Source organism: Narcine bancroftii, chromosome 2 (assembly GCF_036971445.1).
Source record: "Narcine bancroftii isolate sNarBan1 chromosome 2, sNarBan1.hap1, whole genome shotgun sequence".
NCBI classification, from domain to species: Eukaryota; Metazoa; Chordata; class Chondrichthyes; order Torpediniformes; family Narcinidae; genus Narcine; species Narcine bancroftii.
The window spans coordinates 142,410,414-142,684,938 of NC_091470.1; the positions used below are offsets into that span (position 1 = coordinate 142,410,414).

The window sequence follows — 274,525 nt, forward strand, 5'->3', positions numbered from 1 at the left end:
CCGTAACGAGAACATCAGCAGCACTGACTTTTTTTTTAAAAGTGTGCAGTCTGTCAGGTGCTTTGACAACTTATGTGGATCTTCTTAACACAGACGCCATGTTGGCTCTGCTGGTCCACTACTGTCTAGTACTGGTGGTGGTTCCTCTGTTGCTGTGCAGGCTGGATCTTCTGCATCTGTCTCTTCTACAGTGTCTCTTGCGTTTTCAGCAGGCTCTTTTGACACCTCCTCAGTAATTGACCATCTTCTGTTCTGACAGTGTAGGATCTTAGATGTACTTCCTCCAGAACAGTGACCTTTTGTCCCAAATGTTGGAATCTGAGTCTCACTGTGCCACGTTGAACCAGTGGCCCTAAGCTTCTCGCTGACTTGTCATAGTTAGCTTTTAGTCACCGGTATTGCATCACCTGCTCAACATTTGGAAGAAGATTCATGTAGAAAGGAATAAAACAAATTACCAACTACCAAAACAAACATTGACACAAAATCAACTAATCCCTTTCACAATAGATAACCTTTCCTTCAGAGAATGGGAGAGAAAAGGGATCAAAAGAATAGAAAAGTGTTTTTCGGGAAATAAATTATTATCCTTTGAACAAATGAAGGATAAATATAATATAACTCACGATACAATGTTTGCATACCACCAACTGAAAACCTACTTGAAGGACAAATTGGGAAATAGTCTGAGGTTACCAGAAGGAAGCAATTTTGAATATGTGATTACAGACACAATGATAATTTAAAAATTTGTAACAAACATGTACAAACTGCAAGAGAAGGAGAATGAGGAAACAAAAGGTAAACCTAAACAAAAATGGGAACAAGATCTAAACATAAAGATAAAGAATGAAACATGGGAAAAGCTATGCTCCGGAACTATGAGAAATACAATAAACACGAGGTTACGCATGATACAATATAACTAGATACACAGGCTATACATCACACCTCAAAAGTTAAATAAATGGGACCCAACAGTATCAGACAGATGTTTTCGCTGTAAAAAGAAACGGGAACAACAATTCATGCAATTTGGACATGTGAGAAAGTGAAAAAATTTTGGGAAAATCTAAACCAAATATTAAACAAAATCACAAAAAGCAATATACCAAAAAACCCAGAGATCTTCCTCCTAAGTAATATAAGAAATAAAGAATTTGGACTCGATTTGGATGGAGCACAAAAAAGATTTGTTAGGATAGCCCTAGCTGTAGCAACAAAATGTATTATGTCAACCTGGAAATTAGAAGATAACTTGAGAATACAACAATGGTACATAGAAATGAACCATTAGCCAAATTAGTAAAAATACTGAGGAGGAGGAATTCCTTGAATGTTTACGGGACGGTTATCTAGACCAATATGTCGAGGAACAAACTCGGGAGCAGGCCATTTTAGATTGGGTATTATGCAATGATAAGGGGCTAATCAACAATCAGACAGAGAGTTGGGATAAATGGCTCATTTTCTGAGTGGCAGGCGGTGACAAGTGGGGTGCCACAGGGATCTGTACTGGGACCCCAGCTGTTTACAATTTACATTAATGATCTGGATGAGGGGATTGGATGTAATATCTCCAAATTTGCAGATGACACTAAGCTAGGAGGGGTTGTGTGCACGGAAGAGGGGGGTCAGGAAGCTCCAGTGTGATTTGGATAAATTGAGGGACTGGGCAGATACATGGCAAATGCACTACAATGTGGATAAATGTGAGGTTATCCACTTTGGTAATACAAACCAGAGGGCAGATTACTATTTGAATGGCAATAGATTAAGAGATGCGGAAGTGCAGAGAGACCTAGGGGTACTTGTACATCAGTCTCTGAAGGCGAGCATGCAGGTACAGCAGGCGGTTAAAAAGGCAAATGGTATGTTGGCCTTCATATCAAGAGGGTTTGAGTATAGGAACAAGGATACCTTACTGCAGCTGTACAGGGCCTTGGTGAGACCCCACCTGGAGTATTGTGTGCAGTTTTGGGAGTGCAAAGGCGATTCACCAGGCTGATACCTGGAATGGCAGGAATGACTTATGAGGAAAGATTGCGCAAATTGGGATTGTACTCGCTGGAGTTTAGAAGATTGAGAGGGGATCTCATAGAGACATATAAAATTCTGGCAGGACTGGACAGAATGGATGCAGATGGGATGTTTCCAATGGTGGGAAAATCCAGAGCCCGGGGCCATGGTTTGAGGATAATAGGCAAACCATTTAGGACCGAGATGAGGAGGAATTTCTTTACCCAGAGGGTGGTGAATCTGTGGAATTCATTGCCACAGAGGGCAGTAGAGGCAGGTTCATTAAATATATTTAAGAGGGAATTAGATATATTTCTTCAGTATAAGGGTATTAAAGGTTGCGGAGAGAAGGCGGGGACGGGGTACTGAACTTTAAGATCAGCCATGATCTCGTTGAATGGAGGAGCAGGCTCGAAGGGTCGAATGACCTACTCCTGCTCCTATCTTCTATGTTTCTATATAATTTAAGAAATAACATCACAATATTCGAACAAATATGGGAGCCATACATGAAACACAATAGAGAAATCCTACCATGGACTTCCACCACCTAAAATGACAGAAGGAGAAGACAACGAAAAGAACTGACTCAGTAAAATTTCTTGTTTATTTTTATTAATGACAACATTGTTTAACGGGTTTAATGTATCTTATAGATTGAACTTCAAATAAATGGGGAAGGGGGAAAAAGGGGGAGAAAATGACACTGTATATATTCAAGAGAAAAAATGTATGTATCTTGGTCAATATGGTTTATAGTGTGAAAAATAAAAAAAATTTTTAAAAAAGCAATCAGCCAACATATATGTTAATACCCCACAGTAAGATCACGGTAGACAGCCTGTGCCTTTTTCCCAGGGTGGGAGCAGCAAACACCAGAGGATATCTGTACAAAGTGAAGGGAGGGAAGTTTAGGGGAGACATCAGGTTTTTTTTTTATATAAACACAGAGAGTTGCGGGTACCTGGAATGCCTTGTTAGGGGTGGAACATTAGGGGCATTAAAGAGACTCTGAGACAGGCAGATGGATGAAAGAAAAATAGAGGGTTGTGAGGTTTGATGGGTTTTAGGTATATTTTTAACCAGCACAGCATCGTTGGCTGAAGGGCCTGTGCTGTAATGTTATTTCTCCCATGTTGGTTCCTCAAGGTAATGATCTAGGCCCCCCCCATTCTCTATTGGGTGCGGGGGCACGGCGCATTTAAATTTTCCCCTCATGTAACAAATATATTTTCTGGATTTTTTTTATGTAGTCGGTAGAAATAAGGAAAAAAACAAAACAACTGCTCCACAGGGAAGGGGTCCATAAATTGGGGAGGGGGCATAGCCGCGAAAAGGTTGAGAAGGGCTAATCGAGAGAAACATCTGAAACACAACCCATGAGTTTATTTCCCATACAAATACAGCAAATGTGATTTGTCCAGAGTACCTGTAGATTAATGACTTTCTGTATCCACCTTGATACCTCGAATTCCTGGAGTTAATCCATCAGCATAACTTCTTTTTGATGACCTTGAACATTGACCAACCATTTCTGCATTCTCCTGGGATGTTCTAATTCTACTTCATGTCCAGCCAAGCCAAGATCTTGCCAGTACACTGAACTCCTTGCGGAATATTCGTGTGACTACACCTCTTTTTAACGCTGGAACGTTCGGCTTTTTATCATTGCTGTAGAAATGTTTCAGTAATCCCCATGATATTGAGCTATTAATTCATTTACCTTGGAGCAGATGCTGTGCAAATTCAGACACGGTGCCTTTAGTTTTGCCATTTTAACAATATTCTGCATTTTGCCCTCCTCCAGTGACTTTGTTTTTAATGTATTGTTTAATTTACTCTCCCACCTTCCCATTGGCTTTGCTTCTCTCCTTCATGAAGTGCCTTAAAGAATCCCATTGCCCTGGTGAGCAAATTTAAACCCTCAAATTTAAACAGCACTCCCCCCTCCCTGACAAGAGTCTGGGATCCCTCATGTGGCACAAGGAGATGCTGCTCTTCTCTCCGCCAAGACGCACTGTCACCTGTCACCCTCATTAACAACCTCTGACAGAGGCGGAAGGATCTCAGGCCACTCCCACCATTTTGTCATTCTGTTCATCAGCAGTTGGAATCCAACACCATGCCCACATCTCTGAAGCCTGAACATCAAGCCCACACAAACCACACGCAGGAACTAAAACCACAAGAGGAAAAAGAGTTTGCTCTTACTTTCTCAGCACCACACCCAGAGCGTCCAAGGCAAGGTTTGAAATTCTGGACTGGCATTGGGAGTTAGACCCTCCCCTGCACAGTCCGAACTAGGAGTGAGCTTTTAAAACCATTAAATCTCTCCTTGCAAAAGACAAAGACCCAGACCATTAAACCAGAAGAAACATCAACGTGTCCTCTTAATAAATGAGGAGGGTTCCAACGTGCCACAGCATTTCACCAGATGGACTCAACTTGTGTGTTGTGGCCTGATGCTGGGAATAATCTGCAAATGTCTTTGATTTTTACAGAATCACCAAAAGAGACACAAGTTGATGGAATTGAGGAAATTATTTATCAGCAGTGAAGGTGAAGACCCTTCTCTAAAGGAAACCATCTGAAACCAGGATTATAAACATGGAGAGTTTATTCCAAATTTACAAATATGCTATTCTTGAACTGCATTGCACTTTGATTAATGGAGATTCAGTTTTAACTGCCTCTGTGTGGAAACTGTTATTGATCATCTGTGTCTGTGTGTGTGTTTGTGTTGTTATTGTCACTGGATAATGTCTCAAAGCACAAGCAGTAAAGTTAGTGAAGCACTGTCGAGAACCTTTAAAACACTACATTAGGCTCTATTTATGGAGGTTGTTCCTGTGTTTGGATTTTATTGTTGCAAAAACTAGCTCAATATTACTGCTGAATGAAAAATCTGTAAATAAGCTTTTGTAAATAATGCAGAATAAAAAATCATAAATATTACAATCAAAAACTATGATCTTGTTTCTCAGTTGTTCATTAATTTTGAGCCATTTGTCCCCAGAACTAGGAACTGTCTCTGGCCAGGAAGACAGTATTCCCCTTTGAAGGATTAGACACTGGCACAACATTTGGGAAACTTATGAGTCCCAATTATCTTTCAGTCCCTTCTGTGTCAGTGAGCTGCCTCCCTTCCTCATAGCTGATAGTGAGATTTTTGCCATCCAGTTGTTTAACTGAATCAACTCTTGATGGAATGCTTCCTCTGAGCGATCTTTGCTGATGTCCAAACATTTCTCTGGAATTATTTCATCTGATGGAGTTCCACTGACAGACATTGTGGTAACAGTGGAAGTACAAGATGGCTGGACTCACACCACAACTCCCCATGGTCATAAAGGCAAAGTGACCAAGTTGATGCTTGGTTAAATGCATATGTATCACTGCAAGTTCATTATAAATCTTTTAATTATCATTGTGTCTGTAATCACATATTCAAACAATTTAAACCATGAAGCACATCCTCCAGCACGTGGGCTATATCCCTCCATCCCCTGCCTCTCATCATTTCTGCTTTGTAATGATCTATTGTTTGGCAAAAAAGCTCCCCATTTCTCAGGGAAACAATTAGTTTAAATAAATGTCACAGTGATTAATGCCATGGTGTTGCATAGTCTTTATGTGAATGCTGTGAAACTTGCTTGCTTACCTTCAAGGAAAGCAAAATAATGTACATGCTGGAATTCTGAAATAAAAACCATCCAAAGTGCCAGCATTTGACCACATTGTTGCATTCCTGATGCAGCCTGAAGTTAGACTGGTGATGTCAAGGATTTTGTTATATTTCTCATGCTTGGAAGAGAGAATGAATTTTGCGAACATATTGACACAGGGCTCCTCGCAAGCAGGTTATCCAACATTACTCGTATCACATGCAGCGCCCTGTAGGGGGAAACCAAGATTTATACTGTTTGAAATTTTATCTTCATATGTGATACTGTATTTTCAGTTTAATTTCCTTCATTGTACTATTATTTAAAAAAATTTAAAAGATTGAAAAGTATTTCAGATTTATTGTCAGAGGACATACGACATCACATACAGACCTGAGATTCTATTTCCTGTAGGCAAGGCAAAATTACCACTAATTGGTAGTGCAAAAACTGTACACAACATACAAATATAAGAACTGTAAACAGATCATGCTGTGCAATAGAGAGAATAAAAAAGTAAATCAATGAAGTGCAAAGTAAGAGTCCTTAAATGAGTCCCTGATTGAGTTTGTCATTGAGGAGTCTGATGGTGGAGGGGGAGCAGCTGTTCCTGAACCTAGTGGAGTCTTATGGCACTGATACCTCACTCCCGATGGCAGCAGCAAGAACAGAGGATCTTTGATGATTGATGCTGCTTTCTGACAGCAGTGTTTCCTATGTTCTCAATCATGGGAAGTATTTTGCCTGTGATGTCCTGGGCTGTGGCCACTATCTTTTGGAGGGCTTTACACTCAAGGGTATTGGTGTCCCCGTACCAGACCAATAGCCGGTCAGCACACTTTCCATCTCTAGAAATTTTCCAGGGTTTCTGGTATCATACCAAACCTCTGCAAAATGCTGAGGAAGTAGAGGCGCTGACATGCTTTCTTCACAGTGCCATTGAGTTCAGGAAAGATCCTCTGAGATAGTGACTCCCAGAATTTACATTCCTCACCTCTGATCTTCCAATTGTACACCTCTGGTTTTCCTTTACTCAAGTCAACAATCAGCTCCTTAGTTTTGGTGTTTTGAGTGCAAGGTTGTTGTTGGTGCACCATTCCACATCCCCAGCACTCTCTGTGTGAAGAAATTCCCCCTAAACTTTCCCCCCACCCTTAACCCACATCCTCTGGTTTGTATCTCACCTACCCTCAGTGGAAAAAGTCTATCTACATTTACTCTTTCTATCACCCTCAATTTTAAATACCTCAATACCTCCCCTTATTCTTTAAAAAAAAACACTCTGGGTAAGGTTTTCACCCGTTTAACCTTTCCCTGTAACTCAGTTCCTGAAGACTGGACAACATTTAGTAAATCTTCTCTGTACTCTTCCTATCTTATTGGTATCTTTCCTGTAGTTCAGTGACCAAAACTGCACATAATTTCTCCATTTTTGGCCTCACCTATGTCTCGTACAACTGTACCACTATAATGACAAATCCTGTACTCAATACTTTGATTTATGAAGGCCAGTAGGCCAAAAGCTCACTTTACAACCCTATCCACCTGTGGTACCACTTTCAGGGAATTATTTATCTGTATTCCCAGATCCCTCTTCTACTGCACTCTTCAGAGCCTGACCATTTACCATGTACGTCCTTTCTTGATTTCTTCCTTATAAAATGCAACATCGCACACTTGTCTGCATTAAATTCAATCTGCCGTTTTTCAGCCCATTTTTCCAGCTGGTCCAGATCCCTCTGCAAACTTTGAAGCTCTTCCTCTCTGCCCTTCCACACCACTTTCAATCTTTGTCATCTGCAAACTTGCTGATCCAATTTACCACATTGTCATCTATATCAATGATCTGGATAAACAATTGTCCCAACACTAATCCCTGAGGCACCACTACTCACAGGACTCCAATCTAGAAGCAACCATCCACCACTACTCTTTGGCTTCTCCTGTCCAGCCATTGTTGAATCCAGTTCACTACTTCACCATGAATACCTTGTACCTGAACCTTCCTGACTAAACTCCCATGTGGGACCATGTCAAAGGCTTACTAAATTTCATGTTGACATTCATAGCTTTTTCTTCAACTTTATTGGTAACCTCCAAGAAAGACTGGTTAAACACAAACTACCGCACACAAGCCAGGTTGACTCTCTAATCTCTGAGAACCACCTTCACATAGCTCACTGCCTATCATTTCCTGGGTTACCTACTGAGTGTGGGAGTCCTTTCAATGAGGTCCACCAGAGATTCTGGATGAACCTTCAGAATGATAACTGTGGTCTGAAGTTATTCTTCACATGGAATGAAATATTAAACTAGTTTGTTAAAAAAAATGTTGCTTCAGATTTTGGTGTCTTTATCTGCGCATGTGCACTAAAGTTAACACACAGATCCACCAAAATTATTAAGGTCAAGGATGTGAATAAGTGTAAAGGGAAATACTGAAACTGAATAGGATCTTAAACAAATTTCACCTGGAAATGTAACCCCAAAAGATTTTAAAAAGTACATTAAAGCAAAAAGTCCTCCACAAGTACTTTTCCTCTTACCGTGAAGGACGCGAGTGGGGAACTTGGGGCAGTCAATGGCAGCGTCCCGAGAACAGTCAGTGTTACAGTTGAGGTGGTGATGAACGTCATAAAGCATATGAAGGTAGACTGATTTCCTGACCTTCAGATATATCTGATAACACTGGGAAGCTAGAGGAAATTGCAGGCACTGGCTGAGATTTATGAGTTGTTAGTACAGTCAAGGGTGGCAAATTTCTCTATTCAAGGACTGCAGGGAAGAGCCTGGGAACTGCAGGTCAGCGAGCCTATTAACAACATGTATTCAGATTTATTATCAGAGTACATACATGACATCACATACAACCCTGAGATTCTTTTTGCAAGAAATGCAAACAGACCAACTCATACTGAGAAAAAACACAATAAAGCACAAGTGTCCCTGATTCAGTTTGCTGTTGAGGAGTCTGATGGTGGAGGGGTGATAGCTGTTCCTGAACCTGGTGTTGAGAGTCTTATAGCAGCAAGAGCAGAGCATGTGCTGGGTAATGTGGATCCTTATGCTGCTATTCTCTGACAGCAGCATCCCGTGGATGTTCACGATAGTGGGGGAGGGTTTTGCCTGTGATGTGGGCTGTGTCCACTCCCTTTTCCAGGATTTCCCACTCCGGGGTAATGGTGTGCCTATACCAGACCATGGTGCAGCCGGTCAGCACTCTTTCCATCACACATCTATAGAAATTTGCCAGGGTTCCCAATGTCACACCAAACCTCTGCAAACTCCTGATGTAGTAGAGGCGCTGATGTGCTTTCTTCACGATCCCATTAGTTTGTTGGGTCCAGGAAAGTTCCTCCAAACAAACAAACTCCCAAGAACTCAAGTTTGCATGATCACTGGATCATACACCTCTGGTTTTCCCCTTCTGAAGTCAGCCATCAGCTCCTTGGTTTTTGATGCATTTAATGTGAGATTGAAAACTTGGCTGAATGGTAACTAACAATCTCACTGAAATCTTTTATACAACCCATTACCACAGTATCATCAGCACATTCGTTGTCATACCGAGCCAATCATAGCTGTACAGCAAATAAAGCAGGGGGCCTGTGGTACTCCAGTACTGATAGAGATTGTGGAGATGTTCGTACAATCCTCACTGAAAACGAGATGGGGGACAACCAACCAAAGTTCATCTCTGAATAAAATCAGCTTAAAGGTCTCATCGATTCACTGACAAATTCATTCTGCAATGTAGGCCAATACCTTGTAATATAGGAGCATTTGTACGACCCCACCAATGAGATACTTTGATCTTGCCTCAAATAAATCCTTTGCCATTATCACTTCCTCCGGTGAGAATATCCTGATCAGTTATCCAACAATTCCTTGCAGGAAAAAAAAAACAAATACAATTCTTCTTGGGGGGAAAAAAGGGATGGTTCCTTACAGGAACAAAAAACTTTCTCAATTCCTCCACTGCATCTGCTTCCAGATCATCCACTGAAGTTCAGAGATGTCCATCATCTTCAAAACACGTGGCTTCCCCTCCACTACCACCAACTCAGCCCTTACAGCATCTCCTCCATTTTCTGCACCTGTCTCCAGATGCCACAAGGACAGGATTCCCCTAGTCTTTACCTTCCACATCAGCCACCAAATCCTCTGCAATTTCTGCCACTTACAACACAATCCCATCACCAGACATATTGTCTTCGTAAGGGCTGCTCCCTCTGTGACTCCCTTGTCCACTCAACCCTTCCACTAAATTTTTCCTTGGCACTTATCCGTGAAAGCAGGAAATGCTACCCTTGCGCCCACACTTCCTCCCTCACCTCCATTCAGATGCCCCAGTCCTTGCAAATGAAGCAACACTTGCAAATCAGTAGAGGTCAACCACTGCATAGTTTTGCAGTTGGGACCTGCTGTGCATCAGAGGTTGAACACAGACTAATAGTTTTGAGTACCTTTTCGCTTGGTCCTCTGCAATAGTGATCTTCCAGTGACCATTTTAATTCCACGCCCCATTCCCACACCGTCTGTGGCCTCGTGCACCTCCAGAGGCAGCTCACAAATTGGAGGAGCATCTAATATGATGCCTGGGCACTCTCCAACAAGATGGCATTTTGCTTAACTTCTCCAATTTTCATTAGTTTCATCCATCTTTTTCCCCATGCCTTTCCCTTTCCATTCAGAGGCATCCCCTCCCTCCATCACTTCAGCTTTTATCTTGACCTTCCACCCATGAGCCTGTACTCCTCTCAACCTTTTTCTTCAGACTTGCTGGCTTTCTGCTCATACCTTGACGCAGGGCTTGGGCCCAAATCAATGGATATGTCTTCGCTTCCTCTGTAGGCTGCTTGAGTTTCTCCAGTTCTTTTGAGTATTAAGCCATCATCACAGCATCTGCAGATTTTCTTGTTTAAATCCAACAATTCCATTGATTTTTGCATATTGCTTCCTTAAGTTTTTTGAGGGGGAGTTCCAACGTATCTACCAATAAATTGCTTAAACAAGACCACCTTGAGAAGAAGCTGGGATTGTACCCGATATTGAGATTTCCACAATCTTTAATTTATAAATGGGGTTAGGTTCTATGAAAACATCCTCCCACCTTTCACATGGAAGGAAATTTGACAAGTGTCCTGTTATTCCTGACTGTTTGAACCAGTCCTCTTAGGTATGCACTACTTTACAAACAAGGCCACACAAGCCACACCAATAAAGTCCATAGAATGGGAAGGCACACATTTTCAAGAGTTACAGGCAAGGCAACATATTTAAGTAATAGAAAAAGTGACCATCTCCTCCATTTGGAGACTTCACAAAGAATATGAACTGGGAACAATGAGAAATTTCTTTCAAGGGAGAAATTTTCTAACCTTGAATGCACTCCAGATCCAGGCACCTACTAGCCTTTGGCATAGGCCAAATTCTCTCATTCATTCCTGGAGACTTTTCTGCAGCCCACAAAACAATCTACTGTGTAATCAACTTCCACTCATTACATCTTGTTCCAAGATTGTGCTGTTTTTAAGCAAGAAAGTGGTCAAATAATTTTCTGAACTTCTGTTTAAAGTTGATAAATTGACCAGCTGTCAGTCACCCTTAACATGTCTAACAATGCTGACAGCTCCTCAGATTAAAACATCTTTCATTAAAACTCAATTTTTTGAATTCTTCTGAATTTATAGAAATAGTCCCTTGATGTACTCTTCCAACCAAACAACAGCTAATTTCCGGAGCAGTCACTCCAGGTGGCAGAAACAGGCTTTATGCCTACAGATGTAATTACCTGCCAAACAAAAGTAGACTTCCCTACTCTGCTCCCTTCTGCAGGCACTTGCTTAAATCATCAGGCAAGATTTGCCTTAACAGCTGGGTGGTAAACTTATCTACATGGACAATTCTATATATTGCAAGCTGAAAACAGGTATGATCAATACCTTATTCCTGCAAAACTTAATTTTATCCACATCTATTCCATGAAATTTAAAGGCCTACTACAGATCACAAAAAAGAGAATAAGTGGTGTTCTTTCGGACTTTTATTAGATGCCCGGTTGTACTTAAAGTTCAGGTGTACAATGCTTACAAATTAAAAACTGGTATTTCAAAAATTCAAATTGACCAGATATCAAATAAGCTTAAAAACCATTTGAAGTAAAAAGGAAAATAGACCATCTACAAAAATCTGTTTTAAGCCAGTTCCAAAAAGCTGTTTCAGGAAAGGTTAAGAAACCATGGTGCATAGGTTTACTGTGTGAATCGTTCTGGTATCTGGTCAACTGTATGCAAGCACTGCAGATCTTCATTACAGTCGAAAGTTCACTTTTGTTATTATTGCTGGAATTTGACTTTGATGGTCTTCCATTTGATGATAAAACTGCAAGACAAAGGCAGATTAATTCAGTCATGATTAACAAAAATGTGAGAAGAAATATTACACACCAGTCTTTCAAGATCAGACTATTCAAAGCAAAGTTGCCTTCATAAGCTCAATGTATTTGAATGTTAAGTGGCTCTGATATTACTCATGTTCCAAATAGGCTAACATATGTGTTTCCTGCAGAATTTACAATCGCAGTAATGGATGATTTATCACAATGAAGCCGATACTAGAGAAGTTTAGTAGAAAAATGCGTGAATATTTGCTTGGGACAGGCCCTTCAACCATTTTATCTGATTAAGTATCCATCTATTATTACTACCATTTACCATTACTTGACCCAGCAGCTTCTATGCATTAGAGATGTTAGTGCCTGTTCACGTAGTCGGCTTCACCACCTCAGGGGTTCTCCAGACTGCAACCACCACTGGAGTTTTAAAAAGTTCTCTGATCCCTTGAACTCATTTAGCCTATGCAATCTGATTTTGTACAATGCTTTTACAGTGAAATTTCCACTATCCATCCTATGCCCAGCCATTTAACTCTCAGATCTACCCTGAGCCTTGGAAAACAAGCTCTGAAAATCAAGTCTCTCCTTACAACTCCCATTCCAGGCAACATGCTGGCAAAACTTTTCTGTACTCTCTCCAGTTCAATTACAGTCTTCAAGTGCAGAAACCAGAACCTCACGTAATTCTCTAGGTGTGGCATAAAGCTGCACATTGAGATTCATGCTCTTGTATTCTATACCTTGGATGAAGGAAAACATCCTGCACAATTTCTTCACTATCCCATCAGGCAGTGCTTTGCATTTGTACACCAATGGCCCCATGTTTCCCCAAAACTTCCTCCAGCATTAACATGGTGCATGCCCTACCATTAGATCTCCCACCGAAGGAATCACCTGTTAATTGCTGGAATTATATTCCACCTAGCCAAATGAACAGCTGACACAGCCCAAGACCTTTTTAATCAGTACCATCAATAGTTTACAAATGAGGGGCATAATTGGATGGAAACTGGTCGACTGTTTTGAGTACCTTCACTCTGTCTGCTGCAATAGTGATCTCCCAGTGGCCATTTCAATTCCACACCCCATTCCCACATGTCTTCCTGTGGTGCACGCACTGCCAGAGGCAACCTGGAAATTGGAGGAACACCCAATATTCTGCCTGGGGACTCCAACAAGATGGTATTTGCTTAATGTCCAGTTTCCAATAGATCCCTCCTATCTTTTTTCCTATCTAATTATTTTACAAGATAGAATCTCCAATAACTGAAAAAGGGGACAGAAAGGCAAAGTGAAGTACATCCCCCTAAAATTGGATACATGGATCTTTCTGCATTAAATGACAAGGACAAACCCCACAGTATTTAATATGTTGAAGTACAACCTAAAATCTGTAAGGTAACTAATTTACAGATAGATTCTCCCAACTGTGACCATAAAGGCAAACTAAAATGGACAGCCACAGCACTGTCAGTTCATGTTTGTCAGTTGGAAAAACTCCCAATTCCATTTTGCTGATATACTGTTCTGTAAAATAGTGTGCAATGAACTGGCCAAAAATAAAATTCTTAATGCATTCTGGAGAAATATTCTTAATTCACAAATACTTACTTAGTTGATGGTAGAAATGCTGGGCTGGTGTTACTCAGCATTGCCCTGCTCGGTCTCTGGAGCAGAGGTGTTCTCAGCTGGTGTTTCGGGTGCTTTGTTCTGAAATAGAAGTGGCCCAAATGAAAAGGTATTTACTAAAACTGACAAACAATAGACCAAACTTGGATCTTTAGAGTGCTCTCTGGTATCAATTTTACACAACAAAGCAATAAGCTATGAATAAAGACTCAAAGTGAACCAGTCATCATACAGCAGAAAATGGTCAAATCCCACAAAACCACAGTCACATTGGTCATTTAGAATTGTATTCTATACTGAAATCATTGCAGAACAAACTTTGGATGAATTACAAAATAGAAGAGGAAGGGGTCAGGAAGGTTGAGGGCATACAAATGGATGTCAGGCATACGGAGAAAAAGGAACAAGAAACAAAACTTAAAGGGCTTTTGATACTAGACCCAATCCCCATAGGCTGGTGAGAGAAGGTGAAATGGATAGATGGACCCTGGTGCAATCCAGGATTTTAGACACTGGAGTTATAAAATCAACTCCCAATTGCAAGAAGCTACCACACAAGTGGCTGGCCCGAGGACTGGAAAAGTCAAAAGGAGAAGTAACAATAGCAGAAGCTGTTTTCATAGTCGAGCCATGAGAGACTAGTTTTCTTCCAATAATTCTTGACATCCCAATTTTAAGATAAGGAACTTTATTTAAAAAAGAGTGCATGATTTAATAGTCTTACCTCCTCGCCATCTTTTGGTTTAGGATTCTGTGGTCGACGACGTCTGTAGTTGTAGTTTCGGCGAAATCGTCTGGCATGAGCCTGCTGATCTTGTTGGCCATCCCCTTGATTTTCTTTATCTTCTTCACTACTTCCCTCCCTCGGTGGACGTTGGCGAGGAGGTCCTCTATAATCAACAAATTAATTGCTAATTTTTTACTGCAGTTGAAAATGTATCAGCAAGTTTATCAGCAGGATTAAGGAATGCCAACTCATCCTGTAATTTCATAACAAAGTGACCTACTGGATGTTTGGCTGTAATCATTTTGATAATCCATCCTGCCTAATCTAGAGGGGAAGGGAGGGAGAGAAGGTGTGTATACAACAGAACTGCTACTAACTCTATGTCATAGCATATAAACATAATTACCAATCAATTCTTTGAATGCCAACAAGAAAGTAGTTCAACAGCAGCACAAAATGCTCAGCAAGGCTAGCATTTGGCCTGCTTTTATTGCAGCATACCTGCGGTAGCGTGGACGGTAGCCCCTAAAACGATTTTGTCCTCGATTAGGTTTACCTTCTTCCCCAGCAACCTGGTTTTCATTTATTTCACCACCCTTAATTAAAAAAGACACTCGGTCAAGTTTCCTTGTTTTTCTTCAGTCACAATTATATTCTCTAACTTCAGACAAATAAAATGCAGCCACAGAATGGTGCAAGAATCAGAGGCGACTGCAGGTACTGGAACCTGAAGCTGTACAATCCGGGTCAAGCGACCCAGTGGGTCGAGAGACTCAATGGGAAAAAAGTTGCATTTCAGACCAAAATTCTACATTTATGACTTGAAATGCCATGTTCTTTTTCTCAGATTCTGCTCAACCACTGTTTTTGCAATTTCAAAAAAATTTAATTCCATTTCTCATATTCAAAGTTAGTGCTTTGTTATAGCTTTCAGATACAAATCCTGCAAAAATTTGTATGCTTATAAATAAAATGGTGGCACCCAGGATGATTTGGGACAATTCTCCCAAAGTGTCTCCCTATTCCTGCCCAGTAAGGGTCTTTATCTTTATTAGCATATTATTAAGGTTTTATCATAAAACTTGGGAGGGGAGGTTACCTTTTATTTTGGCATACAAATCAATTTGTGAAACTTAAAAAATCTCTCAAAAATTTGGGGTCAACTTATACAATGAATCTACTTTTGAGACCTTAAATTCAGCTCAAAAACCAAATCTGCGCTGATCCAGTGAACGTCAATCCATGAAAAACCAAAAATCCCAACTACGACAAATTTTCATTGAGATTTTTATTGAAAACAATGGCACAATTAGAACCCTTCAAAATTGTTATCATGGCCTGAAAACATATTTAGAACCCTTCAAAAATCACTATCGTTGTCTGAAGCATATGGGTATCTGATTAGGCGGTTTCATCTTCGTCATCCATGATCCACAATAAATCTTCAGTGCCATCAATTACACAAGAGAATCCACACTCTTTGAACAATTCTATCAGTCTTTAACTTTGTCCCATGCCTTAAGCATGAAGTTGCACAGCGCATCAAGTGAGGCAACACTCATTGACCTGCCTTTCGTAAACTACTTTTCTGCACTCTACATCCATGTTTTCCATTCCTCATGCACACGGTCTTTAAATGGCTTGTTCAAGCAGATATCGAGAGGTTGCAATAATGACGTCAAACCACCTGGGATAACCGCCATGTAAGTATTATGTAGTGCTAATCTACTTTTAATCTTCTCAGTTAAGTGGCTACAAAACATCAAACTCGTTCTTTGTGCAAACCCCGTTCCACGCATGGTCTATCCATAGTTTTACACCATTTTCATGAAAATGTACAAAAATACCTACAGGGAATTTCATTTTGTTTAATTTTGAGTTTAAAGGTTACCCTAGGTCTCAACTTCATCCTGTCGGCCATGCTCAATAACACCATGGTAAACCTGGTCCTTTCATGGCCTGTACTTCTGGTTTGCACAGTTTTCAGACCTTTCCATTCCACTGTTCAATTGCTTATCATGTCAAAATTCATGGGGGTTTTGTCCACGTTTCCAATATTTGGCAATAGAAACGGGTTTCTGCTGGTTCCATATAATAAACTGGTGAAAACTTACAATTTTATGATCAAGATCTTTTGGTAGTTTCTGTGCAATTTGTTTTTTTCTGGTGTAATACTAGATTTTTCCTGTTCAAGAAATGGTTGCACCAGTCTACTTTTGCCTCAAAATGATCACCAGTGTCTGCATGGAACTTGGCCCACTGAAGTGCAAATGTTCTCATTTTATTTCAGGTGTCCTCGTAGCAATCTTGCCCAATCACGTACCCATTCTAGGCGATTTTCCAACTCTGGCCAACGAGTGATTCCTTTTCTCAACTAACATTTATCTTTTTGGTATTTTTCTTCAAGTCTCCTCTTTCTTCCTCCAATCTCTTACCAATTTCTCATTCACATTAAATTTTCTTGCAGCACTGCAGTTGTTGGTTTTCTTGGCCATTTCTAACACTTTCAACTTAGAACTCGCTTCATACTTTTATCACGAGTTGCATTGTGTCGATGGGCCCTCTGTGATAACAATCACCTCCAGCCATCGCCCAGCAGATCAATCTGCATGATCTATGGGGAGGAGGGGGGGGGGGGGTGTTTGACATATACGCTGGCCAATGGGCCAACTCAAGGCATCCAAAAAATTGGGGTTGACTTGTACGCTGGATATACCATAGAAACCTTAAAATGAGGCTGAAAAATGGAATTGACTTGTAAGCCAGTTGATTTATACACCAAAATATTTGGTAATTATGATGGCAGCGTGATTAGGCTAGCGCAACACTGTTACAGCACTCGCATATTGGATTCGAACATAAAGGAAGGTGCGCCGATGGTCTGACTGGGGCACTGGTGTGGAGGTGAGTCAGGCTGTCAGGGAAGCTGGTTAATTATGACAGTGGTATGGTTAGCATTGCGACTAGCACAACACTCTTACAGTGCCGGCAACAAGGAATAAAATTTAAATTTTGTAAGTTATCAGAAATACCTGATTAAAGTGAAATTAAAGACATCTTTTTTTCAAATTACTTTACATTTTGCACTGTCTTTTATCTTTTAAAACATGTATTCTTAATGCAGGTGTATTAGTTAAGAGTACGTCTCAGTTAAGCGGAAAATTTGCATGTCTGACATCCGCAATCCTTGTAGGTACTGGATAATGGGGATTTTACTGTGAGTGACCAAAAATCGTAAATACTGGCAAACCCCATGTTATAGCAGAGTGGTTCTCAACCTTTTTCTTTCTACTCACATACCACTTTAAGTATTTCCCTATGCCATCGGTGATCTGTGATTAGTAAGAGATTGCTTAAGGTGGGACGTGGGTGGAAAGAAAAAGGTTGGGTTCAGTTAACAGAAATACACTATTACAAAATTGACCAGTCATTAACAAAAACCCAAGATATGGATTTAAACATTTCTGAAAATAGTGATAAGTAAAATGATTAACTATTTTTATGAACTCTAATTTTTTTTTAAAAAATGTGCAGATGATGCAGTTTCACATTCTGGCAAATCCTGATATGGTCAGTTTTTAAAGAATGCAATGTCCGCATCCACCCCACCCCACCATGCCCCCCGTCCCCCATGCAGAATTATCTATACTCCAAAAGCAATCAACCACATTGTCGGTTTTGCTACCTCGGTAATTTCTCCCTGAGGCTGGTTGCTATATTGTGGGCGGCGACCATAGCGACGACGAACAAAGTAAGGTGGGTAACGTTGTCTTCTGTAGGGAGGGCGATGTTGTTGATTTTGATATTCTTGGTTTTCCCCATCTGTTGCTGTCTCTGCACCATCCCCTTTCTCTCCACCTTCAATGTTCTGTTGATACTGATAACATGAAACATTCAGTTTTTAAAACTCAGATACACCTTTACGTCCTAAATTCTTGCAATTTTATATAAACACATGGAATTAAAAATTCAGAACATCAGCCTTGCATCGAAAACTCAGCGACTGCAGCTCTTGACAATTTTCTATCTTCCTTCCTTCAAGTGGTGGATTGAAAGCACATTGCCTTTGGGAAAGGGTTAGCTCCAGGGACATGGATGACCTTTGATAATTAGTACATTATCTCTATAGTCACATGGCTTACCCAATGCTCCAGTTTCCTCCCAAATACATGACTTAACTGATTACTGTATAGGTAATAAGTTCATGGAAAAAAAAAATCAAAGGAAGTTGACGCTAAGGTTATACAACCGACCATCAAGCACCCATTTACACTAATCCTATTTACTCCATCAATTCCACCCCAGCAAACCCAACTACCCCGAGTTTAATATATAGCACTTAGCTGATAATGTGGGAAGGAAACCTACAAAGATACAAGGAGAATGTGGAAAAAAAGTTGCAGAGGTACAGGTAATGGGACTGATGGAATCTTTTGAGAGCAGGCATGGATCCAATGGGGTAAACCATTCTTAAGAAGTAATAACAGGTACAGGCTATATATCACCCCTCAGAAATTAAAAGAGTGGGACCCAACAATATCGAATAGATGCTTTCACTGTAAACAAGAAACTGGAATACAATACACGCAATTTGGGCATGCACAAAAGTGAATACTTTTTGGGAAGAGCTAAATCAGATATTAAGCAAAATCACAAAAAAACCCAAAAAGTCCAGAAATTTTTCTTTGAAATAATAAGAGGTAAAGAACTAGGTCTCAAATTGGATAGAGCCCAAAAAAGATTCATTATGATAGCCCTAGCAGTAGCAAAAAAGTGTATAATGTCAACCTGGAAAATGGAAGAGAGCCTGAAAATACAACAATGGTACATGGAAATGAACAAGTGTATTCCATTGGGAAAAATTACAAATAATTTAAAAGACAAATATACATTGTTTGAACAAATTTGGGAACCATATATGAAATATGACAGAAAATGCCAGCCTCAGACCTCCATCTCCTAAAGTGATAAGACGATAAACATGATCAGATTTAATGTGTAAAAGTAGATGACACAACTTTACTTTTTGTTTTTCTTTTGTGTGAAGATGCTGTTTTCTTGTATTTTATGTTTAATATTTATTGGTTTTGGAGGAGGGTGGGAAGGGGGAAGAGGGAAAATGTCACTATGTATATTTAATGAGAAACATTTGTACATATTTTTGTTGATATGGTTCATAGTGTGATAAATAAAAAGTTATAACAGGTGAGCAAAGCTTTTTGTACTTACATTACGTGGTGGTCCTCGGCGGCGAGGGTTGTAGCGACGGTAACGATTTCTGTCCGCGGCATATCGGCTTCCTTGGACTGGAACTCCACCGGGACCAGTTACATTTGCTGCCTCTGCACCCTACAAAGGGACATCAACACTGAGAATGGAAAAATAAAAAGAAACAGGCACTTGTCCACAAATTTTAAACTTTTAAAATCCAACTATTAAACCAAAAGAAATTACTGCCAAAACAAATTAATACAAAATTAGTTGAAGGTGGCATAAAGTAAGTTTACATTTTTTGGACATCCAACATTTTGTGGCAACCAAACCTTGTGAATGAGAGTTTGTGACAAGGATAAGAGCTGCTGAGCTCTTACAGTATTTTCAATACCTTTTCACCTTCCACAACGTCGAATTCTACAGTTTCACCATCTCCAACACTACGTAGGTATTTCCGTGGGTTATTCTTCTTTATGGCAGTCTGTGAAGAGTCCAGATTTAAAATTCTTTATTTCACTGTTATTCTTTGATAATTAAGGGAGAAAGATACACAACATACATTCCATACAATCATGCTCTAGTCAAATCCCAGTCTTCACTCATCCAAATTTATCATTATAATCTTCTATTCAATTCTCCTTGTCTAACCACTCAAGTGCTATCGATCACAAACACTTCAGGGCAAAGAACATACTTCCAAGATTTTTTTTCATATGGATAAAGTCTAAACAAACAAATGGAGCATCACACACAGCAATAATGTTCCCTGGCATTTTCATAGGAACAATTTCAAACCAAATTTATTAAAACCAATAGCAAAGAATAGATAACATGCTGCAAAAAGTATCGGGGGGGGGGGGGGGTTAAAGAGACTTCTGTGCAGCTGAATGCACAAGTGCCATTGGAGCAAGAGTCTCGCCTTGAAGCAGCTGTTATTTCAGAAGTTCATTGAAACAGATTTAAAATTGAACTCTAGCTTAAATGGAAACCATCAGGCACTGAAAATAATGGATGAACTGATGAAAGAGCAGAATACCAAGGAAAGAATATGGGATAACTAGAGATTCCCCATCATAAAGAGATAATGTTGGAAACACTCAAGCCAATCAACATCTGTGGAAAAACAAACTGAGCTAATATTTCAGATCAAATACCAATTAATTCTATCATTTCTACAAAAGAGAAATTTTATAATGTCTCACTCTTGAAAAATTAAGTTTTTTTTTTCAACAGTAAGATATTCTAAACAAATATCAAAGAGCTATGGACAACAGATACAAACTTACTATAGCTGGACAAGTTCATGGACATCATATTCCAAGTGCAATCTATTACCAAATATTCAGTCAATTAAACTTCACCTTGCTCCAAGATTGCTGAAAATTCCAGCAGTTTATTAAAAAAGGTTTAAATTCCACTTAGATTACTACCACTTGAAGCCTCAACAGGAAACTGAATCCTGATTTAAAGATTTATTCCAAAACAGGGGTCAGTATTGGGTCCACTATTGTGACCATCTACATTAGATAGTTAACGTGATTATTAAATTTGCAGATGACAAAGATGGTGGTGTAGTAGACAGTGAGGAGGGATACAAAGTTTGTAACAGGATCTAGATAAATTGGGAAGATTAACCCAGGAATGTCAAATGCAATTCAACTCTGATTAAGAGTGAAATGCTGCACTTTGGTCAAGTCAAACTAGGGTAGGACTTGCCTAGTGTATGGCAGGGCCCAGAAAATGTGTAGAGTACAGGTGCATATTTCAGTGTAAATGTCAGCTCAGGTGGACACAGTGTTGAAGACGTCATTTGGCGTGCTTGCCTTCATTGGGGCAGGATGCTGAGTGGAAAGGTTAGAACTTCATGATACAGCTGTACAAAGCATTGGTGAGACCACAGTATTGTTGTCCAGCTATAGGAAGGATATCACCAAGTTGGAAGCAGAGGAGGTTCACCAGGTCGTTGCCAGGGTTGTAAGGCTCAAGTTATAGAGAGGTTGAAAAGGTGAAATTTTTATTCCCTGAAGAGGAGACTGAGAGGTGATGCTTGTAGAGGTTATAAAGTCCCAAAAGACATGGATTAATTGAATGCTCACAATCTTTATCCCAGGACAGATGGTTCTAGAGCAAGAGGAACAACCTTTCACTAAGAGGACAGCCTGAGCTGCCAGAGGAAGCTAAAAGATTGTAAGATTTAAAAGATTTTTGGAAGATATGGACAGGAAGGATTTAGAGTTAAATTGGAAGAGCCTATCCCATGCTGTATGACCAAATGACCTTGATCAAATAGCTGCTAGAAACACACAATCATTATCAATGAATTCCTAAAACAATGACAACTTGTACATCTTGCCCTCATGAGCATCCTAGCAATTTATTATACCTTTCATTTTATTGGATCCATACATCCCACTGACCCCTGGATGATGTGGCATCCCTATCCTCAATGTTGGAAAAAAGGTGGCCCTCAAAAAAAATCTTGTGAGATCTCAAAACTTGCACTAAGAAAAATTATTGTTTTTTTTAAAAAAAAAAATAAGAGCACAGTATTATATTCCTCATTTTGCGAAGCTGCAGGCAATTCTGGTTGTGCATTTATTGCTATACAGTACTTCAATTATAATTGCACCATCTCCCAATTCCTGTGCAATTTGAGATTACCACTTTCACAGAAAGTACTTTCACAGAAAGGACAATTTGCCTATACAGCCTGATTTCTTCCATTGAAACTGTAGCTGTGTCTGTTATCACAACTGAAGAGCTTTTAACATTTTGGAATAAAACCAAAAAACCAGGTACAGGACAAGTCAAACACATTTGAAAAATTTTATTTTGGAACACAATTTGCATTTTATTATTTTTTTTAAATTCAAAGATCAATGGAAACCAAGCAGAGGAAACTATTAAAATAGCTTCAAATGTATACATATCAAGAGCCAAATTCATCTGTCCATCTCAACTACTAAAACATACCCTTCCAATTATTTTCATTTTAGTCTTATTGAAGTGCAATGTGCTCTAAGCATGCACCTACCCCACCATTGTTCAAACACAATTCCTGCCAATTAGATAATAAATATTGCTTATGCAGACAAATTTCATTGGCCATCATCATAACTGAACAAAATGGATAATCTGTAACCCTAAATCCTTTAATATGAAATTTCCACCGAAATTTGTATTAAGAATCAATTGGGTCGGTCAAAATAGAGCAAGTAAAAATGCAATGCTGCTGAAAGTCAGCAGGACAAACACTAAATTATGTAGCAAAATAAAAGTACATAACCAACATTTCAGGCTTGAGCCCTTCAGAGTAAGTTTGTTTTTATTACTCTCATCTCCAACCAAACATCTTTCAGGAGTAATATCAGGAAGCATGTTATAGCTGTTATAGGTCATGAATAAATAGGTCTTTAAAAGAGAGATTATGGGCTTTAGTGTAGGTCACTTTACAAACAGACCAACACAAAAGACATCTTTAAAATGCAAGAGCTTTGCTGAAGCTAGACAATGGAACTGCTTTGGAAAAAACTTCAAAAGCAGGTGAAAATGGATTGGGTTTGGAACCTTGGAAGAGTCGTTTGGTTTCTACAAGCAGAGAGGGGAAAAGAACAAACAGGATTCTTCTCTCAGAGAAAGAAGTCAGTCCGACAGTAGCAATTGAGGCTGCAGAATGGCAAGCTTGTTGAAAGACCCTATTTTGAAGTCAGGTTCTGAGTTCAGCCTGTTCAAAACCCTTGTAGTCCTTACAAGAGAAAATGGATGGTTAAAATGTTTCTCCTAAAATAAGGGAAACAAGAGGAACTCTGGTGACCTGGAAGAGGTTATGATGGGGTAAATTTCTTCAGCAAGACACTAAAGTAATTGATTGGAAGAAATCAGTTTGTGTGTCGAACAAGCAACAAATCTCTTTCTGAAACCAACAAGAACTTTCCTGAGCAGTAACAATTTAACTTTAAACACCAGAGCTGGGTGAAGATTCATAAATGCTAAATTCTGTACACAGTACAAGAATTGCCTGATACCAGAGAACTTTGAAAAGTGAGAAGTAAATGATTGGACTGTGAAACAAAGAACTTTCCTGAACATGGTTATACATTGCATACATGTGTGCTTAGAATTAGAAGGGGGTTAAGTTATGTTGTTAAAAGTAATAAGTTAAAGTTTGATCTTGTTTTTATGTTTAATGAAAATTAAAAGCAAATTTTGTTTAAGTAATTGTTGTCTTGGTGAATTCCTTTTGCTGCTGGGGTTTGTAGCCCTCTGGACTCGTAACAAAGCACACCAACAGGCTCTTCAGCCCATGCCCAACCACACTAATCCTACTGACACAAGGACTCAAACTTTCTGTACCTTGGCAAGTATTAAAAATCAAGTACTACTTGTCTTGATTCTTCAAACTTTGTATCCAAGTGGAATCCAAAGACACATTCCACATTCTAACCACTGGGGAAAAACTCTACAAGTACTACCTCTCAACTTGTCAGCATTCCAAAAATATGTAATAAAGATATTTACTACCTGCCCAGTTTATCCCCCTTAAATTCATACATCTTTGTCAGACCATCCTCCTCTACTCCTCTTGGTGCAATTTAAATGCTCCAATCCCTAACCGTAACATCCTGGTGAAAACGCTCCACAGAAAATATATGGAATCATAATGAACACAAATATCTTGAAAGTGGGTATGAAAACCACAAATTTTCCTCCTCTCATTAAGTTGTTTACACAAGGTCAATTAGAAAAGTTAAACAAACATGGGTTTGGTAAAGGTATCAGGGAAAATATGGTGGATAGATAAAAACCATTTTTTGTCAAAAAATATCTAAGTCTATTATTCTGGGGCCACAAGTTGCAAGAATTTATGCAAAGGGGAAAGGAGCCCTTGACTGAACCACAACACTCATCATACTCGATAGCAAGGATACCAACTTACACTGAACTAAAGGCAGTCCTCAACTTCTGACCTATGTAAGTTACAACTACCCGCAGATATGATCAAAAATATTTTTAAATCTTTATTAAAACTACGGCAAAGCCACATATTTTGTATAAGTACAGTGCACCAAGTTCCCGGAGGCAGCCTTAAGTCCCCGTTCCCCGAATTACGACCAAACAAGTTACCGGTTCTCAAGAATGCTTTGCTGGATGAAACTTCAGGAAACACCAACATTCTAATGGAGGAGGAATATCAATAGAAAATTGAAGACAGGAAACCAAACCAGTGTACTCCTTTCTATCACCCCCAACAATCAGAATTCACAATCAGGAATCTGTAACAAACTAAACTTCCAACAGCATGAATTTCTGAAAGAGACCTAATCCATTTATTGAGTGAAAGGATTGGCAAAAATTCCCACAACATGAAATGCACACATTTTAAAAAAATATTTCAATTTTGGTATAGGCCCCTCCACCAGAGAAGGTAATCTGCAGCCAATTCAATTCTACATATAGAGGAGCTGAGTGTGGTAGAGCAAAAGGCAGCAGAACCAGACAAATTAGTTATAGTGCTAAAAACTTGGTCTCCAGAATTTCCCATATAACCACTTACAGCACAGAACAGGCCAGTTCGGCCCTACTAGTCCATGCCGTAGCAAATCCCCACCCTCCTAGTCCCACTGACCAGCACCCGGTCCATACCCCTCTAGTCCCCTCCTATCCATGTAACGATCCAGTCTTTCCTTAAATATAACCAATGATCCCGCCTCGACCACATTTGCCGGAAGCTCATTCCACATCCCCACCACCCTCTGCGTAAAGAAATTTCCCCTCATGTTCCCCTTATAATTTCCCCCTTCAATCTTAAACCATGTCCTCTAGTTTGAATCTCCCCCTTTCTTAATTGAAAAAGCCTATCCACATTTACTCTGTCTGTCCCTTTTAAAATCTTAAACACCTCTATCAAGTCCCCTCTCAATCTTCTACGCTCCAGAGAAAAAAGCCCCAGTCTGCACAACCTTTCCCTGTAACTCAGACCCTGAAATCCTGTCAGCATTCTCGTGAACCTTCTCTGCACTCTCTCTATTTTGTTTATATCTTTCCTATAATTTGGTGACCAAAACTGTACACAGTACTCCAAATTTGGCCTCACCAATGCCTTGTACAATTTGATCATAACCTCCTTACTCTTGAATTCAATACTCCGATTTATGAAGGCCAACATTCCAAATGCCTTCTTCACCACACCATCTACCTGAGTATCAGCCTTGAGGGCACTATTTACCATAACTCCTAAATCCCTTTGTTGCTCTGCACTCCTCAATTGTCTACCATTCAATGTATATGACCTATTTAAATTTGCCTTTCCAAAATGTAGCACCTCACATTTATCTGTATTAAATTCCATCAGCCATTTCTCAGCCCACACCTCCAGCCTTCCTAAATCACCTTTTAATCTACGGTAATCTACCTCACTGTCCACAACACCACCAATCTTTGTGTCATCCGCAAATATATATGCGGATGTGGTTCAGTCAAGGGCTCCTTTCCCCTTTGCATAAATTCTTGCAACTTGTGGCCCCAGAATAATAGACATAGATAGTGGACCCAGGACCGAACCCTGAGGAACTCCACTAGTCACTGGCCTCCAATTGGACAAACAATTTTCTACCACTACTCTCTGACACCTCCCATCCAACCACTGCTGAATCCATTTCACTACCTCCTTATTTATACCTAATGCCTCCACCTTTTTTCCTAACCTCCTGTGGGGAACTTTGTCAAAACCTTTACTAAAGTCCAAATAGACAACAGCCACAGCTTTCCCTTCATCAACCTTTTTTGTAACCCCCTCGAAGAACTCAATCAGGTTTGTCAAGCATGATCTACCCCTGACAAAACCATGCTGATTACTCCCTATCAATCCCTGTACCTCCAAAAATTTGTAAATAGCATCCCTCAGAACACTTTCCATCAACTTGCCCACCACAGACGTCAGACTTACAGGCCTATAATTCCCAGGTTTGCATTTGGACCCTTTCTTAAACAGAGGAACCACATGAGCCACCCTCCAATCCTTTGGTACCACCCCTGTGGCCAGTGACATCCTAAATATCTCTGTTAATGGCCCCACTAACTGTCCACTAGCCTCCCTGAGTGTCCTAGGGAATATTTTGTCCGGTCCGGGAGATCTATCCACCTTTTTTTAACACAGCTATCACTACCTCCTCGGTTATCCTTATATGCTTCATACCTCCCCACTATTTTTCTTTACTTCAACTGGTTCAACATTTTTTCCCTAGTGAATACCAAGGCAAAGAAATCATTCAAAATTTCCCCCATTTCCTCAGACTTCTCACTCAGCCTAAAAAAACCCTTTGAATTTATTTTTACTCTGTCAGCTAAAGCCTCTTCATGCCTTTTTTTGGCCTTTCTAATTTCTTTCTTACGATTCCTTCTACACCGCTTGTCTTCCTCCTTCAACTTCTCAGCTCCCTGCTCTTTATACCTCTTGAACACCTCCCTTTTACTCCTAACCAAATTTCCAATATTCCTCAAAAACCAAGCCTCCCTATGACTTCCAGCCTTTCCTTTTAATCCACACTGGGACATAACTACTCTGTACCCTCAAAATTTCTTTTTTGAATATCCTCCATTTTTCATTAACATCCTTACCTGAAAATATCCTGTCGCACTCAATACTCCCCAAATCCCTTCTTATTCCTTCGAAATTTGCTCTTTTCCAATCCAGAACCTCAACTTTAGGCCTCTCCTTGCTCTTCCCTAAAACTAACAGAATTAGCTGAGCTGTTCAGTTACACCACCAGCATCTAGCCAACACTTTGGTAAAATATGCCCAGTTACATCCTGTCCACAAAACAGAAATTAATTCTAGTGCTCAAAAGAATGAAAGGTGTTAAAAGAATTTTAGTGCAAAAAATATAATTAATGCTCACTTTTGAGTTTTATCAATACCAAAACTAATATTTGATAGTCTGAAAATGGATTAAGAATCCAAAGGTAAATAAACTTACTTCATTTCCTAGAGTCAAATTTTGCATGAGAATGCAGTGGTCATTATCTCAAACCTGGACAGCAATATAATGTTCTTTAAAGCTAGTTCAAACTATTTACAGCTGATTCATCACATAGACTTGTTCACTGATAAGGACATGATATTTGCTATTTTCTTGGAACCAAAGGCCATGACCACTTGTAGCAAAGCCTGGTCAATATTCAGACATGGACAAATAAATACCTCGTAATATCTACACCATGCAAGTGGCATCTCATGACCATCTTCCAAAAATCAAACTACCTTCTGTGAACATTCAAAGGCATAACATTGCCAAGACTGCACTATCATAAGGCAGTACAGTTGACACAATGCCTTTACAGTGCCAGCGATCAGGACGGACCAAGGTTCAGATCTCATGCTATCTGGAAGGAATTTGTACATTTTCATGTCTGCATGGGTTTTCTCTGGCAGCTCTGGTTTCCTCCCACCATTCAAAACCTACTAGTGGTGCAGGCAACTGGTGTGTAAATTGGGAAGCACAGTCTCATGGGCCAGTTACCATGCTGTTTGTCTAAAAAAATTTTTTAAATTGTGATAGCCAGGGTATTTAAAATATTTTATTTTAAATTTTTCAATATATGTATAATTAATAATAATACATTTCAAAAGAACCAAAATAAAGTTACATACATGGTTTTCACCCCTATCCCAAAACTCCCTCCCTCCCAACCTCCCCCTCCAGAAAAATAATAAACATGCTATAATTCTATGTATATAAAAAGAAAAAGTTTTTGGATTGCATAGAAAGGTCACCCAGTACCATATCTCAATTCTTCATAACCATTCAGGAGAGTCTTGAGGTCCAGATGAATTGGAAGGATATCATTATAATTGTAATCCCATTATTTGAGTGTACAGGTCCAAATTTTCAAAAACATACGATACTTATTTTACAAATTAGATGCAATTTTTCCCCAACTTTGAATTTCTGCATGTCACCTTAGCATACCCAAAGGTGTATCAGATTTCCAAGTAACTGCAATGCATTTCCTAACAACTACTAATTTAATAAATTCCAATTGATAAACAGATAATTTTAATTTAGGTCTTGTACCTTCAATATTTCCTAATAAAAATAAATCATGACTTTGCAGAAGGACAATTCCTGTAACTTGTTCCAAAATATTCTGTAAATCTGTCCAAAAATTGCTTATATTGGAGAAGACCAAGTTGAATGTAAGAAAGATCCTACATCTACACCACACCTAAAACACTGAAATGATATCAGATTCAGTCTGTTCAATTTCTGTGCAAGATATAGCTGATGTAAAAATATATTGGACTAATCTATATCTGACATTAATAGTATTAGTAATACGATTCTTGTATAAATCTTCCCATATTTGTTGATCAATTGCAATATTTAAAATCTGTTTCCCATCTCTGTCTAGAGCTAGGAAGACCTTGTTTGGGAGTTCCTCCTTGTAAAAACAAATACATCATAGAAGTAAATTTTTTTAACAATTCCTCTCCTAATAAGAAGTTCTACTCAGTACAACTAGGTAAAAACATAGTTGGTCCAAGGTTATCCCTTAAATAAGCTCTTAATTGAAAGTAACAAAAAAAGTATTATGCAGTACAGCATAATTGTTCCACAAATGCTCAAAATGACATCAACTGACCCCTTTCATAACAATCTTGACGTTGATCAAAAAACTTTACCACCCACCAAATGCAACAGACATGTGAGTGAAGTAAAAGGACAAGAGCCAAGCGGTTGTGCGAGGTATACAATGGGGGGGGGGGGGGTCAAAGGGGTGCAGCGCTCCTTGTAAGGGGTTGGGGGGGGGGCAGCACCCCCTCATTTGGAAATTTTTAAAACGTACATACAAAATTACCAGTTTCAAGCCATTAAAAAAAGGTAGTCATTTTCAAAAATTTAAAAAAAACTGTGAGCACAGTATATCAGAAAGACTACCATCTGTACCAAGATTCCAAGCCCCTTCCAGGCCCAACCTAGTTTGCCAAACAGCACCCCTTCCCAACCTGCTCCCAATCCCCAGGCTGTTCCAGCACCCAGTGGCAGTGGATTCTGCCTTCTCTTCCCAATCTTCTGAAGGCTCCTTCCAAGGGACAGCCATCATCTCCCTCACCAACAGGCCCTTACTACACCATCCATACACAGGCCAGCTCCCCAGCTCAAGATTTCCTCCTCAAACCATTGCAGCTTGAATTTCAGTTAGGACAGCCTTGAAATGCTGTAGTTACCTGAACAGAACAACTACTACTGCTACTTGGGAGGCTGATAACAGGTGACCACCATCTGTGCTCCCATGTTCCAGCCCTGAAGCCGGGATTGCGCAGGTTCACCTGCAGATGCAGAGCCCACATCCCTCACGGCACGCCATTCATGTGTCATCGATCTAAACAATGACGAGGAATGTAGCAGCAGTAAACAAGGAATCGGACGGCCAGTCACAGCTGTAGTGGGTACAGTGCTGGCAAAGTGGTGAAAAACACCAAAATCATTTTAAAAACGTGGAAAATGTACATGCCTGATCCAATGACAACTAAAACCAGGTCAGATGTTGGGAATGCTCTGAAAATTGCTAGTGTTACAAAACCAGACATGTCAGTTGAATCTCTCTAAATCTTTCCTGCAGTTGAAATATTGGGGAGGACAGCCGAGAAAACCTCCAAGAAACCCGATGAAATGAATTGCTTTGAAAAGTTGATATAGTAGTAAAGTTAAATAGCCTGTCCACCATATTATATAACATTACAGCACAGTGTTGCCCCTTCAGCCCTCAATGTTGTGCTGACCTATGTAAACCCATTCAACAATAACATTTTCCTACACCAAAGCCCATAACTTCCATCTAAGAGTCTTAAATGTCCCTGTTGTACCAGCTTCCCCCACATCCCTGGCAATAAATTCCAAGCACCCACTACTCTGTAAAAAAAAACCTTGCCCCTGACATCTCACTTATCAACTTTCCTCTCCTCACCTTGTCCTCTGATGATTGCTACTCTCACCCCAGTGAAAAGGTGCTGGCTGTCCATCCTATACATCTTTCTTAATCTTATAGACATCTATTATTAAGTCCCCTCTCATCCTTCTTTGTCACTCTCCAAATCCAGGCCACATCCTACTAAATCTGCTTTGAGCCTTCTCCACAATTTCCACATCCTTTCTGTAATGTGGCAACCAGAACCAACAAAGTGTGGTCAAACCAGAGTTTTATAGATCTGCAACATTATTACCTCACGACTCTTGAACTCAATCCCCCAATTTCTGAAGAGCAGCAGAGCATAAGCCTTCTACGCTACCTTGAGAGATTTGGACTCCAATTCCTTGGTTCTTACACACTGTTAAGAATCCTTACATTCAGTTCCAACTACACATCAAAAAGCACTTAATGGGATGAACTTTCAGATACCAAGATCTTATGAAGCTAACAGACCACAAGACAACCTTTTGAATCAAAGACAACACCGCCTCCCTTTTGAAGTGACAGAACATCTTTTATGCAAGGTACAACAGGAACAGTCTGATTCCTGAAGAAAATTCCATGTCTCCCAATGAACAGGCCATCTGCATAGCCACAGCAGAGGCGAATGGCATCATATCCAAGGTGAACCCAAACAAGGGAGCAGGACCAGACAACATACCTGGATGGGTACTGAAGGACTGGACAGACCAACTGACAGAGGTCTTTGCACACATATTCAACGTGTCACTGCAGAATACCATGGACTTCAAGACCATCACCATCGAGTATCAAGCTAGTGCCCAGTGGCTTCAACTATTATGAAATGCTCTGAGCGTCTGGTGATGGAACAAATCAAAGCACTCCTCCCAGACACCAGACCCATTACAATTTGCCTACAGACAGAACAACTCCACTGATATCTTGTGTGTCCCCCCCCCCCCCTCTCTGTGATGACCCAACTGGAGAACAACACATCAAATGCAAGGCTACTGTTCAACTTCATTTTGGCATTTAACACAATCATTTCCCAGAGGTTGGTCCTCAACACCACTCTGTAACTGGATTCTCGACTTCCTGACAGAAAGACCATAGTCCGCTCCGATCGGCTGCAGAACATCGAGCCCAGTCATGCTAAGCACGGAGACAACTCAAGTCTATGTGCACAGAAGCCTCTTCACACTATTGACCCATGACGGATCCAGCTCGAATAATCATCAGCTTTGCAGATGACATGACAGTAGTTGGCCTCATCAAAATTTTGTGAAATGGTGTATGAACAACAACTAGAATCAAGACAAAGGAGATGACTGCAGACTTCAGGGAGGCCAGAGTTGACTGTCATCCACTGCACATTAATCGCTCAGTAGTGGAGAAAGAGGAGCATCAGGCTCCTCAGAGACCACCCAAGTTACGACTGATCCTGGACACAAACATCTCCTCACTTGTCAGGAAAGTGCAACATCGACTACACTTCTTTAGAAGATAATCGGGCAAGGATACAGGACATCAACCAGTCAACTTTATGCAGGTGCTCTATTGAGTGTCCTGGCCAGTTGCTTTTGAGCATTGGATCAGAGATTAATCTACAGGAACCCAAGAGCAGCAGAGATATTCACTGGGTATCTCTCCCCTTCTCCCCACCCCTCAAACCAATGTGATCTACCTGGATTGTCATTTGAAGCTCACAAAATTGTGGGTTTTTTTTTTAAAAGATATACAGCACAGTAACAGGCTCTTTCAGTGGCAATGTTGAACTGGGGTGTGGTGGGGAGGAGGAAGAGGAGGAGTGGGGACCTCTGCCTCCCAGGCAGTGGGGAGGTGTCAGGGATTGACAACAGTGGCAAGAGCCTCTGGCTCCCAGGCAGAATCGGCAATGGCGGTGGAAAGTGTCTGGGTTTACAGCAGGAACCTCAGGCTCCTGGGCAGGTTCAGCGACAGCAGTGGGGTGCCGTCAGGGAATGCAGTTAACCGATACACATCCAGTTCTGAGTGTTTCAGATAACTGAAAACATAATCCAAACATTTAAATAAATTTTACAAAAAGTTTAATTTAACCTATTTCTTCCACAAATACCAATTATATTCAATATTTACCATTAATAAGATCTTCTTGGTACAGAAGCACCGGTGCCCAGGATTTGCTATGATTCCAGATGTGGGCACAGGGACTTGCAGCGTGCATGCATTTCTTAGAATATACACTCACCTGATGTACAAATACATCTTCCTTTGTATCATTCCTACAAAGCAAAAAGAGTTATACTTCATATATTTGTAACAAATTAATACTCATCTGAAATAATTTCTATCCCCATTTACACCTCCATAATTGCATAATTCAACATTGCTAAACAAGTTAGATTTTAATGAAGCAGCTCCATCAGTGAAAGTCTAGAATAAAAATACACAAGACTGACCTGTTGATGAATCCATAGCCATTTCGAACATTGAACCACTTTACTGTTCCAAGAACCTTTGTTGCTGAAAAATAAAAATAAGCTTCCAATATTCAAGTTACATTACAAATTTCCAAATAAGCAAATTTCTAATTAATTTTAGAAATGTTTCCCCAAAACTCAATTGGTTAAATAGGCAGCAATCTATGCCCAAGCAAACAAATACAGCAGGGCAGATTCTGAATAGGTGTGTGTGTGTGTATATATAAATATAAAATATATATATTTAAATAATATAAATAAATAGTGTATTAATACACACCCCACTATTCTTACACACAGAAGTAGAAGGAAAATTTCCTTTTGAGTAAATCGTCAAGATTTAGTACAAACTTGAGCTTATTAAATTGGGCTACAGGTACTAACTAACCTGAACTTTAAAATGTCATTGCAAACCTCAAAAAACTGAAGAATTCAAAAAGTCCTATATTTACAATGACTGCAGATATCATCAGGAATAGCAGCAAGGTCCTTTAGAACTCAGGTGCATCAGCCAAACCAAGTTGCCACTTGAAATACTTTTTTCATGAATTAGCTCTTTCACATAATCTAGATCAACCACAGGAAAAACCATGCAACAGTGCTTCCCACCCCAAAGCAGATGAAGAAAATAGCATTAACCAAATTAATGCAATGAGTAAAGGCAATTAATTTCACAAGATGGTAATAAACACCCAGAATGCTCCACCCACGTAACATTTACACCGATTAGAAACAGGCCCAACCAGTCTACATCATTATTAATAACAGCTTATTCCTCCCTCTTTCAACTTCCTCTTAAATCATTTTACAAAAGCTTTATCATTTACACCAATACAAACTATAAATAAAAATCCTACACAAAGATTGGCTTCTTGAGGTCCATCCAAAAAGATGACATCAAGGCATCTAAAAATAAGCCAAAGTAGGAGGGTTTAACTTCAAAGTGCAGAATTGAAGGATAACCTATCACACCAATGGTGACAGTGCTAGTGATCACTCATGTGATTGAGATTAAGGTGGAGATTTAAAAGTATGAATCTGGGTAGCAGAATTAGAACAGGGACCACCATGTTCAATCAGGATCTCATTTTTGCACATTCTCACTGTTAGCACATGGCCTTCCCAGAGATGCTCCAGTTTCTTCTCAAATGCCATGTCCAAGGTGGTACATTAATAAGCCACTGTAATGAGTGGATGACTGCAGTGGAGGAATCAAAGAAATTATAAGACTTAAGAGCAGAAATAGGTTATTCACCCTTTCAAGTCTGTCCCACCAACACGAGCTAATCCATTTTCCCCATGACCTTTGATGCCCTGGCTAACCAGAGGCTATCAATCTCAACCTATCAAATTGACTCAATGACCTGGCCTCCACAACCACCCATGGCAATAAATTCCAGATTCACTACTATCGAGCTGAAGAAATCCTTTCGCATCTCTAAGTGAATGCCCTTCAATCCTGGTTATGCCCTCATCCTACTCTCCCTTTCAATATTCAATAAGTTTCAATGAGATTCTCTACCCCCCCCCCCCACCGTTCTCCAAAATTCCAATACATACAGACCAAGAGCTGTCAAACACTCGTGATAACCCTTTCAATCCCAGAATCATCCTAGTGAATCTCCTCTGAACCCTCTCCAATGTCGCCACATCCTTATTTAAATGAGGACTACAAAACTGTTCACAATACTCTATAAGGTCTCACCAGAAGGAATTAAAAACTGAATTAATATAGGATAAATTAAATGTTTGATATTTGTAGACACAATGGGTTCTGACAGATTTTAAAATCAAGCTGTTGCTCAATCAGTCTGCAAAGTTTATGGAGTGCAGTTGCAGAATTCTGAAATGACTAGAGTAGAACTGTCTTCCATATGGTGATCTGCCAGCAAAGACAAATTTTTGCCGAGTCAAATGCTAGATGGAAATGTGGGCTTAGAGTTAAGAAAGACAAGGATAAAGTGATTTGGGCCAATTTTGCAAATAAGTTTCCAAACAGTCTGATTCAGTTTCAAAGAATAGAATCATTGGTGGAAAATAATTGCCTCCACCAAAGAGAAACATTAACTTGAGAGATGTTGTTTACCTCCCAATGTGGGCAATTAAGTCAAAGGTGAATTTTCTCATCAACTCAAAATGCAGAGAGGGGGGCAAAGTAAAAAACCCCTTGAGAAAATACCTGCATATCTGAAATGAGGAAGTAGGTGTGGCAAAGATGTTCTTGCGGAAGAAAAACATGGTATAATTGTGAGTATTGTCAGCCAAGAGGCTCCCTCATCCTTTGCAACCAGATTACAACACTCCCTCCACCCTCAAAGTAACAACTAAACAAGATGGATTTGAGAACATGTACCAAGATGGTTTTAATAAGGATTAAAGTAGGAAGGAGAATGCAATGGACAACCAAACAGTTGCATATAGCAGTGTCAGCCAAAAGGGTGAATATTTTGAAAATGTTTTCAAATTCTTCACAAATTCATTATGATTTTAATGGAAGACTTTGGATATTATTCTTTGACAAGAAATAAACTCTCATCATCAAAACCTTCCACAATTTTTCAGGCAAATTTCAAAAAAGGGGAAAGAGAGCCAACCAATCTCAACTTGAACACCAATGTTAGAACTAATTACTTCTCCCCTAGTTTCTTTTTGTGTAAACACACTACACTCTACAACCAAGGTGTATCCGAATTCAATGTTAGATTACAAGAATGCAGTACATTATAGTGAATCAATGAGCCTTTCGACATACACCCAAACTATGGAGGCCGAGCTTGCAATAAGTGTGGCGAATGCTGACCCTTAGTGCTACGAAAGGATGAGGGAGAACGCTGGCTGAGCCACAGTGGGCAGTATTCTCCGGCGCCACCGATTTACCACGCGATGCTCAGTATAGACGCAGGGGAGGGACGGTTGGACCCCAGAAAATCTGCACCAAGGTTGAAAATCAACAAGTGACAGCGGCCATAGGCTTTTCCCAGGGAGAACTCAGCCACGAGGGACCCGGCGGCGGGGCGAGGCCCGGGAGGGGCAGGGGCCCGAGGCCCGGGAGGGGCAGGGGCCCGAGGCCCGGGAGGGGCAGGGGCCCGAGGCCCGGGAGGGGCAGGGGCCCGAGGCCCGGGAGGGGCAGGGGCCCGAGGCCCGGGAGGGGCAGGGGCCCGAGGCCCGGGAGGGGCAGGGGCCCGAGGCCCGGGAGGGGCAGGGGCCCGAGGCCCGGGAGGGGCAGGGGCCCGAGGCCCGGGAGGGGCAGGGGCCCGAGGCCCGGGAGGGGCAGGGGCCCGAGGCCCGGGAGGGGCAGGGGCCCGAGGCCCGGGAGGGGCAGGGGCCCGAGGCCCGGGAGGGGCAGGGGCCCGAGGCCCGGGAGGGGCAGGGGCCCGAGGCCCGGGAGGGGCAGGGGCCCGAGGCCCGGGAGGGGCAGGGGCCCGAGGCCCGGGAGGGGCAGGGGCCCGAGGCCCGGGAGGGGCAGGGGCCCGAGGCCCGGGAGGGGCAGGGGCCCGAGGCCCGGGAGGGGCAGGGGCCCGAGGCCCGGGAGGGGCAGGGGCCCGAGGCCCGGGAGGGGCAGGGGCCCGAGGCCCGGGAGGGGCAGGGGCCCGAGGCCCGGGAGGGGCAGGGGCCCGAGGCCCGGGAGGGGCAGGGGCCCGAGGCCCGGGAGGGGCAGGGGCCCGAGGCCCGGGAGGGGCAGGGGCCCGAGGCCCGGGAGGGGCAGGGGCCCGAGGCCCGGGAGGGGCAGGGGCCCGAGGCCCGGGAGGGGCAGGGGCCCGAGGCCCGGGAGGGGCAGGGGCCCGAGGCCCGGGAGGGGCAGGGGCCCGAGGCCCGGGAGGGGCAGGGGCCCGAGGCCCGGGAGGGGCAGGGGCCCGAGGCCCGGGAGGGGCAGGGGCCCGAGGCCCGGGAGGGGCAGGGGCCCGAGGGGCAGGGGCCCGAGGCCCGGGAGGGGCAGGGGCCCGAGGCCCGGGAGGGGCAGGGGGCCGAGGCCCGGGAGGGACAGGGGGCCGAGGCCCGGGAGGGGCAGGGGGCCGAGGCCCGGGAGGGGCAGGGGGCCGAGGCCCGGGAGGGGCAGGGGGCCGACGCCCGGGAGGGGCAGGGGGCCGACGCCCGGGAGGGGAGGGGCGAGACCCGACACCGGGGGCCGGGGAGGGGGTGAGACCCGACACCGGGGGACGGGGAGGGGGTGAGACCCGACACCGGGGGACGGGGAGGGGGTGAGACCCGACACCGGGGGACGGGGAGGGGGTGAGACCCGACACCGGGGGACGGGGAGGGGGTGAGACCCGACACCGGGGGACGGGGAGGGGGTGAGACCCGACACCGGGGGACGGGGAGGGGGTGAGACCCGACACCGGGGGACGGGGAGGGGGTGAGACCCGACACCGGGGGACGGGGAGGGGGTGAGACCCGACACCGGGGGACGGGGAGGGGGTGAGACCCGACACCGGGGGACGGGGAGGGGAGGGGGTGAGACCCGACACCGGGGGACGGGGAGGGGAGGGGTTGAGACCCGACACCGGGGGACGGGGAGGGGAGGGGTTGAGACCCGACACCGGGGGACGGGGAGGGGACGGGGTGAGACCCGACACCGGGGGACGGGGAGGGGAGGGGGTGAGACCCGACACCGGGGGACGGGGAGGGGAGGGGGTGAGACCCGACACCGGGGGACGGGGAGGGGAGGGGGTGAGACCCGACACCGGGGGACGGGGAGGGGAGGGGGTGAGACCCGACACCGGGGGACGGGGAGAGACCCGACACCGGGGGACGGGGAGAGACCCGACACCGGGGGACGGGGAGAGACCCGACACCGGGGGACGGGGAGGGGGCGAGACCCGACACCGGGGGACGGGGAGGGGGCGAGACCGACACCGGGGGACGGGGAGGGGGCGAGACCCGACACCGGGGGACGGGGAGGGGGCGAGACCCGACACCGGGGGACGGGGAGGGGGCGAGACCCGACACCGGGGGACGGGGAGGGGGCGAGACCCGACACCGGGGGACGGGGAGGGGGCGAGACCCGACACCGGGGGACGGGGAGGGGGCGAGACCCGACACCGGGGGACGGGGAGAGACCCGACACCGGGGGACGGGGAGAGACCCGACACCGGGGGACGGGGAGAGACCCGACACCGGGGGACGGGGAGAGACCCGACACCGGGGGACGGGGAGGGGACGAGACCCGACACCGGGGGCCGGGGAGGGGACGGGGAGGGTACGAGACCCGACACCGGGGGCCGGGGAGGGGGCGAGACCCGACACCGGGGGCCGGGGAGGGGGCGAGACCCGACACCGGGGGACGGGGAGGGGGCGAGACCCGACACCGGGGGACGGGGAGGGGGCGAGACCCGACACCGGGGGACGGGGAGGGGGCGAGACCCGACACCGGGGGACGGGGAGGGGGCGAGACCCGACACCGGGGGACGGGGAGGGGGCGAGACCCGACACCGGGGGACGGGGAGGGGGCGAGACCCGACACCGGGGGACGGGGAGGGGGCGAGACCCGACACCGGGGGACGGGGAGGGGGCGAGACCCGACACCGGGGGACGGGGAGGGGGCGAGACCCGACACCGGGGGACGGGGAGGGGGCGAGACCCGACACCGGGGGACGGGGAGGGGGTGAGACCCGACACCGGGGGACGGGGAGGGGGTGAGACCCGACACCGGGGGACGGGGAGGGGGTGAGACCCGACACCGGGGGACGGGGAGGGGGTGAGACCCGACACCGGGGGACGGGGAGGGGGTGAGACCCGACACCGGGGGACGGGGAGGGGGTGAGACCCGACACCGGGGGACGGGGAGGGGGTGAGACCCGACACCGGGGGACGGGGAGGGGAGGGGGTGAGACCCGACACCGGGGGACGGGGAGGGGGTGAGACCCGACACCGGGGGACGGGGAGGGGGTGAGACCCGACACCGGGGGACGGGGAGGGGAGGGGGTGAGACCCGACACCGGGGGACGGGGAGGGGAAGAGACCCGACACCGGGGGACGGGGAGGGGAGGGGAAGAGACCCGACACCGGGGGCCAGGGAGGGGACGGGGGGGCGAGACCCGACACCGGGGGCCGGGGAGGGGACGAGACCCGACACCGGGGGCCGGGGAGGGGACGAGACCCGACACCGGGGGCCGGGGAGGGGACGAGACCCGACACCGGGGGACGGGGAGGGGACGAGACCCGACACCGGGGGACGGGGAGGGGACGAGACCCGACACCGGGGGACGGGACGGGGACGAGACCCGACACCGGGGTACGGGGAGGGGACGAGACCCGACACCGGGGGACGGGGAGGGGACGAGACCCGACACCGGGGGACGGGGAGGGGACGAGACCCGACCGGGGGACGGGGAGGGGACGAGACCCGACCGGGGGACGGGGAGGGGACGAGACCCGACACCGGGGGACGGGACGGGGACGAGACCCGACACCGGGGGACGGGGAGGGGACGAGACCCGACACCGGGGGACGGGGAGGGGACGGGGGGTAAGACCCGACACCGGGGGACGGGGAGGGGGTGAGACCCGACACCGGGGGACGGGGAGGGGGTGAGACCCGACACCGGGGGACGGGGAGGGGGTGAGACCCGACACCGGGGGACGGGGAGGGGGTGAGACCCGACACCGGGGGACGGGGAGGGGGTGAGACCCGACACCGGGGGACGGGGAGGGGGTGAGACCCGACACCGGGGGACGGGGAGGGGGTGAGACCCGACACCGGGGGACGGGGAGGGGGTGAGACCCGACACCGGGGGACGGGGAGGGGGTGAGACCCGACACCGGGGGACGGGGAGGGGGTGAGACCCGACACCGGGGGACGGGGAGGGGGTGAGACCCGACACCGGGGGACGGGGAGGGGGTGAGACCCGACACCGGGGGACGGGGAGGGGGTGAGACCCGACACCGGGGGACGGGGAGGGGGTGAGACCCGACACCGGGGGACGGGGAGGGGGTGAGACCCGACACCGGGGGACGGGGAGGGGGTGAGACCCGACACCGGGGGACGGGGAGGGGAAGAGACCCGACACCGGGGGACGGGGAGGGGAAGAGACCCGACACCGGGGGACGGGGAGGGGAGGGGGTGAGACCCGACACCGGGGGACGGGGAGGGGAGGGGGTGAGACCCGACATCGGGGGACGGGGAGGGGAGGGGGTGAGACCCGACATCGGGGGACGGGGAGGGGAGGGGGTGAGACCCGACACCGGGGGACGGGGAGGGGAGGGGGTGAGACCCGACATCGGGGGACGGGGAGGGGAGGGGGTGAGACCTGACACCGGGGGACGGGGAGGGGGTGAGACCCGACACCGGGGGACGGGGAGGGGGTGAGACCCGACACCGGGGGACGGGGAGGGGGTGAGACCCGACACCGGGGGACGGGGAGGGGGTGAGACCCGACACCGGGGGACGGGGAGGGGGTGAGACCCGACACCGGGGGACGGGGAGGGGGTGAGACCCGACACCGAGGGACGGGGAGGGGGTGAGACCCGACACCGGGGGACGGGGAGGGGGTGAGACCCGACACCGGGGGACGGGGAGGGGAGGGGGTGAGACCCGACCGGGGGACGGGGAGGGGGTGAGACCCGACACCGGGGGACGGGGAGGGGGTGAGACCCGACACCGGGGGACGGGGAGGGGGTGAGACCCGACACCGGGGGACGGGGAGGGGGTGAGACCCGACACCGGGGGCCGGGGAGGGGACGGGGGGGGGGGCGAGACCCGACACCGGGGGCCGGGGAGGGGACGGGGGGGGGGGGGCGAGACCCGACACCGGGGGCCGGGGAGGGGACGAGACCCGACACCGGGGGACGGGGAGGGGAGGGGGTGAGACCCGACACCGGGGGACGGGGAGGGGAGGGGGTGAGACCCGACACCGGGGGACGGGGAGGGGAGGGGGTGAGACCCGACACCGGGGGACGGGGAGGGGAGGGGATGAGACCCGACACCGGGGGACGGGGAGGGGAGGGGGTGAGACCCGACACCGGGGGACGGGGAGGGGAAGAGACCCGACACCGGGGGCCGGGGAGGGGGTGAGACCCGACACCGGGGGACGGGGAGGGGGAGAGACCCGACACCGGGGGCCGGGGAGGGGGAGAGACCCGACACCGGGGGCCGGGGAGGGGGTGAGACCCGACACCGGGGGCCGGGGAGGGGGTGAGACCCGACACCGGGGGCCGGGGAGGGGGTGAGACCCGACACCGGGGGCCGGGGAGGGGGTGAGACCCGACACCGGGGGCCGGGGAGGGGGTGAGACCCGACACCGGGGGACGGGGAGGGGGTGAGACCCGACACCGGGGGACGGGGAGGGGGTGAGACCCGACACCGGGGGACGGGGAGGGGGTGAGACCCGACACCGGGGGACGGGGAGGGGGTGAGACCCGACACCGGGGGACGGGGAGGGGGTGAGACCCGACACCGGGGGACGGGGAGGGGGTGAGACCCGACACCGGGGGACGGGGAGGGGGTGAGACCCGACACCGGGGGACGGGGAGGGGGTGAGACCCGACACCGGGGGACGGGGAGGGGGTGAGACCCGACACCGGGGGACGGGGAGGGGGTGAGACCCGACACCGGGGGACGGGGAGGGGGTGAGACCCGACACCGGGGGACGGGGAGGGGGTGAGACCCGACACCGGGGGACGGGGAGGGGGTGAGACCCGACACCGGGGGACGGGGAGGGGGTGAGACCCGACACCGGGGGACGGGGAGGGGGTGAGACCCGACACCGGGGGACGGGGAGGGGGTGAGACCCGACACCGGGGGACGGGGAGGGGGTGAGACCCGACACCGGGGGACGGGGAGGGGGTGAGACCCGACACCGGGGGACGGGGAGGGGAGGGGGTGAGACCCGACACCGGGGGACGGGGAGGGGGTGAGACCCGACACCGGGGGACGGGGAGGGGGTGAGACCCGACACCGGGGGACGGGGAGGGGGTGAGACCCGACACCGGGGGACGGGGAGGGGGTGAGACCCGACACCGGGGGACGGGGAGGGGGTGAGACCCGACACCGGGGGACGGGGAGGGGGTGAGACCCGACACCGGGGGACGGGGAGGGGAGGGGGTGAGACCCGACACCGGGGGACGGGGAGGGGGTGAGACCCGACACCGGGGGACGGGGAGGGGGTGAGACCCGACACCGGGGGACGGGGAGGGGGTGAGACCCGACACCGGGGGACGGGGAGGGGGTGAGACCCGACACCGGGGGACGGGGAGGGGGTGAGACCCGACACCGGGGGACGGGGAGGGGGTGAGACCCGACACCGGGGGACGGGGAGGGGAGGGGGTGAGACCCGACACCGGGGGACGGGGAGGGGAGGGGGTGAGACCCGACACCGGGGGACGGGGAGGGGGTGAGACCCGACACCGGGGGACGGGGAGGGGGTGAGACCCGACACCGGGGGACGGGGAGGGGGTGAGACCCGACACCGGGGGACGGGGAGGGGGTGAGACCCGACACCGGGGGACGGGGAGGGGAGGAGGTGAGACCCGACACCGGGGGACGGGGAGGGGGTGAGACCCGACACTGGGGGACGGGGAGGGGAGGGGGGACGGGGAGGGGAGGGGGGGCGAGACCCGACACCGGGGAGGAGAGAGACCCAGGTCCCCACTCGGAGAAACCCTGCGGTCCCGAACCCAGCTCACGGGACCAGTGGCGGTCCGGGGAAGCGGCGCCCAGCCCGAGGCCGCAGCACGTGGCGGCGCCGGGCCAGCTCGCCCGCACCCGGGAGGTGGGGGGGTGTTATCCCCTCCTCCTCCCCGCTGTCAACTCCACGGGGCCGCGCGTCCCCCGTCTCCATCCCACCCAATCCCCGCGCCGGCCGCGTGCGTTTGACAGAGGCGCGAGCGCGCCCGTTAACGGCCGTCACCAAGTTTGGTGGGGGGGGGGGGGGTGGGGTGCGTGAACACGCGCGCGCCCGCTTACGGCCGGTTGGGGGCGAGAGAGCGCGCCCGTTAACGGTTGGTTAGGAGGCGCGAGAGCATGCTCGTTAACGGCCAATGCCCGCCCGCGCGCCCCCGTTAACGGCCAGAGGGAGGTCCCGTGCACGCGCCCCTTCCCGCCGGCCCCTCACCGATGACTTTCTTCTCCCCAGGGGACTTGGGCTTGTCGGGCTGCTGCTGCTCGGGTTGCTGCTCAGTCTCGGCCTCGCTCATGGTGTTGTCAGGCTGTGTGTGGTGGTGCGGCTCGGGCCGGTCTGCCGTGGGGGCTCCTGCGCTCTCTCCGCTCTTTCTTCTCCCTTGCCCTCTTGCTGAAAGAACATGGCCGGGCTCTCGCGAGAATTTCTATTAAATATCACGCCAGAGCCCGCCCTTTCAACGCTCTGCCATTGGACAGCTGGGCAGCCTGCGCCACGCAGGTTGGTCGGCCGCGCCGTCCGTCAAATCCCTCTTCGCGCCCAACATTCCTCCCGTAACGGACGTGATTGGGAGTTCCACTCAACATTCCGCTGGCCATTGGAGACGAGGCATGTCAATCATCTCGGGCTCTGCTGCCTCTCTCTGCGGATTGGCTAATTCCAACTGTCACCTAGGTAGAGTGCCGTGGGCGAGCAGGTGAGCTCCCGTCAATCACTCCTGCAGCACACGTCCCCAACTATTAGAAACTATCGCAACCTGCTGACAAGTGCAGAGTGGGGAAACTGCGAGCCTGATTCCAAGAAAATAAATCTTTGGTTGTTCAAATGTTTAAAAAATGTGCATTGTTACAGTGAAAGGCTAAACAGGTTAAGACTTTATTTCCGGGGGAATCTAAAATTATGAGGGGGATAGACAGAGTAAATGTTGGTCAGCTTTTACCACTGAGGGTAGGTGAGATACAAACCAAAGGACATGGGTAAAGGCTGGAAGGAGAAATGTTTTGGGGGAACCTTCATACAGATGTACCATGGAGAGCATTCTGGCTGGTTGTATCACTGCCTGGAATGGAGGTGGCAAATCTCAAGACAAGAATAAACTCCAGAGGGTTGTTAACTCAGCCAGTGTCATCACGGGCATCAGACCACTCCATCGAGGACATCTACATGAGGCAGTGTCATAAAAAAGCAGCCTCATCCTCAAAGACCCCCACCAACCAGGCCATGACCTCTTCCCTCTGTTACCATTGGGGAAAAGGTACAGGAGCCTAAAGAACACTGGGCAGCACAAGGACAGCTTCTTCCGCTTGCCATCAGGTTCCTGAATGATCAATGAACCAAAGACACTACCTCACTTTTCATGCACTTTTTTTGTTTACACAGTAATGTCATAAGATGGTTATAGTACATTTACACTATGATGCTGCCACAAAACACCAAATTTCATGACTTGTTCAAGATAATAAATCTGCCAGCTGAGGGATGCCGACACCAGGGCTCTCAGCTGGAAGAAGAGGAATGCGACAGGAAAGGGAGTGAAAGGATAGAAGAGCAGCAGCAGGAGGCCTGACAGATGAGTAGCCCAGAAGAAGAGGACCAACAGCAAGAAGCCCAGCAAAGTGAGACAAGGAACTCATCAGGAAAGTCAGAAGAGACACAGATACAAGGAAGAGAAGGAGAAGACACAAACACAGTACAGACACAGAAGAAGAAGAAGACCAAGATCTGCACAGAGAAATAGAAGGTAAAACAGATGGACAGAATATAGATAAAGTTTTTTTTCAAGAACAAATGAGAGCATTATAAGAATGGTTGACATTAGAATTTAGTGAAATGAAAAGTACAGAAGAAAAAGTGAATAGAATAGAGCTGGTCATGACAGAAATAGGGTAAAGATTAGAAAATGTGGAAGAATGAGAAACGGCTGTAGAAATGGAAATGAATGACTTAAGAAGAAAATTGGAAGAAAGTGATAAAAAAGTTAGAGTCACAAAAGTTGTTAGCTCAGAAAATTAATATGTTGGAAAATTATAGTAGGCGAAACAACAAAAATAGTAGGCCTAAAGGAAGATGAAGAAGGCACAAATATGAAGGAATTTATTAAAGAATGGATCCCAAAGGTCCTGGGAATGACAGAAATACAGGAAGGAATGGAAATAGAAAGGGCACACGGAACACTAGCTCCGAAACCACAGACACATCAAAAACCAAGATCCGTTTTAGTAAAATTTTTGAGGTATACGACAAGAGAAAATATAATGGAGTGGGCTAGGAATAAAATTAGAGAAGACAATAAACCATTGGAATACAAGGGTCAAAAAATATTTTTTTTACCCAGACATAAGTTTTGAACTCTTAAAAAAGAGGAAAGAGTTTAATAGAGCAAAATCGATCCTATGGAAAAAAGGTTATAAATTTATGTTAAGACATCCAGCTATGCTTAAAATATTTATCCCTGAGGAGCAAAACAGACTGTTCTCGGATCCAGAGGAAGCATGAGAATTTGCAGAATAACCGTCACTGCGAAATCATTTGACACTTGTGAGCAGGTTCGCAATCCAAATGGAAAGGGGAGTTGTGGTTGCAACTCAGAGGGGGGGGGCGGGACATTTGAGGCTAAGGGAATATTGAATGTGGGAGTTGTTGGAGTATTTTATGTTTTAAATGTGTTGTCATACATTGAGTTTAAAAAGGGAAAACTGAGAGATGAAAATAGAGAAAAGAGGGAAGGTGGTGATGAGGTGTAAACAGGATATGAGGTGGCCATGTTGAATTATATGACTACAAATATTATTGGAATACATAACCAAATTAAATGGCAGAGGCTATTAAATTTCCTGAAAAAAGAAAAAATAGACATAGCATTTGTGCAGGAACGCATCTAACTGAAGTGGAACATAATAAATTAAGGAGAGACTGGGTAGGACACGTAGCTGCAGCATCATATAATTCAAAAGCCAGAGGTGTAGCTATATTAATTAATAAAAATGTACCAATCAAAATAGAGGAGGAAATAATAGATCCAGCAGGGAGGTATCAGATATATTCAGAATTTTGGAATTTGCTCAATATATATGCACATAATGAAGACGATCAAAAGTTTATGCAAGATATTTTTTTGAAGATTGTATATACACAAGGAAATATATTGATAGGAGGGGATTTTAACCTTAATAAAACTGAACAAAAGACTAGCAAGAAGAATAAAATGGCCAAATTTATGGTTAAATTAATGCAGAAAATGAAACTTATGGATATATGGAGGAGGCAGCACCCAAGGGAGAAGGCATCCTTATATTATTCGAGTAGGCATAAAACATACTCAAGGATTGATATGTTTTTGTTGTCGGCCCATATTCAAGGGAGAGTTATGAAAACTGAATATAAAGCTAGATTGCTATCTGATCATTCACCCCTGTTATTAGCAATAGAACTGGAGGACATCCCACCAAGAACATATAGATGGTGGTTAAACTCCATGCTACTTAAAAGACAGGAATTTAGAGAGTTTATTGAATGCCAAATTAAAATGTACTTTGAAATAAATACAGAATCAGTGAAAGACAAATTTATATTAATGGGATGCAATGAAAGCCTTCATTAGAGGGCAGATAATAAGTTATGTAACTAAGATGAAAAAGGACTACAATCGGGAAATAAAACAGTTGGAAAGGGAGAAAAGGAACTAGCAACAAGGGATGATAATACAAAAAGATGAGAATTGGCGGACAAAAAAATAAAATACGAAACATTACAAACGTATAAAGTGGAGAAGAACATAATGAAAATAAAGCAAAAGTATTATGAGCTAGGAGAAAAAACACACAAAATATTAGCTTGGTAACTTAAAACAGAACAAGCTAAAATAACTGTATTGGCATCAAGGAAAAAGGACAAACAAATTACATATAATCCAATGGAGATTAATGAGAACTTTAAAGAATTTTATGAACAATTATTCCAAACTGAGAACGAGGGGAAAGATGATAAAATAGAAGAGTTTTTAGCTAAAATTGAACTGCTGAAATTGCAAGAAGAGGAACAAAACAAACTGATAAAACTATTTGAAATAGAAGAAGTACAGGATATATTAAAAAAGCTGCCGAACAATAAAACACCTGGAGAGGATGGATTCCCAATAGAATTCTATAAAACATTAAAAGAGTTATTAATTCCTCTCTCCTGGAAGTAATGAACCAGACAGAAGAAACACAAAACTTGCCAGATTCATGAAAGACAGCAATAATTACAGTAATACCAAAGACAGGGAAGGATCCACTAACACCAGCATCATATAGACCAATATCTCTACTTAATTCAGATTATAATATAATAGCAAAATTATTAGCAAACAGATTGGCCGACTGTGTACCAAAAATAGTAAAATAAGATGAAACTGGATTTATTAAGAAAAGACGAACAGCGGATAATGTCTGCAAATTTATTAATCTAATTCATGTTGTTCAAGGAAATAAGAAGCCAACAGTGGCTGTTGCTTTAGATGCAGAAAAAGCCTTTGACAGGGTGGAATGGAATTATTTATTCAAAGTATTACAGAGGTTCAATCTACCAGAAAAATATATTAATTGGATTAAAGCATTATATAATGGACCATTGGTGAAGGTAACAGTAAATGGATATGTATTGAACCAATTTAAATTAAGTAGGTCAACTAGGCAAGGATGTCCATGATCTCCCTCACTGTTCACTTGAGCAATAGAACCATTGGCAGAACTGATAAGAACAGAAAATAAAATAAAAGGAATAAAAATAAAGGAGGAGTATAAAATCAGTTTATTTGCAATGTATACTTAACAGAACCAGAAATATCAATAAAAGAACTACATAAGAAATTGAAGGAATACGGAGAAATATCAGGGTACAAGATCAATGTAAATAAAAGTGAAGTGATGCCAATGAGTAATGAGGATTATACAGAATTTAAAAAAGAATCCCCATTTAAATGGCAAACACAAGCAATCCAATACCTAGGTATTAGGTTAGATAATAATTTAAGCCACTTGTACAAATTAAATTTTCAGCCACTAATAAAGAAATTGCAGGAAGACTTAGAACATTGGAAAGAATTATCACTAACGTTGATAGGGAAGGTAAATTGCATTAAAATGAATGCCTTCCCAGGATACAATACTTATTTCAATCTTTACCAGTTCCCTTAACAGAGAAATTCTTTAATGAACTAAAGAGAAAAATAAGGAAATTTTTATGGAAAGGGGGAAAACCGAGGATGGCGTTAGATAAATTAACAGAGAGGTACAACCAAGGTGGTTTGCAGTTACCATACTTTAAAAATTATTATAGAGCAGCACAATTAAGGTATTTATCAGATTTTTATCAGACAAGGGAAAAACCAGATTGAACTAAGATAGAGCTAGATAAAATAGGGGAGAAGGTACCGGAACATATACTGTATAAGTGGGATGAAAAGCTGGTGCAATATAAAAGCTCACGTATTGCATCATTTATTCAAAATATGGAAGAAGATTCACTTAGAAAGGAAACAAAAATTACCAAATACCAAAATAATTATTGATGCAAAATCAGCTAATCCCTTTTAACCTTTCCTTTAGAGAATGGAAGAGAAAAGGAATTAAAAGAATAGAAAATTGTTTTTTGGGAAATAATTTATTAACATTTGAACAAATGAAGTACAAATATGGAATAACTCATGGAACAATGTTTGCAATACCATCAACTGAAAGCCCACATAAAGGATAAATTGACTGAAATTACCAGAAGGATGCAGCTTTGAATATGTGATCACAGACACAATAATAATTAAAAGATTTATAACAAACATGTACATTAAGCTGCAAGAGAAGGAAAATGTTGAAATAAGCTATAAACCCAAACAAAAGTGGGAAAAAGATTTAAACATAAAGATTAAAAAAATGAAACATGGGAAAAGTTATGTTCTGGAACTATGAAGAATATAATAAACACAAGGTTACACATGATACAGTATAATTAGTTACACAGATTATATATCACGCCCCAAAAGTTAAAAAAAATGGGATCCAACGTTATCAGATAGATGTTTTCGCTGTAAGAAGGAAACGGGAACAACAGTACATGCAATTTGGGCATGTACGAAAGTGAAAAAGTTTTGGGAAGATCTAAATCAGGCATTAAATAAAATCACAAAAAACAACATACCAAAAATCCAGAGATCTTTCTTCTAAGTAACATAAGAAGTAAGGAATTAGGCCTCAAATTGGATAAAGCACAAAAAAGATTTATTGTGATAGCCTTAGCATTAGCAAAAATATGTAGAATGTCAACTTGGAAAATGGAAGAGAGCCTGAGAGTACAGCAATGGTACATGGAAATGAATAAATGTATTCCATTGGAAAAAGTAACATATAATTTAAAAAATAAAGTCACATTATTTGAACAAATTTGGGAGCCGTACATGGAACATAACAGAGAGGGCTCCCCTCGGACCTCCACTCCCTAAAATGTTAAGAAGACAAAATGATTTGATCCAGTTTGTAAAAGTAGATGACACATTTTTATTTTTTATTTTTCATTGTGTGATGACATTGTTTAATGGTTTTGTTGTATATGTTGAATGTTTATTGGTTTTGGAGGGCCTTTGACACCGTGAGCAGGAAAGGGCTTTGGCAAATACTAGAGCGCATCGGATGTCCCCCAAAGTTCCTCAACATGATTATCCAACTGCACGAAAACCAACAAGGTCGGGTCAGATACAGCAATGAGCTCTCTGAACCCTTCTCCATTAACAATGGCGTGAAGCAAGGCTGTGTTCTGGCACCAACCCTCTTTTCAATCTTCTTCAGCATGATGCTGAACCAAGCCATGAAAGACCCCAACAATGAAGACGCTGTTTACATCCGGTACCGCACGGATGGCAGTCTCTTCAATCTGAGGCGCCTGCAAGCTCACACCAAGACACAAGAGAAACTTGTCCGTGAACTACTCTTTGCAGATGATGCCGCTTTAGTTGCCCATTCAGAGCCAGCTCTTCAGCGCTTGACGTCCTGCTTTGCGGAAACTGCCAAAATGTTTGGCCTGGAAGTCAGCCTGAAGAAAACTGAGGTCCTCCATCAGCCAGCTCCCCACCATGACTACCAGCCCCCCCACATCTCCATCGGGCACACAAAACTCAAAACGGTCAACCAGTTTACCTATCTCGGCTGCACCATTTCATCAGATGCAAGGATCGACAATGAGATAGACAACAGACTCGCCAAGGCAAATAGCGCCTTTGGAAGACTACACAAAAGAGTCTGGAAAAACAACCAACTGAAAAACCTCACAAAGATAAGCGTATACAGAGCCGTTGTCATACCCACACTCCTGTTCGGCTCCGAATCATGGGTCCTCTACCGGCACCACCTACGGCTCCTAGAACGCTTCCACCAGCGTTGTCTCCGCTCCATCCTCAACATCCATTGGAGCGCTCACACCCCTAACGTCGAGGTACTCGAGATGGCAGAGGTCGACAGCATCGAGTCCACGCTGCTGAAGATCCAGCTGCGCTGGATGGGTCACGTCTCCAGAATGGAGGACCATCGCCTTCCCAAGATCGTATTATATGGCGAGCTCTCCACTGGCCACCGTGACAGAGGTGCACCAAAGAAAAGGTACAAGGACTGCCTAAAGAAATCTCTTGGTGCCTGCCACATTGACCACCGCCAGTGGGCTGATAACGCCTCAAACCGTGCATCTTGGCGCCTCACAGTTTGGCGGGCAGCAGCCTCCTTTGAAGAAGACCGCAGAGCCCACCTCACTGACAAAAGGCAAAGGAGGAAAAACCCAACACCCAACCCCAACCAACCAATTTTCCCTTGCAACCGCTGCAATCGTGTCTGCCTGTCCCGCATCGGACTGGTCAGCCACAAACGAGCCTGCAGCTGACGTGGACTTTTTTACCCCCTCCATAAATCTTCGTCCGCGAAGCCAAGCCAAAGAAAGAAAAAATATGTTGAATGTTTATTGGTTTTGGAGGGGGGTCGGAAGGAGGGAGGGAAGGTAGGGGGGACAAAAGGGGAGAAAATGCCACTGTGTATATTTAAGAGGGAAATGTTTGTATGTATTTTGGTTGATATGGTTCACAGTGTGAAAAATAAAAAATAAAATAAAGATAATAAAACTGATTCTGATCAGATTCACATAAATTAATCAATGTTAACTTAGTTTTACAAATAAAAAGTACATTTACTTGCTGAACACAATGAGCGATTACAACTTGTTATCTGGGGTTAAATGGTTTGGGGAGAATGGTTGTCCATTGTTAGATTCCATAGCTCCTCCACATTCCAAAGGTACCACTTCCTTTTTGCTAGATTCCTATGACAGCTTTTCCTGAACCATATCACACAGATTTAAAGGTAAAACCCGAACTTAATTGGAAGGCCCTTAATAAGTTGAAATAAAGGAAGTTGTCACATTAGCTACGAGTTAGAATGATCATTAGAATTTTACCTTTCATTGAATCTTCACAGAATAAATCAGCCTCTGCTCTGAGTTCTGAACTGGTCTCCCAGATCTGCAGTCCCGTGGATATGCCGGCTTGAAAGCTGAAGCAAACTCAGTCTTGGTATACAGTCACCCAAAGTTCCTCTGTGACAGCATAATCACTTGTAGTATGACACAGCTGTAATGTCCCAGAAACAAATTTCAAATTTTAGAAAAGTTTCTATGTCTGCTAATCATTCAAATTGTTTTTTGTTATTTACCCATTAATGAAGACTTCGTCAGCAATTATTGTCTAACTCGAATTGCCCCTGAACTTGGGAGGCGGTTCAGTTACGGTGACGAAAATTGAGTCATATTTTGGTTAGGTCATGTAAGGATAGCATCAATTATAACGATTGTCCATCAAAATAACATTCAATGTTGTTAACTCATTACAACAATGTTGTAAGTTAACAAAGTTGTGACCTCAGCCAGCACCATTATGGGCATCAATCTTCACTCGATAGAGGACATCTACAAGAGGCCGTGTCTCAAGAAAGCAGCCTCTATCCTCAGGGACCCCCACAACCCAGTCTATGCCCTCTTCACTCTGCTACCATCAGAAAAAAGATACAGGAGCCTGAAGATGAGGACCCAATGATAGACACCATCTTCCCCTCCACCATCAGATTTCAGAATGGACAACGAACCACAGACACTACCTCACTTTCTCCTCTTCTGCACTAATCTTTTAAATATGTAATTTATAGCAATTTTGCACCTGTAATGCTGCAACAAAGCAATGATTTTTGAGACATGTTCCTGACAATAATTTCTGATTCTTCATTGCTCTCTGTAAGTACAATGGGGTCACTTTGGGAATCTTATTTTCATTTATAGGATGTTGTTGCCATGCCTATCATTTGTACCACTTGCTCCTGAGAAGGTGATAAGGAGTTGTTTTCTTGAGTCACATGAAACAGTTGGATTTAACTGATTTAACTGATTAGATAAAAGGTCAGCCACATTACTGTGTGGTTCTGAATGGTACACAAGACTGCTCTGCCATACCACAGGGTTCTAGTGAACCAGGGAGGCACCTACAACAGACTGCTAGCTTCAGGGTTATTGCCGATAATGGCTCTTAATTCCTGTAATTAATGGTGGCTTCCGGCCACCATTATGTCAACCTTCTATAGAAACTCTATTGAGAGCATCCTGGCCAGTTGCATTACAGTGTGTTATGGTTGCTGCAGAGAAATGGATCAGAGGTCAATCCACAGGACCATTAAGAGTGGCAGAGAGGATCACTAAAGTCTCCCTCCCCACCCCCCCCCCCCCAATCAACATGATCTATCATGATCGTTGTCTGATGAGGGCACACAAAATCATTGAGGACTTCTTCCACCCCACAAACAGCATCTTTCAGCTGCTCTTATCGGGCAAGAGATACAGGAGTATCAGAGCCTGCACCACCAGGCTGAGGAACAGCTTCTTCCCACGGGGAGTGATACTGCTGACTAAAGGAACTGATTACACTAACCCTCCAAGACTCATTTTCATTAAACTACATTTATTTGTATAGATAAAATACTTGTCTTGCATATGTATTGTTTGTCTGTGTGTTATGTCAGGTTGTGTGTCTGCGGGTTTTGCACTGGGGACAGAATGCTGTTTTGTTAGGTTGTATTTGTACAATCAGATGAGAACAAACTTGATCTTAAATTACACAGCTGAACACATTTCACTAAGATCCTTGCATAGTGACTTACCCAACCTACAAGTTGACATTTTGTACTCCGCCAATTTCCATGCAGTCGCATGCAGCCAGTCCAATCAGAGGGAACTCTGCTCAGGGTGTTACGAGAATGTCTTCCTTAATTTTGTCTGAACTGGTCCTGGAAGTAAGAGTCCAATAAATGGGATCCGACGAATATTTGAAATGTCCTGTAGCCAATGCATGCCATAAGCTAGAAAGAGGGCCTTGATAACAAATTAAATAATGGATGTTACAGTCGTAATTCTCAACTCAGATACCGAGTTTTAACAACTATTTTAGAAACTAGAAATAATGCTCATACTTTGTTTCCAGGGTTGGCAATGCAGGAAAAGTGTGGATCAAGTTCAGGTTTATTATCATTCAATTGTAAAGTACAACTGGATGAAACAGAGTTCTTCAGTCCTCGGTGTAAAAACATGCAAACACATATATAGACAAAGCACACATACTTACAAGCTATTATATATATATATATTCTTTGGCTTGGCTTCGCGGACGAAGATTTATGGAGAGGTAATGTCCACGTCATCTGCAGGCTCATTTGTGGCTGACAAGTCTGAGGCAGGACAGGCATACACGGTTGCAGCGGTTGCAAGGGAAAATTGGTTGGTTGGGGTTGGGTGTTGGGTTTTTCCTCCTTTGCCTTTTGACAGTGAGGTGGGCTCTGCGGTCTTCTTCAAAGGAGGTTGCTACCCGCCAAACTGTGAGGCGTCAAGATGTACGGTTTGAGGTGATATCAGCCCACTGGCGATGGTCAATGTAGCAGGCACCAAGAGCTTTCTTTAGGCAGTCCTTGTATATATATATATGCGTGAACTACTCTTTGCAGATGATGCCGCTTTAGTTGCCCATTCAGAACCAGCTCTTCAGCGCTTGACGTCCGGAAACTGCCAAAATGTTTGGCCTGGAAGTCAGCCTGAAGAAAACTGAGGTTCTCCATCAGTCAGCTCCCCACCATGACTACCAGCCCCCCCACATCTCCATCGGGCACACAAAATTCAAAACGGTCAACCAGTTTACCTATCTCGGCTGCACCATTTCATCGGATGCAAGGATCGACAACGAGATAGACAACAGACTCGCCAAGGCAAATAGCGCCTTTGGAAGACTACACAAAAGAGTCTGGAAAAACAACCAACTGAAAAACCTCACAAAGATTAGCGTATACAGAGCCGTTGTCATACCCACACTCCTGTTCGGCTCCGAATCATGGGTCGTCTACCGGCATCACCTACGGCTCCTAGAACGCTTCCACCAGCGTTGTCTCCGCTCCATCCTCAACATTCATTGGAGCGACTTCATCTCCAACATCGATGGCAGAGGCCGACAGCATCGAATCCACGCTGCTGAAGATCCAACTGCGCTGGGTAGGTCACGTCTCCAGAATGGAGGACCATTGCCTTCCCAAGATCTTGTAATATGGCGAGCTCTCCACTGGCCACCGAGTCAGAGGTGCACCAAAGAAGAGGTACAAGGACTGCCTAAAGAAATCTCGATGCCTGCCACATTGTCCACCGCCAGTGGGCTGATTTCGCCTCCAACCGTGCATCTTGGCGCCTCACAGTTTGGCGGGCAGCAACCTCCTTTGAAGACTGCAGATCCCACCTCATTGACAAAAGAGGAAAAACCCAACACCCAATCCCAATCAACCAATTTTCCCTTGCAACCGCTGCAACCGTGTCTGCCTGTCCCGTATCGGACTTGTCAGCCACAAACGAGCCTGCAGCTCACATGGACATTACTCCTCCATAAATCTTCGTCCGCGAAGCCAAGCCAAAGAAAGAAATATGCGCAGTATATATGTAAAAATAAATACATGCTGTTAAATAATAGTAGATCCTCAGAGGGATTATTTGAGCAGTTCTTCAGCCATTCATCAATTTCACTGACCATGGGAAGAAGCTGTTCCTCAGCCTGATGCTGCTGGTTCTGATACTCTTGTATCTCGTTCCCGACGGGAACATTGACAGAGGGAGACTCCAGTGATCCTCTTGCCACTTTTAGGGTCCTGTGGATTGACCTCCAGCAATACTCTACACATCAACCGTACAATGCAGCTGGCCAGGACACTCTCAATAGAGCTCCTGCAGAAAGTCTGCAGGATGGATGCTGGTACCTGATGGATGTTCACTATTGCTACAGAGATATCAAAATCATACACATGACTGATCTGTTGAATTGCCAGCCTCACTCGCGCTGCTGTGGGACACTTCAGTCTGGGCCCATTGATGAGGAGATGAGGCCCAGCTTGTTGGTGTACATAAAAGAGCATGAGAAATGGGAGGGATTGGCCATATCTCCCAGAATGAGGATATATGGATCAGAGGCACATTTAAGAGAGATGACACTTTTTGAGTCTTAGAGCCCTTAAGCCCATGGATTCTGTGTCGATGATCAACCTCCCAATTACAACAACCCAACATCCAATTTTTATTTTCCCCACATTCGCTTCAACACCCTCGTCAATTCTACGAGCACCTACACATTTGAGACAATTTTCTAATGACTGAGTCACCTGCCAGCCTGCACAACTTAGGGAAATGGGAGAAAATGGAGGACCCAAGGGAAAGTGACAGGGAGTACATGTAAACTCCACACTAAATGTACCCAGGTCAGGATTGATCCAGGCTCTCTGGTGGTGAGGTTCCCCTCCCCCCCCCCCCCCACTTTTCTTGCTCATTGCTTCCTCAGAGCCCAATTACATCAGAATTAAGGCATGGGTAGATCCATGTTTGATAAGAAATAGCATGGGAGGTTATCAGACATGTGGAAAGTGGATTTAAGATTACAATCTTATTGACAGAGTATTTTCATCCATTTTTCATGTTTTCCTGAATGTTCAAATCTTCTCTACCAGCCAATAAAATGGTGCTGGTCTAAACTTGGCCTCAATTCCACTTCTGCTAGATCCCCATAACCCTAATTCCCCCATAGTTCAAAAATTTATCTCAAACTTCAATACACTCAGTAACAGACTCCACAACACTCTGGACATAGATTCCAAGGATTTGCCATTCTCAGGGACGTTCCAATAATCCTCCTCACTTCCAGGGTGGCTGCTTGAAGGGAGAGATGTGGGAAGACTGAGCAGAAATCTGAAGGGTACACAGCTGAAACAAGAGCAGACTTTATAACCAATGAATGAAAGCATTTTGGACCAATTGATGTGTCGGCTTCCCTTGCCTCCATGGATGCTGTCCTGATCTACTGAATTCTTCAAGAAGTTTTTTTTGTTAACTCTTTCCATCACTGACTACATTCAAAAGGAGAATAACCTTGCTTTAACCTTTAGAATTAAAGGATAATTTTAAACTTGATGATCTGCGTCATTAGTAAAGACTGAGGAAATTAAAATGTATTCTCAGTAATCTGCATATCCTAATGTTCATATCATTATTTAACCTTCTTCATATGCCACACCCAAAGTAAATGTGTACCGTCATTAAAGTGAAACTCCACAGCATTCAAAACAAGGAATCATACCTTGAACCAGTGAGGAGTTTAAAATTTATATGGAGAAATGACTTCTCTCATGCCATCATGATTGTTCTGAGTCAGGTTTCATCATGACCAAAGAGCAAGTGAAGCTGAATGGTGTAATAACAGAGGTTTCATTTCTTTCCACAACTAGGCAGCATCGCCAAACAGTGGAGTTCAAATTCTACGCTGTCTGTAAGGAGTTTGTGTTACGTTGTCCCTGTATCTGCGTGGGTTTCCTCCCACCCTACAAAATTGGGTGTAATTGGGCAGCATGGGGCTCGAGGGCTGAATGGCCTGTTACTGTGCTGTATGTCTAAATTTAAATTCCCTCTGTTGTAAATAAAGTTCCTTTTCAAATATCTGCACCTGTTGATCACTACTCCATTTCCTTTGGATTTGTGGTTATAGGTAATACTCCAGGCTGGAACCTGGAGCAAAAAGAGAGTACAGACCTGCAACATAAACATATAAACTTAACCACAGGTGGTAGATCAACTCCCTGACAGACTGGTAAATGTTTTGTGGGAGTACCTTATGGTGAAAGTAAATGTGCCAAACTGTGACAATGAAAGCACGTTTGGACTGTGCATTTGGCATCACAATTTTAAATACAAATCTGCAGAGATGATTGCATTACTAGGACCAATTCAGGGCTCGGGAATCCAGAAGGAAACTACATAATTTGCTGACCAGGGAAGAGATTGATAATCTATTTCAGAATCAGAATTTATTGTCATTGCAAGTACAATGAAATTAAGGGCATATCCCGACAGGGCACACATACAAACAAATAAAATATAAAAACAAGAACAATTAAACAATACAATATTCAATGTTTGGCGGTGTTCAGTTCACGTAGGGCTCTGGGGTAAAAACTGTTTTCAAGTCTGTCTGTGATTTAATAGACCTGAAACGTCTACCAGAGGGTAGCAGGTCAAACATATGATGACCAGGTCTTTCAGGATGTTGGCTGCTTTACTAAGGCAGCAAGATCTGAATAAATCCCCCAGAGAGGGCCGTGAGCAGCCGATAATCTTCTGGGCCAAATTGAAGACCGTCTGAAGGTCTCTCTTGTCTGCTGCCGAGCAGCTGGCAAACCACATTGGAATGCAGTAGGCCAGCGCCCTCTCGATGGAAGGACACCAGCAGTTTCTCCTGCAGTTTGATTTTCCTGAGAATCCCCAGGTCATGGAGTCATCATTGTGTCTTTTTAACTACTGCAATGGTACTGGTAATCCATGAGAGATCTTCAGCAAAATGCGTACCCAGAAACCCGAAAACAGTGACCTTTTTCACAGTCCCCGTTGATGTATAACATGTCTGAAACTGCACTATTCCTCCTGAAGTCTATTGTAAGTGATTTTGTTTTTGAGAAGATGAGATTATTCTCTGAACACCACGCTGTCAGTCTTTGAACTTCATCCCTGTAGGTTGTCTTGTCTCCTCTTGAAACAAGTCATGAAATTTGTTGTTTTGCGGCAGCATCACAGCGCAAATGTTTACATAAAGCAACTTAAAAAATATCTTAAAATAGTGCAAGAAAAAGTGAAAGTAAGGAAGTGACACACAAAATTTAGGGCTTCAGGATTTGCCCACACACACAGGATTTCTCCGAAAGGACTCGACAAAATGAAGGAGCTTGTGAATTTGCACCAGTCTCTGCTATTAAATAATACCAGTCAAATGATACAACTTTTAAGTTTATTTGCATAAAAAACACATACAAGGTTCAAAAGAAATAAGACTGAATGATCTTAAAGGTAAAAAAATAAACTGTAGCTGTAACTTAAAACAGTTAATTGGAAGTGAAGGAAGTCTCTGGCATAGAGACTTGAAATCCTGGATACTTCAGGCAGTGTTCAACCAACATTATTACAAGAAGAGGGGAGGCCAATGTGTGCCTGTGTCTAAATGAAGTAGGCGGTTTGAGATCCAGCTGCTTTACGTGATGGAGTTTAGATAAAGACTGAGCATATTGTTATACCCAATTAAAAACATTGTTGCTCAAATGTCCAATACTCAAAATCCCTTATGATTCAGTCAATATTTCAGGGAAAGTACACTTTCCACATGCAAATAAAAGCCTCTAATTAGCCACGTGCAATTCTTTCAACCAACAGAGGACTAGTTTTGCAAACACTGATTATGATGCAGGTTACACGCAGTGAGCCAGAGCCCTCCTTGTGTCAATTCCCTCTACATCTCTCCACATTGTGCAATTACCACAGGAAGTTTAGGTTTATTGCTGGGGCCAGTGGGAACATTCTGCAGGCAGAAGATACAGACATGAGTAGATAATAAACATGCAATATGTAATAGAAGATCATCCTGTCACCTCACAACACATTTCTCAATCTTTCAGAATGGTGCAGATAGGAAGTGACAAATCAGAGAACAGGGGACTGAATGATGGAACTGGTGAAGGGAGCATTCAGGGTCGGATGCAGGAGTGTCTATGTGAAATCATGCTGTTCCACGTGGGATGGGTGTTTAGGGATGCGAGGGGAAGCCAAGGAATTGGAGAGCATAGTGTGGAGCACTGAAAATAGAAGTGGCTCATTGGAATGTTTTTGTCAGAGACCTCATAGGCACTGTTCCCTCTAATTTTTAGTAGTTTGTGTGCGCAAAAATCTTAGGCTGTGCATTTTTTTTTCCTGTGACAAAAGTATGTGACCACTTGTTGAAATATAAACTTAAAATTGTTTCAAGATCATTTTGGCACAGCCTCTCTCATGGCTAATAAGACTGTAGTGGCATGTTTCAATACAAGTATGATTGCATTCTATGAAGTAACGTATTTAGTTAAGATTTTATTCTCTACTTTAAACTACTTTGTTGTTCAATTAAATAAAACCAATGAATATTTCTTATTTTGATGGGATGCAATGTATTAATTAATTACAATAGCTTCGGTAACTCGTCTTTTGTGCGCACATTCATTTCCTTTGTGTGCTGGTTATAAAACATGTGCACGCTCATGCACGGCTTAGAGAGAACAGTGCTCATAAGGGAACTAGAACACACAACAAACGTGGAACAGTACAAGCATGGGCCCTCTGTGTGGGCCAAACACTATCTCGAGTCAAACTAAAATACTGCTGACTGTACATGATCCATACCACTCCATGCCTTGATAGTCATGTGTCTATCTAGAAGCTTCTTAAACACTACTACTGTATCTGCTTCCAACACTACCCTTGGCACTAGGCACCCAGCCTTCGATGTGCGCGGCCACACTCTAATGAGGGCTTTTCTTAGTTACCCGAGTTCGGGCAAGGAGGCGCGATGCAGTGAAAGAATGAATGGAGGCAGAAGAAATGTGGCTGCAGCAGTGGAAGAGGAATAGTCAGGCTTCAAAGGTGCTTATAAGACCATAAGGCGAAGGTACAGAATCAAGCCATTCAGCCTGTTGGGTCTGCTCCACCATTCCAATAATTGCTGATGTATTTTTCCTCTCGACCCCACTCTCCTCCCTTCTCCCCACAAGGTTTGACTGGCTTTTAATCTAAAACCTATAAACTTCCACTGTAAAATACCCAATGAATTCCACAGATTTACCACCCTCTGGCTGAAGAAACTTCTCATCTCTATTCTAAAGGATATCCTTTTATTCCAAGCCTGTGCCCCTCTGGACCTAGATTCTCCCTCCACTACTGGAAACATCTCCACATCCAGTCTTTTCAAATCTTTCCATGTAACCAGTGACACTTTTCCATGGTAAGAGTTTATCAAAATATCCACATACCTATTAGATGCAATGAGCAATGAGTGCAAGGTTAACGTCATACAGACTCAGTGCAAATAGAATTCCTATTTATACACAAATCATTTAAGCAAAGCTTAAACAATGAAATTGTGAACATAATGAAATGTAAAGCTTCTTTTCCATTTTTAATTGATTTTTAAAAATGTTTTACTCTGAGTGAATTCAGAAACATTCAGTCCTATATGTTCCAACTATTACTGAAAATATGATTTATTTTCAGAATCTATTTTCAAGTAAACTTTTCCTTAAATGTTGCTTACATTTGCGTAAAGATAAAACTGGCCACAAAAAATCTACTTTAATCACTGAAATTTCTTACTTGAAGGATAGAACTTGCATTTTATCAAATAAATTTTAGATTTTAGTTCACGTTTGCCATTGTTTAATCATTAGAACACAGTTCACACATAAAGCAAGACAAATAATTCACTAGTGTGCCAGATACCAGGGGAATAGAGACTAGAGCCTGGAGGGTGGGGGCAGGGGTGGTTGAGACCAGGAGCGTTTAGTGGTTTGGGGGGGGGGGGGGAAAGAGGGGGGCAGGGTAGAACAGGGGAACAGAGTTGGGGGAGATGGAAGCAGAACATCAGGCTGAGCAACTGTATGAAGGGGAGAAAGCAGAGGGGCAAATATATAATGGGGTGGAATGGGTGGTTCTGGTACAGTGAGTCCAGATTATTTTCCAACAGCTGGACTGCACATATTTCCCCAGGTAGAGGGAGGAGAGGATAGAAAGAAAATTACTTATTTTCCATTTCTATCTGGTTTGATAGAAACAAAAGAAACAGGTCATGATAATAACACTTCAATCCTAATGCACCATTCAATCATTCAGTGAGGTCCTGGCTAAAATTATCTTTAGTTTCAATACTGGGACCCTGCCTGATCTCCACTGCTCTTGATCCCCTTGAGTTCCAAAGTCCGCCTATCTCAGCAATGAAACCACCCAATGATCATGGACCCCTTGTTGTGAAACACTGCAAGGAAGACAACAGAACTGAAAACACAGTGGGGAATGGTAGCTGATTATATCTGCTTGCAGCTGGTCATATAAGAGTATTCCCTGGAACATTTGGGCAAAGGGCACAAGCCTGAACAGAGAGGGGGAGGGAAGGTTAATCCCGCGTGGGCAGAGAAAGCAACTTAAAGAAATCCTGTGCAAATCTGTTTTTGAAAATGTGGAATGTGCATCTGCTTAAGAGCTGGTTGAGAAAAGGAGGATAAAATATTCAAGGGAACATTCTCCTTTGTTTGGAGGGGGAGGGGAGAGGAATAATTGAAGTTATAATAATGGTCCAGACTGCAGTGATGGAGGGACAACCATCGGCCTCAACTCAAACTGCCATCAAACATTTAATGTGCTATTGATTCTGGCATTGCATATTAGGGAAGCAGTGGTTCCAAGGAACAAGGCAGGCAGATTCATCAGCCAAAGGATGAATTTAGACAGAGAAGCTGGATGCAAAATGAAAATATACATGTAAATGATTGCACAATTGTAGAATGGGGCATAGAAAAGGGATTAAGAGTACAATGGATTGTCCTGCAAAGAAGAGTAGGAATCACAAGTTTTCAGGAATGCCCATTTAATTGCACAGTGTGGACTTCAGATTTCATTGTCACTTCCATATAGAGGTAGTAGTGAACAATACCACTTCAGTCATTGCAAACACAAAGGCCAGATCATTCTCAAGAAATTATAGCTCAAAGATTTGTTGGGGTAAGGAAGAGGGCACTGAGGTTTGGCAAGGGCATCATCTCAAAATGTTAGGGAATTAGACACGGTGTAAAGATTCTTCCTTTATTGATGTCTGGCTGCGAGTCATGGACCATCACAAATGCAATGGGAATAAAAGAATCAATGCAGCAGAGATGTGTTTTCTCAGAAGAATGCCGTGCATATCATATACAGACAGGTTAAGAGTTTTACAAAGAATGAAAACAAAACATACATGACTTATAAGAATAAGAAACCAGCCATCAAAATTCTTTGGACACATCATACAAAGAGATACATTAGAACATTTAGTTAAAATTGGAAAGCTGGAAGGAAAAAGAAGCAGAGAATGAAAATGAGAGATGGTTTAACATCGTGGTTAGAAACAGGGGAGGCAACAACTACAATTCAGAGGGTCAGAGATTGTGATGGATGGAGAGACATTTGCCCATGCAGCAAAGCACCTGAACAACAACAAAAATACACAAATGTTATTTAATCCTAACTTTGCCTATCTTATACATCCTTTGCCTGGTCTTTTTTCAATGAACCAAAGAAGAATGATGCTTCTGAACCATATTGCACACTCCTCACTGGAACCCCCCCCCCCCACCAAAGAGTCATTTTAGCTGCAGAGCTTGTGAGCTTCAGTTGCAAAGCAAAATTACTTAGTGTCACATAGTACCTGACCACTGTTTGCCCAGCAAACATTTAATCTAGATACTTTTTTTATGTCTTTGCTATAAATATATCAAAATAAATAATTACTTACCTCTATTTTTCTCATTACAAGCAAACCATCAATTATTTTACCTGCATAAAAATAACATTAAAAACAGTTTTTCACTATAAGAATAAATAGATTCTAAATACCTTAGGTATAACCCTACAGGGAGAAAGGATAGCACAGGAGGTTCACATTGTGATGTTTCTATAAAAGACCCAGAGGATTCATCTTTTTTGCACATGGTGAATTGCTGTCCTGATCCTAAAGGATAAACTGAGTTTTATGCTCCATGACACAGAACGAGGTTTGGATTGTCCCATCCTGAAAACAGTGTGGCACTATCTGGGCCAGAACTGTATCCTGAACCATTTCCTCAGTTGGGTGTTAACAAGGTAAACCAGAAAATCTAAGGTTGCTGGAGCCTAGGGCAATACACAAAAATGTTGGAGAAACTCAGCTGGAAATGCATCAGACACAGGAAGTAAAAGGCAGTGACGTTTCGGGTCTGAGCCCTTTGTCAGGAATGTGGAAAAACAGGTAGCTACCCAAATAAAAAAGTGGGGAGAGGGACAGGAGGGAGGAACACAGGATAACAGGTGGGAAGGTAGAAGAAAAATGAGTTGAGAAGTGAGAGGAGGAGATGATTGAGGGCCAAGAAGGGTAGATCCAAGAGAAGATAGGGAAGGGGTGGGGAGGTGGAGGAAAGGAGACAGAGGGGTATGGAAATAGAAAGACTGACGGTAGGAACAAAGAGAGATTTGATAGAGGTATTGAAAATTATGAGGGGTATAGAAGGAGTAAATGTAGGAAGGCTTTTTTCCCTCGAGTTAAGTGAGATACAAACTAGGGGAAAAGTTTAGGGGGAACATTTGGCTTAGCGCAACACCATTATAGCGCTAGCGATCGGGACCGGGATTCAAGTACCACACTGTCTGTAAGGACTTTGTACGTTCTCCCCGTGTCTGTGTGGGTTTTCCCTGAGGGCTCCAGATTCCTCCCACCCTTCAAAACATACCAGAGTGTATGTTAATCGGATGTAAATTGGGCAGCATGACTCATGGGCCAAATTGGCCCGATTCCATGCTGATTGTCTAAATTAAAATAAAAAATTTATTTTAGAAATTGAGGAATTTGATATTGATGCCATGCGATTTTAAGACTGCCAAGATGGAATACAACACGTTGTTCCTCAAATTTCTGGGTGGCCTCAATTTGGCAGTACATTTACACCAGTGGGGTATGGAATTAAAGTGTTTGGCCCCTGGGACGTCGTTGCTGTTGCAGCAGACAGAGCGAAGGTGCCCAATGGAACAATCTCCCAGTTTGTCCGGTCTCCCAGATGTAGAGAAGGCTGCATCAGGAACACTGGATGTAGTAAATGACCTCTACAGATTCACAAGTATTGTTTCACTTGGAAAGGCTGCTTTACAGTATTTGGGTGCTAACACTGCCCTGAGATGAGCAAGCAGATGATCACAATTCCCAATACTCACTTGTGTATGTAATGAACAATTTGCTGTTAGTTTTTCTACTACATTAGTGACAGGGAAATACCACAGCTTCCTTACCAAAGACAACATGTTTCCCATCGAGCCAATCACACTTAGAACATGTAATAAAGAACTGGCAACCATTTGTATTTGGACCACTGTTTGCCTGTAGGAATCAGAAACACTGATTACAGAAATCAAAGAGAACAATTGAATGTCGTGCCAAAGTTTTACTCCCTAAAATAGAGTTTTGAATGTTAGATAATGTGAGACTCTTACCATGGACAAGAGACCTGGGGAATTGTGTTTCATTTTAAAGTTTTCATCAGCAAATGGCCCTCTGTAAATGCTGCAAACACCGGTTCCATCTCCCTGTGGGCAAGATAGTGTCAGATTTATAATAACCTGTAGACCGAAAAATAAAGAATCCACAAAAGCAAAAAGGGAAATGCCCACTTCTGTAAAAACTGAATTAGTTGTAGAAATTGATTATTATGCCCAAAAGTACTGAAACAAACACAAGTACTTTGAGGATAAAACCTGATTTTAAACAAAATTGTGTATTTGCAAGCACATTGGGCTTTCTTGGCATTTTTCCTTGAGATAGATCTCAGAGAGACATTAACAGAAATACACATCATGGCAATTGTGGACATATCAAACAGTCTCATTTCTGGTTAATAGACTATTTACATGACCATGGACATTCCAATCCGGGCACATGGTTACATGTGTTTGTATTTTCTACATCCAATCATCAGCTTTGTAATTACACTGTTGTCTTTATTTCAGAGAAGACAATCTTACCAATTCTACCACACGAAGGTTACATTCATATTTCTGATACAAGTGAGATCCTGTGCTGCCATAACATTTTACAGCCATTTCTGGCCAAATTGTAAGGTGGGCTCAATTCCATCGAAGTAACTCCGAGCAGTTCTGTGACCACCAGTTTGCCCCAGGGATTGGTGCTGGGACTCTTGCAGTCGATTGTATACATTAACAATTCAAATGTTAAAAGACTTACTAGGATGTTGCCAGGACTTCAGGAACTGAGTAACAGGGAAAGGTTAAACAGATTGGGACTTTATTCCCTGAAGCGTAGAAGAATGAGAAGAGATTTGATAGAGGTATTTAAAATGATGAGAAGGATAGACAGAGTAACATAGATAGCCTTTCTCCAGTGAGGAGAGGTGAAAGGGGAAAAGTTTAGGGGGCACATTTGGGCGGCAGGTTAGCGCCACGCCTTTACAGCGCCAACGATCAAGACTGGTGTTTGAATCCCAAGCTGTCTGTAAGAAGTTTGAACATTCTCTTGGGTGCAAATTGGGCAGCATGGACTGATATGGCCTGTTACCATACTATATGTTTAATTTTTTTTTAAATTAATTTAGAATTGTAATTTAATGAGGGGGAACTTCTTCACACAGAGAGTGATGGGAGTGTGAAATGAGCTGCCAGTTGAAGTGGTGAATGTAATTCAAACATAAGAAAAATTTGGACAGGTACATGGATGAGAAGGGTATGGAGGACTCTGGACTGGGTGCATGTCAGTGGGATTAATAATAATTTGGTACAAATTAGAAGGGCTGAAGGGTCTGTTTTCTATGCTCTAATGTTCAATGGCTTTATGTCTATGTTAAGAGGCATGAAGATGATAAAACAATTGGGAATGGTGTTGGTGAGGGAGCAGAGTCTTCGGCTACAGAATTATATTGATGGGCAAGATTATAGCAGATGGAACAGTCCTGGTAGGTGTGAGGAGCTGCATCTTGAGGTCAAATAAAAATAGGACATATATTTCTTCTTTTCTTTCTTCTTTGGCTTGGCTTCGCGGACGAAGATTTATGGAGGGGGTAAAAAGTCCACGTCAGCTGCAGGCTCGTTTGTGGCTGACAAGTCCGATGCGGGACAGGCAGACACGATTGCAGCGGTTGCAAGGGAAAATTGGTTGGTTGGGGTTGGGTGTTGGGTTTTTCCTCCTTTGCCTTTTGTCAGTGAGGTGGGCTCTGCGGTCTTCTTCAAAGGAGGTTGCTGCCCGCCAAACTGTGAGGCGCCAAGATGCACGGTTTGAGGCGTTATCAGCCCACTGGCGGTGGTTAATGTGGCAGGCACCAAGAGATTTCTTTAGGCAGTCCTTGTACCTTTTCTTTGGTGCACCTCTGTCACGGTGGCCAGTGGTGAGCTCGCCATATAATACGATCTTGGGAAGGCGATGGTCCTCCATTCTGGAGACGTGACCCATCCAGCGCAGCTGGATCTTCATAAGCGTGGACTCGATGCTGTCGACCTCTGCCATCTCGAGTATTTCGACGTTAGGGGTGTAAGCGCTCCAATGGATGTTGAGGATGGAGCGGAGACAACGCTGGTGGAAGCGTTCTAGGAGCCGTAGGTGGTGCCGGTAGAGGATCCATGATTCGGAGCCGAACAGGAGTGTGGGTATGACAACGGCTCTGTATACGCTTATCTTTGTGAGGTTTTTCAGTTGGTTGTTTTTCCAGACTCTTTTGTGTAGTCTTCCAAAGGCGCTATTTGCCTTGGCGAGTCTGTTGTCTATCTCATTGTCGATCCTTGCATCTGATGAAATGGTGCAGCCGAGATAGGTAAACTGGTTGACCGTTTTGAGTTTTGTGTGCCCGATGGAGATGTGGGGGGGCTGGTAGTCATGGTGGGGAGCTGGCTGATGGAGGACCTCAGTTTTCTTCAGGCTGACTTCCAGGCCAAACATTTTGGCAGTTTCCGCAAAGCAGGACGTCAAGCGCTGAAGAGCTGGCTCTGAATGGGCAACTAAAGCGGCATCATCTGCAAAGAGTAGTTCACGGACAAGTTTCTCTTGTGTCTTGGTGTGAGCTTGCAGGCGCCTCAGATTGAAGAGACTGCCATCCGTGCGGTACCGGATGTAAACAGCGTCTTCATTGTTGGGGTCTTTCATGGCTTGGTTCAGCATCATGCTGAAGAAGATTGAAAAGAGGGTTGGTGCCAGAACACAGCCTTGCTTCACGCCATTGTTAATGGAGAAGGGTTCAGAGAGCTCATTGCTGTATCTGACCCGACCTTGTTGGTTTTCGTGCAGTTGGATAATCATGTTGAGGAACTTTGGGGGACATCCGATGCGCTCTAGTATTTGCCAAAGCCCTTTCCTGCTCACGGTGTCGAAGGCTTTGGTGAGGTCAACAAAGGTGATGTAGAGTCCTTTGTTTTGTTCTCTGCACTTTTCTTGGAGCTGTCTGAGGGCAAAGACCATGTCAGTGGTTCCTCTGTTTGCGCGAAAGCCGCACTGTGATTCTGGGAGAATATTCTCGGCGACACTAGGTATTATTCTATTTAGTAGAATCCTAGCGAAGATTTTGCCTGCAATGGAGAGCAACGTGATTCCCCTGTAGTTTGAGCAGTCTGATTTCTCGCCTTTGTTTTTGTACAGGGTGATGATGGTGGCATCACGAAGATCCTGAGGCAGTTTACCTTGGTCCCAACAAAGCTTGAAAAACTCATGCAGTTTGGCATGCAGAGTTTTGCCGCCAGCCTTCCAGACTTCTGGGGGGATTCCATCCATACCTGCTGCTTTGCCACTTTTCAGTTGTTCGATTGCCTTATATGTCTCATCCAGGGTGGGAACCTCATCCAGCTCTAGCCTTAGGGGCTGTTGAGGGAGCTGGAGCAGGGCGGAATCTTGGACTGAGCGGTTGGCACTGAAAAGAGATTGGAAGTGTTCTGACCATCGGTTGAGGATGGAGATCTTGTCGCTGAGGAGGACTTTGCCGTCTGAGCTGCACAGCGGGCTTTGGACTTGGGGTGAGGGGCCGTACACAGCCTTTAGAGCCTCGTAGAAACCCCTGAAGTCGCCAATGTCCGCGCTGAGCTGTGTTCGTTTGGCGAGGCTAGTCCACCACTCATTTTGGATCTCCCGGAATTTGCGCTGAAGATGGCTGCATGCGCGACGGAAGGCTTGTTTCTTCTCTGGACAGGACGGCTTTGTAAGGTGAGCCTGGTGGGCAGCTCGCTTCTTTGCCAGCAGCTCCTGGATTATATACTATATACTATATAGTATATATACTATATACATATATACTATATACTATATATATACATATATACTATATACTATATACATATATACTATTACTGATAAAGCCTGAGGGAGTATGAAGAACAAAGGATCCCTTAATTTGGCAGCACAGGCAGATAGGGAAGTGAAAAAAGCATTCAGGATGTTTGCCACCTTTAGCCTAATAGAATAAAGCAGCATGGAGGTAGGTCACTTTGCAACTTTATAAGACTTTTGTTTATAAGACTTTGTTTGTGCAGTTCTGTTTGTCACATGACAAGAAAATTGTGAATGCACTAGAGGGGATGCAAAGGATATTGGCCTGGACATTGCCTGGGATAATTGGAGAAAGTGGGAGGCTGGGCTTGTTTTCCTTGGAGTCAAGAGGGCAGAGGAATTACCTGATAGAGGAACATAAAATTATGAGAGGCATAGACAAGGGAAAGACAGTAGGAAACCTTTCCCAATGGCAGAATAAAGGCTTAAGGGAGCAACAAGAGGGAGAAAAGTTAATGAAGGCATTAAAGAACTTAAGATTGAGACAGAGCCAACACTGGCTGGCATGTGAGACCCATCTTGGAGAAGTGTACATTAGAGATAGGAAGAATAATTTGAGAAGGCTGAGAAATTTGAAATTATGGCGTGGCTTATTGGAAGAGAATGTTGGTTAGTCTGCACATGGATGAGGGGTAGATGGAACATGTAAGAATTAAATATCATGGCAAAATATGTTTTGTAAAGAGCTGCAACTTAATGCAACACTTGTTCAAACCCCAATGGCAAGGCTGGTGGGAGTCATCTTGGGGAATTCCACAAAAAAGACGAGACTTAAAACAAGCCTGAGAAGTACTGCAGATATGTTAATAGAAGGCATATAAGGAGTAAGAGATCTAGGGATCTGATGGCTACAGGGTGGCTACAATGCTGATTTTAACTCATTATTCAATTTATTTTAAGCAAAATTTGCTTTTTTAGCAAATGCTACTGCAGTACGTCAGAGATAAACTGAATAAGAAGGTATTCACGCAAAATAAAGTTTTTCCACAATGAGGAGGATATTAAACAGAAAATACTTTCTCCTTGTTCACTCTCCTTAGTTACTGGTTCAGTTGATTTAGAATTATGTTGCACGGACCAAGTCGAACCTGTCCGTTCACCTGACTTTACTCACCTTATTTCAGTACAGCAGAAAGAATTTTTCAAATGAAATAATGAAGAAAGCAAACAACACAGCCAAATTCTTGATGTGACTTGATAATTCAGTGCAATATCTGAAATGTCGTTGAAGAATATGACTACTGACATATTTATAATGAATTACTCACATTCACAAAGTCTCCTCCTTGTATCATGAAATCTTTGATTACTCTAGAAGACAGGATGACACTAATGAAGGAATAAAATGGTTCTAAAGTACTATTGCTTTACACAAACGCATCGTTATACTTGCAAACAGTCAAAATTTAATTTATTTAAAGCTAAAGAAAATAACTGCAAATGGTAGAAATCAAACAAATACAGGAAATGCTCTGTCAGTCAGTACCTGTTCTCAGAATAAACATTTTAGGTAGGAGAATCCAAGTTCCGATAAGAGTAATGATTGTTTAAGATGGGGGATAAGAATCAATGACAAATTATAACAAACCTCAGTTTAAAATGCACACCATACCTGTGGAATGTACTTCCTTTGTAACCCACAGGAACGCCATCCTTCCTACGAAACCAAAAAACATCGCTTAAATCTACGGAGTCGGTAGTGGAGGTTCTTGCATGTAGCGTGGGTATAATAGTGATCTGTGAATCCAACTTAATTTCAAGCAAATCCAATCCAAAATTATTAGAGGCTGACCACAGGCCACTAAATAAATGCACTTAAAGTCTGCCAAATCATTTTAAGAAACAAAATTATGGGAGGCATAGATAAGGTGATCAGCACATTATTTCCGGGAGCAGCAAACACTAAAGAACATCCGTACAAAGTGAAGGGGAAAAATCAGGGGCAAGTTTTTTTTAAAGTTTTGGGAGCCTGGTGGTGAAGGTTGGAATAAAAGGAGAATTTAAGAGACTAAGGCACATGAAAGAAAAATGGAGGGTTACAAGGTAGGGAGGGTTTCAGATTTTTTGGTAGGTTTATATGGGTCGGCACAACATCGTGGGCCAAAGGGCTGTACAGTTCTGTAATGTTTGATGAAATGTCACAAGTCATTGATGCATAATCCAGAGGTGAATAAGAAATCTATGATTACATCAATGACAGTGGGTTTTCTTAATTATTCTTTGCTAATTTGTATGACCAAGAATTAGGAGAGCAGGGCAATTAGATTTAAATGATGGCTTCCATTGCTAGAGACAGAACAGACTCAGTGAAATTGTTCAACCCTGTTCTATGTATAATCTGCATTCTGTGTAATAGTGGTAATCTGTAAACTAGTTTCAACACTGCAATTTATTTCAGCAAATAAATGGGAAAGTGATGGTGGATGACCAAAATCTGTCAATCCACTGGAGGAACTCACAGGTCAAGTAGCGTAAGCGGAAGACAAAGAACGGTCATTGTTTTGAAGAATGGTTCTACCCAGAAACGCTGACCATTCCTTTTCTCCTACTGATGCTACTTGACCTGCTGAGTTCCTCAAGTGGATTGTTTGTTATTCTACTTTCCAGCATCTGCAGTCTCCTGTGTCACCAAAATTACAGAGCTCAGCTTCAACTATTTACTTCCTGAAAGTAACTTGACATGATCTTTGCAGTAGGGAACAGGACTCAGTAACTAAGTGACCCAAGCGAAAAGGACAATGAGCAATCTCAGTGAAGAAAACGAGTTAACGTATCGCCTGCATCTTCAGTTCACTGAAGGAGATAAAGATCTAGACATTTCTCATCATTGATTTAAATGGAGAAAAAGGCTGCTCATTTGGTGAAAACTTTCTAAATACTTCTATCATGGGGGATGACGGGATCACAGATTTGTAAATTAGTTTCTAAAATTCAGGAACAAACTAAGACTAAATACTGAACGTGCAAACGCTGTTACAGCGCCAGCGACTCGGGTTTGAAATCAGTGCAGCCTGTGAAGAGCTTGTATGTATCCCCATGACTTGCGTGGGTTTTCCCAGGTGCTCCGGTTTCCTCCCACCCTTCAAAATGTAAGGGGTTGTAGGTTAATTGGTTGTAATTGGGAGGCACGGATCTTAATGGCTGGAATCGGCTTCTAGCATGTTGAAAATAAAAAGGTTGGCACTGACCTAAATTCTCCAGTACAGAACTGCCTAAAATGAAAAAAAAAGAATTAGCAATAATACAATAATAAGTTACAGTTATTTTGCAGAAGGATGTGAGAGCAAAGAACATTTTACCTGATGTTCTCTGCTACCCTGGGCACGACATCAGCAAAAAGTTCAATCTTCATCCGGCCTACTTCCTAATCCAGAACAAAAAGGCTAATTTGAACATCAAGCTTAATGCCTGATTAAAGTTGGAGTATTGTGTCGAGCACTTGCCATAATACAGGAAAGTCATGGCTACTTTTGAGAAGGCTGCCAGATCAAAAAACATCTTGAGTAAAGACCTAATAAACTAGGAACAGAGAGAGCTGAGAGAAGATTTACTTGAGATGTCAAAAATTATGAAGTGTCTAGAAAGGGTAAATAGGAAGTCCTAAATTAGTGATTAAAAACCAGGAATAAAACACGAAAGTGTCCAGACACTGTGGTTGCAATAAAAACACAATGGTGGAGAAACTTGGCAGGTCAAACAGAAAGCCTGGTGAGTTTCTCCAGCATTGTGATTTTACTCTTCCTTGAACTGTTCCCAAGGCCGGTTCCCCTTTACATTCATCACGGCTGGTATCAGGGTGCTGTGGAGAAGGACTACAGTCCAGAGCAACTATTCTCTAGGGTAAAACACAAAGTCTGCAGACACTGTGGATGAAATAGCAAAATGCTGAAAAAACACTCAGCAGGTCAAACAGTGAACTATGTAGCAAAGATAAAGAAACATAACTAATGTTTTGGGCTTAAGCCCTTCAACAAGGTACGAGCAAAAATGTCAGCCATTCTCTACCCTTTTTGGCTATGGTCTTCAAAGTTTACAGGCCCCTTCCCTCTGAAGCAGTCAAGTTTAGTTGATTTCTTTGGTACTTATCTCCTACCAACAACATAAAAACACAAACATTTGATGATTTCAGCCTCTGGTCCCCCTTAAATGTGTTGTGGCCCCCAGGAGCCCGATTGATGATGGCTGGTCCAGAGACTTTCCTTCACCAGGCATAGAGGGGCTAAGAGCGAGGGTAAGTCCCTCAGACAAGGAATGACAAGGGGCAGAGTGGTAGTAATGAGGTAAATACAGAATGAATGGAATAATGTCTGGTCATGGGAATGTAAGGAGATGACAAGAGGGTGGGAAGGGACTTCTGTTAGTAATTCTTAAAGCAGAGATCCATTGACTATTATGGGAGGAAATTTTCATAAAAGAGTAAACTCATTATAATTTCTTTGTAAAAGCAAATTTTCGTAATTTGACTATTTGTAACGTGGGGTTTACCTGTAAATATACTGAATAAAATCTGTGGTTTTAAAAAAAGGACCAGAGTTGCACTGTCCACCCCAACCACCTCCACACCCCCATCCTACACTAACCCTCCCTTCCCCATCCTAACATCAGCCACCCACTCTCACCACCCCCTCACCCCCCACGACCCCTTCCCTCACCGCCCTTTGTTCTTGCCCACCTTCCTACCCCTTCATCCCCCACCACCCCTACCCTCAACGCCCTTCGTTCTCGCCCACCATCCCCACCCTTCATCCCCCACCAACCCCTTCCCTCACCACCCTTCGTTCTCGCCCACCTTCCCCACATCCTCATCCCCCACCACCCCTTTTCCTCACCGCCCTTCGTTCTCGCCCATCTTCTCCACCCACTCACCCCCCACCACCCCTTTCCTCACCGCCCTTCGTTCTCGCCCACCTTCTCAACCCTTTCATCCCCCACCACCCCTTCCCTCACCGCCCTTCGTTCTCGCCCATCTTCTCCACCCACTCACCCCCCACCACCCCTTTCCTCACCGCCCTTCGTTCTCGCCCACCTTCTCAACCCTTTCATCCCCCACCACCCCCTTCCCTCACCACCCTTCGTTCTCGCCCACCTTCCCCACCCCCTCATCCCCCCACCACTGACTTTCCTCACCGTCCGTTCTCACCCACCTTCCCCACTCCCTCATCCCCCACCTTCCCTCACCGCCCTTCGTTCTCCCCCACCTTCCACACCCCCTCATCCCCCACTTTCCCTCACCGTCCTTCGTTCTCGCCCACCTTCCCCAACCCCTCATCCCCCACCATCCCCTTTCCTCACCGACCTTCATTCTCGTCCACCTTCCCCACCCCTCATCCCCCACCTTCCCCACTCCCTCATCCTCCACCTTCCCCACTCCCTCATCTCCCACCTTCCCTCACAGCCCTTCCTTCTCCCCCACCCCCTCATCCCCCACTTTCCCTCACCGTCCTTCGTTCTCGCCCACCTTCCCCACCCCCTCATCCCCCACCTTCCCCACCCCCTCATCCCCCACTTTCCCCACCCCCTTATCCCCCACCTTCCCCACCCCCTCATCCCCCACCTTCCCCACCCCCTCATCCCCCACCTTCCCCACCCCCTCATCCCCCACCTTCCCCACCCCCTCATCCCCCACCTTCCCCACCCCCTCATCCCCCACCTTCCCCACCCCCTCATCCCCCACCTTCCCCACCCCCTCATCCCCCACCCCCCACCTTCCCTCACTGCCCTTCGTTCTCGCCCACCTTCCCCACCCCCTCATCCCCCACCTTCCCCACCCCCTCATCCCCCACCTTCCCCACCCCCTCATCCCCCACCTTCCCCACCCCCTCATCCCCCACCTTCCCCACCCCCTCATCCCCCACCTTCCCTCACTGCCCTTCGTTCTCGCCCACCTTCCACAGCCCTTCATCCCCAACCTTTCCTCACCGACCTTCGTTCTCGTCCACCTTCCCCACCCCCTCATCCCCCACCCTCCCCACCCCCTCATCCCCCACCTTCCCCACCCCCTCATCCCCCACCTTCCCCACCCCCTCATCCCCCACCTTCCCCACCCCCTCATCCCCCACCTTCCCTCACTGCCCTTCGTTCTCGCCCACCTTCCACAGCCCTTCATCCCCCACCTTTCCTCACCGACCTTCGTTCTCGTCCACCTTCCCCACCCCCTCATCCCCCACCTTCCCCACCCCCTCATCCCCCCACCTTCCCCACCCCCTCATCCCCCACCTTCCCCACCCCCTCATCCCCCACCTTCCCCACCCCCTCATCCCCCACCTTCCCCACCCCCTCATCCCCCACCTTCCCCACCCCCTCATCCCCCACCTTCCCCACCCCCTCATCCCCCACCTTCCCCACCCCCTCATCCCCCACCTTCCCCACCCCCTCATCCCCCACTTTCCCCACCCCCTCATCCCCCACCTTCCCCACCCCCTCATCCCCCACCTTCCCCACCCCCACCTTCCCCACCTCCTCATCCCCCACCTTCCCCACCCCCTCATCCCCCACCTTCCCCACCCCCTCATCCCCCACCCCCTCATCCCCCACCTTCCCCACCCCCTCATTCCCCACCTTCCCCACCCCCTCATCCCCCACCTTCCCCACCCCCTCATCCCCCACCCTCCCCACCCCCTCATCCCCCACCTTCCCCAACCCCTCATCCCCCACCTTCCCCACCCCCTCATCCCCCACCCCCTCATCCCCCACCTTCCCCACCCCCCTCATCCCCCACCTTCCCCACCCCCTCATCCCCCACCTTCCCCACCCCCTCATCCCCCACCTTCCCCACCCCCTCATCCCCCACCCCCTCATCCCCCACCTTCCCCACCCCCCTCATCCCCCACCTTCCCCACCCCCCTCATCCCCCACCTTCCCCACCCCCTCACCCCCCCATCCCCTCATCCCCCACTTTCCCCACCCCCTCATCCCCCACCTTCCCCAATACCCGCCGCCCTTCGTTCTCGCCCCCCTTCATCCTTAAAGCCCCGCATCCACAACCCCTCATGGTGCCGAGGCCGCCCGTTCCTCCCCCCATTGCCGCCCCCCGACCTGGCCGCCGATAGTGATGTCGAAGAACACCACGGGGTTGTTGGGGTTGAAAGAAGGCACCGCCATTCCGCACTACCGAGGCGGGACCAGGATGTCTACCGCTGTCAATCAATGCCGAATCTGACGTCACATCCGGTCATCAGCTTCTTGTCAGCAACAAGTTTTGTGGCAGCAGCATAAGGCATCCTGGTTCCAATACCTGGTACCCTTACCGCGCCCTCGCGTCCCGGTTCCAATACCTGGTACCCTTACCGCGCCCTCGCGTCCCGGTTCCAATACCTGGTACCCTTTCCGCGCCCTCGCGTCCCGGTTCCAATACCTGGTACCCTTTCCGCGCCCTCGCGTCCCGGTTCCAATACCTGGTACCCTTTCCGCGCCCTCGCGTCCCGGTTCCAATACCTGGTACCCTTACCGCGCCCTCGCGTCCCGGTTCCAATACCTGGTACCCTTACCGCGTCCCGGTTCCAATACCTGGTACCCTTTCCACGCCCTCGCGTCCCGGTTCCAATACCTGGTACCCTTTCCGCGCCCTCGCGTCCCGGTTCCAATACCTGGTACCCTTTCCGCGCCCTCGCGTCCCGGTTCCAATACCTGGTACCCTTTCCGCGCCCTCGCGTCCCGGTTCCAATACCTGGTACCCTTTCCGCGCTCTCGCGTCCCGGTTCTAATACCTGGTATTCTTTCCGTGCCCTCGCGTCCTGGTTTTAATACCTGCAACCCTTTCCATGCCCTCGCGTCCCGGTTCCAATACCTGGTACCCTTTCCGTGCCCTCGCGTCCCGGTTCCAATACCTGGTACCCTTTCCACGCTCTCGCATCCTGGTTCCAATACCTGGTACCCTTTCCACGCCCTCGCGTCCCGGTTCCTATACCTGGTACCCTTTCCACGCCCTCGCGTCGGTTCCAATACCTGGTACCCTTTCTGCACTCTCGCATCCTGGTTCCAATACCTGGTATTCTTTCCGTGCCCTCGCGTCTCGGTTCCGTGCCCTCGCGTCCTGGTTCCTATACCTGGTACCCTTTCCACGCCCTCGCATCGGTTCCAATACATGATACCCTTTCCGCGCTCTCGCATCCTGGTTCCAATACCTGGTATTCTTTCCGTGCCCTCACGTCCTGGTTCCTATACCTGGTACCCTTTCCACGCCCTCGCGTTGGTTCCAATACCTGGTACCCTTTCCGCGTTCTCGCATCCTGGTTCCAATACCTGGTATTCTTTCCATGCCCTCGCGTCCCGGTTCCAATACCTGGTACCCTTTCCGCGCCCTCGCGTCCCGGTTCCTATACCTGGTACCCTTTCCGTGCCCTCGCGTTCCGGTTCCAATACCTGGTACCCTTTCCGCGCCCTCGCGTCCCGGTTCCTATACCTGGTACCCTTTCCGTGCCCTCGCGTCCCGGTTCCAATACCTGGTACCCTTTCCGCACCCTCGCGTCCCGGTTCCAATACCTGGTACCCTTTCCGCGCCCTCGCGTCCCGGTTCCAATACCTGGTACCCTTTCCGCGCCCTCGCGTCCCGGTTCCTATACCTGGTACACTTTCCGCACCCTCGCGTCCCAGTTCCTATACCTGGTACCTTTTCCGCGCCCTCACATCCCAGTTCCAATACCTGGTACCCTTTCTGCACCCTTGTGTCCCGGTTCCAATACCTGGTACCCCTTCAGCCAGTCTCGAGCTAGTCTCCAGCAGTCCTCCTCCTGGTGTGAGCCCCTTGACCGTGGTGGCCAGCAGCTCGCAGCCTGTGTGGGTTCCTCGCTTCAAGTCACCAACAGCCCCACCACCTGTGTGGTTTCCTCAGCCTCAGAGCCCCCTCACTGGTCCAGCGCCGGGGTCACCGTGCTGTGGGTTCTGTCTTCTGCTTCACCTTCTCAAACACTGGTTGGTCTCCCTGTTTTTTTGTACCCCGCTCCAGTCCTCCACTTCTCACTGCCAAACACAGGCACCACCCAAATAGGCCCAGACTCCGTGGTTGCAGGATTTTAAATAAAACCCCCATCAGGTCCTTTAACAGGCCATTCAAAGCGTTTATGGAGCTGATGCCTATTGATCTGGGCGGTTGGACCCCAAGGGGGAGCACCGTGTGTCTGCTCCCTGCTCTTCATAGGTCCGCTCCAGTGGCAGCACTGGTGTTACAGCAGTGCCACCATTTTATAAAAATGTAAACCACCACACAAAATAAATAAAAATAGTGCATGAAAAGTAAAGGTAAAGCAGCATCTGTGGTTCATTTATCATTCAGGAATCTGATTGCAGAGAAGAAGCTGTCTTTGTGTCACTGAGTGCTCATCTTCAGATTCCTGTACTTCCTTCCCGATGGTAGAGTGAAGAGGCTGCTTCTTTAAGACACTTGATGGAGTGAAGTCTGGTGCCTGTGATTTCTCGGGCTGAGTTAATTCTTATCCTGAGAGTTGGAGTCTCCATACCAGACAGTGATGCAACCAGCCAGAATGCTGTCCAGGACAGATCCTCGGAGATGTTGACACCCAGGAATTTGAAGTTCTTGACCCTCTCCACTATTGAGCCCTTAATGATGACTGGGTCATGTTCCCCTGACTCCCTCCTGAAGTCCTCAATCATCCCATTTTTCTTCCCCATGTTTTCCCTGGAGCCAAAGTGGTTGACATTTGATAGCCCAGCAAATCCCTCTGTTCTGTGTAATTAAGAATGGAAATTAAACACTGGGTTTGCCAACATGTACTTGATCTGTAATTGAATTAAAATAAAGTGTACATCAGCACACAAAGGTCTAAAAGGCAGCTAAAAAATGGGTGCAGAATGGCATCAGAAAACAAAGGTTTGAGTTATTTCAGGAAGCAGGAATGTGGCTCAGTGTGTTATGGAAGTGAATGGTCATCTATTTTATGCTGAGAATATTGGACTGGTAGAGTTAATGAGTTCGATGGCCATATTCTCTGAATGAGCAGCAGTGAAATGAACTACAGCTGATGTTGTTCATGGGCAGCATTTGGAGGAGCAAGAGATCAAGTATTAATCATAGGGACCTCATGAAGTGATTGTGGTGAGATCTATGGCAACAGAAGTTGTGGGAGGGAAAGAAACCCATTGCTGAAGAAATGTGCGCATTCAGCCAACAGGTATGTCAGAAATTAAGGGAGTGTGGTCACTCTGGGTGAATGACTGAACATCAGAGGGGAGAGGGTGTGATTATCTTAAAGACTACAGAGAACTTGAAAAGGTAAACAATACCACTCAGATAATGTATAACATCAAAGTCCGATCGGAAATCATACATTACCAGATTTAAGGAGACTGAAACATGCAGAGGAAACCCATGGGCCACAGAGAAAACATGCTAAATTGTGTTTCTATGTGTATCCAAGTTGAACCCTCACTGGCAGTGTACTGGGGAGGGGCTTTATTCTGTGCCCCGGGAGTGATGGATGTCATGGCTATCAATTCCTCCAAGTTGTGACTGATAAAGGTTCCCTAGACTCACAATGAGGACAAACTCCTTGCATTTCCATGACCAATAGATGGGTCAGGAGGTGGAAATGGCTTTGACCTGTTTCTCTCTCCACAGATGTTGCCCAACCTGATGAAAGTTTTCTGAATTTTTCATCCTTATTCCCAGAAGCAGTGTCTCTATGATGGCGTTCACCCTTGCAGGGTTTGATATCTAATTACCTTCAAGATATGGAAGACACTTCACATCTTGTAGTGGGGATCAGTCCATGTGACATCCTCGAGCTGAAAGAATGACAGGCGGAACCATGAACGGGCGCACACGTGGCGGGGGCACCCGGACGCCTTTATGGAAGGGCCGGGGAGCAGTTTGTGAGTGGACCGACCGGATGTGTGCGCCGTGAGGATGGCGGTGCCTCTGTGACTGGGATCAGCCGCCAACCATGAACTCGGAGAACCTGGGGCCGGGGGCCGCCGCCAACGGTGAGCTGCCCACGGGCCCTGTCTCGGGCCGGCGGCAGGTGTCCAGTGGCCTGGACCATGGATCAGAGCCCGGGCTGGCGGCGGCGCCATTGCAATAGGGCGGGTGTGGAGACGGGGCGGTCGGGGTCGGGGGTGCGGAGGGGCTGGCGGGGTGGGGACCGGGGGGCGGGGTGTGGAGGGGCTGGCGGGGTGGGGACCGGGGGGCGGGGTGCGGAGGGGTTGGCGGGGTGGGGACCGGGGGGGTGCGGAGGGGCGGGCGGGACGCGGGCGGGTGCTGGCGGGACGGGGACGGGGGGGGAGCTGGCGGGACGGGGACGGGGGGGGGAGCTGGCGGGACGGGGACGGGGGGGGAGCTGGCGGGACGGGGACGGGGGGGGAGCTGGCGGGACGGGGACGGGGGGGGGGGAGCTGGCGGGACGGGGGGGTGGGTGGTCAGGTTTGTAAATGCTGCCCCCCCCAACTCCGTAACCCCCGGACTGGCGGCGGCGCCGCCATTGCGGTAGTTGTGGAGAGGGCTGGCGTGGCAGCCGGGGGAGGGGAGTGGGTCTGGGGGAGATGATGGTGGTCAGGGAGGTTGTGGCTGGGGAGATGATGGCGGTCGGGGTTGAGGGTGAAGTTGCTGCATCAGGTTCTGATGCAAGGTCTCAACTCCTGACTCCAATATCTGTTTATTGGTCATGATTCTACTCCATAAATTCTGTGCTGCTCATTTCAGGGCTGCAGTTTTCTGTTGTTACATGCTGATCAGTGTAACTTGTGTCTTCAGTTCCAAGTGCTGCTGCATCGGCAGCAGAGACATCTGTTTCAAATGGCGTCTACGTTCCTCAAGGGATTGCCAACGGGGATGTCAAACCTGTTATATCAACAACACCACTGGCAGATTTTCTTATGCAATTAGAAGATTATACACCAACAGTAAGTTTCTACATTTTTCAATAATTCGTGTTATGACTTGCTCTCTAATTTCTCTATGTGCTTGTCAGTTAAATAAAATAGTTCTAGAAAGATTTTACCCTAACATTCCATTAGGCCAAGGTTTCCATTCTTGTTCAACAGAGTCCAAAAATGGGTTCAAACAATTAAATTAAAATACTGGGCTACAGATGCAAGCATGTGAAAAACAAGATTTGGAAAATTATGGAACTTTTTGCTTGATTTGTCAGTGGTTCTCAATCTTTTTTTCCCCACTCACATCTACCACCTTAAGTAATCCCTTACTAACCACAGAGCATGTGAGTGGAAAGAAAAAGGTTGAGAATCACTGATTTAAGTTTGCTCAATGTAAGGTGAAATGTACAATATTTACATTTGTGTTGATATTAAAAACATTGCAACTGCTAGTTTTCAAGTTTTGGCAAAGCTGATTAAGGTCATTTAGATGATGTTTTTCAATTTCTAATGCAAAAAACCCTGGAAACAACTAACCCTGTTCTATTACACAGTGGAGCTCTACATGGGGTTGTGCATAAAATTCATCTTTTAAAATTTGGTGAAGCCTCAAGCCTGAAATATGGCGATGTATCTTTACCTTTGCTACATAAAGGCACTGTTTGACCTGCTGAGTTTCACTTAACTACGGTGTCAACAGAATCCTGTGCTTTTACCCTCCCCTACCCTTTTTTAAATTTGGTTGTTGGACTTGTTGGTGTATTTACAGAAACTTTGGAAATCATACTTTGTGTTCGTATGTGGGATCTATGTAGTGAATGATTGTCATTTTGCAGCAGTTTTTAAAAAAACCTATCAATCATGTGCTTTTGTGTTGGCTTTGTGCACTCACTCTATCATCTGAGTTGTCATTACACATGCCAAACATTTTCTACCTTAATTACATGTATAGTTAGTTTACTTTTCTAATGTTTCTCATTTGAACACCTCAGATACCAGATGCTGTGACAGGATACTATTTGAATCGAGCTGGTTTTGAAGCTTCTGATCCCCGCATGTAAGTTAGCGCTTTGTTCCATTTAAATAACAACATTGACAGCATTTCTACACTGAGCGACTTTCATTTTAAAATGCTTTAAAAGTTGGAGAATGTTCCACAAAGTTTTGTACAATTAGCTGTTTGGATCCGGCTATTTTAAACCTTTCATCATATATACTCCGGACTGTGGGTCAATGCGTAAACCTTTAAAGTATTAAAGTACAGTATGTAATAAAATCAGTTCCCTAAATCCTGGACAGAGGAGCCAAAGAATAAGTCCCACAGTTGTAAATTTTCTGAAGACTACATGTATTCAAGAAACCTTCCCTGCCTCCTGAATGTGTTGGTCTTTGAGGTGGTAATTTATAAATAATAGTTATAATTGGTGGAATTTGTTTATAGAAACATCCTGAAGACTTTTCCTCAGTGAAACCTTTCCAGGATGATTCAGCTTTGATTGGGAAAAAAATTTTTGGTAATTTACAATGTATTGATTGGGAGCTTGTATTGATTTACTATGAAATTAATTGTATCCATGTTTTTGATTATTACTGCTTTCTAAACAGAATTCGTTTAATATCTTTGGCTGCACAAAAGTTCATCTCAGACATTGCAAATGATGCCTTGCAACACTGTAAAATGAAAGGAACTGCGTCGGGAAGCTCCAGAAACAAAAGCAAGGTTTGTTCATACTTGTTAGTGCCAAATAGATCCCCCCACTCCAAACCACACAGCTCTCACCGCTTCCAAGGGTATTTATCAAATGTACCACTTCACAGTCACTGACATTTTATTTGATTAGCAAAATGTTTGAACATTTTGTCACTAGCCATGTGGATTTTTATTTCTGTTCTTAAATTATTTACACCCTTCCTGATCCCATTTTATTTTGGCTTAATTTATTTTAGACATGCAGCACAGTAGCAGGTCCTTCCTGCCCATGAGCCCATGCCACCCCAAATACCCCAATTGACTTGCAACCCGTACATTTTTGAATGGTGGGAGGAAACTGGTGCCTCTGGAGGAAACCCAGAGACATGGGGGAGAACGTACAAGTATGGCTTGAGACAGCGCCAACATCCTTGAATCCGGGACGCTGGCGCTGTAACAGCACTGTGCTAACCGTGCCACCTTAATGGACAGGTGAAGGGAAAAAAAGTGTTCTAAGTTGCTTCTGTTTTTGATTGACTTTTTCAGGATAAAAAATACACACTCACCATGGAGGATTTAATTCCTGCTCTCACTGAATACGGCATAAATGTGAAGAAACCTCATTATTTTACATAAGGATCTGGAAGCTTCTTCAAACTAGTGACTACTTAGTAAACATCTCACAAGTACTGTACGATGTCAGCTCTGAATCCCTTTCAGCAAATGAAATGGAAACAATGCGCAAGTTTGGAATATTCCCAATGTGACAAGTGCTAAAGTGGTTTGAATCTCCATCCTCATTGTTTGAAGGCGCATGATTTTTCACTTGATTCTGGCTTATCCTTTTGAATTGTTAGCTAAGCTGATTAAAAAGACTTAATTTTTTTTTAATCTTGGAGATTGAGTCAGGGTATTATTTTCCTTTCTATGAAGCTAGTTTGGGATCCATTTGAAATAAAATTTAAAATAAAGTTATGCATCTAATGGCCTTTAGAAAATTGGACTATAATAGTTTTTAAATAGCAAGCTTGTTCTGTAATTCAGAAGAGAACCTCATTATTTTCAAATGCATTAGTGGTGCATTTGAAAATTGTCTACTTGTAAATGTGTTTGGTTTTAGAGGAAGAAATGTTTTGTGTAGTCAATTAAGAGGAAAGAAATACAATCATTTTTTAATGTACATTCAGGTGGGAAAAATAAAACAAAGCCATTTCTGCTTGCTCCAGCTATGGTTAGTACAACTCGTGCTCATTTACCCCAAAGTTTAAAATAATGTTTGCAGTAGATGAGAAGGGGATAAAGTCCAAAAAGAGCTGCCATTTTGGATCCAGTTATCAGAATGCAGACACTTATAGTTCTGTATCAAGCATTCAATAAAATAATTGGCCTCCCACAGTACTGGGAAATGTGCCATGCTGATTTAAAGTTCTGCAATTGAGTTTGTTTTCTTAAACTTCATTTCTGTTTTCTTTACATGTGTTCAAGTAACCATTTTGATTTGGCTTGAATTGTCTTGGATTCTATCTCTCACAATAGAATGGACGTCTGTTTTATGAACATTAGAGTTAAACTCTAAAGTCTGCAGACGCTGTGATTGTCGTCAAAGTGCAGGAATGCTGGAGGAACTCAGCCGGTCTCACAGCATCCATAGGAGGTAAAGATTTTTACTGACATTTTGGGCCCAAGCCTTTCCTCAAGGTGTGAGTGAAAATAGACATTAAAGGCTGGGGAAGAATGGGAAGGGGAAGAGGAAGCTTGAAACATCAGTTATATATCTTTACATCCTATGGACACTGTAAAAGCATCCTAATTCTTCCAGGATCTCTGTCATGAACATTAAATGACAAGTGGAATGAGGAATCTTTGTTCCTTTAGCAGCAAGTGGTTATTATAGTTCAAGATGTGTAGTCAATCACAGGAGCTGTTTCATTCGTGCATGAAGAACCGATCCATAATTCTATAAATGTCCTTTTCTTACAATAAATTGGCACTTAATTTTAATTCTTGATGCCACCCCTAGTTTTGATGGGATGACTGATTTGATAAATAAAGAGATTAGACTAGGAATCATAGAAAACCTGCAGTACAGGAGGAGGCCATTTAGCTGTTGTGCCCCTGATGCTCAAAAAAGGCTGCCCAGCCTCAACGCACCTCCCAGCACCTGATCCACAGCTCTGCAGGTGTCAGCTCTTCGGCTACCTGTCCAGTACATAATGCTGTAGGCTTTGCAGCCTCTCCCAGTGCACAAAGGGAAGGACTTCCTGACCCTTTCACCCTCTGGGTGAAATCTTTTTTACTCTCATGTTCCTTAATTCTTCCAATCTCACACCCTCTAGTTTTTCAGCCTTCCACAAAAGGAATTGGGAAATTGCTGTAATTTTGTGCACCAATCATTTCATGCACTTTCATTGTTCTCTCTGCTTCCTCTATATTACACAAAATGAATAACCCCAAACTATCCCATCTATATTTCAGTCCTGACAAGATTCTAGTATAGAACCTTTTTTCAGCTTCAGTCCCAAGAGAACTCTGCTCAAAGTTTATGGACCCCCTTCCCCGTGAAGCAGTCAAGTTTTGGATTCTTCACACTTCTATAGACTACATTTTAAAAAGAATTATGTGGCATGAGTTGAAAATCAGATAAGGCTTTGACTTGAGTGTGCTGTGGCCACTGGGGGGCAGGGGCTGTTCTACTCCATCTCTGTATCCACTCCAGTGCAATCGTATCTTGTAACTAGAATTAGATGCAGGTCTCAAGCTGTGGACTGATTAGTTTTTTATGCAGTTTGAGAAAACTTCAGGGCTCTGATATTCCATACCCCATAAAGGAAAGGATCTCCTCCCACCTCAGCCATTATATGCCCTGTCCTTTAAGCATCTGTGTGAGTACACTCAGGGTAATCAATGAGTTCACTGGATTTATTCACATAATTGGTGAGGAGAACAGAAGTGAGCACAATTCATGACTCCCCGTGAGCACTGACAGATCAGCTGATCCTTTTTGAATGGTGATCAGGTTCAAGGGGCTGTGTGATCTATTCCTGCTCCTCTTGTGTTCTTATTCTATCATGGAAGATCTAATACCTTGAATATATTGGTAACCTGGCAATAATCCTGTCCAAAACAAATCCCAGTCTAAATTTCTTTTGGGCAAGGTGAGGGTAGCTAAATTGTTTAATAATTTTTAAAAAGTCACAATCTGTTATAAAGCTGGTGGAGAAACTCAGCAGGTCACGCAGCATCCATAGGACATAAAAGTCAGTCATTGTTTTGGGCTTGAGCCCTTTGGGAATGTGAACAGGTGGACGCATGAATAAAAAAAGTTGGGAGGGAGGATCACAGGCGAACAGGCAAGAAGGGAGGGTAGAAGCTGAGAAGTGATGGGGAGATGGCCAAGAAAGATCATGCTCTGATTAGAGAATGAAGGGGAGACGGTGGAGAGCAGGAAGGAGGAAAGGAGTTAGAAGGGTGGGGAGGGAGTTAATGGAAATTGGAGTTGACATTAGTACTATCTGGTTGGAGACTGAGACGGATTACAAGGTGTTGATCCTTGAATTTGAAGATGTTCTCGATTTGGCAGTGCATGCGGTGATGGGCATACATGTCAGTGTGGCAATGGGTCGTGGAATTACAATAGTTGGCCACTACGAGGTCCTTGCTGTTGCGGAGGACAGGGGGAAGGTGCTCAACAAAACGATCTCCTAGTCTGCGTCCAGTCTCTCCAATGTAGAGGAGAACACAACGGGAACACTGGATGCGGTAGATGACCCCTGGAGATTCACAAGTGAAGTGATGCTTCACTTGGACTGTTTGGGCCCCTGAATGGTGCTGAGGGAGGAGGTGTGGATGCAAGTGGAGTATTTCCTGTGGTCACAGGTAGGTACAGAGTGAGTGATCAGTGGGGAGGGATAAGTGGACCCCAGAGTCCCAGGGTGGAGAATTTCTAGTGGAGGGGGGAGGGTAGGGGAAGATGTGTCCGGTGATGGAAATTGTGGAGGCTGGTGGGGTGGTAGGGGGATCCTATCTTTCCTAAGTTGAGTGCACCCACAAATTGGAGGAGCACCAAGAAGCTTAACATTTGCTCTTGCTCCTCGTAGAAAAGGAGTTGAGATTAGTCTGGTTCAGCCATGACCATGAATAAGGGCAGGCTTGAGGGCCCTCAAGGGCTGCCATTTCCTTGTATGTCCCTAGAAATGAGAGGTAGCTGCACAGGGCAAATAAGAGTCATTTACTCTCCTGCCCTCTGATAAGGGAAGAAAAGCCTGCTGATGCACCAGAAGAGTCTTGTTACTAGTTGACCCTCAAGGGTGGCACATTTGGCATAGTGGTTAGTGAAATACTGTTACAGCACCAGTGATCAGGACCGCGGTTTGAATCCCACACTGTAAGGAATTTGTATGTTCTCCCTATTTCTGCGTGGGGTTTTCCCAGCAGTTCTAGTTTCCTTTCACCATTTGAAATGTACCAGGAATGTGGTTAATTAGGTGTAATAGGGCAGCACGGGCTCGTGGGTCAAAAGAACCTGTTTCTGTGCGGTCTACATTTTTAAAAAAACTTAATTGGAAAAAGATATTTGTGAAAATTAAGGAGGAACAAAGCTTCTGTTAGAAGATATCTTAACAGAAGACTTACCACTTGATTAGACAACATATGACAGTGTAGATCAAATAATCCAAGTCTATTTGATGCAAATGAAACGTTTTAAAACCTGTTGGTGTTGAATTCTACCTTTTAACTTGTTGGCTTGCAGTTTCACTCTATGGCCACTGAGCGTCTCTGGCGAGCCTCGTATCTTTTCCCCTCAATGGCTTTCTTAAATTGGTTCAAGGTTCCTTTGTTGTAACCACTAAACAAGGGTTTGATAAATCGAGACAAAGGTGGGAATCAGATTTGAGTATAGAAATTAATCCATTTTGCTGGTCCGTCTTGTGACAGGACAGCATGATTAACACGATTAATATAAGGTATCGGCTAGTGCAATATAACTTCTTGCATCAGCTATACCTTATTCCACAAAAGTTACATAAATTCAAATTGGAAATTTCAGACCAATGTTTTTCATGTGGTCAAGAAATAGTTACTTTCTTACATTCAACCTGGTCATGCCCTAAAGTGAGGCCTTTCTGAGAAGATTTTGGTAATCTGGAAAAAGTTACTGGAATTCGATATCCTCAGGCACCTGAATTATTTTTATTGGGGAATTTAGAAGGTGTAAGTCCTAAACTGAGGCTGTTGCAATATCAATTAAAATTCATTAAGCTCACTTTAGCAGTGGCCAGGAAATGCATAGCAGTTACTTGGAAATCTGATTCCCAACTAGGTTTAGCTGCTGGAAGATAGAAATGCGGAATTTTGTTCCCCTAGAGAAGATCACCTCGAATCTCAGAAACAGGTAGGACATATTTTCAAGAATATGGAATTCATACCTAAGGTACATTGGGGTAAATCCCCTGTCTCTTCCCCTCTCCCCATGTTCTTATCACCGAGGGCTCTGGATAAGTCAGGTTATTTGCCCCTTGATGGGAGTGGGGTTTACGGTGAAGCCAATCTTTTCTTATTCTCTCATTTTTTCTTCTTGTTTCTTGGGGAGTGGGAGGGTTCCTCTTGTTTTCTTTCTGATCTTTTTCTACCTTTGGTTCATGGATGTTGAATTTTCATTTTTGTCGTATTATTATATTTTTTCTTTCTTATGATAATTGAATCACATGTTGACTCTTCTCACTTTCTTTAATATCGACATGCAGATCAATGTTTGTAATATTTTGTTAATATTATTGATATTGATGTTTTTCATTTTGATTATTTTGACTGCATGTTGATTGAAAATTCTCAAAATAAAATATTCAAAAAAGGTTCCTGTCATGTAATAGAATAAAAATGTAATATACATGATAAACGTTAACTTTTGTCTGTCCTAAGGCAAAAAAAAATGAGCCCCCAATAATAAGAGAGAGAAGCAAAAGAAAGTCCCTTCAGAGACGCTGACTGTCCATGGATTCACCCCTAGAGCTTCTGCAGCTCTTGTCTGATCCATCGGCAACCTGAGCTCCAGATCCAAACCTCCAATATGACCAGGAAGCCTTCAACACCTGAGTCCCTTCAGGAGCCCTCTTGCCCTCTGCACCCTCTTGAATCCTGGTTTTGATACCTGATTCCCATGAGCCAGTCTTCAGCTGCCTGTGAAGGTCCTTCAACCACAAGCCACCATCAGGCCGCAACTTGTGTGAGTTCTTCAAGTGGAGAGCCCTCTAGACTCCTAAAACTTAATTCCATGCTCTGTCACAGACAGTTTTTACCAGCACAGCTAAAGATCATAAGATATGCTCAAAGCCTCTGAAGAATTGCATTATCTCTTGGAAATCTCTGGTCTATGACTGCTCAGAGAGCAGCAACATTCAGAACAGTTTGCAAACCTCGAGACTATGCAAGAGTAAACAGAGGAAGCAGGTCTCAAACCACCTGCCCCAAATGCAAATTGTACTCCATCTTCAAAGAAATGGATGATTCAACAGCCTGGAAGTGAATTCTCGGCTGGGGTTTTGCCTTTTGACGATATGGCTATGTTCAAAGAACGGGAATCACATGGAATGCAGATTCTGGTGTCTAGGAGCAATTTGTGTTTAGCCTGATGGCTACTGCCTGCCAAATGGATTGATTACATTTCATATGGGGTGGGGTGTGGTCAGTCCCACTACAAACCATACAAGTCTTAGTTTCACCATCAGTGGGGTAACAGAATAGATGGATGCTGACATTTGTAAGGTAATAAAAGATTAGCTGCAATATAGTTTCTGGGACAAAAGGAATAGGTTTGAGCCTGAAACGTTGGTCCGCCGAGTCTCCACAGCATTGTTTTAACTAGGCGTCATTCCATGACTCCTTTTTGATTTGCAGGTGATCTGTGAGCTGAGTTCTTTGCAAACCATAAAGTTGAAAGGCTAATGGAAGACACGTGGGATTTGTTATAGGTGGACACTTTGCTCAGCAGGGACAAGTTGGGTTGAAGGTTCTGCTTCATGACAATAGGACGGTGGTTCTCAGCCTTTTTCTTTCCACCCACATCCCACCTTGAGCAATCCCTTCCTAATCACAGTATATATGGCATAGGGAATACTTAAAGTGGTATGTGAGTGGAAAGGAAAAGGCTGAGAACCACTGCTCTAGGAGGAGAGAGGGCAGAGCCTCACTACTGGTCTCCCCTACCTTAGATGATCAGAGCATTTTCCATCCCGCCCTGACAATGCTTCATTTGCACGTTGTTAAGGGATGCAGATGATCTGCTGAATTTCTCAGACATCTGAGGAAGCTGAGGCACTAATGCACTTTCTTGGACATGAGGCAGGATGGATCAGGACTGCTTAAAAAAACTCCACAGTTGGAAGCGTGTGAAGGAAAATGCACTCTAATTTCATAATTACAGCAAAGTTTCAGAATAAACTGTACCAGTGGATGTACTCCCAGGCTCTCCAACAGCTGTGATGTGGATGGCAGCCAACATCTCAGTGCATCCCACATAAAGTACAAATGACCACACTGACAGCTATGGTTTAGATGAATGGTGCACAAGAGTTTCTTCCAATGTCCTGTCTGACTTTTCTCTACATTAAATTGTACAGAGTGGCAGTGATTAACCCTATCAATGTCTTTTTTGGCTTTTTAAGAGTCACTTGTCACTGAGGTTTAGCAACTTTCCTGAACAGGAAAGTTGGTAGTGAATTTACATGTCATTTTGAGGTGGAGACTTTGATAACGAAGGGAATAAAGTAAATATAGAGGGAAAAAAAAACACTTGCGAAAAAGACATTCTTGAACGATTAGCATTTATATTCAAAATAAATTCTTGCAAGCTAGTAAACAAAATGGAATGGGAAACCGGTTACAACAATTGATTATTCCATTCAGAATCGTGTGTTGCAAATTTTAATTCAACTACAGCTGTATGAGCAAGCATAAAGGAAAGGTAGAAAATGGTTACATTTGTAGTGTAGACATTATAAGAACATTAGAAATAGGAGCAGGAGTCGGCCAACTGGCCCATTGTGCCTGCTCAGCTATTTAATAAGATCATAACTGATCATTGACAAATAAATTTATATGGAAATATCTTTTAAGTGATTGGAAAACAAGGCCAAGAACTGTGGTGTGGCACACCAGGGACAATGCAATGGGGAGCTGTCAATTGTTCAAAGGGACAAGCCCCTCAGGTTGTGTGGTCAATTGCTCTGGTTTAAACCATCTCTTTCAGAATCTCTAAGGCTAGGTTTTATTGTACTGGAGAATGAGGAAGCCACTTGGAAAAGTTTCTGAAATTAATGATTGAGAAACACAAAACCTGCAGACACTGAAATCTTGGGCGAACAACAACCTGCTGGAGGTGTTTAATGGGTTAGCCAGCATCGCTGGGATGAAGTGATCAGCCAGTATTTCAGGTTAGCACCCTTGTTTCGAGGCAGGCTCTCCACCCGAAACGTTTCTCTCCACAGATGCTGCCTGACCTGAGTCCCTCCAGCTCCTGTTTGCTTGATTAAAAATGAGCAATGGCCATCTTCCCTACGAACAATCAACAGCTCACTGAGTTCCCCTAATTGCGACTCATAAATGGAGCACTGTGGGGCTGACTGGGGAGGGGAATATCCCCTGCACAGTTGCAGCACCTCAGTGACAGAAGGAAAGCCAATACCAGCATCCATAGACCAATTATCAAGGCCACATTAAAACTGAGGTGGCTATGTCCCACACTTCTCTCAAGCACTTCCCCATTGACCCCTCCTGACAGGGAGATTGAGCCATTGAATATGTCTTAAAAATTCTCATACAACTGAAGCATTTTTGCTTAATTGTAAAATTTATCAATTTGAAAGCATCTTGAACCATAGTGATTAGTTTGTAATGGAGTTGGAAAGATGACGGATTATGGAGAGGTTGTGTATTGGAACGGGTTGTGTGTTTTTAGTGTACTTCTCTGCATTTTGAAGGAATTTTGAGAAATAGTGGGGTTTGTGGAACCTGGTCAACCCACCGCAGTGATCAGGAATGTGAAGGTTCTGTTGGACAGGGAGTTCCGGCCACTCAGGGATCAGGAGATGAGTGATGACTGAAGTGAAACACGGAGATGCTGGAGGAAGCGGATGGCATTGATAGTGACTTTTCTGTGACACCATTTCCTCCATCTATCCTCATTTCTCCTTTCCTCTCTCTCTCTCTCTCTCTCTCTCTCTCTCTTTCCCCCCCCCCCCCCCCCCTTTTCCCTTACCTCTAGGCATTTTCAAGCAGGGAAAACACCCATCTGTAAAGGCGGAGGTTCTTCACCCTAAGACTTGAATGCACCGTGGCTGGCTTCGAAGCGCCGATTCCAACCCTTTTTGGGGAAGGATAATCCTGACATGAATGTACAGCCGCTGCAAGTGACTGATTAGGGGTGTGCTGATGATGCCATCAGCCTGTGACCCATCTCCCTCTATGACCCACTCAAAGCAGTTGAGGCAGCGGGAGCCATCAGGGGCGGCCAGTGCAGGATGTGGCAGCCTCACCGGGCCGCTTCGGCCTTCGGGGCTGCTCTCTGTGGCTCAAAACACGGCAGAGCAATGGCTGTTCTCCTTACCCATAATCCCCCATGCAGCTGGAACTGTTCTGGGAAACACAGCGGTTCCAGAGGATTATGGGAAGGGAACATGCCCATTACTCTGCCACGTATTTATGACAGGCACCAGTAACCCTGCCTCCATCGGATCTGGAGGGAGCCTCTCCATATGAATGGGACGCTGGAGCAGCCTTTTAGGGCTGCTGTCTGAAAGGTAAGTTTTAAGTTTCCGATCTGCTCTTGTAGCCGGCCTCCAGGTAGGGGCCTGACATGAAATGGCCGACTGGCTCCTTTCCTCCAGCTCTGCATTCACAGAGCCACCCCTCCCTCGATCAGTTCTCGCCTCTCCTCTCCTGTCCAACTCTCAACCTTTCTTTGTTGGCCTGTGCTCCTCCCCCTGTCCTTTCTTCCCTTTACCCCTGCCTTTTTATTCTGGCACCCACCTGCTTTTTACTCATACCTTGAAGAAGGGCTCAGGCCTCAGGTAATGTATCTTTACCCTCTATGAGCACTGTGAGACCTGCTGAGTTTAAGTGTGATGTGTAGAACTGACTTGTGTTTAAAAACACTGGCCATTCCTTTCCAAAGTAGAAAAAAAGCAAATGCTCGATCTTTCATGAAGAAATTCGTTCTGGAATTGACACTGGTGTTAACTCCTCAGCAGGGATTCCCTATCAACCATCAACTCCCCGGATACCATTTCTCTTCAGCACAATGACTAAAATTAGAGGCCAATTGCTAATTACATTCTCAATTAAAAGTGATCTTGAAAATGCATAAATAATGGAGTATTGGCCCTGAAACAAAAGGCAATTTTGGAAACTTATTTTGGTTTTTAGGTCTAAGGTAAGCAAAATAAAATTATTGGATGGCAGCTAAAGGATTGACACAAGTAACCAAGTTTGGGGGGGTGGTGGTTGGTTGTATCAAATTTTGCTGATTTTTTTGTTGATCCACTTTATATACTTTGCTACATTTGTGTAAACACCTGGGTATTTGTAATGTGCACAGCTGATCCCCCAGGAGACAATTCCTTGAACGACTCCGTTGCAGATCAATGGTCCTCCAGAATCACCCTGAAAGGGAAAACGTGGAAGAAAATCAGAATCTGGATGAGAAACTATCAATGATTTTAATTATATTCTCATCTCATTGATGTGTAGTTTTATACAGTAAAACCCCTAATATCTAGAATTCAAGCAACCAGCAAAACTAATTGCGGAAAATAAACGGGAAAAAAAAACAAGCTTAAAATCGGCATGCCTCGCCATCACGCAACTGGAAAACTCGCTAGGTGCCGGATACCAGGTGTTTTACCATATATTATCTTCACTGAGACAAACTCTGAGGCAAATAACTGAAGCATTTCTATTTTTAAGGCATTGACTCTGTCATTTTAATCTGTAAAATTAAAAGTGGTTGCAAATCAAATTTAAAATTTAAAAAGTCACAGAATGTGAGGATAAGATTAGTTGTGATGAAAGGTCATTGATCTGAAATTCTCTTTTCACAGATATCATCTGATCTGTTGAGTATTTCCTGTATTTCTGTGTGTTTAGGAATTAATCCACTAATGGTAAGCATCCTCTGCCCCCTCCCCACTGGTCCTCCTGTACACATCCCTGCAGCAAAGTCTGAGCACTATTAATTTTGTATTTGGTGGTATTTGAGAAGATTGTGCATCTTCCTTTTTCTTCCAAAAGTGCTACCAATATTGTCTCACACCCCAACACACTCTTCTCCCTCCTCCCCTCAGTGAGAAGGCTTGAGAGTATGAAACCGTGCACCAACAGGCTCAAAGAGAGTTTCTTCCTGGCAGCCATCAGGCTCCTGAATGAACCCCACCAAAGTGCTGCCCTTGCTTGGTAGTAATGGATATTTCCTGTCACTGTCATTCTTTCCTCTGTAAACGAAGCTCCTGACTTGACTTGTATGAATGAATGTTAGAGATAACCCATCAGTATGTTCACAGAAGAACTCTTCTCACTGGATTTTGTGACAAATAAACTTGAACAAACCTGATTTTTATGGTCAGAGAGGAAATCCTGGGTCACATCCTCTCTAGACTAGGACGTGTAGTTTAATTCCAATATCTCATGGCCGAGCAGCCTAATGACTGTTCAGTTGTGAAGCTTTGAGTAGCAAGCATTCCTTACTAGGGACTTGCAATTAGCATTCAATTCTAGCTTACTTTTGAGTCTGCTTCCCATGGATGCTGCTTGACCTGCTGAGTTTATCCAGCACTTTAGTGTATTGCTTTGGTCTGCATCTGAAATAGCCAAGGGAATGCTGTCCCTCTCTGCCCATTGCAACATCATATTACAACAGTTCTTTCTGTCAATACACATCTCAATGCGAAACATTCTCAGAACAATACAGACTAAATACACTGGACAACAGATTTTTCTTCCTGAACACTTTTGGGTGTGTTTTATGGATTTTGGGCTGCTGACCACAAAAATCACCTTAACATTTTTCTATCACGTACCATTTTTTGAATATAATCTATTTTTGTGATTTTTCTGTCATATTTTAAGTCCACTTGTATATTGCCCAGAAAGCAAGCTATTTCAGTCAGTCCAAGTATTCCTGGACATGCACTCAGTGCAGGTGCTATGCAAATGTTGTCATAGGCCTGGTCGTGCATGAAAGACATTTATAACCATAGAACATGACAACACAGAAATAGGCCATTCAGCCATTCTAGCATATGCCGAAATATCATTCCACGAGTCCCACTGACCTGCACCCATTCCATAACCACCAGGCCTGTCCCATCCATGTATCTATCCAATTAATTCTTAAAATTTAAAAGTGAGCCTTCATTTACCATGTCAGATGACAGCTCATTCCACACTCCCACACTCTCTGAGTGAAGAAGTTCCCCCTAAACCTTTCACCCTAAAGCCATGTCCTCTCGTATTTATCTCTCCTAATCTGTGGAAAGAGTCTACTCTGTCTATAAGCTTCATAATTTTGTAAACCTCTATCAAATTTCCCCTCATCTACGCTCCAAGGAATAAAATCCTAAACTGTTTAATCTTCCTTGTAACTCGGTTCCTGAAGACCCAGCAACATCCTAGAAAATTTTCTCTGCACTCTTTCAATCTTACTGATATACTTCCTGTAATTGGGTGACCAGAATTGCACACAAAATTCCAAATTTGGCCTCACCAATGTCTTATACAATCTCATCCATAACATCCCAACTCCTATAGTCAATACTTTGATTTATGAAGGCCAAGATGCCAAAAGCTTTCTTGACAACCCTGTCTACATGTGACGCCACTTTTAGGGAACTATGTACTTGTATCCCAGATCCTTTTATTCCTCCACACTCCTCAGTGCCCTACCATTTACCGTGTATATCCTATCTTGGTTTGTCCTTCCAAACTGCCACACTTCATTTGTCTGTATTATATTCCACCTTCCATTTCCTTTCTCATTTTTTCAGTTGGTCCAGATCCTCCTGCAATCTTTGAGAGCCTTCCTCGCTGTCCACAACGCCTCCAATCTTAGTGTCATCAGCAAACCTGCTTATCCAATTTCCCACATTATCATCCAGATCATTGATATGGACATCAAACAACAATGGTCCCAGCACCAATCCCTGAGGCCACACCACTAATTACAGGCCTCCAGTCTGAGAAGCAATCAACCACTACCACCTCCGTCTTCTCTCATTCATCCAATTATGAATCCAGTTTACAACCTCTCCATGGATACCTAGTGTCTAAACTTCTGAACTAATCTCCCATTTGGGACATTGTAAAAGGCCTTACTAAAGTCCACATAGACAATATTCACAGCCTTTCCTTCATCTATCTTCCTGGTAGCCTTTTTAAAAAAAACTATAAGATTCATTAAACACAACTACCACGAACAAAGCCATGCTGACTATCCTTAATTAGTCCTTGACTGTCCAAATACTTCTAAATCCAATATCTCAACACCCTCCAATAATTTACCTACTACTGACGTTAGACTCTCTGGCCTGTAATTTCCTGGTTTTCTTTTGGAGCCTTTTTTAAACCACGGAACAACATGAGCTACCCTTCAATCCTCCAGGACCCCACCCTTGGCTAAGGACATTTTAAATATTTCTGTCAGGGCCCCTGCAATTTTGACACATCTCCCTCAAGGTCTGAGGGAATATCATGTCAAGCCTGGGGGATTTATCTACCTTTATTCACTGTAAGGCAGCAAGCACCACCTCCTCTTTAATCTCTATGTTCCATGCTACTACTGCTTGGTTCCCTTCCTTCCTTAAACACTATGCCAGTTTCCTGTCGAAATACTGATGCAAAAAAAAACTGTTTAAGATCTTTCCCCCATCTCATGATGGTCCACACATAGACTACCACTCTGATCTTTTAGGGGACCAATTTTGTCCCTTATCCTTTTACTCTTAACATACTTGTAGAAGCCCTTGGGGTTTACCTTCACAGCCTCGTCTTGTTGCCTTTCTGATTTCCTTTAAGTATTTTCTTATATTTAGTACCTCATTTGCTACTTGTTGCCTATACCTGCTATACACCTTCTTAATCAGATCACTAATATCCCTTGAAAATCAAGGTTCCCTATGCCCTGTTATCTTTGCTTTCAATCCTTACAGGAGCATGTAAACTCTGCACTCTCAAAATTTTGTCTTTGAAGTCCTTCCATTTAATGAATATATCCTTGCCAAAAAACAACATCCCAATTCACTTTTCACAAAATTGGCCTTTCTCCAATATAGAACCTCAAACTGAGGTTCAGACCTATCCCTTATCCATAAATAACTTGAAACTAATGACATTATGGTCACTGGACCCAAAATATTCACCTACACATACTTCTATCACCTGACCTGTCTGGTTCCCTAAAAGGAGATCCATCCTCTCTCATTGGTACCTCTACATACTAATTTAGAAAACTTTCTTGAACACATTTGACAAACTTCAAGCCACAAGCCCTTTACAGTATGGGAGTCCCAGTCAATATGTGGAAAGTTAAAATCTCCTACTATCACAACTTCCTGTTTATTACATCAGTCTGCTATTTCTCTACAGACTTGCTCCTCCAATTCTCTCTAACTATTGGGTGGTCTATAAATACAACCTTATCAGTCTGGTCACACCTTTCCTGTTCCTCAGCTCCACCCACATGCTCTCTGTAAACGAGCCCTCTGGGCTGTCTTGTTTAAGCACAGCTGTGATATTTTCCCTGACTAGCAATGCCACTCCTCCCCTCTATCACATCTGAAACAACAGAACCCCAGAACATTGAGCTGCCAGTCCTGCCCCTCCTGCAACCAAGTCTCACTAACAGTAATAATATGCCAATCCATACCCTAAGCTCATCTGCCTTACCGATAATATTCCTTGCATTGAAATAAATACTCCTGAGAACATTACATTCAATTTACACATCTTTTTCCTTCTCCACTCCCCTATCTGCTCTGACACTCTGGTGCCCTGCCAATCTAGTTTAAACCCCCCCCCACCACAGCAGGACCTGCAAACCTACCGCTTGGATTTAATAGTTAATCCCCCTCCAGTTCAGGTGCATATTGTCCCATCAGAACAGGTCCTCCGCTTCCCTGGAGCGGAGCCCAATGGTCCAGAAACATGAAGCATCCCTCCTGCACCATCTCTTTAGCCACGTGTTCAGCTGCATTCATTTCCTGTTTTGAGCCTCACCAGCATGTGGCACAGGCAGCACCCCTGAGATCGCAACCCTGGAGGTCTTGACTCCTTAAATTCTCTCTGGAGGACCTCCTCACCCTTTCTACCCATGTCATTGGTCCCTACGTGGACCACAACATCTGGGTGGTTACCCTCGCTCCTGAGAATTTTGAAAACTCGACCCAAGATATCACAGACCCTGGCACCAGGGAAGCAACAGACAATTGGGATTCTCAATCTCTCCCACAGAACCTCTTATCTGTCCCCCTAGCTATCAAATCCCCTATCTCTAATGTTCTCTTCTTTTCCCTCCTTCCTTTCTGAGCTGAAACCCCAGTATTGGTGCCAGAGACGTGACCACTACAACTTGTTTCTGGTAGGTCGTCCCACCATTAATATCCAAAACTGTATTGATGGGAATGTCCACAGGAGTCCTCTGCTCTCTCTGTCTATTTTCCTTCCATCTCCTGACAGTCATCCAGCTATCTGCCTCCTGACATTTGGGGGTGTCTGTCTCCCTGAAGCTCCTCTCTTATAATCTCTCTCTAATGATTCAGAGTTCATCCAGCTCCAGTTCCTTAACTTGGTTTGTCAGTAGCTGCAGCTGGATGTACCTTTTGCAGGTGTAGCCGTCAAGGGTCATTATGCTGCCCCAGATTTCCCACATCCCACAGTCAGACCAATCTGCTGCCCTAGCCGACTCCATTACCTACTCCTAATTTAAACCTCTCTTGAAGTAAGATCATCCTCAACTCACCGAAGCCTCTTGAGTCAAAGCTACACTCCTCCCTGGCTGCTCCTGTTTAGCTTCCCCTCCTTCTATTTGTCCCCGCCAATGATCTCACGTATTCACTCTCAGAAATCAACACTTTCTCACCCTTCTGTTGCCCTCCATGCTCTTTTTAAAACTTTTTAAACCTCACTCACCTAGGTTGATTTCGTCCACCCACTGCTCTCCTGAATCTCTTGCTCCTCCTTTTACTCCAACAAAAGATGTACCAAACTAAATCCACTGATTGACAACATGCTTCAAGTATGGTGATATCAGGTCAACTGTAATCCATCTATGCTGGCCAACATTGTTGGACACTGACATGAGAGGCATCAGATGCCAAGTGCAAATGAAAATCAAAGGTAAAACATTTTTAGGTCAGTTGAACTAAGGGGATGTGCCAGCATTATTATACGATTAAGCATGCTAAATTCAGTGTAAGTTAATTAATGTTTTTCCAACTTCCTTCATGATGCAGCAAATCTGAAATGATCTTTGTTCAGCTTGAAGTTGTCTATCATAATCCCCAATTTTTATTCAGCAAGAAAACCTTCTGAAAAATTTGTTGTCCACTGATAAATGGTGCAAATAAATGGTAGTTAGCAGACACATACATATTACATACCTGACAAGAATCCTTGCCTCCCTTGCGATACCCTGCACAGATCATGTAGATATTCACTCTTCCATTGTAAGAGGAAGGCCCATTGCACTTGTAGCGAGAAATAATTGGAACCTGAACAGCCATGAGCACATCTGATAGGCTGTAACTGAAAACTGTAGTGACTCCCCATCCTGAGACTGTACATAAAGTATCTTTAGGCACTGTTCTTGCAGAAGTTGGAATAGGTATGGGACTGATGTATGCATTCTGTCTTGCTGGCTTGTTAATCTGATATATATATTATATATATGTAAAAAAGAGGTGTTACATATCGTGCAATTACCAAGCTGATATAACATAGAACATTAGAAGCACAGTACAGTACAGGCCCTTCAGCCCACAATGTGGTGCTGACCTATATAAAACTACTCGACAACCTAAACCTGTTCTACCTCACATATGTAACCCTCTTAAATGTTACTCTGAAGGTATCAAAGTACATAGAACCCACACCTACACATCCACGATTGAGAAATGGTAACTAATTGCAGGAGAACAGGTTTACATTTGGAAGAGTAACAAAGTTCCAAGTCTCTTTCACATCTTTTTAGTTTGCGAAAACCACATCTGGTGATAATAAAGATCTCGTCTTATAACATTATTTAAATGCAGCGGCTAAAATCCATGAAGCAGCATGCATCTGTCTACATTTGGTCACAAGCACCCTTTCCTTGGTTCAACCCTTAAAGTTCTACAGATTAAAAAGTAAAAGCACACTGCTGGAGAACTCAGCAGGTCAGGCAGTGTACTTTATGCAGCAAAGATAAAAATACATAAGCAGGTTTCAGGTTTAGCCCTTGAAGCTATGAGCAAAATATCAGCAGGTGCCCGAACCATTGGAGCAACACCTGATATTCCATCTGGGCACTCTCCAACCAGATGGCATCAACATCGAATTCTCCAGTGTCTGCTTGTCCACTCACTACTCTTCCTTTCTTCCCCGTTGCTCTGTCTTTCCACCAGCTCTCCACCCCTTCCCTCCATTCATAGAGCCATTTCCCCCCCCCCCCCCCACCCTGTTTGCTGGTGTGCCCTCCCTCCCTTTTCCAGCTATTACCTTCTGCCTGTGGGACTATGTTCCTTTCCCCCCCCACCCCACAACATTTTATTTGGGTGCCTGTCTACATTTTGTTTAGACCTTGATGAAGGACTCAAGCCCGAAACTTTGGTTATGTATCTTTATCTTTGCTACATACAGAACATTCTGACCTGCTGACTTTCTCCAGTATAGTGTTTTTAGTTCAACCATGGTGACTGCAGACTTTTATGTTTCACTTCAAGTTCTATAGAATGTTTAGATTTCACCTGGTCCTAACATCTCCATTAGTGAACACACAGAAATGCTGGAGGAACACAGCCGGTCTTTTCAGCGTCTATAGGAGACAAAGATATATTAGCAACGTTTCGGAACTGAACCCTTCTTCAAGGAAAAATCAGAAAAGGTAGAAGTAGAATTCAGAAAGTCTCAGAATTCAAACAATGAGGGAGGAATCCAGATCATCAAAAGGTGTTAATTGGATGTGATAAGGGACTAGGTAGAATTTTTCATGTCTGTGTGAAAGGAGACAGGGAATGGGGAGAGGATGGGGAAAGTGGGAAGGGTTTAACAAAACCCAGAGAAGTTCATATTAATGCCATCTGGTTGGAGGGAGCCCAGTCTGAAGATGAGGTGTTGTTCCTCCAATTTATGGGTGGTTTCAGTCTAACAGTGCATGACACTATGGACAGACATGTCAGCAAGGGAATGGGATGGGGAATTGAGGTGGGTGCCCACTGGGAGATCCACACGATTGTGGTGGACAGAGCTGAGATGCTAAACAAAGAGATCTCCCAGTCTGCAGACAGTTTCCGATGTAAAGACCACACCTCCTCCTCTGGGCACCTTCCAACTGGATGGCATTAATAGTGACTTCTCTGGCTTTTTTTAACCCCAAAACCACCCCCCCCCTCTCAGTTGTCTCTCCATTCCGGCTCCTTTCGCACAGATATGATCAATTCTACCTAGTCCTTATCACATCTAATTAATATCTTTTGTTAGTCTGGATTCCTCCCCCATTGTTTGAATTCTGAGACTTTCTGATATATCCTGCTTCTACCTTTTCTGATTTGTTTTTTCCTTGAAGAAGGGCTCAGGCCTGAAACATTGGCCATATCTCTTTGTCTCCTATGGACACTGAATAGACTGGCTGAGTTCCTCCATAATTTTGGTGTGTTTACTACAATCACAGTGTCTGCAGCTGATCATGTTTCACTCCTATCATCTCCACGAAGCATATTATGTTGATGATTTATTGACAATGAGATACAGAACAGAAACAGGTCATTTAGCCCATCTCATCCAGATTGGTCTCTTTTTTTTCCCCTACAAGCCTTCTCCCACCTTCTCAACATGTTGCCTCTTCCTTTCTCTGATCATTTGTATCTCTCTTCTTCTCAATCACATCCCAACCACATTCTACTTCCACATTTCCAATGCAAGTGGATGTATCCAACATGTAGCTCTACTTTTGGGACCATTTACTCCAGTGTTTTTGACATGGGATGGGGTAAATGGGAAAGGAGGTAGGGTGGGGATTGTGACAGAGATTACAACCGGTTCAACAATATTGGGGCGGCGTGGTTAGTGTAGCACTTAGTGCGATGCTGCTACAGGTACAAATCCTGTGCTCTCTGCAAGGAATTTGCTCGTTCTCCCTGTGTCTGCGTGGGCTTTCCCCCAGGGACTCTGGTTTCTCCCATCCTTCAAAACGTACCAGGAGCTCTAGGTCAATTGGGTGAAATTGAGTGACATGGGTTCGTAAAAATTAAATAAAAATAAAAATTAAATTTAAAAATATTGAAGGGAACCTAGTTAATGGTCACGGAGCATAAAAACAGACTTCTGGCCCAGCACCTCCATGTGATCTTTTTGTCCAGCTGCACCGACCCCATCTGCCTGCATGAGGCCTGTAACCTTCTCTGCTTTTGCCTCTATGTGTCTGTCATAATGTCTCTGAATCAGTGATTGTATAAGAACATAAGAAATGGGAGCAGGAGTCGGCCATCCGGCCCATCAAGCCTGCTCCACTATTCGATGAGATGCTGATCTGATGATAGGTTCATCTCCACCTACCTGCCTTTTCCCCCATTTCCTTTAATTCCCCAATAATGTAAAAAATCTATCCAAGTAAACACGAAAGTGTGCAGACACTGTGGTTGAAGTAAAAACACAAAGCTGGAGAAACTCAGCAGGTCAAACAGCAAAGGTAAAAATACATGATCGCCATTTTGGACAGGCTCTTCATCAAGGAGTGGAAAAATGTCACCCAGCCATCTCTCTTCCCCCGCTCACTGTTGTCCCTTCCCTCCCTTCTCTACTTATTACCTCCTGCCTTTGTGACCATACCTCTAGGACACCCTTCTTTTATTTGGACACCTGCCAATATTTTTCCGTACCGTGATGAAGGGCTCAAACATTGGTTCTGTATTTTTACCTTTGCTATGTAAAGGACGCTGTTTCACCTGCTGATTTCTCTAGTATTGTGTTTTTACAAAAATCTATGAAACCTTGTCTTAAATATATTTACTGAGGTCGCCTCCATTGCTTCAATGGGTAGCGAGTTCCATCGATTCACCACCCTCTGGGAAAAGCAGTTCCTCCTCATCTCCCTCCTAAATCTACTATCTGAATCTTGAGGCTCTGTCCCCTAGTTCTGGTCCTCCCCACCAATGGAAACAACTTGCCTACCTCCATTACTTGATTCCATCATCTCCTCTGGCAGATCCAGATTTCAACCACTATAAAAAAAAACCATTCTCTTATCCCCACTAAACCATCTCACCTAAACTGATGCCCTGTGTTTTTGATATTCTTACCTCAGGAGAAAGATTTTGACTATCGACCTTGTTTCAGCCTTTCATAATCTTCTCTGCTTATCTACCTCTTTCACTCCAGGGTGACCTGTCTAATCTCTTCCCATAACTAGAGTCTAAATGACGCATCATGGTGAATCTCCTCTGCACACCTTCCAGTCAACAAAAGGTTGACAATCAAGTAAAAACAGTTAAATACATAGATTTCTGCTCTAATGTTATAATACCTTGCATGTCCAATTACCACCGTCCTGACTCCTGCCCCAGCCTCCATCTCTAACTCAGCTCCCCTCACCGCTTTCCCACTCTCCCAGTTCCTGCCCCTCGCAGCTTTCCCTCTCTTCCTTCACCACCTCCCTCTGCCTCCCATTCCCTTGGTACCTCTTCCTCTCTGCTTCCCCCCTCTTTATTCACCTTTACTGTTAGCTTGTCCTCTATCCCTGTGGGATTACCCAACACCCACTCGCCCCAAACTCCAGGGGCTGGCTCGACTCCCTCCTTCCGTGTGAGGCCACTGCAGCTTGGTGCCCCTGCCGATGCACGCTCCCAGCGGCTGCACCCTCTGAAGCCTGCGGCCTAGCCCAGGGCCTTGGCTCCCTGCAACCTCCCCACCCAGCCCAGGTCAGGTGAACTTACCTTCAGCAGCATGATATCATGATTGAACGTCATGGGCTGGTAAAAGGGAAAGACAATCAGTTTCGCCACCCTGTAGTACTGCTCATTCCCATCAGACTTGGACAGGCTGTGTTCACCCAGAACAACTGTGATGAGATATGGACTAGAACACAAAACAATCTCACATCACACTTTGTACCAAGAGCCTCTTAAAGTTGACTTCACATTTTAAATGATGTAATTTAAGTTGGCAAGAAACCTACGGTTTCACACAGTGAGCTGCAGAGAGGATCCAGGTCGGGTTAATTAAACTTCCGCTGCAGTAATGCACTGATCTTATCTGTAAGGAGGCTTGATATGGAAAAGAATGTGGGACAACCTCAGAACCTCCAATGATTCTGTCCTGGGCTAGACCTGGCAAAAGGAAATAGCGAGTATTTAAAAATGAACTGTGCTGGGCCCTGCCACACCAAGCCTTGACTTTCCCGCTTGCACCTGTTCTCGCATTGACTTTCCGTGACTCCAGCTCATGCCGTGTCTGCAAAGTGGAGTAAGTTGTGGATGGTTAACATCCATGATGGACCACTGACAGGCCACCCTGCCGTTCTACTCCGTTCCATTGTCACTGGCCTTGGAGACTGCGGTCAAACACGTCAACTATTTATTCCTGATATTTAAGTTAAAGTTTATTTGTCAAAAAAACTAGTAAAATGAGATAACCAACAGGTTATCTCAAACATTTTTTTGAATTTTGAATTTCTCCATCATTGTGTTTTTACCTCAATCGCGACTTTTGTGTTTTACTCCTGTCTACTTGCCAAACCCTCTGAAATCTCTTTGAGGGACGCCTACCCTGAAGAAGTCCTCCTTTGCTCTCCGAAGGGAGTTCTGTGGGATTTTCTCTCCCTGCTCCCCATCTGTAACCCTTGCTGTTCTCAAGCTCTACGACTCTGTACTCACCCAGACTTGCTTCCACTGACCTCCTGCCTGCGGGCCTCCCCATGTCTCTCTCCCTCCACCATTTTATTCAGGCACCTGCCGACATTTTGATCACACCTTGATGAAGGGCTCAGGCCCAAAACGTTGGTGATGTATCTTTACTACATAAAGGACATGGTTTGACCTGCTGAATTTCTCCAGCATTATGTTTTTACTTCAATCACGGTGACTGGAGACTCTTGTGTTTTACTCTCTTTTGAAAGCAATGTATTTTTTTTAAACAAAATACCAGTTCAGCTGTGGCAAGTCAGAATTTTTTTTCCAAACTATATTTATTGAATTCCAAAAAAAACTGTGCACATTTAACAGATGTACATTGTGCTCCTCTTTAACAGGAAAACCAATATACATATACACAAATGTTCACACACACACACACACACACCTCCTCGGCACCTTTGTTGACAGTATCATCATTATAATTATCGATTGTACAGATCTCACAGTCTTTTAATCCGTAAGCACTCGTAATTCAGAAAAGTAACATGTAATGGGTTGCCATTTATGGACAAATTTTCTGGTGGACCCTTTTAATATGTATTTAATTTTCTCCGGTTTAATGAAGAAACTGATGACTTAATCCATTGTGTAATAGAAGGACTTCTGACAGACTTCCAATTTAACAAGATTAGATGCTTGGCTAATAGAGATGTAAATGCCATCGTGTCTTTCTGCAGGGAATTTAGGGAGTTGTCAGGGATTCCAAATAATGTAGTCAAAGGGCAGCATTGCAAATTGACTTGAAATATTTCAGTTAATGTGCTAAAGACTCTGCTCCAGAATCCTTGTATGATGAAACATATGACTTCTGTGGCAAGGAGCGTCATTACATCTGCTGCATTTGTCCTCTATTTCAGGATAGATGGCAGCCAGTCTGGATTTAGAAAAATGAATCCTGTGCAGCTCCTCGAACTGAATGAGTCCCAGGTGAGCGCAGGAGGTGGGAGAACAAATTATCTCAGGAGCCTCTTGCACAGTTTCTCCTCAATTTTCATTTCTATCTTTTGCTCCCATTCTGGGCAAGTAGAAATCTTGATGCATAGGCACATCGTACAATATAAATGACAATAAACTCATTATCCATATCATACGGTGGTGTAAAGATCCCCATTTACAGATTGTTGGATTACAATGAAAAGAAAGATCAGTTAGCACCAAGCCAGGGCAATGTGAGAGCACTGTTATGGGGTCATTCAGGAGCCTGATGGCTGTGGGGGAGAAACTGTCTTTAAACCTGTTGATGCATGATTTCACACTCTGAAGCCTTCTCCCCAGAGAAGAGAGTGTGTGAGTCCTTCAGTGTTGGCTGCATTTCCTAGGCAGCGGAGTTGTAGATGGAGTCCGTGGAGGGGAGGGAGGTTTGCATGATGGTCTAACCTGTATTCACCACTTTCTGCAGCTTCTGATGATGAGCAGAGCAGCTCCCGCCCCACACTGGATTGCACCCAGCAAGTCTGCTCTCGACGGTGCCCCTGTAGAAGTTGTTGAGGAACGGGGGGGGGTCATGCCAAACTTTTTCATGGTCTGAGACATTAGAGGCATTGGTATTGTGTCAAAATGTTTGACCCAGGTCAGGTCATTGGAGATATTTATTCAGAAAAACTTGAAGCTTTCTATTCTTTCAACCAGTGCTATTAATGTTGACTCTGCTCCCTCTCCTGAAGTCAGTGATCATTTTCATCTTATTGACATTGAGAGAGGGAGGTCGTTATCTGTGCACTAGGCCGCGAGACCTGTAATTATCTTCCTGTATTCCAATTTGACATCCACCCCACATCTACCATCAGGAAAGAATGCCGGTGAGTATCGGTGCCACAAGACTCACACCACCAGGTTCAGGAACAGCTGCTCCCCCTCCACCATCAGACTCCTCAACAACAAACTCAGACTCATTTGCACATTATTTATTACTGAACTTTTTTCTATATTGTTCAGTCAGTTTATTTACATTCCTTTGTTTACACTTCTCTCTTTGCATAAATATTTTTTCTAGAGTACATTTTTTTTGCACCACTGATAAGCAGAAATAATGCTTCATCCACAGGATAAAGAATCTTAGGGTTGTATGTGATGTCATGTATGTACTTTGAATCTGAACTTTGAACTGTGATGTCATCAATGAATTTGACAATGGAGTTTGAACAGCATTTATAAGTAGGTGGAGTACAGTTGTGGACTGAGCTCACATCCTTGAGGATTGCCGGTGTTGAGTGCAAACGAGGAGGAGATATCGTTCCCCATCTTCACTAATTGTGGACTACTAGACTGGAAGTTGAGGATTCAGTGGCCAAGGGCGACTCTGAGGCCTAGATCCTGAAACCTGAGGATGAGCTTGCTAGCAACTATGGTACTGGAGGCAGAGCTGTCGTCTGTGAGCAGTCGTCTGACATTGGTGTCCTGATGTTCCAGGGCCAAGTGGAAAGTCAGGGAGATGGCATCTGCTATGGATCTATTAAGCCAGTAGGAAAATTGTAGTGGGTCAAGGCTGGCTGTGAGGCTGCAGCTGATGTGAACTGTGACCAGTCTCTCATGATGTTAAAACCACTGGTTGGTAATTATTTAGGCCATTGTTATGCTTTTTTTTTAACTCCAAGATGGTGGCCTTCTAATAAAGAGTTACCAAACATTTACAGGATAAAACTTGTAAAAATCTTATTGAAGTAATGACCAACCAAGCTTCTTTTCTTTACTAATTGTTTTAATTGAAAGTTAGTGACAGCATTGAATGAGGCTTGTGTTAGAGGTATTGGCCATGGTTGCTGTTAGATACAAGGGCCAAAGGACTTGCACCAGGCTGCGGACTGCTCAAGACTGGCTGAAGGGGGTAGCAGGTTTGAAACCAGGATCTGAGAGGGTGCTGAGGGCTTCCTGATTGTGTTGGAGGTTTGGAGCTGAAGCTCTGGGTTGCCAAAGGTTGAACTGGAATCTGTGCAGCTGCAGACACTGCCCGGGGGGGGGGGGGGGGGGGTGGTGTCTGGAGGCAAATCCATGGACACCCAGTGACTCTCTTTTGCTTCTCTTTCTCTGACTATAAGGTGCACTGGGCAAAATCTGCTGATGGTGAATCTTTGACTACCCACGGTAGACTAAATCCAATTTTGTATAATATTACACATCTGTTTTATTACATGACAATAAAAGTATCTGGAATCTTGAGCTGCCTTCCTCACAACCATAAGAGGGAATAAGTTTTGTTGACTGCAGTGTGAATGAGTGTCTAACTCATTACTAAGTCATGAAGGAAGCCAACAATCAAAAGATAAAAATGATTTGGGTAAAACACTCATTGTACCGTACTGACAAAACACGACCAAGAGCAACATCTTATGACCATTCCTTTTTTAACTGTGCTTCTAGTAGCTCCCAAATACCCTATCCCCTTCCCCAGGTCTACATTTTTATTGATGTTACCTCACACTAACAATCCAGCACAAGTAGTTTCCTCTGTACGTAATGTTAATTAATTAACGTGTGCACCCCCTTAACCGACAAAAGACCCAAAATCTTTTGTCCTTTTGAAATTATCAATGTAACATTACTGCCAAATGTAGAGCAGATCCAACATATTCATTTACACTATCATTGATAAATTTTCTGCTAACTTTGGGTAGAGCTGTTCATAACTAATAAAAATTAATAGGCAAAACTAAACAACAATTTTTTTATTAAAAAGATTAAAAAAAGCAAGTTCCAAAAAGCATTCTCATTTCAGTCACAGGTAAGTTGACCATCTCCTTACCTTGTGCAATACCCATTAATACCAGAACCTTCATGTACATAAGAGCTCCCATTGTGTCGTCTCTGCAACAAACACAGAACAGAACCATTTAGACGCATACATCTGTAACTTCCACTGTAGCTCCGCAGGTTCACCTGGAGGACACCTGAGGCACTGGCGAAACTGGGACTGAAACGGTAAATCATTTCAGCTTTGAAGACCTCCTCTTGCCCAGTGACTTGTTCTGGGAATAGGACATTTGCCTGACATTGGGGAAAATTTTGAGGAGAAGATCAAGCTGCTCAGCAAAAGATTACCAACTTCAACAGCGGTGTGAGCAGCAGGGAAAATTGGCATGCAAAAACATTAAGTAAAACTTGCATACCTGGTCCCTGCAGGGAACTTTAAAATTCTGATTTGTATTCAGTGGTGAACCATTAGGAGCCCTTCACATATGAGTGTTGTAGATCCCAACACGTCCCATCAAATAAAGCAAATGAACAACAAAGAGAGCAACTTGACTCATTCCAAGCCAGGCTTCTGTATTTCTGTTTGTGTCTACAACAGAACCATATTAATAATCTCCATGTAAATGAGTCTTCTATTTGCTAATGAGAAAGACGTACCTTAAGGAAAGGACGACGCTCTTACGCCCAACCACTGTTCACTCTTTGATCCGTCTTGATAGTAATCCTAATGTTAACACTGATAAGTTCAAACTTGCTTCCATTTTATATGCCGGTAACATTAGACTGCAGCATTACAAGGGTAATCCTATTGTTCCTGCTCTGGACAGACCAGCCTGAGGGCTAAAGAAACTCAATTGCACCCTCATAAATGCACAACTTTCTGAACTAATTCTACAGTTACTTCCTTTATCATCAAATGGAAGGAGGGAAATGTAATTCAATTGTATTTTTCCTGAAAAAAAGTCGTATATAATAGGCTTGAAACATCCCTCTGCTTCCTCTTCGATAGATGGTCTTTGGAAAAGCAGCAACTGAGGTTAGAACGCTTAAATTTCCTTCCAAGTTTCCTTATGTCACAGGAGTTTGTGGAGGTTTGGTATGACATGGGAAACCCCGGCAAACCTACAGATGTGTGGTGGAAAATGTGCTGACTGCCTGCATCACAGTCTGGTGTGAGGGCACCAATGCTTCTGTGTGTAAAGCCCTGCAAAAGGTGGCGGTCATAGCCCAGGACATCACAGGCAAAACCCACCCCACCATCGAGAACAGCTACAGGGAACGCAGCAGAGCAGCAGCAATGATCAAGGATCCACATCACGCAGCACATGCTCTGTTCTCACTGCTACCATCAGGAAAGTGGTATCGTGCCATAAGACTCGCACCACCAGGTTCAGGAACAGCTGCTACCCCTCCACCATCAGACTCTTCAACAACAAGCTCAATCAGGGACTCATTTAAGGAATCTTACTTTGCACATAATTTATTGTTGAATTTTTTTACTGTATTGCACAGTTTGTTTACACTTCTTTCTTTAAATTTTAAATTTAAATTTAGACATAAGAGGCCATTTTGGCCCATGAGTCCATGCCGTCCAATTTTTACACCCTATTAACCTATCCCCCCAGTACGTTTTGAACGGTGGAAGGAAACCAGAGCCCCCAGGGAAAACCCATGCAGACACAGGAGAAAGTACAAACTCCTCAGAGACAGCACAGGATTCCATCCCTGGTCCCAATCACTGGTGCTGTAAAGATGTTGCGCTAACCGCTACACCAACTGTGTCACCTTGTTTACATTTCTCTCTTTTGTATACACATCTTTTCTTGAGTGCACTATTTACACTACCGATAAGCAGAAATTCTGCCAGGCCGCAGGGTAAAGAATCTCAGGATTGTATGTTATGTCGTGTATGTACTTTGACAATAAATCTCTACTTTGAACTTTGAATGTATGGAAAAGGAACAAAGTACCTTGTGCCCAGCAGATGCCATCTTTGTGGTTGATCCATTGACAGCAATAGCCTGTGTTGGCATCTTCCTCGAGACAGTGGGAGGTAGGATGAAGGGAAGTGTGCATGATGTTCTGAGCTGCATTCACCATGGGTCACTGTAATGCATCCAGTGGGTATGATTTCCAGGGTGTCTCTGTAGATGTGGCATCAGGATCAGCTCTAAAACCATGCTAATAGATGCTAAAACATGAATTGTTCTATCTTTTCTGGGTGAACGGCAAGGAGAACAGAATCAGAGAAAACAGATAGAGGAGAAGGCCATTCAGCCCTTCAAGCAAATACCACCATTCAATGCAATCATGGCTGATCATGTGATTATCCTATTACTACTTTCTTTCCCCACCCCTTGATCCCTTTAGTCTATGAGGCCACATCCATCTCCTCTTTGAATAAATTCATCAAACTGGCCTCAGCAACTCTCTGCAGCAGTAGGTTCCACAAGTTCACAACTGGCTGAGTGAAGACGTTTCTCCTCTTCTCAGTCCTCAATGGCTTACCCCCATATATTCTGGACTTCCGAACATCAGGAACATTCTTCCTGCATTGAATCTGTGTTATTCTGACAGAGTTTTAAATGCTTCAATGAGATCCCTTCTCATTTTTCTAAACCCCAGTGAGCATCACACTGGTCTGTGCAGTCTCTCTTCATCCATCAGTCCTGCCATCCCAGGGATCAGTTTACTGAGTCTTCGCCGCATCCCCTCAATGGTAAGAACATCCTCAGATTAAGAAATCAAAATGGTTCACTGTACTCAAGGTGTGACCTCACCAAGACCCCATACAGCGTCAGCCAGACCTCTCTGCTTCTATATTCAAAACCTCTCACAATAAATCCCAATGTGCCATTTGCTTTCTTCAATACCTGCTGTACCTGCAGTCCAACCTTCACTGTGACCCCCCCCCCCCCCACTTTTTCCTAATTTCTCATGATATTGCCAACAAAGTGGATCTGCCGTGCACATCCACTCTCCCAATCTGTCCAAGAACCACAAGGGAAGGGTGAGACTGAGGGGGAAGGCCCCTCAAGAATAGGGTGTGGGCAAGATCGAATGTGCATGTCTCTGAGTGGTGAGAGTGGATCTGTGTGAGATCAGTTACCAGAAGGATGTTGTACTAGTGTGGGTAGCAAAGCAATTAGTACAAATGCATTAAATCAGGAATGTTTATCACATGCTTTGGACTGGAAGGAAATCTAAACTGCTTTCACTCCAACACCTGCATCAAGACAATATTGTACTCTAAATTTTCTGCCAGGAACATCATGGGCATCAGTCTCCACTCCATTGAGGACATCTCCAAGATGCAATGTCTCACAAAGACACCAACCACCCAGACCATGCTCTCTTCACTCTGCCTCCATCAGAAAGGAAGTACAGGAGCCTGAAGAACCCACTGCCATAAGGACAGCTTCCTCCCCTCTGCGATCAGCTTTCTGAACAGACAATGAACCACAGACGTTGCCTCACTTTCTCCTATTTTGCACTGATCCTTTCTATAAATATAATTGATAACAATATTTGCTGCTGCAAAGCAACGAATTTCATGACTTGTTCATGACAATAAATTCCAATTCTGATTCTTCATTGTGACTTCCAGAGTTAGACTAAGGCCTGCAGTTCAGGTAAAAAAAAGCAAGTCACCTATGGTTAAGTGTCTCTGTTGCTTTGAAGTTAGTTTTTCTTGTGGACTTTTCCCTTGTGTTTTGAGCCCTTGGTTGGAATGTGATGTGGATTTACAGGTGCTCCCCTACTTACGATAGTCCGACATGATTTTTCAAAGTTTCAACGTTTCAAATCCGTACTTTCAATTTCGAATTCCAATCTGTTCCCGTGCTTGCGATATGCGGTATGCTACTCTCTTGCAATGTAACTCAGCCATGCTTGCAGTTTCTGTAGCGATCACGCAAATAAGTTCACTGTAAACAGCCCATCACGTCTACTAAACAAGTGTTGAGGATGCAGTGTGTTCTACACGTTGTTCTCAAGCATCATCAGAAGAGAATGAAATTGATGATCCTGTCACCTTCGCATCCCCACCATCTAGCAATTAATTTTAGTTCAATGCTTCAAATATTCTTCATGCCCAGTGTGCTTTCAGCTGTGTATTTTAATGGTTTTTTCAGCATTGATTAAAGGTATTCAAGATTTTATTATAAAAAAAATGGTAGGTGCCATATCTTTTTCGACTCAATTTTTCCAACTTAGAATGGGTTGCCGGAACACAACCCGATTGTAAGTCGAGCACCTGAACACACTCAGTGTAAGTCTGACTGAGTGAGAGTGGGAGGAAGTCTTCAACTGGACTCTGAGGAACAGATTTTATTTCATTTGTGTTGCAGTAGTATTTTTGGCTCAGGTAAAAGTTTTGCATTTCACGTCTTTTCAAGCAACTTTCCTATGCAAAATTTTTATAAAGTTTATTTATTTCGTAACAGCAGATGGGTATGATCCAAAGGCAGATCTCTTCTTAATGTAGCTTCATCCTTCTAAAACAATTACTACAAATAAATGCTTGCACGCAGCCTGCAGGAGGTTTACACTCCTGGACTTTGCAAAGTTTAAAAGTGCTTCCCCTGACGCGAAACATTTGGCACTCAGAAATAAATGGATTGCTGCCAAATTGAATATGTTGATGGGGAATTAAACATGATCACTTTCACCTCAGACAGGGACGTGCAGCTACATTTAATCCACGTTGTTAATGCTTTATTGCAGTTTTACCGATTCTCGTTTAAAGCCAATTACAATATCTTATGTTACAAAGGGAAGCTACTTGAGAAAACTCAGTAACTGGATAAAGAACCCTTGACTTGCATTGATTTCCTTGTAGGATCAGCAGTGCTTGTTAGTTATCCAGCCCTGCTTCTCCCTGAACACAAAATGAATGTCTCCAATGTTTACATTCTGCTGTTCTTCTTACCATCAGTGTTCGGTGAGTGCTTCCTTACAAACTTTGACTTTTCATAATGTGTTACAGATGTATATGTGTCTTGATTGCTGTACTGCAGTTCACTTTAATCAAGAGAGAAATTTAAATTTAGACAAACATTACAGTGACAGGCCCTACTGGCCCACAACCCTGTGCCGTCCAAATACATCCAATTAACCTACAAAGCCCATACGTTTTGGAGGGTGGGAGTAAACCGGAGCACCCAGAGGAAATCCACACTGACACAGGGAGAATGCAGTGTATATACACATTACAGACAGTGCTGGATTTCTTTAACGGAAAAGAAATGCATTAACTTCTTTTACATTTTTGTAACATTGTTGATTGAAATTTTAAATGTTTGATGTCATGTGAAGAAATCTAAGTAGGTTACCATATACACCAGATGATCAGTTATTGTTTACTTTTCACAGAGCAAATCATTTTGATCAGATACAGATAATTGCTATACATTGTACAAATGTATGTAACAATAAATGTCATCCCAATTAAGTTTTGATACTCACTTGGAATAATGAACAATACAATATATTCTACAGCTGCACAGATCTTTTGAATGGTGGCTGCGCTGTGATCAGTTGGCTTACTGAGTTTTGTAAGAATACCAACTGGGATAACTTGGAGTTTGTTTCAACTCCAGGGCAGTCGCGTATTGTTGGGGGATTCTCAGTGTTGCCGCATTCCATCAGATACCAGGTATCACTGAAGAGAGCGGGAGGAATTCATTATTGTGCAGGCTCTTTGATCCACCGAAGATGGGTTCTGACAGCTGCCCACTGCAGAGCTGGGTTTGTAGAATTCTGCATTAAACATCTTCCGACCTCAGTAATGAAGAGGTGACGTTCATACATAGCTCTGTGTTCCTGCTTTGTTACAGAGGTGCTGATTCTGTGCAAATAATTGCTGGAGAACACTCATTAACCAGATACGAAGGAACTGAACAAATGTTTGGCCCATCTCAGATGATTCGCCATCCTCGATATGACCCGGACAGCAAAGATTCTGACATTATGCTGATTAAGGTAAACCTTCGTTTGTGGAGACAGCTACATATTGAACTTTAGTAAGTGTTACTTCCCAGCTCTCAAGCAAACCACTCAAGTCAAAAGGGTCCTTAATTATGAGATTATGAGGAATATAGAAAAATATATAAATAATTTCCCCTTTACTGTTGTACACCTACAGAGTGTTCAAGGCTCCTCAGATGTTGTACACGATTGGATAAATGGATTTGAATGCATTTTTAAACCATCAGTGATTTTATATCCAAGTCTAACTTTGGAACGGGACAAATTGCAAAACTTCCACCTCGGAAGATGAAGGAACACGTAAGCAGTTCTGCTGACCTAGTTAGAGTGTAATCAATCCCCACCACTGCATAATATGTTTTCCAACTCAAACAACCATTTTCAACAAACATTTCCTGCAAATTTCTGCACAACCTTGAATTCGGTGTTTAATATAAAGAACCCTTGACTTGCATTGATTTAATGCCTCAGACAATCAGGAAAAAGTTCACAAAGCCCAGGACACCTGCCCACAGCTAGGAGCACCTATTTTTTTCCTCTTGTCAGGAGATTTAATGAGATACATACATCCATATCATCAGAGAATATAAAAATCTCCATTGATAAATTACCAGATAGGCAAGCACTCAGTCTTTTGAATGTGTTTTGCGTGTTCCAAATCAAAGGTAAAAACCATAACAAAACTTCTTATGGACGCTCTAAGTCCAGCTGAGTTCCTCCAGCAATTCTGTTCATTTACTACAATCACACAGTCTGCAGATTTCCGTGTTTCACCGCATTCATTTGCTCCACAGTGAAATCTCTTCAAGGGATACCTACCATGGAGAGGCTCGCCTCCTCTCTTTGAAGGAAGTTCTGCAAGAGGCTCTCTCACTGCTCCCCAGCTGCACTCCCTACCTTGACAAAGGGTTGAGGCCTGAAATGTCGGTTATATATCTTTACCTCCTTTGGACACTGCGAGATCTGCCAAGTTCCTCTGTATTTTTATCATAAAGCTTAGTTGCTCCTAGGGACTAATTGAAATATTGGCAAGGCAAAATTATCCAATGTCGAGACAAGCGATATCTGAGGCCCAATGTAGCCAATACACGTGGCATGGCACAACATACATGTTGGAACCATGCAAAATAATCTGAGATATTTCCTTTTAATAGAAAAGGAGGCCTTTTGGCCCATCGAGTCTATGCTATCTCATAGAGCAATGCAATCAAATTTATTGCCTCTCTTGTAATCTTTTCTCTCTCAAAAACCCATCAATTCCCTTCTCCCTACATCCCTATTTTCCCAACCTCTCATCCACATGCTGGCACCCAGAGGAGCTTCAGGTTCCTCCTACAACTGCTTGGGATGTGGAAGGAAACAAAATGCACATAGCCCTTGTGGGAATATGTTAATGGCTGGCCTGCTCCTTTTATTTGAGACATTATTATGTTTCATGTCAAGGAAGCTGATCATGTAGTTGGATTAAGTTGGCTCACATCTTCTAAACCATTGACAAATACCTCGATCATGATGAACCTGGTCCCTTCTGACCACCAGTGCTTAAGGTTATTAAGTTCAAGAGCTGATGGAGTTGCTGCAATGGCGGTGCTGCCTGTGGTGCAGACCCTGGAGAACAAGGAGCAGAGGCACAGAGCTGCTCCAAAGGGTCCTAATGCCGGCAGCTCTGTACTGGCTTTAAACGGCCTGTTAGAGGAGCCCAAAGTGTTTTGTTTTAAAATCCTGTAAGTTGGCAGTACCTGAGGTTGCAGTTTCTGGTGGAGCAACGGACCAGTGCAGGGCACCAGCAATGGGGAAAACAACCGCACAGTATGGTGACCATGGCAGTGGACCAGCGAGGGGCTCAGCAGCTGAGGGACCCCCCCCCCTTTCCATTGGCTGCTGGAGAGTAGCTCATGGGATCCAGGTATCAGAGCTGATTTGAGAGAGTGCTGAGGGTAAGAAGGGCTCCCAAAGGGTCTCGGGCACTGAAGGCTTCCTGATCATGTTGGAGGTCCGGATCTGGGGCTCGGGTTGCCAAATAATCAAATAGGAGTCTGTGGTGGTGAATCCACGGACACTCCTTGTATCTGAAGGGACTCTCTTTTGCTTCTCTTTCTCTCATACTGGAAGGGGTGCTGGGCAACACTAATGGTGACTCCTTGTCTGCCTCACGGTAAGCAGAACGCAATTTCGTGTAATACTGCATGTTCCGTACTATTACATGTCAATAAAGGATTTCTTGAATCGAATCTTGAGGGATGCCCCTCTTTCTCAACAATCCATTCCAACTATCTAACCCTCTGGAGTATCTGTGCATTGGCCTCTTTATTATCCTTGTGTTTATTTGGCTGACCAGTGGTCAGCTGTGCCTTTGGATGTTGAATCTGGAACCTTAGCCCTGGAACTCCCTCCCTGAAGATAGAGCTTCTAAAATGGTGGAGTTTTGGCCAGTGTCAAACAATAATGTAAAACTGGGACACAGATATCTGCTGGAGGTATGACCAGCGTTGAGCCTAGAGTGGAGGGAAGTGGAGTTCCGGCAGGAAACTGTGACTGGGAATTGAGCAGCACTCCGCGACTGTTGCATGAAGAATCGAGCAGCACGTGGCGACTGTTGCGTGGGGAATCATGCAGCAGATATATGGAATGGTCAGGACATCAAATAATTTAACTGGACAAATCGTGGGCTTGTAGACCCAATATCCAGGCTAAGCACTGTAGCAAAATAAAGTAGCAGTTGTCACAAGGCGTCCTGATGGAGGGAGAACAATTATAAGAGAAAACCACAGAAGGGAGGTTTGCACCTTTCTACAGGTACTCTCCAACTCACGATCGTAATTGGAACTGAAGGATCGGTTATATCTTGAAATGGTCGTAAGTCAGAATTTTGCCCACGCATGTATGGTACTGAAATTCTAAAGCAAACTTTTTAATCAAATCTTATTTTCATCATAGATTTGACGATAACAACTTAAATCTTCCTGAATTTGTCAATCAACCTTGGCAAATCTCTCCACATTCTGGTCAAAACTTATATTGTTAGTTGGTAGGCTACACCGGTAGGCTGGGTGTAGCCATCTTGATTCCTGTGCGCATGCATGAGCCTTCAGTTAGTGCATGCACAGAGGGTTCATTCATTAGAGTTCCTTTGGCGCAAGCGCGAGAGTTATGCTTTCTGACTATATTGAATCTGGGAGTTCAAGAAAATGCCATCACCAAAGATGTGAAATATTCTGGTGGACTTTGGAACAAATGAAACACGTGGCCCTCCATAATGGGCCAAAGGCAAGGGCTCCGATTAAAGTAAAAACACAATGGTGGACAAACTCAGCAGGTCAAACAGTGTCCTTTATGCAGCAAAGATACAGAACCAATGTTTCGCGCTTGAGCCCTTCATCAAGTTCGAGCGCCTGCCTACAATTTGCTCATGCCTTGATGAGGGGCTCAAGCCCGAAACGTTGGTTATGTATCTTTATCTTTGCTCTATAAAGGACACTGTCTGACCAGCTTTGTGTTTTCACTTCCATCATGGAGTCTGCAGACTTTTGAGTTATAGCTCTGCTTATAGTAGCTGATTGCATCCACAAACTGGGGCTGGTAGGGAGTGATTGGTTGAAAATGGACTGGAAAAATGATCAAGGAATGTCATGACTGTGTTTAAGTCAACTTCTGGAGCCATATACAGATTTGAATACGGGCATCAGGATATATATAAAGTGCACATGCAAATGCCTTGGCAGTCTATCCTCCATTCTGAAAACTAAGATCTAAATAGGCTTGTGTGCATGAAGACTGATGACAACCTCCTTGGCACCCTCTTATGTTGATAAAGCCTGTCAACTCTATAGTGGAGAGAATGGAGAGCACCAAGTTCCTTGGAGTTCACTTAACTAGTGACCTATCATGGACACTCAACATCTCCTCACTTGTCAGGAAGGTGCAACAGTGACTGCACTTCCCGATAAGACTGAAGTGGGCAAGGCTAACGGCCACCATCATGTCAACCTTCTACAGGAGCTCTATTGAGAACATCCTGGCCGACTGCACCACAGTGTGGCACGGTTGCTGCAGAGAAATGGATCAGCAGTCAATCCACAGGACCATGAGAGTGGCAGAGAGGATCGCTGGATTCTCCCTCCCCACATCGATGTGATCTACCAGGACCCTTGTCTGAAGAGAGTGTGTGAAATCATTGACAAAGCAGCAATTAGCTCTGGATGGCCAACTGCAATATCCATTAAACATTGATGCAGATTACAGGAAAACACCATGCCACCACAGGATACATGCTCACAACAGGCTCTACTCCTTGTGAAGCATTGGTGAACAGATGGATGAGCTCAGTCTCACCTTATCCAAATTAGAAGGGGAAGTGGAGTAGGGATCAATCAAACCAGGTCACCATGTTGACACAAGCCATAGGGGGAAGAGGTGGCTTGTGCAACAGAACAGTATGAGACCTCCTGGCAGATCGGACACAAGATGCGCCTGGAGATCATGCAGGTTTATATGTCTGGAAATTGGAGATAAATTTTGAAAAATCTCTACTGACCACATGATTCTTATAATCAGTTCCTGGGAGAACAGTAAAAGATAATGAGACTGAAGGTGTTTTTGAAGTGAGTCCAACGATCCATGTAATGTTGGTCTGAACAATGCTCGTTACTCTCAGACTGTCAGGTATCCACACCACCCAGCACACACTCTGTTCTCACTGCTGCCATCAGGAGAGAGGTAGAGGAGCCACAAGACTCGCACTAGCAGGTTCAGGAACAGCTGCTCCCCCTCCACCATCAGACTCCTCCAACACAAACTCAATCAGGGACTCATTTAAAAACTCTTTCTTTTGCACTTTATTGATTTTTTAAAATTCTCTCTATATTGCATCGTCAATTTGTTGGCATTTCTTGATTTGTTTAAATATGTACGCTGTGTATAGTTTTTTTTGCACTACCGATAAGTGTTAATTCTGACTGGCCAGCAAGTAAAGGAATCTCAGGGATGTATGTGATGTCATATATGTACTCTGACAATAAATCTGAAAATCCAAAACCTAAAAATTCAGGATCGTGTCTTGTAGCAGACTGCTCTTTAAAAAACAATGATTGTGGAAAATTCAGGACGAAATCAGTAAAGCCCTAATGTTTGAGCTGGTCTGCCAACCCATACACCTTGCAGTTGACAGTAGCAGTTATAAACTCATGGAGTTCACCTTCTACTCTTCCTGGATCAATATCAAATGTTTATAACATTCTTCTGAACTATCTTGAAAGATTCAGTTGCCTTAAAGTAATTGTTTAAACTCTTTATGTTGTTAAACAAACACACACGTGCACATACACATGCATGCACACACACCCGACACACGCACACCCACACATACTCACGCATGCATGCACAGATGTACACACACACTCACTCACCCACATGATTGAATATAGACATACACTCATTTCTCTACACACACACACACACACACACACACACACACACACACACACACACACACACACACACACACACACACACACACACACACACACACACACACACACACACACACACACACACACAGATCACTAACACCGGCTAAGCTTGACATTATCATCTTACCACTCTGTGTCCTGTCTCTCAAACAGCTTTCACGACCTGCCAGCCTGAACTACTTTGTGGGTGTTGTTCCCCTGCCTCGTCGAACTTCATCACTGGAAGCAGACACTCTATGTCGAGTTTCGGGATGGGGATTCATCAGTCGGAATGGGAAGTTCATGCCAAGGAAGTTGAGGGCAGTTAGAGTGCCCATTGTGCCCACTTCACAATGTAACCGTACTGAATCGTACAATGGGAGCATCACTGCCAACATGATCTGTGCTGGATTCAAAACAGGGGGCAAAGATTCCTGCCAGGTATTCATTCATTCCTTTACCTTACTGTGAAGGCATTAGTTAAAATGCATGGTGCCAGCCCTCATCTATTCCCAGATGTAGGTGGTGTTGCCAAGACCAGCATATATTTACCTTCCCTAAATGTGTCACTGGCTGGACCATTTCCACCTTGTGATGCTTGATCTAGAGTCACGTGTCTACCCAGCTGGATGAGGATGATCCATCTCCCTCTCTGAATGGAGCTTGATGAATGGATGCCTTTTTCAAGATTCAATATTCAAAATTCCTTTTTTGTCATAATAATACAGAATTACACACAAATGTCCTTCTTCCCACCATCAGGCAAATGAAGAAACAAAGAGTTGTCATTGGCATTACCCCTTACAGTAAGAGAAAGAGTCACAGTGCCCATGGATTTGCTTTCAGCGCTCCCGCAGCTTCTGCAGCCACACAGACCCCTCTTTTATCCACTGGCAATCTGAGCTCCAGATCCAAATCTCCAATGTGATCAGGCAGCCTTTAGCGTCCAAGGCCCTTCGGGAGCCCTTCTTGCACTCAGCACCCTCACAATTCTCAGTTCCATGAGTCCCTTGGCCATCTGCACCCTGTTAGGAAGTATGTGTTGCGGTTGTTGGAGGGAAGGGGGCCCTTGAAGTCCATGCTCAGGTGCTCGAAGTGGCGTGTGGCTTTTATCAGGTGTGCCCTGTCTGGTTGGTAGAAGTGCAGCTTGCACCCCACACAGACCCTGCAGTCCAGTCCCTGGTCATGTCTCTGACATCCCCAATGAAGATGGCAGATTCCAATTTTTAGCAAAAAAATCTTGTGACATCGAGGTTGATGTGCTCCGCTCCCCATTCTCTCTGGTCCATTACAGCAGCTCCGGCAGCAATTCCTGGTAGTCACACGTTGTTTGGTAAAAATTACCTGTAATGAACAGCCGCACTAACACACGTCTAATGGAAGGCCATGGGGTCAATCAGCATGGAAACAAGCCCTTCAACCCAAGTATATGCTGATCATTAACCACCCATTTACATGGATCTCCATATTCCCATCATTCCCGGATTCTATCACCCATCTCTCCACTGGGGTGATTTGCAGTAACCAGTTGACATACAGTACTAGGGGATTGGGTCGGACAGGATTTTCGGATTTTCTGAATTCTCGGGTAGTACTTCTAAAATCCATGTTTAAGGGGGAATAAAGAAGATATGAACTGGTAAATTTTGATAGTTTATTCATTAGCAAAAACAGTATTCTTCATTTATAAAAACAAGTAGTTTTACAGAAAAATAAGGTCAACAGTGTGGTTGCTTCACCGTGCATCTGGCACGTACGTATCTGTGCATACAAAAGCCTGCTAAATATAAAAAGTTTGAGAGTTTTAAAAAAGTCAAGATTCTCAGGTGATCCGGATTTCTGGCATCTAGATTTTTGGACTTCTACTGTACAACCCAACACGTCTGTGGGATGTGGGGAAAAAAATGAGAGCACCCGCAAAAACCCCCCCTCACAGTCATGGAGAGCATGCAAACTCCACACAAACAGTGCTGGAGTTCAGGATTGAACTTGAGGCACTGGAACTCTGAGGGTGTCATTACTAGCTGAACACAGTGCTATTCCACACCAACCCTTTATCTCTCTCCAAAGCTGTTGAATAGCTTAAATCTTCCTCTGTGTTTTTCAGTTCCCAGCATCTGCCCATTTTCTAATTTGCTTTTGCACCACATTGTTGAATGGAACTGTAACAAGTGCATCAATTAATGAACCTGTCAGCCTTTAGGAGGCACTACCAGCTATGCCAGGTTCACACAGACCTCACTGAGCTGTCGACGCAGAGTGAAACACGTCTCTTGTAGTTGAAGGACACAGCTTTGGGTCCAGAGAGATTGGTGGCCAGACCACATTCAATTTGATGACAAAGTGTGGATCCTCATGTATTGGAGTTCAGCCTCCAACCAGGTAATCAATAACCAGCACTTCCCTGAGGGATATGTCCTGGGGACAAGGGTCCTCCTCACTCTAGTCCCCAGTCTGAGTGTAGATACAATGAGAAGTAATGCTAGGCCCCATACACTGTGGCAAAGGCCACAGAAAAGGTTCTGCTGGCAGTCTCAGAGCAGAGACACCCCCAAGGGCACAGAAACTGGATGAAGATGTCTGCTAGGAGAGCATCTTAAGGTGATGTGGTTAGCACTGGGCAGAACAGTCTCTGATAGACAGCATCTTTCCTTTGGAGCTGTGGATCCATAACACTCAATGCCAACCAAGTGACCTCCTCCACAATCTAATCCACTCCAATAATCAGTTTAAGATTTAACTGAACCAAGAATAAGTTATCAATAAATGAATTCCTGATCCCTTTCCTGAACTGTTTCCATGGCTTTCCCTCATCTTGACATACCCCAAGAGGCAACATCAATTGAATGGGGATTTGCATGCTTGGAGGAGGGTGCCGTAGCTCCCTCCTGGTGGGTTTTTCAGTTAGCTCTTGAGGGTCTCTTGTCTGTAGCCTCCCAGCCCCCAGCTCACAGGATCCCACCGAGCAGTCATCTCTCTGATGGGATGGTCCAGCTCCCAAAGACTGTCGACCTCTTCCTCACTGAATCTGTCCTCCCCATCTCTTGCTGCTGCCAGGGTGAGGGTGCTTGAAGGTCTGAAGAGGAGCTCAAAGGCTAAAGACTCTGGAATCTTGAGCAAAGATCTACTGGAGGAACACAGTGTCCACGGTTAGAAATGGTCAGTCAGCCTTGTGCTGGGGAACCTTTAGTGAGACTCGTGAGAGCTCTCCCCATTTAGTGTAAGAGGCTGACTCATAAGCAAGTTGAAATCATGGGATCTACCACAGCAACTCCACTATTGTCACAGATGCCAGTGACAAGTGTGAGCAGCAAGTCCTGCCAACAGTGTTAGTTTTTAAACGTCTGCCCAGTGTCTTGTACCTTTACTGATCCCTGATATTCTATTTTTCTTTAACAGGGGGATTCTGGTGGTCCTTTAATCTGTAAAGGCAGAATATACGGGATAGTATCCTGGGGAAAGCTTTGTGGAGACGGGAATTATCCCGGGGTATATACATCTGTGGCCAGATTCCGCAACTGGATCATAAGAACCATCAACCAATCATAAACCAGATTGTTCCTCCTGATCATTTTTAGTAAATTCCTTGCAGCTTTAGTCTGCCAAAAATAATTGGTCAAATAAATTTGTTTTTCTTGGACTGATGGATTGAAGATCAATACGACTTGGCCTTGAGACAGATCACTGTGGAGAGCTATCCAAGGAATTCACTTCTCTTTGAGGGTGAAATTGTTTTGAAAGTTTGGAAGTTTTATATTCAAATCATGTGCAGTGCTACCAATTAAAATACCATAATTCTGAAAATATGCATTAGCCTGAAAAGGATTTTGAATATTGATAAGGAAAAGCAGAATTACAATTGACTGGGAACATTTTATCTCGTCTAATATGTAGTTTAAGTCTTATTTCAGGGTGGCTATTGTTTCTAATTTTGTAACAATAAACTGGTTGTTACTTGCAAGTTTTCTGGTTTTGATGAAACTCCACTCAGTTCAATTTTTACCAACTAACATTCTCTCACCTACTTAAAAACACAACGCTGGAGAAACTCAGCTGGTCAAATAGTGTCCTTTATACAGCAAAGATAAAAATACAGAACCAACATTTTGGGTTTGAGTACTTCATCAAGGTATGAGCAAAATGTAGGCAGGTGCCCAAGTTCGGTTATGTATCTTAAAGGCCACTGACCTGCTGAGTTTCTCCACCGTTGTGTTTTTACTTCAACCATGGTGTCTGCAAACTTTCTTGTTTTACTTTTCTCACATATTTGTTGTGTTGCTGACTTGTATAAATCAAATCTCCTCACTATTGTTACCAATTTACATATTAAAATGTGGGACGATTAACATCACATCAGTTAAATTGCATCATTTGAATTTTTGTTTCTGGGCTAAAGCACAATTCCAGATAGTGGTGGTCCTTTGGTTTTTTTTTGGTCCTGTCTGGTCTGTAAGCATGAATCTATAGCAGCTGAACTCAATCCTGTCCAATCCAGCAACAACACTCACAGGTTTCTCGAAGACCATTCATTGGCTCTTCTTGTTCCTTCAGTCTTTCTGTGTCGAAGTCCTCATCACACATTCTGTAATCTGCCCACTCCTCTGCAACATGAGATGCTGTCAATGGAATGAGCCAATGTCTACATGCAGCCGATCTCTGTCACTGGCGACCATACAATAGCTATGAGACTGCCCTCTGCAGTCATGTACCCTGAGCCTTTACATAGCACCTCTTATATCCTCAGCCTACATTGCCCTCAACCCATGCGAGTGCTGAAGAAGGGCCTGAAACATTCACTGCCTTTTACTTCTCTGCGTGGCCTGCTAAGTTTCTCCAGCAAGTTTGTGTACTGCACTCAGCCCCAGCATCTGCAGAACACAGTGTTAATTTTTATGTGTTCACTGATGACAACACCTGTGTCTATGTCTGTTCACTGCTCCTGGATTCTTTGACGTTTGCCATTCCATTCTAAGTGAGCAGAACTGTTTCCTAAACAAATAGTGAATGGAATGTTGTTCTGTGACATAAATTGTGTTTCCTAACCACACAGGTGGATCTGCATGGTCACAGGTGCCACCTTTGCTGAGGCATTGGGCCAAGATTCCACCTGTTCTCCTGAACACATGGGAGACCTTTCAAGGCACTTGAAGGACAAAAGAAGACTTGTTCCTCAGGGAATATTACAGAGCCCCAGGTAATCTGCCTCTTATTATTTGGAGCAATTATCTGGACAATTTTCTGGAGAAAGAAAGAACTAGGAACAGAACTCGGCCCTTTAGCTTGTTAAAACTGCTCCATCATCAGTCAAGATCATCCTTAATCTTCTCCACATCCAGAAATCCATCTGTTTCTGTTCTGAATGAACCCAATGACTGAGCCTCCACACCCCTGTAGGATAGAGAATTCCAAAGACTCTCCACCCTTTTGTGAGAAATCTCTTCTCAGTCTAAAAGAGCATTTTTTTCTGAAATTGTGACTCCTGGCTCTAGTCTCCCCAGTCAGGGGAAACAGCCTTCCCGTATTCAGCCCGCAAAACCCTGCAAGGTTCAATGAAATCTCCTAAAGTTCAAAGTTCAGATTTATTGCCAGAGAACATACTTTATATGATATCTCATATAACCCTGGGATTCTTTTTCCTGCGGGTCAGGCCGAATTTCTACTGATCAGTAAAGCAAAAAAAAAATGTACTCAGGAAAGGATTTGTACACAAAAGAGAGAAATGTAGAAGTTCAGTATAGACTCAACACTTCACGGAAGACAAAACAAAACACTGGATCGACTTTAGTCAATCTTCAAGGCCCTTCCCTTATGGAAAATATGTCCTATTTTCATCAAAGAAAATATTAATGAATAAAATTGTTTATTGTGTGTGGTTTATTTGAACATCCTGAGATAATGAATAGACAGTTTCAAGACTTTCCATCTCATCAGGAGTCTGTAAGTCAAACAGCACAAAAATGGGCCATTTGCCCTTTTGTTTGTGTGTCTCTGTGGTGACCTTTTGCCTGTGTACACTGATTCTATTTGCCTGCATCACTTGAAGAATATGTTATTTTTTACACACATTTGTTTAAATAGTTAAGTAATACTTTGCATGGCAGAGATACCTGACTGTGAGATGTCTGAAATGGATACAGAGGAGGATGAGTCTTTGATAACATAACAGAATGTTGGCATTGTGCTGTTGGTACTTGAGAAAGTGATCTGTATTGCCAGGTTGTGGTAATACTCCACTGTATAGTGTTACTTGGTTACTGGCACTGTGTGGTACATATGTATGGCTGGCCTTCTTCCTTCGGTAACTCCACCCCCTGAAATCCCCTAATAAGGCAGTAAGCCAAGACCCTCCCTCAGAATGAGTCCTGGGATTGGGCCAGAACAGGAGCAGGGTCCAAGTCTTCTGGTATTAAAAGCATGTCATCCAGCAACTCCAGCCTTTTGGTATTATTGATAATGAATCAATTTTAATACCATAGTTTTTTTTTGCATTGGACAAGCTGATAAAGCCAGACAAACTAGATGTAGATCCACAAATGACTGGCGCCCCAGACCAATTTGAGCTCTAGCTTATCTGCCTCAATGACTTCTTGCACGCCAGCACTCAAGTTGTGAGTACCGATGATGACAAACTACTCTTGCTGTGATTGAGGGTCACCCATCGGGCCTACATCTTCATCAGGTCGTGGTGGTCAAGAACGAGGAAAAATTCCGCATGGTAGTTGACTACAGTCAAACCATAAACTGGTTCAAGCAGTTGGATGCATACCCCCCTTCCCCGCATCGCCGATATGGTAAATCTGATCGCCCAGTCCTGGCTGTTTCCAACCATTGATTTAAAATTGGCATATCACCAGCTCCCCATCCGCCTGGAGGACCATCAGTATACCACATTCGAGGCAGACAGTCACCTCTACCATTTCCCAAGGGTCCCTTTTGGGGTCACCAATGGGATCTCTGTTTTCAAACAGAAAATGGACCAGATGGTAGACCAGCACAGGCTCAAAGCCACATACCCATACCTGGATAATGTGACCATTTGTGGCCATGATATGTGGGACCATGTCACAAACCTGGAGATATTCCTCCAGACGGCCAAGGCACTCAACCTCACATAACAAAGCAAAGTGTGTGTTCCGCACATCACGCCTGGCCATTCTTGGTTGCGTTGTGGATCATGGTGTCATTGGGCCAGACCCTGATTGTATGCGCCTCCTGATGGAACTCCCTCTTCCTCACAGCCTCAAGGCTCTGAAATGGTGCCTTGGGTTTTTCTCTTATTATGCACAGTGGGTTCCCAATAATGCCAACAAGGCCCGAACCCTGGTGAAAGCCACATCTTTCCAATTCGCGGTGGATGCTCAGGAGGCCTTCACCCGCATCAAAGGGGACATTGCCAAGGCTATGATGCATGCCATGGTTGAGTCCATCCCTTTTCAGGTGGAGAGGAATGCCTCTGATTTCACCCTAGCGGCCTCTCTCAACCAAGTAGGCAGACCAGTAGCATTCTTCTCCCGCATCCACCCGCCCTGAGGTCCGATACTCCTCCATTGAGAAGGAGGCGCAGACAATGGTCGAGGCGGTGCACCACTGGAGGCACTACCTAGCCGGTAAGTGATTTACCTGGCTGACTGACCATTGTGCAGTCGCATTCATGTTCCACAACAAACAGTGGAGTAAAATTAAAAATGATAAAATCCTGAGGTGGAGAATAGAACTCTCCACCTATAATTATGACATCCTGTACCAGCCCAGGAAGCTCAACAAGTCCCCAAATTCCCTGTCCTGGGGAACGTGCACCAACTTGCAGTCCGACTGGCCTCTAACCCCTCCACAATGACGTCTGCCACCTCAGGCTTTTTTATTTTGTCAAGGCCAAAAACCTCCCCTACTCCATTGACAACATTCGGAACCTGACTAGAAACTCCTGGGTTTACATTGAATGCAAGAAACGTTTATACAGGGCAAACAAGTCACAGCTGATCAAGGCTACTCGACCTTTTGAGTGCCTGAGCATGGATTTCAAGGGGCCCCTGCCCTCGTCCATTCAGAACCTGTACTTCCTCAACATTGTTTCCTTTTTGCCATTCCCTGCCCCGATATGACCACGATCACTGTTAAAAAGGCACTGCGCGGTATCTTCACCCTATTCGGGTACCCAAGCTATATCCACAATGATCGGGGGTCCACTTTTATGAATGACAAGCTGCAACAGTACCTTTTGACGTGGGGCATAGCCACCAGCAGAACCACGAGCTATAAACCCCAGGGAATGGTCAGAAAGAATGGGAGAACATTATCGTATGGAAGGCAATCCTTCCAGGGGTTGACCCATCTCCCAGTGGCAGGAAGTCCTCCCCGATGCCCTCCATACAATCAGATCCTTCCTGTGTACCACCACCAATACAACGTCTCACAAAAGACTGTTTTCCTTCCCCAGGATATCAGCATCGGGGACAACTCTACCATCTGGCTGACGTCCTCAGGCCCAGTCCTGCTCAAGAGGCATGTATGGGGTCATAAGACTGGTTGAGATGATCCACCTTCTCCACACCTATGTGGCATACCCAGAAGAACATGAGAACACATTTTCTGTCAAGAACCTGGGCCTGTGCAGAAGACCCCAAGACTTCCATGAACCCAGCACCACCTCCCACATCCACTGACCCCCCCACCCTACCCCAACCCAAGCATCAGCTGCTATGACCACTAAGGCCAATCCCTACCACCCCACCCTGATTCCCGCACCGCCCAACCCACCCCCGGGTACACCAACTGCCGACATACTTCAACCCGACCGGGAACCAGCAGCTGCACCACAGCCAGCACCACAACGGTCAACAAGGAACAGAAGATCACTGGACTGGCTGAACTTGTGATAGACATTGGACCTCCCCCTCCCCGGGACTTTCCTTTTAAAAGAAAGGATGAATATGGTGATACACCACTGTATACTGTTATTTGGTTACTGTGTATATGTACGTTTCACATGTATGGCTGGCCCACCTTCCCTCGGTGACTCCACTCTCTAGAATCCCCTAATAAAGGCAGTTAAGGCAAGTCCCTCCCTCAATATGAGCCCTGGGATCAGGCCAGAACAGGAGCATGATATTAAAAGCCTGTTGTCCAGCAGCTCCAGCCTTCTGGTATTGTTGATAATGTATCACAGGTATTCTAGGATGGGTTCCATTGCAATGGGCAAACAGTGATGTGTGTATCTCCAGCGAGGAACTGTGATTTGTACAGGTTCTGGACCAGGACAAAGTCAGCCTAAGATAAAATCAATGACAAACAAGTCTTTAGATGAGTTTGCATCACAATGATGTTATAAATAATACAGGCCAATAAAAATATAAAATCAAGGAATAGATGGAGTGTTTATTACATTGACAAAGATTGCATTGCATTTAGTTTATTTTTTTTCCCATGAAGATCGGCCTACCTTTCAGTGCATCAGCCCCTCTGCTATTTGTAGAACTGCAGGACACCAGTCAGAGACTTGCCACACTCCTCACAAGGAATCAGTCTTACATGTTGCATTGTGAATAGCTGTGGAATAAATAGTACAGAATTTGTTATGAAAATACCTAAAGAAATTTGACCAACAAAGCAACCTGTAAATTTCCACACACTGTTTTCCATCATTGAAAGTCTAAGGTTGCAACTGATATAATTCTTAAATAACTCAATCCCTAATGAATCATCACAGCTCCCTGTGGCAATGCTTTTTGTGCTCCTGGATAACTAAACACAACACAAACTCGCAGATTTCTCTTTAAATAGTGTGGGGATAGGATTTCACAGGGGTTTTTATCACCTGTGATATGTGATCCAGTAATGGTCTTTTGTTCTTCTTTAAAGATGCAAGTCTTTCAGGAATTTGTTCACTCAGTTTGGTCTTCATGAAAGAAAAGCGATATGAAGATAATGATTATAAAATGCAGAAATTTCATTCCTTCCAGCAATCATAATTCAAACAATTAAATGCATTTTGTTTTAAAACCACAAGATCCCAGAAATCAAAATCAATGAGAGAAACTGCTGTAAATATTCAGCATGTCAGGCGGTAAAAGTGGGAAAAGAAACCAAGTTCCAGATTCAAGGTTCCTTTTACTGTCACACAATAATACATTAAAAATGTAACACATAAAACAAGCACAAATTCACCCAATATCAAACCTCATTTATAAAAATAGCACTGGTGGTAGCAAAAAAATGTATCACAATCACTTGGATGTCCGACTCCCCTCTACTTATTAGCACGATGGACTGTGGAAATGAACAGCCGTATATCTATGGAAAAAAATAACAAAGAATAAATATGACACTTCTGTAAAGGTCTGGCAGCCAAACCTGCACCACATTTCCTTTAAATGCTATCAACCAGTTCAATAAATGAAGTCTACACCATTTGTTGCCACGATTACTATTCTAAAGTAATCCATAGCAGACTTGAAAATCTACCAATCTGAATGGAGGCGCAAGGTACACTTCCAGAAAAGACCAAACATTGGCCTCAATGCACAGGGAGTATTGGGCATGTAATGCAGACCCGCCATGAAACTGTAGCAATGGACAGCTCCATCACATTGGCCTTAATGTGTGGACAATGGCATTTCGAGTGGGCAGAGACAGGGGGTTCATCTTCTGAGACTGGAAGTCCAAATCCCACTTTCCACTATTCACATGCTCAAAGGAAGGTGATGATGTGTCGGCATCTAAATGATTTAAATGCTCTGGTATTAATCTTGGTGACGTTATAGTTATTATAGACCAGTTGATATTCCTGTTGATTCAAATGATCCTGTTGAATTAGATGTTAGAGAGGGGTTGGGGTCCGCTGTTGGTGTTACAGTAGTTTCATCTTCAAACTGTGACCAAGTATTGTGTCTCATTGCTCAGACATAGAACTGCATTTTGCATAGCTCCCAGAGAGGGAACACTTGAATCTGTAAGCCGTTAAAGGTTTGATTGCATCATCCCCAGAATTCTTTATCTGAGCAATTACACCTCTGCCTTTGCCCCAGGAGAATTGTGAACACAGCTCAGATCATCGCCCAAAACTCCCTTCCCTCCATTGACACCATCCATACCTCTTGCTGCCTTGAAAAAGCAGGCACCTTTTTATGAGATTCATCCCACCCCGGCCACACCACCAGGTTCAGGAACAGCTGCTCCCCCTCCAACATCAGACTCCTCAACTACAAACTCCATCAGGGACTTGTTTAAGGACTCTTACTTTTGCATTTTATCGATTATTTTCCTGTTATCAGGATCCTAAATGAACCTCACACTGGTAAAATAATATTGCTTTTGCTGTGGTAAATGAGCTCTCTTTCCAACTCTGTAACTCTGCACTCTGTACTGTGTTTTAAAGTGCTGTACTATATATGGGATGTGTAACTGGACTGCTTGCAGTACAAACTTTCTCATTGTACTTTCTCATATGACAATAAGACTGAATGCAAAAAATAAACAAACTCCCTTTTTACATACATTCTGATTTTGTTTGTTTTTTTTAGTCACTGAGAATTAACCACAGAAATGTACAGCCCAGAGAAAGGTCATTCTACCCACATTGCAAATGCCAGCTAGAGATGAACTTCAGATTGATTTCACATCTCAGCTCAAGGTCAGTAAGCTCAGGGACTAACACTGATCTTGGAGAAGCCTCCTTAAAGTTCCATGCCACGATCTGCAGATGGTCACAAACCACATTCAACACAGCACAGCTCTACATGGAGTGCGGGGGAAAGGGTTTAGCAGAACCTTTGTTTTATTTGGCAAGAGAGAGGACCATTTTTGTCATAATAATGTCCTGCATAAATGGTGGGAGGCTGTGTTTTGACACAATTTATGCCTTTGTATCATGTGTTTAACAAACAGTTTTTGATGAAGGTGAATTCTGTTGAATGGGTGTTTTCAGGTACAGAAAAAGCAGAGTTGTCATAGAGATGTTCCCATTAACAGACTTCTATTATCTCCGTCTAATCTCGGATAGCTGGCTGGGTTTGTTCATTTAGATCAACACAAAGCAAGCTCTAGCCTATTTCCAGGGTTTGCAACAGTCCACCCTGAACAGGAAACACAATCACCCACCGCCAGCAAGCTATAGCGCCTCCTGCTTTGAGATGACAATCCTTGCACAGTAGCCTGTAAAGACTGAGGACTGAACAAACATTCCCAACAGCAGACTGACTGTTCATGAAATAAAATTCACATCCAAGATCTGACAATGCTGCAAGTTGTGCCCAAGTGAAACACAGCGTTGGTGACCTTTCTCTGCACTTTATACAGTTTTCCCATAAAATCAAATCATTTCATAAAAATTTACATAAGTCTTAAGCTAGAATCTATGCCAATTGTCCCAGAGTTAGAATGGCCAGGTGGTTTACATCCTTGCACGATAGCAGCACTCCAGTGAAACCACATAACACATTCCTGAGGTTCAAGAACAGTTTTTTTAAATCCAATTTCCCTGTACCTAACTATAAATTCCTGGACCATCACAAAATGTGCACTATTTAAACAACACTCTTTTTACCTTGTACTAATGCCACTGTGAATTTTTATTTGTTGGTTCAGAGACGTCTGAACCATTGGGGTCACCAATGTGGTGCCTTTTAAGGCAGAGCTGCAAAGGAGAACACTGACACGCGCTGTAATCAGCAAATAACTGTTTTAATCTCCCTTCAGATCACTTTTCACTAATTTTTCTTTAGATCACTTTTCGACCATTCCAAAACCGTAGGTGACGTCATAACACTCCTGATGCATTTCTCATCCTGCGGGCTTTGTCCCAAAGGTGGAGGGGGTCCAGCACCATCTGAGTGCGGGCTCCCAGGACTTGTGGTCAGCTGGCATTACAGTAATGATTCGAATGTTAAGCCCCACCACCCCCCCCCCCCCACCAGCTGCCACTACAATCCTTTTATATTTATTATGTCTTAGCATATTGTGTCTAATTTATACTGTCGTAATTGGTGTATCTGTATCTGTGTGGTGCAGCAAGTAGGAATTTCACTGCCTCCGTACATTGTACATCACCCTCATGTGTCTAAGGGATCTGGGTCCATGGCTCCTGGGACAGTTTCCAAATCTCTTCTCTACATCTGAATTTTGCACGTTCCCACTATTCCATTTAAACTAGGCCACACACTTTAGTTTAGGGAGATAAGATCTAAAGGTCTAGTTTTGATTTATTAACGTGAACTAATTTGAAAATTGGTTCTAAAACCTTGAAGTCATGTCAAGCACCAGCATTGATCTGATAACAGTGTTTCTACCCAAGTGCAGAGGAGATGTTGCTGAGATGTCACTGGGAATGGAGGGTTTGGGTACAAGGCGAGGTTGGATGGGCTGGGGCTTTAGACCCTGGAGTGTAAGGGCTGACAGATGATCTTCTAGAGATTTATAAATTCATGAGCGACATGGATAAAGTGAGTGTTCAAAGTCTGTTTCCCTCGGGAGATGATCCTCGAACTAGATGGCGTGGGTTTAAGGTGAGAGGGGAGAGATTTAAGAAGAACCTGAGGGCCAACATTTTCACAAGCTGCCAGAGGAAGCTGTAGATGTGGGTACAATTATGATATGCCTAGGAAGGGTTTAGAACAGTGATTTTCAAACTTTTTCTTTCCACTCACAGACCACCTTAAGTAATCCCTATGATATAAGTAAGGGATTACCTAAAGCGGTCTGTGATTGGGAAGGGAAGGTTGAGAACCACTGCTCTAGACCTGATTGCTACTGAAATATTTTGCTTGGAAAAAATTGTCATTGGTTAATTTCATTTGGAGTTATGGAACCATACACATATCGAGTCAATTAAGTACTATTAAAACAGTGGTTTTCAAACTTTTTCTTTCCACTCACATACCACCTTAAGTAATCCCTTAATAATCAAAAAGCACCTATGGCATAGGGAATACTTAAAGTGGTATGTGAGTGGAAAGAAAAAGTTTGAAAACCACTGGTTTAGAAAGATGTGGAGCAAATACAGGCAAATGGGACTATGGATGCATCAGCATGGACTTTTGGGCCAAAGGGTCTGTTCTAAGCTGTGATCCTATGATTCTAAGTGGGAGTGACAGTGCATTAAGAGTTAAGGCTTGCTTGAGCTCTGTGAAGGGTCTCAGATAACACCTCAATCATTTCATAGAATGACTGTATTGACTGAAAGCAACAAATTTAACTGAAACCTCTTGTTCTCAAGGCATCAGATATCAGGCATCTTCCTGGTTAATGGGTGCATGTCTGAAAGCAGAGAGTGAGTGGCCATGATAGTGATTGAAAGAAAGGATTTTGCTTTGTGTGCTGAGGCAGAATTATATTACAGTCTCCAATGTCTTGCTTTGAAATTTGTTTCAAAAGAATGGATTTTTGGATTCCCAAAGGAGATAACTCTTGGGTCAGTTTTATTGATGTTTAGATAGAAAACTAAATGTATATCAAACTCCTCCACCCCAGTACAGTTGTCATGAGAACAGGCATCCTTTGTGCAAAGACCAGGCACCAGATTGGTCTTTTCAAACAGTTGCTCCAGAGAAATGCCATTTTAATTCACACACTTCTGCTAAACCAGATCTTCTTTCCCAATGTCAAATCAACTTCCATTTGTAAAGTTTCTGTAACATAGAATGAAATTACAAAGTGCTACTCAGAGGAATGGTCAGTCTGAATGGGTCTTCGGCCCAAAAAGGTTCAAAACTCCATTAAGACAAGATTTTAAGGAAGAGTTAAAAGAGAAGAGGATGAGTGAAGAGCAAAGGGAACAGCTTAGATTGTGGAGTCAGAGGGATTAATGTAAGAAGTGAGACAGAGATCAGTGAATGGTTGGAGAGTTCTGGAATTACAGTCAACATTCCAGGACTGACAAGGAGAGGGGAGACAGCCTTCATTCCTCCTCAGTTTGCCCATCGCTGACTGTCACATGTCCCTCTCCTCTTTAATACAGCCAGTCTTTCCTCCCCTTTCCCAGGCCTGAAGCAGGCCAGACAGCATTCAGGGAGGGAAATGACCAGGTGAAGCCCTTGCTCTAGGAGAGGCAATATGAAAGAGAGGGGTCAGGTGTGATAGGTGGACCAAGGGCCGAAGGATGAGGGTCAGATGTAGTCAGATGGGAGAGCAGGAGAAGTGGATTGGGAAACAAAGGAGTGATGGGTAGAAGGTGACAAAGATCAGGAGGGGTAGGAAAAGGTGTGAATGTGGAGATAGTTGCTGAAGGAAGGAGATAGGTGGAACCATAGAAGAGAGGTAGGGTGGTCAGTGATGGATGGGATTAGTGGGGGAGGGGATATGATGCCAAGGGGCTTTGGGTAGTGGACAGGTGAAGAATGTGAGTTCATAAGATAAAAGGCTTTCCACAAACCTTAAAAGAACTGTGCAGAAAGTTAATGACAGAAACTTGGCCTGCTTCCCAATGGGAGAGAGGAGATAGAGAGCTGTGATTAATTCAGAAGTCTGAGGAGATTTGGCACATCATCGAATTCTCTCTCAAATTTCTACAGGGAACTGTGCAAAGTACTGAGTGGTTGGATCACAGCCTGGTTTGGTAATATGAGTGCCCAGGAATGCAGAGGGCTGCAGAAAGGAACAAACGCAGCCAAGTCCATGGCAGCCTCCAACCTCCCGTCCATTGAAAGCATTTATGTAGAAGGACCCCATCACCTTGTTTTGTGGTGTTGATTGGTGACTGGGTACAGTATACATCCATAGTTTAGAAACATAGAAACATAGAAACATAGATAGGAGCAGGAATAGGTCATTTGACCCTTCGAGCCTGCTCCACCATTCAACGAGATCATGGCTGATCTTAAAGTTCAGTACCCCGTCCCCGCCTTCTCTCCATAACCTTTAATAACCTTATACTGAAGAAATATATCTAATTCCCTCTTAAATAGATTTAATGAACCTGCCTCTACTGCCCTCTGTGGCAATGAATTCCACAGATTCACCACCCTCTGGGTAAAGAAATTCCTCCTCATCTCAATCCTAAATGGTTTGCCTATTATCCTCAAACCATGGCCCCGGGTTCTGGATTTTCCCATCATTGGAAACATCCCATCTGCATCCATTCTGTCCAGTCCTGCCAGAATTTTATATGTCTCTATGAGATCCCCTCTCAATCTTCTAAACTCCAGTGAGTACAATCCCAATTTGCGCAATCTTTCCTCATAAGTCATTCCTGCCATTCCAGGTATCAGCCTGGTGAATCGCCTCTGCACTCCCTCCATTGCAAGAACATCCTTCCTTAGATAAGGTGACCAAAACTGCACACAATACTCCAGGTGTGGTCTCACCAAGGCCCTGTACAGGTGCAGTAAGGTATCCTTGTTCCTATACTCAAATCCTCTTGATATGAAGGCCAACATACCATTTGCCTTTTTAACCGCCTGCTGTACCTGCATGCTCGCCTTCAGAGACTGGTGTACAAGTACCCCTAGGTCTCTCTGCACTTCCCCATCTCTTAATCTATTGCCATTCAAATAGTAATCTGCCCTCCGGTTTGTATTACCAAAGTGGATAACCTCACATTTATCCACATTGTAGTGCATTTGCCATGTATCTGCCCAGTCCCTCAATTTATCCAAATCACACTGGAGCTTCCTGACCCCCTCTTCCGTGCACACAACCCCTCCTAGCTTAATGTCATCTGCAAATTTGGAGATATTACATCCAATCCCCTCATCCAGATCATTAATGTAAATTGTGAACAGCTGGGGTCCCAGTACAGATCCCTGCCACTCAGAAAACGAGCCATTTATCCCAACTCTGTCTTCTACCTGCCAGCCAGTTCTCAATCCACATCAATAACTTTGCCCCCAATCCCATGAGCCTTGATTTTGTAAGCCAGTCGTTTATGCGGGACCTTATCGAAGGCCTTTTGGAAGTCCAGGTACACCACATCCACTGGCTCTCCCCCATCTATTTTACCTGTCACCATCTCAAAGAATTCCAATAGATTTGTCAAGCATGATTTACCTTTTGTAAATCCATGTTGACTCCGTCCGATCCCTTCTCTGCTAGTCATATGCTCCGCTATTACATCCTTAATAATGGATTCCATCATTTTGCCCACTACTGATGTAAGGCTCACCGGCCTATAATTCCCCACTTTTTCTCTACCTCCCTTTTTAAATAGTGGGGTAACATTAGCTACCCTCCAATCCATGAGTACTGATCCTGAGTCTATCGAGTTCTGGAAAATAATTCTTAAAGCATCTGCTATCTGAATGGCCACTTCCTTAAGTACCCTAGGATGTAGATTATCAGGCCCTTGGGATTTATCTGCCTTCAATCCCATCAATTTCCCCAAGACCATGTCCTTAGAGATACTGATTTCTTTCAGTTCCTCCCTTGCATTAGTCTCTATGTTTCCCAACATCCTTGGGAGGTTATTTGTATCCTCTCTTGTAAAAACAGAACTAAAGTAAGAATTTAATTGGTCTGCCATTTCCTTATTCCCCATTATATATTCCCCTGATTCCGACTGCAAAGGACCTACTCTGGATTTCACCAATCTTTTCCTCTTGACATATTTATAAAAGCTTTTGCAGTTGGTTTTTATATTTGCCACAAGCTTACTTTCGTAATTTATTTTTGCTCTCTTGATTAATCCCTTTGTCCTCCTTTAGTGCATCTTGAACTGCTCCCAGTCTTCGGTTGTGGTACTTTTTTTGGCCAATTGATATGCTCTCTCTTTGAACCTAATGCTGTCTCTAATTTCCCTTGTTATCCAAGGTTGAGTCACCTTTTTTGGTTTATTTTTATGCCAAATAAACGATTTTTGCAATTTCTCCATTAGATCTGTGAATGCTTTCCATTGTCTATCCAGTCAACTCCCCCATAAACACCACCCAATCAATCTTACTCAACTCCCGTCTCATACCATCATAATTCCCTTTATTTAAATTCAGGACCTAAGTCTCGGTCTGAATTTCATCATTCTCCATGTCGAGTGAGAATTCGATCATATTATGATCGCTCCTACCCAAAGGGCCTCGTACAACAAGATTGTTGATTAGCCCCTTATCATTGCATAATACCCAATCTAAAATGGCCTGCTCCCGAGTTGGTTCCTCGACATATTGGTCTAGATAACCGTCCCATAAACATTCAAGGAATTCCTCCTCCTCAGTATTTTTACTAATTTGGCTAGTCCAATCTATATGCAAATTAAAGTTTCCCATGATGACAGCTGTTTCCTTAGTGCACGCTTTTCTAATTTTTCTTTTAATGCCTTCCCTCACCTCTACACTATTTGGAGGCCTATATACCACCCCCACTAACGTTTTCCGCCCCTTGCTATTCCTCAGTTCTACCCATATAGATTCCGCATCTTCCGAGTTGATATCCTTTCTGTCAATCGTGTCGGTCCCTTCTCTCACCATCAATACTACCCCACCCCCTTTTCTTTCTTGCCGATCCCTCCTAAATATCGTATACCCCGGGATGTTAAGTTCCCAGGATTGCCCACCCTGCAGCCATGTTTCTGTAACCCCAATCGAATCATATTTGTTTATCTCAATTTCCACAGCTAATTCATCTACCTTGTTCCGAATGCTTCTTGCGTTAAGATATAAACCCTTCAGATTTGCTTTTTTTACCCTCCTTGCTCTTTCTGATTTTTTACTTTCGCTGCCTAACCTAACTTTTCCTGTTTTATCTTTTTTGTCCTTTGCCCTATCATACAGGTTCCCATCCCCCTGCCAAATTAGTTTAAACCGCACCCGACGGCTGTACCAAACCTAGCTGCCAATATATTGACCCCTTTTGAGTTTAGGTATAACCCATCCTTCTTGTAGAGGTCATGCCTTCCCCAAAAGAGATCCCAATGATCCAAGAAGCCAAAACCCTGTCCTTTACACCAGCCCCTCAGCCACACATTCATTTTTCTTAACCTTCCATTTTTGTCCTCAGTTTCACTTGGCACAGGTAGCAAACCAGAGATCACCACCCTGGTTGTCCTATTTCTTAGTTTCTGTCCTAGCTCTCTGTAATCCTTTTTCAGTACTTCCTCCTTCTTTTTACCTATGTCATTGGTACCCACATGTACCAAGACATCAGGCTGTTCGCCTTCCCCTTTTAGAATACCCTGTACCCGATTTGAGATATCCCGCACCCTTGCACCAGGGAGGCAGCACACCATGCGGGCATACCTATCTGGCTCACGGAATCTCCTGTCTGTATTTCTGACAATGGAGTCCCCAATGACCACTGCATTCCTCTTTACCTTTTGGTCCACCATGCCAGGCTCAGTGCCAGCGACCTGGTCACTGCTGCCAGCTTCTGTCAGGTCATCTCTCTCAACAGCATCCAACAAAATATACCTGTTACTGAGAGGGATATTCACAGGTGTGCTCTCCATTTTCCTGGTATTTTTCTCCCTCCCCTGACAGTTACCCACTTACCTGACACATCTGGTCTTGGGGTAACTATGTCCCTGAAAGTTGAATCTATCAACTCCTCACTCTCCCTTACCAGCCGTAGGTCCTCAAGTTGCAGCTCCAGTTCCCCCACTCGGTCCTTAAGGAACTGCATCTCGGTGCACCTGACGCAGATGTGGCTATTTGGGAGGGAGGGACTCACCCATGGTTCCCACATCTGACATCCAGTACAAAGCACTAACCCCATAGGCATGACTGAGCTAAAATAATGCCACTTACCTTTCTCCTCGCCTGCTTTTGCCTAAGCCTGTTGAGCCAAAGGCTGGAAGTCCCACTCCTTCAGTGTCCCACTCACTCAGTGCGCCGCTCCTCACTGGCCGCTCCCTCCCCTTTTACTCCTTTTACTGGCCCCTTGACCAATTAACCTTTGACCAATTAACCCAGTCACTCTCTCCAAGCTCCTGCTCCTCGACTCACAGCTCAAACTCCAGCTGCTGCCTCTTCAGACTTAGCTATTGATTGTGTTAGTGAGGAACAATGAAGTGAGTATTTGCAGAGTGATATGATATAGTAGGTGTAGGAATGGACCCTGAGCTGTAACCATACCATATAACCATATAACCATATAACCATATAACCGTTTACAGCAGTATTCAAAATGATTTGTATATAACATGATCCCCTTACTCTTGGTAACCATGAACTGGGTTTAGTGACTGAAGGCCCCTGTGGATGAGCTAGATTATCATATTGTCATATTAACTCCCTCTAGCGCATAAGTAGAAAAAAAATCAGATTTCAGATTTATTGTCAGAATGCATATGTAACATCACATACAACCCTGAGATTCTTTTTACTGCGGGCCAGGCAGAATTACCACTGATCAGTAGTGCAAAAACAACTGTTACACAATGTACACATGTAAACAAATGTAAACAAGCTGGAAAAAAATCAATAAAGTGCACAAGTGAGATTCCTTAAATGAGTCCCTGATTGAGTTTGTCATTGAGAAGTCTGCTGGTGGAGGAGGAGCAGCTGTTCCTGGACCTGATGGTGTGAGCTTTGTGGCACCGATACCTCTTTCCTGATGGTAGAAGTGAGAACAGAGCATGTGCTGGGTGGTGTGGATCCTTGATGATTGTTGCTGCTCTCCAATGGCAGCGTTCCCTGTAGTTGTTCTCGATGGTGAGGAAGGTTTTGTCTGTGATGTCCTCGACTGTGTCCACTACCTTTTGCAGGGATTTTCACTCAGGGGTATTAGTTTCCCCATACCAGACCATGATGCAGCTGGTCAGCTTTCAGCTTTCCACTTTCCACCACACAACTGTAGAATTTTTACAGGGTTTCTGGTGTCATACGAAACCTCTGCAAACTCCCGAGGAAGTAGAGGTGCTGATGTGCTTTCTTCACAATGCCATTAGTGAGTTGGGTCCAAGAAAGATCCTCCGAGAATATTGACTCCTTCGAAATATTGACTGTGAAACTTCAAGTTCAAGTTTATTGTCACATTTTCCAAGATGCAGTGATAGAAATTGTTCTGTGAGCAGACCTGCAAGACATCTCATACATAGTACAACAACTGCAGGAGTGAAGCAAAGGCACTGTAGCTTTACTGTTGTGAGGGTCATTCAGGAGTCTGATAAGAGAAGGAAAGAAACTATCCTTGAATCTGAGTATGTGTGATCTCACACTCATGGATCTTCTTCCTGTTGGGAGGTGAGTGATTAGAGTGTGGTCAGGGTGGGAGGAGTCTGTTGGGAGGTCAAGATGGTATTTACCTTCCATGTGAATTGTGACTAGCTCTTGTATAGAAAGACTTTGAATGATGATATGGTAGGATGTGTGAAAAATACAATTACATACTTCTTCAGCTTTCAGCATTCCTGGGCAGTAGGGTTTCCAAACCAGACTGTGATGTGCCCAGTCAGCAGACATTCCACAGTGCACCTACAGATGTTTGTGCCAAATCTCCTCAGACTCCTTAGAAAGTAGAGGCATTAAGTGTTTCCTTCACCTATGTCTTATGTGCTGGTTCCAGCAGAGGTCCTCCTGCTAGGAACCTTAAGGTAAAAACCCTCTCCACCCCTGTCCCATCAATGGAGATAGGTGCCTTGGTCTTCAGTCCATCACTTACTGACACCCACACCAACATCAGTGGGTGTTGTCCTACATCTTACATTTGCTGGTGTCACTTGTCTGAATCCTGCTGACTTGGTCAACCAGCTCTGTTTTTTTAAGCTAATTAGCCAGTAGTTGAGTTATTTATGGGCTCATCCTTTCATGGTCAGTGTTCCTGAGGTTACACTTGAATGACATTTCAGATTTATTTAATCGCTTGAATTTGGGCAGCGCAGTTAGAAGAGCGGCGCAGTTAGCACAACGCTGTTACATAGCCAGCGATCAGGACCGGGGTGCAAATCCTGAGCTGTCTATGAGGTGTTTGTATGTTCTCCACATGTCTGCGTGGGTTTTCCCCAGGGGCTCTAGTTTCCTCCCACCCCTCAAAACGTACCATGGGTGGTAAGTCAATTGGATGTAATTGGGCGGCATGGGCTTGTGGGCTGAAAGAGCCATACTGGTCTGTATGTCTAAATTTTAAAAACTACACTTCCCTGTTGCCCAAGTGAGATTTGAACTCCTTCCTCTCCACCAGTAGTCTGAATTTCATAATTTAACCACTTTGTCATCTTGAACACAAACAGAATTAACATGACGTTTCCTGTTATCTTGGGGAATGCCAACAATAATGTACACAGAGGTACAGAGGCTCTTCAGCCCAGTGAGTTAGCACTGACCCTCAACTGCACATCTATATTAATTCTATACTGTTCCTATTTTATTCTTCCCACATTCCCCTCAATTGCTCCAAGATTCTACCCCTCACTCCACACTGGGGGCAATTTACAGTGGCCAATTAACCTAAAAACCTTGCATCCTTGGGATGTGGAAGAAAACTGGAGCACACGAGGAGAAACCATTGTGGTCACAAACTCCACACACACAGCACTGGAGGAAAGGATTGAACCCGGATCTGTGGTGCTGTAATGACACCTCTATCGGCCACCCACTGTGCTACCTATGTTTAAAACTCGTTTTTTGACAAATGAATCCTATAAAATCCAGGCAAGACCACTCTTTAGCATTAGAGGCGAAGCATCAAGTGGAAATAGCAGCGCTACCAATGCTGCTGGTGTGGACATGGAGAGAGGGGGGCGGGGGGAAAGTGGAGACAGAGCACTTTCCCCAAAGGGTCTTACCACCCAGCCCTACCCCCGACGGCTCTATACAGGCTTTAAGTGGCAGACTCCAGTGGAGCAGCAGACTGGCGCAGGGCACCAGTGACAGGGAGAGCATCCCCCTGCTGAGAAGGAGAAGCAGAGGAGATGACCCTAAGGACAGTGACCACAGTATTGGACTGGCGAGGGGCTCTGCAGCTGTAGGATACACATAGGCTGTTGGTGGTTTGCAGGCTGTGGATCGCTGGCGACTTGAGGTCAAAGGATTCACACTATGTTGTAGGCTGCTTGAGACTGACTCATAGAACCAGGTATCAGAACAGGGATTTGAGAGGATCCTGAGGGCAAAAGGCACCCAAAGGTCCTTGGGCACTGAAGGCTTCCTCATCATGTCGGAGCTTTGGATCTGGGCTCGGGTTGCTGATGGTTTGAACTGGACTGAAGTGTGTATGGCTGCAGAGGCTGTGGCAGTGCCGAAGGCAAATCTACAGCCACTCCGTGACTCTGGGGTGGGGAGATTCTCTTTTAATTTAAGGCACGCTAAAGACAATTTCAAGCAATATGAAATTTCTGTTTTATTACAATAGTACCTGATTTTGTCCTAAGTATTAAATAGGATCAAATGTGATGGTTACTGAGGAAATGAATGCAGTGAGTGCCCTGCAAGGTAATTCAAAATGTTCACAAGCACTAATTAGAGGTGGAGAGCATGCACTGATCAAAAGGACAAGTATTAAGAATAACTTTTTTGAAATCTTTTTCTTGTTTACTTAGCCTCATATTGCTGATCAGCAGAACTGAATTGAATATCAAACAATGAAGACCCTTGCCAGGTAATAATCACCTTACATGCTAAATGTCTTACACTCAGGAAGACGTTGCTGCAGTGAGAATCCTCTTGAGAACCCTTCCTGGTGTAATTCCGTCCCTACACACCTTTCCCATCACCAGCTGACCCTGCCGAGCAGACACATGCTCCCTCTTGCTGTGGAACAGCACATTGACCACAGATGTTCGATCAGTGCCTGAACAGACCCTTGAAAAACTCTCACTGCAAAACAGAAGGGGACAGAGAACCAGAGCAAGGGGTCTCCACTCCATTGACTCTGAAAGAAATGGGAAAACCTACTGTCCAGATGTTCAGAGATGACACCCATAATTCAACATCTGCAGATAGTCTTGGGGGAGAGAAAGAGAAAACAAAACATCTTCCCTTGATGTAATCACAATCAGATTCAGGTCATGGACATGTGCCATGAAAAGTGTTGTTTTGCGGCTGCAGTACAGTGCAGAACAAGGTGCAACATTACTATAAATTACAATTCCGTAAATACAAGATTTTTAAAAATAAGTAAAGGGGGGAGGGTTTAACTACAGATCACAGATCATGATCACATCGGAGAATTATAAAATATCTTACAGAAAGGAATTTTACATGTATTATTTGTATAATTTTTGGATTCAATATTTTTGGACATAGTATGAGTTATAATTTAATTGGTTAATTATTATAATTATAGAATTTGATGTCCTGAACAAAATAAGTTAATGTAATAATTATGGTTTTGCCTCTAACAATAAGAATCAGTAAAGACACAGAAATACTGGAGAAACTCAGCTAGTCTCACAGCATCCATAGGAGACGTGATTGATGTTGTGGTTAGTGCAATGCCTTTACAGTGCCAGCAATCAGGACCAGGGTTTGAATGCCATGCTGTCTGTAAGGAGTTTGTACGTTCTCCCCTTGCCTGCTGGGTTTTCCCTGGGGGCTCTGGTTTCCTCCTGCCCTCCAAAATTGTTTTTGAGAATTTTCAATCAACATGCATTCAAAACGAAGAATAATCAAAACAAGGGACATAGCAGGGACTAAGCACGGAGTCTTGAGGTGTTGATAGTCAACAAGGTAAAAATGATATCATGACTTTCCAGAGATCAATTTCTTGTTGACTTTTCTCAATTCAATGTCCTGCTCATCCACAAAGTGAAAACCTTCACCCTGTGTCCACTTTATCTAAACCCAATTTTAAATCTCCAAGGTGTCACTGGACAATAAAGATTTTGCTTCCTGAAAACCTTTGGGTGTATTTTATGCATTTTGAACTGCTGATCATGGAAATCACCTTAAAAATTTCCTATCACTTTTTTTTAGATATAACTGACTTTTGTGATTTCCTGTCATATTTTTAATTATACTCAAATATTGCTCACAAAGCAAGCTGCTTTGGTCAGTCCAAGCATCCCTGGACATGTTCTCTGGGCAGGTGTTATGTCTTAGGCCTGAGCATGCTTGGAAGGCATTTAAAGATGTTGTTGAGAATTTTCTTGGAAACTACAGAGAACCAAACTCCATACAACGTGCTTCAAGCATACAAAACCCCGAAGTGCAACATGTCCATTGAAAATTCACTTTCTGCATCCACACTTGGGCTTCTTCCCTGCTGATCTTGGTGCAGTCAGTGATCAACATGGTAAAAGGTTTCACCAGGACATTGTGACCATGGAAAAGTGGGATCAGGGCAATTGGTATTCATCAGTGCTGGCCGACTATTGTTGGACACTGGCATGAGAGTACAAACAAAAATCAGCGGCAAAACATTTTTAGGTCAGTTGAACTAATGCAAAGTGCCAGCCTCGTTATGTGATTAAACAAACTAAATTCAATAAAAGTTAATGTAATGTTTCTCCAACTTCCTACATGATGATAGAGCAAATCTAAAATTATCTTTGTGTTCAGCTTGAAGTTGTCAATCATAATTCTCTTTTTTTTTCAGGAAGCAAACCTTTTTAAAAAATTGTCCAGGGTTATGTATGAAGGCCAGGCAATGGGGCAGAGTGGGTAAATGGATTTGTTCCTATGTATAATGGTCTTGGAAAGTCTGAAGAGAAAAATGACCCAGTACGGTTGTCCTAATAAGACTATATGAATCAGTATTCTAGGTTTAGCAAAGCCTGGTAGGCAAAGCATTAGTACATTTCACAGTAAATATTATTTCAATCTGATGGCAATTTCACCAAATAATCTTGCTATTTTAATCGCTGATCCCCAATTTTCAAAAGGCAGCTGTTTTTTTATTGCTATTCACATGTATTTGAAAAAATAGTTAAGCCTACACATTTATTAAAAATTTTATGTAATTAGCAGAATCATTTCATAAAAAATGCCTTTCAATCTATTCTTAAATGAACCACAGGGATTCTGAGCATTCAATAATCTTGTTTAGTTTGAGTCATACTCAGTATAATATGTAGGAGTTTACACCAGCACTTGCAGGGAATGTGGGAGTCCAAACCTGTGTTTCATTTTAATGTCTGGTGTAAATAAATTGTGTATTTACTTGATGCATGTGCATGCACCAGACTCTGTTTTCCTGTTGACTTAAGCAGTGGAGATTGTTGAGATTGTTCTTTGGTGAAAGCACTAATGGTTCTTAACAGTAGGTTTTATTCTGGATGCATTGAGAAAGCTTAGCTCACTCTTTCAACCTTGCGGAGATTGCTCTGATCTTGGGTCAGTGTAATGTGTGTGAACACTACCCCACTGGTTTACATTGAGAGTGGGCAGCAATTGGAATTAAATTATCTGCCTGGCATATCCGTTGACTTTAGGTCAAACCAGATGGCTAATAGAATCTTCAAACAGAAGGTTCATTTGAACACTTCCCATTATGTTAAATTAATTTCTAAATACTGAAGAGCCAACTTTGCATTGAGCCTGGCTGTTCACAATGACTACAAATCCCTGCAAATATATGACGGTTCCATGGATCACAAGTCCACAGGGAAAAAAGAGCAGGTGGCCATTCAACCCATCAATCTTGCCCCATCATGCCTCATCTACACTGACCTCATCCACTTCTGTGCTTGTTCCCCCTATCCCCAAGTTTCTCAATCTTTTGGAGTGAAACACGAAAATGTGCAGACTCACTGATTGAAATAAAAACACAATGCTGGAGAAACTCAGCAGGTAACACAGCATACTGTAAATAGCAAAGATAAAGGTACATACCCAATGTTTCAGGCTTGAGCCCTTCATCAAGGTGCTCAGGCCCCTGTCTACATTTTGCTTATACGTTGATGAAGAGCTTAAGACTGAAACATTAGTTATGAATCTTTATCTTTATTATATAAGGTACATTGTTTGACCTGCTGAATTTCTCAGCATTGTGCTTTTAATTTATCCTCAATCTTTTAAATGCTTTTCTGTCTCAACCATAAATATATCTAATGATCTGCCCCTTCACACTTGGGGGGTGGAGTGAAGAGGCAGAGGTTGGAGAGGTCCTAACTGAATACTTTGCTTCAGTATTTTTAAGTGAAAAGGATCTTGATCAGGGTGAGGTCCGAATAGAACAACTTGTGTGCTGGACAATGTTGAGATTAAGAAAGAGGAAGTGTTGGACCTTCTTTAAAAACATCAAGATTGGTAAGTCCCTGGAGCCAGGTGCAAAATACCCCAGGCTGCTGTGGAAAGTGAGGGAAGAGATAGCTGGGCAGTAGCTATGATCTTTGAATCCTCTTCGACCACAGGGGAGGTGCCAGAGAATTGGAGAATGGCAAATGTAGTCCCCTTGTTTAAAAATAAGTAACAGGGAGAATCCTGATATTTAGACTGATGAGTTTTACGTCAGTGGAGTGAAACTAATGGAGAGGTTCTTAAGGATAGGATCTACGAACATTTGGAGAAGTACATTCTACTCAAGGATAGACAGCATGGCTTTGTGAAGGGAAGGTCATGCCTCCCCAGTCTAATTGAGTTTTTTTGAGGAGGCAACAAAAGAAATTAATGAGGGTAGGGTGGAAAATGTGGCCTACATGGATTTTAGCAAGGCTTTTGAAAAAGTTCCCCTCGAGAGACTCATCCAGAAAGTCATGAGGCTATTTTTCTTTTCTTCTTTTCTTTAGAGACATATTAGATAAATGTGAGTTTAACTAAGAATTGTAAACATTGATCATATTACAGAAGATAAAGTTAATATCCAAGAAGCATACATTTCCTTTCTTTTTATCATGGAATTTTAGTTATAATTTACCTTTCCTTAAAAGAAACTATATTTTTTTTCTCAGGTTTTAATTGTTTTTTTTTACTCTCCCCCTTTCTGGGGGGATTATCCTTTTCCTTTTCTTCTTCATTTCTTTTTCTTTTCAATATTACCTTTGATATATTGTGAAGAATGTGTCAACTGTTAATTCAATCCAATCTTAGATTTAATGTTTTGGATAAGATTAAGTTAAGAAATGAATTATGGTCGTATTTTCAATTTACAATTTATGTACATATGTATATGATATGGTTTAGGCCATTTACTAAATTATGTGTACAATTTTTTAAAATTAAACTCAATAAAAATATCTTTAAAACAAAGAAACTCATGAGTCATGGGATCAGTGGAACCTTGACTGTGTGGATTAAAAAATTGGCTTGTAGTAAGAAAGCAGAGAGTAGTAGTGGAAGGAAAGTTTTCTACCTGGAGGTCGGTGACTAGTGGAGTGCCGCACGGATCTGTTCTGGGACCTCTGCTCTTTGTTAATTTTTTTACAATTACCTGAATGAAGAGGCAGAAGGATGGGTCAGTATGTTTGCTGATGACGCAAAGGCTGGAGGAGTTGTGGATGGAGCTGAAGGTTGTCAAAGGTTACTAAGGATATAGACAGAATGAGAGTTTGGAGAAGAAGCGACAGATGGAGTTCAATCCAGGTAAGTGTGAGGTGATGCATTTTGGAAGAACAAATCAGAAGGCTGAGAACAGGGTTACTGGCCAGTTACTTAGGAGTGTGGATGAACAGAGGGACCTTGGAGGTCCAAATCCATGCATCCCTCAAGGTCGCCGTGCAGGTCGATAGGATCATTAAGAAGGCCTATGGGATGCTGGGCTTCATTAATGGGGGATTGAGTTCAAGAGTAGAGAGGTCATGTTACAACTATAAATCTCTGGTGGGACCTCACTTAAAGTATTGTTTTGGTCACCTCATTACAGGAAGGATATGGAAAGGATGCAGAAGAGATTTACCAGGATGTGGCCTGGACTGGGAAACAAGTCTTATGAGGTAAGGTTAGCAGAGCTCAGACATTTCTCTTTGGATCATAGGAGGATGAAAGGAGGCTCAATAGAGGTCTACAAGATTATAAGGGATTTATGGTGCTCCAGGCAGATAGGACTCATTAACTACAGATGGTAACTCATCTAGGAGAGGGAAAACTCCTATTTCAAACCTCTGCTGCCTTATGGCTATACCCACTCATGAGAAAGGCATTGGGAGTAAACCCGAGAAAAAATCTGGAGTCAGAGTCCTTAAGGAGCTGACTGCTGTACCAGTAACTGCCACGGCAACTCCTGAGATGCAGCTGGCACCAAACTCTATCGACTTTAAGCAATCCTTTGGACTTGTCATTAGCATGGAGAGGGAGGTCCTACTGCTTGGGCAACAGATGGATCTCCATAGCAACTCTGCCCTGGCTTGCGCCCTGGAGAGGCCACTCCAGCTCAGTGGCTACCAGAGGCATAGTGTCCATGGTCGACCATGGCTGACAGAGGTGACATGTTTCCCAGGGCAGGAATGGCAAACACCAGAAGACATATGTACAAAGTGAAGGAAGGGAAATTTAGGGGAGACATCAGGGGTAAGTTTTTTTACACAGACAGTTGTGGGTGCCTGGAATGCCTTGCCAGGGATGGTGGTGGAGGCTGGAACAATAGGGGCATTTAAGAGACTCTTAGACAGGCACATGGATGGAAGGAAAATAGAGGTTTATGGGGTAGGGTGTGTTTAGCACTTTTTTTTTTAAAAGGAATATATCGAAGGCTGAAGGGCCTGTACTGTGCTTTAATGTTCTATGTTATACAGGGATTCACCAGTCAATGTTAAAAGAAATTTCTTCCCAGCTCAATTTTAATGACTGTTTCCTTACTCTGTTGCTCTGTCCCCTTGTTTGTTTTTCACCTGTTCATGAAAACAGTTCAATATCTACCCACTTGAGCCTGCTTAGGATCTTGGATATTTCATAAAGTCACCCCGCTTTCTTCTAAACTCTAAAGAATATGGGCAAAACCTGTCTTGGGTGAGGATGATTGGACGGATACTTGGATAGGATGGATTTAGACGTGGGACAAACACAGCAGGTGGGACATTTTGTTGGCATGGGTAAGTTGGGCCGAGGGTCCTGTTTCCATACTGTAGGACTCCATGACTCAATATGTGAGCTCTGGAGGGGCGACAGATTCTTCTTATTGAAGGAAATATCAAATCCTGCAGATCACATGAAAACATTGACATTTTTATCAGGGGAGGTAATCAATGGAATTTCAAATCAGTTTTTTCTGCAATCACCGACCTTGAATTTGGAAGGTAGAGGTCAATACCAGATTTCAACAAGTTACCGTGAGGACATATTCCATCTGGTCATCCTCCAAATGGATGGCATTAACATCTCTAGTTTCCATTAGCTCCCCACCCCCCATCTCCTGTGTCCCATCAATATCCAATTAACAGCTTTTGTCTGTTGGACTATACACCTCCCCCTACCCTTTCTTCTCTCTCCAGCCTTTTATTTAAACACCTGTCTGCTTTTAACTCACACCTTGAAACAACAGTTTTGTATCTTTACCTCCTATGGGTGCTGTGAGACCTGCTGAGTTCCTCCAGCATTTCTGTGTTTTACTACAATCACAATGTCTGCAGAATTTCATGTTTCATTACAGTGAGAATTGATACTGGGAGAAAGAGAGAGCAAACTAACACACGACCTAGAAATCTCTTTCAATTCAGGTGATATTCTTACCTAGAGAGTGGTGACCACGTGAAACCTGTTCCCATCAGGAGTAGTTCAAAAATAAAGGATGGATAGGTCTTATGTGAAGCTGAAAGATTTAGGTCAGGATAGAGGAAGGAGATTCGAGAGACATAAATACTTGCCTGGATTGGTTGGAATGGCCTCTTTCTGTGTTATGAATCCTTCATAAGTAAATAAGGGAGATAGAAACAGAATGATACATTGATAAATGGAGATGATGATTGTTGGGAAGAGTCTCATGATGTACATTTCTATTTATACTCTGGAAGCAGTAACGCTTTTATACATGGGTCATGTGGGTTTTCTTTATTAGGTGCAAGTACACATCATTTTATTCAGGTGCCTGTCTACATTTCGTTCATATCTTGATGAAAGGCTCAAGCCCTAAACATTGGATATATATCTTTATCTTTGCTACATAAAGTACACGATTTGACCTGCTGAGTTTCCCCAGCTTTGTGTTTTTACTTCAACCACGGTGTCTGCAGACTTTCGTGTTTTACTCAAGTACATATTAACTGAAGTCCAAAGGGTCAGGCTGTTCACTAACATCTGGGGAAAGAAGCCCAGTTGATGCTCACTCCATCTACCACCCAAAATGGCCATTCCCTCCTCCACAGGTACTATGAGGCTAAAGTGTTTCCCATCTACCACATGCAGTGCCGGAGGTACTCTGACAGCCCCTCCCAAGCCCCAAGCTGTAGGCAGCATGTGCTCAAGAATATTGAACCCTGGAAGATCCAGGCTCACTAGGAAATATAATGCCAGTCCTTCATTGTTGCTGGGTCTGAGCCTCATCCCACATCACCAGGGGATGTCACTGAGGGGAAGCAGCTCAATACCACCTTCTCCGCAGCAATTGCCAATAAATTGCTGGCCTTGCTGGTGAGGTACAGATCCCACCCAAAAAGGAAAAAATATGAACAAAAACACAGAAAAAGTGGAATTCCCATATGTACATGTTTGTGGGCCAATATTTAGGGTAAAATTTAGGGAGTCGGCTATTACATGCTTACTACTTTTGACCGTGGTAGGTACCTGCATCATTCGAGTCACTGGGAGCTCAGATGGATGGGTAGGCAGACGGGACTAGGTAGTAAGTTCGCATTCAAGGTGCTGGGAGCTTGGATGGGCTGCAGCCAGGATCCAGATGAGAGTCCGTGGTTGGGACCTCTGGTGGGTGGGTGGCCTGGGCCTAGGTGAGAGTCCACGGTCAAAGCTTCAGGAGCATCAGAGGGCAGGGAACTGGGGCCTTGGTAGGCAGCTGGGGCCTGGGCAAGAGACAGCAGTTGGACTGTTGAGAGTTCCGGCGGGAGGCAACCGGGACCTGGGCGAAAGAGAGTAGTCAGGGCTTTTGGAGCTCGGATAGGCTGGCAGCTGGGGCCTAAAATAGCTGGGGGGTCGACTTTTACATGCAATTTATGGAAAATATATTTTGGAGCCAAAAATAGTGGGGTCAATTTTACTTGAATATAAACGGTATTAGTTTTTGGATTCCTGGGGTGATTGGAAGAAACATCTCTTCCAATATCTTCTCATCTTGGTCAGCTAGATACCCAGCTGTACGATGTGGCAAACCTGAATTCACACCACTCTCACTTCACACTCGATTCCAAGGTGATTCTCTGCTGAGGGTTGGAAGATCATTTCAAAAGCACATTGCAGTCCAAAAAATCCTGAAATCTCGCCAATGCTCTGTGTATCTTCTTCTACTGCTTGGAATCTATAAAGCAGCCCATCTCCCTGGCATAAACGCAGGTCAAACCAATCCCCACAAATATACAAGCACTCTCACTACCATGACAAAGGCTAGCTGGTGAGACTAAGAGCATCAGGGGTTAAATCGTAGCTGAATCTACTGCCTATTATCAGTGAATGACCAACTGCCTTTAGAACCCTGAGTTATGGAGCGGGAGTTATGAACAGTCCTCAGTTCAAAGATACTGAACAGAATTGTACTTAAGGATGAATCATTCCTTTCAGGGGAAATGGAACAACATTGATTAACAGCAACATAGTTTATGTCTGAACTTCAGGTCACACAATCCAAGATGCTCAAACAAATCTCTGCTGCAGTTTCTTACTTTATGCTTAAAAATAACTCTGGGCTGGCAGCAAATTATGAGATTCAGAATCGGAGGGATTACAATGGTGGGGTCATGGCTGATGGTGCTGTATAGAGTCATACAGCATGGAAACTGGCCACAGCCCATCTTGTCCATGCCAACCAAGTGGTCTACCTCAGCTTGCCCCGTTTGCCTTATGATTGGCCCATATTCCTCTGGCCCTTTCCTTTTAAAATTCTTTTAAACATTGGAATTGTACTCACCTCCACCACTCTCTCTGGCAGCTTATACCTCTGTATGAAGATGCCCCTCAGGTCCCTTTTAAATCTTTCCCCTCACCTTAATGAGGTCCTCTAGTTTTTAGACTCCCCGACTCAGTGAAAAAGGCTATGACTATTCCCCTTATCTACACTCTTTTTGGCCACAACTCTGATCCTACATTCCAGGGAAAGAAGTCCCAGCTTAACAAGTCTCTCCCTAAATTCAACCCCACTAACCCTGGAAACATCCATGTGAACTTTCTTCACCATTGTTTCAGCTCACTGACATCATTCCGAGGTCACTGTTTCAGAAGTTGGAAATCTGATAAACATTTGAGCAAAGTAAAAAAGAAATTGGATATCTTTTAGCAATGAGTTTAATGTGATTTTCCTTATTCACTGGAGTGCTGTTTAATTCAGATCTTGTTCGGTCTCTGAGAACCAGCTCTGAATTATCACCATTTTAGACTTCTAAAAATGTGCAATCATTTGCAAGGATTAACATTCATTGGGCCAGAATTTTTAGCAATGGTTTTATTTATCAGAATCATAATTGTAAATTAGTTAGGTAATTTGTACACCTAATGCAAACTTCTCTACATTGCAATGTGGTCATCTGTGCATGGGACACACCTACATAGAGTTAATGCAGCATGTATTGAGATGTTAACCATTATTCAAAATATGAAGGCTCCAAAAACATGAGGTATCTCTGAGGACAAAGGTTGGAAAGTAGGTACAGATTGGCTTGGGACATTTTTGCTGCTTCAAGATTTTTCAAAACCAATGAGGTCATTCCAATACCCTCAACCCACTGTGAAATCCAATCAATTCCTAATATTGGCTCTACCTAATCTTAGATTCTATTATTGGGTTATTAATATTCATTTCATTATATTTTGGTTATATTATGATAATAAAACAGGAGGCCCAGTTTGGGTTAATTTGGAGTTGAATTTGACTCAGAAATTTTCTACTGTTTCAATACTTGGTGCATTTTTGCCTTTTCCTATTGATAAGAAGATTGATAATCTAGTGGTCAAATATACAAGTAGGATTTGGTTCCATTTTAGAAAACATTTCCTACTCCAAAGGTTGATTCGTTTTAGTTCTATTCTATCAAATTACTTTTTTTTAACCTTCTTTGATAGGCTCTGCCTTTCAGAAATGGTTCAGATTAGGTATTAAATGATTTTATGATTTATTTATTTATTAATAGTAATTTTGCTACATTTGAGCAACTCTCTACTAAATTTAATTTACCAAATTCTCATTTTTTGGTACTTGTAGATTAGGGACTTTCTCCATTCTCAACTATCAAACTTTCTTCAAGCTCCTCTTATGAATTTGATGGAGATAATTTACAATCTAGAACCATCTCACAAAGGGTTAATATCTTTTAATTAATGACACTTTGCTGAAATCAAGGGAAGCTTCATTGGATATTTTTTTTTAAAATGGGAGCAGGATCTCCATTTTCAATTTCTGAAGATTTTTGGAACTCTATTTTTAAATTGGTTAACACTTCATCTCTATGTGCCCCTCACTCATTACTACAATTTAAAGTTGTGCATAGACCTTATATGTCAAAAGTTAAATTAGTTCATATTTATCCTCATATTAGATCTTATTGTGACAGATTCAAGAATGAGGACAGTTCACACTAATTCATATGTTCGACCCTTGTCAAAAACTGGGAAGAGGTCTTCTGTACTTTTATCAATAATTATTAATGTAAACCTAACACCAGATGGTTGGTCAGAAGGTAGCTCCCACCCACTCATAATCAATGGTTACATGATTTGATGTCATATTTAACTTTGGAGAAAATTAGATGTTCGACGTGTTTTAAATGTAACTTTTTCAAATCTTTGGGGCTCCTTTTTGAATTTCATAACCTTTAATGGGAATGATAATTAAGTAATCTGTGGTTCTCATGGATTTTAATTTCTTTTTTATTTTTACTTTATATTAACCATGCAACTGTGGAATTGTTTAGGGTTTGGATTATGAGATAATTTTTATTATTTTTTTCTCTTCTCTTTTCTACTTTATCTTTGAATAAATAGTGTTGCATAATGAAAAATTGTTTCTGTTTCAGTGAGTTTGCTTGCTTTGTTACAGTTGTATCATTGATATGCATTATTCTTTTTTGTATGTATTTTATATAAAAATCTAATAAAAATATTTCAAAAGAAAATAATTCCTAATATTCCTCTCATAAGAGAATTTGATCACAAACTAAGAAGGCTGCATTTGCTTGTAGCCTTTAACTATCAAAAGAATACTGGGAGATTAGGAGTAAGCTGCTCTGCTCAAGATCAGAAGCTGCAGAAGGTGGCAAACGCAGCAAACTTCCCTTCCCTCCATGGAGTCCTGCTGCATAGGAAAGGCAGCTGACACACTGAGGTATCCATCACACCCCAGAGACATCTCTTCTTCTTCCTATTGGAGAGAAGGTTCAAAAGTGTGTAACTGTCCACCCATAGGCTTCTTCCCCACTGTCATTGGACTCCTGAATGAACCCCACAACAGCGTTCTCATATGGCCTTTGCTTGGCATAAATTAATCATCTTCACTGTAACACCACACACTATAATATGCTCTTGCTCTTCTACTTTGTACAGCTACATGCACACCAAAGTTGACTTGATGCACTGCTCGCAGAAGAACTCTCTCACTCTACCAGGTGTAATGTGAACATCAACTTCAGATTGAACTTAAGAATGTAATTATTACACTTTCCTATCAGTCCTTCAGTTTTGTTCTTGTCACAACTACAATTACAGCGTGGAAACAGGCCAATTTGGCCCTTCTAGTCCGCACTGATCCAAGTACCCTCCTCTCATCCCACTTACCAGCACCCTGCTCATATCCCTCCATCCCCCTCCCATCCATATACTTATCCAACTCTTTCTTAAATGACAAAATTGACCCTGCCTCCACCTCCTTTCCAGGAAACCCATTCCACACAGTAACCACTCTCTGAATAAAGAAGTACCCCCTCATGTTACTCCTAAACCTTTGCCCGTCAACCCTCAACTCATGACCTCTTGTATCCTTGGTACTTATGCTGTTAACCTTCACCAATGAGGACAATACAGTGAAAATGAAGACAAAAAGAAAGAATTTAATGGAGTAATCCTTTGATGTGGTTAGATGGCTTCCTTACTGCTGTGTATTATCAATTCTCTTTGATCAATTTTCTCTGATAGTTTCAGTTATTCCTTCTCACTGCCGATAGCACAATGAATTATTTATCAGTTTCTTCATAATAACCACAGACTATGAGCGACAGGATTACCCAGCAAATTCTTACATACAGCTTTGCTCTGAATCTCCGTCCAACTCTGAATCTCCATCCAAGTCACTGACCTTGCCAGGACTGGGCAGTTCTAGGTGTTTGGTAATTAGCTGATGAGAGATTTGCATTGTTAAATTCAGAGAAAAAAGAATTGACATCAGATAGCTGCTCCGACAGTGTGTAATAATTTGCACAGCCCAAAGTTTGTTCCCACATATCTGGTCACTATAAGAATGGAAACAAGAACAGAATTAATATTGACTTGGCATGTCTTTTGCTATATTCGTCACAGTCGAGAAGCAGGGCTTTATTACCATTTGGTGTCCTCTATCTCCCATCTCCCACTCCTCATCGCTTTCACAGCCTATTAGTTCATATATGTCTCACTCAATGACTTGTTCTGTGAAGCTTCTGGAAGATAGTTGGAAAATGCCTACCGTTGCAAAGTTTCTGCTGTAAAAATGAAGGGATTGTATAATTTGATTAATTGCATTGCATCCTGCCATCAAATAAAGTGTTAAAGTACGATTTTAAATGATGCGAAGTTTTATTCCTCTGTTTGGGTTGAAAGAAAATTTGCTACGATCCAATTTGCAAATTGCACTGAACAACAATTTTTGCTTCCTGAAAAACAATTGTGGATTATGATAGACAACTTCAAGCTGTTTACAAGATCATTTCAGATGATCGTGTAGGAAGTTGGAGAAACATTAAATTAACTTTTATTGAATTTAGCCTGTTTAATCATATAATGAAGCTGACACATTGCGTTAGTTCAACTGACCTAAAAACGTTTTGCTGCTGATTTTAATTTGTACTCAGCATCTGATGCCTCCCGTGTCAGTGTCTAACGATGGTCGGCTGGCATTAATGGATTCCAGTCGCCCAGAAAATGAATTTTCAATGACACGTTGCACTTTATGGTTTTGTATGCTTGAAGTAGACTTAAAATATTAAAATAAATCACAAAAAAAAGGTTATATCTAAAAATGCTACAAGATAGGACATTTTTAAAGTAATTTTTGTAAAATATACTCAAAAATGTACAAGAATAAAAATCTCCATTGTCCAGTGTTATGATCCATTTGGATTATGATTCTGCTGTGGGTCCAATAAACTCCCAGTTTGCATGATGCAACATAAACTAATGTGCACAAGCACAGAGCTGTCCATTCACACCTTGGGCTTCAGTTAAATTAGATAGAGGCACATTCACACTCAGAACTGTGAACCACCTGCAAACAGTTTCCATTTGAGGCTATTACTTTATAATTATATTATATTGTCTGAATCTTATTTTATTTGAGGAAGTGCTTATTTAGCAATGATTTTTAATTGCCTCTATATACAGCATTGTTGGGCACTGGCCAAACATCATCACATAGCAACTCATCTCAAGTTCACTACGATCAGCCACATTTAGAAGCAAATCCATTTCCCTTTCACATTCAATTGTTGATGAAAACACAGTAACATGTTTTTTTTTGCATTTAATTGGATTTTTTGAGGTTTTGTAGCTTTTAAAACTTTGAGTTATTATCCATATCAAACTCTCTCCTGGACATAGTATGCACAGTTTGATGACTCATGACCTATATGCGAATGAAAATTAAAATGTATGTCTCTTTCCTCTATATTTAAGTTATCAGAAAGGAGTCAAGACAATTGACACCTCCCACATTAAAAGTTGACCTGCTACTTGAATAGCTGTGGCAAACGAGCCTTGTTCACCTTACATGAGCATTGGTGGAATGATTAGCTATACTAAGAATAGAAAGTGAGGGCCTTCAGGATGCTGCCTCAGGACTAGACCCCATAACCCGCATAACCATGCCCTCGTTGATGGTACCAAAGTTGAGGGGAGGGTCAGACCTTCAAGTGCCCCGGAAGTCATATTTCAGAAGCCCTCTCCTGCCCGCGAGTTGAAAGTGGGGCTCCTCAGGTTGCTGTCTCAGAACTAGTCCCTATAACAATGCACCTGCTCCTCGTTGATGGGACCGAGGTGGAGGGGGCTTGACCTTTTAGTGCTGGGAATTGTATTTCAGAAGCTCTCTCCTAGAGCCAGCACATCAAGGCAACCGAGAAGAAGGCACACCAACATCACTGCTTGCTAAGGAGTCTGCGGAGATTTGGCATGTTGTCAAATACTCTTTCAAGTTTCCGGAGGTGCACTGTGGAAAATATACTAACTATACTGCACTGCCACTTAAGTTCTTGGAACTTAAAATATTGAAAGCTATTTGGTTAAAACTTTCAAATCTTTAACTGGAATTGAGGGGTTAATAGAGGCAGAAGAAGTCCTGGGCATTGAGCAACTTGTACTCTTCTTATCTCATGTTTTTTAAAAACTGTAAATATCCTTTGTAGGGAACTTCTCTAATCACATCCTGCTGTCCCCTGAATATCCCCCCAGACCAAGGAACAAGTAGAGGCTACCTCATTACATATATTTAATATGTGTTTACAATTACAAATATACAGTATATACAGCAACTATTTCCAATGAAACCATGAGACATTGCTTCATCGGAGTGGGCAAATTAAACTACAGCCAAGAACAGGAGCCAGCCACAGCTTGAGTACAGTTCTGGTCATTGGGATGTGTTAGGAAGTCGGAGGCATCAGGGATGAAGAAACGATAGACCAGAGTTTATACATTCAGAATAGAGATGTGTAAAATTATGTGGGGTGGATCATTTCCCCTCAAATACCAGTGGGAAGGGGCCAGATGGGGTTGGGGAGGGGGTGGGGGGAGGGTTGTTGGCAGAGATTTCAAGCAATTGGTAAAAGGATTGGTCAACAGATAAGGATCAACCTGACACTTTCCTAGCACTTTCAATAATTAAGGTAAAAACTCAAGAAACGCTGGAGGAACTCAGCTGGTCTATCAGCATCCATAGAAAGTTAAACTATATTACCAACATTTTTGACCTGGGCCCTTCTTCAGAATAAAGACTAGTTTGGCTGGGGAAGGAGTCCAGACCAACAAAAGGTGATCATTGGATATGATAAGAGGAGAGGTGACAATTGATTTTGGCTCTGTGAAAGGAGACAGAGGGAAAAAGGAAGAGAGAGAGAGAAAAAAAGAGAGAGAGAGTGAGTGCTGAGGGAAGGCAATGAGGGAAGGAAGGGGCATCCAAAATCGATGTTAATGCCATCTGGTTGGAGGGTGCCCAGATGGAAGATGAGGTGTTAAGAGTTGACAGAGGTAGAAGAACATCAAAAGAGGGATTGGTGGGTATTGATGAGCCGTGGCTCATGAAGTGGCAGACCCAGTTTGGGTCATTTTTTTCAAGGGGCAAGGATGCAATGGGCTGAATTGTCTCCTTCACATCCTTAACCTTTTAAAGTGTTGGACAGAAAACTGAGCCTGCAAGCTTGAAATAAGACCATATCCAAGGTAGCTCTTGCGTACATTTACAATCTGATATAAAAATAACTCAAAAATGATAGATGACTTAAGCAAACTAATTCAGCAAGGAATTGTCATCCAAGGCAATTTTCCCAAAGGAAGTGAGGGAAGCACAACAGAGAATGCTGAACTGTCTCTTTATGGGCATTGCTAAATGCTGGAGCTTGATGCATTGAGATCTATCAGAGGTCATAAAATGTGAAATAAGAGCATCCTCAGCAGAAGCAGAGATTTTGCTTAAATAATGTTTGTTATATGGCACTGCACTGTGGAATATGCCATGAAAGAGAGGGTCAGCAAATAAACAGGATGGCATAAGGTGAGAATTGAAGGCCAAGTGCAACTAATACTCAAACCAAAAACTAAACTAGGCTGCCTTTCATCGTTTCAACACTAGGAATCAATGTTCACCGATCAAACCCACTGGTGGTATGGTTAGCGTAGCAGTTTGTGCAACCCTGTCACAGCGCCGTTGACCTGAGTTCAAAGTCAGTGCCATCTGAAAGGGGTTTGTATGTTCTCCCGCGCCCGCGTGGGTTTTCACCAGGTACTCCAGTTTCCTCCCATCCTTCAAATTGTACTGGGGTTGTGGTTAATTGGGGTATTTGGGTGGCATTAGCTCATTGTCCGGAAGTTGTATGTTGTATGCCTAAATATTTTTTTTTTAATTGACCCTAGACCCTGGGAACTAGATACCCCATCTCTGCACTTTTGCCAAAATGAGTTTAAGTGACCACCTGAACTCATCCTAATCTCCAAAGACCATCTGTATAGCTACCAAATATTGAACAAGAATTGGCTCAGAAGTCTGCCTCATAACAAAACCTTTTCTGCACTACACTGAAGAAGGTAGCTGGTGTTTAACCTCAGATGGATCTTTGACAATGATAACGCGTTTATTGTCATACACATTGTACAATGTACATATGCACTGAAATTTTTATTTGCTGTGGAGGAGAAGGTACCTTATAAAGAAGAAATGTGAGTAAACTAATCTTTTGTGTGCAGGTTGTGCGATTTGCTGTTGATAAGAAGGCACACAGAAACATCAGAATTAGTTGGCATGTTCGTAAACAACGTGGGCCATTCACATCATAGCAGGACTTCACCTGACATAAAATTATTCTCAAGTTCATTTGCTCTGTTAGCTTTCACCTACAGACCACAACTCATCTCATGTTGAGATGAGCCCTGGATCATTTCCCTTGCCACCCTTCACTACTAGTTCCAGATCAGTTCCTTAAATTAGCCAACTTACCCAAATATTCAACCACTTGCCAATATCATCCAATAATGTCCCCAACACCAACCACCACCCCTCCCCATCAGATGCCAGGTCGAATCCCCACCACCACCAACCACAGGCATTTCCCAACGCTCCCCAGACCTTCAGCTCCTAATGGATAGGACTTACTATGAGTTTTGCTTAAGCAAAAGAGGCTACAATCATAGATTCACACAAAATGAGGGCAGAAAGTCATTCAGCCCTTTAAGCCTGCACCACCATTCAATGCAACCATGGCTGACTGGGTGCCCCCAGTCCCCTATTCTTGCTTTCTTTCTTTCCTTGATCCCTTTAGCTAAAAAAACCACATCCAACTCCATTTTGAACTAATGAAGCAGCCTCAACAATTTTCTGTGGCAGGAAATTCAACAAGTTCACAATTCCCTGTGTAAAGACATTTCTCCTCATCTCAGACAGAATGGCTTCCTCCTTCTAAAACTGTGACCCTAGTTTTGGAGGGACGGCCATATAAAAGTATATAAAATCCTAAGGTGCATGAATAAAGTGAATGTTCATAGTTTTTCCCACACTGTAGATGATTCTTAGAACCAGAGGGCAAATGTTTAACATGAGAGGGGGGAACCTGAGGAGCACCTTTTTCTCTCAGAGGGTGATCTGTATCTGGGGAGGGGACTGAAAAAGTGGGTTCAATTACAACATTCAAAATATATTTGGTCAGATATATGGGTAGGAGAGGCTGAGAAAGATATGGTACACAGGCAGGGCAGGCATATGAGACTCGCTTAGGTAGGCATGGATTAATTGGGTCGCAAGGCTTGTTTCCATGTTGTATAACTCTCTGACATCCTCCCATGCTGACCAAAGATCAGATTAAAATCTGGGGGTTCAGATTGAAACACTTCAATCTGAATTGGAATGACCTTGTTCTCTGTGAAGCTCCTCACATCACTGTGACATTGTGTTAGAGGCTAATAAATCCATTACCTGGCACTTTGCACAGCCAGATTCCTCGTACATTTACAGGGAACATTCTTGAGACCCAGACAACTTGTAAATCACATGCTACAGAGTGACATAAAATTGAAGCAATGAGGTGTGAAAATAAATCATGAACAAACCACTGCATAACCCGAGTCCTCTGTGGCCTGAGCAGGCAAAGGATTTGCACAGGCTCTGCTATTTCCACCATCAATGTTACACAGCCAATTAACCTTTCCTGAACCAGAAACTCCATTTAACTTAACTCCCAAGTTCAAGATGAGCTTTTGTCCCCAAGAGAAGTTCTTCTCCTGATTAACATTCAGAGTTATCTCTCAAGTATGTTTGTGAGATAGCATTGAATTTTGTTGTCATTCAGAGCTGAGTAAGGAGAGATAAAGGTGGGAATTTAATACCCTCCAGACTTGCTGGAGAATGTACTTGGACATGTTCTTGAAGTGTCAAACCCTACACCAACAATGCTGGAAATATTCCAGAAGGATCACAGCCAGCTCCACCAGGCTGAGGAATAGCTTCTTCCCACGGGCAGTGAGAATGCTGAACGACCAAAGGAGCTGCTCACACTAACCATCCGAGACTCTTGTATGTTCAAAACAATATTTATTTGTATAGATGAAATACTTGTCCTGCATATGTATTGTTTGTCTGTATCAGTGTTATGTCTAGTTGTGTGTCTGCATGGACACCAAGGACTAGAGAACGTAGTTTCATCCAGTTATGCTTGTGCAATCAGATGACTATAAACTTGACTTGGCATATTACCTTATAAGGTATTCTACCCATTGATAAACGCTGGTTCTCTGAGAAATCCCATTCCATCCTGTAACCTATCTACACATCAACTCCTCCAAAATTCTATCAGTTACCCACACATTAGGGACAATTGTGAATAATTAACCCTCTGACCCGCACGTCCTTGGGGATGTGAAGGAAACCAGAGCATCTAGGGGGAACTCAAGTAGTGACAGGGAGACCATGAAAACTCCATGCAGTCAGGGTCAAATCCAGGTGACTGGAGCTGTGAGGCAGCTGTCCCAGCCACTATACCACTTATTGTGGTGGTATTTACACCTGCCCACATTCTGTTCCACTGAGGCAGATCTTCACCATTTCCTTGGCATGGACATCAATGGCATAAACAGGGCCTGACAGTGCTGGAAATGAACAGCCATTCTGGTTTCCTTTTCACATCCCCAAGGACATGCAGGTCAGTGGGTTAATTATCCAAAATTTCCCCTAATGTGTGGGTAACTGGTAGAATCATGGAGGAGTTGACGGGAATGTTGTGTGGATAAGTTACGTGGTGGAACAGGATTTCTCGGAGAGCCAGCATTTATCTCTGCGCAGGATCCGTTATTCTATGTCATAAAGTGATATATCAAGTCAAATAAAGTCTATTGTCGTCAGATTGCACAAGTTCAACCCGACGAAACAGCGTTCTCCAGTCATTGGTGCAAAACACATGGAAACTCAACCAGACATAACACAGATACTGTTGGTACATATGAGAGTCTTGGATGGCCAGTTCCAGGAGGGGATCTTGTCCTGTTTGAGTAGAAGATGACAATTTTCCACTCAGATGAATCATATCAATACTCCAATATTTCACACATCACCAGTTTCAAGGACTTTCTTTCCTGCCATTATCAGACTTTTGAATGAACTCCAAAAGAGTACATTTATGTTGTCTTTTCTCTGCACCAGCTGATCTCTCTCTCTGTAGCTCTACAGTTTTCTACGGTGTCTTAAGTATGAGATGTCTTCTGGTCTGCTTGCAAGGCAGCCTCTATCAGAGAATCTTGGTACATATGAAAACCATCTTGATCTTGAGTGTTCTCTCTCCGCAGCTGCTGTCTGCCCTGTTAAGTCTATCCAGCATATATCAGTTAAACTATTGGACAAGATGCCTAGATTATTGATCAGAGATCTGAGTTTGAATGTACATCGACAACATTCAAACAACTTAATACATGTGAAATTAAAGGCTCATCTTTCCCTAGTGATTGGATAAAACTCATCTGGTTCACTAATGTCCCTCAATGGGAAAACAGGACAAAGTGGGGAGAGGGGAACAGAAAGATAGTGACTGGGAGGTGATAAATGGAACTGGATCAGAGAGGGAATGTGGGCAGGTGGAGCCAGGTGTGGGAGGAGGATAGTAACAGAGGGTGATCGGTGGATATGGAGATATGGAGCAGAGAAATAGGTTTTCTTTAAAGGTGGTTTTGCTTGTACTCTGGAGACACAGTCATCACGTTCAATCCAGATATTGTAGATTTCAGAATGGGGGTGGGGAGGGAATATGGTTACAGGGGAGAGAAACGGTGTTCCATGTGAAAGATCAGCCATGATCTCATTGAATGATGTAGCAGATTCATAGGGGCTTTGTGGCCTCCTCACACTATGTATAAGCTTAGGTCTCTATTGATATGATGCTGGTGAGTGGTGTGTTCTCTTGTTGTCAAGACAGCACACTGAAGTTGCTTTATTACTGTGTTCTACTTGGAAGAGTGCCAGAATTTGAATGTGCACTGTCCCTCGGGAAAGGTCAGCAGTGACCTCAATCAATAAATGGACTATAAACTTGGAATGAAAGCCATCCATCAGATTCACTTTGAGAGAAAGAGTAAAGTTTCACCTTTCTTCCCAACCTGCTTGTAAAAATGCAGCAGCTTCAGCCAGAGGGAGAGTTGGGGAAGGGAGAAAGGGGGAGGAGGAGGAGGAGGAGGAGAGAGAGACAGAGAGAGAGATGGGGAGAGAAAGGGGGAGGAAGAAAGAGAGGATAGAGGTGAGGGGGAGATAGGGGAGGGGGAGAGGGTGAAAGAAAGGAGGAGATGGGAAGAGAAATAAGGGGGGAGGGGAAGTGGGAGAGGGGAAGTGGGAGAGAGGGAGGAGGGATAGAGTGAGGGAGGAATGAAAGAGGGCAGAAAGAAAAGGGAAAATGTGCACAGAGAGTGGTGGGTGCCTGGAATCAGCTGCCAGGAGTAATAGTGGAAGCAGATACAAAAATAATGTTTAAGAGTCTTTTAGATAGGCACATGATTAAGATGTTATTGGAAGGTTATCTTTCAGGAACTAACAGCAGCTTCGACTTGATTTGAACATCATGTTCAGTACAGACATGCAGGCTGAAAAGTCTTCCCATGATGTACCGTTCTATGTTCTATAATAGATCTGCCAAGAATATCCTAGAATCCGAACTGTGTGCATCTGCAGTGCCAGTAAATGAGCAACGGTTGATGGCTACACTTGCGCTTTGCTGTTGTACTTCATTTCGCTCCTCCAGATGAGATGTGACAACTGGCTGCAAAATGGGAGCCACCATGGACATGAGAAATTCTGTAGAAGGAGTGGCTTGCCCTCTCCTCGATTCTGGCTCCTGTGGAATATTGGAGTCAAAGTTTCTGGAAAACTTTCAATTGCTTTTTATTACCCTGACTAATGACAGGGTATTATTCAACTTCATTTACATTTTAGCGTGAAATAGATTTGCTTGTCATCACAACTGGCCCAACAAAGACCATAAATTGTGTGGGAAGGGAAAGGTTTGGTCAGTTCAAAAAGCAAGGAGTCTGGCCACAGGCTGAACACAGGAAGGATCTTTATTGAACACAAGCAAGGGGATCGCAAAAGGGATAACACATGCTGGTGCTCTCAATCTCACAACACTGTATATCGCACTTAACACTACCAATTCTAGCAACTCCTTATACATATACAAGCACACTACAACCCAGTCATATGGGATGTGATTATTGATACCAGCAACTGTTTATACAGGCTTGTATCACAACCAAGGACTAGAATATGCTACCTGCCATTCCTCATCTAATGTAAGCATGGCTCAGATGCTATCTACCACACTATAACAATATACAACAGCCCCGATCCCTGTGTAGTGCACACCTTACTAATGACTCCTCCACTGTTGTCCATAGTTTGTGACCTGGAGTGGAGCAGGGTTTGTCTCAGGCTTGTAGATCAAAAGAGAAAGAGCTACTCCACGTGGTGGATTTTAAAGTAGAGTAAGCTGGAGGGTCAAGCCCAGATAATCACTGGTGATTAAATGGCCAATAGTCAGGTGTGAACCAATGGGTGGGTGGAATCCCACCATGATTGGCATGTGATATGACTTCCGACAGGTACTTGCTGGTAGTGTCATATGACAGACGAGATTCTCTACATGATAAACCAGATCCTCTTCCACAATTCAATTGTCACCCTGTTTGTACTAAAGTCAAGGAGGAAAGATGCATCAAGATATGTTGAGTGTGAATAAAATCGCAATGCTGGAGAAACTCAGCAGGTCAAACAGTCCACTTTATACAGCAAAGATAAAGATACATAACCATTATTTCGGATTTGAGCCCTTCATCAAGGTATGAGAAAAATGAAGATATGTGCCAAAAATCGCATCTAATCATGTGTTGCTCTTCCAATTACAGGTGGTCTTGGTGGGACCCTTTTCTATATCAGAGAGAAGGGCGTAGACTGGAAGATCCTTTGGTGAGCACCTTCGTTCTGTCTGCATCAGTGACAGGGAACTCCCAGGGCCAACCATTTCAATTCCATGCCCCACTCCCTTGCTCACGTCTGTCCATGTCCTCATGCACTATCCCACCAAGACCACCTGTAAAATGGAAGAGCATCACTTGATTTTCCATCTAGGCACTCTCCAACCAGATGGCATTAACATTGACTTCTCCCATTCCTGCTCATCTGCTCTCCATTCTCCCTCCCTTCCCTTTTCTCTTCTTTCCTGCAGCTCTCCACCACCTTCCCTCTCCATTCACAGAGCTATCAATCCTCCCCCTGCTTGCTGGTGTGCCCTCCCTCCCTCATTGGCCTGTTACCTCCTGCCTTTGCGATCATGTTCCTCCCCCTGCCTCTCCACCTCTCAACATTTTATTTGGGCAGCTGCCTATAATTTTTGATATCTTGATGAAGGTCTCAAGCCCGAAACATTGGTTCTGTAGCTTTATCTTTGCTACATAAAGTACACTGTTTGACCTGCTGAGTTTCTCCAGCATTGTGTTTTTACTGAAGTATACAAGAGCAGAGAATTCTGAGGGAAATGCACACTGCTGACTGGAAGTGGGAGTGCAGGGTGAGAGGGTGCTTCAGAAACCTTAAGGAATATGTAAGTGGAGGTATTGCAAAAGCATGAGGCCATCATGCTGAACTATTACAGGCTGGTCACAGCTCGTATATTCTGCATCATTTTGGCCCCCACACAGAAGATTCTGGAGAGAGAGCAGGAGGATTGGAGAAGGATTACAAACCGGGGCAAGAGAATTAAAAATAAAGGTGACTGGAAAATGAAACAAAGTTAACACAAGGAAAAGATTTGTTTTTGCAGAGTGCTGATGAGGATCCAAAATGCAATGCTGAAGAGAGAAGTGGACGCAGGTTCAATGGGAACATTCAAAAATGAGCTGGATAAATAATAGAAAGGAAAACAATACTCAATTTTGGGTAAGGGGCAGGGTCAGAAATTAACTGGATTGCAGACATTACACCCCACGATGTTGTGCCGACCTACATTTACCCAAAAACTAAACCCTCCCTACCTCCTAGCTCTCTACCTTTCTATCATCCATGAGAGTTTCTTAATTGCCCCTATTGTTCTAGCCTCCACCATTACCCCTAGCAATACATTCCAGACACCCTCAACTTTCTGTGTGTTTAAAAAAAACTTACTCCTGATGTCTCCCCTTATCCTTCCTTCCTTCTTACGTAGAGCTATCATGGACTGAATGGATGGAATTGTTTCTTTATCTACTATAACCATTCTGTAATTCCACAGACTAGGCAGAGAGAAAATAAAAAAACAAAGGGGAAATAAATGAATACCAGGAGAAAAAAAATTAAATGACTTTATTTTGATTTAAATTTATTTTTCAGCATTTGGGATTCACATTGCTGTAGAAAGACTTAAATGATTTTGGCCTTTGTTATTGTAAGAATGTGCATTTCCATAGCAAGGTGAGAGAGCAGAAAATAAATGAATCTGCCAACAATTCTAAGGTTAATCTTTTAATAATGGTGATGAGATGAATCTCATTCCTGAACACCACAAGCTCACAACTAAGAATATTGAATGGTTTTTAATTTTCAGTGCACAATTTAGAACAAGAAAATTAATTATTCCATACTGAATTTTTTTTTCTTTAAAGTGAAACAGACTCAATTACATAATCACAAGCCACGTGTCAATGTCATTTACAGAAATACCTTGGCAGATAACTGGTTAATCTAATTCCATTAGGGTCCCCTTTCTGTAAAGAGGAAGTGCTGTCTGTTTCAATAGTGATGAATGGATTTCCTGTCCTTGTTTGGTTTGATCACAGTATGTAGATAAATTGTCACTGATAGCTGGAGGCTGTAAATGGATTCTTTTCCAGATATTTCATTAAGTCAGAAAGATTGCCAGCTTGGCTGTGCATTAACAACATCAAATACAATCATTCCACATTTCTAACCTGACAAGAAGGATGGACTGAACACCAACACCAAGTAGGAATTTTGGCACATATGCACATTGTACAATGGATATGGCGATAAATTCATTATCAACTATTAGAACAAATAGCTGGAATAAGATTCCCACTGGATCCAATGTTATTTTTTTCTTGGAGATATTAGAAGGATTAAACCTAAATTAAAACTGAATATGTATCAAGTAAAATTTGTTCAGATTGCTTTAGCAATAGCCAGAAAATGTATTGCTATAACTTGGCAGTTGATTCAGAGTTCTATTCCAGTTGATATTTACCAAATGTTGGTATTAAAATTTAAATGAATCTCAAACATTTCCTTTCTCTTATAGGTCTCTATAAATACTTAAAAGTATTGGAAAGTGAAATATGGCTTTGTTCGTGGTAGGTCATGCTTAACGAATGTTATAGAGCTTTTCAAGGAGGTTATCAAGGAAGTAGATGAAGGAAAGACTGTTGTCATTGTCTACATGGACTTTAGTAAGGCCTTTGACAAGGTCCCACATAGGAGGCTAGTTCAGAAGGAGGGGTGGTAAACTGGATTTGAAATTGGCTGAATGGGAGAAGACAGAGAGTGATAGTGGATGATTGCTTCTCAGACTGGAGGCCTGTGACGAGTGGTGTGGCCTCAGGGATTGGTGCTGGGACCATTGTTGTTTGACGTCCATACCAATGATCTGGATGATAATGTGGGAAATTAGATCAGCAAATTTGCTGATGACACTAAGATTGAAGGTGTTATGGACAGCAAGGAAGGCTCTCAAAGATTGCAGGAGGATCTGGACCAACTGAAAAAATGGGACAGAAAATGGCAGGTGGAATATAATACAGAAAAGTGGGAGGTGTTGCATTTTGGAAGGACAAACCAAGGTAGGACATACACAGTAAATGGTAGGGCACTGAGGAGTGTGATGGAACAAATGGATCTGGTAATTCAGACACATAATTTCCTGAAAGGGGTGTCACAGGTCGACAGGGTTATGAAGAATGTTTTTAGCATCTTGACCTTCTTTAATCAAAGTATTGAGTACAGGAATTGGGATTAATGGTGAGATTGTGTAAGACATTGGTGAGGCCAAATTTGGAGAATTGTGTGGCGTTTGGTCACCAAACTGCAGGAAGTATATCAGTAAGATTGAAAGAGTGCAGAGAAGATTTTCTAGAATGTTGTTGAGTCTTCAGGAACCGAGTTACAGGAGAAAATTAAAACAGGCTAGGACTTTATTCCTTAGACCGTAGAAGAATGAGTGGAGATTTGATAGTTAACAAAATTATGAAGGGTACAGGCAGAGTAAATGCAAGTAGGCATTTAGATTAGGAGATAAATACAAGCATTGAGTTTAAGGTGAAAGGAGAAAGGTTTTGGGGAAACATTAGGGGGAACTTTTTCACTCAGTAACACCTGACATGGTAAATGCAGGCTCACTCTTAAATTTTAAAAATAAATTAAATGGGTACGTGGATGTGAGAGGTCTGGAGGGTGCAGGTCAGTGGGACTAGTGGTCCCACTGCTCAAGCTACAAGTTCGGAATTGTCTCTTTTCTGTGCTGTAGTGTTCTGTGGTTTAAAGGTGTGTCTTCCTGCCTCAGACTGGAATACACTGTGTGTACACTTCTTGGATAGGCTAGTGGTAGGCCAATGGTCTTGGATTGGCTGCAGGACGAACTCAGTGCATCAGGCAGCATCTATAGAAGCAGAGAGGTGGTCGACTTTTTGGGTTGGGATTTCATGCAGGGTCTCAACCTGAAATGTGGACTGTCCGTTTGGCTCCACAGATGCTGCCTAAGCCACTGAATTTGTCCAGCACAGAGCTTTTCTTCCTGTCCATTACTTAACTATATTTACTATAGGTCACTTAAATGGTGACCTGTCATGGATATTCAACATCTCCTCATATGTCAAGAAGGCGCAAAAGTGACTGCACTTGCTGAGAAGACAGATACGGGCAAGGTTAACAGCCACCATTATGTCAACCTTCTATAGGAGCACTAACGAGAGCATCCTGGCCAGTTGCATCACTGTGTGGTACAGATGCTGCAGAGAAACGAATCGAAGGTCAATCCACAGGACCATAAGAGTGGCAGAGAGGATCACTGGAGTCTCCCTCACATCAACGTGTTCTACAGGGATCGTTGTCTGAAGAGGGTGCGCAAAATCATTGAGGACCCCTTCTACCCCTCCCACAGCATCTTTCAGCTGCTCCCATCAGGAAAAAGATACAGGAGAATCAGAACCAGCACCACCAAGTAGAGGAACAGTTTCTTCCCACGGGGAGTGAGAATGCTGAACAACCAAAGGAACTGCTCATATTAACCATCCGAAAGTAATGGGTGAACTGCTGACATCAGCAATTAGGAGGGCTCTGACTCTGGGGTGAACAGTGGGCCGAAAGGCAACATAATTTTTCACCTGAGGCAGAGGTTCCTGTAAATTACGTTTAAAACATGCATGTCTATGATACAGTGTGACCATATTGGTGACCTGATGGGCCCAACAGATTTTGGATCCAGCATGGACAATGCGGCCTCGCAGTCTCCCACAAACTGCCTTCCTTTTAGACGACTCAGCCAGCGGCCTGGTTCGAACAAGCTGAGGCACAGTTCTAAGCCAGGCAGATAGTTGCAGGCACCATCAAGAACTATCATGTGGTGAGCATCTCAACCAGGAGACAGCAGGTTGTGTGATTGATTTCTTGCGTCAGCCACCAGCTAACAACAAGTATGAGCTTCTTAAAGCCCTCCTCCTCCGGATGTTCGGTCTCTCCTGTCACGAACAAGCGGCATGGTTCCTGCACAAGGACAGCCTAGTTGACCGCTCACCATCAGCTTTAATGAGTGACATGTTGGTGTTGCCAGACGAACCTAAGCCCTGCCTGCTCCGAGGGCAGGAAGATGCATCCTTCAGTGGTCCACAATAAACTTCGTGTGTGGTTCGGTAAACTGGCCCCGATTCCAATGTCCCGCCATGACACTATGACACTCTTTGTGGCTAAGAACTTGCAGTGCTGAAGGGGCCATTCAAAGTGGTATGCCACAACAGAAAGACTTATGCCCTGGACATCAGCAGACATTCACCATCGACAGCCTCAAACCAGCCCACTTCGACCTCAACTGACCAGTAACAGTGCCTGCACCGCAAAAGCGAGGATGCCCACCTAAACAACCAGAGCAGGCGCCAGACATTTTGCCTTCCATTGCCAGTTTTGGGGAGGGGGGGGTGTCATGTGGCGGCTCGCCTAAGCACAGATCAAACTGGCTCAGAAAGTCGCGGGTGAACCGCTGATGTCAGAAACCGGAAGGCCGGAAGATGACATAATTTCCACCCCGTGGTACACAGGGGTTCCTGGGAGGAATGTTTAAAACGTGCACCTGTGAACAAGTAAACAGTTTTCCAACTGGACGCCACTTGAGTCAGACTACTTTTTTCTCTCGCTGTGACACAGTATGACCACAAAACAATATTTATTTACTTATTTGTATAGATGAATACTTGTCCTGCATAAGTATTGTTTGTCTGTACGTGTGTTATGTCTGAGTGTTTTGCACCAAGGACCGGAGAACAGTTTCGTCTAGTTGTACTTGTACAATCAGTTGTAAACTTGACTTAACTGAAACAAAGATAATTCACGTAGATTTTTGAATGTTGTTTTTGTTTTGTATATGTATTGCAACGGTCATAAAGCACAGTAGTTAGCTGGCTGTGGAGTTTCAAATATGTTTTAAGTGCTTTTGACTGTGGAGATAAACTCCTGAAATTAAATAATCTTTTCTGAGATTGTGAAATGCCATGAAGATTTCTTTTTTCGACATTAATGCCACCTGAAGGGCCAAGACAAGTAAATTGAAAGAAGATTATAGCAATCAACTATATCAGCTAAAAATGGTTTAATTCCATTCAAATCAAATAGAAATCAATAGAACATGAGCCCCAAACCTTTGCCTGCTTGTTTCAATTAATCATGCATTCTTTGTGTGTAGATAAAAGACATCTCTCTGTTTGAAAATAAACACCCTTATGTCTTTGTGAAAAGACCAGAGAGAAACTTCCATTCTTACTTAATTTCAAGTTGTTTTACTCATTATTTACATGGAAACCATTATTATAAAAATAAACTTTCATTGAGTTAATTAATCCAAAGCATGGCATAAAATTCCACTTTCCAAAAATTATGCTCCAAGATAATAAATTGTACAGATGTTCATGTGCAAAGTGTCAGATGCAACAATCTCTATTGAGCTGGTGAAAAACCCACACTGAGTATGTAAATAGGTGGATGCATGAGCAGATAGAGGCAGGCAGACAAATGGATGGATTGATGGATAAACATTGGTGGTTAAAGGAGGTGGATAGATTGATGTAGAGGAAGTTGGATAGATAATGCAATGTGGTGATGGATAGAATAATGAGGTCGATAGATGTATGAAAATATGGATGGAGACAGTGATAAATAGATGGTAATACATCAAAGGCATGAATCATTTCAGTGATAAAATAATGTTTGACTTGGAGTAGTGATACTTATTTTAAATTCAGACATACAGCACAGTAACAGGCCCTTCCAGTCCACAAGCCCGTACTGCTTAAATGCACAAATTAACCCACAAACCCTATATTTTTGAAGGGAGGAACAAAACCGGATTGCCCGTAGGAAACCCACGCAGACAATGGAATAAAACAGCCAGGAGCACAAAGCAAGTCAATGGGAAGAGAGCTTATTTACATGTTTTCATTCAATATTGTTCTTCAACATTTACAATGAAGGAACTCCATTCAGTAATAATTACATAAATTCTTGGGGTTTTTTTGCTGCAAAAAACTTCTCATTTAAGGACAACGTAAAGATGAGGACAGGATGGTTTAATCAAATGGTTTTAATTCTCACGGTCTATGATGCAAAACAAACCTTCGGCCCAGCCCTCCCCTCTTGGGGATATTAACAGGAACAAAAATGTTCATGTCAAGACCAAGTAAAATGAGATGTAACAAACTGAATCAGCTAACTATAGATTAAACTTGTATACGAATTGATGAAATATGATTCCCAAACCTTTTCCTGCTTGTTTCAGTGAACTCGTGGTTTTGGTATGAGGATTAAATTCATTACCCATCTGCATGTCTGGAATAATCTTCAACTTCCTCATCTCCCAAGTTCTCCAGTAGAAGTAGCCTGAAGGACAAACAGACAAGTGGGCATGCCTTCATGACCAGAACCAGATCATTTCAGCCTCAGGTATCAGACAACAGTATGCAGACAATGTTTGTGGATATGCACTCACCGAGTCCAGATTCCAAGCCTCCATTGGCTCCCTTACTAAAGCATAAGGGACTTTTACATCACACTCAGACAATGAAGCTCCTCTACCAGCAGTACTCCCACAGTGCCACCGTCCAATATTCAAGATCCATGACGAGACCCTGGAAAGCAGTGATGGCATTCCATACCCAAGATCAAGTTCCTAGCAAAAGCAGATATCACTGATATGATGCCCAGAGTTCCAGTTCAATTTTCCACTGATTATGGGAAAGGGTGTTCAAAGATTGTCCAATTCTTAGCTCATGGTTGACTGGGTAGCAGAGAATCCCTGGTCTCTGCTATGCGTCAGAGATGTGGCCAACAAAATATGTGACCTTATGAGAGAGCAGCAACCCTGTTTCTGCAACCTTTGGCAGGAGATGTGGAAATGCAGCACCCTCTCCCAGGCAATGCCTTCAATCTTGTGGCTCATTCATGAGCAGCCAACATCAATGAATGAACCGTCTTGTCCACACGCCTATATGGTTCCCAAGGCAAGAGATCATCAGGTAAACAGAGCAAATGGTTCCAGGATGTTCTCAAATTCTCCTTTAAAAATTGTAACATCCTCAGAAATTCACAGGAATCTCCAGCTCGTAACCACTTCCTACTGTTAGGTCTGCTTTGTTCATGAATGAGTGAGTCAAACACCAGACTGAGTCGAAATCAAGGTTCTTTGTTCTTTATTGCTGGATTGTAACACTTGCAACTAACAGTGTTAGTTGGAGAAGGCGCATTCTGCCGTTATCAGAAAATGGTGTTTTTTATATACCTTAGGATACGTACTTAGTAAATTATCATACCATGACATTGTCCAATGAATAAACTGTTGCTGTCCCTCTTTGCTAGCTTCCTGCACAACAATTTGTCATCCCCACTCTTATCTTGAGAGTACAAGGTCACAACTGCATCTTGTTATGGCCCAGCACTGGGAGACTCCCTCTACATTCCCAGCTCATGATGTTTTTACCTAACACTACGGAGAATTGTATTTATTCATTTATAACATGGTAGCAGCTGATTCTGGCCAGTGAAACCTCTCTCACTGGTCTGGGGGAACATGCCTTAATTCCAAACAGCCTGCTCAGAGTGGCACCTGGGCCAGAATGGACTGTTGGGGCTGAATGGTCGGTTCCCATACAGTATGAGGATTGAGGAGATGTCTCCCAAAGCCGTGGCTGGGTGAGGGCCAAGATCAGCTGTGCTCCCAGAGAGTGCACACCGAACAATGGGTGTGTATGCACCAAGTCAGTTTTCCTGGCATGGCACTGAGATGATGACTTCCCCAGGCTCTTGCATTCTTTTGGTGTCTCTTGGAGCCCTGCAATGATCAGAGAGGGTCTGGCACAATCCAAATGGACACCTCCTGAAGAATTCTAGCTTTGTCCTGCAATTGCCCTCACAGGGGGAAAATAGCATCATCCCCCTCCTTTGCATCATCAACAGCTGGTGGCTGGACAGCATGGGAATCAGAATCAATTGCCATGAACATGTATCACAAAATTTGTTTTGCAGCAGCGTTATGGGTGCAAAAATTGGCATTAATTACACTTTTAGAAATAAATAAATTAGTGCAAAGAAGAAAAAAAGTATGGTTCATTGTCCATTCTGAATTCTGATGGGAGAGGGGAAGAAGCTGTTTTTGTGCCTCTGAATGTGTGTCTTCAGGCTCCTGTACCTCCTCCTCAATGGTAGCAGTGTGAAGAGGTCATGGCCTGGATGGTGGGTGTCCTAGAGGACAGAGGCTGCTTTTTTGAGGCACCACTTCTTGTAGATGTCCTCGATGGAGTGAACATAAATACCCATGGTGCTGGCTGAGTTTACAACCCTCTGTAGTTTTTTTTTTCCTGTCCTGTGCATTGGTAACTCCATCCCAGGCAGTGATGCGACCAGCCAAAATGCTCTCCACGGTACACCTGTAGAGGTTTGCAAGAGTCTTTGGCGGAATACCAAATCTCCTGAAACTCCTCACGAAGTATACCTGCTATTGGGCCTTCTTCATGGTTGCATGGATATTGGAGACCCTAGTGATTATCACCCTGAACATTAATACTCCTGCTCCAAGACACTAAGTGGTACATTTCATCAACACCCACTCAATGAAATGTGAAACAACCTCAAGGTATAACAACTTGTATCGCTTTACTTTAATATTTTTCCAACTGGCCTCCCAAGTAATGTATATATGTGGAAATCACCGGAAACACCTAGTAGGCCATGCAGTCTTTGTGGGGGGGGGGGGGGGTGGATGGCGGGGGTTTGGCATTGCACATTTTGTAAAAGACACCGCAACTCGCTCTCTCCCTGCAGTGAGAGCAGGAGAGACTGGCCAGATTCTGTACAGTTAATTAATAGTCTGACAGGACATTTACAAAGGTCAGCCAATAATTAATCATTTTATTTATAATTCATTTCGTGTTGATTGCATATTTACACCTATTCACCACAGGAGTTCAAATACTCCTGTCCAAGAACTCCTCAATACTCTGAAAGGAAAACTCTCTTTACAAAGTTACAGCCTACACTCAGAATAACACCACCAACGTTTATGGTCTGTTGCATGATGACATGCAAGGTTTAAGGAATATTGTAGCTCCAACAAATACTTACACATGATTGGGAGAGAAACTCGGAAGGAGATGTGGGAGTGGGAGGAGTGTGAGGTGGAAGGACCTTCTCTTCCCAGATGCAAGTTCAAAGACAAGCCGCAATCAGTTCACAAGGTCACAGAGTGGCACAACACAGGAACACACCTTTGAGGCCACATGTCTGCGCCAATCACAATATTCAAATCAAGTACATTGCAGGCAAAGTTTTTAGTTTGCAACATCTGAAGAGGATGCATGGGTGCAGTTTATCTCTGGCACAAACAGAAGGGGGTGGGAAAACCCCAGGTTTTCTTGTAAACGCTTGTGGTGAGTGCAGTGGGACAACGCAGAATCTGCTAGTGGAACTCGGTGGGTACCATCAATGGGAGAAAAGGGAAAGGTCAACTTTTCAGGCTGGAACCCTTCATTAATGGTCCAAAATGTTGAGCATTCTTCTCCCCATGAGACTGCTCGACCCTCTGTGATCCTCCAGCAGATTGCTGGAGAAACTCAACTGATCAAATAGTACAGAGCAGTGGTTTTCAAACGTTTTCTTTTCACCTTAATTAATCCCTTTGCCATATGTGCTCTGTGATTAGTAAGGGAGAGCACCTACGTGGATGGAAAGAAAAAGTTTGAAAACCACTGTTTAAATTGTACCTAATTGACTCGTTATGTACACGGTTTCCTAAATCCAAAGGAAATAGGCCAATGACAATTTTTCTCAAGCAAAATATTTCAGTACAAGCTATTGGCTTGTTTAAAAGGAATAGCAGCTAAAAAAAACAAATTAATAAAATTTGGACGAGGGATGGTACAGATTATGTTAAAATAAATAATATTTTTAGAGAATTATCTGATTTCTTGGATCATCTAAATTTGCCTGCTCTACCCTTGGATAGACATACAAATTTGTAAGCACCTATAACTGTGGAGGAAATATTTTAGCTATTTCCTCATTACAATCTGGTAAATCTCCAGGAGAGTCACCTTTATCCAATTCGGTTAAAATTCATGTTTTACTTAAATTTTTGCATCTTTACCAAGCCCTTTAGAACCATGCCCTTTGATGGCTTTATTTGCTTTTTCTCTAGAAGGGGATATATCTCTGTCCTCACCCAGAAGAGAATCCGAGCTTTTGATTCATTGATAGCTAGATGAGGAATTTTGATGAAGTGGAGACAATGTTTCACCCACTCACATTCAATGGTCTTATTTAAGTTTGGAAAAAATATTAAAGATGTAAAGGATGAATTTGATAAGATGTGGGGCCCATTCATGGATTATCATCATCTGAGGATTTAAGTGGTGTGGATGTTCTGGGGATTCCCTGTCTGGTGTCTGTGGACTGTTATTCGATTCATATTTACAATATATACAGATCACCTTGTTTAAAGGGAGGGGGTAGATTAGTAGGGATTTTAAAAATCCCGCTTTTTTCCTTTTTATTATTAAGACAAATAAGGGGGAATTTAACTACAGATCACAGATCATATCACAGAACATGATCATATCGGAGAACTATAAAATTTATTTTAAAAGGAAATTTTACATGTATTATTTGTAATAAATTTTGTATTCAATATAATTTTTTGGACATAGTCCAAGTTATGATTTAATTTTTTATTTATTGTAATTATAGAATTTGATGATCTGAATGAAATAAGTTAATGTAATAATTATGGTTTTGTTTCTAATTTACAATTGATGAGTGATATGTATATGATATGATTTGATTTATGTTATCATTAGTTTACCTTGTGTAAAAGGTTTTTGTTAAACTCAATATTTTGAACAGAAAGAAAATATTTCAGAAACAACTTGGTCTAGAGCAGTGGATCTCAATCTTTTTTCACCACTCACAGGCCATCTGAAGTAATCCATTACTAATAACAGAGCACCTATGGCATAGGGATTACTTCAGGTGGCCTGTGAGTGGAAAGAAAAAGTTTGAAAACCACTGGTATAGAGTAAAGATACCAACGTTTTGATCTTGAGCCCTTCATCAAGGTGAAGGCAGGCACCACATTTTGCTCAAAGCCCAAACATTGATTATGTATCTTTCCTCTATAAAGTACACTAACCTGCTGTGTTTCTCCAGCATTGTGCTTTTACTTCAATCATGGTGCCTGCAAACTTTCATGTTTTACTATCAACAGATTGTTTGTGGCTTCACATTTCACCTTCAAATGCAATGGATCTGCATTTCTCCAGGTTTTTGCTTTTAGGCCCAACGCAAATTCCTGTAAATTCCTGTTGTAATGTTCAGCGTATGTCTTCAGGACTTATTACAGAGATGACATTGCTTCTGTGAACACCAGGACCACGAGTTGGTTCTTTGAAGGAATGAATTTGTCCCACCGACATTTCTGTGTCTAGTCACCAGTCCACCAACTGTTCTACTTAATGCGGGGATGAGCCAGTTCTATTTGCAACAGCCCACACTCTCATATTTATCCACCTTTGAATACAATGGAATTAAACCCCTTTGTTGGTAAAAGGGTATGTGAGGTATGAATTGCTCCAACCCTTGCCTTCTCGTCATCCCAGGCCTGCATTGTGAGTGTGAGCCAATTTTGATGGTAGCCTGTGTGTGGGATAGTTGGATTACACTGGTATTGTCAGGCCAAGCTCTCAGCAGGTTGCATGTTTCTGACTCCAGATTCAGCGGCAATTCTCTCCCTGGTCCTCTCCAATCCATTGCTGGTGCAATCCTTTCCTGATTCACAAACGGACTCCATTGAGTCCGGGATACTGGGCACCCATGGTCTGCGATTCCATCCTGAGTGGGATGCGGAGGGGAGGCTGAAGAGAGAGACAGTGGAGAGCAGTGCGAGGAAGATGAAATGGATAGTGAGGGTAGAGGGAGAGAGGGATTGGGGGGAACAAGGGGGAGTAGTAATTGTGGAGTGAAGGGGTTGGAGAGTGGGGAATGGAAGGAGGAGGGGACAGGATAGAGGAAGGGGTGGAGAGCAGGGGTTGGGTTATAGGAGGAGAGTGGGGAAAAGAGGGTAGGAATAAGGAAAGGGAGAGATTGGGACAGAATGGGAGAAGAGAGAGGGAATGTAGCAGGGGAGAGTGGAGTGGAGGGTGAGGAAAGGAGAGAGGGGATGGAAAGGGGGGGTTAGGGATTGAGGAGGGTTAAGGAGATGGGGTGGAGAAAGAGGGTGGGAAGGAGATGGGGTGGGAGGAAAGAAGGGGTTGAAGGAAGGGGTGAGGAGGGGTGAGGGCTGGTGAAGAGGGGATAGAAGAGGGGATTGGAGAGAGGAGTGTTAGGGAGGAGGGTGGAAGGAGAGCGGAGGGGTGGGGACAGGACGAAGGATAGGCAGGAGGGGGTTAGGGAGGTAGGAAGGGAGGAAAAGGGAAAGAGTTGGAGGGGATGGAGGGGGAGGAGAGAAGGGAAGGAGAGAGGGAGAGGGGAATGGAGAAGGGAGGGGAGTGGAGATGGAGGGGAAGGGGAGGAGAGAGGGAGAGGGGAATGGAGAAGGGAGGGGAGGGGAGTGGAGAGGGAAGGAGTTGGAGGGGGACGGGAGGGGAAGGGAAGGAGAGGGAGAGGGGAATGGAGAAGGAAGAGGAGGGGAGTGGAGAGGGGAGGGGAGGAGATGGCGGGGCAGTGAGGAGGGATGGAGATGCAAGGGGTCGAGCGGCTCCTGCTGCCCTATGCACCCGTCACTCGGAACCCCGTGGAGCCACCTGGGTGCGGGTGCTCAAGGACGGCCGTCTGTCGTTGATACTGCAGCGGCCGATCCTCCGGGAGATGCCACCAATGTCGGGCTCGCCGTCCTCCTCCTCGGCGATGACGCTGAGCCTGGCCGCTCCCCGGCCGCGCTCGGCCGCCGCCTGGTAAGGGCACTGCGCGTTGAGTAGCCGCCGGAGAGGAGCCAGCGGGACCCCAGAGGCGCCCAGGCACTGCTGCCGCCGGTGCCGCGCGTCCTCTAGCCGCTTCAGCCGCTTGAAATCGTTGAACGCGGCGGCCGAGTTGTGCAAGAGCAGCAGGGCGATGGCTCGGGCTTTGGACGCTTTGTCGAGGCGCACGGCGTGGCATCGCAGCAACTCCACCTTGTTCTTCAGCTGGTGCCGGTAGACCCAAGCCAAGACCTTGGGGCGCCGGCCATCCGCCCCGCAGTGGGTGATCCTCCGCAGCAGATACAGATGGCCCGAGTGGCCGCTGCCAGGTTCGGCGGGGCACAGGCGGATCCCATGCTGGCTGACGGTCAGCTCCATCCTGGCGCCTGCCGCCCCTTGCTCGCTCCTCGCCCAGATCTTACTCACCACCTCGTCGGTGCAGCCCTCTCCCTTGGCCCGCATGGTGACGGCGTTGCCCAAGTAGCGCACGCTGTGGCTCGGGTTCTCCCCGCTCAGCTGCACTTTGCGCCGCCGCGACCTGAACACGCCGGCCAGCCGCTGTAGCGGGCAGTCGGAGGCGAAGCTTGGACAGGCGTGGCCCACCGAGGCGAGCAGCGAGCGAGACGGCAGCCAACTCTTACCCTTGCGCCGTCTCTCCTCTTCCACCAGCACCATCCTGCTCCTCCGCCAAGGTAGCATGCTGCTAACCACGGCTCCCGGCGCCGACTGTCTCCCCAACACCTCCCCGCCTCTGACGGGGAGGAGCTCGTCTTACGGTGGGGTGGGGTGGGAGGTGGTAGGGAGGAAGTGGAAGGTGTCGAGGAATCTCCCAACTTTGAACAGTCTGTTACACATGTGGGCACCAATACCCCTCATGTGGGCACCAATACCCCTAAGCGTAAAGCCCTCCTTTTGGTCACAGCATCACAGGAGAAACCCTCCCCACTGTCGAGAACATCTGCAGGCAACGCTGCTGTCGGAGAGCAGCGGCAATCATCAAAAATTCTCACCACCTAGTACATTCTCTGTTCTCGCTGCTGCCATCAGGAAAGAGGTATCGGTGCCACAAGACTCACACCAGCAGGTTCAAGGAGAGCTGCTCCCCCTCCACCATCAGTCTCATCAACAACAAACTCAATCAGGGACTCATTTAAGGACTCTGACTTGTGCACTTCTTTGATTTTTCTCTCTCTGTATTGCACAGTCAGTTGTTTACATTTCGTTATCTGTTTAGTTCATTATTTGTTTACATGTGTACACTTATCTTTGGACTACCAGTAAGTGGCTATTCCGCCTCACCCGCAGGAAAAAGAATCTCAGGGCTGTATTTGATGTCTGACAATAAGTCTGAAATCAGGTTCCCTTGTCAGGACGTCTCTGTGCGCTCCAAAGGACAAGAGCTTTTGGCTCATGCATATGAAACATTGACGTACAGTTGTTAGAGAACAGGATGGGAGGAATGGAATGGGAACTGGAATTGAGCCGTGGGCTCCGTTTCTGCGACCCCCGCCCGGTGCTGCAGCGGGTGGATTCAGGCGGCGGGGACAAGCTGGTGAGGGAAGGAGAAACCCACTCAGGCTCTGCGAAGAGAAGAATCGTCGGCGTATTGGGGCGAGACCATGCACGGACCGCCACAGATACTGCTCGATCTACTGAGTTCCTCCAGCGCATTGGCTTTACTCCGGACCCCGATCTCCGTTCATGTCCGATTTGTTTCACTTTTCCCGTCAAGTGAGAAGCCCGCTAGTGAAAAGGTCTGAAGGGGAACACGGTCTTGGGGTAAGTCGATCTACCCAAAGGGTGCTCTTCTGATCTTCTCCCTTTGTGGCTCTTGTGGGGTAAGGGTTGAGTATTGGGTACGCGTGTGTGTGTATGTGGGGGGGGGGGGGGGGGTGTCAGTGTGCCATGGTATGTGTGTGTAGGTTTGTGTGTGTGCGCGTGTGTTCTCGCACACGCGGCGGGGGAAGATGAAATGGATGAAACTGTAAATGGTCCTTTTCCCATGTGTGAAACAATGATTGTTTACACTATGGAATATGTAATAAAATAGCTCTTAGCTTTACTCATTTCAGGATGTATCTGAGGAAACAAGCAAAAGGGTGGAATTTATTTGCTGAAAAATAATTTTGATGTTGAAAGTGTAAGTGCAAAATGGAGTTGTCAGACTGAAGGCTGATTTAGGAGAGCAAATAATTAGCTAAATATATGTTCATAATGATTCTTTCCCTGCTTATAGTAATGTGTTTTAAATATTACAAATCATTAATGAAGAAGAGCTTTTGAGATCATTCACATCCACTCACTGTTGAGTATTTTCACTAGAAAATTTTAATCCAATCTGTTTGTTGCAATACACTAAAGTGCTAGAGGAAGTCAGTAGGTCACACAGAAAGCGTAGCAAAGGCCTTCAAGTATGAGCAAAAAGCAGGCAGGTGTCTGAATGGAAAGGTCAGGGAGGGAAGCAAGGCCAGAGGAGAAGCACAGGCCAAAGGTGGATATGGGTTGGGAGGGCAGAAGCGGAAAGCTGAGAAGTGGTGGGGGAGGAGGTTTCTTGAATGGATGACGGAAATAATATTTCACTTGCAGAATTTTGGTGAAGGGTTGTTTCTTTATGAGTCCAAGGTCCTTATCATATCCAGGATATAAAATATTAATCAAATCATTTTTCATTGGAATCCAGCACCCAGAGGTGTCTATATATTTGTGCCAAGATAAAGTTGAATATATTACTGTTATTCTAATCCCAATCGTGCAGATTTGATATCCATTTTATGATCATTAATTCAAATCATAACCACAGGCTCAATCTTTAAAAATTTGCAAATAAATCTTGCTGATCAGGTTTTCCAGTGAAAAGATTTGACAAGCAGGAGAAAGAAACTATTGAGTAGAATTCACCCTCCAACTCAATCTTTCCTGCTATTCCATTGGATTAATGTGTGACTTAATTCAATTTACTATTCTTTATGTTTAGCTGAAAGCAATCTTTCTGTCTTGGCTTTGAACAGTCTATTGATTTCACTCTTTCAAAGAGAGAGATGAATCCACATTTTTACCAGATGAAGAGGAGTATACTGGCATCAGCTTTCATCAGCTCAGCTCCAGTTTTACGATTATAGCCTTTGTGGGTGGCACGGTTGGCATAGCAGTTAGTGCAACGCCTTTACAGCATCAGTGATTGGGACCAGGGTTCAAATCCCACACTGTCTGTAAGGAGTTTGTACGTTCTCCCCATGACTGTGTGGGTTTTCCCTTGGGGGCTCTGGTTTCCTCCCACCATTCAAAAAGTACTGGGGGTGGAGGCTAATTGGGTGGCACAAACGTGGGCTGAAATGACTTGTTACAGTCCTGTAGGTTTAAATTAATTAATTTAAAAATAATTAATACTTGGTTCTGAATGTTGCTGTATGAACATTTGCTGCCTCAGTTCTTGCGCTCCAGTGGTAAGTAATCCCCATATAGACTACTGGCTATAAACTGGGATATTTCAAAGCTGCAATGAGTTCTTTGTCAAGTGCTCAAATAAATACTGGTATTCTAGGGTTTTATGAGCCAGATATAATTTGCTTGGGAGAAGATGCAGTGAAGGGTAAACTGGTGAAACCTGTGATGACAGAAACAATATACAGGATCCAATCAAAGCCATGACCCTGCCTTGAAGATGCTTGTTTATATTCAGTTGCATTTGCTGCTGATTTTGCAATCTCAGCCAGAGTGTTCAATACCACCGAGAGAACTGCAGATTGTCAACGTAAGAACTAGGAGCAGGAGGCCATCCGGCCCATTGAGCCTGCCCCCCATTCAATGAGATCATAGCTGATCTGATAATAGGCTCATCTCCACCTAGCTTCCTTTTCAATAGCCCTCAATTCCCCTACTATGTAAAAATCTATCCATCCTCGTCTTAAGTATATCTACTGAGGTTGCCTCCACTGCTTCAATGGGTAGTGAATTCCAAAAATTCACCTCCCTCTGGGAAAAGCAATTCTTCCTCATTGCCACCTTAAATCTACTTCCCTGAATCTTGAGGCTATGTATCCTAGTTATCTTCTCCCCCCATCAATGAAAACAACTTACCTACCTCTATCTTATCCATGCCTTTCATAATTTTATACATTTCTATAAGATCCCCTCTCATTCTTCAATATTCCAGTGAGTCAGTACCAGTCTCTCTTCATAGACTAACCCCCTTATCTTTGGAATCAACATGGTGAACCTCTGCACTCCCTCCAAAGGGAGTACATCCTTCCTCAAGAAAAGAGACCAGAACTACATGCAATACTCCAGATACGGTCTCACCAGTACCTTGTACAGTTGCAGCATAACCCCCCTGCTCCTAAACTCTATTGTTGATTACTAAACTTCGATTAGCAAAATGGTTTACCTTAAAGGCCGTTGTAAATCTCCCTTTAAATTATATGAGAACGCACCAAGGATGTAAACATTAAAGACAGAAATGTTGATTCTTTGCGGTGGAAACATTGATGGGTGAAGTGGGGATCTCTGATATGGTCAGGCAGGAAAATAAATGGTTGTTGAGAAATAGTGACTAGTTGTTGGCAAGGAAAATGAGGCAGAACAGTTTGGAAGAGAAAAATGGAAAATGGATGGGAAGGAAAAGAGTAGTAGAGAATGTTGACCCAGAAAATGTGCTGAATGGCTTCCACCCAGGCAGTATGATTCAGTGCACGGATGACTTGGGAGAGGAAGAAATGGGATGAAGTTCCTGGGGAATAATGATTCTGAGAATGGAGCATTTTAGTCTGAATCAGCTGGGTTTGTTATCCTTGGAGGGTGGAAGAGGTGACATAGTAGAAATGGTAAACATAATGTGGGAGATAAATATTGCAGACCAGTGAGAAGCTTTCCCTTGGTGTTGGTGTCCATATAAAGAAGGCATCTGTATAAGGTGAGCGGTCACTTAGAACAGAGATGTGGAGTACTTTCTTCAGCTGGTGGGTGGTAAATCTGTGGAATTTATTGCCACAGGCGGTTGTGGAGCCAAGATATTGGGTACATTTAAGGCTGAAATTGTGAAATTCTTTTTTAACCAGGGCATCAAAGATTATGGGGAGAAGGTTAGGTAGTGGGGCTGAGAGGGAAAATGGATCAACTCATGATTGAATCACGGGGCAGATTCGTTGGGATGAATAGCTGATTTTTTTCCCTCCTCGGTCATGGTTTTACAGGGGTTCTGAGGGGGAATTTTCACACAGCAAGTGGTTGGAATCTGAAACTGAGGAGGAGGCAGTCTCACAACATGAAGGAAATGTCCAGACAAGCACTTGGATCATAAAGGCGGAGGATCACACATGGGTAAATGGGACTAGCATAGATAAACACAATGGTCAGGAATCTGAAACTGAGGAGGAGGCAGTCTCACAACATGAAAGAAATGTCCAGACAAGCACTTGGATCATAAAGGCGGAGGATCACACATGGGTAAATGGGACTAGCATAGATAAACACAATGGTCAGGAATCTGAAACTGAGGAGGAGGCAGTCTCACAACATGAAAGAAATGTCCAGACAAGCACTTGGATCATAAAGGCGGAGGATCACACATGGGTAAATGGGACTAGCATAGATAAACACAATGGTCAGCACAGACTTGGTGGGCAGAATGGCCTGTGCCTGTGCTGAACAACTCTGTAAAGTGATATTGTGAGAGTAGATAGAATTCCACCTTTATTCCCAGGATGGAATTCTCAAATACTAGAGAGGATAGATTTAAGGTGGGGAGGAGGGAGTTGAAAGGAGATTTGTGAGGCAAGATTTTACAGAGTGGTGGAAGCAGTTATGATAACATTGAAGAGGCATTGAGAAGGCAGGAAAAGGGGTGAATATAGATCACAAACAGGCAGATAGAGTCAGGTTAGATTGGCATCAAGGTTTGTGAAGACTGTACTGTACTGTAAATGGTTGTGTGACGTTCCAAGACACGGGGCTCAGTGACTTTTCCCAATCTATCACTTGAGTGAAGGATAAATCTCAGACCTTATGCCCTAAACCAGAATGGCCAAACTTGCTTAATGTAAGAGCCACATACAATAAACCTCAGATGTTTGACAGCCGAAAGACATGAAAAATTATTATATAAACATTTTTACTCTTACATGCACAATTTGTTACCAAAAAATATATATAACTATTCAGAAATACATGCATATAATAATATTAATTCATGTAGTTTTTAAACTGCAAATTTGTATTCATTTCAATAATCAAAATGTACCCAAACATTTGTCACAGTTGAATTTTGTGGGCATATTTTGAGGGTAAAATTTAGGGGGTTGACTATGTCACACATTCTACTTTTGATCGCTGTAAATACCTGATTTGTTCAGGGCGTCGGGAACTTAGATGTTCGGGTAGGTGGCCTCGACCGAGTGGTAAGTCCATGTTCGGAATGTCACTGAGTGCCCTCAACACAGCCACGCCCGCCACAATCACTCAGTCGCAAGCCACGAGCACTAACGTTACCACTGAGCACTGGCTCGTACGATTCTTGTCTCAGCCAACATATTTCCGCGAGTCGCCTATTACATGTCAAAGAGCAGCATGTGGTTCGCCAGCTGCAGCTGGACCACCCCTGCCCTAAACTAACAACCCAAAGCAGCAGGATCTAATGCATTCACTAGACTTCTTGTTAATAAACCTACATATTGTGGCAGCTATCCAGGAACAATGTTCATGATTCATTAAATGCACAGCATCATTCACTACAGATGTCAAGCTTTGTTCAATCTGGATATTGGTTTTGCTATTAATTTAATTTTGAGTTGTTATAACAAAATAAATATTTCCCTCGGATTTCAAAGTGATTGGAATTGTGCTTGCATCAGCATTTCTTAAACTGCCACTGGATTGCCAGTCTGGGAACTGCATCTGCCTTTGCCCTCATGTAAAGTGTTTATAAAGGATGCAGCTTACAGCGTGTTAGAACTGTGCTGGGGAAGCCAGCAGGTCCCGCAGCATCTTCAGTGAACGGTCGCCTAGGCCCGGCGTCAAGTTGCGAGGCGCCTGGAGACAAAGGTGCTTCTCATAGCATCGACGTCGTATGACGTCACACAGCAACGTCAGGTCAGGTCCAGGTGAGCGACTGCAAGGCAGGACAAATGGTTCAGGGGCGGGGCTTCCAGCCCAAGGGGCGGGGACAGGACGCAGACTCCAGCCCAGAGGCGGAGATTCTAACACGGGGGCGTGGTCGCCCGGCGCGGAGGCTCCAGCTCAGGGGCCGGGTAAGCAGGTCGGTCATGTGGTGGCAGTGGCGCTCGTGCTGTGTTACTGGAGACTCCACCGGGCGCGCACCACTGTCCGATCTGCCCGGGCCCCAGTTCCCCTCATCCCCTGGGCCTGCAGGTCAGACTCATCCCCGTCCCCGCGCACTTCCCTCCAATCAGCGCGGACCCGGGGCAGTAATGGGAGGGGCGGCCCCTCCCCCCCCACCCCGGGCCGGACCCCGCAGCTCGTCTGGGGGCCCGTCCGTTGCTCCCCTACTCTGAATAATTCAAGGTGAAGAAGTTGTGTTAATAGGTGCTTTCAAACTGCCTTGTAAAATGGGGTTAACCGGGCAATTTGCACAGTGAGTACCCCACTGGGTCAGACCCAGTCAGCGTCGTCCAAAGCCCTCACTCGGAGGTCGTCAGGGAACCCAGTTAAACTGACCCAGGCCGTGTTGACCGGCGGCTTGAACAGCAAAACGGCTGACCTGGTTACTCCTGTGACCAACCCCATGATCAGTGAACCTCCCCAGGCCTCAAGGTGGAAGGAATATTATGAAAGCAGATGGAGATAGATGCTTGAGCAATGTTCTGGAGTTGGGGTGATTGCATTGGAAGAGAAATTCCCTTTTCTATGGGCTCGGGTTCATGCAAAGATATTTACTCCCAACTTTTCCCCTCATGCAGTTATCTTCCTCTCATAATCGGTTCTCCTCCCTCCCTTCACATCCCACTAAGCTCCAAGCATTATTAGGTTTCATTTCAGTAACTCTGCTGCTTCCAAACTGAATATGATTTTGCCATCATAAGCAGAGAGATGCATAGCATGTGGGCTGAACCAGCAGGATATTGGGTTGGACACAAGAGTTTTCATTAACAGAATGTTGCCCATCTCCCTGAAACACTAATCTTTATTTGTATTAATGATCCAGCTCCCCATCTCACCATGTTTTCACAACTGCAGCTTTTACATCATTTTGAATTGCCACCATTATTATCTCATCAGTTGGAAATGTAAAACCTTTGTCAAAATGAAATTGTCAGCCCAGGAGTATGTGAAGATTTATGAGGAACATTATTGTCGCTCTCAGTTTGATCTACTGAGAAGCAACTCCAAAACAAGTGTTTTTATTTTGCTTTCAGTCAGATGATATGGTTTTCACCAAGGCAATTGATTTCATGGCCTAAATGGAATTTAAATTGGATCGAAATAAATTATTGCCGAGAGGATTTTGAGTATCAGTGCACTGGCTGGAAGGACAGTGGAAAATTCCGTGGTAGCTTTCTAAAGAGAAAGGTGGATAAAATGTGTAATTTTGACTGCTAGAAGTTTCTTCTGATCCTACGTCTTGACCAACATGGTGTTCCCTATGAACAAGGCAAGAAACAGCGAGGCTTCGCAACCTATCAAAACCGGAAATTCATGCTGAGTAACACATTACATGCTTATGTTTTTTTTAATCTGTATTTTTATATTTTAGAGAGTTACTGTGGGGGTTTGGAAACTGGAAAGACACACAGAATACCATTTTGAAGCAGATGCCAGGGCACCTAAGATCAGAGACATAAAAGCCTTATTATTGTTCCATTGAAAACCTGAAACCATGGATAGTTTACTCAAAGTGACGCCTGTTTAAACAGAAGGGGCCATCTGCTTGTTGACTCGTGTTTGGAAAAATAAAACCTAAAACCCATGTATTGCTCAAGCAAGTCATGTGATAAAGACACTTGAAAAACTGCCTTTAGTATCAAACCAGAGTCCTCTGAAGGCAGAATTCAAGTAACTTTGAAGGAATATGGCCACTTTGGCTGCCTCTCTTTGTCAAAAGAGAGAGCAGTGCTTCTGCGGCCATTGTAATGGTCACTTCTGACTGATCCATGTCTGGGTAAAGAAAGCAAGATCATTCTTGCATCTGGATCATGACCATTTTGATGATTACTTCACCTGACTTTTGCCTGGTTCTGTGAAAGCATCGTGGAAGTCACAAGATTCGTAACCACAAGAAAGGGGGAAGTGTGACAGATCATTTGTATGAAGAAACATTTCTCTGAAAGCAACGCAACAAGAATTCTGGAGTTTTGAAAAGTCTGATGACGGTGTCTCAACAACGTAATTACTTCTGAACAGCAGTTTTTAAAGTTCTGAGATTCAACACAAGATTTCCAAGACTGAACTTTGAATTTGATTTTTCAGAATTATGCCTAAACTGTAATGGTTTTGGTAATCCATACACACACACATATATATATATATATATATATGTTTGTGCATAGTTGGGGTTAAATTTAGGGTTAAGTAAGAGTTTTAAAAAATTATTGTTTTGAAGAATTTCTTGCTGCTAGCCTAAAAAAATCTACAGATCAAGGAAAAATGGATTAAAACAAAGTTCAGGAAACAAAATGATTGAAGGTTGGAAGTCAGAATCAGTATTTATTGTCATGAACATCATGAAATTCATTGTTTTTTTGGCAGCATCACAGTGCAAACATTTATATAAACTGCATTACAAAATAAATAAAAATAGTGCAAGAAAAAGACAAAGTAAACTAGTGTCTGTGGTTCATTGTTCATTCAGGAATCTGATGGCGGGGAAGAAGCTCTCTTTGAGCCACTGAGTGTTTGTCTTCATGCTCCTGTACATTTTTCTTGATGGTAGCAGAGTGAAGAGGCATGGCCTGGGCGGTGGGGGTCGTTGAGGATAGAGACTGCTATTGGGATTGAGAGAGTGAGAAAAAGTGCCACAACATATGTGGAAAATGTAACTACACAGGGTACAAATATTTTAAAAGATTTTCAGCATTTATTTACTTAGGGAATGAGAGTCACACTTGTAAACTTAATTATTTGGATTAAGAGAGGGTCTTTAAGGTTCGTCATTCATCAAGATGCTTAAACATTTGCTTTTAAAAGCACCAGCTCTTTTTCAAACACAAAATCAAGTAAGCTCTGAAGTTCACAGTACAGTAAAACTCCAGAAATCTGGACCAGCTGAGAATCCGGACTTCTTGAAAACTCTCGGCTTGTGTGTGCATGCATGCGTGCGTAAGCACCACAGATGCACAGTGGCAACAAATGACCACGCGGAAGTTGCGGAAATGTAAAAAAAGTACTTTGGATTTTAAATGAAAAGATGTTTAATTAATAAGTTATCAAAATTTACAGTACCTGATTATTGACCTTGAATTTGAATTTTAAAAGTACTGCCCACGAATCCGGAAAACTTAGACCAACTTAGTCACCAAGCAGTCCAGATTTTGGGACTTTTGCATTGATGTCTGTGCTGAGAGTAGTGATGATGATGGCAGCTTTATAATAATTTTTAAAATTTGGTAACTGCAAACTACCTTGTTTGTACCACTCTGTTAATTTATCTAGTGCTATCCTTGGTTTCCCCCCTTTCCGTAAGAATTTCCTTATTATTTCCTTTAGTTCATTGAAGAATTTCTCTGTTAAGAGAATTGGTAACGATTGAAATAAGTATTGTATCCTTGGGAAGACATTCGTTTTAATGGAATTTACCTTCCCTATCAATGTTAGTGGCAATTCTTTTCAGTGTTCTAAGTCTTCCTGTAATTTCTTCATTAATGGCTGAAAATTTAATTTGTATAGGTGGCTTAAATTGTTATCTAATCTAATACCTAGGTATCGGATTGCTTGTGTTTGCCATTTAAATGGTGATTCTTTTTTAAATTCAGTATAATCCACATAACTCATTGGCATCTCTTCACTTTTATTTGTATTGATCTTGTATCCCGAAATTTCTCCATATTCCTTCAATTTCTTATGTAGTTCTTTTATTGATATTTCTGGTTCTGTTAAGTATACTATGATGTCATCTGCAAATAAACTGATTTTGTACTCCTCCTTTATTTTTATCCCTTTTATTTTGTTTTCTGTTCTTATCAGTGCCAATGGTTCTATTGGTAAAGCGAACAGTGAGGGAGATAATGGACATCCCTGCCTAGCTGACCTACTTAATTTAAGTTGGTTTGATACATATCCATTTACTGTTACCTTCACCAATGGTCCATTATATAATGCTTTAATCCAATTAATATATTTTTCTGGTAGGTTGAACCTCTGTAATACTTTGAATATATAATTCCATTCTACCCTGTCAAAGGCTTTTTCTGCGTCTAAAGCAACAGCCACTGTTGGTATCTTATTTCCTTGAACTGCATGAATTAAATTAATAAATTTACAGACATTATCTGCTGTTCGTCTTTTCTTAATAAATCCAGTTTGATCTTGTTTTACTATTTTTGGTACACAGCCGACCAATCTGTTTGCTAATAATTTTGCTATTATCTTATAATCTGAATTAAGTAGAGATATTAGTCTATATGATGCTGGTGTTAGTGGATCCTTCCCCATCTTTGGTATTACTGTAATTATTGCTGTCTTACATGAATCTGGCAAGTTTTGTGTTTCTTCTACTTGGTTCATTACTTCCAGGAGAGGAGGAATTAATAACTATTTAAATGTTTTATAGAATTCTATTGGGAATCCATCCTCTCCAGGCGTTTTATTGTTCGCAGCTTTTTTAAATATATCCTGAATTTTCTCTATTTCAAATGGTTTTATCAACTTGTTTTGCTCCTTGCAATTTTGGCAGTTCAATTTTAGCTAAAAACTCTTCTATTTTGTCTTCCTTCCCCTCGTTCTCAGTGTGGTATAATTGTTCATAAAATTCCTTAAAATTCTCATTAATCTCCATTGGATTATATGTAATTTGTTTGTCCTTTTTCCTTGATGCCAATACAGTTCTTTTATCTTGCTCTGTTTTAAGTTGCCAAGCTAATATTTTGTGTATTTTTTCTCCTAGCTCATAATACTTTTGATTTATTTTCATTATGTTCTTGTCCACCTCATACGTTTGTAATGATCTGTATTTTATTTTTTTGTCTGCCAATTCTCTTCTTTTTGTTATATCTTCCCTTGTTGCTAGTTCTTTTTCTGTACTTACTATCTCCCTTTCCAACTGTTCTATTTCCTGATTGTAGTCCTTTTTCATCTTAGTTACATAACTTATTGTCGATCCTTGCATCTGATGAAATGGTGCAGCCGAGATAGGTAAACTGGTTGACCGTTTTGAGTTTTGTGTGCCCGATGGAGATGTGGGGGGGCTGGTAGTCATGGTGGGGAGCTGGCTGATGGAGGACCTCAGTTTTCTTCAGGCTGACTTCCAGGCCAAACACTTTGGCAGTTTCCGCAAAGCAGGACGTCAAGCGCTGAAGAGCTGGCTCTGAATGGGCAACTAAAGCGGCATTGTCTGCAAAGAGTAGTTCACGGACAAGTTTCTCTTGTGTCTTGGTGTGAGCTTGCAGGCGCCTCAGATTGAAGAGACTGCCATCCGTGCGGTACCGGATGTAAACAGCGTCTTCATTGTTGGGGTCTTTCATGGCTTGGTTCAGCATCATGCTGAAGAAGATTGAAAAGAGGGTTGGTGCGAGAACACAGCCTTGCTTCACGCCATTGTTAATGGAGAAGGGTTCAGAGAGCTCATTGCTGTATCTGACCCGACCTTATTGATTTTCGTGCAGTTGGATAATCATGTTGAGGAACTTTGGGGGACATCCAATGCGCTCTAGTATTTGCCAAAGCCCTTTCCTGCTCACGGTGTCGAAGGCTTTGGTGAGGTCAACAAAGGTGATGTAGAGTCCTTTGTTTTGTTCTCTGCACTTTTCTTGGAGCTGTCTGAGGGCAAAGACCATGTGAGTAGTTCCTCTGTTTGCGCGAAAGCCGCACTGTGATTCTGGGAGAATATTCTCGGCGACACTAGGTATTATTCTATTAAGTAGAATCCTAGCGAAGATTTTGCCTGCAATGGAGAGCAGCGTGATTCCCCTATAGTTTGAGCAAGGCAAATAGCGCCTTTGGAAGACTGCACAAAAGAGTCTGGAAAAACAACCAACTGAAAAACCTCACAAAGATAAGCGTATACAGAGCCGTTGTCATACCCACACTCCTGTTCGGCTCCGAATCATGGGTCCTCTACCCGCATCACCTACGGCTCCTAGAACGCTTCCACCAGCGTTGTCTCCACTCCATCCTCAACATCCATTGGAGCGCTTTCATCCCTAACGTCGAAGTACTCGAGATGGCAGAGGTCGACAGCATCGAGTCCACGCTGCTGAAGATCCAGCTGCGCTGGGTGGGTCACGTCTCCAGAATGGAGGACCATCGCCTTCCCAAGATCGTGTTATATGGCGAGCTCTCCACTGGCCACCGTGACAGAGGTGCACCAAAGAAAAGGTACAAGGACTGCCTAAAGAAATCTCTTGGTGCCTGCCACATTGACCACCGCCAGTGGGCTGATATCGCCTCAAACCGTGCATCTTGGCACCTCACAGTTTGGCGGGCAGCAACCTCCTTTGAAGAAGACCGCAGAGCCCACCTCACTGACAAAAGGCAAAGGAGGAAAAACCCAACACCCAACCCCAACCAACCATTTTTCCCCTGCAGCCGCTGCAACCGTGTCTGCCTGTCCCGCATCGGACTTGTCAGCCACAAACGAGCCTGCAGCTGACGTGGACTTTTACCCCCTTCATAAATCTTCGTCCACGAAGCCAAGCCAAAGACATAACTTATTATCTGCCCTCTAATGAAGGCTTTCATTGCATCCCATAATATAAATTTGTCTTTCACTGATTCCGTATTTATTTCAAAGTACATTTTAATTTGGCGTTCAATAAATTTTCTCTAAATTCCTGTCTTTTAAGTAACATGGAGTTTAATCTCCATCTATATATTCTTGGTGGGATTTCCTCCAGTTCTATTGCTAATAACAGGGGTGAGTGATCAGATAGCAATCTAGCTTTGTATTCAGTTTTCCTAACTCTCCCTTGAATAAGGGCTGACAACAAAAACATTTCAATCCTTGAGTATGTTTTATGCCTACTTGAATAATATGAGTATTCCTTCTCCCTTGGGTGCTGCCTCCTCCATATATCCATAAGTTTCATTTCCTGCATTGATTTAACCATAAATTTGGCCACTTTATTCTTTTTGCTAGTCTTTTGTCCAGTTTTATCCAACTTTGGGTCCAAATTAAGGTTAAAATCCCCTCCTATCAATATATTCCCCTGCATATCTACAATCTTCAAAAAAATATCTTGCATAAACTTTTGATCCTCTTCATTATGTTCATATATATTGAGAAAATTCCAGTATTCTGAATATATCTGACACTTTATCATTACATACCTCCCTGCTGGATCATTTCCGCTTCCTCACCACCACCTTCCCCCTTCTCTCCATTTTCATCTCTCAGTTTTCCCTTTTTGAACTCAATGTATGACAACACATTTAAAACATAAAATACTTCAACAAATCCCAGATCGAAAATTCCCTTAACCCCAAATGTCCATTCCCCTCCTCTGAGTTTCCCCTTGTCCCTTGCCGGGCAACCACAACTCCCCTTTCCATTTGGATTGCGAACCCGCTCGCAACCGTCAACTGATTTTGCAGTGACTGTTATTCTCTCCCACCCAACCCCCTCCAGAAAAGACTTTTATCTTCACATATAACAAAGCTCACCCTCTTTTTCCCCCTTACTTCCTTTTTTCCCTTTTCTTTCCCTTCTTTAGTTCTTATACACTATTTTTACATATTTATATGTAGTTTGTCGTCGATCTTCTTTCTTGTTACATCTCTTCATCTCAACTTCTGTCCTGCAGGCGTTCTGCAAATTCTCGTGCTTTCTCCAGATCTGAGAACAGTCTGTTTTGCTCCCCTGTGATAAATATTTTAAGCACAGCTGGATATCTTAACATAAATTTATAGCCTTTTTTGCTGTGTTAAACTCCTTCCTTTAGGAGTTCAAAACTTATGACTGGGTAAAAAAATATTTTTTGATCCTTGTATTCCAATGGTTTTTTTGTCTTCTCTAATTTTATTCCTTGCCCTCTCCAGTATATTTTCTCTTGTCATGTATCTCAGAAATTTTACTAAAACGGATCTTGGTTTTTTATGTATCTGTGGTTTCGGGGCTAGTGTTCTGTGTGCCCTTTCTATTTCCATTCTTCCTGTATTTCTGGGATTCCTAGGAATCCATTCTTTGGGATCCATTCTTTTATAAATTCCTTCATATCTGTGCCTTCTCCATTTTCCTTTAGGCCCACTATCTTTATGTTGTTTCGCCTACTATAGTTTTCCATTATATCCATCTTCTGAGCTAACAACTCTTGTGACACTTTAACTTTTTTGTCACTTTCTTCCAATTTTATTCTTAAGTCGTTCACTTCCATTTCTACAGCCGTTTCTCATTCTTCCACAATTTCTACTCTTTTCCCTATTTCTGTTATGACCAGCTCTATTCTACTCATTTCTTCTTCTGTACTTTTAATTTCACTAAATTCTAATGTCAACCATTCTTATAATGCTCTCATTTGTTCTTGAAAAAAAACTTTATCTATATTCTGTCCATCTATTTTACCTTCTATTCCTCTGTGCAGAGCTTGGTCTTCTTCCTCTTCTTCGGTGTTTGTGTCTTCTACTTCTCTTCCTTGTATCTGTGTCTCTTCTGACTTTCTTGTTGAGCTGCTTGCCTCACTTTGCTGGGCGTTATTTTGCATGGCTTCTTGCTGTTGGTCCTCTTCTTCTGGACTAGTTATCTGTTGGGCCTCCTGTTGCTGTTCTTCTTTCCTATCACTCCCTTTCCTGTCGCTTTCCTCTTCTTCCAGCTGAGAGCCCTGATGTTGGGCATCCCTCAGCTGGTCGCGCTGTGTTAGTTCGTTCCTCAGCTGGGACCCCCTCCCGTCGGTGTTTTCTTTTTTCCTTACTGTGCGCATTGCGCACTTCTGTTTGGCTCAGAGAGCCATTTTTGCAGACCAGCGGTCGGGATGTCACAACTCTGCGGGGTCGTCACCAACCTTGGGGAACGGGCTCTTTTCTCCACGACGGCTCCCTGTCTCTTCATGCAGATAAGGCCTTCTTTCTCTTCTGGCGTCTTTTCTTCTTTTTTTCCCGTTGTTTTTACTTTTTCCTTGTGGGTGCCATTTTCTTTCTTTTCTCCACAACTTTATCCTTTATTTGTTGTGTTTTGTGTTTTCTTCACTTTATTTCTTCTTTTCTGCAGAGGGCTGGTATTCTCCTACTGGCCACTACTCCATCACGTGACTCCTCCATGATGGCAGCTTGAGGGGTGAGGTACCTCAGACAGCAATGTTTACAATTCTATATTGTAACATGAAGTAGTGGAAGATGTTGTTATGATTTGTCATGCTGTGTTGGTGAGTGCTCACACATTGTAAAGCAGTTTGCTCAAGTACCTGCTAATTGGTATTCAAATTTGTTTTTTTCGCTTTAGGTTTGGTTACACCTGTCAACAAGACCCTGAATAGCCAGTTTGTGGGTGATTGCAAAGGGGTAATACACTGGTTGGTTTTAAAAAGCATAATGCCGTATGGAATCGGACTATACACCTTTGGTAAGTGTGTCATTAAAGGAGGGTAGGCAACGTCAGAAAGAATAAGCCTCGGTCTGTCAAGTTGTGGATAATTCCTGGCTTGCTAAGCAATTATTTTTAAATCTAGAGGCAGCATCCTTAATTGTTATTCTGCAACTTGAGACTGCAAATCATACTTTAATTTTTAGCTCCACATATTTAGGAATAAATTTGCTGAGATATAAGGAACATTTACACATCAGACAATTATTGGAGGGGTTAAAAAAAATCAGTTTACAACTATGTTCCTCAAAGGTGCTCTGAAGGAAATCTTTCTTCTAAGTAATATATGTAAAGAATTAGGCCTCAAACTGGATGAAGCGCAAAAAAGATTTATTATGATAGCCTTAGCTGTAGAAAAAAAATGTATAATGCCAACTTGGAAATCAGAAGAGAGCCTGAGAGTACAGCAATGGTAGATAGAAATGAATAAATGTATTCCATTGGAAAAAAAATAACATAATTTAAAAAATAAAGTCACATTATTTGAACAAATTTAGGAGCCGTACATGGAACATAACAGAGAGGGCTTGCCTCAGACCTCCACCCCCCTAAAATGATAAAAAGACAAAACTACTTGATCCAGTGTGTAAAAGTAGATGACACATTTTTCTTGTTTATTTTCATTGTGTGATGACATTGTTTAATGGTTTTATTGTATTGTATATGTTGAATATTTATTGGTTTTAGAGGGGGTGGGAAGGGGGGAGGGAAGGTAGGGGGGGAAAAAAGGGGAGAAATGCCACTGTGTATATTTAAGAGGGAAATGTTTGTATGTATTTTGGTTGATATGGTTCACAATGTGAAAAATAAAAAAATATTAAAAAAAAATATTTAAACCACAAAAAAAAAGATGCTCTGAAGGTTAAAGCAGAGTAGTGTATGTTGTTCCACTATGAACCACAAGTAGTCTGCAATGCCTGAATATACTTGCAAACCTCATTTTAAATACTGTACCCTCAAAGGTATAGACTACGATTTGTGGAAAAATTGCCAATTTATTGAAAACCTGACCTTTTTTAAACAACTTAAATGGGTGAAAATTTATTGTTTAAATGTTGTCTATGAAATTAATGCTTAGAATCGTGAATAAAATGTGTGAGTAGTTTCAAAGCTGTTTCTTGCTTGAGTAGATTCAGTTCAGCTTAGAAAAGATGGGGGAGATGACGAAACAGTTAAGTTACATTTTTCAAATTAAAGCTGGGTTAATACCTTAATTTAGTTAGAATGTTGGTAATAAAGTCCCCTTTGATATTTGAACAGATTTATTTCTGTAAACATGGCATTATCCATATCATTTGATACATCCAATCTCAAAATCAACAGAAGAAAGAAAGAAAGAATAGTACTGCATTTCATTCAATGAAGCAGTGCTGGTTTGCATAGACCATAGGCCGTGGAACTTACGCCAGCACACGAACAGCATGCTGGTTCACAGTGTCCAAACACTAAAACTCTGCTGCTTGTACATTATGCATTTCCCTCTGTTCCAAACATATTCATGTACCTATCCAGCGGTCTCTAAACTACCACTATTTCATCTGCTTCCCCCACTGTGAATGGCAGCTCTGCCCAGGTACCACCATTTTTGAAAAGAATTGCAACTCCTAACCCTCCCCCCCACCCCCACCATTTAAAACACATGTGCTCCAGTATGTGACATTTTTATCCTAAGAAAAGATTCTGACTGTCCACTCTCATTTTACAAACCTCTGTCAGGTTTCTCCCCAATTTTGTCCAACCTCTCCCATACCCTCTAAACCAGACAACATCCTTCTAAATCTTTCCGATACACTTTCTGAATCCACCACGTCCTTCCTGTAATGGGACATCCAGAATTGCACATAGCACTCCAAGTGTGGCCTAATCAAAGATTCATATTGCTGCAATATGACTTCCTTACTCTTGTACTCACTGCCCAGCACAGTGAAAGCCAAGCAATGATTTCTCTTCAGGTTCCTTTGGTACCTGTTTTGGTGCACTTGTTGCTTCAAATAATTGCTCTGACTAACTCTGTTACACTACAGCGAAGTCTCCAGGAGTGGAGTTTGTCTGCTTTCCTTGATGGAATTTGTTCCAGAGATTGCTCAATCGACATGGATTCATCAACCCTTAATTTGCTTCTGAGTCACTGAAGAGAATAACCTCATTTAATTGTTTCCATGCCAATAATGAATTTTGGAAAAAAAAACAAGGTAAAGAATGCAATTGGGAAAATGTTCTTTTTTCTTGGAACCAATGTAAATAAGTGAAGTGGCCATGTTTAATGAGGAGAGAGTGCATGAATAATGGTCGCTGTTTATATCCCTTTACTATCAGTTTTGAGTGGATAAATTGCCGGTCAATTTGCCTTCAATAGGAATGACTGTGAAAAGATCATTCATCAGAGGATAAATACTGTACCCTTTGACCTTGTACTACTATCTGATAGCAACTCCAATATGTCAGTGAGAGTAATGAAACCTTTGGAGTCATCTGAACTCAACCTGGAAACTGTCTCAAACATTCCACCCTGTAGTGCAGACACGTCCTAATGTTGTTGCTCATTACGTCAGCAGTTTAACGGCCAAGGGGCATCACTGAGATGGAACAATTGCTCAGAGTTGGTGATACAGTAACTGGGGAGAGTGAACTAGTTTTAGACAATAATTATTAAGCTTCAGCCTCCAAAGCAAGGACTGCAGTATTACCTTTGCAAGCTCACCTTTGAGTCCCTAGTTGAAAAGCATGAGTCCAAAGTAAAACAATGGAAAGTCCTGACTGTCATATTTGGAATGGGAACCTGTCTGCCATATTTTTCATACTCTGGTGGCAGAGTATGATGAAACAGGAAAGGCAGCATGAAGACGAGCTGGCAATGAGGAGATAGTGCATTCAGGAGCTTGATTTACAGGAAGATGAGGTTTCTCAAAATGCCTGCATCGTCTGCCTTATCAGAGAGTAGAACTGTGTGTACCTGCGGTGTGGACATATTTCTTCATGTGATGATTGTTATGAAGCCTCCCCCCTCTGAAAACATGTCCCATTTGTAAGGATCCCATTTCGGGAATAGTCTGTTGTACAATAACTAAACATTGTCTACACTTCTGATGAAGGGCTCCGGCCCAAATCATTGAACTGTCTTTTATTTCCTCTGAACGCTCCACCATTTTTTCACTTGATCCCAGTATCTGTAGTTTTTCTTCATTGACACTTTTATGTCCTTCATCTCTTTTTCTAGCCTTGGGTGTATCATCTCTCTTGCAGAACTTGTTTTTCAATTGAATGTACATTTATTGAATATAATTAAATATTCCTTCTCATTGTTCATTCATTTGCAGACCTTTTTAATCTATTTCTCAATGGAGTTGGCCATCATGACCCTCCGACCTGCAGATTTTTTTCATTGAGGATCATGGTTGAACTTGGTCAGATTCTAAAATATTGTGACCACTTTTCCCTAGCCCCTTATTGTGAAATTACTAATCAGACTGGGTTCAGTACTTGTGACATTGTCTGAAACATCCCAGTTCCAAGTTGACACCTTGATATTGCTGCAGGAATTCGATGCATTTCCAACCTCCTTTCCCAGTTTGATTTGTCTAATGTGTATGAAGATAAACACCTCAGCCACAACTAATTAACACTCAGTATGATTGTTGTTGGAGCTTGCAATCCATTTTCACCAGTGATCTCCATAATGATTCTGCTTCCTGTCATTTGACCTTTGATTGTTCCTTATGTGCTATCTTTCATTTTCATGGGTCTATTTTAAATTATGCACATTACTGTCATTTATTTTGCTGCCTCAACTTGCACTCCTCCTCTTATACAATGCTGAAGTTAAGGATCAAATTTGAGACAATTGATGTAAATGGTGTTTTATTGGTACAGGTACTGATTTTTCATTCCTATAATTAACCTAAGGTGCATCTAACAAGATTCAAGATTCTTTTTTGTCATGTAATGAAACAGGTGTAATACAACACAAAATTGCCTTTAGTTGGCTGCAAGGCAGACAAAGGTTTGCCATCAACAGAAACTCCCCTTAGTCAGACAGGGAAGGAAAGGAGGCTCCCCCCAGTCACTGAGTGTCTGTGGATTCACCTCCAGCGCAATCGCAGCCTGTAGCCGTACAGACTTCAGTCCAAACCATCGGCAACCTGAGCTCCATATCTGAACCTTCAATGCAATACACTCTCGCGTCCCAGTTCTGATACCCGGTACCCCTTCAGCCAGTCTCCAGCAGTCCGCAGCCTGGTTTGAGTCCTTTGACTGCAAGTTGCCAGCAGCTCGTGTGGGTTCCTCTCCTCGAGTCACCAACAGCCACCGTTTGTGTGTTCTTCAGCTGCAGAGCTCCTCACTTGTCTAACTGCCTTGGTCACCATCTCTGCTCAAATGGGGAGATGTTCTCCCTGTTTTCTGGTGCCCTGCACAGTCCTCTGCTTCCCTTAAATCTGCAACCCCTCATGGCTGCTGCCAATCATAGGTGCTGCCATCTCGGGCCCAGACACTGCAATCGCAGGATTTTAAAACAAACCATTGACTCCTTTAAAAGGCCATTTAAAGCCTGTGCAGAGCTGCTGGCATTAGGACTAGATGATTGAACCCTTTGGAGCAACGCTGTGTCTGTTCTGATGTTTTTCTGTCTATCTTCTAACAGCTCTGTAATGCGCGTCAGAAGAACCAAAGACTTGTTGATCCAAACCAAGGCTTTTATTAACTAAAAAACTGGAGCATATCACAAGTAGGTCGACCAGTCCAGAATGACCTGGTCTGGCTAGGAGCAACCCTTTAAGACCTGCCAGTAGGTGTGGCTACACTCTCAGCCAATCAGAGTCATCCTACACGACCATCTGTACATATACACATTGGTGATAGAATCTGTACTATCACAAGCTCTTTAGTATTTCTTCATTCATCCTTTTCAATAACTTTGTGGTCATAAAGCATTGGTTTTTATATTATATATCGAATGACTTGTACAGAAATTAATTGGTCCAGTTTATGAATATTTTATTGAGCTGATTAAAAATATAAATTATATGCTAACTGCAGATTTGGGACTAAAGGTGCAAAGCACATTGAAGAAAGTGTTTCCAAATACTGCCGAGCACAGTGTTTACATATCACACCAGTGAATATTTAGATGAGGGCTTTTTGTATGATACAGATCTGACTCTGAATGGATTTGACACCCTAATTGCTATCATTAACCACCATTCGTGTCAGGATTCATAACTGAAAAATGCCCATGTCGCAGTATGAGGTATTGACTTTGAAACTACCTTATTCAATCCCCTACTGCCATGATACTCATGATAACATAAACATAAGAAATAGGAGCAGGAATCAGCCATCTAGCCTGTGGAGACAGCTCTTCCTTTCAATAAGATCATGGGAGATTTGGTCATGGATTCAGTTCCATTTACCCACCTGTTTACTGTCATCCTTAATTCCCCTTCTTGTCTTAATCAAGCAGTCTCTACTGCTTTATTGGACAGAGATTCCACAGATTCACTACCCCCCTCATTCTTCTAAACTTCAGTGAGTCAGCGGATAATCTGTTCATTTCCAGAATCAACCCGGTGATCCTGCTCCACACCACGTCCAAAGCCAGTGTATCTTTGGTCAAGTAAGGAGACCAGGTGGGGCCTCACCAGTACTCTATACAATTGCACCAGAACCTCTCTGCCACCTTCAGTTCTTCAGCTGCCAAGAGCCGAATAACTACTTAAACCCAAGCGTTTCTTCACCTGGCAATGCCCACTCTCTTCCCACCAAATGTTCCTTAAAATCTACTTTTTATCATATTTTTAGTCATTTGGATGGCATGGTTGGCATAGCAGTTAACACAAGGCCAGCGATCAAGACTGGGGTTCATAATCTTGTGCTGTCTGTAAGAAATGTGTGCATTCTTCCTGTGGCAATGTTGATTTTTCCTGGGGGCTCTGGTTTCCTCCCACCTTTCTAAATAGACAAGGGGTTGTAGGTCAATTGGGCGGCATGGACTTGTGGGCTGAAATGGCCTGTTATCGGGCAGTATGTCTAAATTTAAATCAACATCCTTGGCATTTGTTATGTAGGATGGTGTCAGAATTTGACATTGGTGCTATGAAATGTCTTGGAATCTTAACAGTGTTAAAGCAAGTCATTTGTAAACGTAGGGTTTAAAAAATACTGCTTACGTCCCTTCTTCCCTCCTCTCCCTACCTCTTTATCCAGGCACCTGCCTGCTTTCTGCTCATACCTTGAAGAAGCACTCAGGCTTGAAACATCGGTTATACATCTTTGCCTCCTATAGATGCTGTGTAGCCTGCTGTGTCTTGCACTGCAATCACAGCACCTGCAGACTTTCCTGTTTAACTGCTACCAGAGGTAGGAAGAATGTTCTATTACACAACCCACACATATCCTAACAAGAGCAATGGTTGGAATCCATATAAAAATTGGCTTGTAAGATCAGGTATAAGATGAATTTCTTGCGTTGTTCTAAATTTCATGTGCAACTGGAACAGTTTATGAGAGTGTAATGATGGTATTCAATTATTTGAAAGTTATTTCTCTTGTTGATAGTGACATAATTTAATGGACTTGTGTTGTTCTTTGAGAAGATGTGTTCAAGATACTTTTATTGTTATGCAATAAAACATATAATATTAGACAAAATTACATTTATCATAGATGCCATTGTATAGGACACCTTGCATAGAGGATGACCCTGAAATTTCCATCTAAAGTGGTGGTTTTGAGTGATACCCTTTATATAAGACAACCCCCCCCCCCCTCCAATCTGACACTAGTGGATGGATGCTGTTTAAAAGCAAATCATATCTTAATAAAAGATTACAATGTAAAGGTTTCAATTTTATTTGGATTTTTAAAAAATCCACTATCAGCTCCTGTAACATGCCGTATAAAGCCTGCACAGAGGCGACAACAGTCAGACTGAGTGGTGGGATCAGTGGGGAAACACCAAGACTTCATTGATAACTAATGGGGCATGTGCAAGATTGCTTCAGAGCCAGTGGGAAGATGGCAGCGGTGTTGAGACTTTGTTGTCAAGGTACGGATTTTAGGTGTATAGGTCGACCTGATTTTAAGGTGAAATTTTTACATTTCAAGGATTGGCCTATAGTTCAGCATATACGGTAGTCTACTGTAAGGAAGCAACTTGCCACATCTAATCTGTCCAGCCCTTTCACCATTCAGTATGATTCTATGAGGTCCCTCCCACCAACCCCTCATTTTTCTGAACTCCAAGGAACACAGTCTTACTGTATTATTTATTGGTTGTGTGGAAGTAGTTAAAAATCTGTCTTCACATCCTCAGGGTTAAACTTAATTCCCATGCAAGAATCCAGTGTTAAATCTGAATTAATATGCTTATCTAAGGAAAGCATGCCAATTGATATTAGTGCAGATCTGCGGTGGGCTTTCCACATTCTCTTTGAACAAAACAGCATTTGGATAGCACGGGGCCTCAGTGAGGCATTGACTTTGCACTCAAACACGAACAAAAACTCAATTTGAGCTTGTGGCATTAATCAAAGAAAATTAAACAAAATTAAAATGATTGCCTCCGACAAAAGACTGAGGAGAAAAGAAGCTTAGCTGCTCTCAGAAAAATGCGATGAAGTGAGTGGGAAGATATGATTAATAGTGTCTCCTGATAAAATGAAATAGGAACAGACCAACACCGTTCATTGTTAGGCTTCCCCAAGAATACATCAGTAGATCATAAACTAAGTTAGCACATATCTTCAGTTATAAAGGAATGTATTCTGTTTGAAGGTGAAATAAAGGGCTCATAAAATATTGAACAGTGGAGTAGGCTGAAAGATTGGAGCCTGAGACAGAATAGAAGTAATTTTTTGCCAACCTTGTTCCTAACTAGGAATTGCAGCTCATTTTTATAAATGCTTCTTGATTTTCTTTATATCCTGTGCAACTTTAAGCTGCTGCCAGTGAGTTTATGTGCAATAGAGTACAGTATTTCTTGAAAAGACACAGGAGACACTGCCAGAGGGGAGAACTTTCACAAAAGAGGAGTCTGAAACTAGAATGATTGGGTTTAAGTTGAGAGGGGAAAGATTTAAGGGAGATCTGAGCAACATTCTTTTCACACAGAGGGTGTTGGGTATATGAAATGAGCTGCCAGAAGTAAGTTCAGTTGTAACATGTAAAGGACATTTGGACAGGTACATGAATTGGAAAGGTGTAAAGGGATATGGCCGAACACAGGCAAATGGGTCGAGCTGAGGCAGGCAACATGTCCAGCGTGGATGAGCTGGGCTGAAGGGCCTGTTTTCATACTGTATTAACTATGACACAAAGAACTAGAAATGAATGCAAAGCAGCAAATTGACATTTTCAAACCTCTTCAGTTGAAATTGTGAATCATCTCATTGTAATTGATAAATAAAAAGCCTCAGCCAGTCTTTGAATTCAATCACCTATGTATTTGTGTAATAGTCGACCCCTCCTCCCCCCACCAATCCTTTTATTTGGCCCAAAAATCATGTATTTTCTGTATATCCAGTGCAAAAGACGACCCCCTATCCCGCCCATCCAAGCTCCCGACAATCTGACCATAGATCCTTGCCCTGGACACCCGCCCATCAGAGTTCCCAACACGCCGATGGCATCCTTACCACCCGGTCCCGACCATCCAAGCTCCCGATGCCTTGAATGATGCAGGTAGTATCTGTGTAAAAGTCGACCCTCCCCCTCCAAAATTTGGTTCCCAAAACTTGAATATTACATGAGTACATGCAGTACTTTGTGTTTAAATATGTTGTTTTATTTTGAAATTAGTTATCAAATCTTGGTACCATCCCTTTTTCCCACAGACTTGAAGCCTTTTCTTGAAACAGCCAGGAAGGTAAGTTATGTAGAGTAGAGGTGGCCAGAGTAGGTGATCACACTGTACAAACCATGTTTCAATAACTCTTGAATCAAATCCACACTCTGGGTTCAACCAGAGCCAAAAATAACCCACCTCCTCCCCAGTCAATTCTCACCTTCCCTCCTGTGTCCCATCCATATCCAATTAATTCCTTTTGTCTGTTGGTCTGTAATCCTCCCCATCCCATTCTTCCCTTCTCCCCAACCTTTTAATTCAGGTGCCTGTCTGCTTTTTACTCATACCTTGAAGAAGGGCTCAGGCCCGAAACGTAGGTTATATATCTTTACCTCCTCTGGACTCTGCTAGACCTGCCAAATTTCTCCAGCATTCCTGTGATGTTACTCCAATGCAGCCTGCAGACTTTTGTATTTCACTCAACATTATAACGTTCAAAGCCTTTGATTGCCATCTTGTGGTAACCTTAGAGTAATACATCAAAAGCTGTTGGTTTGTAAACCTGACATCAATGAATGAACGTCTGCCAACTCTGTGATTGTAAAACGCTGGAGGAACTTAGCAGCTAACTTGCTCCCCCACCAATAAGAGAAACAAAAGATATTTTCTTCAGAGACACCGAGTGTCTGTGGATTCACCTCCTGCACTGCCACAACCTTGCAGCCACATAGCCTTCACCAGTCCTGTAATGAACCCAGACTCTTGGTTCTGGACCCCTGAGGCCCTTTGAGAGCCCTGCATGGACGCTCATGGATCCTGGTCTTGATACCTGGTTCTCATGAGCCAGTTACCAGCAGCCCTCAGCCCAGTGCGAGTCCTTTGGCTCTAAGCCCCTTGCTGGTCCTCTGCCGTGGTCACCTTCTCTGCAGGCTTGTCTCCCAGCCTTCTCAACGTGGGGGGATTGGAGGATGTTCTTCTGCTCTGGTGTCCTATACTGATTTGATATTCCCCAGAGCCCGCAACAAAGCATGGCCACCACTGTCTTGGTCATGGACCTCCATGGATTTGATGTTAAAATAGCTCTGCCTGCCCTATCTAGAAGCCATTAAAAACTTGTATAGAGCTGCCAGCATAATTTGTTTTCTGAATATTTAAAGTTTCCATACATGTATTCATGTCAAAATACAAAATATATCAATTTCATTATACATGATGGTTTTACAACATCTACTGTCCTGGAGCAACAGAAAATGTTGGAGGAACTCAATGGGTCAAGAAGGATCCATGGAGGGCAATAGATGGACAACGTATCAGGTCTTAGCCCTTCAGCAGGGATCTATTGCTCTTCCTTCTTCAATCCTCCTGCTTGCCTCTTTAAAAATGTCAATCAAGTCTGTGAGACCAATGCACAAAGTCATGTTTCCTGGAGGAACAACACCACATATTCTGACTGGGAACCCTCCAACCAGATTGTATTAATTTTGACTTCTCTGGTTTCTGTTAGCTCCTCCCTTCCCCATCTATCCCTGTTTCTTTTCCACTAGCTCTCTCTCTCTCTCTCTCTCTCTCATTTTCCCTCTATCTCTTCCTCCAGCTCTGCATTTACAGAGCCACTCCTTCCCCTGGTAAATTCTCACCTTTCCTCTCTCCTGTCTTCTTATCCATATCCAGTTAACACCTTTTGTCTACTGGTCTGTGATCATCCCCCTTCCCTTACTTTCCTTCTCCCCAGCCTTCTAATTCAGGTGCCTGTCTGCTTTTTACTCATACCTCAAGGAAGAGCTTGGGTCCGAAACGTTGGTAATATATCTTTACTCTTATGGACGCTGCAGGACGTGTTGAGTTCCTCCAGCGTTTCTGTATTTTTACTAAAAACTGCAGGTAAATGGGACAAACTGGTTGGCATGGACACATTGGGCTGAAAGGCCTGTTTACATGCTATTAAACTCCATGACTTTCAGTTCCTCCAGCAGTTTGTTTTTGCTGTGCACAGAAAATTGTTAGGCTGCTGTTTGCTCTTCTAAGTACCTGATAAATCCATTATTTATCATGGAGGTTTGTTCAAGGTTGCACTGCAATAAGGATGTTAACAGATTCAATATTTTGGTTCAGCAAAATACTGCAGGTCTTCCACAGATCTCCAGCCAAATTTATCTAGGCACTTGCCTTGACATGTTGGGTAAGTCATCCGTCACTGAGTAAGTGTGTCCTTTTGTGTCAGCCTCACTCCTACCTCATGTCTGAATTGTTTGTGTAATGATCAATTGAAGCATTGCTTTCACACTCAGGACATAGAAAGCAGAGGAGAGATTATTGCCATATCCATAAATACAATGCATAGATGCACAAAATTTGGACACTGCAGCTACACAGGTACAACAACAATCATATAAAATTATGCCAAGACAGGAAAAAAGGAATAATATACAGAACAGAATAGATTTACAGTTACAGTAAGTGCAAGAAAAATAGGGATGTTTCAGTAGTGAAGGGAGATCCTGGGGTAGTTCATAGTTGGAGTGGTTCAGGTAGGTTCGAGAGCCTGATAGCTGTTGGGGAAAACTGTTCCTCAATCTTGAGGCACTAGACTTCAGGGTGTAAGGTAAATAATCAAATGAATATTAATAGGGTCCATAAGGAAGAAGTATTCTTATGTTAGGACAGGATTTTTAGGTAAGGATTTATGACCATTATGTAATGTATGTAAAAGAGTAAAGGAACTAAGAGGAACTCGTTGAGAGATAGCGTTACCCATAATGACCGAGTTAGCATTAATAAAATGTTCTGAAATGTGATATTGTGTTTAGCTAAGGTATAAATCAATGTGTAGATGATTATGAGAATTTAAATGATTAATGGTGATGGGAATAGGAGACTTTGAAAGTGTAGTTTTAATGTACGTTAGGGAATTGAAGCTGCTGAGCGGGAAAGATTCCTTTGTGCTGAAGATCAGAACCATCTGAGCTTGGTCTCGAATGAGGAAGTCTAGGTAATGGATGAGTAAAAATATCAAAGTCTGGTTGACAACTGATATAATATGATCGACGGTTATTGTATTTCTGCTTTAATTTACTTATGTATAAGCAATTTTATGTATAAGCAATTCTTTATAAATTGTATAAATATGCACGATTTTGTATGATTCGGGACTCAATGATCTAGAGTGGATCAGAGAATCATCTCTTGGAGACGAGCACTCCGAGAGATAGAGTAAGCCTGCAGGTTTCAATAAACAGCTTTTAACTGCGACTATTGCTTGTTCATTTATTCTATGGTAAAGGATTTTTCCCCACAGAATCGAACACGACATTTGGCGTAGTCGGCAGGATTCCAAAGGGGTCCCAGCTCTATTGTACCAGTGACCAGTGAAGATTTTCGAGTCCTGAAGGAACGGCAGGGCCCTCAGATGAGTTTACCTTAGTCGTTGTTTGGGACTCTAGATTTCGTGTCAGTGGTCCCTCAAGAGTACTGGGATACCCCGGACGGAATTTAAATAGGGAATGTGTTAGATACATGTGAGCCCGAAGTGTCCAGTGCAGATTTTTGGTACAAGAGTACCCAGAGTTATCGAAACATGTTCGCTTAATCTCGGGAAAAGCGCACGCTCGTTTAGGAGTTGAGGCATGGCCCTTGAGGGGTACATGGGATTTGGATAAGATTTTAGAAGTTCAAAAAGCCATTTGGAAGAAGGGTCCAAATAAGGGAGAAAAGTTAAAAGCTGCAATTGCAAAGTGAAGAGAATGGGCAGTAAAAGAGAAAATGCTGTTGGAGTCTTGGAGAGATAATGCTATTAAGAGAAACATTGATATTAATGGATTAAAGTGGGATGAACAAGAGTTTATGTGATGCATATGATAGACGGAAAAAAAATGTGAAAGGAGAAAAAAACGAGGGAAGTAAGGCTGTGGCAAACGAGGATACCAAAACTGATTTGGCTGGACTTTTTGATTCTCATGTTTCGTTGTATACAGATTTAGCTAGACGCCAGCCTGCTCCTGAGACTCAATCACGGCCTCGGGTTAATTCTCAGGATCTTGCGCCACCTTCATAGGAATCTACTAAAGATGTTTCAAATGACTGTCCCTTGTCTTTAGATGTGATAAATTCTCCCATTGCATATAGGACCAAGTCTCAACTTGGAAATGTTGAGCTTACAGCCTAACAATATCCTATTCAAAATGTTTTTGTTCCGGGTGCAAATCTTCCAAATAATATTGCACCAGTTTATAATCCTTGGAATCCGGTTGACATGATGTTGTTGCTTTCTAAGGCACCTGATATTGAGCAAAATGGAAAGGGGTTTGCACATTATATTCGAAAGACGATTTCGGTTTATCAAGCTACAGCCCGAGATCAGTGGATGTTAATCCAACAGGCTTTAAATAGAGAACAATTTAATAGATTTCAGCAACAGGTTAATGCTGTAGATTATCCAGCTCTTGTAGGGCTACATCCAACTGAGATAGTTCAGAAAAATGGTATAAGTGAGGCGTTGCAGCGTGCTTTGACTTTGCCTATAGATGGTACTCGGATTATAGCATTAAAACCTAAGAAAGGCGAGGAAGCTGATGTGTTTATTGATCGTTTTGATGGAGCTTATGCTGCCAGATCTGGTGATACTGCCTATACCGAGGGAGGCAATTCTCCTCAGTATAATTCGTTACTTTTGTCCTCATTACCTATTGCCATTTGCTGAAAGGATAAAAACCAACGATTTGCAGTGGCCATCAAATAGTCCTTTTCAAATGCAACACGTTATTTCGGCTTCTTGGAATACCTCGGCTCGAGGAGTTCCAAATACTCTAGGGACGTCCATGAAGACGGAATTTATCCAGGATATAGATAATTCTGAATTTCCCATTTATCTTCAGCACGAACCTCTATTTCGTACGATGGATAACTTTTATCAGAGAGGACGAGGATTTAACATGAGAGAAAAAGGTTTCGGAGGAAGGATGCTGAGGGGTAGGGGCAACTAGTCTAGGGGGAGTGGGGCGGTTGGCAATCGATTCATTGAGCCCTCTTCTTGTTTTGAATGGTGGACAAGAGGGACATTGGCGACGGGATTGCCCAAAGTTGCAATCTCCAAATATTAGAAGTGGGATTTTCTTTCCAAAATACACCCGCTCAGACTTGGAAAGAGAGAAAGAGAGAGAGGGTTCATAGATGCCGAATCAAGGACAAAGAGTACAAAGTTATTCTGTCCCAGCTCCCATTCCTCAAGGATTAGGGAACCTGGAAAGCACTTCGCGTTTACTCTATCAAGACGCCCCCTAGTGCCCTGGTTGTCTCTGAAGTTATTGCCATTTTGACGATACAGGAGCAACAGTTTCCACTATTGCTGAACAGTATGTTTTTCCAAAGTCTTCAAAGAAATCTAAATGATCGGGGTTGCTGGGTCAAGCCAAGACTTTTGACATGACGATTGTGTCCAGGATGTTAAAAATTTGACTGCCGATATTAAGTTGCAGAGCTCTTTGGCTTCGGATTTGGATCAGACAGATTCTGCCTCCGGTTCCGGATGGGATTTGTTTTGCTATTTAGGGTCCTGGGGCACAGGACTTTTCCATGTTTTAATTTTAATTCTACTTGCTTTTCTTGTTGTTTACCTTATTCGTTTCTACATCACGCGCATTTTCTCCACTATGAATCAGGCTAATATGATTGTTCTTCCTGCACCTCTTCTCCCGCCTCCTTTGTCTGATCATGAAATAATTGTTATGTCTGCTTTTTGATTATCCTTGGATAAAAGGGGGAAAAATATAATCAAATGAATATTAATAGGGTCCATAAGGAAGAAGTATTCTTATGTTGGGACAGGATTTATGACCATTATGTAATGTATGTAAAAGAGTAAAGGAACTAAGAGGAACTCGTTGAGAGATAGGGTTACCCATAATGACCGAGTTAGCATTAATAAAATGTTCTGAAATGTGATATTGTGTTTAGCTAAGGTATAAATCAATGTGTAGGTGATTATGAGAATTGTAATGGTTAATGGTGATGGGAATAGGAGACTTTGAAAGTGTAGTTTTAATGTACGTTAGGGAATTGAAGCTGCTGAGCGGGAAAGATTCCTTTGTGCTGAAGATCAGAACCATCTGAGCTTGGTCTCGAATGAGGAAGTCTAGGTAATGGATGAGTAAAAATATCAAAGTCTGGTTGACAACTTATGTGATGATAGACGGGTATTGTATTTCTGCTTTAATAATTTAAAGGGTTCAAGATTGAAAGTATTGTTCTGTACACAAGGTACTCAAAAATGTTTCCTTTACTTGCCCTGCAAGCCAAAGTTCACAAGGTGATCCGCACCAGAATTTATTGTCAGGAATATGTTGTGAAGTTCGTTGTTTTGCAGGCAGCATCATGGTGCAAATATTACTGTAAATTACATTTTAAAAATAAATAAATAATCCAAGAGTATAGGAGAAACTGAGGTCGTGTCTCTGATCATTGTTCATTCAGAAATCTGTTGGCGGAGAGAAGAGACTTGTTTTGCCACTGGGTGCTCGTCTTGAAGCTTCTGTACCTTTTCCCCCGAAGGTAGCAGCATAAAGAGAGCATGGCCTGGGTGCTGGGAGTTCTTGAGGATACAGGCTACTTTCTTCACGCACCGACCCTTGTAGATGTCCTCAATGGACTGAAGACTGGGGTCCGTGATGTCGCTGGCCAAGTTCACAACTCTGGAGTAATTTCTTGACCTGTGCGTTGGCACCTCTGTACCAGACAGTGATGCAACCAGCCAGAATGCTCTCCACGGTACACTTGTGGAACTTTTTGAGAGTCTTCGATGGCACCCCAAATCTCCTCAAACTCCTCACCAAGTATAGCCACTGGTGAGCCTTCTTTGTCATTTCATTGATATGGATATATCTTCAGAGTTGTTGACATGCAGGAATTTGAAGTTCATGACCCTCTCCACTGCTGATCCCTCGATGAAGACTTTAGTCCAGAGGTTTTATTAAAACAATGAAAGGAGCAAAAGAGAGATTCTTCACAGACATTGAGTGTTTCTGGATACCATTGCCTCATTCCAGGTAGCTGCCTCTAACCCTCATAGCCACACTTCCGGTGATTCAGCAGTGTGAACCTGACCTCCAGGCATCCAAATTGCACCAGGAAAATGAGAGTAGGTCTCATTGAAACTTACACAAATCTTTAACAGGCCTGACAGACTGGGTGTAAGCAGATGCTCCCCTTGAGTCTAAAACAGGCGCAGATTCATAATAAGGAATAGCTCATATAAGAGGGAGATGAAGAGAAATGTGTGGGGAACTAGATAATGAAAAACTAAAGCTGCAGAGGTTGGAATCTCAGGCAAAGAATTGGTGGTGAAACTTAGCAGGACCGACAACATCCATGGGTAGACATGGAAAGTCAGCATTTCAGATCTTAATAAAGGATTCACAGCCAGAAACTTGATTCCTATCCATGGATGCTGTGTGACTTGCTGAATTCCTCCAGTAATTCTTAAATAATGGGTAAATTCACTTCGTACAATGTGTATATGCACTGATATTCCTAGTTGCTGCAGCCAAACGGTACTTTGTTTATAAATAAAACTTTTTCATACAAAACATTACTAGAACTAGCAGGCTGGGCAACAGCTATAGAGAGAGAAGCAATCAGGATTTCAGTCGGTGACTGTTAATCCCTTCATTTTTTTATTTGCCCTTTGAAGACAGTACTATTGACCATCCCGCAATATTGTTGTGTCAAAACTCACACCAGTCTCCTGAGCCATGTTGACGGGCGAGGGGAGGGTGATGAATAGAGTTGTAGCCCCGTCAGGGGCTCAGGGTTGGAGCCACTACCCACATCGAGATTTAACAAAGTGCCCATGAGCTTCACATGATCCGTCCCGTGTAGTGCATCTGTTGGGTTGTGACGCAGAAACTAGCGCAGTAATTCTCTGTGTCAATATCAATGCAGACATAAAAAGTAAAAACACAAAGCCAGAAAGATTCAGCAGGTCAAACAGTGTACTTTATATAGCAAAGATATTGGAGGGTAGCTCATGTTGTTCCATTGTTTAAAAAAGGCTCCAAAAGTAAACCAGGAAATTACAGGCCAGTGAGGCTGAAGTCAGTAGTAGGTAAATTATTGGAGGGTGTTTTGAGAGATAGGATATACAAGCATTTGGACAGCCAAGGGGTGATTAAGGATAGTCAGCACGGCTTTCTGTGTGGTAGGTCGTGTTAAAAGATTTTTGAGGAAATTACCAAGAAAGTAGATGAAGAAAAGGCTGTGGATGTTGTCGACATGGACTTTAGTAAGGCCTTTTACAACGTCCCAAATAGGAGGTTAGTTCAGAAGTTCAGACACTAGGTGTCCATGGAGAGGTTGTAAACTGGATGAATGGGAGAAGACTGAGGTGGTAGTGGATGATTGCTTCTCAGACTGGAGGCCTGTGATTAGTGGCGTGGCCTCAGGGATTGGTGCTGGGACCATTGTTGTTTGATGTCCATATCAATGATCTGGATGATAATGTGGGAAATTGGATCAGCAGGTTTGCTGATGACACTAAGATTGGAGGCGTTGCGGACAGCGAGGAAGGCTCTCAAAGATTGCAGGAGGATCTGGACCAACTGAAAAAATGGGACAGAAAGTGGCAGATGGAATATAATACAGACAATTGAAGTGTGGCAGTTTGGAAGGATTAAACCAAGGTAGGATACACATAGTAAATGGTAGGGCACTGAGGAGTGAGGAGGAATAAAGGGATCTGGGATACAAGTACATAATTCCCTGAAAGTGGCGTCACATGTAGACAGGGTTGTCAAGAAAGCTTTTGGCCTCTTGGCCTTCATAAATAAAAGTATTGAGTACAAGAGTTGGGATGTTATGGTGATGTTGTATAAGACATTGGTGAGGCCAAATTTGGAGTATTGTGTACAGTTCTGGTCACCTAGCTACTGGAAGGATATCAGTAGATGAAAGAGTGCAGAGAAAATTTACTAGAATGTTGCTGGTCTTCAGGAGTTGAGTTACAGGGAAAAAATTAAACAGGTTGGGACTTTATTCCTTAGAACGTTGAAGAATGAGGGGAGATTTGATAGTTTACAAAATTATGAGGGGAATAGACACTAAATGCAAGAAGGCTCTTTCCACTTAGATAGGAAGAGAAAAATATGAGAGGGGAGAAGTTTAGGGGGAACAACCACTCAAGAGTGGTGGGAGTGTGAAAAGAGCTGATGCAGGCTCACTCTTAAGTTTTAAGAATAAATTGGATAGTTACATGGATGGGAGAGGTCGGGGTGGGGTGGGGGGGGTTATGGAATGGATTCATCTCAGTGGGACGAGTGGAATGATGTTTTGGCACAAACTAGTGCTGTAGTTTTCTATGGTTCTATTAATAACCAACGTTTCGGGCTTGAGGCCTTCATCAAGGTATGAGTTCGGGCGCCTATCTATATTTTGCTCATACCTTGATGAAGGGCTCAAGCTCGAAACGTTGGCCATACATCTTTACCTTTGTTACATGAAGGACACTGTTTGACCCGCTGAGTTCCTCCAGTTTTGAGCTTTTACTGCAACCATGCTTTTCGCATACGTTTTTGTTTTCTACCAATGGAGACATAACATCTCGGAGGGTCGAGCAGCCTCTGTGGAGGGAATGGAGACTTGCACCACGACTGTGTGGTGGAGTGAGCCATCTGCCCCGTCGACCTCGGCCAGCTGAGCCAACGCGGGACATAGGTGAGCCGTGCCGACGTTTACGGAGCTGGGGAAGGTAATTCCCTCCCCGGGGAGCTGGAGATGATGGGTCCAACCTTCCTTCCCCTGTGTCGATCAGCATTCAGGCGGCATCTGCTCCGGATCACCGGCAACGACAGGAACCCCACCCCTATCCCGAGAAAGCGAGCGGGCGCCGCGAGCCATCCGAGCCCGGGACGGTGTGAGTGAGCAGCAGCCGGGCGCCCGCAGAGATAGTGGTCGCATTGTTGCCTTGAACAACTTCGCGTCTGCACTCCGCTCCGGATCTCCAGCTCCTACACTTCGCTCCGCGTCCACATTCCGCTCCGGATCTCCAGCTCCGCGGCCGCACTCCATTCCGGAATCCGGATCTGCAGCTCCGCTCCATGATCACTCTCTGCTCCGGCTCTGTAGCTCCACTCCGGATCTCCAGCTCCGCTTCCGCACTCCACTCCCTCACTCTGCTCCGGATCTCCAGCTCCGCTCTGTTCCCGTATTCTAGTTCGACTGCATTCCCGCCCGCACTCTTCTCCTGCCCGTCCGCACTCCGCTCCGGCTGTGCATCCCGGCGCCATGTCGCAGGTAATGCCTTACAGCGAGGAGAAGATTGCGCACTACGGAGACGGGGCCGAGGTGGGTCAGCTCCCCTTCACCTGCCGCCTGCAGGACACCAGCAATTTCTTCGCATCGGCTCCGAACAAGAGAGCCCCTAAACTGGGCCAGATCGGCAGGAGCAAGCGGGGTAGGTGCGGGTCAGGGGGGGGGTGGTGGGTTCCGGGACGTCTCCTCAGGGTCTCCGCAGCCCCCCTGCCCTTTTGCGGGTCCTCTCCGCCGTCAGACTAGATTCAAACAGCATCCCGGCATGGACTCGTCGCGGGTGGGGGTGTAAATGTGCATCAGTGGGGCGGACGCAGGGGGTCCATCTACTGTTCGATCCCTCCCATTCATCCGACTTCCTCGGGCTGAATGCATGTGTCCTCCCGACCAGCTCTTTTCCATGGGTGCTGCATGACCTGCTGAGTTTCTTCAGCACATTTGACTCCAGCGGCTGTTTAATGACCCGCCGAACCACGGGGCGCTGGAGGAACTCAGCGGCTGAGGCAGCAAACACAGGGAGAAGCGGCCGGTCAACCTTTCTCCAGGCTTGATTCCTTCCATCCAGTTGCTGAAGATTCCAACATCACCGTGACCGGGCGATGTCTTTTTGCCCTTTGCACCCACTATCTCGGCGAGGCTTTTAATTGACAAGTTTTTCTGCGTTGCAGTTGTGATCGAAGATGACAGAATTGACGACGTTTTGAAAAATATGAGCGAGAAACCTCCACCCGGTGTTTAAACAGAAAGACTCATCGATACGCTCGACAACAAACCTTTAAGCAATCCCCTTGTTTAATTCCAAGCAGTTTGAGACACTTTTAAAAGCTGTGACCCGTGTTACTAAAAGTGCAAACTATTCTATTTCACGCTTAGATACAAGGGCGGGCAAGGGAAGACCCCCAGGAATGGGGTGAGTCTCCTATTGTCAAGGGTTGTCTTTCCGGACATTGTTTTAACCCCATTTTAAAGCCTGTGCCTCGCGGACAAGCAGAGACCAGCGTGCAGCTAAATACTGGGGCGGGAGAAAGTAGCAAGCACATCACTGTATTGTACATCAATCAAACCTTTGTATCGTGATGCTACCCGGCTGTGTTATGAATGGAGCGCCGTGTTTCCATTCTTTACCTTGCGATTACTGTAATCCGTGACCTTTGGATGTAAAATCTTTATTGCAGCGTCGAGGAATGTTGAAACGTTTTATAGGAATGAACATTTTTAATTTAAGCTTGACTTTTCCCTGTGTTGATCATCTTGCAGCCTGCTGAATTTAAAGTGGAAACGATATCCTACCGGACGATAAGAGTCCCTTTGTTACCGTGCAGACATCTACTTTCTAGAATGTGTGAAGCGCCGTTACAATTGTGCCAAATACCATGAGAATGCCATCGTGGCGCCCTGTTTCTCTGTGCTCTTGGTGAATGTATCGAGTAATGCTACTTGGCTGCCGATTTTTATGCTAAAAGACGAATTTTCTTTCTTACTGGTAAATGATTGTTCTGCATGAACCTGTCTAAAAGGCCTCGTGTGAGGCTTCAGGACCACGATGATCTTCTTTGAAACTTTGAATGATAGAGCTCAATATGACATTTTTCTGAATGTAAAAAATGTCCGTTGCATCTCTCTCTCTCTCTCTCTCTCTCTCCAGGGCTATACTACAAAGTATAATAAAATATAGACTCTGTCTCTGTGTCCGTGTCAATAGGATCAGCATTGCCGCAGTTAACCATTTATTTGGAGCGTTTCTTGCATCTGGTTGATGTCCGAGAATTTTGTGTCAACGATGAATTCATGCAAAGCATGAGTGCAAAGCGAATTGCGTACGAGTGAGCAGAGGTCCACAGATCATCACTTGAGTAGAATCCACGCCAGCTGTACAAATAAGTCGCCTTTGCACCCATCAGGTTGGTCGCATCGCAGTTGTAGCATCATGCACGTTAAGTAATGATAGGGGGCCAGTGACAAATAACGTTATTACCGGGAGGACAGCTCACGAATACCCGAGAAGCATCCCTCGTTATTCGGCCCAAGAGTTAACTGAATCATAATTTATTTTAATAAATTCTGTTGCATGTTTGCCCTAATGAGCAGGTCTTATGATTTGGATGAGTAAGATAATCCTTTTGCCAGTTCCGAGATGGTTGGTTTATATCTCCTTCTCCATTGCCTCAACATCTGGAAGGTCGGGGATAGTAGAATTGGTGAACATGGGGGTTAATAAACTCAGATTTAGCAGTGCTGGTCGCTCTTTCTCTCTCCCTCTCCCTGTGTGAAGGAGAGGGAGAGTGGCAAATTATTGCAGAGCTGCCAACATGATGATGACACTGAGTTTATTGTCATGTTCCTGTGGAAGGTACAGAAGGCACCAAAGTTCTTACCTGCTGCCGCTGTGGAGGTACTGCAATTGTATACAGGATTATTGGGTGTTAATTGCATTTCCATTCCGTGACTCACCGGAACATTTAAGGTTCTCTGACAGGACTTCTCTGTCATTGCCCTTGAGAAGGTGGGGGTGAGGTGTCGTCTTCCCGTGTGGTGGATGGAGTATGTAGCATCCTCTCAATAACGATCGTCTAGTTTACACCAACAACTTTCAGACATCCAGCTCAGGGTGCACTGACACGGTAGTGCAATGTATATGTGGTTATTCTGTTGGATGTTCAGTCACGTTAAATGTATGTTCCACCAATTCAACTCACTCCATTCCAGAACTTTCCTGCTCCTTGCACTTCCTGTGATTTCATACTGTCCAGTCAGGCAAGGGGCAAGAGCAATATATCAGAATGCTTAGTTCATATACAATGACCCTAAGAATATCCAGCAGTGAACATAAAGTTGGAGAGTTTACCCAAAGCTGAGTACAATCTGGGTTGTACAAATCAGATGTGGATCATTTTTTTTCTATCTGTGCACAGATGTGTCACTGTTTGTAGAATAGGAGGTAATGTACTGATTTGGATGGAAAACTGGTTGGCAGGGAGGAAGAAGTCCTTTTCATATTGGCAGGCAATTACTAGTGGGGTACCAGATAGTTAATTGCTGAAACCCCAGCCATTGACAATGAAGAAATTGTATGTAATACCTGAAAATTTGCAGATGATCCTAAGGTGGGTGGCAGTGCAAGCAGTGAGGAAGATTCCAAGAGGCCGCAGGATGACTTGGATCGATTAAGAGAGTGGGCAAATGTATGCCAGATGTAGATATATGTGAGGTTATCCACTTTGGCGCCAGTAAGAGGATAGCAGATTAGTATCTGAATGGTGAGAAATTAGGAATAGATGAGTACAACAAGACCTGGGGGTCTCAGTAAAGGTTGGAATGTAGGTACAGCAGGTGGTGAAGAAAGCAAATGGTACATTGGCCTTTATAGTGAGTGGATTTCAATATAGACTGCAGTTGTACAGAGTCTTGATGAGTCTACACCTTGAGTACTGTGCTCAGTTTTGGTCTCCAGATCTGAGGATGGACATTCTTGAAGGAGTGCAGCAAACGTTTAGCAGACTGATCCCTGGGACGGCAAGACTGAGATGAAAAAAGATTGGATAGACCAGGATTATAGTCAGTGGGGCTTAGAGGAATGAAGGGATCTCATTGAAGCATATAAAACTCTGACGAGACAGGTCAGATGCAGGAAGAATGTTCCCAATATTAGAAAGTCCATAACAGGTGGGGTCACAGACTAAGGATATGGGGGAAGACATTTAGGCCTGAAATGAGGTGAAATTTCTTAATGAATGTGAAACTTCCAGCCATAGAAAATTGTTGAGGCTTTTAGATCTATTCAAAAGATGGGTGTGGACTTTATGGCTAAAGGGGTCGTGGGAATGGAGAGACAGCAGGAATAGAGGAGTGAGGTTGTATGATTAGGCATGATTCTATTATATGATGGTGCAGACTCGAAGGGTTGAATGGCTTACTGCTATTTTTTGCAATTCCATTATTCTATGAATTCAGAAGGAGTGAGGAAAAATGTCAAACTGTTGGGTTGAAAGCTGACGAGTTAATTCCCATCACTGCAGCTGAGGAATATACATTCAGGTAATTAAACAAATGTGGAACTTGAAGGCAGTCCCAGAGTAATGAGCATCAAGCTGCCAGATTTTTGCAGAACTGCTTTGGTTTTCTGCTGCTTTATCCAGCCTGATCTATGTTGGAGGCACTCCAGACACTGCACTGGCTGCCTCTCCAAATGTAGCCAGACTTCATATCGTACATCACCGTGGGATTGGGCCAAGAACCTGTGTGAAGATGATTCCCAGCATTTGCTTTCCTCTTCCTGGAGAAGCGATGGAAGGAGTGGCCGTGGCTGCTCCCACAGAGACACAAGCATACTGCCCAATCCTCATGCAAATCCTCTCCAGAACTGAAACCTCAGCGACATTGTCCTTGTGCAAAGTCCATTTGATATCAATTCACACTGGACTGATCTTTACAATAAATGCACAAAAGTGCCAGAGAAATTCAGCAGATCCTGCAGCATCCAACGTTTCAGGCCTGAGCCCTTCATTAAGGTATGACAGTAATTACAGTGACAGGATTCTGCGAGAATCTACATGATACTGAGTGTGATATACATGAACAATAATCTTTGCATCAACCACGGAGTAAGCAGTTTTCAAATGGAAATCTGCTGCTGAGTCTGAAAAGCATCAGGGAGCAACTTACAGGGTAACAGTTTGTTTTGCAAATGATGCAGCATGCTATTTTTTTTCCAAAGAACTCCGAGGTTAGAGAATTGTTCTGAAGTGCCAGTTGATGAAGTAGACTAAGACGATGTGGTCAAACAATAATCATGGCTTTTATTAGCAGAAACTCATGGTACAATAATGAAAGATAATAGATGCATATACAGTTATATCCAAGGGGAGTGTCCTTAACAGTAGAGATAATGCACAGCCAATGTTAGTACAGCAAGGCTCGCCAGAGTGGGGGAGACAGGCAGCTTGGGAGACATTCATCACACGTTCCTTGTTGGGTTTTTCCTTGCTATAATTTCAGGAGGTGGAGCTGGAGTTACACTGTCACATTGCTGTAGGCCTTGTGTTCGATTGGAGAGTGGAGCTACACTTCCAGCTGCATATCCTTCGATGTATTTTTACTGCCATGTGCACAGAGGGGCAAGGAAGAGGTTTCGTTTGTATACCCTTCAAAAGCCCGCAAATATTTGCCTCACTCCAGCACCATCTTGCAAAAAAAGGAGTAAAAGAATCTGCAGAGACTGCTGGTGAGAATCAGAATCTATTGTCATGAACATGTCTCAAAATTCATTGTGTTGTGGCAGCATCACAGGTGCAAATATTGCTATAAATTACATTTAATAATAAATACACGGGTGCAAGAGAAGAGAAAGTGAGGTAGTATCTGTGGTTCATTGTCCATTCAGAAATCTGATGGGGAACAAGCTGCTTTGTGCCTTTGGGTTTTCATCTTCAGACTCCTGTACCTCCTTCCTGATGGTAGCAGTGAGAAGAGGACATGGCCTGGGTGGTGGGGGATCCTTGAGAATAGAAGCTGATTTATTAATAAACTGCCTCTTGTAGATGTCCTCGATGGAGTGGAGACTGATGCCCGTGAGTGATGGAGGGTCTCTTCTGATGTGGCTGCTTCTGCTGTCTCTGGGCACCAAGATCGAGCCACTACATCCAGCTGCCTGAGCTCCATCGCACCTCCCCACCCCGGTCCTGATTCCCTTCACCTATCCTGGTGGGAGGATTTTTCCATCACTCCTCCTCGACCCTGGTCATTACTGATTGGAACCATGCAGACATGCAGGTGGGGAGGGTGGCAAAATGTTTTTTACATCAACAGAGCAGCTTAGTTCCTGAGTTTGTACTGTTAATCTTCACGTGAAGCAGAGATACACAGTACTATTATTTGGAGGAATGCATCCTTTATTATAGAAATACACCTTCATCTATAGCTAGCATGCAAAGATCCCCCCAATGCATTTAATCTTCTTTTGGTATAATTATTGCTTTTTAAACTTCCTTATGAAAGACCTTTCACAGTGGCAGTCCCTCCCCAACCCATGGAGCTCAATGGACTGAAGAATAAATAACCAAATGAGCCAAGTGGTGCGTGGAGATGGGAGGTTGAGAGGAACACAAGTAAATATGCAGTTTTTATTGATGGCTATATGCCAAGAGGTTGGCTTCTCTTGTGGAGGAGTTATCACTCTTGGGTATACCTTTCAAATAATAGGCCAGGCTTTCACCAATGGGTTGTAATCTTTGGAATTCTCTACACCAAATGGTCAGTCTTTAAGGCTAAGATCTAGCTATGGCTATAATGTATAATGTTGGAAAGTGTAAATTTTGAATTAATTATTTGTAGGCAAAATGCTACAGAATGCAGAACAATGCAATGAATCCCAAATTATTAATGGAAGACATTTGAATTTCTATTAAACAAATAAAGTTAACTTTCAAATATTAGGCAAACATTGATCAACACATAAATGTGTATCTGAAGTATTTTTTTGATCAAATGTTGATTTTCAATGACAGTCTTATGTCCTTTCTCAGTGCAAGCTGAGATTTTGAACCTTTTCAGTGCTGATTTATTTCCATTTCGATGCACAGATTTTTAACTTAAAAAAAAATGAAATATCTTCAAATTATGGACAAACTCAATTATTCCTACATAAGTGGAGGCAGACTATTTTCTAAATGGGGAGAAAATTGAACATTCCCAGATGTAAAGGGAAATGGGAGTCCTCGTGCAGGATAGCCTGAAGCTAAACTTGCAGGTTGAGTAGGTGGTGAAGAAGGTAAATGCAATGCTGGCTTTCATTTCAAGGGGAATAGAATATAAGAGCAAGAATTTGATATTGAGGCTTCACAAGGCACTTGTGAGACTTGGGAGTATTGTGAGCAATTTTGGGCTCCTCATTTCAGAAAGGATGTGCTGACATTGGAGAGGATTTAGAGGTTCACAAGGATAATTCTGGAAACAAAAAAGTTATATTTGGAGTGTCTGACAGCTCTTGACGTGTACTTATTGGATTTTAGGAGAATGGGTGGGGGGGTTCTTATTGAAAGATTTTGAATGTTGAAAGGCGTGCACAGAGTAGATAAAGAGGTTTTTTCCCCATGATGGGAGAGTTTAGGAAGTGGGTATTGAGATAGTATAGCAATGTGGAGGAATTTCTATAACCAGAGGGTGGTAAGATGTGGAATTTGTTGCCACAGGCAGTTGTGAAGGCCAGGTCATTGGGTGTATTTAAGGCAGAGATTGATAGGTTCTTGATTAGCCATGTGGAGGAATTTCTATAACCAGAGGGTGGTAAGATGTGGAATTTGTTGCCACAGGCAGTTGTGAAGGCCAGGTCATTGGGTGTATTTAAGGCAGAGATTGATAGGTTCTTGATTAGCCAGGGTATCAAAGGTTATCGAGAGAAGGCTGGGCAGTGGGGTTGAGTGCGAAAATGGATCAGCTCATGATTAAATTATGGGGCTGAATAGCATATTCTGCTCCTATATCTTATGAATATTTTTTGAACATAATTTGGATCAAATGTCTTGCACACAATTTTCATTTGAAATTGTTATGTAGTTACCTGTTAACACATTTGTGCATAATTCAGAAAAAAACGATTACATTAAGAACTAAATTGAGCAAAATTACAAAAGAGTTGCAATTAATTAAAATTGGATAAAAAGAGGCTTGTCAATGATCATCCTGATGAATTATTGTAGGAGTCAGCAAATTGGGAATGCCTAGTATAAATAATATGAACCTGACTGTTGCCATGGTAGCAAGAGTTGTTTGCTATCAGCCAAACCCAGAGGGACCTCTATCAAAGTGATTCACTTGGAGCTCATTTCAATTACACTTCATTCACTCGTAAAGGGCGAATATCCTTGAATGCTTTGTAGATAAAGAAGTAGCTTTAATGAGTAGCCACCCCGTTGTAATCTGGTAACCCCGCTGGAAGCACTCAGTCAGTCAGACAGTATCTGTGGAGAGAAATGGTCAGACAACATTATATTGAGTCTCGAGAAAGGGTCCCAACCCAAAAATTTGACTGACCATTTCTCTCCACAGCTGTTGCCTAACCTTTTGAGTTCCTCCAGCTTCTCACTGTTTCTTCATGATTCCAACATCTGTTCTGTGCTCTTTCTTCTCTCCCCTTTCTTCCCTTCTTACCAGCCTTTAATTCAGGCACCTGCCTGCTTTTTACATACCTTGAAGGAGGGCTCAGGCATGAAAAGTTGGTTATATATTTTTACCTCCAATGGACACTGCGAGATCGGCTGAGTTCCTCCAGCATCTCTTTCTTTTCACTACTGTCTCAGCATCTGCAGACTTTAATGTTTCACTCTCTGCAGTTCAGGTATTTCCTTGTTTAACCCAGTTATTCCACAGACAGCAATGAAATAAAGCACAGGGTATTGACCGAGGAATAAAAGATTTCCAGAACACTGGGTGAACTTCTTTTTTCTCTGGGATCACTTAAGACAAAGACTGATAATGGACTGGTTTTTCATGTCATCACTGGACATTCAGGTTCTATCCTCTCAAGTCCTTGGAGTGGACAAACAACTTTCTGAAAGGAAGGAAAAATCCTCTTATCAGTCCAGGATTAAGAACAAATAAAAGAAAGCTATCTGGGAATTTCTCTTTGGAAATGTTCTATTTGGTTCTTAAAACCCACTCATTGTGACTCTATGTGTTTCAATAAGTATTGAGATAGAGTTGTACAGCACAGAAATAGGCCCTTTGGCCCATAACTAAATTATCCTCTGTCTCTTTCCTATTTAAATTTCGGTATAAGTACCTACTAAATGTAGTGATCATAACTAATTCTACCACCTCAGGGAGCAAATTCCAGATATAATTCACGGTCTGTGTAAAAATACCTAACTCTGAGATTCCCTTTAAAACTCCTTCCTCTCAACTTAAACTATAATATCTTGAGGGGGGAAATTGATTACAACGACATACCCCATCATTGCCTCTTACAGTCTTGTATTTAATTTAGACATACAGCATAGTAACAGGTCCTTTTGGTCCATGAGCTCATGCCTCCTGATTACACCCAATTGACCTACAACCCCTGTACATTTTGGAGAGTGGGAGGAAACCGGAGCCCCCAGAGGAAACCCATGCAGACATGGGGAGAAGTACAAACTCCTTACAGTCAGCGTGGGATTCGAACACTGGTTGCTAGCGCTGTAACAGTGTTGCACTAACTGCATCCTAACTGTGCCACCCTTATATAGCTCTGCCAGGTCACCCCTCAGCCTCCTTCACTCCAGGGGAAACAATCCAGCCCATCCAACATCTCTCCATAATCCCAACAACCTTCTCTGCAAATCTCCCCAAATTATCCAGTGCAACCACCTCCATTATACAGGGTGGAGAACAGAGCTGCACACGATACTTTAAGTGCAGTGTTTTAATTACAGCATAACATCCCAACTTCTTTCCCTGACCTATGAAGGCAAATATGCCACATGTCTTCTTTACTCTCAAGCCAAACACATGGGACTATGGGAGGCCATTCAACCCCTTCAGATTGATCTAAAATTTAATAAGATAAAATTTTCATCTGCAATGAAATCTTATGACCACACCTTTGCACCAAAGCTTTGGTCAACAATAACTCATTGATTTTGGGGTTAAAATTAACAAATAACCTGTCACCTATTGTGGTTGGGAGAATTCATTTCCAAATGGGTACTAGTGTAGAGCAACACTCACTTTCCATTTATCCTAACTTTCTGTCTTTTAATAGTTAACTGATCCTCTATCCATGGTAATACATTCTGTATCACAAGCAACAACACCCCATCCCCTCCACAGCCACTCCTTCCCACCTCAAATGTGACCACTCATTAATATGCCTCATCCCACACCTCTCCGAGTTAACAAAATCTAAAGGTGACACAGTGCTGGAATTGGTGCTAGGAGACAGCTGTGTGTGATATATAACTTTGATGATAAAAGAACAGATAAATAAGTTTGTAGATAACATGAACAATGGCAGTGTTGTGGATAATGAGGAAGGTTGTCTGAGGATACTGCAGGATATAGATGAGATGGAAAGTTGGCTGGAACACAAGCAGATGGAATTTAATCCTGACAAGTGTAAAGTGATGCATTTTGGAAAGTCAAATAGTGGCAGGACATGTACAGTAAATGGTAGGGAGCTAAGAAATTTTGGGTTTCTGGTCTATAGTACTCTTATTAAATATTAGACCAGTGTGAAGGGGTTGGATAGCCTCCTGCCAGTGGCAGATTAACTATTAGGCTGAAGCCTATGGGCCCGGAAGGTAAGGGGGCCTATCACAACCCCTGGTACACCAATGTAACCACTTGTCAATATGGGCTCAAGTTAATCCTGGGTCCACCCATCAATCAAGGCTCATGGATGTACCGCATTCACCTTTAACCAGTGGTGGGGTCTCAGTCCCATCTATCAATTTGGACTCCACCGGTCCCAATGCCACCAGTCAATCAATGCTTGTGTTTATACACCCACACAAGTCTGCAGCAGAGCTTGGCTCATGCAGTGTTTTTTATAAAAGACTCCCTTCTCCTGTATCGAGACCTTTTTTAAAAGAACACATTTATCCTATTGTAACTAATACATTTTTTAAATTATTTGGGGCTAGCAGATGGATTCTATAAGGTAAAGTTTTGTTTGATTTTAATGAAGTTTTTCCTCCCCTCCTCCAACCAAACATTAACTGGTGTATTCCCAGCACATATTCAGCAAATAAATTTAGAATATGCGAGAGCATCACATTCAAAGGCTAATAAGTGGAACAATTTCACTTTATTCTATTCAATGAAGGGTGGGGGACATGGGGCGGGGTGGGGGGGGGGGCAAGGTCAGGGTGGGCCTTACTAAAGCTGAGGCTAGGGCCCAGGTGGTATTTAATCTGCCACTGCCTCCCACAGTCCCAGGTGTTTGGCTTGTGGGTGAAGCACATTTGAAAATCTGTTGGTTTTGGATCTGTCAGCATGGCAGGTGAAATATGAGTTGGTTTATGATGTTGTTCAGAAACTCCTTCATGCATGTTGAAAAAAATAATGTAATTACCAAAGTAATTTACGATAAACTTAATTTCATTGTGAAAGACTTGGATAGAAGCATTTTCATAGATAACTGGAGTGTAATCCACAGGCAAACAATTTTCTGGCTTTACTGAATGAACCAACACAATTTAACCCCTGGATCCCCTCAACAGGTGTTCTGGAATGAGGTTTATTTATCATATTTTATCTGGTACAGTGAGAAGGGTTCTTCTGTGAGCAGTCTAAAAGGTTAGCTCTAACACTCATGCAGCCATACAAAGTAGAAGAGCAGGAGCACAGACACAGAGTATAGAGTTACAAGTCAAATAGTCAAGTTTATTGTCATTTGATTGTACAAGTACAGCTTGAAGAAACCGCATTCTCCAGTCCTTGGTGCAAAACACGTAGACACACAACCAGACATAACACACATTTAGACAAACAATACACATGCAGAACAAGTATTCATATATGTAAATAAATAATAAATATAGTTTCATGAATATGAGAGTCACGGATGGTTAGTGTGAGCAGTTCCTTTGATTGTTCAGCGTTCTCACTGCCTGTGGAAAGAAACTGTTCCTCAACATGGTTGTGCTGGATCTGTCTGATATGGGACCAGCTGAAAGTTGCTGTGTGCAGGGCGGAAGAAGTCCTTAATGATGTTGCAGGCCCTCTTCAGACAACAATCCTGATAGATCACGTCAATGAGGGGGAGAGAGACCCCAGTAATCCTCTCTGCCACTCTTATGGTCTTGTGGATTGACCACCGATCCATTATTATGCAGCACCATACCACAGTGTGATACAGCCGGCCAGGACATGCTCAATAAAACTCCTGTAGAAGGTTGACATGATGGTGGCTGGTAGCCTTGCCCACTTCTGTCTTCTCAGAAAGTGCAGTTGGTGTTGCACCTTCATGACAAGTGAGGATTTGTGTGTCAACAATAGGTCAGTAGTTAAGTGAACTCTCTCCAATATAGAATTGTTGATGTGTAGTGGAGGGTGTCATTCCTGGTCCTCCTGAAGGTCATGATCATGTCCTGAGTCTTGTCCACATTAGATAAATAGGAGCAAGAGTTGACTCTCTGGCCCATCAAACCTGCTCCGTCATTCAACAGGATCGTGGCTGATCTGGTCATGAACTTATATCCACTTCTCCACGTCACCTCGAATTCCCATTATTCAAAAAAATCCATCAATCTGTGCCTTAAATACATTTAATGAGGCAGCCTCTACTGTATGACACAGAAGACTGCATATGCTGGAACCTGTAGCTAAACAAATTCTGCTGGAGGAACTCAGCGGGTCAAACACCATTCCACTAATGCTCATTTATCTCAACATCTTCCAATGATTAACCAATACTCTACCTGGGTCATACAGAAGCCAGGAGAACATAAACCATCATTGAGGGGGTCAGCAGTGGAGAGGGTAAAAAAACTTCAGATTCCTTGGTGTCAACATCTCTGAGGATCTGTCCTGGGGCCATCATGTCGATGCATATTTCATTAGGAGCTTGAAGAAATTTGGTATCTCACCAAAGACTTTCAAATTTCCACAGGGGTACCATTAAGAGTATTCTGAGTGGGATGGAGGTGCCAACTCACAGGCCAGGAACAGGCTACAGAGGGCTGTAACCTCGGCCAGCGCCATCATGGGCATTAGTCTTCACTCCATTGAAGACATCTTTATGAGATGGTGTCTCAAAAAAGCAGCCTCTCTCATCAAGGACCCTCACCACCCAGGCCATGCCCTTTTCTCACTGTTACCATCAAGAAGGAGGTACAGGAGCCTGAAGACACACACTCAGTGTTACAGAAACAGCTTCTTCCCCTCGGCCATCAGATTTCTGAACGAACAATAGATGGTGGACACTTCCTTTTTTTTGCACTACTTATTTTTATTTATGGAATTGTAATTTATAGTAATTTTGCACGATACTGCTGTGGCAAAACAACACATTTCATGCACATGCTCATGCCAATAACCCTGATTCTGACATTACCCCCAATTCTGAATCTTAAGCAGAAATCTTTGGTGTAGAACCTCATCAAATGTTTCTGAAAATCTAAGTATACCAGATCTACCTGTTCACTTCTATCCACTGAGCTTGTTATACGATGGAAAGTTTAAAACTAATTTAGACAAAGACACAACACCACCTTCCTTGAAATTATTTTGGAATAACAAGCAACAAGCATGGTTTATAATTATAACTGACTGACAACCCATGGAGTTCAGAGTTTAGTTTATTGTCACATGTACAGAAGTACAGTGAAAAGCTTATGGTAGTTTTGCAGGCATCGCAAAAAAGTTGCCACTTAACTCATTTTGGATATTAAAATTCACAAAAAGCATAGTAAAAAGCAAAAGGACACATTATCCATGGCAACAGTCAACCTGGGATTTTAGCATTTTAATGTAACAGGGAAATCAGATTCATTCCCAGTGGATTCCTGGATCCACTTGGTCATCAGCAAATAGACGTGAATCTGACACAAACAGTCGCTCCAATAGTATATCTTATTGATTTTGAATGGTCCGTAACTTTTAGCCATTGCTTGCAGGTTGGGATTGAATGTGATAGCTCAAGTGGAGATCATTGATAATGAGAAAGTGTTTATTGTCATATACATAAGTACAATGTACAGATGCACCAAAATTCCTACTCTGCAGCCACGCAGGTACTTTGTGGGAGGGGGGGGGGTAAAAAACTTCAGTAGTAAACATTTAATTGCTATACAGAAGGAGATATTACATTTAAAAGATGGATAATAAATATTCACAGATGCAGTTAATGCAGACAGTGCTCTTTGTGGTGCTGAATAGATTATGGTTAGGATAGTATGGGGAGGTTCAAGATCCTGAGAGCAGTTGGATAGAAACTGTTCTTAAACCTAGAGGTGATGGACTTGAGGCTTCTGTACCTTTCACAGCGAGAAGAGGCTGTGATCAGGGTGATGGGGGTCCTGCATGATGATGGCTACCTTCTCGGACAACACCTCACAAAGATGTCTTCAATGGATGGGAGATGGGAACCTGTGTTGGACTTTGTTACCTTCTGCATCTTATGCATTCCTGAGTACTTCATCAGATGAGAACCTCATCTGGAATCCAAGCTCCTCAATGATCAAATAATAATTTTTCTGCAATATTTTCAGGTTGTGCTTAAACATTTTACACTGCAGTGAAAATTATTTAAATGTTCTCAAATGTCTCTTCATAAATGTCAGCTTCACATTCCTGGTAAATGTTGGCTGAATCTGCACTGTATCTTTGACATTGCTTGTGTAATGGGGTGTTGAAACCTACAGATTAACCCATATTTTAGCATCAAGACAGTAAAGGCAAATAAATGGAATGTCATTCAAGAGAATCACAGCCTGCTGCACTCTGTGCGCCTTATATTAGAATTCTAGTAGTTAGGGCTTAGAAATTACACAAGGATCACTTACCATTAAAGTCTCTTTGGGAAAGTGTTTTCAATAATAATGCAGATAAAGGTGGATTTTGTATTCGGCCCCAGGTCTGAGCAACAAAGCACATGGTTGGGAGGAGGGGAGCTTTCTACCACATTACAATCTCATCGTGTCTGCTTCCAGCAATTGGATGAATTTGCTTTCTGGTCACAGTGCTGTGCCAGACGGCAAGAGTGTGCTACTGTTTAATGGATTCTGGTGAGGAGGCTCCCTGGAGTTGGTACAGGGACTTTCTGCAGTAGTAAAGCAAAGAGATTAATGCAAGCTGGATGTAAGGCGATACTACATTCATCCTGAGTTTCTGTTGGCTTGGCTGAAATCTCCTTTCATTCTTCCTCTGGAAATCCAAAAAAGTTATGCACAGCTTCCATGATCATTTTCTCCATTATGTACCATGTTCAACGGGCTGCATGAAAACTGCATTTACACAAATGCTCACACACAGCAACATGCACAAAATACACACACACACACACAGACAGACATGTGCACTGATACACACAAACTTATGCACTGCCCATGCTCACACTCACAAACCAATACACACACACACTCATGCGTACAAACCAAACACTCCTGTGCGTGTGCACATGCACACACTTAATAAAAGAAAAGAATTTCTGAGATAATTAATTTGATTAGGAAACACTTAGAATGCTGGTTGCCTCATTCCAGAAAGCATGTGGAGGCTTTGGAAATGCTTGTGGAGGCTTTGGATGAAGTTTAGCAGGATGTTGCCTGGATTAGAACATATGAGTTATCAGGGAAGATCAAACACATTTAATTGGTTTTCTCTGGAATGTTGGAGACTGAGTGAAGACCTGATAGAGGATTATAAAATTAAAGAGATGTTGATAGGAGGGGCAGCCTGATCTTTTTCCCAGGGTTAAGTGTCACAAACTGGAGGATTGTTTTTAAGTTGAGGGGAAGGAAGTTTGGATACATGGGTATAGGGAGGTGAGGATGAAGGGAGGCTTGGAGATTGATTGAAAACTGATCAAATTATCCTCAAACTCACAACAGTTGTAGTGATGTGTAAACATGGCTGGAGGAATTGAGCAACAACATCCATAACTTTACTGGAAGTTGCAGGCTGACCAAGTCAAATTGAATCCCAAGTCATGAATTCAGCTGGCTGATCTGTTGACAGTTTTGTCAACAGGTTTGACTTTGAAAACTGACATCGTCCATCCCAGGAGAGGACTATATTGATTATGCATCACAGCGAGATGCAAGTGTCATAAAGCTGTCAGCAAATGCTTCAACACACAAAAGGTGTCCATTGATAAAGATTGGGGTTTGGTGGGGAAGGTCAGTGGGGAGTGGGCACATTCCTTATTGCATTTTAAATCTGTCACTTGGTTTTTGTCATTCTTTTACTGTATTTCATCGGTAGTACTTCCTGAGTTTTGCAGAACACATTAATAGAGAATGATATGTTATCAATTTATTTCCAAAAATAATTTGTCTCTGCTAGAGTATGTGCCTCATTACACTTTGTAAAATTGAAAAATTGATATTTTATTTATCATTTAATACCAGAGGAAAAGATTGTCTCAAAAAGAGGATTTAATATTCTTCCTATTCCGAGATTTCAGTCAGGGATGAGAACTGTTGAGCATTCCTTCCAGTGGTCACATTCAGTCCTTGATGTGTTCATATCTGGTTTTGGTTCTCACTTCAGCAACTGCTTGGGTGCTTAGAATGAATGAAGATCGCTTCGTCAGCACTGAAGGGTCTGGTTTTCAATGAGTTTCCTGGCCTCCCCTGGTCATTCCATCTCCCATCTATTTTTTAGGTCAGCATTTTCAGATTGAATCATACTGCCTTCGGCCCAACTCATCAAGCTGTCCAAGTTGCCATTCTGGGATAGCCTCTATTTGCCCGCATTTGGTTCATCTCCTTATGAGCCCTTCCCATCCATAGTTCTGTCCAAATGTCTTTTGAATGCTGTAACTATATCCAGTTAGACTTCAGGTGCCTAGAAAGTTTTTTGTTTTCCTTTGACAAAAGGTGGATCTTCTGATCAACGGACACTTGTGTTTGCAGTTAATGATTTCCTGACCTGATTTTCTCTGGCATTCAGTTCAAGAGGAGTAGAATATAAGAGCAGAGAAGATTTACTAAGATGTGGCTGGGTCCTCAGGAGTTGAGTTACAGGGAAACATTAAACAGGTTAGGACTTTATTCCTTGCAGTGTAAAAGAATGAGGGGAGATTTGATCGAGGTTTACAAAATTATGAGGGCATAGACAGAATAAATGTGAGTAGGCTTTTACCACTTAGATTAGGAGAGATAAATATGAGTGGACATGGCTTTAGGGTGAAAGGGAAAAGTTTAGGGGAAATATTAGGGGGAACTTCATTTAGAGCACACATGTCAAACTCTGGCCCGCGATATAATTATATTTGGCCCACAAGATCATTTCAAAAATGTATTAGAGGTGGCCCGCTGGCCGCCGTGCCAGTATAGTGCATGCACAGCTAATACTATAAATCCCAGAATGCATTGGCGTCGCCCCCACCTCCTCTGTTTACGTTGCAGGGTCTCACCGTGGACTCTGGTTTTGGGGCCTGGCCGCTTCCCAGTGCCTGGAACCGGAGGCCTCGGGCCTGACCTCGCCAGGACCGTTACCCACTCCCCCTCCCTGCCGCAGGCTGACCCGCGACTCACGGTGACGGGGCCGCTGATCCGCTGAGAGCCGATGCCCCCGCACTGTCATTGTCCAACCCGATCGCCCGCAAACCCCGCCCTCCTGCACACAGGCCTGAGTAAGTATTATGAACTTTAATCTCAGGATAAAACGATCTTCCAATAGTTTCATGTCACAGTGATAAATATATTCCTGGTTAAAAATGGTCCTGCACCTGGATACAAGCTCATTAGGCATAAAACTTGAAAAGTGTGTAAATCAAAGGATATCTGTACCAATGGAAAAAGGGCATGGCAAATAACCCTGCTAGAGTTCATGCCCACAATCAGTCACCCATTTGATTGTTTCAGGAATCATGTTATTCTCCCACAATCTCAATAGCCCTCAGATTTTACTATTCGACAGCACACTAGCAACATTTGACAAATCCTCTATAGAGAAATATTATTTATTGAATATTTTATTTCTCATTTGTTAATGCTTCTGGAAAGAGTTTATCCAAAACTATTATTAACATTTATTTTAATAAGAAAAAGTTTAACATTACATATGTTGAAAGAAGAGAAAACATGCAGATGTTGTTGAAAATTTTCAATAAGTATTTAGTTCGGCCCTCGACTTAGTCCAAGTTTTTAATTTTGGCCCTCGGTGAATTTGAGTTTGACACCCCTGATTTAGAGAGGGGTGGGAGTGTGGAATGAACTGCCACTGATGTAGTGAATGCAGACTCACTCTAAAGTTTTAAGAATAAATTGGATATATACATGGATGTGAGAGGTCTGGAGGGTTATGGACTGGGTGCAAGTCAATTGGACAAGTGGAATGATATTTCAGCAGATTAGAAGGGACGAATGCTTGTTTTCCATTCTGTGATTCTATGAATGTGACGTTGAGGCTTTGTAAGGCACTGGTGAGACTTCACTGAGTATTGTGAGCAATTTTAGGCTCCTCATTTAAGAAAGGATGTGCTGATGTTGGAAAGGGTTCAGAGGACAAGAGGACACAACTTCAAGATTGAAGGGCGGTCTACTTAGAACAGAGTTGCGGAGGAATTTCTTCAGTGGTAAAACTGTGGATTTTGTTGCTACAGGAGGCTTTGGAGGCCGGATCATTGGGTGTATTTAAGACAGAGATTTCTCGATTAGCCAGGGCTTCAAAGGATATAGGCAGAAGGCCAAGTGGGAAAATGGATCAGCTCATGATTAACTGATGGGCCAAACTTGAAGGGCTGAATGGCTTACTTCTGTGTTGTCTTATGGAAGCTGCAGTAAAAGGCTTCAATTTTCTCTGTCTTTTATCTCCCCTCTCTGTTCTAATAAAGCACACATGGCTTTGGAATTCTCATGCACAATTTAAAATCCTTCAGTCCTTCAGCTCTTCCTGTTCCTGCCTCCAAGATATCTCTGTCCTTGCAAATCTAAAGGGCTGTGCATCTGTGAATTTAATAATTTATTGTTGATTGCCTGCCTTCAGCTGTTTGCGTCCCGAGCTCTGAAATTCCCTCCTCAAACTTCTCCAGCCTCTCTCATGTTCTTTCTCCTTCACCAGCTTCTGTTCATCTATCCTAATGTATGGGACAGAATCATTTTGCTTTATTCATTCTTAGAAGTTAATGCTTCATGAAAGGTGCTAAGTCGGTGCAGACTCAACAGGCTGAATGGCCTATTTCTGCTCCTATATCTTATGATCTAAATAACACTGGACAGCAAATCTTTTCAAAAGTTTGCTTCCTGAAAAATTGGGGATTTTGATAGACAACTTCAAGCTAAACACAAAGATAATTTCACATTTGCTGTATCATGTAGGAAACTAGACTGCCTGAGGTCTACCCGACATGATTCAACCTCACTTTTTCTCTTTTTTGTACTCCTTACTTATTTTGTTTAAATTCTGTATTTACGGAATTGTAATTTATAGTAATGTTGCACCTTGTCCTGCACTGTACTGCAGCCACAAAATAACACATGTTCATGACAATTAACCTGATTCTGATTCTACAACTGTCTCTCCAGTTCGTATTCAATGCATGCTTGAAATTACAAACAATTTCTCGGCAGAAAGAGGAATGCTTTCCATTTGACTTATTTCATGAAGTGCTAATTAGTTACTGCTCCCAGAGAGCCAATGAACTTGGTTGCAACACACACCATTTTATTAACTGTTGTCATGGTTACAAAGTGCTGGAGGTAAGCACCGTATTGGCACCTCTGGAACACCGAAGCCTTCGTTCCTGAAGTGCTGTCATTGTTTCCAAGGTGCACACGTGCACTCCTGTAATCTGATGCATCTGTATCACATTTGCCTAATTGCTACTCACAGGGCTGTTAACAAAGGATGGTTTATGCGATAATTAACTCTGGGGATCAGACGTGATGCCAAGAGTAGCAATCACCGGCTTTCTGCTGGCACTTGCCATGTCATAGGTTGATTCAATGTCAGCAGGAAGAGTTGCTTTATGCAGCTCCCTCTCCTCACTTACAACAGGCCCATTGTTACCTTCAAGCTGGTTACCAGAAAACCAAAGGCTTTTATTCCATCATCTTTCATCTCTGGTTCAATGCCTGAATGGGAAGATCATATTTTATTAACAAATTAAATTGCAGTCCTTTTCCATTGGGGAAGTGGGCAATACTGCAGAATGGGTGGTGTTATGTATCTTAAAGAATACATAGCACTCACCTGCAGTCCTGTACAATGCTTGCTGCAGCCCAGAATGAATCCAATGGGTTCTGCAGCACAGTCCATTCAACAAAGAACCTCGCTGGCACAGACTTGGTACAGTTGATACAACAGACGTTTGGACAGCTATAGGTCATGGTGGCAGATTCAGTTACTTTACACAAGCGAATGAAGGCACTGCTGGGAGTTTGAGAGGTGGAGGCCATCATAGAGAGCACCAGACCCAAGCAATTAGATGGCCTTTTGTACTAAATTGAATGCATGCACTGGAGAAGGATTTTTCAGCCCCTCAAGCCTGCTCTGCTTTTCACTAAGATTCTTTCATTGTCACATAATATAGTACAGAACATGTAATAAAGTAAAACCTCGAGTATCCAGCACCTATGGAGATTGGTAGATGCCAGATAAGTGAATTTACCGATTGCTTACTTGCGTGTGGCAAGATTAGCAAACTAATTTAAAACGCCAATTTAAAACTTCCGTACTTTTTTGCCTATTTATTTTCCATGATTTATTGGCTAGTTGCTTGATTGATAACAGGGATTTTACTATCTTACTTGAAATTGCCTTCTGCCTGCTGTAAGGCAGACAATCGCCCAGTGCCCCTTATGGTACGAGAGAAATAGAAGAGCCCCTTCAGAGACACTGAGTGTCTATAGATTCGCCTCCAACACTCCTGCAGCCTCTGTAGCCACAAAAGACCCTTGTTCAATCTAAGCATGCCTCATCTGTTTGTGGCCTTAGTTCAGAAGAATATGGGCCAAATGGGAATAGCTCATCACAACTCAGTCAGCATGAATAAGTTGGGCTGAAGAGCCAGTTTACATGCTGTACAACTCAAAGTGTCTCTGGCTCTGATGCCATTTCATCAGTTGATTGATGAATTTGAGTTAAAGAATGAAACAGAATCTTGGAATGATAACAATAATAACTTCCAATTATACTGTACAATGAAGATTTTGCTTCCTGAAGACTTTTGGATGCATTTTATAGATTTTGGTCTGTTGATCACAAAAATCTCCTTAATATTTTCCTATCACATTTTTTTTTAGATATATCCTATTTTTGTGATTTCCTGTCATATTTTGTCTACTTCAAGCGTACAAAACCATGAAGTGCAATATGTCATTAAGAATACATTTTCTGCCTTCGCACTTGGTCTCCTTCCCTGCTGATATTAGTTTAGTCAGTGACGAAAATGGAACAAGCAAGGGGAGGAGGTGAATAGAGAGGGAGGAGGGTGGAGAGCTGACAGGGGCAAGGTAAGGGAGGGGGGAAAGGAGAGCGTTAGCCTAAACTGAAAAAGTCAATGTTAATGCCATCTGACTGAAGAGTGCCCAGATAGAAAATCAGGTGTAGTTCCTCCAATTTACAGTAGGAAGCTGCAGCTGAAATACACACAGCAAAATCCCATAAACGGCATTGTGAGACTGACTAAATTATCTGTTTTAGCTATGCCACTATCCTTCCCTCATATTATTCTACCAATCTCCATCCTTCAGCAGCTCTCTCGTCCCTGACTCTTCGGAGAGCAAGAGAGGCATCTCATCTGAGCTGCAGCGGACTGCCACAGTGTGTTAGCCTGGACATTCATGCGTTTGTTCCAAGATGTTTGAACTCAGAAGTTATCAAGATACCTTCAGCCAAGCACACTCTCCCTGGGCTGCATTGTTAAGCAAATTAGGAAAAAGCACAATGTTGCACAAGATTACTTGATCCGTGCCCATGGTTTGGTGACTGGATCACTATGTTTTGAGGTAGCAGTGTTGGATATTTATTCTAATTTATGCCAAATTAATTCAGAATCAAGTTTATCGTCATGAACGTGTGTCACAAATTTTGTTGTTTGCGGCAGCAATGATGTTGTGTATGATAGGTGCAAACCTGCTATAAGGTACAGTTCCATAAATACAGAATTTAAAAATAAATGATTAGTGCAAAAAGAGAAAAACGTGAGGTAGTTTCTCTGGGTTTATGGTCCGTTCAGAAATCTGATGGCGGAGGGGAAGAAGATTATAACACTGGCTGTTCGTCTTCAGGCTCCTCTACATCCTTCCTGATGGTAGCAGTGAGCAAAGGGCATGGGCTGGGTGGTGAGGGACCTTGATGATAGAAGCTGCTTTCTTGAGGCACCGTCTCTTGTAGATGTCCTTAATGGAGTGAAGACTAATGTTTATGATGGTGCTGGCCAAATTCACAATTCTGTAGTCTTTTCCTGCCCTGTGCATTGGCACTTCCATTCCAGACGGTGATGCAACCAGTCAGAATGCTCTCGACGGTGCACTGTGGAAATTTGCAAGAATCTTTGGTTACACACCAAATCTCCTCCAACACCTCACGAAGTATAGCTGTTGATGAGCCTCCATGATTGCTATTGCCAGCTTTGCATTTGAATGCAACAGCAATTATCGTTATATACAGGCAGATGGAGGTGTGCACGCTATGGAACAAGTCTGCAATTTATCGTTTCCCAGAGGGCAATCAACCAAGAAATGATGTAAATGAACAGGATCAGCTGTGCCAGCCAAGGTGCTGCTGATAGATGGATGGTAATTAGTGAATTGATTAAGAATTCTGAGTGACAGAAGATTAATGGTGCATTCCTCCCTGCCTGAGTGAGCAGCTCAAGATCTTGAATCTTAATCTTGAACTCATTGCTGACAGCATCAGATCCACATGGCACTTGGTCCTCTGGGAACCTGCTGCCCATACAGATCAGGACAGCAGCTGAGGAAGGATGCTTCAGTGGATTGCTGGCAGTTGCATTCAGGATTCAAGATTCCTTTATTATCATGTACAATAAAAGTCCAAAAATCCGATGTCAGAAACCAAGACTACCCAAGAATCCAGATTTATCGACAACTCTCGGCTTTCGTGTGTGTGCAATGTATGCGTGCATGCATTTCATGTGTGCATTGCTTAAGTGCCATAGATGTATTGCGCGAGAATCTGAAAATCCAAACTGACCCAATCCCCAAGCGATCTGGATTTTAGGACTTTTACTGTAATAGTACAGAACATGTAATATTACACGTAATTGCCTTCTGCCTGCCATAAGGCAGACAAAAAATCGCCATTAGTGTCGCCGATGCCCCTTAAAACCCAGACATTTTCTTCTATTTTGTGCTCCCTGTGTAGAAGGTTGGGAACTCAAGCACTCACTGGGGTCCCAGTTGATTAGTAGGGTTAGAAGGATGAAGGGACTGTTCTCTGTGATGGTACTTTCTGCCGACTCTTTAATTCACAAAGTTCTAACCCACAATTTGATCACCTACTGCCTGACATTTCAGGAATCCATTTGGCTCAGCATCTGATTCACTGGGTTGTGACTCTTGCGATCCCTCTATCACTGCATTCATTGAAACCATTAGGTTCATTGGAAAATTATTTATTCCATAGTATAATGTCTAAAAAATGTAAATGAAAAGTGCACTGAAATATTCAATAAAGATAATATCTGAAAGTCTGGAATTTGTTTCTCTGGCATCACCAAAATCCTATGTGTGCTGGATTAACAGAATTTTATAGTAACTTGCACTTTAATCGGAGGCTTTATAGAACCAACAAAATGTCACCGAGGGCAGGTATTTCAGTGGATTCAGCCTACTCATCTGCTTCATCCACACCCTTCATTACTCTTCTGCCCATTGTGTATGTGAGTGATGGGATCTGGGGTTGAACCAGGGTCACTGGTGTTGGGAAGTGGCAGCACTGCCAGCTGTGTCACTGCACAGCCCCTGAAACATACCGCTGATTTTTCTGTTCTCTGGTAGGAGATAACCGGCCCCTCTCTGAGGTGCTTGATTATGCTGAACGTTTTTTGGATCATCAGGTGAATCATTTAATACAGTGGTTCTCAATCTTTTTCCTTCCACTCACATGCCACTTTTAAGTATTCCCTATGCCATAGGTGCTCTGTGATTAGTAAGGGATTACTAAAGGTGGTATGTGGGTGGAAAGAAAAAGGTTGAGAATCACTGATTTAATGGCTGCATACTCCATTCATCCAGCTCCTGCACCCTTCACGTGCACCTCTCCTGAAGAAGAATGGGTGTTGGTGTAGTAATGGCAATGGGAAACATCACTCTCCTCAGTGAAAGAGACTCTTCACAGACAGATGTGAAGCTTTTGTGTTTTTGCACATCCGGCAGCCATGTTCTGCTCAGCACTGCTGGATTACTCTGCACTGGTACCTCAGGGAATAGAGCGTCTTGGTGGTGCTTATTAAACAATGATTAATGAAGCAGGAATGAGAGGATTAACCTCCTTTTGAGCAGAAATGCGGCTGCTGGTGATCACGTTTCTGTGCCACAGGTTCCTGAATTGTTTCTGAGAGAAATTTGCCTGAAATATTTCCTGGAGTAGGAGATTATCAGGTATAACTATGGGGTGGGATTTAGAAGGGAGGAGAAGTGACAGTTCTTCACTGGAGGGCACATGGAATGAGCTGCCAAAGTGGTAGAGGCAGGTATGTTATCTTCCTGATAGAAACACAGATAGGAGGGGATAGGGACACAAGCATGAGGGGATATGGTTCACTATGGACAAACTGAGCCCATAGGTTTGTTTCTACACCATTATGGCTCAACGGGTTTGGAACTCCATGAGCTTGACATCACTTGGCAATGATTCCCATCACCCTGGTCACTACCTCTTCTCACTGCTACCTTCAGGCAGAAGGTTCTGGAAGTCTGGACCAGCACCTCTAGGTGTGAAACACAAAAGTCTTCAGATGCTGTGATTGTAATAAAAAACACAGACATGCTGGAGGATCTCAGTAGGACTTGCTGCGCCTATAGAAGGTAAAGATATATAATTGTTTCAGGCCTGAGCCTTTCCTCAATATCTTTACCTCCAATGGACGCTGTGAGACCTGCTGAGTTCCTCTAGTATTTCTGTATTTTTACATTTTTCCAGCACTTCTAGGTTCAAGATCATTTTTATCCAATAGCTATTAGGCTCTTAAACTAACCTAACCCTAACCATAAACTACATTGGGACCATCACCAAAAGATATGTCTTCTTCTTTCTTTGGCTTGGCTTCGCGGACGAAGATTTATGGAGGGATAATATCCACGTCAGCTGCAGGTATGTATGCCTGACTGAAACACCATATTTTTTTCTTGCACCAACTGGAACTGTGAAAATGTACGTATCCATCCTTTAATAGTTGTTCTCTTTTTCTATCTTGGCACAGTGAGGTACAATTGGAGGTGGCGTATCTGACGTGGCCAAAAAAGTAAAGATGTTCATGTATATGATAATTAACTTTCATCTCATCTAATATTCATGGAATGTGTATTTTTCAGATGTAAATGATATTACGGGCTGTTTCTGCTCAAAATGAGGTTAATCCTCTCATTCCTGCTTCATTAATCATTGTTTAATAAGCACCACCAAGATGCTCTATTCCCTGAGGTACCAGTGCAGAGTAATCCAGCAGTGCTGAGCAGAACATGGATGTTGATGCTTCATTACATGGTCATAATTCTTGAGTCTTTTCAAATGTGAATCGTGCATCCATTCTCTTCTGATATTTCTGACATTTATTCCCCCCTCTACTGCTCCTTCAGCTTGCCTTTACCACCCTTTGCTACAGGCACTGCCATTCCCTTGCTGACATGCTTGTCCATGTCTCATGCACTGCCATACTGAGATCACATGCAAATTGAAGGAACAACACCTCATATTCCATCAGGGCACCCTCCAATTGATGGCATTATCAGCAACCTCCCATTTCCATTAGCCCTCCCTGCCAATCTTTCCCTATGTCTCCTTTCCTCTAGCCTTGTATCTCTCTCTCTTTCTCTCTTCCCTTGCCTCCTGTCTCCTTTACCCCAAGTCTTTATTCACAGAGCCACCCTTCCAATAATTTCTCACTTGTCCCATCTCCTGATCTCCTCTCCATTATCCAATTATCCATCCCCCTCCCCATTCTTTTAATTCAGGCCCCTGCCTGTTTCTACTCATACCTTGAGGAAGGCTTCACACCCAAAACATCAGTAATAGATCTTTACTTCCTATGGACACTGTGAGATCGGCTGAGTTCCTCCAGAGGAGAAGTCTGCTGGGTGACCCCAACAAAAGAGCTTTAAAGTAATGTAGGGTTTTCAAAGAGAAGATGTAAAGAGAATGTCTCCATTTGTGGGGAAGAAGGCTGCAAATATAACATGACCACCAAGTTTATTGTCATATTGTCTATACTACAGTGAGAATGGTTGTTTTGCAGCAAGTCCCAGCCAGTCAACTTGTAAGACACAATATAAAAGTGCAGAGTTACAGAGAGAGACCTTGAACCATAAAGCATTGCCTGAATTCTGAGATTTGCTGAGATTTCCTGATCTGCCTCCTTCTGCTTATTCCCTGAAGAACGGCTCAGGCCCAGAATGTCAGCAACATAGCTTTGCTTTTTATGGATGCTGAAAGACTGGCTGAGTTGCTCCAGCATTTCGGTATGTTTTTTACCACAGAGCCTCCTGTCTGTTTCAGGCATCTGAGTCACCCTCCTCAGACCTGGTTCCAGTCTCCCAATACAATCAGAAAACTGTCAGCGCCCAAGGCCTTTTGGGAACCTTGCTCACCTTCCTCTCCAATCCTGGTCCTGATACCCGGAGTGAGTCCTTCAGCCGCTGTGATCCCTGTTGCTCTACTTCTGTGGTCCTCTTCCAGGCATGTCCTTCTTGGTGGTAGGAGGGGGTGTTCTCCCACTCTGGATCCCTACATCGGACCTCAGAGGAGCATTGTGCCTCCACTCTCTGCTCCTCCCGGGTCCGCGCCAGTGACAATGCTGCCATGACCATGTCAACAGCAGTCCCGCTAGCCACCCGGAAAATGAACCAGCAGAAGTTACATAAAAGATTACATTTACATAAAATGTAACGGTAAAAAGATTTAAAAATTTTTTCCAACTGATTGAGACCATTTTGAAACTGTGGGCATGGCTTTCGCAGCAGAATCTGTCAGAAGGCCATCACAGCCCCTGCTTAATGTTTTGTGGTGGATTCATTGTGCATCAGCCTTGCCTGAAATGTTATTCACAGTGGACGAATCCTCTGCAGAGATTAGGATGCAGTTTTCTCTGTTCACACTCTGTTTCCATGAGCTGGGGAACCAACATTTGCTGCTATCCCTGGATAATAAAGGAGATTGGTTGCTATGTTTTATTATCAATTATGGATGTGAAGAAGAACCCCATCACCAGCAGAAAGAAAGGTAAGAGCATTAGAATTACTAATGATTTTGAGAAGCAATTCATTTGCAGGAAGGTGAATAGGTCAGTGTCGAGATAAATGGAATAACTCCATATATTATTGCTTCTCACACACACACACACACACACACACACACACACACACACACACACACACACACACACACACACACACACACACACACACACACACACACACACACACACACACACACACACACACACACACCACCTCTTGATGTATAACTACATCAGAAAAAGGGGTCTTTCCCTGAATATTTTTTAACACAGACACAGACATACCTCAACCAGTCCCGCTCCAGGATGTAAGGTGTTGCCTGGTTATATGTCCTTATATGCATCACTCATTCAACACATGCAAGGTGACGGTGAGGAAATGTGAGGAAACTAAAAACCAAAATCTGATTATGGGCAATTATAGACATGTATAGCTATCCCTCCCTGGGTCCAGAAGACTCGCACCCCAACCCAAAGCAAACCAATGGAGTTCTGGCTCTCTGACAATGAGAGAAGTGTGGAATTTGGTGATTGGAGAGGCAGGGCAAGTGAGACATGAGAGGGGAAGAGGGTGAGGGAAGTGGAAGTGAAGATGTGAAGATGGAGAAAGTGTGAGGGATGGGAGGGGAGAGGGTGGGGAGAGAATGAAGGAGGTAGAAGGCGAAGGTGTGCATTGGGCAGATAAAATACTGAGATGGAGGAGGAGTGAAGGGTGTGGGAGAAAGTGGCAGCTTGGAAAGATTTGAAGAGCTTCTTAACATCACAACAGAGCGTGTTAATGAACACAGTAAATGGATCTTTGCTCATTTCAGGTCATTGATTAGTTACAGTTCTATTCTTTTTGTTGCTCTTTACACCAACATTTTGTGTTGTATTTCAAACTTTGCTTATCCATTCAAGTCCATGTTTCCAAAGAGTTGGAATCAATCCATGATGCACTGAAAAGTGTTGTTTTGCATGCTCTCCAGGCAAGTCAACCCATATTTAGGAACAGCAGGTATTGAAATAATAACACAAAAATGCAGGATATACATCAAAGGGTGCAGGGTACAGTGTCGCTGGGACATCGTGTGGGGTGGCAAGGTTAGCAAAGCAGTTAGTACAATGCTGTTACAGCGCCAGTGATCGGAACTGTGATTTGAATCCTGCGCTGTCTGTGAGGAGTTTGTATGTTCTCCCCATACCTACATGGGTTTCCCAGGCTGCTTTGGTTTCCTCTCACCATACCGGGATTGTAGATCAATTGGGCGGCACAGGCTCGTGGGCTGAAAGGGCCTGTCTACATTTAATTTTAAAACATTTTTTAAAAATTATATGGAGAAAAATACAGTTTAAATAACACAGGGACATCTTTTAAAACTGGGAGGACCATTCAAGCATCTGATAACAGTAGGAATTAAACTGTCTGTGAATCTGGAGGTTCGTGTTTTCAAGCTGTCAAGTAACCAGAATTATTTTAGAAGTTCATTTGTTTACTGTTATTAAATTAGCATTTTTAATTAACGACTCTTTCCCATGGATTCTGAGATTAAAAAGTGTAAATTTAAAAAAAAACTGCAGATGCTGGAAATCAAAAATAAACATGATAACAGCTGGAATTGATCAATGGGTTGGACAGCATACATGGATAGAGAAAGATTTACAATGTAAGGTCCGAGACCCTTCAGCCCACACAGAACTATTTGCTGTCTCTCTTCAACTCCTCCAATTTGCAAGATGAGCAAGGATTTTTTGATGATTGGACCATGTCAGACATAATTCGACACACTCCAAGTGTTCACTGTCTTTGCTTCATTCAGAAGAGATTTTCAGTAAGATCAACACTTGCTGGACCTAATGTCCTATTAGCTGACAGCCTGACAGGCAAATGGTGACTGTTGCTTGAGAGAATCCATCTGTCTCTATCCATTAGAGCTTTGACAACCCATCTAATTTCCACATTCAATATTCCCATTGCCTCGCTATTGTTCGCCTGACATATAAATGATAAATATTCCAATCCGATCATTCAGGTGGAAGAGAAAATTCTGTGAGATTGATTAACAGCAGTAAACACTGTCAGCCACTCACAGGTTGACCTACTTTTGCAAAAGTCAACATCAGAGGGGATTTTTTTGTTTCCTTTGGAGACAGGGGCGAGAGGAGGCTTAAGAGAATTGTGCAAAAAGAGGAAGGGGTGACATAAAGGGAAAAAAAAACGTAAGAAATAGGAAAAGGTGTAGGCCATCTGGATCGTCAAGCCTTCTCCACCATTCAATAAGATCATGGCTGACCTGGTCATTGACTCAACTCTACCCACCTGCCTTTTCCCCATATCCCTTAATTCCTTTTTTTAAAGTAAAAATCTGACTGAACCTTGTTTAATGAAGTAGCCACAACTGCTTCCCTGGGCGGAGAATTAATTCCACAGATTCACTACTCTCTGAGAAAAACAGTTTTTCATCATCTCCGTCTTAAATCTACTCCCCTGAATCTTGAGGCGGTGTCCCTTAGTTCTGGTCTCACCTACCAGTGAAAACAAGTTTCCTGCCTCTATCTTATCTACCCCTTTCATAATTTTATATGTTTCTAAAGATCCCCTGAATTTGAGTGAGTATAATTCTAGGCAATTTAGTCTCTCATAGGTCAACCCCCTCATCTCTGGGATCAATGTGGTAAACTCCCCTGGACTGCCTCCAAGGCCAGTATCCTTCCTCAAGTATGGAGACTAGAACTGCACACAGTACTCCAGGTGTGGCCTCACCAGGATCTTGTACAGTTGCAGCATGACCTCCCTGTTCTTGAATTTAATTCCTCTAGTGATGAAGGTCACTGTTCCATTTGCCTTCTTAATAACCTGTTGTACCTGCAACCCAACTTTTTGCAATTCATGCACAAGCACTCCCAATTCATTCTGCACAACAGCATGCTGTAGTTTTTCACCATTTAAATAATAATCTGCTATTTTTTCTACCAAAGTGGATGACCTCACATTTACTAACATTGTATTCCATCTGCCAGACCTTTACCCATTCACCTAACTTAACTATATCCTTTGCAACCTCTCCACATCCTCTGTACAATTTGCTTTTCCACTCAATGTAGAATCATCTGCAAACTTGGCTACACTACACTCTGTCCTCTCTTCCAACTCATCAATGTAAACGGTGAACAGCTGCGGTCCCCCACTTACCACTGTCTGCCAATCAGAAAAATACCCATTTATCCTGACTCTCTGCTTTCTGTCAGTTAACCAATCCTCAATCTATGCCTATATACTTCCCCGACTCCATTCAACTGTATCTTATTGATGTCTCTTGTGCGAGACCTTCTGGAAATCTAAATATACAACATCAACCTGTTCCTTTCATAGAAACATAGAAGATAGGAGCAGGAGTAGGTAATTCGACCCTTCAAGCCTGCTCCGTCATTCAACGAGATCATGGCTGATCTTAAAGTTCAGTACCCCGTACCTGCCTTCTCTCCGTAATCTATCTATCTATCTATCTATCTATCTATCTACCGCATCCATTATATCATCAAAGATCTCCAGCAACTTTGTCAAACAAGACCTGCCCTTTCTGAATCCATGCTGTGTCTGCCCGATGGAACCCCTTCATTCTAAATGTCTCACTATTTCGTCCTTAATGACAGTTTCAAGCATTTTCACGACTACAGACGTTAAGCTAACTGGCCGATAGTTACCTGTCTTCTGCCTACATCCCTTTTTAAAAAATGGCGTGACATTTGCTGACTTCCAATCTGCTGGGACGTGCCCAGAATCCAGAGAATTTTGGTAAATGACTACCAACGTATTGACTATAATTCCCGCCATTTCCCTCAGTACCCTGGGATGCATCCCATCAGGACCAGGGGATTTCTTCGCCTACAGTCCCATTAGTTTGCTCATCACTATCTCTTTGTAACAATTATTTTATTGAGGCCCTCACCTCCCTTCATAACTCTATCACCACTCTTTGGCATGCTAGACGTGTCTTCTATGGTAAAGACTGACATAAAATATCTGTTCAATGCCTCAGCCATTTCCTCATTATTCAATATCAATCTCCCCTTCTCATCTTCTATGGGACCTATGTTAATTCTAGCTACCCTCTTCTATTTTATATATTTATAAATTTTTTTGCTATGTTTTTATATTTTGTGCTAATTTACCTTCATAATCCTTCTTCCCTTTCCTTATTTCCTATTTAATTGCCTTTTGTTGCCTTTTAAAGTTTTTCTCATCCTTCAGTTTCCCACTACTCTTGGCAACTTTGTACCCGAGCTTTTAATTTTATACTTTCCTTTATTTCTTTAGTTAATTAAGGCTGACTCTTCCCTCTCTTACTGCCCTTGTTTTTAACAGGAATATATTTTTGTTGAGCACTGTGAAAAATCTCTTTGAAAGTCTTCCACTGTTCCTCAACTGTTCTGCCAACTAGCCTGCACTCCTGGTCCATACTGACCAATTCCTTCCTCATCTTGTTGTAGTCTCCCCTGTTCAAGCATAATACACTAGTTTTAGATCTAACTATTGCACCCTCCATCTGTATGAGAAATTCATTCATACTATGATCGCTCTTTCCAAGAGAGTCCATAATATTAGATTGTTAATTTTACCTATCTCATTGGACAATAGTAGATTTAAAATAGCATTCTCCTTTGGGTCCTTAACATGCTGCTGAAGAAAGTCCTCCTCTAGACTACCTCGACCAACTTGATTTTCCCAATCTACATGGAAGTTAAAGTCCCCCACAACAACTGCTGTTCCGTTCTTACATGCCTCCGTTATCTCTCAGTAAATTGCCTGTGCTATTGTTATTTGGTGGGCGATAGACAACTCCCACCAGTGATTTTTTTCCCCCTTTACTATTCTTAATCTCTACCCAGGTGGACTCAACATTCTGCTCCTTAGATCTTATGTCGTCTCTCACTATTGCCCTGATCTCATCCTTAATTAGGAGCGCCACCCCACGTCTTTTGCCTTCCTGTCTATCTTTACGTATTACAGGTACACAATCCTTTATCTAGACATCTAAAATCCGGAAAGCTCCAAAATCCAGCAAGTGGGGAGAGAGATGGCAATGCAAGGTGGGTGGGCTAGGGAGAGAGATAGGCAGTACAAGTTGGGTGGGCGAGAGACTGGCAGCGCTAGTTGGGCAGGTGGGAGACTGGCAGCACAAGTCGGGCAGGTGGGGGGGGGAAACGGCAGCGCGACTGCAATGGGGTGGGGGTGGCTACGCCAGCACAATTCGGGTGGGCTTAAATCTGTATTTCCAAAATCTTGAAAAATCTGAAATTGGGAACATCCTGTCCCCCAAGGGTTCCGGATAAAGGATTGTGTACCTGTACCTGATATCCTTGAATATTTAATTCCTAATCATGCCCACCTTGCAACTATTCACCACCAGGAGAGGGAGCAAAACCCAAAAGGGAGACTTGAAGTGAATGGTAGATGAGAAGAGGAATCCTTACTCCACTCTCTCTCTCTCTCTCTCTCTCTCTCTCTCTCTCTCTCTCTCAGAGTTTGGAACTCACAGCTTGCAATGTTAGGGAGGGTGACATGGTTAGTGTAGTGGTTAGCTCAATGCTGTTACAGTGCCAGTGATTCGGGTTTGAACCTGGCGTTGTCTTTAAAGAATTTTTAAATTTTCCCCGTGGCTGCGGGGGTTTCCTCCAGGTGCTCTGGTTTTCTCCCCCCTCCAAAACACCCCTCAACAACATCCCTCTCCTCATCCATTCCGGCCACACTCACTTCAACAACTCCCCCCCCCCCTTCCCCTGCCCCCCGCCACCACATTCAGGAAGACCATTCTAAGTATGACTTCTAGGAGCGTTTCTTTCCTGCCTTTTCAGACTCCAGAATATACCCCAAAATAATGAAATTCTGCTGCCTTTGCTCTGAACCAACTGATCTCTCTCTGTAAATCTTCACTTTTTGTATTGTGTTTTACTTATTGTACTGAGTGTGAGATGTCTACTGGCCTGCTTGCAAAACAACCTCTATCATGTATGGAGGTTATAGGTTCATTTGGATATTTGGTGACATGGGCCCGTGGATTGGAGGGGCCTGTACTGTATGTCTAATTTTTAAAAAAATTAACATTGCATCTTGCTTCATGCGACAATCAGTGATCCAGTGGAAGGAGGTTAATCTGGCAAGGCCTTGTGTGTGTTGGCCAAACAAACAGGTTGGGGACAGGCAGATGGAATCTATGCTCATGCAGTAGATATTTTGAAAGATCTTGGAGGAAGTAGAAGGTTTTTGTGCTGAAGATAATCTTTGTAGAACGTGGAGGCAACTTCTGTTCCAATGCAACAGAGTATCAAGAAATTCTATTACTGCTTTCTTAAGGATGTGGTCACTATCTCAGATCATCTCAAAACCATTTCAGATAAAAAAAAGTGCAAAGTATATCTTTATTGCGACTCAAAAATAGTGGCACAGTAAAAGCACAGTGACCAGTGCCAGCAACCCAGGTTCCGTCTCTGTCCATAAGGAATTTGTACATTCTCTCCGTGACTATGTGGATTTCCTCCGTGTGTTCTGGTTTCCTCCCACATTAGAAGATTAATTGTTCACATGGATGTACTAGGCACCACAAGCTCGTGGGCTGGAAGGTTTAAAACATTTTAAAAACGGGCCACAGGAATCTTTGGATTAGTACACATAGTGGAAACTAATCCACAGTGAGTCTCCATTAGTGTCTCACTAGATCCATTACAGGAGAATGAGATGACTATCTCATCCTGAGCGTAGGGTAATTTGTTTCCTGGGACAGATGAAAGAATACAATTGTAATGATCTGATCATTCAAAAGAACTACAGCAATGGAAATAAAACATTTTACAAACTTTTTAACAACTATTTCAGCATGAATGCTCTGTTCAGTTAAATTGCTGCATTCATGACAACAGAGTTGAAACCCTCATAATAATAAGAAACTTAAAATCAATTAATTCAGCATTTTTGAAATTTTAATGAAAAACTCACCTTAGTCATGGTAGACAGAAATCTATTGGATTGTTGCAAGAAAACCTACCTGGTTGGCTATCCTTCAGGGAAGAAAGTCTATCATCTTTACCTGGATTAGCCTCTATGTGGCTCCAGCCAAGTTGTAATGTAGTTACCTCTTAATTCCCCTGTAATAGCCTTTGAGTTCACTTAACGAGTGACCTATCGTGGACACACAACATCTCCTCACTTATCAGGAAGGTGCAACAGCAACTGCACTTCCTGAGAAGACTGAAGCGGGCAAAGCCACCCGGCCATTATCATATCAACCTTCTATAGGAGCTCAATAGAGAGCGTCATGGCCAGATGCATCACAGTGTGGTACGGTTGCTGCAGAGAAATGGATTGGAGGCCAATCCACAGGACTAGAAGAGTGGCAGAAAGGATCACTGGAGTCTCCCTCTCCCCCATCTACGTGATCTACTGGGATTGTTGTCCGAAGAGGGCATGCAAAATCATTGAGGACCCCTTCTACACCTCTCCCCCCCTCCCGCTCACACAGCATCTTTCAGGTGTATAAACGCCAGGTGCTCCTGTTGGAGAAGAGAATCACCAGGCTGAGGAACAGCTTCTTCCCACGGGCAGTGAGAATGCTGAAATGATCAAAGGAACTGCTCACACTAATTATCTGAGACTCTCATATGTACAAAAAAAATTATTTATTTATTGTATATATGAATACTTGTCCTGCATGTGTATTGTCTGTACGTGTGTTATGTCTGGTTGTGTATTTGCATGTTTTGAACCGAGGACCAGAGAATGCTGTTTTGTTGGATTGTACTTGTACAGTCAGATGATAATAAACTTGATGACACACAAGCCATCCCATTGTATTGTAACTCCACAGTTCAAGAAGGTTCTGCTCTGGGGTAACTAGGGATGAGCAATAGGTGCTGGCCTCAGTGATGAATACATCCCAAAGGGAAAAAAGTCGCTCATTTTAAATAAGGGCCAATAGGCTCTTAAAACAATTGCAAGGAAGAGTTTCCTGTGTTTGCCATCTTTGTGTCATTCAGATGTTATGGGCCATTTTTCTTTGATTTGATTTTTGATGGGCCGAACGTCCTCCTTCTGTGCTGTAACAATTTCATGATTCTGAGTTTGTGCAACCATGGCAGATGCAAGATTTTTATGTTTCTTTCAAATTCTATGGTGCCCCCCTTGTGCATTACTCTTTCTTCCTTCTTTCTTCTTTGGCTTGGCTTCGCGGATGAAGATTTATGGAAATGCCCCTGCAAATCACAAGCAGCAGAAGTCATTGTCGATCCCAGGAGACTGCCTGGGAACCATAGAACTATAGAACATTACAGCAAAGAAACAGGCCCCTTTGGCCCTTCTAGTCTGTGCCAAACCATTTTTCTGCCTAGTCCCACTGACTGCACCCAGCCCGTAGCCCTCCATACCTCTCCCATCCATGTTCCAGTCCAAATTCTTCTTAAATGTTAAAATAGAGCCCCTATTCACCACTTCAGCTGACAGCTCGTTCCACATTCCCACCACTCTCTGTGTTCCCCCTCACATTCCCCCTAAATATTTACCCTTTCACCCCTAACCCATATCCTCTACTTTGTATCTCACCTACCCTCAGTGGAAAAAGCCTACCTACATTTACTCTGTCTATCCCCCCTCTATCAAATCTCCCCTCATTCTTCTGCACTAACCTGTTTAACCTTCCCTGGTAACTCAGTTACTGAAGTCCTGAGTAAATCCTAGTAAATCTTCTCTGCACTCTTTCTAACTTATTGATATCTTTCCTGTAGTTAGGTGTCCAAAACTGTACATAATATTCCAAATTTGGTTTCACGAATGTCTTATACTAACTTTACCATAACATCCCAGCTCTTATATTCAATAGTTTGATTTATCAAGGCCAATATGCCCAAAGCTCTTTTTTACATGGATCAGAGCACCAGAGAAGTTATCTCTTCACACACACTACCTCGTCTGCTGAGAGTTTCCAGAGGCTTTTGATTTGTCTTTGGTCTCCAACATCTGCAGTATTTTATTACAGTGCTCCCTCAGCAGTGTGCTCCACGTACCCACAACCCTCTGTGGAAAGTAAAAATAGCTTCACAAATTTCCTTTAAATTTACCTCCCCCCCCACTTCACCTGATGCTCACTTGAAATGTTCAATTCCACACTGGACAAAATATTCCAGATACTATCCAATCAATGCCTCTCGTAATTTTATGAACTTTTATCAGGGCTCCCCCCCAGCCCCCGATGCTCCAGAGAAACAATCCAAGTTTGACCAACCACTCCATCCAGGAAAAATCCCAGTGAATCTCTTGATTCAAGACTGATGATATTGTGACACCTGTGATTTCAAGTGCACATTGTTTACTGAGGGGCATGCGGAATTAAATCATTGCTCCTGTGGGAAATCACCTGCACACCCTCCCTCCTCTCAGTTGGGTTACCTCCCAGCTCAAATGAGGCATGGTCTCATTCTGCAGTCCCTAAAAACCTTGGAAATTACATCTGCTCGGCACTGTTCAAAATGAGTCCCAACCCAAATTGCTGAATGATCATTTCCACCCATGGATTCTTCCTGACCCACTGAGATCCTTCAGCAGATCATTGCTTGCTAAAACCGTGTTAATTGCAGTTAAACTGTTTACAGGAGTTGTGAGTAGAACAGGGCAAATGAGAGCAGAGGAGAGGAAGAGAGAGAGAGAAAGAGAGAGATAAAACACAGAGCTAGAGCTGCTGGATATATTACGGTCAGACATCATCTATGAAGAGTATAGAATCACAGGTTGACGATTGTTCATTTAAGCAGACTAGAGATTTAAAAAGGAAGAGCTGACTATTTAATTGAGCAACATGCAGCCACAGAACCCTCTGCCCACCCACTCCCTAACTCCCTGTGGTCTCCTCTACATTGGAGAGACTGGGAGCAGACTGGGAGATCGCTTTGTTGAGCACCTTGGCTGTGTCTGCTGCAATAGAGTGGATCTTCCAGTGATCACCCATTTCAATTCCTCGCCGCATTCCCTTGCTGAGATGTCTGTCTATGATCTCATGCACTTCCAGACTGAGACCACCCGCAAATTGAAGGAACAATGCCTCAACTTCTGTCTGGGCTCCCTCTAACTGGTTTCCATAGAACATTACAGCACAGAAACAAGCCCCTTTGGCTCTTCAAGTTTGTGCCAAACTATTTTCTGCCTAGTCTACTGACCTGCACCCAGTCTATAGCCCTCCATTCACCTCTCATCCACGTACCTGTCCAAATTCTTCTTAAATGTTAAAATTCAAACTACATTCACTACTTCAGCTCGTTCCACACTCCCACCATTCTCTGAGTGAAGAAGTTCCCCCTAGTGTTCCATAGAACCATGAACCATAGAACATTAGGAATTTAGGAACTTACTAACAAGATAAATAATAAATGAGAAAAATAGCCAACTTATGTGCATGAGGAATGTTAGGTAAAAACATCATGAGCTGGGAATGTAGAAGGAGTCACCCAGTGCTGGACCGTAACAAGATGCAGTTGTGACCTTGTACTCTCAAGATAAGAGTGGGGATGACAAATTGATGTGCAGGAAACTAGCAGAGAAGGATAGCAACAGTTTATTCATTGGACAATGTCATGGTATGATAATTTACTAAGTACGTATCCTAAGGTATATAAAAAACACCACTTGCTGATAACGGCAGAATGCGCCTTCTCCAACTAACACTGTTAGTTGCAAGTGTTACAATCCAGCAATAAAGAACAAAGAACCTTGATTTCGACTCAGTCTCGTGTTTGACTCACTCATTCAAGAACAAAGCAGACCTAACAGGAATGAGGCTTTGATTGATGGTTTGAGTTAGATCAACTTTATATTAATGCTGGATTTCCTGCTGCAGATGATGGCACTCCATCACATTGGCACATTTTAAAATAAAGCAGCCAATTGTCTCCTGAGTAAATCAATGGATGAGAGTCATTGAACTGTCCAGAATTCCCTGATTTAACTTGATGCAGTTGACACAGAATGGCTTCCACTGAAAGGTACATTACAGCCTGTTGGTCTTTCCAAACTTCAGCCTGCTGATTGGGACATTTATCTTCCTTTATTGATTGTGTTTCTTTTGTTGACTTGAAGTGCACAACTTCTCCATATCTCGATACCTATACACATCCCCAGAACACACTCATCTCCACTGCACACCATCTCTCCTTGCCACAGATATACAACTCACTCATGATGCCCAATCCCAACACTACATCTTGTAGTATTTTGCAGAATTTTGCCACATTTATTAATTGGAAGAAGTCTTTAAGAGTCTACAGACAAAATTGATTTACTGGCAAATACCGAGGCAGGATAAATTAACATAACTACTCTATGAAGTGGTTAATTATAAACCACTTTAATGTATGTTGATGTGGAAGAAACCTGCTTTTCTATTGCTATCCAATCGATCTCCTCAAAAAGTACAACAGGGGTGAAAGAAAGTGAGGAACACGTAGGGAAATCTAAAACAAATGTTTTGGTGATTCATTTCGATTTTGAGTCAGTGGATTGACAAGCTCCAAAACCTAGGAGTCAACATCCCACTGTGTAAATTGGATGCTGGATTTCCTCACCTCCTGACCACAATCAGTGGGGCTTGGTAAAGACATCTCCTCCACAATTTCCATTAGTACCGAAACACCACAGGGCTGTGTTCTTAGCCCCCTGCTCTACTCACTTTACACCTATGACTGTGTGGCTACAACAGCACCACCTGCAAATATGCTGATGACACTACAGTAGTGGGTTGTAAAAAAGGGGGTCCAGCATAGAGGAGGGAGATTGAAAATATGGCTGAGCGGTGTACCAACAACAACCTCACACTTAATGTCACCCAAACCAAGGAGCTGATTGTGGACTTGGGGGGTGGGGGGGGATCCAGATGTGTTTGATCCAAGGATCATTGGGGGATCAGAGGTGGAGAGGGTGAGCAAATTTATATTCATGGGAGTTATTATTTTTGGAGGATCTTTCTTGGACCTAGCACACGAATGGCATCATGAAGAAAGCATGTCAGCACCTCTATATTCTCAGGAGGTTGCGGATGTTTGGAAACTCTGGCAAACTTTTATAGAAATGTAGTGGAAAGTGTGCTGACCAGCTAGATCATGGCCTAGTTTAGGGCCACCAATATCTCTAAATGGAAAGCCCTGCAAAAGGTAGTCCAGTAAGTCACAGGCAAAACTCTCTCTGTCATCTAGAAAATCTACATGGAACACTCTTATTGGAGAGCAGCAACGATCATCAAGAATCCGGATCTCTCAGAACATGTTCTGTTCTCGTTGCTGCCATCAGGAAAGAGGTCCAGGTGCCACAAGACTCACACCAGCAGGTTCAGGAACAGCTGCTCCCCCTCCACCATCAGACTCCTCAACGACAAACTCAATCAGGGACTCAGACAAGGACTCTGACTTTGCAAATTATTTATTATTAAATATTTATTTTCTGTATTGCAGTTTGTTTACATTTCTCTCTTTAGTGTATGTACCTTTTCTTGAGTACAGTTTTTTTGAACTATTGATATGTAGAAATTCTGCCTGGCTTGCAGGGAAAAGAATCTCAGGGTCTTAAGTGATGTCATGTATGTACTCTGAAATAAATCTGAACTTTGAGCATTGAATTTTGAACTTTGATTTAGAATGATGAAACATGAAAACTGACAGACAGCATTGAGTGTTGATGGTTGGCCCATCACATCTATTCTTGATCATTTGGTGCAACATAAATGATCACACTGTACATCAAATCCAAGTTATCGCCCAAAGCTTGAATATATTTTCCTTCTATGGGTGCTAGGTAACCTGTTGAGTTCCTGCAGCATTTTTGTGTTTATACTCAACTAACACCTTAACATTTATTTTAGATTTCCCTACGTGTTCTTCACCTTCTGTCTTGGGTAAACTTATACCTCTCATTTTGTTCATTTTAGATTGGTCACAGTGTTTTAGCTACCGAAAGAAAATAGACACACACACCGAGAGCAGTTCAGTTTATACAAATGTTTATTACTAATTCAAAAGCTGATTTCACACTACAATATGCAAGCCCTTCCCAACTATACTTATCAACGCTTGGACTGGTCCCAACTGCCGAAGCGAGGCAACAACTGCACACTTGTAGTAGGTTGTCAGGGCGCTGGTAGCAGCTTCTCCACCTCCCCCGACCGGGACGTTGCTCGGACTCTGGCTGTTCTTCCTTCTTGACAAGGGGTGTTCCCACCCCTCGGAGAGTCTAAACTTCAGCAGCAGGACCACAGACTTTTATACCCCAAAAACAATTAATCATGCACCCACTCCCTCTAACATTTGTCAGTCAAAATCAAAGCTGAGCATACTATTCTACAATTTAGAAGATTAATTATTATGGAGCAGGATGCTATGATATCCTGGTTTATCTCGTAGATACAAGGACTCATTAAAACTTCTTGAGCAAGACAGGTTGTGACCAATACGTCAATTTCAGAGTGTCGTATTTGACAGCTGCTTTCCCTGGGCCTCACGGTGGAATTCCATTTCAAAGTGTATCTTCAGATAAGTCCCCATGGCTGAGTTTAATTACATCTGCTAGTTCTGAAAGTTAGGTGACCTGCGTGTGGACCCAGTGTCGTCAGTTCCACATAAGCAAAAAGCATCTGAGTACATGGTTTTAATCCTCCATTACATTCCACCCCTTGGTCACAATCTGTCATTTGCGAGGCCTAACCAGTATTTGAGTACAGAGGGAGCGAAAAAAGAGAAATCAAAACAACAATTACAAAGATAAGCAATGACGCGAGCAACCAACGGAGGATAGTGTGGCCCACTCCCCCAAATGTAGCAGTTAGCCATGAGAAAGGATTCCAACCAAGGCTCAAATTATCCTTGTTGGCCACAATACCCAGATACTGGAGCTCACGAACAGATTTTGAAACATGCTGAACAATAACATATTTATATAAGCTGCACTTGAGGCTGGTGACCGAGGACTTCCTTGGTGTAATGCATCGGACCGTGTTTCCCACGGGGAACTCCCTTGGAACGTCCTCGACATTACAAATCCAATTGCTGGCATCAAAGCAGCTGTTAAGCCAGATCACCAGGAGTGTAAAATGGAGAACCTGGAACAAAGAAGCCTGACACATGTCACTCACGATACCATAAGCGTTCAGTGTTTAAACAGACTAAATCATCCTGTCCCTCAATAGCTACCCACCGAGCGTTACCCTGGGCAGGTGTCACTATTTCCCCTTTTACAGGAGGGCCACTACCTGGTGGTGCCACCCATACCTTTTGTCCAACATTCTCTAGTTCGGGGATGGGGGGCAATGACTGTTTTTCCTCTGGAATAGGCTGTAATTCAGGAGCGTGAAGAAGTCGGTGGAAAGGTGTACCTCCTTTTAAAGGGCGATGATTCAAATTGTCGACTGCCTGCTGCAGCACATGGCACCATCCCTTCTGGGTCCCCAGTGATGTTAACAAATGAATTTGTTCCTTCAGTAAGCCGTTCATTTGTTCAACTAACCCGGCAGCCTGCGGGTAATAAGGAATATGGTGGACCCATAAAATACCGTTGTCATTTGCCCAATCACAGATTGCTTTCCCGGAGAAGTGCGAGCCATTATCAGAGTGAATCTCCTCTGGAACATCATAACGATAAATCAAATGGTTTTGTCCTTGGATAGTGCTAGCTTGGTCAGCCGTCTTGGTGGGAAAAGTAAAAACCAGGCCCGAAAAGGTGTCAACCATTACTAGGACGTAATATTTACCCATGCAGTCTAGCATGGGGCCTATGTAATCAATTTGCCAGACCGCAGCTGAGTGAGCACCCCGTTTTATTCGGCCATGCGGACCAGGTGGAACGGTATGGAACTTCACAAGCTGACATTCTGGGCATGTACATATGACCATGCGGACATCATCCTTATGGATGGATAAAGCATGTGTATGGGACCACATAGCTGATCCCTTCTCCCCCAAATGACCACTCTGTTCATGTGCCCATCGAGCCAGGGGGACGGTATCAGCACAGCTGATAGTGGCAAGCTGATCTGCTACTGCATTATGTTGAGCCATGTTAGTCGCCATATTGGTATGGGCATCAACGTGATAAACGGTTATCTCATGATGGTGGGAAGCATCCCACAACAGCTGCCACAACTCTTTGCCCCATACTGGGCGGTCATGTATCATCCAGTTGTTCTTTTGCAAATCAGGCATCCATACCACAAGTCCATTAGCCAAAGCCCAGGAATCAGTAAACAGGCGAAGAGGGTGATCATGGGGATCTAGTGGTAAAGTGACTGCCTTCAACTCAGCATACTGACTGGAGCCACCATCCCCCTCCTCCGATAACTGAGTTCCTGACCTAGGATGGTAAGCCACCTGTTCGTGTATGCGGCCCACCCCTTCAGGCCCTCTGGTCGCACGACTCTGAATATACCACTTCCATTTAACAATAGAAGACTGCTGAGCCCGCCGGATCTTTAGATTAGCATCATTAGCCAGGACCCAATTCATTATAGGAAGTGCAGGTCGCAATTGAACATCTGCATCACCTGTCATTCTTTCAGTCTCTAGCAGGGCCCAGTAACAGGCTAGTAACTGTTGTTCAAAAACAGAATAACGAGTGGCAGCCTCAGGCATGGTACGTGACCAGAATCCCAGTGGGACTCGGCGACCCTCTTGTTTCTGCCAGAGGCTCCAGGAGGCCACATCATCAATATAATGGTGAATTGAGAGGGAAGGCGATACTGGAAGGTGGGTGAAGGTATACTGGCGCCCCTTCCAGGTAAAGGCGAACTGATCCTGTGAGACTTCGTCTATAAGAATACTGAAGAAGGCGTTAGCAAGATCAATGACAGCATACCATGTTCCTGAGTTCCCAGTAGCAATGTTTTCAATAAGGGTAACAATGTCCGGAACTGCCGAAGCAAGTGGTGGGGCATGTTTATTTAAAAAACGATAATCAACCGTCATTCTCCAGGAGCCGTCCGGCTTCTGGACAGGCCAAACAGGGCTATTGAAGGGCGACGTTGCAGGCCTCACTACCCCTTCTTCTTTCAAAGCATCAATGGTGGTGGTAATTTCCTCCTGCCCTCCAGGGAGGCGATATTGCGGAATGCATACAGGTTTTGAGGGGGGTGGCACCACCACGGGATCCCACTTGGCTTGACCCACCACTAATCTTTTTGTAATAGTCCGAATTCCGAATGCAAACCCCCCTTGGCTAGTATTAAGGGCTGTACCGGTCAACATATTAATACCCAGAATACACTCGTCAGTGGCAGCTACCAACGCATGTAACCATATGGGGGAAGGGCCATCACCCACCGTGGCACGGACTTTTATTTCCTTTGCCAGGGTGATTGCCCCTCCCATTCCTTCTATTCGAAATGTGGGTCCATTCCAGAGGTCAGGGTTACCAGGAATCACCGAGTGCTCTGCACCGGTGTCAACCAAAGCCAAGTATTGTCGATCATTACCCCCACCCCAGTGAATTGTTAATGGTATGTAGGGCCGCGGATCCCCGTGTGTGCGCCGTGTCTCGATGGAATAGACACGGGAATCCTGCCCACACCTTCAGGCTTCAGAAGGGTTCGGGGGTTTCCAGGACCACATGCTATTGTTATCCTTAAGAGCCTGTTTAACCCATTGTTGTACCTCATCACGGGTAACTGGGGCAGGAGAAGCCGACTCAACAGAAGCAGCAGTGGGAGCAGAAGGCACAGCTGGGCCGGGAGGACCCAGCAACTGGGGATGATGTTCCCCTGCCTTCCTCTTATAAAGGGCATGCAAGACTGCAGTAGGTTTCCCATCAATATCACTTTTAGGTACGCCTAACTTTAACAAAGTTAGAAAAAGCTCTTTTCTGGTCAGTCCATTATTAACAGCAGCCCCTCTCCTTTCATCCTGTCTGTCTGCTTTAACCTGGGTTGTACGTGAGTGGATTTTACCTCCCAACTCCAGTTCTTGGAGTCCAGATAGGGCGAGCACTGCCTCAGATACGAGGTGCCCAATTAGCGGACTAGTTACAGACAGGACCAGTCCCCGTATAGTAGGTTGGGCTGAACGAACCAATCGGGTATGCATTCCAGCTGTGAATAATTCTTCATCAGGGCTCCCCCCATGCATCCACAGCCTCAGGCGCCCCGCATACAGAGCAGAGGCCACGGCCTGTTGGCGAATCACTGCTATACCCTCCTCTGGTGTGCCCCAATGGTTCTGCAAATGCAGATCCCAATCTACTGATGACGGATACACCCGTAACAGGGCTTCTCCTATAGTAACAAGTAAATAGTCTACATCTCTCCTTCTGCCACGTAATTCGGCAGTGACTCGAATATCAGTAGTTAATGATCCTAACCCCAACAATTCCTCAGGGGTCAGATATATGCTACTTCCCCCTTGCTCCCAAACCCGCAGAAGCCAGGCCGCCAAAGTTTCTCCTGTCTTTTGCCTAAAACGATCTCCAATGGCGGCCAGCTCTTTTATAGTAAAGTCACGTATTGTTGTTGACTGCTCCCGACCCCTGTTACCACTCTGGCACATGGGAGGCTGCTGAGACCATCCCGTTGAGGGGGGAGCCCACCTAGCATAAGCAGGGGTTTGGGAGCCTTCCCCTGGGTCCGCCTGGGAGATCGGAGCACCGGTCCCTTCAGTTTCTACACTTACATCATCCCCCCTCTCTCCTTCATCTGCTTGGACAGTCCGCTGCCTTACGGGGCGGGCTTGAACAGCGGAGGGAGAGGGGAGTATGCCAGGCACATGCCGGAGGGTATCTGCATTATTACCATTATCATCATACCAGATATTCCCGTCCCAATCATCAATTACATCAGGATCATTGCCATTCCTTATCATGGCACGAATACGGTGTGGATCAGGTTCTACCCCTTGCTTTTCCTTATTCGCACAGAGCTGTTGCCGGAGTTTAATATTACGGCAAATTGTTTGAACATGCTTATCCTCCCATTCTTTGGCTCGATCCTGACTGGTGCTAACAATTTCGCTCATCATCGAGCAGCGCTGTCGCAGAGTCTCTACTTCCTCCTCTAGTTGTTTTCTCTTATGCTCAGACTTTACCTGCTGCTGAACTAATTCAACTTCACGCTGAACGGAGCGGCGTAAGGCTGTGGCCAGCAGCCAAAAACCGTCTGTCAGCGTCCCCCGTTTTTTTGGAAATTTACTTTCTCGGAGGAGAGTGGCAACCCGCTCTCCCAGAGGCACACTTAAGGGTTCTAACCTTTCATCCCAACTGATGGGTGGTCCCAACAAAGACAGGGTATTAGCCAGCATGCCAAACCCATCATCTTTGGAAGTCCATCCCGGAATCAAAAACTGCTCAGGGCTCACCTCTTTCTTTCGGCGAAACATCTTGAGACCAACCCTGCTCGCAGCGCCAATTGTCTTGGGTAAACTTGTACCTTTCACTTTGTTCGTTTTAGATTGGTCACAGTGTTTGAGCTACCGAAAGAAAATAGAGACACACACCGAGAGCAGTTCAGTCTACACAAATGTTTATTACAAATATAAAGCAGGTTTCAAACTACAATATGCAAGCCTGCCTAATCATACTTAACAACGCCTGGACTGGTCCCAACTGCCGAAGCGAGGCAATGACGGCACACTTGTAGTAGGCTGCCGGGGCGCCGGTAGCAGCTCCTTCACCTCCCCCGACTGAGACGTTGCTCGGACTCTGGCTGTTCTTCCTTCTTGACAAGGGGTGTTCCCACCCCTCGGAGAGTCTAAACTTCAGCAGCAGGACCACAGACTTTTATACCCCAAAAACAATTAATCATGCACCCACTCCCTCTAACATTTGTCAGTCAAAATCAAAGCTGAGCATACTATTCTACAATTTAGAAGATTAATTATTATGGAGCAGGATGCTATGATATCCTGGTTTATCTCGTAGATACAAGGACTCATTAAAACTTCTTGAGCAAGACAGGTTGTGACCAATACGTCAATTTCAGAGTGTCGTATTTGACAGCTGCTTTCCCTGGGCCTCACGGTGGAATTCCATTTCAAAGTGTATCTTCAGATAAGTCCCCATGGCTGAGTTTAATTACATCTGCTAGTTCTAAAAGTTAGGTGACCTGCGTGTGGACCCAGTGTCGTCAGTTCCACATAAGCAAAAAGCATCTGAGTACATGGTTTTAATCCTCCATTACACCTTCTTCCACCCCATTGTACTTTTTGAGGAGATCTATTGGATAGCAATAGAAAACCAGGTTTCTTCCACATCAACATACATTAAAGTGGTTTGTCATTAACCCCTGGATTCCAGTCCTCAAGCTGGCAACTCAAAGAAGCTTAACAATGGGGCAATTCAAAGGCCTGATTTATTTTAAGATTTTGAAGTGCAAATCTCTGCAAACAGGGCTTAAAATTGACAACATTTGGGAGATGTTGCTGAAAAAGTTACCATGGTTACACTCCACTCCTCTGACCAATTATAGAATAATATTTTGGTTTGTTTGTTCCTAAGGATCTGACTGACTGGTAATAGGCTGGGAGTTTTGGAGATGGGCAGAGGGTGCCTGGAGAGGGTGGAAGTGGATGAGATAGTGGCATTTGAGAGGCTTTTGGACAGACAGGATTCAGGATTATTTTATTGTCATGTAATAAAACAGAATATGTGATAGTACACGAAATTTCCTTTACTGTAAGGCAGACAAAGATTCACTATCTGCAAAAATCGCCCAGCACTCCTTACAGCCAGAGAAAGAGAAAGAGAAGAGAATTCCCCAGGGTCACTTCACCGCCCCCCTCCCCCCATGCCCCCCAGCCTCTGCTGCCACATAGCCTTTAGTCCAAGTCATCAGCAATTTGAGCTCCAGATACACACCCTCTGATGAGAGTCGTGGGCGGGCAGACAAGAGTTCAATTTAGCATTGTGTTTGGCACAGACCTAATGGGCTGAATGGCCTGTCCTGCACTGATTTATGTTCTATGTTAATCTGCAAGGCAGATTTTCAGCCAATCAGCAGGAGAACTGAGGATGTTTTTGAGGAGGGGGCCCTTTGTAAATCCCATGAAGCATAAACGTCAAAGAAAATTGGACCAGACAAGAAAGTCGTACTGGAATTCCATTAGTTGAGCATTTGGCCTCCATTCACAGGCGTATCTAAGGTATGGCAGCTAGAGCACATGCCCTGGATACTGTCCTCGCTCACCCGCCCAATATCTGAGCCCCTAACCCAACAATGGATTTCCATCCAAGGGGTGCAGTGCTGCCAGAGTTCACTTGGGCACCACGGAGCACCGCACCAGCACCTCACCGGGAGGAGGGGGGGGGTCACTATATAAGTAAGTCACTTTATACTATCTCACCACTTGTTTTGCTCTAACTGCAAATCTGAATATTTATTTATCTATCCTTTTCCATTGTTGATCTATTTTTCTGTCTTGCCATCATGTGGTAATTTCATTATGGACCTGTAATTAGTGTATCTTATGTACCTGTGTTCTGGTGCACCAGTATATTGTGCATATGTATAGGACAACTAGCTCTCATCTCATCATGAGTTCTAGGAACAGAGTGGATCTGGGATGAATAATATCTTCCATACTCCCCTGCTAGCAGAATTCCCAGAGCCATGTCAGTGAGGAAGAAATTTGAGGGAGGTAAGGTTTGCTGGAAAAGCTTCTTAAAACTATTTGTATATCACATTTAAGGTCCTTTATTTGCTGTTGGATGGGTCTGTATTATTGTAACCATGTTCTCTAAGATTAGGCTGTCACACATCTCTAATCAGTTTCCTGTTAAATGTTCTTCTCCATTGTTTCTTCTCATCGGGAGGAAGTGACCTGCTGAAAATAGTTGCTTGGGACCTTTGACTCTGATCTGCTCTCAATCACGAGCAAAGTGATGGACTAGGTGTAAATAGCGCTGTCATGTAGCCCTGACTTGCCAACAACCAGTTCAGCAATGCTCTGCCTGAATTCTGCCAGGGTCACCAGATCTCGTTGCTGCCCTGCTCTAAACATGGGCCAAGAAGTAAAATCCAAGAAAGACACTCATTTGAGGGCCTCAGTGTTTTTTGAACATATGAAAGCCCCCATGGGAAGATGCCAAAGACAAGGAAGACATTTCTCCCTGCTGACTTGGCCACTTATCCTCTCTTAATCAATACCAGCAACAGAAAGATAGGCATCGGCATCTAGTGTTGATGGAAGTTTGTTTATTCAGTGTCAACACTTGGGCATTTCTGCCTGGGTCAGCATTTCCTGTTCACCTTTGAGTTTGGCTGAGTCAACCACTTTGCCATGTACTTGGATTTATGTATATACATTTAAATTTAATTTAAAAAAATATTTACAGCATGGTACAAACCATTTCCGGCCATTTAAACCCATGCCGCCAAATTACACCCAAATTAACCTACAACCCCATACGTTTTGGAGGATGGGAGGAAACCAGAGCACCTGGAAGAAACCCATACAGACATGGGGAGAGCATACAAACTACTCAAAGACAGCATGGAATTCGTAGCCGGGTCATTGGCACTGTAAAAATGTTACACTAACTGCTACACCAACTGTCCGGCCACTTGTGAGAAATGACTTCCCACTTACAAAACCATGCTAACTATTCCCACAGACTTCCTTTAAAGAATATTAAATTTAAAAAAAAATCTCAATCCAAATGTTTCACATTCGCTATTCCTAATCCTGACTTAAAATTCCAGATTTATTTAATGAACAAAATGTAAATTTTTCATCTGCTGTTTTGGCTTCCAAAATCACGTCACTATATAATTAAAAACACAACGCTGGAGAAACTTAGCAGGTCAAATGGTGTACATTATTCTTCTTTCTTTTCTTTGGCTTGGCTTCGCAGATGAAGATTTATGGAGGGGTAATGTCCACGTCAGCTGCAGGCTCGTTTGTGGCTGACAAGTCCGATGCGGGACAGGCAGACACGGTTGCAGTGGTTGCAAGGGAAAATTGGTTGGTTGGGGTTGGGTGTTGGGTTTTTCCTCCTTTGTCTTTTGTCAGTGAGGTGGGCTCTGCGGTCTTCTTCAAAGGAGGTTGCTGCCTGCCGAACTGTGAGGCGCCAAGATGCACGGTTTGAGGCGATATCAGCCCATTGGCGGTGGTCAATGAGGCAGGCACCAAGAGATTTCTTTAGGCAGTCAATGTACCTCTTCTTTGGTGTACCTCTGTCTCGGTGGCCAGTGGAGAGCTCGCCATAGAACACGATCTTGGGAAGGCGATGGTCCTCCATTTTGGAGACGTGACCTACCCAGCGCAGTTTGATCTTCAGCAGCGTGGATTCAATGCTGTCGGCCTCTGCCATCTCGAGTACTTCGATGTTAGGGATGAAGTCGCTCCAATGAATGTTGAGGATGGAGCGGAGACAATGCTGGTGGAAGCATTCTAGGAGCCGTAGGTGATGCCGGTAGAGGACCCATGATTCGGAGCCGAACAGGAGTGTGGGTATGACAACGGCTCTGTATACGCTAATCTTTGTGAGGTTTTTCTTTTGGTTGTTTTTCCAGACTCTTTTGTGTAGTCTTCCAAAGACGCTATTTGCCTTGGCAAGTCTGTTGTCTATCTCGTTGTCGATCCTTGCATCCGATGAAATGGTGGAGCCGAGATAGGTAAACTGGTTGACCGTTTTGAGTTTTGTGTGCCCGATGGAGATGTTGGGGGGGGGAGCTGGTAGTCATGGTGGGGAGCTGGCTGATGGAGGACCTCAGTTTTCTTCAGGCTGACTTCCAGGCCAAACATTTTGGCAGTTTCTGCAAAACAGGACGTCAAGTGCTGAAGAGCTGGCTCTGAATGGGCAACTAAAGCGGCATCATCTGCAAAGAGTAGTTCACGGACAAGTTAAGATAAAGATACATAACCAATGTTTCAGGATTAAACCCTTCGTCAAGGTGTGAGCAGAATGTTGGCAGGCCGAAGAACCAAATGGAGGGGGAGGGGAATGGGGGTCACTATAAGTCACTTTATACTCTCTCACCATCAAGCTCTCATACCCATGACTTGGACAAGAACATAAGAAATAGGAGTGGGAATCGGTCATCATTCAATAAGATCAGGCTGTGGACTCATTTCCACCCTCCCACATTTTCCCCACAACTCTTAATTCCCCTACTCTTCAAAACAATACTTTACTTAATGTGAAATATCGTGGGATGTCCTAATATTGTGAAATCCGCCATTGAAATCCTTTTCTCATTTGTGATAGTCATACACGGTATAACCCATTCACGGGGATGTCATTAAAATCGCCGTAAAGGGAGAATGGATGGTATTCAAGGCAAATAACATTCAGAAAGCTAAGGTAATTAAACCCAAGTTACACTCCAGCGTTGATGAGTTATAAATCTGTCATTTTCTAACTTTGACAGCAATGGTGATATATGTTGCCCTCTCACTGGCTGTAGTTGGCAGGTTAAACATTAATTAACCTTGTCTTTTCTCTGCGTCTCCCATCATACTTCCTCCCCGATTTCCTAGAACTGCTTCAGAAAGTCTGAAGCAATCCTACTCTTCTTAATGAACAAAACACTCGGAGATCAAGAGGAAAGGGTCTGTAAATAACACTCTGAAAATGCTACAAGATTAATTTAAAATTCTGAAAGCAAACTGCCCTGTTAATTGTGTTTACTAAAGTAGTCAACTGTTTATTTTTTAACAGGTTATCATTTCCAACAGTATTTTCCCAGATATTGTCATTGAAATTTGTCTATCTCAGATGTTCTATCGACAAGCTTCTCAGAGTGTCACAGAGTCAGACAGGCCCTTCAGCCCACGAGACTGTGCTGATTAGCAAACAGCAAGTGACACATTCCATTTTATCCTCTATTTTCCAATAACTCACCACCTCCCCTCCCCCCCCCCACCTCCACTGATGATTCTACTCTTCAGCTACACATTAATAACAATTTACAGCACTAATTTTAAAATTTAGAAATGCAACACACCAACAAGCCCTTCTGGCCCACGCCCATGGTGCCAAAATACCCCAATTAACCTATAACCCCAGTACGTTTTGAAGGGTGGGAGGAAACCGAAGCACCTGGAGAAAACCCACTCAGACACAGGGAGAACATCCTTACTGACAGCACTGCATTCAAACCCGGTCACTGGCGCTGTAACAGTGTTGCATTGATCGCTACTCTAACTGTGTCACCCAATTTATCACAGGGAGAATTTAATCAAAAAGACAGAGGAACCCAACATCTTATTGTTGACAAATTATTTACAGACAGTTATATATATGTTTATTTTGGTTGCAAGACACCCAAGTTGTTCTATGTACTGAAGTAGCATAGGCCATTCATTTTGTTGGTCCCGTGTGGGCAATTTCTGTTTCAAACCTAAGGCAGAGCAGGATGCAGTTTGATATTTGAAACACAAAATATTAAAGGTATTTTTCATTGTGATATAATGAATAAAATTATAACCTGGAGACAATTCAACATCATCGTAATGGTACCTCGGTGCTGCATTGCATAGGAGAATGACTTTTGATTGATAATGTTCGTGTTGCTGGAACATTTCACTTAGAGTTTGAAACTGGAATACCATTTCACTTCTCCTCTCCGTCGACCTTTTGCAGTCTACTGCCAAACATGAACCAATCTTAATCGAGGGCTCAGTAGTGGAGAGTCAAGAACTTCAATTCCTGGATGTCAATGTCTCCGAAGATGTGTCCTGGAGTCTCCATGTCGAAGCAACCATGAAGAAGGCCCGCCAGCAGCTATACTTTGTGAGGAGATTTGGTATGTCAGCGAAGACTCTCTTAAACTTCCACAGTGTACCATAGACAGCATTCTGGCTGCTTGCATCACTATCTGGTGTGGAGGTGCAACACTCAGGATAAGAAAAAACTCCAGAGGGTTGTTAACTCACCCTGCAACATCACAGGCACCAGTCTTCACTCCATTGAGGACATCCACAAGAGATAGTGTCTTAAGAAAGCAGCCTCTATCCACGAGGACTCACACCACCCAGGCCATGCCCTCTTCACTCTGCTGCCACGGGGAGCCTGAAGACGAGCACTCAGCAGCACAAAGACAGCTTTTCCCCCTCTGCCATCAGATTCTTGAATGATCAATGAACCACAGACACTGCCTTACTTTGTCTTTTTCTTGCACAATTTTTATTTATTTTGTAAAGTGGTTTATATAAATGTTTGCACTGTGACGCTGCCAAAAAAACAATGAATTTCATGATGTTCATGACAATAAATTCTGATTATGATTATTATTTGTTATAGTGTGTGATGTAAAATCAGTTCACTGAAAGGTGTTTTGGGGCATCAGTAATAAATATTTTACATGCTCATTTGTCCAAACTGTCTACAATGGAATGTTAAATCTTTTGTTCAAGTGAGAAAGGCAACAAAGCTTTTGGTTGGTTGTGAGCTTGACTAAAAGCCAACTCTGGACAGGAGCATGAGGGAATTCTCTCCCCTGACCTGGATGAGTGCAGCTCTGACACTCAGGAAGCTGCACATCAGCCATGCCAGAGACTGCAGATGTTGGAATTGGGAGCAAAACACAATCTGCTGGAGGAACCCAGCTTCAGTGGGAGAGAAACGATGGCCCATGCTTCAAGCTGAAACATTTCATCAAGCTGAGCATCAACAGGACAAAGTGGCTCTCCATCCACTACCCCAGATGTTGTCAGGGCATCCACCTTGTTGGAGCCTATACTCTTGTCATCATGTGCTGGCTGCAACTCCCAGCTGTCAGTATTTCAACTGGTCTCTCCATCCCCACACAGATCTGTCTGTCCTTGGCCTCATCTATTGAAAGCATGAAGAACAGTGGATGCCTCTTCTTCTGGTAGTCTACTACCCAACAGCACTACTTCCCTCTGTTCTTTATCTGTTCCCATTTCCTTACCATGTTCCATATTTCCTTTCATCTGAACCTCTTTCCACCTCACCCACCATCATTTTTTCAATACCCTTGCACCTCACATCTGTAGAACCTCCATTACACCATACCTGTCATGGGTAATATTGATACAGTAGTGAATTACTTGCCTAGAGTCCCATAACAGCAACTCCATTGAAGGTCAAGGGCACCAGGCAAAAGGGAGTACAACCACCTGCAGATTTCCCAGCAAGTTGCTCACTGTAATGACTCAGTCTTTTATTGTGGTGGGGTCCAAAGTCTGGAACACCCTCCTCCCACAACAGTATCAAGTGACACCTACACCTGAAAGCTCCATCAGTGCCACAAGCAGGTCAGCAAATGTTCAACTGGATGTAATCGAGGAAGCAAAATGGATGCTTTTTATTACAGAATGTGAAAATGCTGACTCTTTGGTCTTCAATGCAATGTGACATTTGATACTAACAGGCTGTATTAGGATGGAACCAAGTGCCAACCGTTCCCTGTTTGTGCAGGTCACTGCGTCGGTTGGATGCCTTGTTTCCTTATTTATACTATTGAATATAATCAAGCCATAGAGATTGAATTAAAGACAGCATTTGACATTTATGAGATTCCACCCAGATATAAAACTCCTGGCTGGAAATGAGAGACTCTTGGGTTGTTATTTTGCTTGAAAAACTGCTGTCATTTGAAAATGTTTTTATCATTCCCCATTTCCCTTCTGCAAACAAAGTCAGGTCTGATGGCATTTTAATCAGATTAGATTTTAACTCTTGATTTGCATTCTTATAGATAATCACAATGTATCACAAGTAGCTCAGCCCTTGATAGAACATAGGACAGGTCAGCACAGTAGACACAGTACACAGCCCACGATCTTTTGTTGAACTATGTATACTTACTTCAGGATCAATCCCTCTCTGACAACCCACAACTCTCATCCTTCCTACATTCACGTGCCTACCTAAGAGTCTTTTGAATGTCCCTATTGTATCAACCCCCACCAGCATCCCTGGCAATGCATTCTGGGCACCCACCAGTCTGTGTAAAAACCGAAACTCTGACATCTTTCAAATTTTTTTAAATTGAGACACACAGCATGGTAACAGGCCCATTCAGCCCACAGGTCCATGCTGCCCAATTTAAACCCAATTAACCTATCCCCGGTACGTGTGAGTGTGGTGGTGGGTAGTGAGTGTGAGTGAGGGTGGTAGTGAGTGTGAGTGAGGGTGGTGGTGAGTGTGAGTGTGATGGGTGGTAGTGAGTGTGAGTGAGGGTGGTAGTGAGTGTGAGTGAGGGTGGTGGTGAGTGTGAGTGAGGGTGGTGGTGAGTGTGAGTGTGGTGGTGGTGGTAAGTGTGGTGGGTGGTGGTGAGTGTGGTGGGTGGTGGTGAGTGTGAGTGTGGTGGGTGGTAGTGAGTGTGAGTGAGGGTGGTAGTGAGTGTGAGTGAGGGTGGTGGTGAGTGTGAGTGAGGGTGGTGGTGAGTGTGAGTGTGGTGGTGGTGGTAAGTGTGGTGGGTGGTGGTGAGTGTGGTGGTGGTAGTGAGTGTGTTGGGTGGTGGTGAGTGTGTGAGTGAGGGTGGTAGTGAGTGTGAGTGAGGGTGGTGGTGAGTGTGAGTGTGGTGGGTGGTGGTGAGTGTGGTGGGTGGTGGTGAGTGTGAATGAGGGTGGTGGTGAGTGTGAGTGTGGTGGTGGTAGTGAGTGTATTGGGTGGTAGTGAGTGTGTTGGGTGGTGGTGAGTGTGTGAGTGAGGGTGGTGGTGAGTGTGAGTGAGGGTGGTGGTGAGTGTGAGTGTGGTGGGTGGTGGTGAGTGTGAGTGTGGTGGTGGTGGTGAGTGTGGTGGGTGGTGGTGAGTGTGAGTGAGTGTGAGTGTGGTGGGTGATGGTGAGAGTGAGTGAGATCTTTTAAAGGCTGATCCAGGTTTGTGTCTGCTGGAGAAAGGGTTCCTGGAACATAACTGATGAGGTAAAACTGGAACATGAAACATCAACAGATCCAAAAATGGAAGAATTGCATTTTCTTTGAAGTAAAAATAAATAATTCTGATGGAATGAACAATTTAGTCTTTATTGTATTATATACTCTTTCCAAAGGAGGGTCAACATTAATTAACATCATGCAATTGATGATATTTGAGGCAAGGAAACGTTTTTGTCAACATTATTTTCAAACACTCCATACAATGAGAAATAGAGCAGAATGAACTGATTGCATTATGTCCCATCACTGGAAACACCATCAGAGACACTCTGTCATACCTGTGATTCGTCAACATTCACAGCACTTTTACCTTTAGTTTTACATTTATATAATGACACCAGTTAGGCACTTCATGACATAAGGTGTATCAGACACCTAGAATCTCACAGCATAGAACGAGGCCATTAGCTCATTGTGCCTGGGCTGGATCTTTGAGAAAGTTCTCCATTCACTCCCTCCCCCCAGCCGTCTCCTCACAACCCTGCAATTTTTGTTTTCCTTTTCAAGTATTTTCAACTTTCTTTTGAAGCTTCTACCATTGCAATTTTAGGCAGTTTATGCCAGACAACTGGGTAAAATACATTCTCTGCATCTCATGCTCAAGTTCTCTTGCCAGTCATCTTAATCATGTTGCACTAAACAATCTGCTCGAGGAGCTCAGGGGATTGAGCAGCATCAGAATCACAAACGTTACAGGCCGGAACCTTTCATCAAGTTTGTGAGTGGAGAGGGGAAGGTAGCCAGTGAAATGTAGACAGGATAGGAAAGGTTAGACAGGGAGCAGGAGAAGATTGGTGGCCCGGAAGAGATGAAGGATGGCAATCAGACGGGGAGGGTGAGGGGTCGAATTAGAAGACAAAGGCAGGTGATTGGTAGGAGGGAAGAGGCAAGAGAGAAGACACACCTCTGTAACTCCATCCCTCACCCGCACCATCTGACCATCATCCTCGCCCCTCCCTGCTTCTCCAACCTCCTACTGCCCTTGTGCAACACTGCCCATCTCATTCTCATACCGGCTATCTCCCCTCTACACCTTGTCTTGATGAAAGGTTCAGATCTGAAACATTTTAAAAAAAGGGCGGCAATATAGAATCTGATGTAATGACAGCGCTGCCGCTTGTGCGGACCCAGGGGAGAGTGGGGAGTGGAGACAGTGCTCTTTTGCAGGGTTCAACTGCCCAGACCCACTGCCAATGGCTTTATAAAAAGCCTGTTATGGGAACCGATGGAAGTTTATTTAAAATGCTGCAACCATGGGTCTGTCTCCAAGAGGGCGAAATCTATGCTCAGCAGTAGCCACGAGGGATTGCATACTCCGAGGAGCAGCAGTCTGGTGCAGGGCACCAGAAACAGGGAGACGACCCTCACTGTGCCCCTCCCTTCTCTCCCGCCCCCTACTCCGTCAAGAAGGAGAAGCAGAAGAGATGACTAGTGATCACAGCAGTGAACCAGCGAGGGGCTCAGCAGCTGAAGGATATACACAGACTGTGGGCAAGGAACCTACACTAGACTGCTGGAGGCTGGCTCCTGGGAACCATGTATCTGAACTGGGATTCGAGGGGATGTTGAGGGTGGGAAGGGATCCCGAAGGGCTCTGGGCGCTAAAAGCTTCCTCATCATGTCGGAGGTTTGAACCTGGGCTCAGGTTGCTGATGGTTTGAACTGAACCGGAGTCTGTGCCAGCTGCAGAGCTGTGCACTAGAGGTGAATCCACGGATACTCGGTGACTGTAAGAGAGCTCTCTTGTGCTTCTCTTTCTTTGACACTAAGGAGCTTTGAACAATACTAATGCTAAAGGCGAATCTTTGTTCTTTGTCTGCCTATGGCAGATTGAAGGAAATTTTGTGTAATATTACATTTCCGTTTTATAACATGATAATAAATAAATAGTAACTGAATTGTTTTTCTCCCACTGATGCTGCTCAACCCACTGAGTTCCTCCAGTAGATTGTTTTCTTGCTTCAAATTGCAACATCAGCAGTGTGTTGTGTCTCCACTTTAAGTGTGTCCTCTGCTTGTCAAGCCTCCAAAGAGTGAAAACAGATCACCCTCATTCAATTAATCAAGGACATCTCCATCGGACCTTTGCTAACGTTCAAAGTTTGAAGGGGAGCATCCTCTTCTCTCCCTGGAATGGAAATTCCTGGGAACCTGGAATCCCTTGAATGAGTGGTGAAAACCCCAGCATGCTTGTGTGACAGTGGCAGGGATGCTAACTTCTTATGTGAACTGCTCAAGCTCTTGATCTCCATTCACACCAGCAGCTCAGTATATTTCCCAAAGATATTGGGCAGTGCACAATTCAAGGTAATTATTTGGTACAAGAACAATTATCAGGCAAACAAAGCTGGCAGGGAGTTTGTGCAGGTCTGTTAAAATTGACTAGAACACAACCATGTGCCTTCAGCACTGTACTACCATATACATCACTTAGCAATCAAGCACAGACAAGCTAAGCCAAATAACAGTAGCAGGCATTATTAGTGGAACAGCAAAAATAATGTCTCCCAGTGGTGAGTGGAGATTGCTGAAATATTTCTCTCCTGGTTTCCCAATATTAAGAGAAACATTGGTCAGGATGTAAGCCACCAGAAAACTGATTAGTCCTGCAGTTCAGGGCTTGTCAAATCTTCAAACATCACAAATTGAAATGACATCTGAAAATTGCTTTGGTTAATTGACACACAACTTTGACAATCCACATGCTCTGTTGCTAATCTCCAATGGAACAGCTTGGTTAAGGTGTGTGGCTATTCATTTAGGACAATGCCTCTTGATACACACATGCAGACAGCAATCAACCAGTCAGGAGTAGTTGTATAAAAGCAGAGAAGTTCCTGGGCCATTACCGGCAAAATTTAACCCTTAGAGCCCCAGTACATCTGGAGAGATTAAAATAAGACGAGGTGTGCATTCATACTCTGCCCTTCACAGCCTCTGAATGTTCCAAGTTCATGCAAATCAATGAACTGCCAACACCTTTGTACGGGTGAAGCACGACCAATAATTTGTGTACAACAACCTTTGATAAACACCAAAAGCCAACCTGCTGGAGGGATTTAGCAAGTCGAGCAGCATCTGTGAGGGAAAAATCGAGGATGTTCCAGGAAAACTGTTGACCATTCTTTTTCTCTCACTGATGCTGCTCGACCTGCTGAGTTCCTCCAGCGGAGTGTTCTTTGCTTCATCATCGGCAGCCCCCTGGGTGTCTCCTGCTAACAGCATTCTGAAAGTGACCAGATGATTTTGATGAAAGGTTAGACATTGGCCACAATATCAGGAAGAACTCTCCTGCTCCTGGTCTTGGTGGGTTCAGGTTAGCTTAACTTGAATGAGCAAATAGGCCTTGGTTTAACATCTGATCCAAAAGATTGCAGTTCTTCCCCAGTTCGTTTTAGGCTCATGTGCCTTGATTGCAACTTGAATCTCTGCCTCCGAGCATGAGAAAGATTCATTGAACCAAAGCCATGCTATCATGTCAATCAATGTTACTGAGGAGGAACTTGGTGGAAAATGCTGACAGTTCAATGCAGGACTAACAGAAGTCCCTGCCCACTGGATACCCACGTGGATGCAGATGTAGGGCTGAGCAGGTTTGAGGTTCAAGGGGGCAAATGGCTTTATGTTGAGGCCCTGAACTTGCTGAGGCTTGGCTCCCACCTTCACCACTGCAACTTCCCCAACAACCCAGCGAACAGCAAGCCTGTTCATTTCAATGCGGAAGGAATGCCCAATAAGTTTATTTCATTCATTTATTTTATCTAAGTGTTAAGTGACGTGTCTTTTTATGTTATTAGCTTTTTACTTTCATGATTGCTTCATTGGTATTTACAGTAATTTAATTTAATAACAGGGCCTTCCATCCCATGAGCCAGCACTGCCCAGATATGATCAATAAACCTACTAACCCTGTACATCTTTGGAATGTGGGAGGAAACCCACGCAGGTCATGGGGAAAACATGCAAACTCCTTACAGATAGTGGCGGATTTGAACTCGGGACACTGGCACTGTAATATCACTGTGCAAACCGCCTCGCTCATGATATCTAATTGTTTTGAAAACTGGGGAAAGAGCTTCACTTAACCAGATGTCAAAGTTTTTCTGTCTTTTCCTGGATGGAGCTCATTATTAAGATTCCTTCCTTGTCACATACACAACATTTGTTTCCCTCTGTTTGCCTTGTAAAGTCACACACAGAGGGATTACTGATCCAACTCCACTATCGAGACAAGAAAGAGAAACAAAGGAGAGTCCCTTCACAGACATTGACTGTCTGTGGATCCCACTAATGTCACCAGCTCCCGCTCCTCCATAACCTCCGGCCTCCTTTCTGGTTCATGGTGAACCTGAGCTTGAGGTATCCAATTCACCCTTCTTGGCCCCTGGTTCCGAGCCCCTGATGCGATTAAGAAGATGTCTGAGCTCGAGGGCCTTCAGGAACCCTGCTCATCATTGGTACCCTCACGGATCCTGGTCCTGATAACTAGTCACCAGCAGCAGGCCTGGTGTGAGGCTTTCAACTGCCAAGCTTAACGCTGATCCCCTTCTCTGGAGGAACCTCTCCCAAGCTTCCCAGGCCTTTTAAAATTAGCTTGGTTTCAGAAAGAAAAGATATAGCATCTGACTCAGGATAGGCAAGTTGACAATTGGTCCATCTGTTGACTACAGTTATGGATGTGATGTTCAGTCTTTATAAGGCCTTGGTAAGACCTCACAGAGTGTTGTGAGCAGTTTTATGTTCCTCATTTAAGAAAGGATGTGCTTACTTTGGAGAGGGTTGAAAGGAGGTTCAATCAGATGATTCT

The 274,525-nt window shown here is 43.6% G+C and overlaps 9 protein-coding genes and 1 long non-coding RNA gene across 44 annotated transcripts in view; 6 read left to right on the forward strand and 4 right to left on the reverse strand.

Moving 5' to 3' along the window:
* rap1gapa (RAP1 GTPase activating protein a) overlaps nucleotides 1–5,632 on the forward strand; it is a 343,293-nt gene extending 337,661 nt beyond the window's left edge. For 18 of the 19 annotated variants that reach the window (XM_069918270.1, XM_069918269.1, XM_069918287.1 and 15 more), the window contains one exon: nucleotides 4,521–5,632. In XM_069918270.1, the coding sequence (XP_069774371.1) occupies nucleotides 4,521–4,610 (90 nt within the window). In that variant the 3' untranslated portion in view covers nucleotides 4,611–5,632. The remainder of the gene's footprint in view (nucleotides 1–4,520) is intronic. The other variant, XM_069918272.1, reaches the window with a different exon arrangement.
* Nucleotides 5,633–11,712: 6,080 nt separating this feature from the next.
* ybx1 (Y box binding protein 1) lies at nucleotides 11,713–43,294 on the reverse strand. The gene is given in 11 exon segments (XM_069918324.1): nucleotides 11,713–12,068; nucleotides 13,693–13,791; nucleotides 14,435–14,600; nucleotides 14,939–15,033; nucleotides 18,123–18,314; nucleotides 19,667–19,786; nucleotides 20,043–20,132; nucleotides 32,811–32,844; nucleotides 33,022–33,085; nucleotides 43,091–43,198; nucleotides 43,201–43,294. Coding segments are annotated over 10 exon segments (1,017 nt in total). The 5' UTR covers nucleotides 43,280–43,294; the 3' UTR covers nucleotides 11,713–12,068; nucleotides 13,693–13,722.
* A 14,963-nt stretch (nucleotides 43,295–58,257) lies between these two features.
* On the reverse strand, nucleotides 58,258–79,101 carry ppih (peptidylprolyl isomerase H (cyclophilin H)). 4 transcript variants are annotated; one of them, XM_069918333.1, is made up of 10 exons: nucleotides 75,411–75,494; nucleotides 72,381–72,464; nucleotides 71,675–71,739; nucleotides 71,564–71,587; nucleotides 69,988–70,032; nucleotides 69,644–69,704; nucleotides 64,553–64,645; nucleotides 64,352–64,439; nucleotides 62,829–62,869; nucleotides 58,258–58,838 (listed from the first exon to the last, which is right to left on the reverse strand). In XM_069918333.1, the coding sequence occupies exons 3-10, from the start codon at nucleotides 71,725–71,727 to the stop codon at nucleotides 58,770–58,772; spliced, it is 474 nt and encodes a 157-aa protein (XP_069774434.1). In that variant the 5' UTR covers nucleotides 71,728–71,739; nucleotides 72,381–72,464; nucleotides 75,411–75,494; the 3' UTR covers nucleotides 58,258–58,769. The 4 variants fall into 4 exon arrangements, with proteins under 4 accessions (XP_069774434.1, XP_069774435.1, XP_069774433.1 ...); XM_069918334.1 differs by lacking the exons at nucleotides 72,381–72,464; nucleotides 75,411–75,494 and adding an exon at nucleotides 79,053–79,101; XM_069918332.1 differs by lacking the exon at nucleotides 72,381–72,464 and having other exon boundaries at nucleotides 69,644–69,686; nucleotides 75,411–75,518.
* Nucleotides 79,102–79,186: 85 nt separating this feature from the next.
* taf10 (TAF10 RNA polymerase II, TATA box binding protein (TBP)-associated factor) lies at nucleotides 79,187–83,316 on the forward strand. Its single transcript, XM_069918335.1, has 5 exons — nucleotides 79,187–79,313; nucleotides 80,080–80,228; nucleotides 81,194–81,258; nucleotides 81,807–81,921; nucleotides 82,438–83,316. Exons 1-5 carry the CDS (start codon nucleotides 79,274–79,276, stop codon nucleotides 82,525–82,527), a joined length of 459 nt encoding a protein of 152 aa, XP_069774436.1. The 5' UTR covers nucleotides 79,187–79,273; the 3' UTR covers nucleotides 82,528–83,316.
* Nucleotides 83,317–84,810: 1,494 nt separating this feature from the next.
* Nucleotides 84,811–186,533, reverse strand: LOC138754289 (trypsin-3-like). Of its 14 annotated transcripts, none has more exons than XR_011351631.1 (13): nucleotides 186,013–186,532; nucleotides 172,400–172,519; nucleotides 128,976–129,056; nucleotides 128,601–128,707; nucleotides 112,657–112,748; nucleotides 109,697–109,870; nucleotides 107,779–107,840; nucleotides 103,304–103,454; nucleotides 103,062–103,203; nucleotides 98,535–98,801; nucleotides 91,145–92,547; nucleotides 86,620–86,737; nucleotides 84,811–85,005 (listed from the first exon to the last, which is right to left on the reverse strand). XR_011351631.1 is itself a non-coding variant. In XM_069918328.1 (12 exons), the coding sequence occupies exons 6-12, from the start codon at nucleotides 109,732–109,734 to the stop codon at nucleotides 86,715–86,717; spliced, it is 771 nt and encodes a 256-aa protein (XP_069774429.1). In that variant the 5' UTR covers nucleotides 109,735–109,870; nucleotides 112,657–112,748; nucleotides 128,601–128,707; nucleotides 128,976–129,056; nucleotides 172,400–172,519; nucleotides 186,013–186,533; the 3' UTR covers nucleotides 86,577–86,714. The 14 variants fall into 14 exon arrangements, 1 of the variants encoding a protein (XP_069774429.1); XR_011351636.1 differs by lacking the exon at nucleotides 84,811–85,005 and adding an exon at nucleotides 129,338–129,451 and having other exon boundaries at nucleotides 86,577–86,737; nucleotides 172,457–172,519; XR_011351633.1 differs by lacking the exon at nucleotides 84,811–85,005 and adding an exon at nucleotides 129,389–129,451 and having other exon boundaries at nucleotides 86,577–86,737.
* Nucleotides 85,881–105,107, forward strand: LOC138754294 (uncharacterized). Its single transcript, XR_011351643.1, has 3 exons — nucleotides 85,881–87,283; nucleotides 92,985–93,047; nucleotides 104,897–105,107. It is a non-coding gene; the product is annotated as an uncharacterized lncRNA (long non-coding RNA).
* On the forward strand, nucleotides 112,571–123,143 carry LOC138754290 (trypsin-like). Its single transcript, XM_069918329.1, has 5 exons — nucleotides 112,571–112,668; nucleotides 113,327–113,474; nucleotides 113,564–113,708; nucleotides 119,336–119,602; nucleotides 122,561–123,143. The coding sequence occupies exons 1-5, from the start codon at nucleotides 112,617–112,619 to the stop codon at nucleotides 122,708–122,710; spliced, it is 762 nt and encodes a 253-aa protein (XP_069774430.1). The 5' UTR covers nucleotides 112,571–112,616; the 3' UTR covers nucleotides 122,711–123,143.
* On the reverse strand, nucleotides 178,783–179,778 carry fam43b (family with sequence similarity 43 member B). Its single transcript, XM_069915294.1, has one exon. It carries the CDS (start codon nucleotides 179,776–179,778, stop codon nucleotides 178,903–178,905), a length of 876 nt encoding a protein of 291 aa, XP_069771395.1. The 3' UTR covers nucleotides 178,783–178,902.
* mul1 (mitochondrial E3 ubiquitin protein ligase 1) lies at nucleotides 186,140–199,651 on the forward strand. The gene is given in 10 exon segments (XM_069915558.1): nucleotides 186,140–186,320; nucleotides 195,614–195,694; nucleotides 195,697–195,733; nucleotides 198,111–198,248; nucleotides 198,250–198,313; nucleotides 198,315–198,400; nucleotides 198,402–198,535; nucleotides 198,538–198,759; nucleotides 198,762–198,802; nucleotides 199,625–199,651. Coding segments are annotated over 10 exon segments (1,011 nt in total).
* A 14,988-nt stretch (nucleotides 199,652–214,639) lies between these two features.
* LOC138754293 (calcium/calmodulin-dependent protein kinase II inhibitor 1-like) lies at nucleotides 214,640–216,512 on the forward strand. Its single transcript, XM_069918337.1, has 2 exons — nucleotides 214,640–214,971; nucleotides 215,495–216,512. The coding sequence occupies exons 1-2, from the start codon at nucleotides 214,803–214,805 to the stop codon at nucleotides 215,563–215,565; spliced, it is 240 nt and encodes a 79-aa protein (XP_069774438.1). The 5' UTR covers nucleotides 214,640–214,802; the 3' UTR covers nucleotides 215,566–216,512.
* Nucleotides 216,513–274,525: the final 58,013 nt, after the last annotated feature.

What these genes read in the sequence shown, in the direction of transcription:
- LOC138754290 (XM_069918329.1), top strand. Translation starts at nt 112,617, where the DNA reads ATGAATGTCTCCAATGTTTACATTCTGCTGTTCTTCTTACCATCAGTG. An exon ending in CTGACATTATGCTGATTAAG is followed by an intron (nt 113,709 to 119,335) that starts GTAAACCTTCGT and finishes TCTCTCAAACAG; the next exon opens with CTTTCACGACCTGCCAGCCT. An exon ending in GGGGCAAAGATTCCTGCCAG is followed by an intron (nt 119,603 to 122,560) that starts GTATTCATTCAT and finishes TTTCTTTAACAG; the next exon opens with GGGGATTCTGGTGGTCCTTT.
- taf10 (XM_069918335.1), top strand. Translation starts at nt 79,274, where the DNA reads ATGAACTCGGAGAACCTGGGGCCGGGGGCCGCCGCCAACG. An exon ending in GCCGGGGGCCGCCGCCAACG is followed by an intron (nt 79,314 to 80,079) that starts GTGAGCTGCCCA and finishes TTGTGTCTTCAG; the next exon opens with TTCCAAGTGCTGCTGCATCG. An exon ending in GCTCCAGAAACAAAAGCAAG is followed by an intron (nt 81,922 to 82,437) that starts GTTTGTTCATAC and finishes TGACTTTTTCAG; the next exon opens with GATAAAAAATACACACTCAC.
- fam43b (XM_069915294.1), bottom strand. Translation starts at nt 179,778, where the DNA reads ATGCTACCTTGGCGGAGGAGCAGGATGGTGCTGGTGGAAGAGGAGAGA.
- LOC138754289 (XM_069918328.1), bottom strand. Translation starts at nt 109,734, where the DNA reads ATGGATCAACCACAAAGATGGCATCTGCTGGGCACAAG. An exon ending in ATGATATCATGCTGCTGAAG is followed by an intron (nt 98,802 to 103,061) that starts GTAAGTTCACCT and finishes TATATATATCAG; the next exon opens with ATTAACAAGCCAGCAAGACA. An exon ending in GAGGCAAGGATTCTTGTCAG is followed by an intron (nt 92,548 to 98,534) that starts GTATGTAATATG and finishes TTTCCCTTTCAG; the next exon opens with GGTGATTCTGGAGGACCATT.
- ppih (XM_069918330.1), bottom strand. Translation starts at nt 75,476, where the DNA reads ATGGCGGTGCCTTCTTTCAACCCCAACAACCCCGTGGTGTTCTTCGAC. An exon ending in CCCCAGGTCTCTTGTCCATG is followed by an intron (nt 64,440 to 64,552) that starts GTAAGAGTCTCA and finishes TGATTCCTACAG; the next exon opens with GCAAACAGTGGTCCAAATAC. An exon ending in TGGGAAACATGTTGTCTTTG is followed by an intron (nt 62,870 to 64,351) that starts GTAAGGAAGCTG and finishes ATTTTTATGCAG; the next exon opens with GTAAAATAATTGATGGTTTG.
- LOC138754293 (XM_069918337.1), top strand. Translation starts at nt 214,803, where the DNA reads ATGTCGCAGGTAATGCCTTACAGCGAGGAGAAGATTGCGCACTACGGA. An exon ending in GATCGGCAGGAGCAAGCGGG is followed by an intron (nt 214,972 to 215,494) that starts GTAGGTGCGGGT and finishes TCTGCGTTGCAG; the next exon opens with TTGTGATCGAAGATGACAGA.